At 42.4% G+C, this 253,173-nt stretch overlaps 2 protein-coding genes and 1 long non-coding RNA gene across 5 annotated transcripts; 1 reads left to right on the top strand and 2 right to left on the bottom strand.

Moving 5' to 3' along the window:
• The first annotated feature begins 86,580 nt into the window (after positions 1–86,580).
• Positions 86,581–135,719, top strand: ADTRP (androgen dependent TFPI regulating protein). Its single transcript, XM_030552404.1, has 6 exons — positions 86,581–86,955; positions 96,036–96,170; positions 97,665–97,766; positions 115,599–115,714; positions 122,158–122,309; positions 134,294–135,719. The coding sequence occupies exons 1-6, from the start codon at positions 86,803–86,805 to the stop codon at positions 134,335–134,337; spliced, it is 702 nt and encodes a 233-aa protein (XP_030408264.1). The 5' UTR covers positions 86,581–86,802; the 3' UTR covers positions 134,338–135,719.
• Positions 135,720–169,409: 33,690 nt separating this feature from the next.
• LOC115646510 lies at positions 169,410–188,011 on the bottom strand. Of its 2 annotated transcripts, none has more exons than XR_003999044.1 (3): positions 187,890–188,011; positions 178,080–178,358; positions 169,410–169,469 (listed from the first exon to the last, which is right to left on the bottom strand). It is a non-coding gene; the product is annotated as an uncharacterized LOC115646510 (long non-coding RNA). The 2 variants fall into 2 exon arrangements; XR_003999043.1 differs by having other exon boundaries at positions 169,411–169,469; positions 178,067–178,358.
• A 30,517-nt stretch (positions 188,012–218,528) lies between these two features.
• On the bottom strand, positions 218,529–245,592 carry TMEM170B (transmembrane protein 170B). 2 transcript variants are annotated; one of them, XM_030552403.1, is made up of 3 exons: positions 245,032–245,592; positions 229,659–229,829; positions 218,529–222,824 (listed from the first exon to the last, which is right to left on the bottom strand). In XM_030552403.1, exons 1-3 carry the CDS (start codon positions 245,126–245,128, stop codon positions 222,694–222,696), a joined length of 399 nt encoding a protein of 132 aa, XP_030408263.1. In that variant the 5' UTR covers positions 245,129–245,592; the 3' UTR covers positions 218,529–222,693. The 2 variants fall into 2 exon arrangements, 1 of the variants encoding a protein (XP_030408263.1); XR_003999042.1 differs by lacking the exon at positions 229,659–229,829 and having other exon boundaries at positions 222,741–222,824; positions 245,032–245,114.
• Positions 245,593–253,173: the final 7,581 nt, after the last annotated feature.

Genomic DNA, 253,173 nt, shown 5'->3' with positions numbered 1-253,173 from the left:
GCTAGATTCCTTAAAACTGATCTGGTCTGTTATCCAGCCAAGCACAATATTCTAGGATCTATAATAATTTTAACCTCAGTCATTTTATAGATATATATTAACACAATATTCCCCCAAATATGTGCAGAGCTACATATGACCAAAATGCAAAGATGGGAGTGTGACAGATATGGCAATTTCCTGTAATATCCTTGGATTACAATATCCTTTACTGTATTATGTTTATGTTTTATTGTGGGCCTGGATTGTACGTAACCTCTCTAAGGGGGAGATGTGAGGCCTGGGAGTTCAATAGATTACACTGAAAATGTGGCTGAAAAGTATGGACAATAAGCATTAAGTGGATTTCCTGGGGAATCGTAGGGAGAGGCTAATGCAAATTCTCCAACTCTAGTTATGCAAAAACCCAGCCTTTTGAAGCTACACCCTGAGCAGAGGGTTACTGTTGTCTGCTGATCACCTGTTACAGAAGGCCAAACTCAGAGGCCCAATTTGTATAAAGAAACAGCTGACCTACCCAGCCTTTGTCCTGGTTCTTGATCTAAAATGTGTATGAACTTGTAACCATGGGGAAAATCCAGATGTGGGCTTTGAAAGACTGAAGCCTATCAGAGCTCTAGGTTGGATGAGGAGGCACTTCTTTTAAGCTTTTTAGAATTCATGGAGGCACTTTTATTATTTGAATGTTTTCTCTGTAATGCTTTTACCTTAAGAATAAATGTGTTTGCTTAGAAGAAGCTGTGTGGTAACTTCTAACTGCAGGCAATACACTGGTTATAATCTTTGGAGAGAAAGCAAAGCTCAGACTCTTGTCTGTTTAGGCAGTCTGGGGATATCACAGTGTAAATCAGGGAGATGTGCAGCCTTAAAATCCCCCATCAGGAGAGAGTGAGACATAGATCTCTGCTCAGGAGAGATGATGGCTGGGAGCCAGAAATCTTTAAGTTGGTGCCCTTGAGGGACCACAGAGGGGGGAACACGGGTGCAGATGCCCTAAACTGTGATAAGGAGTATCTAGTTCTCTACATGCTCCCTAGCAAACAAACTCAAGTCCCAAACCTGCAAGCTACTCAATGTGGGCAGATCCCAGCACCTGTGCAGGACCCCGCTGAAGTCAACAGGGCTGTACATGGGAACAGAAATCCACCTGCATGGAGAAAATGGAAGGATTGGGGCCTAAATCCTACCACTTACTGAGGCATAGTTCTTTCTATGGTAAATCATCCCACTGACTTCATTAGAACTGCACATGCTAATACATATTATCACAATCAGACTTTTTGGGATAAAGACCAAAGCTATTGGATAAAAGGAAAAATCATTGTTGTACAAGGTAACCAAGAATTATTTTCCCTTATTAGAAACAGAAATTCAATGTGAATTTGACCATGTGTGATTCAAATCTGTACTTTAAAAAATCTATTTTGCTTCCACATGTTAAACTTCCACTTGTAATTCTGTGGGTATTTTGGGGGAAGAAAAGATGATGGGGACAGTTAATTCTCCTTTATCCTCAATAAATATGTTTCTTAAATCCCTGCATTTGTTACCTGCAGACACTTTCCTCTTACCAGCTACAGTCTGGCAATATCTATATGTTTAATTCTCAGTTATCATCTTTCCACACATAGTTTGTACTCAAAACAAGTAGTCTCTGGAGCAATAGTTAACTTCCTGCAAATTACTTGATCACATTTAGCTCACAGATGCTTTGTAAGCTCTTCAGGAAAAAGTCTCCCTTTTATTTTTGTATTGTACAGTCTGGAGCACATTGCTGAAAACTAGAAGCCCTAGCTGTAGAATTCAACCACTCCTTTGGATTAAAGGCAAGAATATCCATAAAGACAGAAGCAGTAATTAACATACTGAGCTTATTTTAAATTAATTAATATACTGAGCTCAATTTAATTCAATGTAACTTGTTCTTTCATACCAGATACCCTTTTGTTCTTTTCCTCTTTAGCTGACGGGGTAGTTCATGGGAATTTACAAGAGAATAGTAGTTTACCATAGAAGTGGCAAGGTGACATTTCTTTGGGGACTGGTGGGTGGCTGAACACGATGCAATGGCCTGTGATCTATCCAGAGTTGTCTGATGAGCTGCTTCACAGGCTTATTTTAGGAGCTCTGCATGGGAACTGGAAAAGCAGCTCAAATTTTTCAATGAGTGCAAACCAAAGGGCTGGACAGATTTTATAACAGCAACAGCAAACAGGAGGCAGCAAACTGGAAATTCCTGCTGGAATGCAAGAAGGGAGAAAGCATATGAAGTCAAGACCCTGAAAAAATAAAGAGCCAGTTTTTCTCAGCTATTCAAGTCTAGGTCTGGAGTAACCCCAGTGAAGTCAATGGCATTACTCCAGTACTACACTAGTGGAAGTGTGAACAGAATCCGTTCCAACAGGGGGTTTAGAAGGATCAAGGGAGAGAAATGTGTAGGCAGGAGTAAGAAGCATGCTCTACTTATCTCGCTTGCGTGGGAGCACAGGAATAAAAACAAACAAAATCCATTTTAAAACATAATAAAGCTTAGTTACCTTTTTACACATCTGGGGCTGAGGGTCACGCTGGGCTGTTTATAGCTACTGCAGACCTGGAAAATAGGTCATTAGATTACTACTCATAGGCAGAGTTCAGCAATGCCTTAAGGTGTGCGTATGCCTACAAGGTTCAAATATTTTATGTGGGGTTTGGGGGGAATTCTTGGTGCCCCATACATTTAATTTGCCTCAAGCACAGACCAGTAACATGCCTGATGTTCTTAACTCTCCTGGTAATGACTTTTACTTGATTAAATCATATCTACCTTGTGCTGCAGTAGGAGTCCCTGTGGAGATTAACCTTGGCCTTGACTGAGAGGCAGTTGTGAAGAGCAGCAAACTTCTTGCACTTTGAGGAGTAGGCCCTTAATGCTATGGTAATGCAGTAGTGCGTGTGGCTAACAAGATCCTGGAGAAGTTATCTCCTCTGTATTTCAATGGCAATTGCCAAGTGGAGAAGTTATATATGCCAGGGGTCCTCACCTCATCATTACCAGGTGTACTGTAGCAATGCCAAGAGGCCCTAACCAACTGGAGCTCCGTTGTGTACACACACATATCATAAAGAGACTTTCTCTGCCCTGACAAGCTTATAGACAAGACAGAATAAATCATGGAGGGGAGGGGGGGAAGAGGTGAAGTGATTTGCCCATGGTCACAAAGCAAGTCAGGGAAATAAAATCCAGGTCTCTTAAATTCCACTGAAGCCTCTGTGTGTGGGTTACATCAACTGGCATCCTTTTACACCTTCTGTTGGCTTCTTGCCAGGTGAATCACGCCTCCTCCAACTTCCTTCAATAGTAGTAGACTGGATCTAAGGGAGGGCAATGGAGCCTTGAGTGTCCAACTTGCACTGCCTTACATACTGAACCCAAACCTACACAAGCATAAAATTGAAGTCAATAGAGTTGCTTCAGATTTACACCAGTCTAAATGATATCAGAATCTGGTAGTCTAAGGAGGTCTAGAGGGAGTTTACCTTGACAGGACATTGAGGGACTGGAATAAACTACTACTTAACGTAGGGCACCACTCTAGACTCCTCTTAAACTTTCTTCAATTTGCTTAGGGCAGATCTACACTTCAGACTTCTGCCAGGACAGCCACCGGAGTCCGGGGTGTGAAGAGGCTTAGTTCCTGTTTGATGCATTTATTATGATGAGCAACAAAGCACAAATAAAGCAGCTTCTTCTTCTAGTATAGAAGTTTCCTGTGTTGTTTTCCCTCAGCCCTTGTCATGGTGGGTGAGTTTTATCGCTGTTTCATATTGGCAACAGTGAGACGAAAGACACATAAAACATGTCCTGTCATTCAGTGTGTGTGATGCTCTGTCTGGAGGATGGGTTTTATGACTGGTTACATGTTGCTATATAGATTGGGGCCCTTATTAGATTCTGACTGGCTCATACAAAGGGAAAAGCTCCTTGTGTGCCCCCACCCTCTGAGCACTATCATAAAAGCCAGGAAGAACTGCAGTCCCTGTGCTACTCCTTTTCTACACTCCTGGGAGTATACGGCAACCACACAGCGCACTGAGATGTTGGGGACATGTCTCCCCCCCTAACCCACATACATATTCAGCTGGTAGATGAATAAACTGCACCTCATAATTGGGTGTAACCAGTGGGGAGGGAACACCCTTTGAACAACTAGAAGTACTGGGAAGCTGATTGCCTTGCACTGTTCTCTCGGGGCTGTGCTTACGAGGCACATGTGAAGAACACATTATTAATGTAATTGGGTGAGTAAACTTTAAAGAGGATTACAAAAGTAGTAGATCTTCCATTTAAAAGTGTGGATGATGCTTTTGTTTTTGTCTCTTTTCCTTGCCAAACAGGTTCCAGGGGTGTATTTCCTAGTATTTTTATATAAGGTTGCATATTGTGTTAAATAACTGATCAGATTTCTTTAAAGGGGAGCCCTGAAGGGCTTTTGTAATGCTAAGAAAAAAGGAAAAAGGAAAGCAGAACCAATTTTTTTTCCAATTGGAGAAGGCCAATGCAAAACACCTGGGAAATGATATAATTTCAAGCTAGAAGGAGAATATTATAAACATTGGCAAGGGGAAGAGAAATAATTTAAAAAATGCAGCTGACAGTATCATTTTAACCTTCTGAATATTTAATTTTTTTTAATACCCTAGTGGTGTTAAAATTCTCATACTCTACTGGCAGATTTAAAATGATCAGCTTGGTCACATTCATTACTGGACTTCACCGACTTTGTCTGCCCAGAAGAAAGAGGTATGATGAGCTGCTTGTATTTCTGAGAGAGAAAATCTGGCAAGAAGGATCATGATTCACCATTGTCCTGCACCTAGCGACACCATATCAGAATGGTAGGTTTTTATACTCACTTTGCACTGGAGTCAAAGGTGCCAGGCGATGGCAGATTTGGCCCATTATTTAGCCCTTATGTAAAATTGTTGGTTTTTTATCATTGATCATTTTATCTTCCATCTGCTTTAGGACCCAATCCCATAAACAGTACTACATGTAACTATCACAAATAGTCCTATTGACTTCAATAGGAATATTCATAGTAGTCCATGTAGATTCAGGAGGCTCACAAGCATTTCTGGCAAAGCTGGCAGAGTTTATAGGATCCGCCATATTCAGAAGCTCTGGCTGAAGGAGTTTATAATCTGTTCTGATGAAACTCTCCAAGTCAGCTAGCACTCTATTATTTTTCTTTAATTTTCTTTTAACTCTGGGGGAAAGGAGGGAAGCTTTCTAAAAAACAAAACAAAACCCAAAACCCAGGCTTCCTCCCCAACATAAATTAAATAAACTGCACTGTTCCGCTCACAAAAAGTAGGAAATGCAAATATAGTATATAGAAATAGGGTGGTAGCCCTTTAAATAGTTTTTGCAATCTCTATCAGCACTCCCCATGTTCTGTGTTTTTGAAACTGCCAGCACCCATTCAAAAGTTAAGGTTTCATCTTCAGCTGGGCTGCACACATGTCCATTTATATCCCTGGTGTTTCACTGCACAGTATGTTTGATGTATTTTTCATTTAGGGCCAGATTTTCAAAAGATCTTAACATGCAACAGCTCCAATTTAGGACCCCAACTAAGTGGCTGGCCTTTCAAAAGCATTCAGCAGCCAGCAGCTTTGCTCCCTGGTCACTATATTTAAGTGTCCAAAGGAGAGCTGATCACTTTGCTCTCGTGAGGAGCATTTTTGATGATATGCCCTTTTTTCTGCTCTAGTTATCAAATTAGTGGTACACTGAATTAGAATTATAATAAAACTTGGTTTACCCAAATCAGCAAATTTATTTACATCTGAAAGAGCCCCCAAATTTCAGATTAAAACCTAATGGTATGCACAGTACAAGTCATTATAACGAGGCATTTGGATAATCTTGGCACATATAAATCAGATCTTCACTGTATTAAAGAAAGTTAGCGATGTGTAACACAGTTTGTTTACAAATCCAGGGATAATTTCAGATTTTCTTACAATTAGTCAAAACACCAAAAAGTAATATGTATTTACTACCAGATTTTATTTTTTTTTAAGTATGTAATCTACTTAATTTGTGTATCGGACTAGGCATATTCATGTAACTTTCAAACGCTATACAGTGGAGTGTTTGCAGCATAGTAGCTGCAGTTCATCATATTATAGTAAGTAGCAAGAGTGATGCTGTTGCATAAACATTCATTAAATCTAGAAATACACATTGTGGATGTAATGTTGACTAAACTCCCAGGGAAGTATATCATTTATATTCAAAACCTAGCTCCATAATAAATACCCAGCTTCAAATCTTTGGAGACACTAGCTCTCAACAGATATTTAAAAATGTACATTTATGGAGTAAACAGAATAGCTAATGGATTCCAGCAGCATATCAGATGTTACAATTATGGAAGTTTTTGTAATCAGATATTTATGCTTATAGTTATTATGCAATACTGAACATTTTCTAACTTGTGAAAAAAACAAAAGTTCACTCAGAATTTATTTGTTTCATCTGACAAGGGTGACCAAGTTTTCCACGGATTATTTGCTATGATAAGATGAAGAGATGCATTCCCAGACCAAGAGGAAAAATGCAAAGGCACATTCATTTCAGTTTTAAAAAATCAGATACATCTCTTGATCTGGCTGCATATTTTATATTCTTTCACTCTTGTAAATGGCCATAATTATTTCAGTGAGATTGGTTTGCAGGTGCTACGGTTCAGTACTGCAAAATACTGACACACATTTCCACTACAGTAAGAGGGGTTTGAATTACTTGATTACTCCTGGGGATGTTGGTAACACATATGAAGAGCAGTCCTGAACTTAGCATCAGAAGAAACTCCAGTTAAAAGTCAAATAATAGATTTACCTCAGAAAGGAGTGCAGGATCAGATCCCTGGATTGTTTTCTTTGGGCCTTGCTTTTCAATGCTAGAACATTTATAATATTAGTCCAAGATCCTAACACACAATATGAATCTGTACAGAATATTTCAACACAAATGGCTACGGAAAAAAATCAGTGGTGTAACCATGTTAGAATTTCTGTTAGAAAAAGCATCATTTTGAACAAGTTAGGGTTACTGTGATGTGGCTGATGATAAACCTACAAAAGCAGGGAAATGAAAATTTAAGCCACTAACAGCCCATAACCTCTTCTTATCCACTCACAAGCACACACCTGACCATTATTATAGCTGCCATCCACCACAGACCATGCATCACAACCTTATCTCTGTGGGTTTTTTTGGCCCTTTTGCATACACTCCTTTACCAAATTCTTGTTCCTAACAATAGTAGTTGTGGATATTTTGTATAGTAATTGTTTTGGAAAAGTGTATGTTGGGAAAGGGGTATGTGCAGAAGGATGGCTAAAAAGGGTTTGGAAGGCTGGCCTCTTGTGAGAAGATCTTACCAAAGGCCTCTCAGAAGCCTAAATAAAATACATAAGTTGGTTCTTCTTTAGTAATTTTATTGACACATTCAAAGCATTATATATATATAGTTATTCGTGAGTTATGATTTTCCTTTGTAGAAGCCCTGGTGATTAGGCCCTACCATATCATGATCTTCTAGGTTTTATAATTCTATGTCAACTATAATTTCAACCAATTTACCAGGTACACAAGAAAGACTTCCTGGGCTGCAGTTCCCTGGCTCACTCATAGAACCTTTTTATAATATAGATCAGTGATTCCCAACCTTTTTCGTCTGGCAGGTGCCAGACGAGCCACTGAGGACAGTGGCTGGCAGAAAAGCATCCGCCGAAATGCCGCCAAGAAGGAGCATAATCAAGAGGCATCGCCGCTGAAATGCTGCCGAGAAGCAGCAGCATCCAGAGGTGTCGCCGCCAAAAATCAGAGGCATTTCGGCGGCGACACCTCTGGATGACTCTGCTTCTCGGCAGCATTTCGCTGGATGCTCGTCTAGCGGCCAGTACGTGGGTGCATATAGATGCCCCAACGGGCGTCATGGCACTTCCGGGCACCATGTTGGACACCACTGATATAGATACAACATTTTATAACAAGATCTAATACCTAGAAATTGAAGCTAGACAAATTCAGACTGGAAATAAGGTTCAAACATTTAAACAATGAGGTAATTAACCATGGGAAACTCTTACCAAAGGTTGGGATGGATTCTCCATCTGGCAATTTTTAAGTCAAGATTAGATGCTGTTCTAAAAAGTATGCTCTAATTCAAACAGGAATTAATTCAGGGAAGTCCTACAGCTTGTGTTATATAGGAGGTCAGATGAGATGATCAAAGTGGTCCCTTCTGGCCTTGGAATCTATGAATTTATTATCCTCCAGTCCTCTAGTATAATAGGTATTTTAATGTGAGACTCCATATTTTTGCAAGCAGCTCAGCCACTTACTTCATTCTTAAGTTCCTTCAGAACTCTTGGGCCTGGTGACCTGGTGCTTTTTAGTTTATCATCAGTTTGTTCCTCTTTTTTGGCACCATAGACAAGAGTCAAGTCTAGGATAGATATAACAGGAAAGTCCTTATTTTCCTTAATTGCTCCTTTTAACTCCTAGAGATCCAGAAGACTCATCAATTCTTTAGCAGGCTTCTTGCTTCTGATATACTGAAATAATTTGTTTTTTAAATATCTTTACTCATTTTCCCTTCAAATTCCATTTTAGCCCTCCTAATGTCCTTGTTACATATTGCCAGCTATAGTTTATGCTTCCTTTTATAGGCTTTACTAGAGTAGATTTTTGGTTTCTGCAGGATCTTTGGATAGAATAACTTCTTGACCCTTGCCATATAGCCATATTAGTTTATTTCTTGCTTTCCTGCTTCCTTTTGTATTCAGTGGTACACATGACTTTTGAGGCTCTGCATTGTTTCGTTAAGTACCATCCAGGTCACATCTAAGGAATTTATCTTTTCTTTACTTTTGACTTCAGTACCATTTTGATTAACTTCCTCCTTTTTTATATAAATTTTCCTTTCTAAAAAGTAGTATCACTGGGCTAGTATTTGGCAAATTACCTCCTCCAAGGATGTTGAACTTAATTACATTGTGGACAAAGTAGTTTCAAATGCTGCCCTCAGTTATGCTGATGAAACCTAAGTGCATCAGTGTAAGTGGGAACAGAATTCATCCCCAACTCTCCCCGCCTCCTTTTTTTTTAAGATACCTGAGAATTTTAGATCAGATCCTCCTATTTTCCAAAGAGCTGGTTGATGCATCCAACTGAACTGTGGGCCATCAGCTTTTACCTTCTATTGCAAAACCTACGTAGAGAATGTTAAGCAGCTTCCAATCTAGTATTTGCAATGGAAATAAGTGTATGTTGAAAGTAACCCTGCTGTTTGAAACAGTCAGTCCGTCCATAGAGGGTAGTTTCCAACACAGCCACTTTATTTTTTCCAATTAGTTTCTTCTCCTTTTAGTGCCAAGTTAGGTGTTTAAATAATAACTTACACGAGAAAGTACTTGGCCACCCCAGAGCACTGATGAGCCAAAAGGCCAAGTATGGCAATGAAGCTGAATAACCCAACCTCAGAAGCTAGTTTCGCTTTCACAAATGGAAGTTTTTCCAATAAAAGATATTACCTCATCCACCTTATCTCTTTAACAACCTTTTTCTATGTCCTGTAGAAGCTCCATGGTTATCTCTGTGACCAACTTCCTACCAGACGCTCCATTTTCGACTCCTTTCTTTAGCCTACCCAAGAAAAACACATCTTCTGGAAAATGCTTAGTCTCATGCAGATTTTTTCTTTTCCTGGAACGTCTATGCAAATTTGGCAAAGATACAGGGTAGTGAAAATCTATTAGCAACTTTGGCAGTCCTAAGTCTGATTCTTCTTCCACTTGCAACAGTGTAAATCAAGAGTTAGTCAACTGGAGTCAGTGGAATTACACTTCTCTAAAACTAGTGTTAGTGAAAGAAGAAACAGATATAGGCTGTATGTAAGTGAATAAGGGCCTGATTTGCCTGTCACACTAGGATTGCCAATCCCCCAGGATTGTCCTGGAGTCTCCAGCAAATAAAGATTAATCTTTAATTAAAGATTATGCCATGTAATGAAATCTCCAAGAATTCATCCAACCAAAGTTGGCAACCCTATGTCACACTGAGGCACATCAAGAGTAGCTCCATTTAAATCAATAGAATGGCACCAGAGTAAGCAGATGAAGAATTGAGCCCAACATTATAGATAGTCTTTAAAGGACTAGATTTTTAATCAGTAAATGTTGGTAAATTTCAATATCACTGCATATGTAGTCAGATGAGGTCCTGAAACATAAACCCTTGTATCAGAGGCCCGGTATGAGGCCTAGGGCCTGAATTAAAGTAACAGTCAAGACCTTGTTAACATAAAGCAAAGTTAAGCTGTGAGCAAGAGGCAGGCCTTGATCAGAGTGTGGCAAGGAGAGGGCTGATGTTACAAAAACACACATACCTAAATGGTACTGGACACTAGAGATATAAACATATGCCAGGATGGTACCAGAACACTCCGATACTAGCACATTCCAAACAGATAACAAAGAACATGAAGACCCATCCTAAAGACAGGGGCAAAAGGGTAAGATGATGGATTGGGTTGTTTTGATTGAACCAACATGTACAAGGTGATAAGTGGCACCTTACTACGTAGAAGGGTTGTACCTCAATACATCAGGAGTGAGGTGTAACTTGTTTGTACCTGTGTATAAAAATGCACTGCCGAGGGGTTGTCTTTGTCTGGCCTAGTGGCGGGATTTACCACTGCCCCTTAACTGAGCCAGTCCATTGTCAGGAAGCACATATGTAGACATCTGATCCAGGGAGCTAGAGACTGTGTTTCATTTGGCAATAAAGCTGGCCAGGTGCCTTCGTACCTTATTGGAGTCTGTGGCCCTTGGGGTTTCTCTCAGGGTCTGCTGTGCCAGTCATCTGGGCAGAGCCGGAGCAGCACGCAGAGGGAACATACGCACGCAGCCGACTGTTATCAACGTTGGATGGAGCAGAACACCACACTGGTGACACTTGGTGACATTCTGTGACACACAGACACACAGACTGAGGGAACAATATTTCCATTGATAATAATCAGAATTAACAGGGAGGCAAAGTAAGAAAAATGCTGCTTGAGAATGAGTGTTTGATTTATGGATTTTTACTCTGTATATTTTGACGTGATGTTGAGCCCCCTCATAATCTTGTGCAATTGTGAAAATGTAAATCAATAAAAAAATTTTTAAAATGCTTAAAAATGAACTGATATAATCCATCAAAATTATAAAAATATAAAAATCAAATTCTGCCGAGCCTGATCCTTGTGAATTATTTGCATCTGAACAGAGTGAATGCAAGATGTTACAAAACGTGCAAGGCAATGGAGAATTAAGCACAATGAGGGGCTGTGGGTAGCCAAAATAAGGGTAACTGAGGTACATGGAAATACTTGATAAGATTTTTCTGGGAAGTTTTAATGGATAATAAGTTTGTCTTGCTATCTATTTTGATCAAATTTTGTGACTATTAAACTCAGTAGGTAGCCCAAATGCCCCATCTCTTGTAAGCATGTTTTTCAAGCAAGAGTCCTTGTGCATTTTCTAAGTGGCTTTTAATGATTATGCTCCCTACAACTCCAAATTTGCTTCACTTTTAAATGCTATATTCCTATTTGTATATGAGTACTAAAATGTCATCTTTCCAATCACGTAGGCTCTCCTGTCCCCAAAACACTTTTAATACTATTAAATTTATTTTCTAGATACTACTGTAACAATTTTTCTTCCTGTTGGAACAGATTAATGGGGTATTATGGAATTTTTCAGTAGTCTGAAGGGTCTTTTAACATATTAACCTTTATTCTTGCTATTAGCTACTAGTAAATGTGTAGTTTATTGCAAATTCTTAAGACTAAATTACCCTCTACGACGTTCCCCGGTGTTATCTGGACCGGTGATCTGCTAGGTAACTCCAATCCTTGACTCTGGGAGCCAGCCTTTCCCTGCTCCATTGTGAGAAACCCCACTCCAGGGCTGTTCACGCACGGTCTCTGGCATGGTAGCTGCTCCCAGCTACTTACAACCAAATGACACTAGCCAATATCTCCGGTCCCAGACATAACCCTAGGAACCTCCGTCTTGTAGTGTCCAGTTATGCCCATTGGATGCTGCAAGCTTATATGAGTTTGTCAATTTAACAAAGAAATTGATGTGTACCAGGTTTATTATCCCAAGGGGAGTCTCTGACACGCCCCAAAGCAAACTCACTGCTTCAGGTAGAATAAACAAACACATTTATTAACTATGAAAAATAGATTTAAGTGATTATAAGTCAAAGCATAACAAGTCAGATTTGGTCAAATGAAATAAAAGCAAAATGCATTCTAAGCTGATCTTAATACTTTCAATGCTCTTACAAACGTAGATATTTCTCACCACAGGCTGGCTGGTTGCCCTTCAGCCAGGCTCTCCCTTTTGATCAGAGCTTCAGTCCCTTGGCGGTGATGTCTGTAAGTGGAGGTGGAAGAGAGAGGAAGAGCATGGAAAACATCTCTTCCTTTTATCATGTCCTTTCTTCCTTCTTGGCTTTGGCCCCCTTCCTTCAGAGTCAGGTGAGCATTACCTCATTGCAGTGTGATGAGGTGTTAACTGCCCCTCTGCTCTTGGAGCGTTTTTGCCTGGGCTTGCTTTAAGCCATGAGGACACGTTCTCAGCCTCATAACTACATACATGATATTACAACCTATAGCATTAGTATAACAACGATTACTATAACATTACTATAACAACAATGCTCAGTTCATCACGAGCCTTCCAAAGACACCCGACATGACAGACTTTGCATTAGATACCATACAACCATATGATAAAGATGAACATGGGGGTGCTGGGTGTTTCCCCAAGGTACAGAATGCCACACTCTCCTTCCAGGTAGATCCTGCTTAGGGGAAAAGGAGCTCTGCACGTTTGGATTTGTGAACTTTTCAACTGATTATTTCATCAGTGGTGAAGGAACTTGCTGAGATCTATTAGGAGATAGGGCTAATTGTACATGTCCTGTGTCTCTGCACTGACTCCTGGTTCTACCCTTTCACCTGTTTGACAGTATATCACCAACAGGAACTGTGGTTCCATACTGTCCCCAATTGCTGTTTCATCCTAAGCTCCTCATCTCGCTCTGGGAGTTTCAATGGAGTGGTGGGGGAAACCAATGTAAGCTAATTGTAGGAGTGGGAGCATTAACTCATGCCAGGAATTCACTCAATCTTGTCCTGATCTTGGGGCTAGTTCTCACAACTTAGAGCAGCCTCTATCTTGCACCAAACTACTTATGACCTCATGGGACAGTTTTGCCAGACCCTTAATATGGACAGCCTGCAGTATTTGAGATCTGGCTTTATTTTGATGTTGCACATATATAGGAAGCAAGCGCAGCCAAACTAAAATAACAATTACACAATGATATGCTGCAATACTTGCCAATAAACAACCCCAGATGGATTAAAGGAAAATGAATGCAAATAAACCTGTCTAAGCACAATAATATACATACTGATTTTAACACACTGAGGATACACTAAAAATATTTAATTGTAAATAGGGAGAGGCAACAATTTTTAAACCACAGCATGTAAAAGGAGGAATTGTATTGCATGCAGTGGCTTTTCTGCATCCACTCGTAAATTGCATGGACACCATTTCTCGCACCACATCTCCATTTCTAAATGTATTAGAACAACAAGGCTTCAACAAAGAGTGAATAAACCTATAATTAATATCCTATGAAAGAATTAAATTTACCTACAGCATTCTTGCTCTCAACATTATTTCTCAGCATAATTTTTCCTTCTGCTTACTTTTCTGTCTACATTTCTATCTTCAGTATACTTTATTGCTTTTCTGCCTCAACTCATTTTTGAACATGACATGAAATAAATACTCTTTCAATATGTGTGGGTAGTAATTATTCTACTTATCAGATCAAGAATACATAAGCTATTATAGCCAATGAATATCTGTGTGAAACATTACATTTGTATCTCAAAAGTATTGCCTATTTTTTTCTCTTTTCTTTTTCAGAGTTTATTGTGGTACTTTATCTTCTTCACATTGCTTATCTTTTTCTGCTATCATCGCTGGAAAATTTCAGAAGATAATTACAAGAAAACCTATATGGTAGGTACTGGTCTCCATCTCTCTCTCTCTCTCTCTCTCACTCTCTCACACATACTCTCACACCATAGAAAACAAACATCATACCACCTATATAACTATCTATGTTTTAGAATGATATATAGTAATTTAAGAGAATGAAAGATATACTTTTAGGCTTTCACTTTCAAGCATTTCTTTTAGGGGGCATGGATTAGTATATGGAAGATAAATGACTAAAGTACACAAAGATAAAGCAAAATCAGCCACTGAAGTTGGTAATAATAGTTGATTTTTCTGTAGGGCATGAATTTGCATGGTACTGAGCACTAGGGTCCTGATCCAGCAAAGCATTTAAACATGTGCTTAACTTTAAACTTGTGAGTAGTCCCACTGAAGTCACTGGGATTAAGTCGACCTAAATTACGCAACTCCAGCTATGTGAATAATGTAGCTGGAGCAGATGTCGCTTAGGTCCATTTATTGCAGTGTCTACACCACACTGGGTTGATGGGAGAAACTCTCCCATTGACTTACCTTATGCTTCTCATTCTGGTGGAGTACTGGAGTGGATGGGAGAGCAATCTGCAGTCAATTTAGTGGGCCTTCACTAGACCTGCTAAATTGACCCCCCCCCAGTGGATCGATTGCTGCAGCATTGATCCATGGTAAGTGTAGACATACCCATTGACTCTAAGTATTGACACTTGCCTCAGTAAGGAAAACTATAGCTTCATGTGACCTCAGATCTAGTGAGTGACATACTCCATTGTTGTATCAAGCAGGCAAGGTACTAATAAGCTTCAACAGGACTTTATTTACAATGGAAACCCCTTTGCCAAGCTGCTGCAGCACACTCTGTAACTCTCACTCAGGCTCCTCAACTCCTCCCCCCTCCTTCCTGTTTCCTGTCCTTTCAGACTCCCAACATTCAGTGCTCCCAGTTCTAATAATTACAAGCACATCTAAACACCATATCTATATCCTCTATTCTTCCCAGAAGCACAGAGCAAATCTTCTTTCCAATAATGGTATGGAATGTAGAAGCTGCCAAGTTTCTCAAGTACCTAATTTCTATATATGCTCCTCCCTGCTCCCCTGAAAATCAGTGACAACCTGTCATCCCAGCAAATCTATGAATGAGCAATATACCTATAGTAATTCCATTTTGCATTGTGAATTAATTAAATCTCACTAGCTGAGTATAGGCTGAGTAAGGTTTGTGTTCTGGAATGAAAAATTTACCTGAAAGAGTTTAATAATTTAAAAAACGAATAGCTACAATTTGCTGACGAAAATGTGTATGGTTACATTTTTCAGTGTTGGAGTGCCACAGAAATTAAAGTGGATTTTCAATCTGATTAATTATTTCAGAATGACTCCAGTTGACTAATTATCTACAATGAAGTTCTGTCAATACAATTTCTAGCTATTGTCATTTCATATCAACTATAAATTATACAATATAATGGGTTCAGGTGCACACAAACTCAAAGTCATATGAAATACTCATATGATAATTTATATGAAACAATAGCACTGAGATGGTGAAAACAAAAGAACTATGTAAAGATAACAGCGAGGATCTTTTACGTTGCTGCACAGAAATAAAGGATGAATGATTTTGCATATTCATCTGAGAAGTACATCCTAGATAGGCACTATCTGTTTATGTCACGAGCAATGTCAGTGAAGCTATGACAATTTCCATCAGCTAAGAATTTTGTCCAGAAAATCTAAACTAAGCACAAGTTTTCTTAGACTCTGTGTGGCAGGAGATTATCAAATGGGTTGCTGTTAAAAGAGCTCAAGCAAACCCTGCAGACTGAATTCATCAAAACCTTTTCTGAAACCGGGAAAGAATATTTTTTTAAAATTGTTGGATGAGCACCAGACTGGTACATGAAGAAGAGAATTTAAGTTCAACAATGACCGGGTGAAAAGACATAGTATCAGCAATAAACCATGGATAAATAAACCGTGAGTTGGGATTAGTAGAGAGAAAACCAAAGGAATCTTGAACTAGAAAATATGCCACAGTTTACATACATATCATAGGGTCCCCTTCTGGAAAGCAGACAGTTGACCGTAGTTGCATTTTTCAAGGGGATAATGACCTAAAACAGTCTACTAGACTGCTTATAGGAAATGTAAACAAAGAACAACAAAGAAAAGGGAGCTATGACTTTAATCCCATTGAACAACTATCAGATTGATTTAAATTGTGACAGAAAAGAAGCCCATGGGAGCTGCAGACACTCAGCACTTTTGAAAAATAACTACTTATTTAGGTGCCCAATATAAATGCCTAATTTTATGCACCTAGGTTTGAACATTTAGGGTTAAGTGATCTACTCAAATTCTCACAGTGAATGAATTCTGGGAATAAAACAGAGGTCCAATCCATTGCCCTGTCTGCTGGATCACACTGCCTTTCTTATACTTCAGATGAAAAGCAGTTATTGCTGTAAAAACGAGGAAAGAAAATGATGTCATACACTGACTGATAAGGGCCCCAGTTCAGCAAGATATATAAGGATGTGCATAACTTTCAGCTTGTAAATCACACTGATTTCATTGGGATGATGCATCTGCCCAAATTAGGCATGTGTTTAAGTGCACTGGCTGAAGAAGGGCCTATTTTGGGACAATATAAATATATGCCTGCTTATCAGTTGATTTAATTTCTGAGAGTTAAGTCTTTTATAACAATTTAATTTGGTGCTGTATTTAAGGAACTACAAACAAACACTGGAGGAGGGAAAAGAGTCTTGGGCTAATAAATTCACTCATTATTTTATTTCTTCCTATTCTTGCTTCCTCAAACTTCTTTCTTGTAAAGAGATCCAATCATGTTATTGAATATGACTTTGATAAACCATTTCTGTTATACAGTGGTACGGCTTCTAATCCAATACTAGCTGTAGTAAGACAGAACCAAGGATGGGGAGCTCTTAGGGTGCAGTCAGTGATGTTTGTGTCATCCCTTCCGGCATCAATTTTGCATTGGGGGTGTGACATTATTGACATGAACTGGGACCATATAGATCATTGTTGCAACCACTGTACAATATTTGCAGCAAATATAGTACAAAGGTTGTCGTGTGAGGTGTCTATAAAGGAGGTTATTATTTGCTGGTTATAATTATGCTGTCTGTAACCTCTTTATAGATACCTCACATGACAACCTTTGTACAATATTTGCTGCAAATATATTACAGTGATTGCAACAATGATCTATACAGTTCCAGTTCATGTCAATAATGTCACACCACCAATGCAAAATTGATGCCGGAAGGGATGACACAAACATCAATAACGTCACAGCTGTATTTAAGAAACTAAAAACAAACATTAGAGGAGGGGAAAGAGTCTTGGGCTAATAAATTCACTCATCATTATTTTATTTTTTCCTATTCTTGCTTCCTCAACCTTCTCTCTTGTCTAAGGGTATATCTATATTGCATAAAGGTGTGCTTTTAAAATCAGGATAGCTAACTGAGCTTAAAATAGCAGTGATGACATGGTCATTCTTCCTTTAACTCAAGTTGGCGCCTTGAATTCAACCCCAGGCTGTCCCACAAACTTTAACTTGAGCTGCTAATCTGAGTTAAAAGTACAGTTGCTGTTTCTTTACTGTTATTTAAATGCAGGTTAGCTAAGCAGTGAAGACACAACAACTATACTTTTAACTCAAGTTCGCAGCTCAAGCTAAAGCCTATAGGGTAGCCTGGGGTTGAACTCAAGGTGCCAGCCTGAATTTAAAGGCACAGCTACCATGTCATCACTACTATTTTAACCTGGGTTAGCTACCCTGGGTTAAAAAACACACCTTAAACAGAAATTAAAAGGTGCAGTGACTAGAGTGAAATCCCTGCAAGCTGCATGGACACTTTTCAAAGAAACCGTAATAGAGGCCCAATTTAAATGTATACCCCAAATTAAAAAACACAGTAAAAGAACTAAAAAAGAGCCACTGTGGCTTAACAACCATGTAAAAGAAGCAGTGAGAGATAAAAAGGCATATTTTAAAAAGTGGAAGTCAAATCTTAGTGAGGTAAATAGAAAGGAGCATAAATTAAGTGTAAAAATGTAATAAGAAAAGCCAAAAAGGAGTTTTAAGAACAGCTAGCCAAAAACTCAAAAGGTAATAACAAAATGTTTTTTAAGTACATCAGAAGCAGGAAGCCTGCTAAACAATCAGTGGGGCCCCTGGATGATCGAGATACAAAAGGAGCACTTAAAGACAACAAAGTCATTGCAGAGAAACTAAATGAATTCTTTGCTTCAGTCTTCATTGCTGAGGATGTTAGGGAGATTCCCAAACCTGAGCCATCCTTTGTAGGTGACAAATCTGAGGAACTGTCACAGATTGAAGTGACACTAAAGGAGGTTTTGGAATTAATTGATAAACTTAACAGTAACATGTCACCAGGATCAGATGGCATTCACCCAAGAGTTCTGAAAGAACTCACATGTGAAATTGCGGAACTATTAACTATAGTTTGTAACCTGTCCTTTAAATCAGCTTCTTTACCCAATGTCTGGAAGATAGCTAATGTAATGCCAATATTTAAAAAGGGCTATAGAGGTGATCCTGGCAATTATAGACCGGTAAGTCTAACGTCAGTACCAGGCAAATTAGTTGAAACAATAGTAAAGAATAAAATTGTCAGACACATAGAAGAACATCAATTTTTGGGCAAAAGTCAGCATGGTTTCTGTAAGGGGAAATCATGTCTTACTAATCTATTAGAGTTCTTTGAAGGGGTCAACAAACATGTGGATAAGGGGGATCCAGTAGACATACTGTACTTAGATTTCCAGAAAGCCTTTGACAAGTTCCCTCACCAAAGGCTCTTCAATTAAGTTGTCATGGGATAAGAGGGAAGATCCTGTCATGGATTGAGAACTGGTTAAAAGACAGGAACAAAGGGTAGAATAAATGGTAAATTTTCAGAATGGAGAGTGGTAACTAGTGGTGTTCCCCAACGGTCAGTCCTAGGACGAATCCTATTCAACTTATTCATAAATGATCTGGAGAAAGGGGTAAAGAGCGAGGTGGCAAAATTTGCAGATGATACTAAACTGCTCAAAATAGTTAAGACCAAAGCAGACTGTGATGAACTTCAAAAAGATCTCACAAAACAAAGTGATTGGGCAATAAAATGGCAAATGAAATTTAATGTGGATAAATGTAAAGTAATGCACATTGGAAAAAATAACCCCAACTATACATACAATATGATGGGGGCTAATTTAGCTACAACTAATCAGGAAAGAGATATTGGAGTTATCATGGATAGTTCTCTGAAGACATCCACGCAGTGTGCAGCGACAGTCAAAAAAGCAAACAGGATGTTAGGAATCATTGAAAAAGGGAAGAGAATAAGACAGAGAATATCTTATTGCCCTTATATAAATCCCTGGTACACCCACATCTTGAATATTGCATACAGATGTGGTCTCCTCATCTCAAAAATGATATACTGGCATTAGAAACGGTTCAGAGAAGGGCAACTCAAATGATTAGGGGTTTGGAGAGGGTCCCATATGAGGAGAGATTAAAGAGGCTAGGACTCTTCAGCTTGAAAAAGAAGAGACTAAGAGGGGATATGATAGAGGTATATAAAATCATGAGTGGTGTGGAGAAAGTGAATAAGGAAAAGTTATTTACTTGCTCCTATAATATAAGAACTAGGGGCCAACAAATGAAATTAATGGGCAGCAGGTTTAAAACAAATAAAAGAAAGTTCTTCACACAACGCAGTTAACCTGTGGAACGCCTTGCCTGGGAAGGCTGTGAGGGCTAGGACTATAACAGGGTTTAAAAAAGAGAACTAGATAAATTCATGGAGGTTAAGTCCATTAATGGCTATTAGAGATCACAATCTAGTCTGAATTTTTTATAATATACAGTGAAAGTTACAAACCACTCCCCTTTGCTGATGCTAAGCAAAGGGGAGTGGTGGCAATTTAGGCCTGAAACAGAAGTGGACACTCAGCATCAGAGACTCCAGAATTGTTGTTGACCTGGAGAGAGCTGCATAGGTTCCCCTGACTAGCTGTAGCCTGTTACAATTTGCTGACCCAAAAGACACCCCACCCTGCAATTTAGATTGCCAGCAGCAGGCCTAGAACAAAGATTTGTGTATCTCCTTGATCCCTAGCCAATGGGGGAAGTGCTTTGCAAAACATTAAAAACTCTACTGTTGATCTACAATTAAGGCAGAAAAATAAATTTTGTTCACACTGATCCCCACAGCAGTTACTGTAGATAGGCCTTGCCACAACAGACTGCTGCTGGAGATGCGAGTCTCCCAGAGCCACTCTGGCTCACACATTTTGGGACTGTCCTAGGAGGATACAATTCTTTTGGCTAGAAATAGGTTGGAGGATTAATGTGATAATGGATATACCTCCTTAAAAATTACTTTCCAGAACTGTGAGCTTGTCAACCAGAAGTACGTGTACCCCTGGGGGTACTCATCAGTCTTGCAGGGGGTACATCAACTCATCTAGATATTTCCCTAGTTTTACAATAGGCTACATGAAGAGAACTAGCAAAGTCAGTATGAACTAAAATTTCATACAGACAATGACTGGTTTATACTGCTCTATATACTATACACTGAAATGTAAGTACAATTTTATATTCAAATTGATTCATAATTATATGGTAAAAATAATAAATGAAGCAATATTTCAGTAATAGGGTGCTGTGACACTTTTGTATTTTTATGTCTGACTTTGTAAGCAAGTAGTTTTTAAGTGAGGTGAAACTTGGGGGTACGTATAGGGTTGCCAGCTTTCTATTTGCACAAAACTGAACACCCTTGCTCCACCCCTCATCTGAGCCCCCACCCCCTGCTCACTCCATTCCCCCCCCCGTGTGGTGCTCTGCTCCTTTCAATGTTGATACCAGTCAGCTGTGTGCTTGTGTTCCCTCTGTGTACTGTCCCAGCTCTGCAGATCGCTGGCACAGCAGACCCTGAGAGAACCCCCAGTGACCACAGACTCTAATGAAGTACAAAGGCACCCAGCCAGGTTTATTGTCAAATGAAGCACAGTAATAGTTTTCCGCAGACTCTACAGGACATTCTATGAATATGTGCGCCCTGACAATGGATCGGCTCAGTCAGTGGCGGGACTCTCCACTGCCCCCTAGGCCAGACAAAGACGTCCATTCAGGGATGCATTCTTATATACAGGTACAAACAGGTTTCGCATCATTGAATACACTGAGGTACAACCCCTTTATGCATGACGGTGTTGCCTTTCTCATGGTGCAGATTGGTTCGAACAAATAAGTCTATCCATCATACTGTCTATCCATTGTATTGTCCTTTCATATTGTCTATCCATTGCATTGTTCTTTCATATTGTCTTTAGACTGGGTCTGCCTGTTCCTTGTCATCTGTGCATACGTTCTTCTTATTAGTACTTACATGTGTATAGGCTCTTGCCAACTTCTGGGAGCTGGATCTGCCTCTGGCTCAGCCTAACTTTGCTTTATGTTAGCAATGTCTTGACCATTACTTCAGTTCAGGCCTCAGACCGGGCATCTGATACCAAGGGTTTATGTTTCATGGACTCATCTTATTACACCCCCCTCCCTCCATTGCTTGCGATCCCCACCCTCACTCACTCACTTTCATCAGGCTGTCTCAGGGGGTTGGGGTGCAGGAGAGGTGAGGGCTGCGGCTGTGGGGTGGGCGCTGGGGTGGGGCCAGAAATGAGTTCAAGGTGCAACAGGGGGCTGTGGGAGGAGGTGAGGGGACCAGCTGGGGATGCGGGCTCTGTGGTGGGGCTGGGAGTGAGGGGTTTTGGGTTGTAGGAGGGGACTCTGGGTTAGGGGGTGGAGCTGAGGGGTTTGAAGTACGGGAGGGGGCTCCGGGCTGAGGCAGGGGGGTTGGAGTGTGGGAGGGGGTACGGGCTCTGGTCTGGGATGCAGGTTCTGGGGTGGGGCCAGAAATGAGGGGTTCAGGGTCTGGGCTGGGGCTCTGGGCTGGGGCAAGAGGTTGGGGTATGTGGGGAGGTGAGCGCTCTGGCTGGGGGCGCAGGCTCTGGTGTAGGGCTGGGGATGAGGGATCTGGGGTACAGGAGAGGGCTCTGGGCTGAGTCTTAGAGGTTCAGAATGCAGGAGGGGGATCAGGACTCCAGCAGAGGGTTGGTGTGCGACGGGGTGAGGACTCTGGATGGGGGTGCAGGCTCAAGGATGGGGCTGGGGATGAGGGGTTGGAGTGCAAGAATATGCTCTGGGATCAAGGGATTTGGATGGTGGGAGGGGGATCAGGGCTGGGGCCAGGGGCTGGGGCGTGGGAGTGCATCAGGGATGCAGGCTCTGGGTGGCACTTACCTCTCTGAGCTGCCCTGTCTGCAGGTGCTGCCCTTGCCGCTCCAATTGGCCGTGGTTCCCAGCCAATCGGAGCTGGTGCTTGGGGCAGGGGCAGTGTCTGGAGCCCCATGGCTGCCCCTATGCCTAGGAGCCAGAGTGGGGGACATACTGCTGCTTCCAGCAGACGTGTGGAGCCACAGCAGGCAGGGAGCCTGCCTTAGCTTCACTGTGGAGCCACAGCAGGCAGGGAGCCTGCCTTAGTTTCACTGTGCAGCCAACCGGATTTTTAACGACCTGGTAAGTGGTGCTGACTGGAATCACCAGAGCATTCCGGTCAAAAAATGGACACCTGACAACCTTAGGTACACAAGGCAAATTAGACTCCTGAAAGAGGTACAATAATCTGGAAAGGTTAACAACTGCCCTAACTCATGGCAAGCTTGGGTTTCTAGAGCAGTGCTGGTAGCCAAATGGCTCATATTGCTTAGATGGAAGAACAATGTGCCTCAACAACGGTGGCTCAACAACATGGCTGACCTGGCAGCTAAAGAGTTGGTAACATTTTGAAGATGGACCACAGACAAATGTGAAAAGATTTTGGTTAACTTTTTAGATATCTGATTGATTCCTAGTAGACGGAAACCGAGATGACATTCTTCTTTCCCTTCCCTTTGCTGTTCTTTTACTTTTTTGGACACACACACATACACACACACACACACACAGAGTAATGGATGGTCAAACATTCCTGATTTTTTTTTAATGTCTGTTTTAAACTTTACTGAACATAGTTCTCATGAATGGCACTGGAACAGCAGCCCAGAATTTTCTTTATTTCTGCAGAGAATAAATGTAGCATATACAGTAGCACTGTAACTTTTTCACGCTGTCTTGCCCACAGGCAGTTCTCCAGGCACCAGCTTTGTAGGTAAAATGGTAGCTCATTCTCCAGTGTGATCAAGGGCTTGTCTACAAAGGAAAATTTACTGGCAGATCTATACTGGTATAATTATAATGCTATATTTATGGCATGCGGACGCTTTTATTCAGGAATAAGAGTGTTCACACTGAGTTATATCATTATAACTATAGCAGTATAATTGTACCACTATAGTTCTACCAGTACATTTGTCCATGCAGGTAAGACCTAAGACTGATATAGCATCCACCGAAATCAATGGAAAGACTCCCATTGACTTATATAGGCATTGGATCCAGGGTGCCAAATGTGTGGATGGTTTCTGTGACATGGATACACATCCAGTAAGAACTAGACTGAGACCATTATAGTTATTTCATATAGATCATTAATCTGTAGTTAGATGGGAACTATTTAACAATAATGACTTGAGCTAGATTTAAACTGGCAACCAACCATTATTAGGGCTAATATGTTCCATTACATTCATATATATTTATTTTAAAAAATTTTTCCATAGACATGGGCTTGCAACTTAACCCAAGATCAAACCTCCCCTTAACTTTGAAGGGTTCAGAATCTGAATCCAGATCTGAATATTACACCTGATCCCTATTGCTATAATGGGCTGACCCATATATCTCAAACATCCCAAAAATCTTGGGATAGTTAAGATCTGAAATCTGGGTCCCAGATGTATCTCTAAATGTCATAATTGTTCTAGTACTAACCATAATACATTTTAATACAAATTATTATATTACAGTGCACCCAATCCAGATTAGCATCTCATTGTACCTAACACATTAAAAGGCTGTCCCCTGTCCCCACGAAATTTAGTACGACACTTGCAAGGGAATTTATATTGCCAACAAAGAAACCCTAGCTCAGGTGAGAATCTGCCTAAATATTAGTATTAGTATACTGAAGAGAGACAAATAATCAAGCATTTTGGAATGCAATTTGTGTAACTGATTCAGTACAAAAAAAGCATCTGACCCTGCAAGCTGCTGAGAACCCCCAATTCCCATGCTGTCTATAGAGATAGAGGGCACTCAGTACCTTGCAGCATCAGGCCTGAAAGCTGGACTATATTTTGAGATTGTTGGTTTTAATGTCAACCAAACCTGTAAGAAAAATGCATGTGTTTTGTGCAAATAGGCATTGGCACATACAAGTCAGCTCCTAAATATTTTGCACTTGACATTAAGATTTAATTATGCTGCAATTTGCAATTATCTTTCTTTCTGGCTGCTCTAAATCCCTGTTCTGCCTTACAGTTCTCCTTGGCTTCAGTGTTCTATTATTAGGGGTGGACTTACCAGTGCTGTAAATCAGCTCAGACAGGACAGGCTGTGGTATTCTTGTTATGCTTGCCCTTTGCCTGACCAGGGACCAGCAGAAGTTATATACATATAGTACCTAGAAAAGCTGGTTACAAATGGTAGAAGATAAGATATCACCTGTAGAGCACTATTTATGGTGCATGCACCATGATAAAATGGATCCCTGTGGAGACAAAAGCAATCATATTTTGAGCTACTGTATCATTATCCATTGCAACATATTGGAGTAAATACTTGTTAAATTCTATTTGCTTATCTACATTGCTAAATTTATTTGATTTTTACAGCAGGATAGTTATAATTGCTTTCCTTTTTCTCCCTATAACTTTGTACCATATTGAGCATTGCTCATTAATTTTCTTATACAAACAGACAGAGAAATTGTGGAAGCTCCTTTTCCTTGAAAAGGTTATGTGACTGTCCATGTTTATAAATACCTAGATTTATTTATGTGTCTGTAGACTGCAATAGAAAGCAGTGATTTTAGCACCAGGTGGGATGGGGAACAGTGAAATTTCATTAAATTTCTGTTGGAGATAAAGGAAGTTAAATTCCATGATTTATTTAATCAGCTTTTATAGAACAGAAAGCATTCTGCTACATTGGCAGTAAGTCGCATAGTGATTCAGGGGGAAAGCAGCATGACTTTCATTTCCAGTATGTCAGCACTGGGCTGGTCGAACCCTTGAAAAAAATTCGCTGAATAAATTATTCAGCAAAAACAGGAATATTTGCTGAATAATGTATGAACCAGAAAGCACATTTTACCTCCCCTCGACAATATTCATAGATATTTAGCAGACCAGAAACATCCTAGTGAACAGAATGAATTTTCAAAAGAAGAAGACTTAGAGTGGCGACAGCTAAACTGAGCACAAATGTTATCGAGTGGTAACTCTCTTGGGAATTTATTTAGCCATCACTGCTGTAAATTAAGGGGGGAAAGCATGTTTATACAAACACTCATAATATTTGTATATCTACAACTGAAAGATAAAATAGTGGAATTCCAAATATTAGTAAATGGGAGATTTGCTATTGATTTCAATGTGGACTGGCTCAGGCCCGTTCTGCTGCGTAGCTGTTCTAACTATGCACATATTACAGACTGATTTTTTCAGTATACATGCACATACATACATGCACACAGAATGGGTGTACCTAGCATTCTCTGTGACAATATTTATCCCATTATGAACACTGTCCAATGTCCCTTGCTCAATATGTGGTCTAAACAAAAGAAATGGAATAAGCGCCAAGTCATTCCAAATGTGTGCAGCAGGTGGCATTCCTTGAATAGTCTCAGTTGTGCTGTGCATGTGCCTCTAGATGAGCCCATCCCAGGGACTCTCATCTTTTTACTGTGATAACATATTCCTGCAGACGGCGTATGCAAGTTTAGGGACTGTGCTTAGACAAAGTTGGTTACTGTCATTCTTTAAATACATCTCATCCTTTACTGCCTGGTATTCTGGTGCTTTTACAGTTCTGAATAATATTAATAACTTATTATTTATATGTACAGGATAATTTACTGCTGGTAGAAGCCAAATGTGTCTCACGTTTTCCTGGTTCTGCAATTGTGAGTGCACAGGAAAAACCCCAACAGCTACTTCTTCATCTCAAGCCATGTTCAGTTTTCCATCTCCTCTCACCCCTACTGGAGTGGCTGAGCTGTTCTGTACATTTCTTTTGTCTGTCTTTTGAACTGCGCTCAACCTGTGCTCAGCTACTGCTACATCCTCCCCTCCTGAGCTGCAGTCCACCTCCAGCACGTGCTCCTCCATTTCTCCTATCAGGCTGGCTTCTGATTGGGGGAGAAATCAGTCACATGGAGTTTGAGTATTTTCTTGGTGTAACTGTTAGTACACCAGTTCTGCATCAGAGAGGGTCACAAATGACACCCAGTAAATTCCCTCTTGTGGAGATCTCAGCACAAACACTAATGTGTGGTTTCCAAGAAGCAACTCTGCTCCAAGAATTGACTATAATTAGGAAGATAAGGAAGACAGCAAATTCCCTTCCTGGTTGCAACAGCACCCCTCCCCCCCCCCGAAGAAACTGTATTACAAAACTAACAACACAGCATTTCTTCAAAGACTGAGCTGAGCCAGCACACTAAGGAAAAGTGTTTGTAAGACTATGCGTAGCAGCACCATCTGGTGATTCCTTGTTCTGTAGCAGATGATGGGAGGACAGCTAATGTGACACCAATTTTTAAATAAGGTTCCAGAGGCGATCACAGAAATTACAGGCCAATAAGTTTAACTTCAATACCAGGCAAATTGGCTGAAACTATAGTAACAATCAGAATTATCAGACACAGAGACTAACAAAATATGCTGGGGAAGAGTCAACACAACTTTTGTAAAGGAAAACATACATCATCAATCTATTAGAATTCTTTGAGGGATGTCAATAAACATGTGGACAAGGGTGATCCAGTTGAGACAGTGTACTTGGACATTCAGAAAGCTTTTGACAAGGTCCTTCACCAAAGGCTCTTAAGCAAAGTATACAGTCATGGGATCAGAGGGAAGGTTCTCTCATGGAGCAGTAACTGGTTAAAAGACAGGAAACAAAGGGTAGAACTAAAAGGTCAGTTTTCAGAATGGGGAGAGGTAAATAGTGGTGTCCCCAAGGGATCTGTACTGGCTCCAGTACTGTTCAACGTATTAATAAATTATCTGGATAAAGGGGGTAAACAGCGAGGTGGCAAAATTTTCAGATGATACAGAATCACTCAAGATAGATAATTCCAAAGCAGACTGTGATCCAAAGGGATCTCACAAAACTGGATGATGGAGCAACAAAATGGCAGATGAAATTCAACTTTGATAATGCAAAGTAATGCACATTGGAAAACATAATCCCAACTACATATACACAAAATGATGGATTTAAATTAGCTGTTACCACTCAGGAAAGAAATCTTGGAATCATTGTGAATATTTCTCTGAGAACATCTGCTCAATGTGCAGCAGCAGTCAAAAAAGCTAAGAAAGTTAGGAACCATTAAGAAAGGGATAGATAATAAGACAGAAAATATCATAATACCACTATATAAATCAACGGTTTGTCCACACCATTAATACTGGGTACAGTTCTGGTCACTCCATCTCAAAAAGATATATTAGAAATGGAAATGGTACAGAGGAGGGCAACAAAAATTAAGATGGAACAGCAGCAAAGAGTCCTGTGGCACCTTATAGACTAAGATGTATTGGAGCATGGGCTTTCGTGGGTGAATACCTACATCCGATGAAGTGGGTATTCACCCATGAAAGCTCATGCTCCAATATGTCTGTTAGTCTATAAGGTGCCACAGGATTCTTTGCTGCTTTTACAGATCCAGACTAACATGGCTACCCCTCCGATACTTGACACCAGTAAGAGGGAATAGATTCAAAAGACTAGGACTTCTCAGCTTGGAAGAAAGCCAATATGGTAGTGAAAGGATATGATAGAGGTCTATAAAAGCATCATTGGTGTAGAGAGAGTGAATAAGGAAGTGTTATTTACTCCTTCATGTAACAAGAACCAGGGGTCACTCAATGAAATTAATAGGCAGTAGGTTTAAAACAAAGGGAAGTACTTCTTCACATATTGCAGAGTCAACCTGTGGAACTCATTACCAGTGGATGTTATGAAGGCCAAAACTATAATGGGGTTCAAAAAAGAATCAGATAAGTTCATGGAAGACAGGTCCATCAATGGCTATTAGCCAGGATGGGGAGGGATGCAACCCAATGCTCTGGCATCCAGAGCCTCGGACTGTCAGAAACTGGGAATGGGCAATGGGGGGATGGATCACTTGATGATTGTCTCTTCTGTTCATTCCCTTTGAAGCCCCTAGTATTGGCTACTGTCAGAAGATTAGATACTCAGCTAGATAGATCATTGGTCTGACCCAGTATGGCCATTCTTATGTAATAATTATCTCTTGTCTTGCTTCAAGATAGTGGCATCTTTCAGCCTGAGGGCTAAACTGGCTTTTTAAAAATAATATGTCTAAGGGCCACAATCAATACATTGGGGCAGATTCTCTGTCCTGTTCCACTCCCTTTCCACAATGTATATGGCATAAAAGGAATAGAAACCACCCACAACCCTCCCCCACCCTGCTGTGAGTTCCTAGCATGGGGAGAGCCCCTAAAGGGCATAGAGCAGGAATAGTCAGTGCCTATACCTTCTCTTTCCAGCCTCCAAGGAGGGGGAGTGGCTGGAGATCACTGTGCTCTTCTATCCTCAGCTAACAAATGGTTCCTTGGAGGCCACAGCTAACTGTTGCAAGTTAGAGAAGCCTTGAGGCTGCTATAACCTGCATCTAGGCTGGGACAGAAAATTAAGGAGTCATATATGGTGGTTGTTTCTCAACTTCTCTTTTTCACCTCTGCCCCTGGCTACCCTGTGAGTGTGCGTAGGGGTCTCCTTTTCTTTTTTAAATGTATATTTTATTTCCCTCCCTCCTCCAAAAAATAAGAGGAGAACAGAAAAAAAAAGACAACACAAGCACTAGTGAACAAAGGAATGGGAAGGGAGGGAAAGGAAAGGAAGAAGGAGACAGGCAGGGGAAAGGAGAGTGACATATGGGTTTCCATTTGCTAGAATTTCCTCCTGGCTCAGGAAAATCCAGCTAAAATCTTACCCTCCTCCCCTTTGGGCTTCCACTGATTGAGTAGGAAACAGGCAATGTCAGATCAGTAAGCAGGGATGATTTACAAGGGAGGAGTTTTGGGGAACATGTCACATAACACGTTGAGTCTTTACCCATGTTGCTCTTCCTTTGGTGAGTTTCACCTTATTCCCTTGCATCCTCCTCCCACTGTTCATCTGGGAGCTTTCTGTCACCTCTGAAATGAGCTTTCTCCTTTCTGTCTGTGGTTGCCTTTTTTCCCCTTCTTCTTTGTCTGAAATGTGGGCACAGCAACTGACTTTGTCATACTCCTGAGTTCCCTGGAGAAGACAGTAAAATTTCATCATGTATTAGTGATGACATACTACTAGTACTAGTACTTACTGAGAACCAAACTAGGCAAAAAGGCAGCTCACAGACATGTTAACCTGCTAACTTGCTTCAGAACAGATATTGAACAAATGCAACAGGCAGGCCTTTATGCCAGGTTTATGAGATATTTCCAGCACTCTGACCTAATCTCTGTCAGTATCTTCTCTGGGATACTTGTTATCCAGCATGACCTCAGCACCTTTCCTGGCATCTCCCTAGAGTTAGCTCAACATCACAACACCCATCAGAAGACTCCAAACTGGTGCTGTTACCATGTGGTGCTTCCCCACCACTTCCCCAGTGTTTAGCATTCTGCATGGTTGTGTGAGACAATCTAATGTGATTGCATTATATTGTGACAAGGCACCAAGTTAGACTGGAATAGATTTCCCAAAGGCCCTTGTATCATTCATCCGCAGAGCTGTTCTACAGTAATCAGTCACTCTATATCATTATGTGTCACACCACATCACAGAATGTTAAACACTGAGACAGGGATGGGAAAGCATTTCAGTGTGGGTGTTTGTGTTTTGAGGACACTCCCATTGCTGCTTTCTGTTTAGAGAAGTAACCAATACACACATTCCCCTCAATTCACACTGAAGTTAATGGGAGTTGGGAGCACTCAGAACAACTTTTAAAAGCAGGGCCCAAAGATGTAAATCCACGTAGTTAATAGGAGATGATGTGATTCACTCAGGGCCACTTTCCGTGCTGCACCTCATGAGAGACATAGCACAAAAGATACAGCAAGGGCGCAAATGTGGCCGTAAGCTTCCATGGTGCTGCCCAAATGCTGGGCCACTCTGGGAGCCAGTGGAGCCCACAGCATAAATTAGAGCAGCTCTGGACTCTATTCTGAATTTGCTGCAACTTTCTTCCCGCACTGCTGGAATTGCTTAAGTGCAGAATGGTCTGGCCCTTCCTCTGCCATCTCTGACACACACCTGTTCTGGGGTAACTACCCTGAGGCATACTCCATCTTCATGCTGCATGGACCAGCACAAGGGGCTGGAATCCAGCCCTCAATCTCCACAAGCTAGTTATCACAGAAGTTCATTAGCCTATTTGCTGGTTTTTCAGTATGGTTGAGGATATGTCTACACTACGGGATTATTCCAGTTTTACAGAAACCGTTTTTTTAAAACAGATTGTATAAAGTCGAGTGCACGGGGCCACACTAAGCACATTAATTCATCGGTGTGCTTCCATGTACCGAGGCTAGCGTCAATTTCTGGAGTGTTGCACTGTGGGTAGTTATCCTGTAGCTGTCCAATAGTTCCCGCAGTCTCCCCCGCCCATTGGAATTCTGGGTTGAGATCCCAATGCATGATGGTGCAAAAACAGCGTCGCGGGTGATTCTGGGTAAATGTCATCACTCAATCCTTCCTCTGTGAAAGCAATGGCAGACAATCATTTCACGCCCTTTTTCCCTGGATTGCCCTGGCAGATGCCATAGCATGGCAACCATGGAGCCTGTTTTGCCTTTTGTCACTGTCACCATATGTGTACTGGATGCCACTGACAGAGGCGGTACTGCAGTGCTACACAGCAGCATTCATTTGCCTTTGCAAGGTAGCAGAGATTGTTACCATCCCTATTGCACCGTCTGCCATTGTAAACTGGTAATGAGATGATGGTTATCAGTTATTTTGCACCGTTTGCAATTGGAAATTGGCGATGATAGTTATCAATCCTTTTGTACCGTCTGCTGCTGTCATGGGTGCTCCTGGCTGGCCTCGCTGAGGTCGGACAGGGGTGCATGGACAAAAATGGGAATGACTCCCTGGGTCATTCCCTTCTTTATATTTTGTCTAAAAATAGAGTCAGTCCTGCCTAGTATATGGGGCAAGTGTACTAGAGAGCCAGAGAGCACAGCTGCTCTGGGTCAGAACCCCAGAGATTCTGCAGAAATGATGAGCTGCATGCTATTCTAGAGGGTGCCCCTGCAACAACCTCACCTGTTGCTTCCCTCCTCCTCCAACCCTCCTGGGCTACAGTTGCAGTGTCCCCCCATTTGTGTGATGAAGTAATAAAGAATGCAGGAATAAGAAACACTGACTTTTTAGTGAGATAAAATCAGGGAGAGGTAGCCTCCAGCTGCTATGATAGCCCAGGCAGGACATTAAACGGTCAGGGGGAGAGGAGCGCAGCCTCCCGCTGCTATGATAGTCCAGGAAGAACAGAATCTTTTCTTTAGACATGAAAGGGGCGGGGGGGCTGATGGAGCTCAGCCTCCAGCTGCTATGATGAGGATGGTTACCAAGCCTTTTGTACCATCTGCTGGGAATAACCAGGAGTCATTCCCATTTTTACCCAGGTGCCCCCGGCCGACCTCACCAAGGCCAGCCAGGAGCACTCACAGGATGATGAGGACGGTTTTCCACCATTTTGCACCATCTGCCATCAGGAAAGGAAGGGGAGGGGATGCTGCTGTTCAATGCCGCAGCACCGCATCTACCAGCAGCATGCAGTAGACATACGGTGACATTGAAAAAAGGCGAGAAACTATTTTTTTTTCCCTTTCTTTTCATGAGGGGGGAAGAGGGGGTAAATTGACAAGATATACCCTGAACCACCCCGGACAATGTTTTTGACCCTTCAGGCATTGGGAGCTCAGCCAAGAATGCAAATGCTTTTCGGAGACTGTGGGGACTGTGGGATAGCTGGAGTCCTCGGTACCCCCTCCCTCCCTCCATGAGCTTCCATTTGATTCTTTGGCTTTCCGTTACGCTTGTCACACCGCACTGTGCTGAGTCCCTGCTGTGGCCTCTGTCTATCACAGCCTGGAGATTTTTTCAAATGCTTTGGCATTTCGTCTTCTGTAACCGAGCTCTGATAGAACAGATTTGTCTCCCCATACAGTGATCAGATCCAGTATCTCCTGTATGGTCCATGCTGGAGCTCTTTTTGGATTTGGGACTGCATCGCCACCTGTGCTGATCAGAGCTCCATGCTGGGCAAACAAGAAATGAAATTCAAAAATTTGCAGGGCTTTTCCTGTCAACCTGGCCAGTGCATCTGAGTTCAGATTGCTTTCCAGAGCAGTCACAATGGTGCACTGTGGGATACTGCCCGGAGGCCAATATCGTTGAATTGTGGCCACACTAACCCTAATCCGACATGGCAATACTGATTTCAGCGCTACTCCCCTCTTCGGGGAGGAGTACAGAAATCGGTTTAAAGAGCCCTTTATATAAAGGGCTTCGTTGTGTGGACGGGTGCAGGGTTAATTTGGTTTAACGCTGCTAAATTTGGTTTAAACGCGTAGTGTATACCAGGCCTGAGATACTAGGGTTTGTGTTGCGTCAACAGCATTTGTTAGACCTCTAAGGAAATTAAGGCTTTGCAACGATCACGAAATAGAAAGTCTTTTGCCTTTTAATTAGTAATCCTATCAAACTTTGAATTCAAAGCAAACTAATCATAGAGAGGCAAAAGCAAGGTATGTAAAGTGGATTTCTGCATGACTGGACAAGCCTTCTTAGGGTGCAATTGGCAAGGTCTGTATGCATTAATAAAACAGCAAATATTTGAAACATTTGGGAAAAGTTAATCAGGCAAAAATACAGGATTTAAAAAAAATACCCAGCTCTCTAATTTGCTTATAGTTGCTCATTTAAGGCCAACTTTGGTCCCACTGAACTCAGAGAGATTTTGCCACTAACTTTAGGAAGATTAGGATTTGGTCCTATATTCATATTTCTGCTCCCTCCACTGACTACTAAAAGTTTGATTCCTATATTCAATGCCTTGAGGAGCCTTGAGGGGCAGTTAGACTCACTCTCAATGGATATGAGCTGTGATTTTTTTCTGATCTACACACAGGCAAAAAATAATAATAGTTAAAAATGGACATTTCAAGAGATGCATTTCTGCAAAAGTAATTTTGCTATGGATACATCTTCCTGAGTAAATGCATCTCATCTTATTTCAGGTCACAGACTTCCTTATAGCCCTCTCATTTAAAAAATGGTCTCTGCCAAACTCATATGTTATACACATCTGTATGCAGAAACCTGCACTCTTCTTCAATTCAGCACTTTCCTTTTCTTAGCAAGTCAATTCAGGAGTAAGCTCTCAGAGCGCTTTGCCTGATGTTGAAACCTCGTGTGTTTTAATTTGTATGTACTGAAGATTATTTTTATTTGTCTTTTCAGGTCCATTCATTGTTATTATTAAAAGAAAAATCTTAAGCATAAAAAAGTGTTTAGCAGTGGAGAAAGGGGTGGACAGCTATTGTTTTTAGTTCCTAAATGCCAACACTGGACTAGTTTCACTGACTTCAGTGCTCAAGAGTATAAGCCTACTCTCCATGTGCATGGTTAGCTGTCAGTAAGATACGGCATTAATATATATTACATCGTAGGGTGAGTACCCAGTATATTCCCCTTTGAGGCCTAGAGCCTACACTGTGGCTCAGGAGCACACAGCACAGCTCAGAAGGGGGCAGGTAAAGGCGATCTCTGCTTTTCTCCAATTCTGAGGTGGAAGCGTGCCAGAGGAGTCCCTCTGCATAACTTTGAACAGCAAAAAGGTTCTTTTTAAGAAATCTCCTGAAGACTTTGGGAGCATTCACTAAAGAAGACCTGCTGAATGCACAATGGGTACAAGAGAAGGCCTATAACAAGGGGGCCCGGCTGCAAGTATTCAAACCAGATAACCAGTCTCAGAGTCCAAATTATTGGCCTGATGGCAGGGATCCTTTGAGGAAGTCAGGCAGGTGGGCCCCAATCAGCTGCTATGAGATCAGGCATGGGGGGAAGAAAAAAAAAGATCCAGCTCTATCATCTCAATCTATTAAAAGCATGGAAAGACCAGGAGGGGGCTCCTCATCACCCCAAATCCTTTTTTATGCTTAAGATTTTTTCTTTGGACTCAGAATTAGGACCCCAGGTGCCCATAGCACAAATTGCTGGGCCCATGTAGATGGGATAAGGTCTGCAGACTGAACACAAGACCAAGGAACTTTTTGATTAATTTCCTATCATATTCTCACTCATACCAGGGCAGACCTATCTAACATTCCACCATATTGAAACAGTCACAGGACCACATGTCAGGGAAACTCTGCGGCTGCTCCCTTGTAAAATGTGGGATACTGTATGGGATGAACCCTGAGTCCTGTTGGTCCTGGAGTGGTTGAAGAAATCACATAGTCAAGGGAGCCATTGTACTAGTGCCAAAGCAGGACAGCATGACTCACTTCTGCACTGATTTCCAAAAGATCAATGCAACATCAAAATCCAATGCCTACCTGATGCTGAGAGTGAACTATTAAAATGGTCGGGAGCTGCCAGATATATATCCACTTAAGACCTCACAAAAGGTTACTGGCAAATATTGTTGATGCCAGACTCCTAGGAGAGGACAATCTTTTCCATGCCCTTCAGTTGTATCAATTCAGGAGCATGCCTTCTGGTTTCCATGGGACAATGGAGACTTTCCAGAGGCTAATGGACTGGATACATCAACTGCATGGGCAGTATTCAGCCACCTACCTGGATGACATCATTATCTACAGCTCCAGGTCCTCACAGATGCCTGCCTAACACCTAATCTGGAGAAATATAAAATAAGGAACTGCAAAGTCACATATTTGGGCTACATCAGAGGCCACTAGTCAATAAGATACAAGCACTGACAGACTGTCCAGCTCCCATGACGAAGAAACAAGTCTGGCACTTCTTGGGTCTGGCAAGATATTATCAGTGCTTCATGCCAGGATTTGCCACCATAACAGCCCCAGCTCACCTCTCAGCCTCATAAATTGTGGACACCTAAGGAAGTTCCAGTGGTCAGAGGCTTGTGATAAAACCTTCAAGACATTGCAGGCGTGTTTATGTTGTCCTTTTGAATTTGGACTTGGCAAAAAAGATGCCTTAGATGTGGGAGTAGGGATGGTCCTTTCACAGGAGATTGACAGAGAAGAACACCCACTAAACTTTGTATAAGCTGGAAGCCATTTCCTCAAGAAAAAATATACTCCATTATAGAGAAGGATGCACTGGCGGTAAAGTGAGCCATGGACGCACTACACTAGTATTGTTGGAAAAATCCCTTTTTTTTGGTCAGAGACCACAGTCCACTCAAGTGGCTGCATATGCTAAAAGGCACTAACCCATGGAAAATGTACTGGTACCTGTCATTGTAGTCTTATAGTTGCCAGGTGTTTCACTAGGCCTGCAGGGAACACCAGAACACTGGTTTATTTACATCAGAAACTGGCACTCCCAATCCTAATGGATACACCCCTGTGCCAGCCCTGAGGGAGATGGTAGGTGATGGGGTATATAAACTCCACAGTAGCATGGAAGGGGGTAAGAAGCTGCTTTGGGTTGGAGTGATTCCACCCCTCTGCACCTGCAAATCATGCCAGCACTGGAGGAAGAATTCAAAGGAGAGAACTCCACTCAGGTGGGGACAACCCTGGGGAGGAAATAGGCTGTTGAACTCATCATCAGATTCTCTGGCCTCACAGAAGGAGACTGTGGATCCCCTGATCTAAAAAGGGGGAAGAGACACACTTGCATTGGAGACCCAATGAACTCAGAAGTGGACTGTGATACTTCCAGAGCCCTCTGAGGTAAGAGAGGCCCATATCCTGACAGGAGCTGCCTACAGGGTCACCTCACCTTTTCTTTTTCCCTTCATACCTCTATTTCATTTGCTGATTGTGGGCTGTTTTGATATTTTACCTGGGATCCCAAGAGGGCAAGAAACAGCCAAGAGGCCTTGGCTGGATGGATTGAGCGCCAGCCCACGAGAAAGACACCCCTCCTCCCCAGAGTGCCTGCTGGGATGAGGGTAATTGGACTCCCCTTAAAGGGGCACCCTACCATGGATAGATTTGTGATAATAATGAACTCCAGAAGATGTAAGATAATAAATGCTGGACATATTTGAAATAATAAATGTAAATCTGCTGCTGTAAACATGCTTCTCAAATATAGTATTGATCTTAGCTTTACATTATTTAACAGAGCCACCTTCATCTCTATGAATATCTCTGTTAAGTGTTGTTGGTACTACAGAAGGTCCAAATGTTATTGAGATAAGTATTCTCCCATCCTTGACAGCAGAGAACCTATTTGCACGGTGATGACTCAGCCAGCCACTCCAGCTGGCATTTCAGAAGTGCTCACTACTCTTATAATTGCTGAGCACCCTTCTTGATAAATGTAATCTTCAAATGTTAAACCATTAACTCTGCGTTAACTCACGTGTCAGACCTAAAACCTGTTGAATGGTTTTAGGTTAAACACAAGAAAATAATCTAGATTATTTGGGGGCTTTTCAAAAGTGAATGACAGATTCTGGAAGAGTCTGAAAAACCAGAATGTTTCCAGAAAGCCATTTGGATTTGTTTTGCTTTGTTTTATTCCGACTCATGTTTGCTGTAGTTTGGATGGAGTTTTTAGTGCATTGGGTTTCCTGTAAAAGGAATCCTTCTTTCTTCTCACACCTTGTTCATTTATCCCTACATTTTCAAACAAAATACTAACCCTTAGCTTTGGTAAGAGTATTGTTTGGTCTTTTCAAGTGCATAATTTCATCTTCCATAGTCAAAGGGTTTGTAACCAAGATGTTACACAAGTCTTGGCCTTTTAGTTGCAACATTAATGCCCTCATACCTTTGATAGTATTTTATATACAGTAAATTGGTCTTCTGTGGACACAGCAAGGTGCATAGCAGAGCAAGACCTCTAAACCCTTTGAGGGAAGGGCCTTTCAACTTCTTTCCTCTAAAAATATGCAGCAGTAAAGCTATTGCTGTCATACCTCAAAGGTCGCTCTTCTTTTTTTTATGTCAATAGAAGAAATCTAAACCCTGAAAAGTCTTTTCCAAATGGTTTCTTAGCCACCACTTCTTGGGATGCTGCACCATTATTATATTTGATGAAACATACCAAAATATTGCTATAGAAACATGAACATTCAGGTTTTCCCTTACACTACCTAATGTTTAGATTTTGTTTCTAGGTGGCAGTGTGTACCCATCTTGTTAAAAATGGTGATTGCATTAAAAATAGAGCAGAAATATTCTTCATCTCCTGTTGTAACAACTCCTATTTCTAATCCAAGGACAGCACTTTAACTCCCATCAGGGCTCTATAGGGGCCACTAGGAGACTCACTATTATTATATGCATTGCAGTAAAGCCTAGAGGTCCAAACAGAGATTGAGGCCCTGCTATGTTAGGCACTGAGGCAGGGCTGGTGCAAAGATGTTTCGCGTGCTAGGCGAAACTTCCACCTTGCGCTCTCCCCCCACCCCCCACGGCAGCTCCCCCCCTCCACCCTGAGGCCTCTCCTTGCGGCAGCTCCCCACCCCCCACCCTCCGCCCTGAGCCCCCCCGCCCCACCTCACCCCTGCTCCGCGCACAAGCACAAGCACCCCAAGGATGCTGTGGCCGCTTCACTTCTCCTGCCTCCCAGACTTGCGGTGCCAATCAGCTTAGGCGCCGCAAGCCTGGGAGGTGGGAGAAGTGAAGCGGCCACAGCGTGCTCGGGGAGGAGGCGGGGCACGGGTGAGCTGGGGCGGGGAGTTCCCCTGCATGCTGCCCCCCCCTTACTTGCGGCAGGTGGCCGTCCCTGCCCCAGCTCCCTCCACCTTAATGCTGGTGGCAACCGGGGCGGCCAAAGATCCAGCCGCCATGGTTGCTGATGAAGAAAATGGTGCCCCCCAAATGCTAGTGCCCATGGCGACTGCCTAGGTTGCCTAAATGGTTGCACTGGCCCTGCACTGAGGAAATATATAGTATGAGAGTCAGTCCCTGCCCCCGGAAGCTTAGGTCTGGAGTCACAAAAAGGAGTTAGGCACCTAAGTTCCTTTTGTAGGCATCTAAGTCCCATTTTCAGGACCACCACAATGCGCAAAACCACTGCTGAACCCTATAGGCACTTAAACTCACTTGGTGCCTAAGATTTGCAATTGAAGTTCCCTAGGCACCTATGTTTCTGCCTCTGAGCATGCATACTGCTGCCTCCCTCTAGGCACCTAGCTCCCATCTAACGCAACTCCTGAACCAGGGATGATAGACAGGCACTCAGCAGCCTGGGACTATGTCTATACTATAAGCTAGGGCTGAGAGTCCACTGCTTACACACACATTTGCGCTAGCTCAATCAGAGCTAGCTCGAGTAGAAATCCCAGTGTAGCCATGTAGCGGTGAGTAGAAATCCCAGTGTAGCATGGGCAGCAGCAACAGAGGCACAACTGAGCTGAGCTGAGTATGTACTTATCATTTGTAGGATGATTTGTACTGAGCACGGCTCTGCTATTTGTCTGCTGCTGCTACTTGTGCTACCACGGCTGCACTGCTATTCATATTCACACTAGCTCTCACAGGGCTAGTGCAAATATATGGTTGTAAGCAGGGTCTGAATGAATGCTTCCCTGACAGCTAACTGGGAGGGGAAAGACTATGAGTATGTTTATGTAAACACAGTTTGCTTCTGCTCTGTTGACATATTCATCATTTACAGCTGTGTCAAAGGAGCAACTTTGGCTGGTGTTGGATATAAATGACCTTAATACTGAATGCAGAGGTAGTAAAATATGATTACCAATGTTGTAATTGTTGTAGGAATACAGGAAAGCAGGACTGTGCTTAACCTGTCCCAAATGAGGGGGGACACCCTCAGTTGAAAGAATGTCGTTAAGCAGGGGCTTGAATGTCAGAGCCCTGTGAAAGTAAGCTGTGGGGGGAACAGATAGGAGTCAAACTGAGTCCTGTCCTGTCTTGTCGGCTGGGTCAGGTGGCTACATACTGTGCCCTCCCCTATTTTCTGTAGACTGGCTTAACCTGTTCTTCCCCACTATTCAAAGAATAGAGCTAAATAAGCTTCATTAGGAGCCTTTTTTTGTTATTTTAATTGCTCAATCAGAACTGAAACCAGTTGTGGTAGGACTGTGTTTCTGCCCTGCCTGCAGAAGAGCTGAAAATCACAGAGACACTGATGTGCAGAGATCACAGCAGAGAGGCAGAAGGTGACTGACAGCTATCAGGGTGGCAGTGAAGAGGCTTGATGAGTGGCCAGCAGGGTAACGGCAGAGAGGTGTGATGAGCCCAGCAGGGCAGCGGCAGAGAGGCATTATGAGAGACCAGAAGAGCGGTGGCTGTGAAGGGGCGCAGCAAGAGCAGTGAGCAGGTGGCCAGTGAGCGGCCAGTGGAGTGAGTAAGATGCCTCTTTACCCCCCACTCACCTGGGATGTAGGAGATGCAGGGTCCAAGTCACCTTGCTCCAATATCTCTATTTATTCACAGTGGAACAGCTTCAGCAGGAAAGACTGTGGGAGCCCCACATCAGAACAGCCCATGGCCAAATGATTAGAGCATTCACCTGAGAGGTGGCAGAGCCCTGTTCTCCTCCTCAGGAAACTTTAAACCAGGAGTCTCCCCTATTCCAGGTGAATACCCTGATCACTGGGCTAAAGAGTTACGAGGGAGGTCCTTGTCCTTTTCCTCTCCTCAGCTTCTTACTAAAATGGCACAGGTGCCTAACTCCAGAAGAGGGTTCAAAGGTGATAACTGCTAGCAGAAATAGGTGTCTCCTTGCAGCCTGAACCTAGGTGCCTATCTCTGAGTGGGTATGGGGCTTAGTACACACCCCTCTGGTCAGTATCTCCCATTAGCTACTTTAGGTGGCTTCCTGCCCAGCACTCTGGCTTCTGTGAATTGCAGTCTAAGGGTACACCACAATTAGACATCTGCGGCTGGCCCGTGCCAGCTAACTCGGGCTCGTGGGTCTCAGGCTACGGGGCTGTTCAATTGCTGTGTAGGCATTTGGGCTTGGGCTGTAGCTCGAGCTCCGGGACCCTTCCACCTCACAGGGTCCTGCAGCCTGAGCCCAAACATCTACACCACAATTAAATAGCTCCTTAGCCCCATGAGCCTGGGTCAGCTGGCACGGGCCAGCTGTGGGTTTTTAAATCACAGTGTAGACATACCCTCAAGGTGCCTGTCTCTCTCCATTCACAGTATAGGGAGCATAGGACCTAACTCAGGGCTTGTGAATTGCAGTAATTTTATAGGCATCTAACTCTGTTTGTGCAGTCAGGTCTCACAGTCTAAATGGATTCAGGGTGGGAGGGAAGGCAGAAGCTCAGGCTGGCAGAGATACTTGTTCAAGATTACACAGCAGATCTGTGGCAGAACTGGGAAAAGAACCCCGGTTTTATTCCTCTCACATCAGTGCCCGATGTGCTAGACCTCACCCTGATACTAAAATGCTTCAAAGCCCAAGCTCCAGTCAGAGCCTCAACTTCAAGCTCTGTCTGTGCAGCTGTTTGGAGATTGCTAATGTGAGTCCTGCTAGCCAGAGTCCGTGGACCCCCTTGAGGCTCGCTGCTAGAGGCTGTATAGGCATACCCTAAGTGGGAAGCCACTGTGTGACAGGTAGGTTTCACCAACCATGCAGGGATCTTTCAGTGCCACAGCACCAAGTCAGACAAAGGAACAGAATGATATATAGCTGACATCCACGCATGTGACACAGCACAGTGCTAGCTTAGAGGAAGGGCTCCAAGACAGAACCAGGTAAACACTTAAAAAAACAAACAGACAAACAAAACCTGAAAAACTTCATATTTTTAAACAAATTTGCTTTCCATGTTTATTCTAGAAAAGGAATGTACTAGCAGAACTGGTAGGTACCCTGTCCAGACAACCCAGGGAGTGCTCTATTGCCAGTGACCTGGCTCTAGAATGACTTGGCAATAGAGATTCAGGTCTACGGGCCAGATTTATTGTTGCCCGGCATTACAATGCTTGTTGAGAAATGGGTCCAACCTTCTGCAATAGTTTATTCCCTTTTTTGTCTAAATTTTGAAATCTTTTGAACAGTTCCGTAGTGGGTCAAATATGGGATATAATCTTTGTCAAATATTTGGTTCATTCCCTGCCCCTCCCCAGCCTCATCAAAATTTGAAATTTGGACCCAAATAAAATCACTGAATTTTTGAATTTCAAAATATATTGATGAGTTCAACCCTGCACTTATGCAGCCATTTACAGCAGTGCAACATGATTGCAAAGTGGGTGACAAGATGATATGGAGAGCCCTATTCCTCATATATCACATGGTACTCAGAAAGATTGATGGGCTTCATCTGAAAAGCTCAAAGACATCTGAGTTGCAGCAAGGGCTGGGAAGCAAACACAAACTAATTTTGCAACTGATCAGTGGCAAGTAGCTAAACTGCCTACACCATATTCCAGCCCATGAGCTACATGCCAAGCAAGGCCATCTCTCTGAATTAAGTGGCCTGATTGTTTATGTTGACTGGATTTTTCACCCTCAAAGAGTTGTGAGCTGATAGCCTTCCCTGGATACTCGTGGTCCATCAATGTCTAGCATGGTGGTGTTAGTCCAATTCTCAATAATGTAGCCTGGCACCAGTGCACACATAAAAGAGACTGGAAGACTATGATGAGGTATGCAGACCTAAATACTGTTTTGCAAGTCATTTACTGCTAATTCATTTAGGACCAAAGCCTCTGGCCAAATAGGGACAGAGGAAGACCCTGAACATAGTGGATCTGGTATTATTTTGCTGTGCATAATAAGAGAAGATACGGAGACATCTTGAAATTATATTCTACAAATGCTCTAACTATGTGCCAGAGGGAGCATTTGGGAGCAGCCTGGGAGCACCAGAGCATTGCCAGTGGATTCATGGTTACGTAGATCCACCAGTTAATCTCCTCTCCCGTTCATAGCAGACATACAGCTGTGCAGCCATGCTGTGGGCTGGCTTCATTCCTTTTCTGTGTAGTATAGGTTCTCATTCACCTGCCCACCACGGAGCCTCTCTGCAAAAGCTTATTTACTTGGGCTGTGAGTCAAGGAGAAGATTTGGCCCTGATTGCGGGTTTTGAATTCTCCAAACAAGGCAGCTGCCTCCTTCCCCATTCTCTACCAGTTCTGCCCGCTGCACGCCATCAGCGCTCAAAGCAGGGAGGAGGAGTGGAGTAGACATCTGAGAGCAAGGAGAAGGGAGGAATAGGAGGCACTTACATGTGTAGCAGCAACAGTTGAAAAGACTCTGGAGCGGAGATGTTGGATTGCTGCTGACTACTGTGGACTGCTCACACATATTGCAGGGACCCCAAACACCATGTGGATGGGATTTCTGCCCTGGTAGATGCCTTCTTATTTTGCCTAGATGAGGATTAAAACCCCCATTGTTTTAGATAGCACCCAGATATGCACAGTAGACCACCTGGCTCCACCGGCTCTGTAATCATCTACCACATAAATAAGATGTGCAGTGAGAGCCATATTATATTTAACCAAAAGACAATTATGGCTTCTAAAGGTTTATTGCTGTTTACTGTACACACTAACATGTACATTTATAAAAGCTTAAATTCAGTGCATGTTTTCTGAGACCAACTATGTTTTAAACTGATAGACTGCATCTGCTCTAATGTGCTGTTACTGTTTATCTCACAAATGCTAATCTAATATACTGACATGAAAAGTTTTTAAAATCTCTCTCTTTTCCACGACTGTACCATAAAACAAGTTAATGTACTTTAAAAATAAATATAAAAACACTGCTGAAAAGGTAACTTGCCCTGCAAAAAGGAAAGACACTCTCAAGACTACTGCTCAGTGTACAACATGGCCAAGGTTTTCAAAAGGACTAATGATTTTGGGTGTTTCCAGTTTTTGGATGCTTAATTTAAGACACCTTAAAGGGTCCAGCAATTTCTGAAAATCTTTAAGCTTTCCCAAGTTGGACACCTAAAAGCGGAGGTACTCAAAAATCTCTCTTCTTCTTATGAGGCATCTCCACTACTGGAGGCTTGCCACCATGGTAGACCTTTCATTACAGTCTTCTATTAATCCAGGATACCACATTGTCCATCCAAGATCTTTTTCTGTCTCATGTTCTTCTGCTATCAACTTTCCCTTTCAGTGGCTGTAAACATGCATTGCCTGCTGAACCCTTTAAAATGTGCCCTGCAAATTGAATCTCTCTTTTCATTAGATCTCTGACTAGCATTTGCTGAATTCCAGTAATCTCCAAGACTTTTTTGTCGGTTACTCAGTTGAGTCATGAATTTTTCAGAATTCTTCAACATCACCATAATTCAAAGGATTGTAGTTTCTTTTTAGAGATTGTTTGAATGTCCATGTTTCTCACAATGAACTTACATTTGGTCTATGTTAAATTAAGAGTTGGAATTCAGTCTGCAGATTTATGTCCCTTTTCATCAGATGTTTATTCTTTCAGAATGTTTCTTTTGCTCTTGCTATTTTGGTGCTGGAATTCTGTATCCAATCATCATCTTCTGTAATGATACTTCTGAAGTAGCAATAATTGCTCATTTACTGTATTGCTGTATCATTCATTGGAACCTTGCATGTTTTCCCAGGATCCTTGCATACCACCACAGTTTTGATCTGGGCCACATTCAAGTCTAGACCATATCCTCTGGCATATTCATATATAATCTCCATTAACTTCATTAGACCTTCTTCTGAATCAGTTAGCAGTACTGTGACATCTGCATGGTGAATATTGTTCACCCATTTTCCCATTCATCTTAATACTTTCTTCTGTTTCTTCAATTAATTTAATGAAAAACACTTGCTCTAAATGTTGAAAAAAGTCAGTGACATTATACAATTTTGTCTCATTCATCTCTTGATCTCTATTGATTTTCATTTTCATCTGCCATTACAAGAGCCTTCTGATTCCAGTATAATTGTTTTGTTACTTGGTGTTCATATCCATCAATCCCTACAGCTCTTAATATGTTGAGTAATTTGTACCTGCAGATTCCTTTAAATGCTTTTTGGAAATCAATAAAACACAAACACACTGTTTTCCTCAGTTCAACTGATCTTTCTAGTATGAACTTAAAGTTCATAATGGCATTTATCATGACCTTTCCATATTTGAAGCTATATTGTTTGTTTATTTTCTTATCAAACACTTTATTTGTATTCAGTCTTGAACAACTTTCAAAAGTATCATAGAGGCATGCAATATTAGGCTGATTGTTCTGAAGTCTTTATGGATGATAGATTAGTTTGATATTCAGTTTAATCAATACCAAAGAAGTTACAGAAAGTCAAAAGCTATCTACAATGGAAACTTGAAGCTGTGAGGAATCATGAGATGCAAAATCACTATTAAGAAGATGTGTTGTGGATCATTAGTGAAAAGCAACATCTGAAAGCAGCTGTCAAAGAAACTGCAGATAAACATGTAGGGAAGAAGTAAACAGCTTTGAAATCATTGTTCTGATAGATGAAAGGAGAAAAGTTAAAGCCCAAAGATTGACAACAGAAAAAGAGGAATACAGAAGACTAAATACAATTATAAGAATAAATGCAGATTAGTAAAGTCTAAATGACTGAATGAGAAATGCAAAGAAATTGAACAACTGGATACACAGAACAAAGTGAGATATATCAAAAGATAAAACCCTTCAATTAAAAAAGGTGACCAATATGACCCTTATGGACAATATTCCACACACCCTAAAGACAAGAATGAAAGATGGAGAGAATATATCAAGGAACTATATGGTGATGATAGGCCTGAAAAAATTCAACTAGAGATTAATCTAGTAAACCTGCCTGTGATGGGGTGGACTAGACCCACAGGCTACCTTCTGGAAACCTCAGGGTTCTGCCACACCCATCCCAGGAAAAGAGCAGTGGAGAGGCCCTCCAAATGACCTGGAATGGTTGTGAGGAAGCAACCAATCAGAGAGGCTGCTGAAATGGCCAATCAGGGTCATATAAAAGGAGCTGCAGAAAACAGAGCAGCAGTTAGTTGCTGCTTGGCCCTGGAGAAGAAAAGACTGTGTGCCTGGCTGGAAGAGCAGCAGGACCAAAGACAGTCTGCTGGCAATGACTGGCCTTCCAGGCCTCCATTTTTGTTTGTCTCATCTTACAGTTAAGTATCAGAGGGGAAGCCGTGTTAGTCTGGATCTGTAAAAGCAGCAAAGAGTCCTGTGGCACCTTGTAGACTAACAGACGTATTGGAGCATAAGCTTTCATGGGTGAATACTCCCTTTTGCCACCCATGAAAGCTTATGCTCCAATATGTCTATTAGTTTAGAAGGTGCCACAGGACTCTTTGTCACATCTTACAGTTGTATCTTGGCATATTGTAAGTTCTATAACGCAAGGACTAGGGTTTTTGCTTTAAAAGTGTGTTTAGTGCTGTGACCCAGGAACAGCTTGATCGAGCTGGAAGAGAGCACAGGAGGTGCATAGCGTTTCACAGGAATCCCCTGAATCGGATGAATGCCTGTTAAGTTGCCAAAAGGTGGCATGTGAGGTCTCTACCAAAAACCAAGAGCCCACTGGTCATAACCATTCAAAATACATGTAGAGATAATGTTTAAGGAATTATGTGTCTGTACTGAAAATAATGTTCTTAAGGTATGTGAATTAAGACACATCACCAGAAGGTGATAAACATGCTCCTGTCAAATAGGAGGGAAGAGACACTTCTTTCTCTCTCCAGCTGGTTACATGTGTGTTCTGAATTATCTGCTTCACAATGGAGGCCTGAGTTCAATGCTAATCAAAAGATTGTGACGTTGACAGGAAAGAGGCATATAAGGGGAAAAACAACCAATGGGGGGGCATCCTGTTTATAGATAAAGATACTGGATTGGGAGGAGGAACTTGAGGCACAGAGAGAGACTCCCAAGATCTTTTCTATTGAGGAAGCAAGCTGACAGCATGACTCATCTCATGAACAGCAGATCCCAGCCAAGTCTGGCTGTAAAATGCTTGGAGGACTTTAGGGGAACATTGCTCTATAAGATATGAAAGTATTCTGGGGTGGCAGGTTTGTAGAAATTTTGGTGGTGCCCAAACTCCGTCCCCCCCAACTCTGCCCCCCACCTGCCCAAGGCTCTGGGAGGGAGTTTGGGTGAAGGAGGGGTGCAGAGGGATGGGATGCAGGGGTGAGGGCTGTGAGGTGTGGCTGCAGATGAGGGGTTTGGAGTGTGGGAGGGGCTCAGGGCAAAAGTAGGGGTGTAGGGTGTGAGGGCTCTGTTTGGGGCTGGCAATAGGGGGCCTGGGGTGTGGGAGGGGCTCAGGGTGAGAGTAGGAGTGTTGAGGGTGAGGGCTCTGGCTGGGACTGGGGATAAGGTGTTTGGGGTGCTGGAAGGGCTCAGGGTTTGGACAGATAGTTGAGGATGCGGTGAGGGGGTGAAAGCTCTGGCTAGGGTGTGGGCTCTGGGGTGGGGCAGGGCTGGGGATGAGTTTGGGGTGTAGGCAGGCTGCTCCGGGACGGGGGCCAGAGAGGAGGACTCCCCCCAGCTGTTCCCTGCCGGCAGCAGCAAGCTCTGGGGGAGGAGCCCCCTTTCCCCAGCAGCACACTCACCCCCACCACTATTACTGCATGTGCTTCTAGGGCCTCTCTCAGGTCCAGGAATCTCTCCCACCTTCCCCGTGGTGGGTGCTGGGGGGTGCAGCGTGCGCCTCCTCCCTGCTGTTGCCCCTGACTGTAGCCTCACTGGGGATGAGGGAGGCACCTGCCTCCTTGCCCAGCATGGGGCAGGAGCAGTGACTGTGGGCTGGGGGGTGGAGGTGAAGGGGCTGTGCTGCTGGAGGGTCCTGCCGGAAAAGGGAAGGGTCTGAGGGGGAAGGGCCTGCTCAGAATCAGTCTGCCCTGGCAGTGAGATGGGGAGGGGCACTAGGATCTTGCGGGAGCAGTTGCTTCAGGGAGGCAACATGGAGCTGCCTTGAAGAGACAGTGTGTCAGTGCCTCTCTGCTCTGGAGCCCGAGGAAGGAGAGCCGGGGGGTGGGGGCAGGAAGTCGGGGCCTGTGGACACTCGGGGAAGGCATGGGGGGCTGCAGATGGGGCCGGGTCTACCCTCTGGCCCTAAATATTGGTGGAGCTGGGCCCCTAGACTCTGAATATTGCTGGTGTCCGAGCACCACGTGGGTATGGAACTCGCCGCCTATGAAAGTATCTAGTTAAGTAAGTCTGTGTTCCAGAGTGCGAGTTATGATTTTATTTTATATGTCACCACATGTTCCCAATATTTCTATTTGCAATGCGTCCATCTGAAACTCTACTCTTTGCTAAATCAACTTTTGCTTGCTTTTGCTATAAACAGATTTAAGTGCTATGTGTTAAGCAGAGCTGTGACTGGTGTAAGGTGTAACTGGTTTGCTGGGGGGTACCATTCCTTTGGGAGCAGCAAATCTGTCAGTTCTGTGAATGTCCAGTAGATCCGGGGCTGGACACTCAAGGGAGACACTCCTAGGTTGGAGTGTGCCTATCATTAACCTACAGAGGGACAGTGGAGCCTGAGTAGGCTAAGAGAGGAATTCTTGTGGCTGGGGGGTGGGGGAGAGGGGACAAACGGTTTAGGGAGCTGATCCATGGCAGGCGCAGACAAGGCTCCCTCATTCTAAGAGCAGGAGGTAGCGATGTGCCTCAGAACCCAGGATGCCTCTGGGAAGTGTCACAACTACTTCCAACAATGAGGCCTTGATCTCTCCTGCTGTAACTGCTACAGATAAACTAGTGTGCAGATGCTTAGACAGTAAGGGCTTCTCCACACATGAAAATTGTTTTGGACTATTCATATCTGCATTAAGTGATCCAGAACAACTGTTGTGTGAGCAGTAGGTCCATACTACCTTGTTATCCTGGGCTAAGCTACTTCCCTTTGGGACCAATGTGTCTACACAGCACTGCACTGTTTAGAAATAAGCACTCAGCATTACGTGCAGATATCGCCATGGTGCAATGCTCCTCCACTAGGCTCTGCATTCTGGGATCTTTCTTGCTGCATATTGGGGGATAGCTGCCAGAAGGCACTGAAATTCTGAGACTGAGGAGACTCATGGTGGCAGAAATTCAAGGATGTCAAAGGCCATTTTCCTAGAAATCTGTGCAGAGCTGGGCCCAGAGCTGCAACAGCAGCTGGACAACCCACGTGAGGGCTCCCCTCGGCATGGAGAAGTGCATGGTCAATGCCATCTGGAAGCTCGCTACCCCTGAGTGCTGCTGGTCAGTGTCTAACGGGTTTGGTGTTGATAGATCAACCACTGAAGCTGTTGTCATGGAGGTGTGCGCTGCTATCAAGAAGGTTCTCTTCTCTTTCTGTCTGGGTTGTAAGGCATGGCAACGAACAGGAGGTTATTGATGGATTTACATGGTTGGGATTCCTGAATTGCGTTGGGGCCACTGCCTCATGTGCCTTTTTTTGGCCCTCCACACCTGGCATCAAAGTTCATCAATGGAGAGGTATTTCTCTAGGGTTCTTCAGTGACTATTGATCACCCTGGAAGGCTCCCCATTACTAATGTGTATTAGTCTGGAGAGGTCCATCCATTGTTTCCCAACTTTAGACATGCAGTCACTTGTCACTATCGTTTGTGTTGCAAATATTGGGGTAAGTTTAATGTGCACAAAGTTCTCCAAAAATTACACACACAAAATGATTTCACAAACACAAATGGAGGCTACATAAAAGTAACTTTAAAAAAAAATCAGCCATCCAAACTCTTCCAAAATTCACAGGTGTTCTGAGCCTGTGTTTTGGTTCAGACCCATCTGTAGTTTAAATTGATTTTTCATGGTGCAGTTTAAAACTAGAAAAGTGTGGGGAGGGGAACAAGTGCATATGCCAAACTTACTACTGAATTGCTGAACTAAGATACCTGACAATACTGAGACAAAAAAAAGACGTTTTATTTCAAGCAGTAGCAGACATGATTCTCTATGCATCAAATAGGAGATTCAGAATTGCAGCTCTCCCTCTCCATTAGTCATTATACCACATCCCTCCCCATTGTCATGCATCATGCTCCTCTGCTGAGAAAATGAGGATGCCATTGGACTCCTATCTGCTCTTAACTGACAGCTTGGAGACATTTTTGTATGAGGTAATTGACTGTTATACTGAGCTACAGAAGAGTTTGGGGGTTAAAAATATGTGCAGCTTTACATTTATATAACAATACTTTAAAAACCAGTGAGAACAAAGAACACTCTGCATTTAGTAGGGATCCAACTTTCATTCTGGCTTCAAAAGGCTCATTCAACTAGGCCTTGGAATACAGTGCAATTTCTCTCCTAAATAAAGTGCCTGCCCTGTACACTCTCCAGCAGGTCGTCAGTATTATAACATCTCTCAGGTCTCCAGTAGTTCATTTTAGAAGCACAAATACAAAGAACAGCTGATACCAGCAAGTACTTCAACCTCTGCTCATCTCAGACCTACGGGGACTAACATCACATCCTGCTTTTTAACCCAAAGAACAAAATGTGCAATACAAGGGCCAGAAGAACATACTGACGCCCTGGACTGACACCTGTGTTTGAGACTAAGCTGATTCCCTATTCTCCTGGTACTTGTTTGGGAAGAGGGGGCAGGGGAGGAGACAACAGTGTTTGAGGGAACGAGGCTAGTTCTATTTTATTTTTCTTTTGTGCTCCAGCTGGTGCTTCAGAAGGAGATGAAAGAGACTATGCTTCAGAAAACACTGCGTTATTTCTTTCTGGACATTTCAATACAGTTTAGCCATGCTGCTAGATGTATAGTCAACCTTTCCCCGCTAATACTCTGATTATGTGAAATTCCAGCCATAGATAATGCGGCATTTCTGTCAGGGGAAAAAACACTACTGTAATATGGTCCAAAACAGAAAGGTGGATCCACAACCCACCTTTTATTATCCTGGCACATTTAGTCATTAAGGGTCTGCCATCATTTCCTTTATAGATGCCCATTTTTCAGAAGTATCTCTGGCCGCGCTATTAACTTGGTTTCTAGCAGGCATTCAAGACTTCACCATGGGAACAAATATTTTGTTCACAAGTTTTCTGTTAAACCAGTGGGGCTGATGTAAAGGTACTGGTGTAAATAATAAAGATTCCTGGTTAAATAATCTTTTTGTTTGGTCTCTCAAAACTCCAGAATCAACTTTGCTTTTTAAAACTGAATGGTGACCATTGCTCCATAATAAGGATCAGAGATTTTAGGAATGCTGGGGAAAACTTCTATGACCCTCATTATATGACTTATAAACATATATGGCCCTTGTTACCACAGGATCTGATCACCTCCCAGACTTTAATGGATTCATCTTCACAACACCACCCTGCGAGGCTGTAATCAGGATGCTACAGATGGGAAGCTGGGGTACAGAGAGACTGACTTGCTCAAGGTCACAAAGGAAGTCCAGGATGGAGAAACCCAGCTCTCTCAAGTCCCAAGCTGGTGCCCGAACCACTGGACCAGACTTCCTCTCCAGCATAAAGACAACTCCAGAGTTCACTTTAGAAGCATTGTTTTCCTGTGTAAGTGCAAGAAGGAGTTTCATTTACTTTAAGAGTGTGTCTACACTCAAGTCTGGATTAACCTTTTGTGGGCCCCGGTGCCCAGACTGTGACCCCAGCGCCTGGACCACAGCCCCTCTCCCACTCTGCCCACACTCTGTCACAAGGCCGCACCCACTGCTCACACAGGGGGGAGCAGAGAGGAGCAAACAGGGTGAGGGGGTGGAGAGGAGCAAATGGTGGGTGGGGCCTCGAAGGGAGGACCCACCTATTGTTTGGGTGAGGCCTTTTCGAGGGGAGGAGGCCGAGTGGGGACGGTGCCTTGGGCTGGAGAATGGGGCCATGGTCCAGGCGCCAGGGCCCCTTCTGAGTGTGGGCACCATTGTAAACCCAGTACTATCCACACTTATGGTGGCATGTAGAATACCGACACTGCATACCTGGCTAACACAGGTATCAAGAACAGTGTAGATGGGGAGGCATGGGTTAGGCAAATAGAATGGAGTGCTCTGCACAACTGATCCCTAGCATATGCACCCTGCACAGTTCTCTACACGCCTAAGCAGTGTCTCCCATGTCAACATTTCTATTCAGTGATTTCCCTATACCCCCCCTGAATTTCCCCAACATCCCCCAAGTTTTGTGAGCTAATTACATACCAATTTAGTTACTGGAAATCTGAATTTAAACTGAAACATTAATATACACTTTAAAAGCTTATAGAGTGTATGATAAAACATGTGTATATGAAAAAGTATAATAGATTTTAAAAGTATGAACATAGACTAGCTTCCTTGCTTCCTTATACAGCTGTTGTTTTTTATGATGTCAGTGCATTCATTTTGGTGATGTTGGCCAACCTAATAATTTCAAATGATGATTTGTAAGCAAAGTCTAAATGAGCTCTCCCTGACAGCTAGTGATGAGCTGGGGGTGTGGGGAAAGTCTTCAGGGCCAGATTATATTTACATTCAAACCTAATCTACCTAGGTATCCAGCAAACAGAGCTGTGTTGTCCAAGTGATAGATTTTGGCTGGGGTTGGGTTACAAACCACTTGAATGTGGGAGGAATGGGGGATGAAATGTTGTTCTTATTGTATGAGTAAAGGGCAGTAGAACTGTACTTAGCCTGTGATGATTTGAAGGCATCAAGAGAGAGGGTGGGGATCTGTCCCTCTCCACTGTTTAAAGACAGAGCTGATTAGGCTCCATAGAGTATCTTTTGTTCTGTTAAGTGACCACTGCAGCTGAAATCACTGACAATCAGGTCTAAGTGCTTAGTCCTGTTGTGGGGACAGTGTTTTTGTGTAAGAGACAACCCAGACTGCACTAGCAGCGAGCGAGGTTCCCGCACTGAGAGCTCAGCTGAAATTGTTGGGTCTAAACTTTTGGTGAACTTTGGAGCCAAAACACACCCAGACTGGCCGTCTCTGCATAATCCTTTCTGAACCCTTTATCGAACAAAGCACTGACCTGCAAACTACTCATGACACCCCCTTTCTCAAGTAGCCATTAGCCTTTATCTCTATGCATTTACTTGTTAAACTTGCTTTTCCTGTAAAATCTTGATTGATTATGCATGACCATTATCTTTTATTAATCACTTTGTTTACTTCTGTGTATAAATATTGATGCTCACCCCTAATAAAGGGGCCACACTTATTCTAAAAGCTTTTGGGTTAGTGTGAGCCCGTTGATCAACGCATTGGTGTCTGGTCTCTGACAGAATTGTGTGCCCATACCCACTCCGCACGAACTCGGGTGCTGGAGAGGTGAGTAAGGACTTGCTTTATTACCTAACAATTTGGGGGCTCGTCCGGGATACCTTCTGGTGCGGTACCTCTGTCCAGTGGTCAGACCACTCATATATGAATTGGCAAGGCGCCACAGGAGATTTCTCCCAGCCAATTCAATATTGAGGGGTCGTGTATTGGACAGCAGGGTAAACGCCAGTTGGAGGGCTCCTGTCAGACACCATGGGTCAAGGGACTAGCGTGCCTCTTGAGAGTCCGTTGGGGATTGTAAATAAGTTATGGAACGAAGGGAAACTCCCAGTACAGACAGGAATGTCTAGGAAGAAATTGTACACACTATGTGTAAGGAATTGGACTGGGTATACCGCAGTATTGGCCGACCCGGAGATGAGGTGGCCTTCGTATGGCTCTTTCGAACAGGCTGCCTTAAGAGGAGTAAAGAGCCAGATCGAAAAAGACCATCCGGGACAGTTATGTTACTGGTTTTGTTGGGACACAGCAGCAGAGCTGTGGAAATCTTTAAAAATTATGGCAGTCAGGTACTCTCCCGAGAGTGAACCCCCTCCAGGTTATTTCGATGAAGGGTGTAGACCACGGCGTGTTTTGACTCGTCAGCTGGTCCCCTCTGCACCTGCCCCTATTCCTCCGCAGGGGGACTCTCTCCTTGTAGCAGAGGGGAATCTGCAGGATACCAGATTGGAATTTCTGCAGAAGGATGAGGAGGAAATGGAGGGGCAAACCTCGGGAGGAGTAGTTACTAGGCTTATGTCCAAGCAGGTACGGCAGGGTGCATGCCCCCCCCCGAGGAAAGTATAGTTAGAGAGATGCCTTTACAGGTGCACGATCAACCTTATATGGGCAATGATGGACGGTTGCAACATGCTAGTATTGTGGAATATAAAGGATGGCTAGAATGGGACTTGAAAGAGTGGGGACAGTTGTCAGGGTCTTTTGGGGAAAATCCCCGAAAGATCATAGAACTTCTAGAAAGATTGTTTTTAAGTTATAATCCTACTTATACGGATGTGGATCAGTTGTTAAGTAGAGTTTTGACTGGAGAGGAACGTAGTAGATTGTGGATGGCAGAAAGGACATGGGGAGATAGCAATGCAGTTAATCTTACTTGGATGGATAGGCGGGATCTGGCCGCTGGCTGGAATCCCCTAGACTGGACTCAGCCAAGGCTGACTCAGCTGCGAGCAGATAGAGAGTGATTGTTAGAGAGACTCAAGGAAATGGCTCGCCGCTCGCCTAATCAGGCTAAGTTCATGCAGATTCGGCAGGAATCTGATGAGCCGCCCAGAAAGTTCTGGTCGAGGCTATTGGAGGGGGCCCGAATGTTCACTCAGATGGATCCTGAGAGAGAAGCAGACCACCCTACTCTTATTTCATTTTTTGTGAATCAGTCGGTGCCCCCTGTAAGGGATTACTTTTTAAAGTTTCGCCCTGGTTGGGGAGGTGAGTCAGTCACTTCAGTGTTGGACGTAGCTGATTTTGCCTGGGAGAAAGAAAGGGAAAGTAGTAAAAAGAAAGAGAAAAAGGAAGAATATAAGCTGATGGCTTTAGCTTTTCACGGCGGTGTTCGAGGCAAAGGCCGTGGCCGTGGCAGGGGATTCCAGGGTGCTCGGGGAAAAGGGTCCTGGCGACCCCAGCCATCAGGAAATTGTTTTCAGTGCGGACAGCCTGGTCACTTTAAACGTGAATGCCCCTGGGGACGCCCAGAGGGTCTGGTTGCATCCGCAGATGCTTACACAAGTGAGGAATACACCCCTGGACCACCAGCTCAGCCCATTCCCCAGGCCTGGATCAACTACGGGAAACAGCAGCAGCCGCAGCAAATTCAGCCTCCTCAATGACGGTACCCCGGGGGCGAAGGCAAACAATGTGATGGTCTTATTTCCTTAATGTCTTTAGCCGGCTCCTTTCTCACTTTCTCCCCTCCCAGCAAAGAGCCTCGTTTAACCCTTTCAGTCCAGGGACTGCCTGTCTCTTTCCTCATTGATACTGGGGCTACTTTCTCTCTTTTAAATCATGCCCCCTCTCCCTGGCTATCCTCTGAGGTTAAAACTGCGACTGGGGTGGAGGGCAACCCACAGTCTCTGGAACTCACTTTGCCTTTGAATGTTGTTTATGCTGATAAATGTTTTCCTCACCGTTTTCTTTTTTCCCCAGCTTGTCCGATCCCTTTGATGGGCCGGGATTTACTCTGTAAGCTTGAGGCTACTTTAACCTGCACTCCTGAAGGGGTAGGATTATTGATGACAGTGTTAGGAGATTCGGCCCCTACTCAGGGTAATTGGGAAACACCCCCCTCTCTCTCCCCTGACCTCACTGACTTGCCTTCAACCCTCTGGGGAATTTCTGACACTGATGTTGGCCTGCTCCTTTTGGCAGAGCCCGTAAGGATTCAAGTGAAGCCTTCCTTAACCCCCCCGTCAGTCCCTCAATACCCCCTGTCGCTGGAAGCCCGGGAGGGCATCCGCCCCATTATCGAGGGATTCATTGCACAAAAGCTAGTCCGCCCTCAGCGCACTCCCTGTAACACCCCTATACTGCCTGTCAAAAAGCCTCCTAAAAAGAACGGAGACCCTGTTCGTTGGCGCTTTGTACAGGATCTACGAGTTGTTAATCAGTATGTGGTCCCTCTTCATGCAGTAGTTCCTGACCCAGCTACTATCATCAGCCAAATCCCCTGGGATGCTGAGTGGTTCACTGTTATTGACTTAAAATCAGCTTTTTTCAGCATTCCTGTGCACCCAGACTCTCAGTATCTCTTTGGTTTCACCTGGGAGGGACAAAGTTATGTCTGGCAACGACTTCCTCAAGGCTACAGAGACAGCCCCACGATTTTCAGCCAGTGCCTCCGCCACGACTTGGAAGGTTTCACCAGTCCGCAGGGATCCACATTGGTCCTATACGTAGATGACATCCTATTAGGTAATCGCGAAGAAGCTGCCCTCCGCATCGATGGTAAGGCACTTTTATTATACCTACACACCAGAGGCCACAAGGTAGACCCTAAAAAGATTCAGTGGGTCTCACAGAAGGTCCGATATCTGGGCTTCCTGTTAACCCCAGAGGGAAGACAGATGGACCCAGCCCGCATAAAGACTATTCAAAACTGCCCTCTACCGAACACCAAGAAACAACTTCGAGGTTTCTTAGGATTAATTGGCTTCTGTCGCCCCTGGTTGCCATCCTGCGGGGAGTTAAGCAAACCGCTCCACCGACTCACTGCTAACCTTGCTCCTGACCCTTTGCAGTGGTCCCCGGACACTATTAAAGCCTTTCAGTTACTCAAGGACAGTGTGGCCTCCTCCATGTCTCTCCGCCCCCCCAATTACAGCAAACCCTTTCACCTTTTTGTCCACGAGAGGGGCGGAATTGCTAGTGGTGTCCTTACCCAGCTGAGCGGGCCCCACCATTTCCCGCTTGCTTTTTACTCTCAGCAAATCGACCCTGTCGCTCAGGGAACCCCATCCTGCACCCGGACTCTGGCAGCAGCTGCCCTGCTGATCACAAAGGCAAAGAGCCTAACCCTGGGTCATTTTACCACAGTTTGGACCTCTCATGCCTTGTCAGCCCTTCTGCGTAGGGGCACAACCCAAGTCTTTTCGGCCCATCGTCAGCAACAGCTAGAGGCCGAACTCTTAGAAGACACTAACCTAATTTTTGAAAGGTGTGGGCCCCTTAATCCAGCTACCTTGCTTCCTGACCTGCCAGTTCTCCAGGATCAGCACGACTGTGTGGAAGTAGTTTCCAGCATCTTACAGATAAGGGACAACCTGTTTGACGTGCCACTGGACAATCCCGATTGCATCCTCTTCTCGGACGGAAGCTCCTTCTATGTTGATGGCAAGCGTTTCACTGGTTATGCTGTCACCTCTGAATGGGACATTCAAGAGGCCGCCTCACTGCCAGGCAACTGGGGAGCCCAAGCCGCTGAACTCTATGCCCTGGCCCGAGCTTGCCAGTTGGCCGCTGGTAAGACCGTTACCATTTTTACTGATAGCAAATATGCTTTTGGAGTTGTGCATTGTCATATCCACCTCTGGAAGTTTCGAGGTTTCCAGACAGCTGCCAGTAAACCCATTCAGCACCTCCCCCTCATCCACAAGCTTTTGGACGCCCTCCAAAAACCCTCTGTCCTGGCTGTAGTTCACTGCCGGGCCCATACTAAAGATAGTAGCCCCGTTACCCGTGGGAATGCCCTGGCTGACGCCTCCGCCAAGAAGGCTGCCACCTTACCTTTAGCCATGCCCACATTGGCTATTGCAACCTCCTCCTTTACTCCACCGCACCCCGTACCAGTACCCGCTGCTGAACTACAATCGTGGGAGAGCCTCGGGGCCACTCTGGTCAAAGGGACCTGGCTTATGCCAGATGGCCGAGCCTGCCTCCCTCGCTCCACATACCCCGTGGCAGTTCGCTGGCACCATGATAAAGGGGGTCACTACGGCACGCACGCCCTCGTGGACACTATCGCTCGCTTTTGGTATGCTCCAGGCATTCAACCCTATTGCCTATCAATAGTGAAAGCATGCAGCACATGTCAGCGTAATGGACCTGCTCCGCCTCTTAACAAAATTAAGGGTGGAAGACCTCCGCCTGCTGCTCCATTTCAACATCTCCAAATTGACTTTGCAGATATGCCAAAGGCTTTTGGGAAAAAGCACCTCCTTGTTTTGGTTTGCCCTCTGACTTCCTGGGTCGAAGCTTTTCCTACTGCTAATTGTACTGCTGCCACAGTGGCGAAGATTCTCCTTAGAGATATTGTACCCCGTTTTGGCATCCCTCTTGCGCTCGACTCAGATCGCGGACCTCACTTTACTGGTCATGTCCTTGGCCGTTTAGAAAAAGGACTGGGCATTTCACACTCCTTCCATACACCCTACCACCCCCAGTCTAGCGGGAAAGTTGAGCGTATGAATAGGGAACTTAAGTTTACATTGGCTAAATACTGTCAGGAAACAGGATTAAAGTGGCCTCAGGTACTTCCCTTGGTCCTGTTTCACCTTCGTACTCGCCCAACCCGCGCATTGGGATTATCCCCCTTTGAACTGCTCTATGGACACCCCCCTTTCAAAGGCGGGGCGCTACCACGTGCTGATGTTTCACTATTGGGAGGGGATCATATGACCGCGTGTCAGTTTCTCTCCCTACAGGCTCGCCTCCGTACCCTTTGGAAAGCCTCGCAGTTTTCCCAGACCGTGCCGCTGGAGGAACAAATCCACCCGTTCCAACCAGGGGACTTCGTCTGGGCCAAAAAGTTCGTTCGTGACGACACCCTCCAGCCAAGGTTTACTGGACCCCACCAGGTTCTTTTGACAACCCAGACTGCAGTGTTCCTGGAAGGACGCAAATCTTGGATCCACCACTCCCACGTCAAGCCAGCCGTAGTGGACCACAGTGACGGACCAGCAGCTCTTGTCACCACTGAGGACACTGCCTTCGACCAGTGGACCAGCTTACCTCTCTCAGACATTAGACTTAAATTGACTCGAAAAAAATGAGAGGACCCTTTATTCTGACAACTGTATGTTTTTTATGCTTTTTTAGTTTATTTTCTGCTTATGAAGATAATGCTTTTATTAGATATTCCCACGAGGTTAAAACTCGTATTTTAGGAAATAGAAGTGATTGCTGGGTATGTACTCAATTTCCAGTAAATGCAGCACAGGGACTCCCCTTCACACCCATTCCCCTAACCACTGCTAATATGACTTGGATGCCACCGACTAGAATAAAAGATCCAGTCCAACCCAATCTTACATGGGACAAAACAGAAGTGCCAATTAACAAATATCTCAGGGTAACCAATCAAACAGGATCACTGTGTTTTGTTAAAGAAAAAGGGTCAACTTTTGTGGGAACAAGTAAATGCAACATATATTTTAATGGCACCGCCTTTAGTAAAAATCTTGGCTTCAAGCCTTGCGCATCCCACTTATCCCATATGTGGATCCCTCACCCCGATCCAACCTTTTCAACTTTTTCATGGAGGGGCAGGTTTTCAGAGTCAGTTTTTAAAAAGCCCTGCTCAGATCTCGAGGGTGTCCAACTAATTGTTAAAGGATACACAATTGCCTTCTACAACTGCTCAAGCAGTACTACACTGCCCTTTGAAGACAACACTACCAAATTGTGCCTCTGCAGTTCACACAACGACCCCTCTGCGTTACCAGGGGAACAGTGATACAACGGGTGGTGGGTTACCTCCTACTTTGAGAAATGGAATACCCAAAACGCATTATATGGAACATACTGGGTGTGCGGGCCCAAGGCTTATTATTTTCTCTCCCCTGATTGGGCAGGGTCATGTTATTTGGCATGGCTAGCACCGCCTTCTCGCATCTCCCTCACTCCCCCTCATTTTCCCCACGTTCGTAACATCCGTGAAACTGACAGAGATATTAATCTCCATGATGGTTTGTCCTGGCAGCGGTGGGCTGGTCACACTAGCTTGAAGGGTGCTATCATCCGTCTACAGGGACTATTAGAATCTTTGACCAATGAAACTGCAACCCTATTTGAAAATCAGGCCGGGGAAATGTCCCAGCTGCGCCAGTTAGCTTTGCAAAACAGAATGGCTTTAGATATGATGTTAGCAGCCCAGGGAGGAACTTGCGCCCTCATAAATGAAGAATGCTGTGTTTTTGTAAATGACACCTACTCTGACACTTTTCAACGTACCAAACACCTAAGGGAAATGGCTAAAAACTACTCCTCTGGCCAGCCACCTTATGATTGGTGGGGAGCCTTATGGAATTGGCTGCCCGGACTTGGGTAGGTTAAAAACCTCTTGGTGGGTGTTGTTGGGGCCATAGTAGTCCTTATAATACTGTGTTGCTGTATTCAGTGTGTCCCCTCCCTCATAAACTCATGTAAGTCAGTTTATTCTTTTCCCACTTCAGCTAAAAGCCTTACTCTCTTCGAATTGGCCCAGGCTGAAATTGCCAAGCGGCCCTTGAGATCTTGAAATAGGGTGTAGCTTTTTGATTAATAGTTATCTCAAAGCTACAAATGGAGGAATGTTGGGTCTAAACTTTTGGTGAACTTTGGAGCCAAAACACACCCAGACTGGCCGTCTCTGCATAATCCTTTCTGAACCCTTTATCGAACAAAGCACTGACCTGCAAACTACTCATGACACCCCCTTTATCAAGTAGCCATTAGCCTTTATCTCTATGCATTTACTTGTTAAACTTGCTTTTCCTGTAAAATCTTGATTGATTATGCATGACCATTATCTTTTATTAATCACTTTGTTTACTTCTGTGTATAAATATTGATGCTCACCCCTAATAAAGGGGCCATACTTATTCTAAAAGCTTTTGGGTTAGTGTGAGCCCGTTGATCAACGCATTGGTGTCTGGTCTCTGACAGAATTATGTGCCCATACCCACTCCGCACGAACTCGGGTGCTGGAGAGGTGAGTAAGGACTTGCTTTATTACCTAACAAAATCACTGAGAGCTGGTGGAACCTCAAGAGACAAACTCGCAGAGGTCACAGTGGCAGGTGGCAGCCGAAGGTGATTGCGCAGGGCCGTTGGCAACAGAGTGGTGGAGTGAACGGTGGCACAACGAACAGACGTGGCCAGAGCAAACAGTGAGCAGCTGGAGGAACTAGCAAGGTGCCTTCTTGTCCCCCACCTGGCAGGTGTACTCACATGAAAGCACCTCTGAACTCTGAGTCTCCACTGACCAAGGACAACACCGGTGAGTGGAGTGCGGTGGAGGGAAAAGTGAGGGGCTTGTTAAATAAACATTTGTTTGTTGGACTATATTTTAGTCACTTTGCTCCAGAATGCTAGATTTGTGACTGGGAATGGAAACTTAAATAAATGTTTCCTAGTAGGCCAAGATTTTTTTAAATGTATTATTTGCCAAGGTTGTTATCTCACATTGTTGTTATCTTGGGAGGTCATTATGTTGGGGAGTTTCTGTACTAAACATTTTTATTATTATTCATTTTTACATAAGAATGGTCATACTGGGTCAGACCAATGGTCCATATAGCCCAGTATTCCGTCTTACAACAGTTGTCAAGGCGAGGTGCTTCAAAGGGAATGAACAGAACAGGTAATCATCAAGTGACCATCCCCTGTTGCCCATTCCCAGCTTCTGGCAAACAGGCTAGGGACACTCAGAGCATGGTATTGCATCCCTCCCATCCTGGCTAATAGCCACAGATGGACCTGTTTTCCAGGAATTTATCTAGTTCTTTTTATAATCCTGTTATAGTTTTGGTCTTCACAGTATCCCCTGGCAAAGAGTTCCCTGGGTTGACTTTATATTGTGTGAAGAAGTACTTCCTTTTGTTTTTTAAAAACCTCTGCCTATTAATTTCATTGGGTGACTGCTAGTTCTTGTGTTATGTGAAGGATTAAATAAAATTTCCTCATTCACTTTCTTTGCACCAGTCAAGATTTTGTAGACTTCTATCATATCCCCATTAGTCATCTCTTTTTCTAAGCCGAAAATTTCCAGTCATTTTAATCTCTCCTCCTGTTTCATATCCCTGATCATTTTAGTTGCCCATCTCTGTACCTTTTCCAATTCCAATATATATTTTTTAGGATGGGTGACCAGATCTGCACACACTATTCAAGGTGTGCATGTACCATGGATTTATATAGAGGAAATATGATATTTTCTGTCTCATCGATCCCTTTCTTAATGATTCCCAACATTGTTTGCTTTTGTGACTGCTGCTGCACATTGAGCGGATGTTTTCAGAGACTATCCACAATGACTCCAAAATCTTTCATGAGTGTTAATAGCTAATTCAGATGCCATCATTTTGTATGTATAGTTGAGATTGTTTTCAAATGTGCATTAATTTGCATTTATCAACATTAAATTTCATCTGCCATTTTTGTTGCCCAGTCATCCAGTTTTATGAGATCCCTTTGTAATTCTTCGCAGTCTGCCTGGGACTTAACTATTTTGAATAGTTTTGTATCATCTGCAAATTTTGCCACCTCACTCTTTACCCATTTTTCCAGATCATTTATGAATATGTTGAACAGTAATAGTCCCAGTACGATCCCTCAGGGATACCACTATTTCTGTTTCTCCATTCTGACAACTGATAATTTATTCCTACCCTTTGTTTCCCATCTTTTAACCAGTTACTGATCCATGAGAGGACTTTCCTCTTACTCCATGATGGCTTACTTTTCAAAAGTCAATTTAAATTAAATACTTTTTAAAAAATGTATATTTTTTTAGAAATCTAGACCTGTTATGTGTTTGGTGTAACTTGCATTATTCTTATGTTAAATTTGCATAATCCTAACAAAATATTTACTTTATTCATATCTCTTTTATTTATCTCATTGGTCCTGACACCCTCTCCCCCCGTAAATGTGAATACCTCCCCTAATTTCAATTCCTGGGGAAACCACTGTTTCTATTTTTAGCAGTGTAGTGTCCCACTGACTGCCTGCTGCTGGAGCCTTTCCCCACCACAGTGAAAGTCTCCAGCAGCAGGAAAAGGCTCTGGCATGTGCCAGAGTCTTTCACTGCCCCTTGTAGCTACACACTGCAGTGAGTGTGGATGCAGCCTGCCTTTCACTAGTCTGTGGCATGTAGTTACACATACCCTACACATGCTGCCGCAAGTGTAGGCAAGGTTTAAATCAGTCTTCTTCAACTCTCACCTAAGTCACTAGAAAGAATCCCTTTGACTTTTTTGGAGCTGGAGAGGTCCCACGATGTGTAAAGAATGAACAACTCCTGTAATCCTTATCCAGGTAAAACTCATATTGATTTCTGTGGAGTTTTGCCCAAGAAAGGACTGCAAGATCCAAGTAATATGTGAGTGGAATGACATTAATGTTAGCAGGATCACAGAAATTAGAGAGGATAAAGACCTGTTAGACTCCTGGGCCCATCTCATGGTCTTTGTGGGATATAGTAAAGAAGATATCAGATGTTTCACACTCTCAAGACAGCAATACCTCATGGTCAGCTCTATTAAAAAGAGCAGCAAATCCCTCTGTCACTGTCAGTACTGACAGTTATCACTTGGACAGGGTCTTCTTTTGCACATGCACCAGAGGCACTTGCCTGCTTTGTTGGGGCTTGAAATTGGATTGAACATTGTGGGGCAGAGACAATCCCTTTATTCTCAGATATTCCTGAATTGCTCAGCCACCTTCTTGATCACTTATATGAAAAAAGGAGGATTATGAGTCTGAGTAATAGTTGGAGAAGTCATCATGGTCACTTCCAAAGCAGTGGTTAAAACTGCGCATTATTTTAAGCCAGGTTAGGACTCTACTCCATCAAGAGGAGAAATGACAATACATCACAACCAACAGCATAGTGCTTCACCATTCCTCTTCATAAACAATGAGGTAGGGTCCTGCCCGTAGGTCATGGGCCTAAATCTTCACAAAATTCCATGTACATTATGGGGCATTGTGAAACCATTGTAGGCACCCTCTTGTTCTTACCCCGTGGCCTTGCTGCAAGGGTGACTGGCTCTAATTCAACAGAAGAACACAGAAATTGTCAAACTGGATCAGACGCAATGTCCATCTAGTCCAATATCCTGTCTCTGACAGCAGACACAATGCTAGCGGGGGCTTGTGAGGGCTATAGCAATATCCTGAACTGAGGCAGTTAAGTCCTTGATCCAGCACCCATTCACTCACTGAAGAAAATGGAAAGACCCTCATTGACTTCAATGAGCTGGGGAGCAGGACCCTAGTTTGCAGCATCTGTAATGTACATACACGGGCTTTTTTAAAAAGCGTACTGCAATGGGCTTCCTCTCCCTTTAGGCCCAGGTTGCAGGCAGGTATGGTGTAAGAGAGAGGCTGGGGGAATGGGAAATTGAAACCAAATGTTCTTGTTTTGGGTCGGAGCCACCTGTCATCAGCTCTATTGGCACAGCTGTGTCAGGGCTTTGACAGCATTAAAGTGTGTGGAATCTTTAGATAATGTGGTCTTCCCTCATTCCTTGGGATACTCGTGATGTTACACTATGTATTATTTGATTAAAGGGACGATGTATATTTTAAATCATATGCTTTAAACAAGCTCATACTCATGTTAAAGATTGGAGGTTCTGTTAGTGCAAGTGAAAGAATTGTTTAATTCATTTGGCTTGTCCCATTCACGCTCTTTGTTTACTCAGTGCATCTCTTTCAGCTTGACAGTAAAGCCAATTCCACTTTTGTTTATAGTCAGTTTCAATGTAGGGCTCTACTCCCAACACCAGAGGGGAATGTGTTTTGAAGCACTTGTTTACATTTGAATTTAAAACAAGTTGTGGAAACAGTTTGTTTTCAGTATTCATTTCATAATTTGTTACAACAATTCATAACAAAATACAAACTGTTAAGGAAGAAAATTAGAAAAACTGGTATCAGCAATCACAACAGTCTGGCCATGAGGGACACTGCTGGGAGAAGTAGGTCCAAGCTTCCCTTTGTAGAAACATTTCTATGGGGTTTAGATTTTATGAAAGTTTGCTTTTAAACACAAATTTGGGGTCACGGTTAACTTGGTAGAGTCCCCTGAAATGCATGTTTTGGCACAAGTACTGTGTATATTGTTATTGCTACACGATGTATTAGATTGTTGCATAAAGACATAGTATCTGCAAGATATGAATATCAGGCATTTTCACAAATGTTGTGTGCCAAAATATGCATTTCTCACTTACCCATGCAGTTAATACAGCAAGTAATACAAGTCCACAGTAAGTATAATACACTAACATTTGTTTACTTAACCCTCTAATTAAGGTGCTTTTAAAAAGTTTTCAGATTAGTGACACAATCACAGCAATATACGTCTTCAGGATCAAATTCCTCTAAGGTGCCAAGATTCACATGAGGTTCATTTAGGAGCAGCAATTTGTATGAGATCTTCAAAGATGAAGTCATATTTATTAACTAATATTTTCTACAAGGAAGATGACTATACTGAAAAAGTTAGCCTACCAGCCACTGCCTCTGGTGGCAGGATATAAAACCCTCCCTCATCCACCAGACACCCGCCCCCAATCCAGCTCAGCCCTGAATTGCACAGCTGGGCACTGGGGTCAGTAACTTTAGAGCATTCAGCCATATATGGACTTGTCTAAACTCTAGGTTCCTCTGTATGATTCGCCTTGATCATCTAACACATTAAAATACAACTTGTCCTGGCTGTACTAGGGGTTTAACTCACGTTAACTAACACATTTTGGATATGCACTTTTTATCCTTAAGGTTGTCTAAATGAACACTTACTACCTAGCATACCAACTCTTTATATGGACTCTGCAGCTGTGCACTAACCTATTAATTAATTAGAGGCTGAAGACTACATTTCTGACTATCAACACTAGAAGTGGGTGAATAATTAACAATTTATTCAATCATATTTGTCCCTTTCTCTGTTTGCAAAGTGTCCATCCACCGATCACAACCTTCTCAGAAGTGTTGTTTCAAATAATTCATCAAATAATTTCTGTGCATAATTCTTGGTCTTAGATTGAGCGCGAGCAGTTTGCTGCAAATATTTAATAATCAAAATCCAAGATGTGCTGGTTAGTTTTGATTGAACACAAACATCACATGGTATCTTTCTGTTCCCTCATTGGATGAATAACTCAAGTTTCTGGTGAAAATACTTGTTTATTATGAATTCAAGTTTTGTTGTTTGTGATTATTCTCTAACATTTGCTTGATGTTTTCTGATTCCATGACTCATGTGCCGGTAGACTCATTGGCAGAAAGCAAACGCAAGAAGCAGGTGGAACAGTTCAACAAATTAATATCAAAATTGGAATTTACTTTCATCAAATATTATTTTGCATCATTTGCTTAGCTCTGATTTCTCTGCTGGCACAACCAATTAAAGCTGATCTGTAGTGGACAAGCTGCTGCAATTGGTTATGGAAATGTTTTGGAATTATTTTTTGCCTCTGGCTATGTCTTTGTTGGCTGGAATCCTATCACACTGGGCATATGAATCCATAGCTTGTGATTTTATTTTATTTGTATGATGTCTTGGAAACTGCCTTGTTTTTTCTGGCTAATGCAAGTGCCTTTGGGCTGCACTATGACATAAGTGCAGCCAATGTGGTGCACATAGGGGAAGGACTCAAGGAGAAGATTCTTTTGTGCTGGACAGCAAGGATGCTTGGATGACTTTTTGTGTGTTTGTTTGTTTCCTCTTAATTTTATATGGCCTTTTCAGCCTTGGGGCATCATTGTCTTCTAAATCCCCTAACATGTCTAATCTATGTAAAAGAGTACTCTGGAAAAATCAGATACTAGATTGCAAGCAATGCTGTAAATCTTCTATTACAATATGCTTTATGAGCACCTTTTGCCATAATAATATAATAAAGAGTTGATGTATAAGCACTTAGGGGGAAATGTCCCAAAAAGAAGACTAAAGATAACATGCAATAATTAAAGCTGATTAAAAATTAAAATAAAAGAGAACTATATTCTGTCAGAATATACAGTTCTGTCAAAATTGAAACGTTGTGAAATCATGTAGATTTTGCTGAATTTTTGTGTAGGAAAAAACAAAAAAAATTGGAACAAATTTTGACTTCTCATTTTGAAACAACTTTTTCTTTCAAATTCTTTTGATTTTGTATCATAATAAAATATAAAATTGTAAAAGATCAACACTGAAATGTTCAGATTGAGCCAAAAGATTCTCCCCATCCCCTGAGTTTTCTTTTGTGAAGAATTTCTAAATTTGGGGGTTTCATTCCAAATCTGAACAAAAACAATTTTGAAACTCTGAAATCTTTCACAAAACAGAATTTCCAATCTCTGCACAGCTGTTCAGGGTATTGTGGGATCAAAGCTCTCTCCTTTTGCCTGGCAGGTGAAACTCTGAGGCTCCCTTGTGTCACAAAGGGAGGGTGGAAGCCCAGGCTCACCTTTCTAGGCCATGTGGTCTCTCCATGAGCAATCTTAGACTAAAGGTTTTCAAGGTGTAAAACTCAGAGGCCTGGGGTGAGAAGAGGAACACTGAAACCGCGAGAGAGTCAGAGGCAAAAGACAGCTATTTCTGGGGACGGGGCAGAGGTGCCTTACCTGAGGTTTCTGCAAGGAGGGAGTTTCCTATTTGTTGTATGTTTCCGGAAACAGGAGCCATGTACATTTTGTAAATGAACAAATTACACTAAGGAAATATGTGACTCCACATCATCAATTTCTGCTCCACATGGGGAAACTAACCTGGAAGGACCTGGATTGTGCTACTGCGCAGCAAAGGGGCAACAATAGTATATACACATAAATATCCCGCCACACACACAGGTAGTAGAGGCACAGGGCCAGAGGAAGCCTCCTATTACAAAGGGAAAAGAACCATGTTTGTTTCAAGACAACAAGGAGCTAAACTTCAAGCTGGATATAAATTGGCACAGTTGTAGGCTCCTATACCAGAAATGAATTTGGCCAAGGTGTGTAGCTTTGGTGGAATCACAGCTTCAGCGAAAGCCCTCTATTCCAAATGGGAATAAAGTATACAAATGTAAGGAAAACAGTGTAGAAATGCACTCTCAGGAAAAAGGAACAACTGATATAGCTGGTGGGATCAACTCCATGCTCAGGCTTGCCAATGAATTTCTGTACACAATGCTGCTGCAATATGGGTCTGAAAGCATGCACCAAATGAAGTATTGTTTAAATACCACCTTGGGCAGCCCGGAGAGTACCTCGGGTATGGTATGATGACTAAATAAATACTGCATTTTAGCAGAATGAGTCACCAGATCAGTGGATTTTTTTAAAAGACAGGGCTGTGCTGATTGCGCTGGATTCTTCTCCCACGCTGATGTAACTCCATGGCTTCATTGGAGTTACCCATTATTTAGACCAGTGTGGGCAAGGCCAGGATCAAGTCTATATGATCTCCTGCAGTATGTATTTTCTAAATAACTGGGTGCACTCAGAGAAGTCTCTTGCATTTATGTAAAAAGCAGGGTGCTGGGTAAGGTATTAGTCTGTCTGCTTTTTGCATACACCAGAGAGTTGTGTGGCAATCGCCTTTCTGCACAGAAATCCTTTGTCTCTTGATAACGTGTAGAGGTTGCATCCTGTGGGTACCCAGTTAGCAGAGGGGAGTCTCATTTTTTCCCTCCTCCTCCTCTCTCTCTCCTCCCAGGACATCTCCCCTCCTCACATCTGTTTTTTCCCCATTCGGCTGCAGCAAGCCCCCTTCTGAAGCTGCATTCACAGGAACAGAGGAGACGATTGGAATGACAGTTACACATTGTTTGTGTTGGTAAAGAATTCTGTTTAATATCACTTAAGCACAAAGCATAATAGGCTGAATTCTGCTCAGTGATGCCAATGAAAACCTGGAGTATCTCCACCTGTGTAACTGCACAAGTATTATGGAGCAGGCTTTGGACCACCTAGCTGAAATCACTCTTGAAATGTGGGTGCAGTTACTGATCTGATTGTACCAAGTACACTTCTTCAGTGGACAGGCCCAAACATTTACTCTCTGTTTCATACATATTTTCATTCATACTGCCCTCCTCATCCCTGACTAAATCTGCCTGTTCCGGTGTCACAGGGTTCGCGCACCACTCTGGCGCCTCCTGCTGGTTGTCTTGGGAATTATTACTGTTCTCCAGGGTGTCCTCCTCTGGTGGTGCCTCGCCGCCATCAATTTTTGTTCCAGGACCCGTGCCACTGCCCTCCGACAGTGCCACACACTGTGTTTTCCCCCCTTCTGGGGGACTGCAATTACTGTCCAGCCACTTCCCTCAGTGGCAACTGCAGTCCATTGTCCCAGGGTTGCTTCCCATGTGACTCCATCACCTTCTTCTACTCTTACCCCAGGGCCTTAACCTGCAGGCCCTACCAGCCACCCAGAAACGATCTCTAGCTCCCTGGTCCCTGCTTGCAACACAATTGCATCTGGTGTTGGCGCTCCTTCCTCCTGCTAGGAGCCTGGTCTTCTCCCCTCAAGCTCCAGTCAGCTACTGAACTCTGCTTTGCCCTGCACCTCTTCTTATATGAGCCTGCCAGGCCATGACTGGCTGCTCCTCTCAGCCCCTTTCTAATTGGCTGCCTCTGACGCAGCCTCCCTAGGGCTGCTTTTAACTCCTTTTCTACCAATAAGGGGCAGCCACGCCATCACCGCCCCACCCCCAAGGGGAGTTAACACAGAGTCTTCATTGAAATCACCCATCACAGTGACCCAACAACAGTAGGGGCAAACCCAAAGTATGAAGTTTTTACATGGTCCTCCACACCTCAAGGAGGCAGCACAGCCCTATGGACAAGGCACTGGATTGGGACACAGGAGACCTGGATTTCTTTACCAGATCTGCCACCGACTTGCTCAATAGCCCAGGGCAAGTTACGCCCTCCCTCTGTGCCTGTTTCCCCTCCCACCTTTTTGTCTATCTATTTAGACTGTAAGTCCTTTGGGGCAGGGTCCATCTTTGGGCAGTACCTAGTACAATGGGGCCCTGATCATACATGGGGCATCTAGGCACTACTGTAAGGCAAATAATAAATAAAGGTCATGAGTTTGTGAGCATGATGCTCGCTCCCCACTTGGGCTCTGCTCTGTTCTCGAAACCAGGCAGGATATTTAAATACAAGGCTCCTACTCCCATATATTACTTGACAAGGCAGCAGAGTCCTTGAATATTACCATAACCTGACTATTCACAAGGAACAAAGCAGGCAAGAAGAGCCAGAGGGCCCACATCACATGACCGTGCACACCCATTCACCAAAACACAGCTGGTAGGTTTAACTTTAGTCCAGCTTTGACAGGGTCCCTTTAAATTTTACTGGCTTTTGTCAGTTTGTATTACAGAGCTAACATTGTTTAAATGCAGCATATTATTTTTGGCCTGTGAATCACAGAACTCACTCCAAGTTCTCATCATGTAACCCACTGTAAGGGCTACAGCACGTTACTGCATCTATTTTGATGGCAGGGGATTGTTGTTAGAGAACTATTCACCAAGAATGGGGATTTGCTTCACAGATTTGAAAATTAGGAGTACGCTATCAAATAGCCCCTCAGGGCTATAAACCACACAACTTCCATTGACTAATGGAGCTTGTGCTGCTAAATAATATCTTACACGCTTTTCATCTGGAGGATCACAAAGCTCTTTACTGACTTACAACCGTATACAAAATTAACAAACTTCAATTCATCCACTACAATATAATATCATTCAGCAGAGCCAGTGCTGAGGAACATGCAAACAGTGAGGTCACACTTGGGAACTTCCCTTCTCCCCTTTGTTGGGAGCAGCCCTTTGGGAGCCAACGCCCTGGGAGCTGTAGCAATCAAGCATTTATTTATTTTGATAGAAGTTGTTAGGGATGGGAGCAGGGGGAATGTAGTGAGGGAGGAATGAACAGCAAGAGGCTCATAAGTGCGTAGAAGGGACTGAAAACAAACTAGGGCCCCTCTAGGCAATTCCTGCATGTCCTTTGAAAGTATATTAAGACTAGTACTTAAATGCTACCATCTTTGAGGTTGGATGCAACAGCTGTTTTATACCACCCACAATAACACCACTCAACACAGTTTAGGAGAATTAGGGAGGAGGAACACCATATCCAACTGAATTTACTGTAGCTATGCAGAATGTAATAATTACCCAACTTGGAATTTAGCCAGAACATAGGGGTTAACACCCTTACTCTTGCAAAATGTATCATGGATATTTTTAACCACCAGAATTAGTCAGGTCTTGATTTTGCGTGTCAGCCAAAAGACCTCAGACTATGTAATGCTTTGAAAATGTATCTCTTAGTTTTGTTTCTAAGAGAACCACTGTTCAATCACATCATATCCAACAGATTTACAGCATGAGTTGCAGTTGTAATAACAGACTTGTTGTCTTCTGCAGGCATCACCCACTTTAGATAGCTGGGAGGAGAAAAAGAAACTGAGAAGGATACAGCTGGGTGAAACTGAGTTCTAACATTTTAACAGCCACATTATCCCAGTTGTTGTTGGCTTTTTTCAAATTATGCACATTCAAGAATGTCTAGTTTAGAGCCTTAGGAAACTCCAAATAATGACGTGTGTTAAAAATGCAAAGAATGCAAATGTGGTTATTTATTATTTGGTCTGTGGCTTCTCCTCAACTCTAAAGAAAAATAAAATTGTGCGTAGCTTGTATTTCCCAGGTTGAAATAAAATGACACATTTGGTATTTTACACTGGGGGATTCCAATGTGGTTTTCCTCTCAATAAGGAGGACCAATGTTGTGATACGATAGTGTTTTAGGACCCAGCTGGGGCTTTGCATCAAACCCTGAGCAAAGGGCTGTGCATCATTGGGTTGTCCCAGAAGCAGGGAAGAACCAAATGCTGACCTCACCCATGTGGGGTGTGTGACATGCTAAGAAATGGTGGATGCACATATCCCCCACACAGCAGGTGCAGATTTAACATTCACCAATTGCTTTACTTCAGTATTTCTCAATCAAAGTGGGTTGCAATGCTATTTCCATGACAGGGGGACCAGAAAAAGGGGAAAATGAGAATCAAGGTATGTCTGTACGTGGAACTGGTGGTATAATTTTCCACTCAAGGAGACATACCCGTGCTAGCTCTGATCGAGAAAGCATGCTAAAAATAGAATGTAGTTATGGTGGTCCCAGCAGCAGAAGGGGCTAACTGACCCAAGTCCCTGTCAGATGAGATTCTAAGCATGTACTCAGGACAGCTAGCACCTCCCACCACTTGCACAGCCCTGGCTACATTAGTTTTACTAAGCTAGCTCATTAAGACCCTCCTCCAGCTGGAAACCACACCCTCCAGCTCCAAGTGCTGACATAGCCAAAAAAGAATAGGAAACAAGAAGATTGGAGAAACAAGTAGATGCATAAAAGCCACTCAAGGAATGATAGCTTGTTAAAAAAAAATCAATCCCAAGTGAAAGAAAATTGGTTCATTTTTTAGAATCTAAGATTTCTTTTTTTTTCCTAAGAAAAATGAAAAGTTGTTTCTACCCTCTTCTGGTTGCAAAGATCACTTTCCAAATGTAACAGCTACTGTAATTTGGTTTACTGAATATACAACATTGTGGAATGTGCAATTAATGAACTATTGCAACCGAATGTATAAATCATACTTACTTTCAATGTCTTTTTAAATGTAAAATTGTCATTCAGGCCTACTGCATGCAAATGCTATCTTTGGCCATGTACAGCTCAATAATCTTAAAAAAATTAATAAAGTATATATTTGCAGTGCTCCTTTTGGTTTACATGCCACAAAAAAATTCTAGAATTTGAGTGTTACAAGAAAACTAGTGGTTTGGGGGATTAGGAGTGGAAAGTTTAAGCAATTTAACGGAAAGAAGAATGGTAATTGTGGTTAAGGCACTAACCTGATGCTCAAGATTTCTGGGTTCAAATCCCACCACTATCACAAGCTACTTGTGGGACTTCTGGCAAGTTATTTAATTTCTCTTTTGCTGAATTCCCCATATAAAATGAAAATAGTACTGCCTTCTCTATAGTGGTGTTGAGGAGAAATACATTGGAGATGCTCATGTACTACACTAGCAGGATGCCTCCCAAGACAGTTGTATCCTCTTGGTGTACTTGGAACAGATAGCCAGAGTCGCTTTCATTTTATTCAGTTTCTGATGGTACTTTGCCCATTGCACATGTGCCCCTCTGCAACCTTTTGCAAAAATGTCATCAAAACATCCTTGGGGATTTGTGGATAAGTTGCTCCATTTTTTAAACAAAAGAAATGAATACTAAATAAACTGGTCACTCTAGTTTAATGTGAAAGGTGTCTTCCAGAGAAAACATATTGGAATTGTGACCTTTTAACGATATATAAAGAGAGCCTACAAAAAAAATTGAGGGGAGGGGAATATTTTCTGCTTGTTCCCACCCAAGAAATTCAGGTCTTGCATATCCTAGAAGATTCTGTAGAAAGAGGAGAACAGCTAGATTATGGCATCAAGAGCCGCAAGGAAGTGAAACCTGATTTACTGAGAGGGGAAGTGATTTGTATGCAGACCGTTAACAACAAAGTACTTCAAAGGCCTACTTAACTTAAAATAACTGAAAAACAAGTAGAAAATAGACATTTTTGTTAGGATTCACTACCCTCCTACCACTTCAATTAAAGCTCACAATTCACATTTCTGAGGCGCCCAACAAGTCTCCTAGATTAAAGTAAGGAAGAGCACACTTTACATACTTGATTTCAGAGAGCAAGCAGAAACCAACCTTTATTGAGGTAGGGGAAATCACAAATTCTTAGGCCATTACCATACATAATAAAGCAGCAATAAAAGGTACAAAATCCATTTTTCCCCTTTGAAGCTACAACTGAATTACAAATATAACTGCATCGGGCATATTTTTTCCTCCCACAAGCCACTGTCAGCTTCAGAGGCTGACGCTGCTTTTTGATCTTCCACAAAAGTTAGATGAAAACTCTGCATCTGAGATGGTCAGAAGGAAACGACCAGATGCCCCATTACAAAGAATGTACTATGCACTGACGGAAACTGATCTTGTGAAGTTAGTCTAGTTCCTTAGAGCACATAGTTCCTGTGCAAATTACAGAACTACAAAAAGCAAATCTACAAAAGTAGCAATTAAGCTCCAAATAAATGACCGATATCAGGTTCCTGTTGATCAAATGCAAAGTTTAAAAAAACCCAAATGGATGTGTGTTCACTAAGCATATCTTTGAAAAAGATGTTAAAAAAACAGGACGGGGAAATGGAATCTTTTTCTTGAAAGAAAGCAAGGGCTGTGATCTGGGCTCCACTACAGCTGCTTTATGACAGCTTAGCTGCAGTCATGTGGCTGCACAAAGCTGGCTTAACCGGCCCTGTGGAATATCCACAGCATACTGCAATTGCAGGTGTGACATACAGCTGGCTAACTGGCAATACCTCACTCCCATCCAGTCCCTGAAACAAGGGTGTGCGAGGAGAGGGATGAGATATGGCAGGGGGAAGAGTGTGTGGCTAGAACTCTCTGCATTCCAGTTATTCCGGGTCTGTGGCGCAGTCCATAGAGAGTTGTTCTACACTACTGCACATTAGATCAGCCCTTGGGTCTGCTCTAACACATGCCAGAAACAGGGCACCAAATTCCACAGGCGCAACAGAGGCTTAAAGCCACATTTGCTTCCCCAACATTACCCCAAAGCCACCATGATTGCCTCTCCTGAGCGGCATAATTCTGAATTAGAACTGAAGTCTGTACAGAGAAGAACTTCTAACATAAATAATCATTCTGTACCTACTGTGACTGGAGTTGTAGCTCAACAGGGGAATATAAAGGAACAGAGAAACGAACTATAGCTGCTTCGGAGGACCAACTAGCAGAGAGCAATTTACAGGGAGCTCGGTGTTTTCCACCTGGAGAAAGAAGTCTGTATTTTTAATTATCACATTTAATTAATATCAAGATTAATACCTAGATGAGAAGAAACTTTTGGCTCATCAAGGTGATTTTCAGCTGCTTTTGTATGAATCAAACAGAAACCAAAACCAAAACTTCCAATAGCTGATCAGAGTGACTTTTTTGTTTTGTTTTTTTTTGACAGGGCTGGGGCATGGGGAGTGCCTATGGACACTGTAAGTATGTTTATGTGTCTACATAAACAGCTAAATAGTTGACCGTCCTGTGTGCTGGAAATGTACTGTAGCTAATTACGCGGTGTTTCTCCCACACCCGTTCCTACTCCTTCAGATAAATGCCTAGTCACAGAAGAAGCATCCTATGAGCCAGATGTGACCCACACAGTTCTACTGAGTAAAGTGTGACTTCCTTCATTTTCCATACTGAGGCACAGTGCAGGGAGACCATAATTCTCAGCATAAAGTTGATCTGATCAAAATGAAGCATCACATGCCAGCACATTTAGACATATTTTAAAAAATGGAGAAAGGAAATTAAGAGTGATCTGGGTTTCTCAGGTACGGACACAGAGAACCCTTGCAAAGAGTCCCCAGTTTTTGGAAACAACTCTTACCTCAGACCTGACAAACTCACTACACCAAACATGTCTTACAGGTTATTTATCCATAAAGAGTAACATGTAAGATATCTACAGAAAGTTTGTAACTTGTCAAGACTCAATCTTTGTGATTATATATGTACAGGTAATACTTAAGAAATAACGTATTTATATTTTATGTATGCTAAACCCCATCCTATTTAGCCAGTGAAGCAATGAAAAGCTCAATTGTTTAACCTTGCTCAATCCCAAGACTTTCAATGGAAAACCATCAGAGGTAAATGCAAACAATGGGAACCACTTGAAGGTAAAAAGAAAGAAAGAAAAAAAGAACTTTGCAACAAGACAGGGGCTATGAATAGAAACAAAAAGCTATTTCAGTATAACACAGAGGAAGGAGAGACCCTCTGGATCCTTTCACTGAGGAGACATCTGGAGGTTTTCTTGTGAAAAATTGGATCCTGGTTCCTGTGAAGCCAGCCAGCTGTGCAACAGACTGAACTTTTGGGATGGGCTGGACAAACATACCTTATCACATAGGAAAGGTAACCATTAAGAAGTATAGACACAAGTTTGCATTTTATGATTTTGCTTTGTATTGTAACCATTTGTTTCCACCACTCTCTCTTGTTCCTACTTAACTCTCCATTCTTTTGTAATAAAACTTCTCTTTCTTTTTTTAATTTAAAGTGCTGTGTGCTTTAAGGCAAAACTAGTAAACTGGGGCACACTAATCCTTTGGGGGCAGAGGATCTGGCATTTCTGAGTAGCCAGTGTCAAGGGCTGGATATCACAGGGGAACGATTCAAAGGGACTCAGGGACTGGGGTACATCTCTTGTTAACCCATAAGGTAAAGACAGGGCTCGCATAACCCAGGGGAGCACATTTGAGTGGCTGACAGGCTGATGGAGTTAGGAAGCTGATACCCAGCCAGGCACAGGCAAGACACCTCATGCTGGAGGCAAGGGGTAACAAGATGACTAATAGTTCTGGGTGCCCCAAGAACCATCAGCCGCTCATCAGAAGAATGACTTGCCAGTGGTAAGTTGAACTCTATTTTTCAAAAAAGTGGTCTGTAACCCTAAGGCCCCAGACATAGTCATGTATTCCCCCACAGACATGTATGAAGACAGATATATAAAAATAGAAACCACAAATAAAACGATAACCACCAATGAAATCCGTGGTTCCTGTTGAAAGCAAACAAAACACCTTTTTACTCTAAATCAAAACCCCACAGACCCATCTTTAAAGTCATTTCTCTGCATAGCATCGTACCTTCAGAAAATTGTGCAGACTTATTTTTGAACTTCAGTAACTGGGAAACAGCTTTTTAAATAATAATAATGATACAAACTCGGTACGTATGTTGTCTTTGAAGAGGAACGCACATTTGTTAGGTTGGAAAAACAGTGACCAAAAGTAAAGAGATTCTATTTAAAAAGTGATGTTAAAAGATTATACAGTTCCACAGGAGCGATTCCTCATTCACTGTAGACAGTCATTGTGCTGTTAAGTTAGCCACACTTAAATGTACGTGAGCTTCCCTAGATGTGCACTTTACAAGCTGAGCTAAAAACACTCTGTGCAAGGTGTACTGAGTGTGTGCAGAGTCACATTTTCAACAGATCTCAACTTGGCCAAGTCAAAATGAATGTTCATAGTGACACTCAAAAGCACTTGGCATCAGTGAGGACTATTTCCAACCAAAATTTTCTCTTTTTATCCCTATGTGGTTTGGTGTTATAGCTATTCAAATTAAGGCCACAAAATACTGTTATAAGGTGAAAAGTGTATTTTGTCTCCCAGCTTGTATTCATAAACAACAGAACTCTTTTTCCTGAAAGTTTTTTAAAAAGTTACTTTTGGGCAGGGACTGAGCCTGGAAATTTTCAGTCTTACAGGAGAAAATTTGGGGAAATTATAAGTGAGAATGGAAATGTTAATGCAACCTTAACTATAGCATTTGCTGCCACTTTTACTATAATAAGTGGTGCAAATGAAAATAGTATTGTGTACACATTAAATACACAGTTTTCCTTATCCAGGTGCATGTTTGGTGTGGTTACCCCAGTCACTCCAATTAAAATAAATATAGATGGGCCCAACTTTCCACTGTCTTGCACCTGGTGTCATCACAGTTACCTGTTTGAGAAGAGCATAAAATTCTACCCCCTTCTATAATGTTTTACACCCATTTTGCAGAGGTGCTTATGACTCCACAAAGCTTGAGGCAATGAAGGATCAAGCCCATCTCATTTATTTCCAAGATCATACATTTAATGAGATGCAAGTGGGATTTTTAATTATGTTTATTGCCTGAAATTTAGCAGTGCATTACCTACAGTTACAGGGCTAATTCGATGCTTATGTACACCTGTGTAAGTCAAGGATCATTCCACCAAAGTCAATGGAGTTACATTACGGTAAAACTGGTGTAAGTGAGAGGAGTGTTGGGCCAAAGTGTAATTCCAATGTAGGATCATAGGATCAGCTACTTTATCTTCTCTTCTTGCATGTGTGCTAGGTGAACTCACAGGATTAATTTACCACCCAGTGTGCAGCTTTGCAGAGAGAAGGGATCAAAGACTAACTCACCAAAATAAACTTGTCCCTAACTACCCAGAGCCCAACTTCCTTTCTGGAAAGCCCAGGGTGCTGGAACTCTTCCCTTTAAATCAGAACTGTTCTGCCAGAGGTGCTGCCATTACAGAGTCCATGGAACATTTTGTTATAGTGGGAGTGTCGGCACTGGCGTCCTAGCAAAATTTTAGTTTGGGTTATTAATTTCTCTTCACTCTACCAGCTTGGGAGCACTGTACCATTTCTGCTGACCAGGCCTATTTGCCAATGTATTTCTCTGACTGATTGCCAGTGCCAAAAGGAGTTACATGAGTGGTCAACTACTCCCTTGCAGCAGGATGTCATTTGCTATGGGTAAGAGGGTAGTTGCTGCCCCCCTCAACCCACCCTCCCCACACACCTAGGTTTGCCCTGACACCGAGACTTTTCATAGGTCTATATGCTCTATTTTGCCTTCCACTTTTTGCCCCTCTACTTCATACCAGACTTTGCAGGATATAATACAATCACATATAATGCTCTATACGCTAGTACAACTTTGCCCCCCATCCCTCACATTTTCTGAAATGATGCCCTGCTTTGCAGTCTGTCATAGCAAAGGGACCAATACCCAACGTATAGGTCAGCAATGAGTATGCTAAAGCCACTACCATGAACCACAAATAGAAACCTAAAGGATTTTGGCTTATTCACAAACCTGGTGGAGGCTGTTCCCTTCCAAAGCTCACCAAAGTCAATGGAAGTCTTTTGACTGACTTCAGAGGAATGGATCAGACCCTAGGCCTCCCATAACAACCTGTCTGAATCTTGGTTTCTCCACCGCAAAAACAGAGATAACAATACTCTCCTTTGTAAAGCATTTTGAGATCTTTGATGAAAAATCTTACTGTATAAGTGCTAAGTATTACTGTTAAATAAAAGAAATAAGATCTATGAAAACAAATAAGCAATGCCATCCCCGAAGTTTGTGGTAATTTCAAGCTTGCTGCCAAGTACAGGCAGTAAACAGTGGGATAAGCTGATAGCAAGGAGCTTAAGCGGAAGATTTGCTATGGCTGTTTTCATCAGAAATCAGGCACGCAGGAGAGAGTTCAACATGTTTGAAATAGCAGAATATTGACTGGATTGCAATGAACCTGCTTCCTCCTTTGATGATTAATTCAGGGAATAAAAATCTATATGAACAGTACATTTTCTCCTAAGAAGCTAAAGCATGTGACCAAAAAAGCTCAGAATCCTTGAATGCTGAACAGTATTTAGAGTGTGTGAAACATCACGTTTGTTAGAAAAGGAACAGAAACTCTTTGTGGTTATAGCCTAATTCCAACATTAAATATTTCACAAATATAGCTGATTATATGGCCAGCAATTATACAAAGTGTTGCAGATGCCTGAATGTGTTTTTTCTTAGACACTGAAATGGATTATAAAGAAGCAATCGCTTCTTGAATGGAATCGTGCAGAGCATTTTTCATATAGTAACACTAATTAAATTAACCCTCATGCCAGTTTTGTTAATAAATGGATGTAAAAATAATTATCTCTGTGTTTTTCCTCCCCAAACTTGTGGCATATTAGGATGACTTTACCTGTTAGCAATAAGTTTCATTTCATAGTGACAGAATAACAAAAGCTAAAAGAATAAAATATGGGAATCTGAATTGAAGTGTGACTCATACCTGTTTAATGAGAAGAATTCAGAATTGGAAAGAGAAGTGTATGGACAGGGAAAGTCACATGAAGGGTATGTGTGGTGGGTTATCTTAAATTCTTGCATTTAAAATGTCTTTTCATGTTATGTCAAACATATGGGTAGGTGCCCTTCTTATATGTTTACCAAATAAAAATTGGGAGGAAAACACAAAGAGGTAATTTACTTTTCATTACTTCTTTTCTCCTGTTGTTTAAAGCCCACTGTTATACCAACACAGGTCTGGACCTCATCAGCTTTGTAAACGAAGGAAGTCGAGAATGGTCAGTATTTAAAGGGTAATCCTATGGTGCTGCAGAAAGTGGCAGTGATAATTCAATAGATGGGCCTCTTCATTCTGAGTAAGCACTGAACCAGTACCTCAAACAAGGAGGAAGGATGGTGCAGTGGCTAGGGTGCTAGCCTAGGCATCAGGAGACTGAAGATAAGTTTCCTGTTCCATTGCAGATTTTCAGTGTGACCCTGGGCAAGTTGTTTAGTCTCTCCGGGCCTTCGTTTCCTATCTGTAAAATGGGGATAATAGCACTTCTCTACTTCACAGGGGTGATGTGAGGATAAATCCATTAAAATTGCGAGATGCTCAGAATCTGTGGTAATGGAGGCCATATAAGATACATAGAACATGGGGCTTTGCTTCCGATCTCACTCACCCACTTGTAACTCCATCAACCTCTGAGGAGTCAATCCTGGTCTACATCAGTACAAGTGAAAGGAGAATCAGGCATTGTGCTGTTAGAGATACCAGGCCTGATTCTCTAATGCTTTGTACCCTGTGCAGTCATTTATATGCGCACAAAGTGGGTGAAAAATGCCACCAAATCAGAACTCACCACTCCCGTATATTGGCAGTAGCATATTACATTCACTTTGAACAGGTGTAAACGGCTACACAAGCTGAAAGGCAGTGGAGAATTAGGCCCAGGGTCTTTCTGAATAAGATGAAAAAACCTGAGGTCTTGTCTTTTTGTACTCATTAAGCGATGACCTAGCTGGATTCCAGTTTGGGTGATCCAATTTTGTTACTTAAAATTCTCTCTGAGAGCAGAGGTTCTCAACCAGAGGTATATGTACTCCTGGGGGCACGCAGAGGACTTCCAGGAGGTACCTTGACTCATCTAGAGATTTGCCTAATTCTACAACAGGCTATATAAAAAGCACTAGCAAAGTCAGTACAAACTAAAATTGCATACATCTTGTTTATACTGCTCTATATACTATGCACTGAAATGTAAGTACAATATTTATATTCCAATTGATTTATTTTATAATTATATGGTAAAGATGAGAAAGTCAGCAATTTTTCAGTCATACGTGACCCTTTTGTATTTTTATGTCTGATTTTGTAAGCAAGTAGTTTTTAAGGGAGGTGTAACTTGGGGTAGATAAGACAAATCCAACTCCTGAAAAGGGTACAGTGGTCTGGAAAGTTTGAGAGCAACTGCACTAGTTTAGTGGTTCTCAAACTTTTGTACTGGTGACGTCTTTCACACAGAAAGCCTCTGAGTGTGATCTCCCTAACAAATTAAAAACACTTTTTAAATATATTTAACATCATTATAAATGCTGGAGGCAAAGTGGGGTTTGGGGTGGAGGCTGACAGCTCATGACCCCCCATGTAATAACCTCACAGCCCCCTGAGAAGTCCTGACCCCCAGTTTGAGAACCCCTGGTTTAGTTGGATAGAGTGGCATTCTTCATTCCTGTCATAAACTTTTGTATAGTGTGGCTGTGAACCATTAAACAGTTGCTGTACTCCATCCTAGAGATGGCCGCATTTCCAACAGCAGTGTTGTAACTCTTGTATAGTTTGTAAAGCACTTTGAGATGAAAGGTGCTATCTAAATGCAAGATATTTATAGTATTTACTTTTTTAGTCTGTTTTTTATTTTAATGAACACCTGAACTGCAGTCACATATCATACAACAGTCTCCTCTCCTCCTGAAGGAGAGATAGAGGCAGGGTCCTATAACACAGCTTTTAGTTCACCTAACAGGATCAGTGAGCAGAAACCAACCTAAAAGTGGCACCTTCTTGACTTGAGATATTTAGCATACCTTGGGGCTGTATTTCCTTAGATTCCACTTGCTTAGACTGTAAGCTCTCTAGGGAAGGGGCTGTCTTTTTGTTCTCTGTTTGTACAGCGCCTAACATAATGGAGTCCTAGTCCATGACTAGGGTTACTAGACACTATGGTAATGCAAATAATAAATAATAAGCAAATAATAATAATGCCCAGTGGTCCATGGAATGCTTCACACTGAACACTGGATCTCACTTTCACTCTCTTCATAGAGTTCTGCAGAACCCACCAAATGGTCACATGTTGATTTTTCATCTCAGGTAGAAAGAAAGATAAAACAAATTGACAGCAATAGACCATTTGGGCCTGACCCTGTAAGATGCCCAAGAACTACTTGGGAGGTGCTGAGCACCTTCAGTTTCCATAAACTTCAACTGGATTTAAGGGCATTCAGCAATATATAGAAATACACCTTCTGTTTATAAGTATCACTGAGTTCTCTTTCCCCCATGAAGATTTCTGATGCCCTGGACCTGTACAAAGTGAATGGGAAATGCCACTATTCTCATTTATTAGTAGCCTTTTGCACCTACTTTGCACTCATGAAAATGACCCCACACAGTGTAGGGCACTGAATATGACAGCCTATACTCTCTCTCCCCCCCAGCTCCCATCTGAACTAAAAGCCAACTAGACTGAAAGATACGTATTTTGCTCTTTGTATGTGGGAAAACAAAACAGATGGTCTATGGGACAGGGGTCCACACTACAAAACTGTCACAACTTACAACATCCTCTCTGGAAGTCTCAGCCATACTAGCCAAAAATCTTCTGAGAGGGAAAAATAAAAATAAAAGTACCTTGTATAGTTGCATAGATTTACATTCATTTGCATAAATCCAGGTGCAAATAATTACAAGCACATGCCATCCTACTTTAAAGTTATGCTGTAAGGAACCCCTACTTGGAAAGATGCATTTTACAGAACCTGGAGTGTCTGACAGATGTTATACGTTGTAGCCATCCAATGTATAAATAAAAAAGAAAAGACCTATCATGCCATATTTCCATTCTTGTTCCTACTTTCATTTGTCGTGACAAGTTCTAGGAAGACAGAGGAGGAGGAGATGTTCCTGCAAGCTTCATTACCAATGAGCCTCCACAATGTCAAACGCAAATGCAAAAAGCCAGGCCATTTAAAACAATTTTCCATTGGGGTTCTTCGAAGAACATATAATGATGTCTTTAGGAGCCAAAGCAATGGATTATCTTTTTTTTCCTCCAACAAAAGATTTTTTATCTCTGACCTCAGGCAATCCCAAGGAGGTCTCCTAATACATTCCAAACTGAAATAAGAGGCAATGAGAAATCTGAGATGTGTGACCGCTACAGGTTGGGGAATGACTGGTAAGCAGCAGTTCTGCAGAAAAGGACCTGGGGATTACAGTGGACGAGAAGCTGGATATGAATCAGCAGTGTGCCCTTGTTGCCAAGAAGGCCAAAGGCATATTGGGCTGTATTAGTAGGATCACTGCCAGCAGACCAAGGGAAGTGATTAATCCCCTCTATTTGGCACTGGTGAGGCCACACCTGGAGTATTGTGTCCAGTTTTGGTCCCCTCACTACAGAAGAGATGTGGACAAATTGAAGATAGTCCAGCAGAGAGCAACAAAAATTATTAGGAGGCTGGGGCATGTGACTTATGAAGAGAAGCTGAGGGAACTGGGGTTTTTTGGTCTGCAGAAGAGAGGAGTCAGGGGGGATTTGATAGCAGACTTCAACTACCTGAAGGGGGGTTCCAAAGAGGATAGAGCTCGGCTGTTCTCAGTGGTGGCAGATGACAGAACAAGAATCAATGGTCTCAAGTTGCAGTGGGGGAGGTCTAGGTTGGATATTAGGAAACACTATTTCATTAGGAGGATGGTGAAGCACTGGAATGGGTTGCCTAGGGAGGTGGTGGCATCTCCATCTTTAGAGGTTTTTAAGGCCCAGCTTGACAAAGTGCTGACTGGGATGATTTAGTTGTTGGTGGTCTTGCTTTGAGCAAGGGGTTGGACTAGATGACCTCCTAAGGTCTCTTCCAACCCTAATATTCTATGATTTAAAAGAGAGAGAAATTCACTTTGAATTATGTCTGTGGAACTTGGATGTGGATAATCTAAATTAGGAGAGAAGTCAAGGAAACAGAAAATGACTTTCAAGCGCTTCAGTGTTAGGGCTATTTCCTGACATGCATGTGAATTGCTTTCTGATTTTATATGAAATCATTCCACCCTGAGTCTTGAGCCCTGCATCAGACAGAAGAGCAGATTGCTCAAGTATCCATGTAGACCACTACAAATACCAAAAAAGAAGAGTAGCCTTAACATAGTCTGCTAAGCAGAGAGTCAACCATGTCCTGGAGGGACTGTCTCTACAGGACAGACGGTAGTTCAGGCTTCTCTGTTATGACTGCCAGTTGTGATGGCGGTGGTGTAGATTAACGCAGATCACCAACTCAATACCTAGATTATCGTAAAGCATTCGTATGGTCATTACTGCAGACTTGGAGCATCAGTGGTGCTGCCGCACCCCTGGGCTTGAAGTAGTAATAACAAACACCAAATACATGGTTTATATTGCCAGCACCCCCACTATAAAAATTGTTCCAGCACCCCTGTGGAGCATGATCCAAAGCTTGTGTATATAGGTGTTACATTGGACTGTACCTTGATTTTCAAGGAACCTCACTGCAAATAAAGATCAGAAACAACCTGATCAGCAAATTAACTGTGTCTATCTGTGAAGCCAATGAACAGACATTAAGAAACTCTGGGCTTGGTCTGTGTTAATCTGTAGCAGATTATTACTTACTGGCATGGCTCAGCTCTACAGCAGCAGACAGCTGTATGAAACTATGCATTTAATAATAGGAATCATGGCACCAACCTGCGTGGCCTGGCTGCTGATCCTATCCAACATTGTCTCTCCTGACGTCAGGTGACAAGTCATCTTGCAGAATCTGCTCCTTAAAGGTGCAAGGCATGCCACATCTATTCTAGTTTAAAGATGTGTTTAATCCACCAAGCCAGCACAAGGTGCCCTGTTTGGACAATTCCCCTAAGGAACCTCAATATCACCCCCAGGTGGAATATTAGATGGCAAGAACAAGCTTCAAACACAGCCAGTGCCTATCTCATGGTGACAGATCCACCAGTCCAGCCCCTTAGTTTTGACCTTCCATGCCATCTCTGAGTAAAGCTCTCATGGAGTCCCAGGCGATGCTCTGGAACTGCTCCCCACAAAGCCAGTCAGGACTTTGGGGAGCCTTCTCTCCCTCGGAGCAGACTTGTTCATGGCAAGAAGCTCACATGTCTTCACCTCCTGGGTTTCTCCTTGGAGCATTCAGCATCCTCTGCCCCTCCGTGTGCTTCCCACAGCGAGCCCGCCCCAGCTCAGACGTGACTCTCAGCCAGCCAGTAAAACAGAGGTTTATTCCATGACAGGAACAGGGTCTAAAACAGAGCTTGTAGGTACAGCAAACGGGACCCCTTGGCCGGGTCCATTCTGGGGGGCAGTGAGCCAGACCCCCACTTCTGCACTTCACTCCTCGTCCCCAGCCAGCTCCAGACTCACAACCCCCTCCAGCCCCTCCTCCTCTGGTCAGCTCCTTTCCCAGGCCAGGAGGTCACCCGATCCCTTTGTCTCCAACATCTTCAGTTGACACCTTTGCAGAGGAGGGGCCCAGGCCATCAGTTGCTAGGAGACAGAGTGTCAGGCATTGAGGTGCACTGGCCCTTTGCTCTGCAGGAATCACACACCCTTATTCCACCACCTAGATACTTAAGAACTACAGAGGGGACACTGAGGCACCAACAAAGTATTCAGAGAAAACATTAAGAACATTCCCAGTTTGTCACAAAAGCTCAATTGCTTCAAACATGGAGTGATAAGAGATGCTGCTAATGACTATAAGTGGGGTCTCTGTGACTCCTCTTTGCCGCTGTGGCCAGTTAGAAGATTCAGGCCACATACTTGCAGGCTGCACTTATCGGCAAGGGCTGCCTGGTTCCCTCATGGACTTGCATAACCTTCCCTAGGCTATTGAATGGTTAAGACACTTAGGCTGTCATGCTTGACTTGATTGGCTGTGTAGCTGCAGTCGCTATAAAATATTCTCTCTCGCTATATATATAATACTGCAGTGTCATATCGGGGAAGAACCACTATCTGGAGGTTAATGTGATTAAGCAAACAAGCAGGTAAGTAGCAGCTCAATAAAGAAACTACGTAGCTTAAGAACATAAGAACATAAGAACGGCCGTACCGTGTCAGACCAAAGGTCCATATAGCCCAGTATCTGTCTACTGACAGTGGCCAATACCAGGTGCCCTAGAGGGAGTGAACCTAACAGGTAATAATCAAGTGATCTCTCTCCTGCCATCTATCTCCACCCTCTGACGAACAGAGGCTAGGGACACCATTCTTTACCCATCCTGGCTAATAGCCATTTATGGACTTAGCCACCATGAATTTATCCAGTTCCCTTTTAAACATTGTTATAGTCCTAGCCTTCACAACCTCCCCAGGTAAGGAGTTCCACAAGTTGACTGTGCGCTGTGTGAAGAAGAACTCCCTTTTATTTGTTTTAAACCTGCTGCCTATTAATTTAATTTGGTGACCCCTAGTTCTTGTATTATGGGAATAAGTAAATAACTTTTCCTTATCCACTTTCTCCACATCATTCATGATTTTATATACCTCTATCATATCCCCCCTTAGTCTCCTCTTTTCCAAGCTGAAGAGTCCTAGACTCTTTAATCTTTCCTCGTATGGGACCCTCTCCAAACCCCTAATCATTTTAGTTGCCCTTTTCTGAACCTTTTCTAGTGCTAGATATCTTCTTTGAGGTGAGGAGACCACATCTGTACACAGTATTCAAGATGTGGGAGTACCATGGATTTATATAAGGGCAATAATATATTCTCAGTCTTATTCTCTATCCCCTTTTTAATGATTCCTAACATCCTGTTTGCATTTTTGACCCCAGGCTGTTGCCCCTTCTCTCTATCCCCTCCCAGACATTTAAAGTGACTTGAATTTTGTCAGACCAGCTGTGCACATTTGTAAATACTTAAGTAACATGGATTGACAGAATAACCTACTTCAGGCAGACTTTCTACAAAGAATGTCAAAGATGATTTTCAAAACTTACAAAACTAAAGAACCCTAACATTAGTGTATTAACCCCTTAGATACGCCCTCTTTTACAACACTAACAAATGTATTCAGTTCCCCTTGGAAAGCCCTCTATTCTTTCCATCTTTTTTCTTTGTTGAAACAAAAGTGACAAAAGTCTCCCCAGATTGATCCAGGCTCATGGCAACACCAATATCTCACCAGAAGGAAAAATAGGGTTTTTTCCTACTTATCCAAAAAGAATGTGAAACTCAGTTATGTAAAACCAGCGACAACCACCTCCCCTGGTGCAAAAACACCAAAACTTATGTAACTCTGCAACTAATCTTCAGTAATCTTGAGTGAGGCATTTAAATCCAGGGAATAAGCCTATTTTTTTCCCAAGCTTATCAACAGAACAAAAAAGAGAAGAAAAAAGAAGCAAAGTCCAGCCAGTGTTGTAATATTTGTTTTATGTGAGCAGTGTCCTTTCTTCGGACAGCAAACTCTCCTGGGCTACTGAACATTAAAAGAAAAGCTGCTTTAGGGCTTGAATAGCACTCACAGCAGAACCATGGCAATTGCTACACTGGCTCTGTACCATTCCCTTGTTTTTGTCTGGTATATTTTTGTAACCTATTCAATCTCACTTGTAAGAGCAGAAGACCGGCCGTCTGAAGTGTTCCTTTATGGTAGGCAGTGGAAATATTTGACAGTTCTCAATCTGGTAAGCATGTAGTATACAGTGGTACCAATCTGTCTATTTGTCTGTCTACCATCTGTGCCTTAAAACATATACAGCTGGTGTATTTGCTGCTGGTATACTGCTTTCTTTTATGGTTTATATCCCAAAGCAAACTAAATAGGTATCCACATTTGTGTTGTTTATGTATAAAGAATATTTGGCAGCAAATTGCAATACTTTCAAATTCTATATATACTGTAGCTAGTTGCCTCATTGTTAAGAGATGAGTTAATCTTGAGAAGGAAAGAAATGTGGAATGTGTACAGGAAGGATGTACAGCTTTAAAGCATGTTATCTAATCCTAGGAATAGAATAGTTACCAATTAGTATTAGTATATGTATATTCAGCACTGAGTAGCATGCATGCAGTGAGAATTATAGTTCTTTGAATATGATTTTAGCTATTACAAAATAGACAAGCAGTAAAACAAAATATGGTGAGGTAATAGCCAATCATTGCATGTACTTAATTAAAAAAAATTGTTGGGGGGGAGGACATTGTAAGTCACAATGGGCAAAAAGAAATGTAGAAATATGTGCAATATTATCTCATGCATTTCAAAAAGTGTGATCAGTGACTTGCTGTGTTTCTTAGAATTACACTGTGATATACTGACAATAATATATTTCTGCATCACATACACATTAGTACTAATATCACACCATTACTAACCAAATGAAAACATGTAACACATGCTGTCCATGGGACAAAACTTGGTGTGAGTAACTAGCCCAAGTAGCTGGGCTGTGCAAAGGGGATTTCTATGGGTAGAGGTAGGGGCTTGTGGACAGAATTCCTACTGAGCTGTTGTTCTGGCAATGGAGCCCTTCAGAGACACTGGTTAGCCTTGAGGCTCCCTAGCCCTTGCATTCCCCTTGTGACCCAGTCAGCAGTGTATGGATTTATATAGCAGTGGAACCTCCAGCCCTGCCCGTGCCCATCCTTATCCCTAGCGGGCCACTGGATGATGCCACACTGGGAGTTACCACACAATAGAGGGCACAGTGGCACTCATTACAGCACTTTGTGAGTCTAAGCCTTACAGGGTAGGGATTGGCTCTTCCGTGTCTGTGTAGCATATACAGTAGTAGTCAATATAAATATTTCCTGCTGTGGCTACTAACAATCAGCAATGCGAGCCACCCCATGGGCCCCCGATGTCCTGTCTGAGCTTCCTCAAATCACAATTGTCCTGTCTTAGGCTGGGCCCTCTACACCCACAGAGTGAGGGGCAGGATTTGGGACTATACCTTTGGGCATTCTTATGCTGTATTTTTAAAAACTGTTAATGAAAACCAGTGACAAAATGGGAAACACTGGGGAGTAATCTAAGTAGTATATAAATTCCTCTCCTTGGGAGATACCTGTCAACATCCTAACCACTGAGGGCCAAAACATGAGCCTGCTGTTGTGCTGCTGCAGAGCCTGCCAACATCGCTGGCCCTTGGAATGGATTTGTGCCACCCAAACAGTAAAGAAAACCTGAGGCAAAATGGTCCCCCTCAGGCAGATCCACAATCAGCCCTCCCCATGGCCCTGCTGCAGGGCTGCCCAGGAGTGGGCAAGTCGGGCAATTTGCCCCAGGCCCTGGGCCCTGCAGGGGCCCCCACAAGAACATAATATTCTATAGTTTTGCAACTTTTTTTTTATGGAAGGGGCCTCTGAAATTGCTTTGCCCCGGGCCCCCTGAATCCTCTGGGTGGCCCTGCCCTGCTGCTCTGCTGTCCACAATTCTGGGTCACCAGGGGAGTGACGTTGGGTGAAGCTACTCTTTTCCCAGTGTCTCGCTATGAGCATGGGGTGACAGAACATAACTGTGCTGCTTTTCCTCCCCATCCTTTCAGAAGCAGAGTTGACTATTCCAAAATGGAGCAGTCAGCAACAGGGGTGCCCACTGGGCTGAAGACACCACCCTCCAGTCACAGAGGAAAGGTGGTGAGATTCAGATAGGGACAGGAAGTGGTGGAGGAAGCAGAAGTTCCTCTATGGTACAAAATCCCTCTTTCTCCAGAGACTTTTTCTGAAAAAGTAGGGAGGGTGTTACAGCAAGTACCTGATCCCCCATTCCTTCCCTCACCTGCACAGGCTGCTCTGTGGAGTCTGCTAATATGTCTGGGTAGTGGTAACTTCCAGGCTGCCTATGTGTGGCAGAAAAAGAGAGGGGAGAGGAAGGGGTTAGGATACCAGAGGCCTAGTGGAGGGGGTGAGGAGCTAATGCTTGAGCTCACTACCCCTTTTGAAGCAGAGCAGTTGCTTCATGACTCAGTTGCTTCATGTCCCATACTGAAGTGGCCTAACCTTACAATCAGAAAGACCACAACAGAGTTCCCCTTTAGGGAACAAAGGGCCTCCCTGTGTCCCTTAGGATGTAGCTCCAAATGTGTCGTGGAGATTTTTCCAAAATACACCACAAAGAGTCAACGTGCATAGCCATGTATACATTACAATTGTGTGGTTGAGCCCCTGAAAATGATGCACACATTGCAATTTCCTTTTGGCAGTTGAACCTGCCACTTGGTCTTTCTCTAATTCTGTTTGTTTGTTTTCATGTCAATACATAGATCACTCCTTGTTTTCACATCATTGTCAATTAGATCAAAGATAAGATCCCAGCTTCCTCTACTTGGCTACTTCCCCTAGTCTCTCCCTTGCGTTTATCTTTCTCACTACCAAGTGATCCTGTGCCTGCAGAGGAGAAGCCCACATATGCAACCACTTCACTGGGTGGAAACAGGCTGCAGCCAACACCGTGGGGCTGACTGGGCAGTGGTCAAAGGGCAGGAGAACATGGGGAGCAGAAAAACAGCACTTTAAAATTTCCTGCTCAGATGAGGCCTGCTTTGAGTATGTGCACCGCTGGATGTTTAGACTGAACCCAGGCAGACAGGCCAGTGGGCCAACCTGGTTTCCTGCCTGTGTCCTACCTCCTCTTCCCACAGTCAACCTGCCAGCAGGTGAGTTCACCAGGCTGCCTGGGATCACTAGTAGTCCATCTGGTGGGGTTTTGGGGCTCCAGGTTGCCCAAGTTCCTAGTTGCCAGCTTGGATATCACCTTTCCTTTCAGTCCTTCCAAAGTGGATTTTTTTTTGAAAATTTCCATTCCAATCTCTGACTTTTTGTTCTGATTTAGAATGAAAAAAATTTTAGAAATGCAAAGTTGCCCATGCCACAGAAATTCCAGGCCCTGCACAGCTCTGCTTGGAAGCACACACTTGCTTTCATGTATACTCCTCTTTTAGCAATTTCTCCACATTCGCACCTGCTGTGTGAGCCTCCCAAGAGCCAGACTCCAGCTCTCATATGCCACTTCAACTCCACCTACCCCACTTTCATTATTTGTTGCAGTCAGAGCCTCCAAAAGGAGATAATGTAGGGTGGTGTTGCACAAGAGAAAAATAAAAGTGCTAGGAGTGTTAAGTATCAAAGGTTTTCATTGGTCAGTTCCTGAAAAGACAGAAGGGACTATCGGACAGATAAGAACAGTTTTACATCTATTTTGCATAACATGAAACATGCTTATATTGTAAGATCTCTGGGGCAGAGATTGTTTTTTTCTTCTGTGTTTGTACAGTGCCTAGCTAGCACAATGGATCCTGGTCCATGACTAGGGTTCTTTTGTTGCTACATCAATACAACTAATAATGCATCATCCAGAATAAGTTATTACCCCAAATCTTTCCATCTATCACATAAAATGGTTTATTGCATATACACAAGTAGAATAGTGTATAAAGAACATCCTCAGACATCTGAAAACAGACATTTGCATCCACACTCCCTCTCCAAATTTTGTTCATTACACTTGAATCTCTCGTTATTAAAATGGTTTTGATTGTACTAAAGGTACTGTTTCCTATTTGTTTTCAAATAGAGCCAATATTTATTGCACATAATTTTCTATAATTTTATTGTGTGAATATATATGAATGTAGTAAAATTTGATTTCCACATCTAGGAGCCCACATGGAATATCAGATTTATACCCCATTAAACAAAATGCTGTGGGCTGTGTTTATGACTATCAATTTGGGAATTAGATACATTCACGTAACCAGATGCTGTCTTTGAAAATGAATCACGGGAATAAATAAATGGAAATACTTGCTTTGATCAAATTAGATGAGATTTGAGTTTTGCCACTGATGCCTCTTAGTTCAACTGATCTGTCTGGCCAAATTAAATAGGCACAGTTAACAAAACATGTCGTGTCTATCTGTAAGCATTTCTAAAGGCCTTATCACTGTGGCACTAAAAATGGTTTATAGGAAACAGAGAGGTTTGTCCTGAAGGGCCAGTCAATTCCCCATCCTTTTCTGCGGGTTAATCATTGGCTTCTCCCTTTCAGAATGTTTCTGTTCTTATTCCTCTTCCTATTCTGGGGGGAAAACTTTGGGGAATCCTTTTGAACTACATCTGGCAGATTTATATACTGAGAGCAGCTGCAGTTGCAAGTGCCAACATTGCTGCTTGGAAAGTCATAGGGACACCTGAAATAATTTCATCCTTTTGTATATTTTCTATTATACTTACATAATTGCAAAATGTGGATTCATGTCCAAGTATGAATTTTCCTGAGTTTGTGAGAGTTCAGATCTGGTGTTCAAGTCCCTCTGTGTTCGATTATACTGTGATATATTATGGGAGCATTTGTCTTGACTCCATAATTACGGCTGTGTTCAGTTTTCCATTTTTAAAGTGGGGTTTAAATTCTCTTGTTACACCTGAAAACATAGGCTGAGTATAAGCCAAATGAAACCAATTAACAGCAGGAACCTATGGAGGCACACAGCAGCAGAGCGCCTTTCAGTGTTTATAGCAGGAGTAGGCAACCTATGGCACGTGTGCCGAAGGTGGCACGCAAGCTCATTTTCAGTGGCACTCACTGCCAAGGTCCTGGCCACCGGTCCGGGGGCTCTGCATTTTAATTTAATTTTAAATGAAGCTTCTTAAACATTTTTAAAACCTTGTTTACTTTACATACAACAATAGTTAAGTTATATATTATGGATTTATAGAAAGAGACCTTCTACAAATGTTAAAATGTATTACTGGCATGCAAAACCTTAAATTGGAGTGAATAAATGAAGACTCAGCACACTACTTCTGAAAGGTTGCCGACCCTTGGTTTACAGGATATCTGGGGATATGTCTACACTGCAACTAAAAACCCATGGCTTGCCCAGGCCAGCTGATGGGGGCTTACAGGGCTTGGGCTAAGGGGCTGTTTAACTGCAATGTAAACATTTGGGCTCAGGCTGAAGTTTGGGCTTTAGGATCCTGTGAGGTGGTAGGCTCCCAGAGTTCAGGTTGCAGCCTGAGCCCAAATGTCTACATTGCAGTTAAACAGCCCCTTAGCCCAAGCCCTATGAGCCCCCGTCAGCTGGCACAGGCCAGCCACCAGTGTTTAGTTGCAGTGTAGACATACCCTGTGGTACCAGGGCTTCACTCTTGCATTCTTCTAAAAGTATGTCTATGTTTCCAGCTGGAGACATAATTTCCAGCTTGAGATATACCTGTGCTATCTATGATCAATCTAGAGCACTAAAAATAGAAGTGTAGCCACAGCAGCGTGAGTGGCGGCATAGGCTAGCCGTCCCAAGTACATACCTAGTCTCTTGGCCTGGATCATAGACAGAGTGGCTAGCCCCTCCACTGCTCATTTCATTGAGGCTACATTTCTATTTTTAGTGTACTCGTTTGATCAGAGCTAGCACAGGTATGTCTCCTCGAGCCAGAAATTTTGCCCCCGGTTCAAAATGTAGATGTACCCTTAAGGGGTGAAATTCACCCTGTGCATTAATTAGTCCCACTTACACTCTCCAAGTAAGGCTTAAGAGGACTGAAATGTTCATAAGCCTCAGGCAGGCCTTTTGCACAGAAGTGAGTTTCACCTAAAGTGAGTCGTAGTACCACAATTCCTTTCCTGACACAATAGTTAACTTTCCAAAGTCTATAGTCGCTCTTGCAACTTGTAATTTGAGTGTGCACACTAATTGTTAGCACTTCTCTATTTCTGTTAAACCATGTCTGATATGGAATGTTATTTCAGTTAGGTGGTTAATTTACTTAAACTGTTAATTTCCTAATTTTTTACCCTTTTTTTTTCAAGTATAGTTATAGCAACGTTGGGCTAAGATGTCCTTTCAGTTATACCAATGGCAATCCACTGAATTCAGTGCAGTTACTTTGGATTTCTATTACTGTAGATGAGGGTAGAATATTGGGTTTCTTAAAGGTATGCTCCTGAGATTAAATTCCAGGATTTTTTTTTTTTTTAAATAGGGGCCTATGGATACAGGTGTGTGAGCGTGCAAGTGCTCACACACAGCTACCTAAGTAAAGAAAAATGAATGGAAAGTTTTCAGTCTGGAAGATACTATTGACCTATTCTGTAAGCTACAGAAAGAATGCTAGACTGAGAACTTGGATGCTTTGGGACCATCTGTTTCTTTTCCATCCAAATGTTTGTTTTAATTGATTTTAAGGGGGGAAATGAAGTTTATTTCTGGCTCATGATTAATGTAGGGCTCACCATAAAAGCAATAATCAGACCCTTGTACTCTGGGAACTATGCCTCTCTCAAATAGGGAAAGCCTATGAGATGCTTTATTAACGATTAGTTACCATGCATCACCAGACTTTCACTGTTATCATGTCACACAGGTCATTCCATTGCCATTTGTCATGCTGTTTAAACCATAGGGAGAAAGTATTGAACTGAACATTGTAGCTTGCTCTACAGCCTGCAGTAGTTATAGCCAATGGCATACAAGAAAAACAGCAATTCTTAAGCACCCATCTCCCATGTGTTTGCCTCAAGGAATGGGGCCCCAGGGACTGATCCGGCAAAGCACTTAAACATGTGCTTAACTTTAAGTATACGAGGAGTTCCGTTGAAGTTGAGCATGTGCTTAAGCGCTTTGCTGCTTAGGGTCCAGCACCTTGCAAGATCGAGCCCTTAGAGTCCAAAACTCTACCCACAGTTAGAGAGGCCAGTCTTGGTAACGAAGATCTCAAAGTCAATGGTGAAAGACACACATATATATTTAAAGGGCTGTTTTTGTGTCACAAACAGGAATGAGCTTGAACTGTAAGTATTTGTGGTTCTGGCAGGGTTATTTTTAATGACAGTTGCATTATTCAGTCCATTAGCCTCCTGTCCAATTTGGGAGGAAGAATGGTGTTGGGGGTGAGCCACAGCACTATTTTTCAAGTGACCTGCATTCAACTCCCACCTCTGCCTCATATTTCCTGTGAAACCCTGGGAAAGTCACTTAGCCTTTCTGGGCTTCAGTTTCCCTATCTTTTGTTTAAAGCTAATTACCTACCTCCTAGAGGTGTTGTGAGCCTTAAGTCATTAATATTTAAATATACCTTGTCGCCCTAAGGGGAACTACACTATGACAGCACAAAGTATTGTGTTTTGAATTTTTTTTTTTTTTTGGTGGGCAAAGGGAGGCCATCCTGCTTCCCATCCTCTATTCTGCATCTAAAACTTTCTGATCAAGTGCTGTGCCAGTGCTGTCCCCTCCCAAGCCCAATCTCTCCAGGATCCTGAAGAAGTAATCAGTCCAGCCTTAGATATCACACAAACTCAAAATAAAAATCTGAATCAGGGTGAGTTCATGGCAAAAGAGACGTCATTCAGAATGCTTAACAGTATCTTTCCATCTCAACAGTGCCAGCATTTGCAATAGACTGAGTTTCCCAGCACAAGAATGAGAGAATCTAGCTTTAAAAATGCCACCAGTAATCAAGAAAATTGAGCTCAGGTTCAAAGTTGAGCATAGATTAGCAGTCAAAGAGCAGCAAGTTCTTAATAGGCTTTAACTTTACTTCTTCCCACGTTTAGTGCATTACAGTCCATTGTGTAGCACTAGCAGAGGTGGTTGAAGAATGAGAAACATCGTTTTCAAATACAATTATTTGATGATCAGTGGAAGAGAATACAGATAATACATTATTTGCATAATATCATCAGACCATCTATGAAGTTAGCTAACTAAAAAAGAGCCAGAATTAATTGGTTACATTATTTCCAAAAAACATAATTAAACCAGTGCTCTCAATTCTAATGCAATTACGTCTTATTTCCAGTTACCAAGGCCCAGCTCCTCAAAGGTATTGAGGTGGCTAACTCCTGCCTAAAGTATTTTTGAGGATCTGAATGTGAAGTCCTGCTCTTGCATCAGGACCTAGTACAGGACAAATCTTTTTCTAGTGGCTTCTCTGTCTAACACAGCCCTTTTAGGGTGTTTTGTATTGGGTAATTGGTACAGTATGGGCATGAGCTCTAACGCATCACCACCAGCCAGAAGGCACCATCTTGGCAGGGCCAGCTCCAGGTTTTCTGCCGCCCCAACCAGTGGGGAAAAAAAAAAAGCCAATCGGCGGCACTTGGGCGGCAGCTCAATCGCACCACTCCATTCTTCTGCGGTGGGTCCTTCACTCCCTCTCTTCCTCTTTGGCGGCAGTTTGGCAGCAGCTCAAAGAGAAAGAGAGGGACCGGGGGACCCGCCCCCAAGTTCCTGCCAAAGACCTGGATGTGCTGCCCCAGTAGGGGACGGAGTGCCACCCCTTTGTATTCACTGCCCCAAGCACCTGCTTCCTTAGCTGGTGCCTGGAGCTAGCCCTGCATCTTGGCTAACCTCTGAGAACACTTATAGCATTTGCTTTGTTGGAAACATTAAAATTCTGAATAGCCACAGATTTGTCCCCTCCCGTTACTATTTTGTTGCCTTGAGGTTAACAATTAACATATTAATTACAAAAAGACCTATCTTACAACACATCCTGCCACTTCCAGTCTGAATAAAGCTCACTCTTCACACCACACTGTTCTGCTAGCTCCATTAAGAGAGGCACTGTTAAAGTAATCTCCTGAACTACTTTATTTAATCACTTTCAGTTAATAAGGAAAACTGAGCCAAAAGCTATTTCCCTGGTGCTGACTTGTAGTTCACCAACAAAACAGCTCCCTAAAGAGCAAGTATTGAGTTCATGCAGGAACATGCTAATCAAAGGTGGATGAAGATTCCCTCATTATCTGTAATTAATTTAGGTTTTGCAGGCTGTTTTCTATGGGATCTCCTTCCTGGCTGATGTGTTGAGACTAATTAAGAAACTACCAAGTGTTAAGTACATAATTTCCTGCAGAGACCTTCTCTTCAGTGTCCTGGCTTTCCCTGTGTCCACGGTAAGTAACCAATGTCCATAATAATAATAATCATATATACACATGTACCAAATAGATACAGCTATTACTAGGGAGCTTCATTTTGTCTTTTGAAAACAGAACAAATCCATTTAAATGAGAAAACAGTGCTTAAATCTAGCCCCAGATAAGAGGCTAGCTAGTGGTTTAATGTTGAACATGTTGCTCTGACATGGTGGTCTACAAGCCCCCCTCCCCCTGCCCCCTACAACCCAGCCATAGGCAGAGAGACATCCACCAAAATCAAAGGGCAGAAAGAAGACATTCTGCTACCCTTATACATACAGAGACACTGGAATTATCTACTGAAGTAGTTTCACCGGAAGGGCAACATGTGCCGTAAGAGTCTAGTAGGGTCCTTAAAAGGCAATAAATCCTCGTATTGTCTTCCCTGACTGCAAAATGAGTTTAAACAAACACAGAAGAGAAACAGACTTAAATGATATTACTTAGAATAATCTGCAACAGATTCATTTTGGACTGTCTGCTCACATGTAGACAATTATGTTCGCCATATGTTTCTGCATATAATGGGCCAGAGACTGAAATAACTTTGTCAGTACAACTCAGTATGAAAGGGGCTTGCAGAAGCTGGCCTCAGGAGAGCTGAAACTCATCTTTAACTGTGTCCACAAGCATTTCAGCCAGGTGAAACAAGAGAGGCAATTCTTGCAACTGAGACTAAGCCATCTCAGCTACTAGTGATTCTTTGCAAACCAGTTTCTTGTAACACTGCTGTCACATCTCCCATGCATGCTTCTGGGTATGTAACAGAAAAGGGTTGAACACCAGGATGTATTCGTCTGTAACCTGCATGAGCTATATTTAGTATTGACAATCCTCCCCACCTCTCATGCCCTCAGTTTCCATAATACGGACAACTTGTGCTCAAACGTAAAACCAGGCCAAGAAAGTACAAATGAGCTTTCGGATATCAGTAGCTGATACTGGGATTCATTTCTTACACTTAAATCCTCCCACTGTAAATCCTCCCTTATTCGATCAGACGGACCCAAGATACAGCCTACTCCTGTACCTACAGCTTAGGAATGAAGCTTACAGACCTTATCGGCATGCCAAGATTTAGACTATCAGTCTTGCCACTATCTGCTTTTACTTTGTTATTGAGCAGAACAAATCCTTTGGCATGACAGCCAAGGCCTTGGAACCTTGGACCATCCAAGATCCCACTGGAAAAATAAGAAAGGTTCAAGGATAGTCATGTGTTCCCTGGAAATGTCAGTGTCAGCAGTTTATGCAGTAGAGGAGGGGGTTTCTCATAGATATATGCCCCAGAATACTGAGAAGGCAAGGTGAGACTGACATGGCTTTAACAACAGCAGAGCACTGCATCTTGCACTAACTTCCCTTCTTTACTTTGTCATTTGTGTGATACATCGGTTGTTTTTATTTCGCAAGCTCACATTTTTCCTACAGACTGCTTTGCCTTTTACAACAAAAATTCTTTTGTTGCAGTTTGTGTTTATGTCCTTTTGGGTATTGTATACGTACAACCGAGAACTGGTTTACCCCAAGAGCCTGGATGGGATCATTCCAATGTGGTTAAATCATGCTATGGTGAGTAAAAAGCCGGACTAGTGCCTAGAACACACAAACTTTTGCAATGAATGTTCCACTGTTGCATTATTTATCTTTCCAAAAGGGTTTCACAACTCCCCCCCACCCTACTGTCTATTTAAAGCACACATTGAGCTGTATGTAATGAACGGATGTACGCACTATAATTGCCCAAAGAAGCCTTTTAGCATACAGGGAATGTTAGTGAATCATGGCACGTCAAGCCTCTTAAAATCGATGAAAAGATGTGTAATCATAAAAAGAAAACCTTCTATGTTACTGCAGTTCAAAAAAGAAATTGTCTCCGTAAACAGAATGTTATGAAATACAAAATGGTCAGGAATACAGCTGAGCACTGGGTAATTTTTAAAAGAGGTGAAAGAATCAAAGAAAATCTGACAGCTCAACAGCTCATAAACTAATGTGTGCACAGCACTGAATAGCTGAATTGAAATGATTGTTTACAGATTTCTATAAATATCTTCCAGATCTCTCCTTCAATTGCCATAGCTGTTTTTATGATGTGTTGAATAATCACATACTTCTCATCAGTCAAGTGTAAGGATGCTGACAGTAACATGGAAACTGTGGGTGGTTATAAGGTCATGGCAGCCTCCTGGGGCTAAGGGAGGCAGGAAGGGGAGAGGTTCAGTGCTAAACTGAATCAGAGAAGCCAAAAAGTATGAAATAATCATGCATACGTCCCAGCTTTGTTTCTCTCAAGATTCCAGTTTTTTAAGATTTTTCCAACTCAATAACTTTGCAACACAGTGCAATTCCTGATGCCTTTCAAGCTAAATGGAACTTCCCAGATATTTCTGACTGAGAACGTTTGTTAGATTTTTTATAAACACCCACTTTATAAATGTATATTTACAAATACTTATGCTTGTGCAGCATGAACATATATATATGTATACATACACACAGACACACACCACTTTCCCATTAGTGATATCCATGTGATAAACTGACTGATAAATGGCAGCCATGATGCACTTTTGACCCTATCACCTGCTCTTTGCCTACTAATCCAGCTTCACTGGGACTACTTCTACATTCCAAACCTCTGAACAGATGCAAACAACCACTATTTTTTAAAAACTGTTAGTCACAGAAAATTATTCCTTTTCTTCTCAAAACTACTTTGGTCTCAGGTTCAGGATTCTGGACCAGCAATAGGGCTAGCTTAGTATCTAGTTCAGTGCCAGATTTTAGATCTTTTTTTTTTTTTTTATCTCAGTGCATCACTGGGAATTTGCCCTTCCCAATACGGCAACTTTTTGTAATGGCCTAGGCAGATTGAGAGAGGCTGGAGCTTCCAAGTGTGACATTATTACAGATGGAAAAACTGTTTGCAGAAGTCTCTAAAATGTATTTGTTATAATTTCTCTCTCCTTCCCAGGCCTGTATAGATGGACAAACAGTACTAAGGGATCCTAACTTTACAATTGGAGGGGTACAAAAAATAGTGAGTGAAATGTTTTCAAGCTCTCTGAGAAATCTATATTCCCCCCCTTTTGTAAATGTTCAGCATATACAGAATACTTGACAATTTGATGTGGTATCAATTTTTTATTGATATGATGTGGGGATGATCTTCATAACTCAGATCTGCATAACCAAATGAGATGACTTGCATCACCCTCTGCAAATAGCATGCTGGGAAACCTGTTTACAGCATCCCAGACTCAGTTTAAAAATGATCACATCCTGTAAGTGTAGATGGAATGGAACTGCAATTTAACTTGCATTCCCAAATCATGCCACATTCAGGGGCGTGTTTAGATTCCACCTACATTACAAGATAGAACCATGTTTTCACTTTGTCAAGGCAGAACTGCACTGACTCTGGTTGCTGAGTCTGCAATAAATGTCATCTTCTAATTCATCTATGACAAGCTTCCTCCTGCTCCTCATTTAAGGAGTTCCTGAAAACACATGTATTTTGGGAAGCATTCCAGCTACTGCACAATGATCAACCAATCTCTAGGTGACTGACTGCAAACCAGCTGCCTGTAATGAAATGTAATAAGCCATGTTCACCTTACAGCACTATATAAATGACTAATACTACCAGCAGTTCTGCCAGCTTGTGGGAGGGGTACGAGAGAAGTTTCCTTCCAGTAATTGTAGAATCCAAGATGTCTGCCAGAAGTGAATTCAGAACTCTGAAAAGATCATTGGGACTGATGGGGCAGGGGGAGAGCCCATGTGAGCATTCTAAAAGCTACCATCATGTAAATAAGGCTTTTAATGCTTCAGAAATAGCCAAATGCATTTCTTGCTTTTGATTCAAGATGTCCACTGTAAATACCATGGGGATTTGAGGAGCTGCCAGATATTTAGAGGGACAGCATATTAAATATCAATTGTCAGGGAAAAGATTTGCTGAGGGGTTCCCACCCCATGAACTCTGCTATATTTCACTGCTCTGAGGTTAGCAAAAGTTCATATTGTGGCTATGGTGTGGGGGGGAAGCTGTTAGTTTTGTTAGGTGTCTGTGTGTTTTGAATATATCAGTTATATATAAGGGATATATCATTTACAGCCTGAGTGTTTTTAAATCAGTAGAAGAGTCTCAGAGGCCCAGATCCACAAAGGAATAGGGAAGAGATAGGTGTCTAGGCATGAGATCCACAAAAGACAGAACTCTAGGCAGGGAGCTGCTTAAACAAGGCAATCAATATTTCCTCTAATTTTTTCCATCCTTGTGCAGAATAAATTGTGAGGTGTACCAAGGTATACATGGATGTGCGCCATCAGTAAAAGCAAAATCTCTCTCTCTCTCTCTCTCTCTCTCTCTCTCTCTCTAGAGAGAGAGAGAGAGATTTTAAAGTCCAGATAGAAAACCAGTCAGGACAGGTGAGGCATTTTAGAACTCACTATTCGAGGAATTAAATTTAAGTGTAAGAGAAATAAAAATTATAAAATGCATATGAAATGACCAGTCAATAACACACTTTGAAAGAATTAAATTACAGAGAATATGTGTGCCTTGCAGGAAGTACCAAGAAGAAGAAGAACAACAACAACAACACAAGTATGTGCTGGGAGGTGAGTGTGACACTGTGTGTGTGATACAATGTATGTGCGTGCATGACACAGTGTGACAGAGACAGTGTGTGTGTGACAGTGTGACATAGAGACAATGTGTGTGACAGATTCTGTGTGTGTGTGTGTGTGTGTGTCACAGAGACTGTGTGTGTGTGTGAGACACACACACACACACGCACACAGCGTGTGTGCTAGCTGCTGAGAAAGTTTCTGAGAGACACCCTGCACCAGGGGCGGCTCCAGGCCCCAACACGCAAAGCGCGTGCTTGGGGCGGCAAGCCGCAGTGGGCACTCTGCCAGTCGCCGCTAGGGCAGCAGGCAGGGTGCCTTCGGCGGCTTGCCTGCGGGAGGTCAGCTGGTCCCACAGCTTCTGGACCTCCCGCAGGCACAGCTGCGGGAGATCCGCCGAAGCTGCGGGACCAGTGGACCTCCTGCAAGCAAGCCGCCGAATACAGCCTGCCTGCCGTGCTTGGGGCGGTGAAATGCCTAGAGCCGCCCTTGCCCTGCGCTGTCTCTTTAAGACACTCACTGGAAGCTCTCCTGCTCTGTCCTGAGCCCTGTTGTCTCCCCTCCCCTGCTCTGTGGAGATGGGGTATATGGGCAGGTGGAGAGAGGAGAGAGAGAGAGAGAGAGAGAGATACTGACTGAGTGAGCTGGCTGCTCAGGAAATCTCAGGGTATGTCTACATCTACAATTTTGCAGCGCTGGTTGTTACAGCTGTATTAGTACAGCTGTATAGGGCCAGCGCTGCAGAGTGGCCACACTTACAGCAACCAGCGCTGCAAGTGGTGTTAGATGTGGCCACACTGCAGCGCTGTTGGGCGGCTTCAAGGGGGGTTTGGGGAACGCGAGAGCAAACCGGGGAAGGAGACCAGCTTCCCCGCGGTTTGCTCTCGCGTTCCCCGAACCCCCCCTGCAAACTGCAGGGAAGGAGACCTGCTTGCACGGGGGTTCGGGGAACGCAAGAGCAAACCGGGGAAGGAGACCAGCTTCCCCGCGGTTTGCTCTCGCGTTCCCCGAACCCCCCTGCAAACTGCAGGGAAGGAGACCTGCTTGCACGGGGGTTCGGGGAACGCAAGAGCAAACCGGGGAAGGAGACCAGCTTCGCCGCGGTTTGCTCTCGCGTTCCCCGAACCCCCCTGCAAACCGCAGGGAAGGAGACCTGCTTGCACGGGGGTTTGGGGAACGCGAGAGCAAACCGGGGAAGGAGACCAGCTTCACCGCGGTTTGCTCTCGCGTTCCCCGAACCCCCCTGCAAACCGCAGGGAAGGAGACCTGCTTGCTCGGGGGTTCGGGGAACGTGAGAGCAAACCGGAGAAGGAGACCTGCTTAATTACCAGAGGCTTCCTCAGGTATGCTGGGATACCTGCTTATTCCACAGAGGTCAAGAAAAGCGCTGGTAAGTGTCTACACTTGATTACCAGCGCTGCATCACCAGCGCTGGATCCTCTACACCCGAGACAAAACGGGAGTACGGCCAGCGCTGCAAACAGGGAGTTGCAGCGCTGGTGATGCCCTGCAGATGTGTACACCTCCTAAGTTGCAGCGCTGTAACCCCCTCACCAGCGCTGCAACTTTGTGATGTAGACAAGCCCTCAGAAACAGTGCACTGTCTGGTTAAGAAAGGCACTCAGCCACCCACCCTACCCCTCAGCAGCTCCAAATCCTGAGCCAGGCTGTGTCCTCTCTGCCCTGTGGAAATCGGGTATAGGGCTGCAGGGGGAAGGGGATGCCCTGAAATCAGCACCCTCTTCACTCCCCACCCCTCACTGCACAGCCAGCAGGATGGTCCCGAGAGCAGCTGCAGGATGGAGCAACGTCATGGGAGGGGTACCTGAATACATGCTGCCGGCTATGCATGCTCTCCTAATCAGCTGGGTAGTGCTTGAATCTCCTGCGCAGCTGCTCAAGCGTGCAGCTTACAGGGACACAGATTAGGCAATGGAAGCTGACAACAAGAGAAATGTAAAGTAAGCCGTGCCCCTCTCTCCGAGTTAGACGCCTAAATCCAGGCTGCAGAGAGGCACTTAGTTCTGCTTGTGATCCACAACCAGGAACCTCTTTACTGGAGTCAGGTGGCCTAGGTGCCCAAGTTATTTCTTGTGAAAAATGCATTTGGCGCTTGCCTTACTCCAGCCAATATGGTTGGAGAAGAAGGAGGTGGTGCTCATCTTATAATGTTTAGCCCAGTTATTACAGCTGGGCTGTGGAAAATGCAGGTTCAATTCCCCCTCTGGCAGAGAGGGAGACAGGATTTGAAGAGGGAATCTCTCACCTCTCAGGACAGGGTTGTAATCACTGAGCTGTGGGATATTCTGATGTGGGGCTCCCTCAGACTCTCCTGCTGAAGCTGTTCCATTGTGGATTACGACTTACAGAGTCATTGGAGCACAGAGAATTGCCTGGTATTTCAGGCACCCAACCTGGGAGATGGGAGACTGAGAGTCCATTCCTCTCTGCTCTAACAGCTCTTTTAGGTATTTATAGCAGGGGACTAGACTCTCAGAATTTAGTCACGTAAAACCGGGACTTAGGGATCTAACTTACAGTGTGGATCTGGGCCAGAGATCTCCCTAACTATGTGAAGCATTATGTTATGTAACTAAACAGTTTGTCAAGGTCATACAAGAAACAGGCACAAATGCTCTGGGAACACAAAACTTCTTGAGCTGGCAACCAAGCTTTCTCTCTTCCTTGTGACAATCAACCAACCAACCCTGTATCTTTTTCCTGATGCTGGTACACCAAGGGGTTTTCTCTTTGCATAACTAGTATAAGTGGGGGCTTTTGCTGCTTGTCACATGAATTTAGTCTCTGGGTGGAACAAGCTCATGCTGAATAGTTACTAAATGAGAAAAGGAGCCTGTGGGAAGATGTCTCTCTCTCCTGTTTGTAGCAATATGAGCAATGCATACTGGGAATGTTGAGACTTTGCTCTGACATTCAAATGGCTGGTTACAACTAGCAATGTATCAAGAGTATTATGTTTTAGTCATGGTTTTGCAATGGCCCAAGTGGAAAATTTTCATTCTGAAAAAGGAAGAATGGTTGGAAATCAAATTCTGTTATGAGGATTTAGGGAGGCAGTGAGGTCCAGTGGAGAAGGTGCTACATTACAAGCCAGGAGATCAGGGTTCTAGTCTTGACTCATGTTGAGTCTTATACAATTCATTTAACCTCTCCGCTTCCTCAGTTTTCCCATCTGTAAAATGGGGGTAATTATGCTTGCCCATCTTTATAAAGAGCTTTGAGATCTATGGATGAAAAACCACTAAATACATCCTAAGTACTATTATTTTATCTGAACCAAAGATTTTAGGTGGAGGGTGACTCAGATAAAAGCCATTTTGGCCCATTCTCTCATTGAAATTGTTCATTTCGTTCCCGATGTTCTGTTTTTAAGCTATATCTGGCTGCTCCCCAAAAAGCCACTACCTGACATGTACAGTTTGAATTGAATCACGTGAAAATATTATTCATTTTAATGGCAGTTGAGAAGAACACTGGATTTTTAATAGGTTGACAGGATTGACAGTAAAACAAAAAGGAGAATTGTGGGTCATTAGTTTGTAGCAGAAGAAAGAAAACATGCAACTATTCATTCAGTTGCATTCTCAACAACCATAAGCATATGTTTTTCTTCATTTTAAAATAGTTTTTTTTTTCTTTTGGTCTGCAAAACATTATCCTTTTCCATTTGATTGCGTGTGTTACTTTCTTAGACTATAGGGTTAATATTATACTTGCCTAAATTGTTAGTATTTATTTGTATTATGGTAACTCTTACAAGCCTCGACAAAGATCAAGACCCCATTGTGCTAGGCATTTTACAGACACACAATAAGAGACAGTCCATGCCCTGAAGGGCTTACAATCAGTTAAGACAAAGCAGTGGTGGGAGAGAGTAGAGGGCACAGTGGAGAAGTGACCTGCCCATGGTCACACAGCACATTAATGGTAGAACTAGCAATCGAACCATGTCTCTAAGGCCATGGCTACACTTACAGTTTTGCAGCGCTGGTAGTTACAGCTGTGTTCGTACAGCTGTGTAGGGCCAGCGCTGCAGTGTGGCCACACTGACAGCTACCAGCGCTGCAGTGTGGCCACATTTGCAGCACTTGCAGCGCTGTTGGGAGTGGTGCATTGTGGGCAGCTATCCCAGCATTCAAGTGGCTGCAACGTGCTTTTCAAAAAAGGGAGGTGGGGTGGAATGTGACAGGGAGCGTGGGGGAGACAGAGAGAGTGGATTTTTGGAGTTGACACTGTTCTCAGCTCCCTGCCTTGCAAGTTCTAAGGACTGTGCCTACCTTCAATCATTTTAAAAGTTCTAACTCTCTTCCCCCACTCCTCTCTCATTCACTAAATGCAAATTATGTACTGCTAAATACCCGTCAGACCAGATCAGCAACTGCTCAACACGGACTTCCCCCTCCCCCTCTGCCGTGTGAGCGTGCTGTTTCTCTCTTCAAGCAAACAGCTGCGAACATTCCAAAGTAATTCCCCTGCCTGCCTCCGCTCGCTCAGCAAACAGGAGCTGTGTTTGTTTTTTAAATAAGCAGTTTGGCTGAACTCCGAGCTCTCCCTTTCTTCCGGTTTGTTGTGGACAGGAATTCTGGGATACCTCCTTATACCCCGGAGGTCAATAAAAGCGCTGGTGGGCGTCCACACTTGCTGACCAGCACTGGATCACCAGCGCTGGAATCCCTACACCCGAAGATCGACCGGGTGTACAGCCAGCGCTGCAACCAGGGAGTTGCAGCGCTGGCCGTGCTTTGCAAGTGTGGCCACATCCTAAGTTGCAGCACTGTAACCCCCTCACCAGCGCTGCAACTCTCTAGTGTAGCCATGGCCTGAGCGTCCTGTCTATCAGATCAAATTGCCTCAATGCCTGACGGCTGAGGAGTATTTGGGCATACTGAGAGTAATGCAGAAAGCAAGGGGGAAGAACACGGGAGCACAAGAGGCCTCACTTAAGTGAGCCATTATTGCTTTGCCAGCATTACGAACATAGATAGCAAGAAGGATTCATAATGCCCGGGAGGCTTCCCATGTTTCTTCTCATCTAAGGGCTTGTTTTCAAACAAATGTTATACCTCTTGCTTTAACTATATGGGTATAGTGAAAGCAGTACCACCCCATCCTAGTGTGGGTGCAGTTATTCTAGCATAAGGGTGATTTATACTGGTATAGATTATGCCTATGTGGGAAGAAGAACTCTGCAATTCTGGTATAAGGCACCTTTACACAGATGGTATCTGGGTGTTGTACTGGATGTTGTACTGGTATAACTTTAAAAGTAAAATATCACATCCCTACCCAACAGTTACAAAACTGGTGCAAAGTCTGTGTGTAGTCAGGATCTTAGTTCAGTGCACTCCATCCAGGACTGCTATTTTTCAAAAGAATATATTTACTCATAGGATATGCACCTTGGCATTTTCAGCCACATCTCTGACCATCTCATCTGATTTCTCCTGCACTTGTATTAAACATTTAATAGCTCTTTTAAATAGGCAAAGAGATAAACATTTTGATTTGCTTGAATTTCCAGCTATCCTGGTTTTAAACCCTCCGGCAGCTATGGACGTTTATAGGCTCCCCCTTATATTCATTTGTTAGCAGAAAAGAAGAATGTCAGTGTGAGGGTTATGGTGCATTAAACTAACTGCCACACACCCTTGGATGCTAAGATGCTTGTTTTTCTCCAGTGCTGTATGTAGTTTTCAGATGTTTCCGTTTTTGTTGACATAACCCCATTTACTCAGAGATAAAGTGTTTATTTCATTGATGAATGTTAAGGCATTGAATCCTCCTTGACTTCTGTTATTCGAGAATGCACAAGTGTTAGCTTCCTAACCCATCTCCCTAGCTGGACAGCTGGAGACAAAATTCCACGTTGGAAGATTGTATCATTTCAGTCTCGTGTCAGCTTCAAACTGCAATATGAACTTTACCCACTTACTTGTGTATTTAGTTTCAGAGCAAAATATTATTACAATTTTGGCACCAGAACTCCCTCACACTGTATCATAATAAGCATTCAAATACTCAATAAGGTCCACATTTTCAAAGAAAGGCACATGTGTGCACTATTGCTATAAATTCACTCAAACATCTAACCTGAAATTTGCATGCACAACTGCGAAGATGCATGCATTCATGTGCAAGTAAATTACACGCATGCGTTTCTGACAATGTGGGACTCACATAGCCCCCTCCACTTTTGTACCTTGAGTACCATTCGACCCGGAAAGAGAAGAAATAAGTTTGTTTTCTGACAGATTAAAGGTTTGATTAAATTTGACAACTGATAAGAGTAAACTTGAGCAATAGCTCCCCAATTGTATTCATCCCTGGCTAAGATAGCAGAACTTTTTGTATCTCACAGAGTACAATATATATGAAAATGTAGAAAAACATCCAAAATATTTAATATATTTCAATTGGTATTCTATTGTTTAACAGTGCGATTAAAACTGTGATTAATCACAATTCTTTTTTTTGAGTTAATCGCATGAGTTAACTGCGATTAATCGACAGCACTAATATTAATATTAATAATTCTGAGAGAAAATCTGTTTAACAAAACCTTTTAACCAAGGCATTTTACTATTTAAAAAATATAAAACAATAAAATGAATTATGCAGTTTCATACTAATAAAAGAAGATAATGGAAAGTAAGGACAGATTACAGAGCAGAACAGCAACAGTGAAATTTGAGGGAAGACAAAACCATAGCAGAGTGAATCAAATGAGGAATCTTGTGCCACCAAGGGGCCAAGAAGAGAGAAAGAGAGCAGTGATGGGCAAAAGCACTAGGAATAGTAAAACTACACAACAATGGTGGTGGTTAGGGGACTGTTTGGTGCCATCACACAAGGATATTAAGAGGTAAACCTCTTTCTGAAAGCCACACATACATTGGTAAAATCCTTCAGACCTTGGCACTTTGCCTGAGTATGGATTGAGTAAAAACTAGGTAAGTACCTCAGAATTTGGCCTATGAATATTAGCCTTTGGGCAGCTATCTTGTGTCCCCTAATCCATCATTGAAATTGAGGTTCACCCTTTGTTTTCAGTAACATTACTGATGAAGAAGACACAAATGTAAGTATCTACAAGTGATACAGAGCTGTTAAGCAGACAATCTGTTCTTAGGATTTGATTGGAAAGAAGAGAAATCAGGGAAGGATTTTCAAAACACACTTACCATTGGCCTAATTCTACTCCCATTGAAGTCAAGTTAGGCCAATGCTAAGTGCTTATGAAAATCCCACCATAAGGCTTGGTCTACACTTCAAAGTTAGGTTTCCGTAGATACACTGGTCAGGTGTATGCAAAATCACACCCCTAATTGATGTAGCTATGCTGACATAACCATCAGTGTAGACACAGCTATGCGAATGGAAGAATGCTTTTGTCAACATTTCTACTGTTCCTAGGAGAGGTGGTGTTTCTACCACAGTTGTCAACTTTCACGTGGTAAATAAGCACCTTGACTTTCACAATAAGCCAAAAATCAAACTAATCCTATTTCAAAACAAGGCCAAAACAAGCCCATCCCTAAGAACCCCAACACACCATGTGACTAGATCCCCCCAGCATGCAGTCTGGGACTGTGGTGGGCCCCCTGTGCACCCCTGACTCTCTCCCCCCATTACCCCTGGTTGCCTCCCACTCCTGCTTGCTGGGAGCCAATAAAAAAAAACAACAGAGGCAACAAGCTACAACAAGCAATAAGCCAAACAAGCAACAAGCTACAAGACAAAAACTAGCCAACAAGCAACTCACAAGCCAATTAAGTCAAAAACTAGCTGAATTTCTGTGATTTTTTTGTGCGTTTGGCATGTCTGGTTCCTACACTGATGGAAAAACTATCTGCAGAAACTATCTCCCCACTTTGAGGGGTAAGCTGGCATAGCTATAGCAACCTAGCTATGCTGATATAGTCTCCATAGTGCAGCCACACTCAGTTCTCCTATATTCATGGAAAGCAAACATACAGGATGAGTAAATATGATTAAATGGAAATTCACTTTGGAAAACAAATATCCATAGACAGCTATTCCACTCTTTGCTCTAATCTGGGGCACTGATCAAGCAGGATAACAAAACACATGCTTAACGCTGAACGTATGTGAAATCCCAGTGATTTCAATTGGGCTGCTCATGTGCTTGAGCACATGCTTAAGTAGTTTGTTGGACTGAGGCCTGAGTTCCCATCCACTAGTATTCAGTTTGCTCTATAAACCTGTATTTTCAAAAACAAAAAACTAATTAACTAATAATAATAATAAAAGAAGAAGGAAATATCAGATAAAAATATTTGAAATTACATAATATATTTAGAAAGTAGACTCACTGCAAGTTCTTAATTCTTTGTGCAAAATAGATGATTTGCCCTTGTTCAGTTCATGCATAATAAATACATCCCATGGAGTGACAAAGAATACAGAGGGGAAAAGACAAAATCATCATTTCTTGTTTTAACAGAATGTGAAAATGTCACATTATGTTCTGGAGAACAGTCAATATGTCAATATTTCAGATGACGTTTGAGTCATACACAAGAGAAAATTTCCTGGCATTATTAATTGAATAAATAATAAATAATAAATAATAATAAATAATAATAATAATTAATAACTGATAAAAGATTTTGGAGAACATAATATTTTATCATCTTTATAACCTGAGCTGTATTTCCAAACACTTGACCATCTGATAAAACAGCTGCGAGAGCTTCATGAATGCTAGAGCTTTCATTTTTCCATTTGCCATGGAAATGCAAAATGCAAAAGCGTTAGTTTTCCCACTTAAAATTTTGCCATCCTAGCTGAAGAGGTAAACAAGCTTTTCTCAACACACAGAGGTATTAATTAAAATATACATTAAATTAAATTAAAACAAAACAAAACAAAAAAAGTTTCCTGGAAAGGGATGAATAAGCTCATTCATTCATTCAGTTCATTGACAGAGAGATTAGAACACATCACTATTGTTTTAGACTGTGATTTTGGCTTTTTAACCCAGAATGAAATTTTCTCTCCCTCTGTGGTGATTATTTTTGTCAGTTTTCCTGTTTGCAAGTAAAACTGAGAAACTGTTAACTGAAACACAGAATGAGTCATTGCTTCAACCCATTTTTGCCAACATCCTGATTTGTGCCAATCCAAGCCTAATTATTACATCTCCTTTTAAATCAAGAAGCATAACAGTATATATTTTTAAGTTTGCTTCCAAACAAAGATTGCACTGATTTAGATAAATGTCAGATTAACAACACAGTTTGGTTAAAATTTGGTTTATAATTGTCTTTAATGAATCATGGTGTTTGGTGACTAAAGACTAATATTAAAAATAGCTAGAATGAAAGCATACTTTTTCCCCATGAAAATGAAAAGCCTTTAAAGACCTTACAAGTAGTATTAGCAACCATGGTATATGGGCCATCACTAATGTTCATCACTAAAGTCAGCTTTTTATCAACCATCCAAGGGAATTCATTTGGAAAGCTAATTGAATGTCATTGGCAAGGGCACACTTTGCAATAGGTGGCCAATCATGCATTCCTTTGGTATTTGCTGTATAAACATGAATCACAGTGAACCCATTTACTCTTGTGAATGTTCTCCATTATTCCATATGAATTCCATTGTAAATTACTACTAAAGGAGAAAACAAACTGTAGATAGGGTTCATAAAATGTGTGAAAACACCAGCATGCTTTATGATACCAGGATGGTGATGAAAGGCACTGTTTCCTTCTCTCTGTTTTTTTTTCATTTAGAATTAATTTGTTGCATTTCATGTGTATCATAGGGATGTGCACATGTGTTCACTATGGCAAGGACATGTGCAGTGTGCATTCAAGCTCTGGAATGAGAAAGACTAGAAAATGAAAATGTACACACACCCATCCACTCACTCAGAGTGAGAAGCCAATATAAAAGAAGCCATTTGTACACTAATAAGTTTCACCAGAGAACATTCCCATAACAAACACAAGGATCTCTCTTTATCTGCCTATGATTAAGGTGATCCTGTTTTCAATATTAAAAAACTGGAAGTCTTTTGTGGCAAAGTGTTTTTAGGGTCATGAATTATTCACACAGAACACAGAGTATGCTTTTTAATAAAACATGTTGGTGTCACTGCTGCCAGCTTCTGACTCAACATGTTTTTCAGAGTGAAGGATTATTTTCCCCTCCGTAACTTGGGGCTCTGCATGAGTTTATCATGAGCCGTTCAACAACTGTTAACTTTCATTCTGAGCAAAATAACACCAAACAAACAAAATCAGCTTTGATAAGTATCTGCTGTAAATTCCTTTGATTTTCTCTTGACTTCAAACACTGCTCTTCCCATAGAATGGCTAGGCCTAATAAATACGGAATACATTTTCCTCAGTGCAGCAATATGGCTTGAACAAATAATTTGTTGTTATTGAAAAAAATAAATGTTTCCACTGATGAAATGGAAAGCTAGGACATTGTGTGGCCCCAAAGGAATTTCCTGGGACGCTGGGTGTTATGTGAAAAATTGGGACATATGGCCATTTTGCCTGCAAAGGGCAAGCATGAAGTGAAGACCTGAAACAAAGTAATAAGGAATAAATAATAGTTTACCATCATTGCCTTACTCTTTGGGCAATATTTTGTTTTGAGACAAACTATTGACCTGGTACCTACCCATTGGTTAACACAGGGTTACATGACAGTGACAAATTCAAATAGGAGTTGTAACTCTAATTCTGTAACACAGCTAAGAGTCTCTGTACCAGGTAACTGAGACATGTGAACTTATTCCACACTTAATGCAGCATTTGGGTGACAGTCCGCTGCTTTCTAGGCTAATTAGCCACATCAGGGAATACAAAAGTGGGGAAATAAAGTAGACAATGATATCAAAATCAAATATGTAATAAACACGTAGGAGCACCCTAACATTCCTAGCACATTTCTGAGTAAAAGACATAATTGTAGGGACTGTGAGGAAATAAATTTGTACAAACTGAAGACCTTTTTCTACTTAAATGTATCCAAAAATCTCTTGAACTTATACAGCTGGACCTCTGCTATTGACTGAGGGGGACTGTAGGACTCTAGAGTGTGAAACAAAACAGAGAAGTCTCAGCAGCACTGTCAGGGAGATGAACTAGAACAATCAAATAAACCTTTGTTATCTCTAGCTTGTACAATACAATAACTGAAACTGAATGATATTTGGCAACAAGACACACGGGGCTGAATAATGGTTTCTGAGACCTCGTGTGACAGGGGTATGTGAAAGGGATGCCAAGAACCACTTTTCTACTAAGTGCTCTCTTGCAGCATGCAGCCATAATGTGTCACACTCTTTTAGATGTAGAATGTATATCTCTCTCCAAAACATCTGCGAATAAAACTTACATATCATACCACGCCATCATGTCCTCTGTATGGGCCTGATCCAAAATCCACTGATGTGAATGTAAAGATTCCCCATGACTTCAATTGACTTTGGTCAGACCTTAAATGCAACATACTATATGACAGAAAAATTCATGTATTGTGTTTGCTGCTGCAGTTTTTCACACAGTCTATCCATAAATCCTTAATTACTAGGAGCCCAATTGAGCAAGTCTTGCTGTGGTTGCCTGCTGTTGTGCATTGAACAACTGTTTTCACTGAGCTGTTGACAGTAACACTCAGGGCTTTTTCCTGAGCAGTTACAGTTAATTTAGAGCCGGAGCATCTCCTTTCATGTTGAAAACCAGAGAAGCAGGCTTTCTATGCGGAAATCCCCACAAGAAATTCCTCCCTGAGACTGACCCAAGTTGACCCTGAATGAGGGAAGGGGAAAAAAATGACTCAAAACTTGGAGGACCTCAAGACCCTTTGTGAGAGGCCAGTGACATTCAAGTGGAGACCCTGTACCCCAGCAGCAATTCTAGCCCACTGCACTCCCCAACTCCCTCGAGCATGCTCTGAAGAATTTGCAGTCTGCTTCCAGCAGCTCCCCATGGTAACTCACAAAACAGTTAATACAGTCTGGGGTTGTATCAGCTTCTCTGGTTAATTTCTGAGGGACAGGATGGACTAAGATATGTCTCTTCCAAAACTCTGCCCTCAGCCCTACCACTCCTTCCCCAGTCTGCCCCAACTCCATCCTATACACAGGGCCTGGTTGTGGAGACAGTGCCACTCAGGTGCACAAACTCCCTTTCTGTACAGACAAATGGAGATCCACAGGTAGATCCGAAGGGGTATTTATGATCTGAAAGGGCCTTAGAACAAACACAGCAAGGTGAACAAGTAGTTCAAAGATCCCTTCCAATTTTCATGAATCTGCATTTGTCAATGCTGAATTTCACCTGCTCTCATGCTGCCCATTCACTGAGCTTTGTTAGGTCTCTTTGAAAATCCTCAGTCTTTTCTAATAATTATTAACCTAACTACACCTTGTGTACTCTGCAAATGTTGTCACCTCAACATCCATACCACTTTCCAGATCATTGATAAATATATTTAATCACCAGTCTGGGAATGCAACTTTGGGACACTGTTTGCAGTACTGGAAATTGATTCTTTACGTCTGTTCTTAACATTTTTTTCTCTTTGTAGCTTTCTAATCATAACAATACTTCACCTTTCATCCCATAACATTTTCCCCAAATTGGTTTTTATTTAAAGGTGAGTTTAAGGTATTTGTTCCCACTCTCCAATGACTCAGAAATGACTAGAGAGATTTTCACCATATTTACATAAAGGAAAAAAATCACCTCTGGGATTAAATTAAGCACGGAAAGTCTTTCAGAAAATGCCAAGGGGTTTTTCCTTTCCATCTCTAGGGGTATGGCTACACTTGCAACTGTACAGCGCTGGGAGTTACAGCTGTCTTCGTACAGCTATGTAGGGAAAGCGCTACAGTGTGGCCACACTGACAGCTACCAGCGCACTGTCGTGGCCACATTTGCAGCGGTGTTGGGAGTGGTGCATTGTGGGCAGCTATCCCAGGGTCAAGTGGCTGCAATGTGCTTTTCAAAAGAGGGGGATGGGGTGGAGTGTGACAGAGAGCATGGGGGAGACTGTGTCAGCTCTCTGTCTTGCTAGTTCCGACCCCTTCCCCCACCCCTCTCTCATTCACTAAATGCAAATAGCCACCTTTGTTTTTTTCCTCACAGACTAGATAAGCAGCTGCTCCGAAATGGACCCCCGGCACACCGCGCTGCTTCTCTCCGCAAGCAAACACAAGCTGTGGACATTCCAAAGGGATCCCCCTGCCTGCTTCATTCACAGCAAACAGGAGCTGTGTTTGTTTTTTAGATAAGCAGCTCCGGGAGCCTCGAGTTCACAACAAAACAAAGAGTGTTATCTTTACTTAAAAGCATTATGGGAAGGTTCTGGAGGTCAGTTACAGCGTAGTAAGATTAATCTCTATTTACACTGGCACCCCAGCGCTGCAGCACCAGCGCTGTTCTCTTTATTCCTCTCATCAAAGTGGAGTACAACCAGCGTTGTAGCCAGGGAGATACAGCGCTGCATGTGCCTTGCCAGTGTGGACGAGAAGTAAGTTACAGCGCTGTAAAGCCACCAGCAGCACTGTAACTCTCAAGTGTAGCCAAGGCCAAAGTAAACAATGATAGATTTCAAAATCTTTGTAATACTGTTTACATGGGGTTCACTCCAACTGTCCTTGCACATCTGATAATGCAGTAAATCCCTGCACTATCCGTTAGAGATTACAATGAACAGCGGTACAGCATTCTATAGTAGCACCTAATTTTCTTGTTACATAGGGTATGTCTACATCTAAAATTTTGCAGCGCTGGTTGTTACAGCTGTATTAGTACAGCTGTATAGGGCCAGCGCTGCAGAGTGGCCACACTTACAGCAACCAGCGCTGCAAGTGGTGTTAGATGTGGCCATACTGCAGCGCTGTTGGGCGGCTTCAAGGGGGGTTCGGGGAACGCGAGAGCAAACCGGGGAAGGAGACCAGCTTCGCCGCGGTTTGCTCTCGCGTTCCCCGAACCCCCCTGCAAACCGCAGGGAAGGAGACCTGCTTGCACAGGGGTTCGGGGAACGCGAGAGCAAACCGGGGAAGGAGACCAGCTTTGCCGCGGTTTGCTCTCGCGTTCCCCGAACCCCCCTGCAAACCGCAGGGAAGGAGACCTGCTTGCACGGAGGTTCGGGGAACGCGAGAGCAAACCGGGGAAGGAGACCAGCTTCGCCGCGGTTTGCTCTCGCGTTCCCCGAACCACCCTGCAAACCGCAGGGAAGGAGACCTGCTTGCTCGGGGTTCGGGGAACGCGAGAGCAAACCAGGGAAGGAGACCTGCTTGATTACCAGACGCTTCCTCAGGTATGCTGGGATACCTGCTTATTCCACGGAGGTCAAGAAAAGCGCTGGTAAGTGTCTACATTTGATTACCAGCGCTGGATCACCAGCGCTGGATCCTCTACACCCGAGACAAAACGGGAGTACGGCCAGTGCTGCAAACAGGGAGTTGCAGCGCTGGTGATGCCCTGCAGATGTGTACACCTCCTAAGTTGCAGCGCTGTAACCCCCTCACCAGCGCTGCAACTTTGTGATGTAGACAAGCCCTAAGTAAAAAGTATGATACTTTCCATGCTTGCTGTATCATGGGAATTTACTCACTGGTAAAGTGGCATGCTTTTCTGTGGCATTCTATACTGTTAACTAACAATTGGTTTACACATATGTACACATTGCCACAAGCATTTTGGTTAACACACTATTGCCACTCTCTGACATATCCCCTTTTCTTCCCAGCACACTATTGTATTGCCACTTGCTCTGCTGGAGATCTTTGCTACCCCTCACCGTTATCCACCAAAGAAGAAAGGACTGATCTTATTAGGATTTGTTTCTGTTGCCTATCTCAGCTGGTAAGAATTATGTATTATAACCCCCCTGGATTTGCTCAAATTGGCCTACTCTGGAAAAAGAGGCAAAACTCTGTATTTAGAGGATTCTTTTCCCCCATGAAGAAAATGTTTAAATGGGAATAATCACATTATGGTTGTTCTTATGGAAAAGCCATTGGGGGGACCTATTTTTTTGTTTTAAGAATCACATGATATTCCCTGAAAATAAGAGGCCAAGAGGACTGTTTCCAGCCACATGTTCAGCATGCCTCTTCAAAAACAACAATGCACCGGAAGCCATCCAGAACATGACCTGCTACTCCAGAGCCTCTCTTGAAAGAAAAGTTATGTTGAATTGTAACAAACCATGGGGTGGCTTGGGATGTCTCCACTACAGCAGTCTTCTCAGTTTGTTTCCACCCACGCTTCCCTGCTGCAACCCACTAAATCCCAAAGGAGTGTGGTATGTGTGGTTGTGGGGGAGGGGGGTGTTTGGTGCCAAGTTGGGAAACCTCTGGTGAGTTAGAGCCAGCATTATACCACCCTCTCCTTGGCTCCCTCACCTCCCCCCAGCATAGGGGTATGCCCAGGGAAAAGGGGGCATGGCCAGAGAGAACCGTGGCTGCTGAAACAGCTCCTTGGGACTATGGGCAGCTGCCAAAATTTAGAACAGCTTTGAAGCTGCTCTAACTTGAGCCTCAGTCTCGGACTGGCATGTGGTGACTTAAGGATTTACTGCTGGTGGGTGATAAAAATAACTTCTTGAGATATGCTGGATGCAGAAGGGCCGGACCCAAGCATCTGGCCTCTGGAGTGAACAATTCAGAAGAGGGTAGGGTGACCAGACAGCAAGTGTAAAAAATCAGGACAGGGAATGGGGGGCAATAGGAGTCTATATAAGAAAAAGGCCCAAAAATCAGGACTGTCCCTATGAAATTGGGACATCTGGTCACCCTAGAAGAGGTTGATGCGGAAAAAAGGGGAGAATAAGCTTGTTTCTCGTGCAGGTGAGGCATCCTTTGGTAAAGCAGGAAGCACTGGGGGAATTTTTTGTTTCTACTAGTTCTTACCTATGGCAGTGAACACATTCGTTTGAATGAACTTGCTTTTATCATTAAATTATTTGCCTCAATCCCACTAAAAGAAAACCCAGAATATAACGTAAATTGTACAGACAAAATGCACTTATGATTTGAGATCCCTCTATAGTGCTTGGAAATATTGGACTTTGCTACTACATTATATGACCATGTGTTAGGAATGGTTTATCCTAATTTAATCTTAACCTTAATGGGATTAAGATAATTGCATCCCAAATTCCTTTCCTATGTACCATTTTGCTGCATTACTTAGTGCTGAGCCACATTTTGTTCTCTTCTGAGGCACTGTGACTTTTATTGTCTTTATGATCAAACTGTGCTTCTGTGAACTTGTCCCACCTCCCTGGGACAGGAATAATGCCATGAGATGCATGCTTTTTGCATTTTCATTTCCTGCAGAGCCCTCTAGTCCATACAACTTCACCTCAACAGCAGCCACCCTTACTACAATGACCTGAATAAACCAGAGAATAAATTACTTTTTTGTTTTGTAACAACACAAGAATCTGACATGGAGCCTTCAGGCAAGGCCGGCTCCAGGCATCAGCTCAGCAAGCAGGTGCTTGGGACGGCCAAGGGAAAGGGATGGCACATCGGGCTCTTTGGCAGCAATTCGGCGGTGGGTCCTTCGGTCCCTCTCAGAGGGAAGGACTTGCCGCTGAAGAAGAAAGCGGCGCGGTGGAGCTGCCTCTGAAGTACCGCCAATCACGACTTTTTTTTTCTTCCTCTGCCGCTTGGGGTGGCAAAAAACCTGGAGCCGGCCCTGCCTCCAGGTTTCAGCTAGAGGCAGGACAGAGATTTATAATCCCGTCCCAAACCTAATTGTTTTAAGCCAACACTATCCAGACTTCTTGGTGGGGGTATGCGTTGATCACAACAACTTCAACTTGCCAAACCCCACAGCAAGTATTGTCTGATGTGAGAACGTGGCCCTAAACCCATGTATGCCCCAGTGAGTGGAGGTCACAGTCTCAGATGTTGCACACTGAAAAGAAGGAGAGTGTTTTTCCATTTAGGGAGTGCCCACTGGAGGAAGACTCAGTATCCTAGATCATCAGCAATCACAACCAGGCCAAGCCGAGTTCTAGTCACATCCTGCACTAGCAGTTTCTCCCAAAGTCTCCTTTGAGCTGATGTTGTCTTCAGCTTATAGTACATCATAGTCAGTGCTTCATTTGTAATGAAAGAGGTGCCAGGGCTCAAGCAGTTTTTTTTTTCTACTTTCATAACTGATGCAACAAGCCCAGAGGTGCTGGGGCTATGAATTGCCAAGCCTAGAGGTGCCAGGGTTCAGCCCTGGCAAGCCCTAGCACAAATTAAGCACAGATCACAGTACTTGGTATCCTGGCTATTGGGCTCCCAAGCAGATGGCTATCTGTTACTTGTCCCTTGCGACATCTTCTGTGGGGTCCTGCCCATTGTATTCCAGTTTCCTGCTGTTGCATGCGCATTCATGCTAATCTCCATACTGGTGTTTTCTGTCTCTTGGAGATAGCACAGACCTTTTCATTTTACTCTCTTCACCTTGGTTCCTAGAAACAAAATGAGCTGAATGATCAACTGGAGTTAGGTTCCTAATTTCCATTGATTTCAATGGAAATTAGGGGTCTAAACAGAAGTTAGGAGCCTAATTGCTTTTGAGCATTCAGCCCCAAAGTCTTTATACTAAAACATCGCTTTACATTTTAAATCTCTGCATACAGCCTATAGGTGCCAACACTTCGCTGTTGCTGCCTTCACTGATGTGGCAGAACCATCAATAGTCCAGTCATGTGGCCTTATGCTCCATAAGCAGCATCTTTACTACTCCCCTTTCCTCCATATCTATGGATCCAGGTGGTCCATTTGCCATATGAGGTGCCAGATTAGCCAGGAAATCAAGGGAAGAGTCAAGCAGGGCAGCCAGAATGGCTTCCCACTGCGTGTGCCATTCTTCAAGGTCCTGCTTCCACATGGGGTTTTATTACAGAAATTTATTTTTGCTGTACTCAGAAGTGGAGGGTGGTTTCCAACCATGGGAAGCTGCCAGGTCTGGTGAGAAACCTGGCAGACATGTTAGTGAATTCCTTTAGTGACAGATTTTGATACTCCTCCTCATGCTAAGTAAGATTTTACTCTACAAGTAGTCCTCCTGAAATCAATTAAAAGTCTCAAAAACCTGGCCTGTAATCTTCTTCCCTGTCTTGGAATGCCAAAGCTTGTATCTCTGAACTCTTTTGTTATCCAATTTTAGATCTTAAAAACAGCCTGCCCTTTTCCATTTCAATTGTAAAATCAATGTAACAGCAAAGAGGACAGTAATATAGGCACCAATCATCAGAAATGTACCTTGGGCCATAAAGCGGAGGAGATCATACCACCTTTCTAAGCTCAGGAAATATAAATAAATTATATAGTGCACACTGCATCTTAAGCCATAACTAAATAAAATAAGTAAATAAATGGAGGGGCTCTACTCCATCACTTTCCAGTAATGTGTCCACTCCATCTTGATGATGAATTAAAACATTTCAATTATATTATGTGCTAGATACCTGTGCTCAGCTTCAGTTCATGACCTTCTCATTTTGAGATAACACTATCTCAAATACCTAATTTGCACCAATACATTATTTGCCTTTCCTGATCTTACATATCTCTTTGAATACCACCTCAGGGATTAGTTTTCTTCCTTCAATGAGAGTATAGGTCCCGTTAAGATTAGTGGAAATGAGGCACATGTAATGAAAGGACAGGAGAAACCCTAGATCTTCTTCCTTCTAGGTTATTATGGTACATCAAGTCTTACTGATTTATACATGCTGCCCCCAAACCCTATAGTGTTTTGGTACACTTGCTACCCCTGTGCCATCATCTAAGTTGTACCCTTTCTATAATTCCTCAGAAATGCAAACATTACTTCAAGATTATCCTGAACTCTTTGTTGTCACTTGCTACTCTATTCTATTTCTTATCACAAAACTTTTTATTTCATTTCTAAATTGATATGTAAATTTTCAAAAACATAGGCATCTGACTGTTGTATGGCAGTTGAACCGATAATCACACATGCAAAATGTGCAATTGTACAATGGGTGCAAAGTTTGATAGTGCATTTTTAGATATCTGCTAAAAATTTGGTTCTCTCTGTCCATTGTTTCTGCTCACTGCAGCCCAAATTTTCAAACTTAAGTACCTAAAGACAGGCAACCAAATACGTATTTATGCACCAGAACAGCCTGCTAGAATACTCACAACTTCCATCAACTCAAGTGAGAGATGACGGTGCTTGGTGTCTCTGAAAATCAGGCTACTTATTTAAGTTCATTAAAAAATTGATTTAGGTGCCTGTCCTAAGGCATCCAAGTTTGAAAAATTTGATCCGAATAATCTAATCTCCTACTACCTAAGACTAGGATCGCTTCCTTTGTAATTGGCTGAGACATGTATCATATTGAAAAAAAAAAACATATAGGCTCCACATAATAATAAAAAAGTCAACTCTATCATTTTCCCCACTGAGACTCCAATTAGTGTCTTGTAGCTAATATTTCCTGTTATCATTATTGAGGCCTTTTTATAGGCTTTTTTATTTCCTCAGTCATTTCACACCACAGTTGTTTCTTCTGATCAGAGGACCTATGATGGATCTATAAAACTAGTTTCTACTCTTAATGTTTCCAAGCTCAGCCCAATAAAACTCTATTACCAGCAACACCAGTTTCTCCCACCAACTTTCTTACTGAGGGCTAACAAATCTTTCTTCACACATCTCTTCTTTTATGTCCTACCAGTGCCTTCTCTAATTATGGTTGATCTGTTTTCCTGCTTTAAGGACAATTTTGCTGTTTTCTCTAGCATTTACCTGTTTCTCAGATTTGTGACATATCTTAATTCTGGTGGGGTGTCTATGTGACACACAAAGCCTGAGACCTGACTCACACAGCCAAGTGGCAGGCTAGTGTTTTCTCACAGAGTGACACTCTCTCCTATGAAAACACTGGTAGTGGGGAGTAGGGGCGGAATCACCAAAATATCTCCGTACTGGCAGTGCTGGGAAAAGTCTAAGGGGCAGTTTTACGGAGACAACAGAGATGACTCAGCTTCCCAACAGAATTATAACAAATCCATGGCCACAAAAATGAATACCATGATTGCCAGTTAAATCCTACTGGACCTGGGGCTCGTTCAACTGTTTGAAACAGCACTAAATTAGGTGCACTAGAAAACCTTTTGTGCACACCAGCAGGGTTTAAATGGACCAATTCACATGCTACACAGTAATCTGCTTTAGAAACCACATCCCCATGGGGCATGTTACCCTATCACATAGACAAGCCCTTGGGGACAGAAGTCAGGACTTTATGATCCAAATGCATGGGTTTCTTCCACTGTCAGAATATATTACAAGGGTAAGTGCCCTCACTACCGCAAAGGAGCTAAATGTAGCCTCAGCCCATCCTTCTGGCCTTATATAATGCAAATCTCCTAATTTTATGTTATCTGTCTTTTCAGTGAACTACCTTTGAGATTGTAATCCAATTCGGATGAGTGAGGTGCCATTTGAATTACACTTATCCACAGATGTGTCGTATTAAAAAAAAAGTTCAAAAGTTTATCAATCAAGAAATTAACTTTTAAGGCTCTTTTGACCAATAAGAGTCACAGTATGCAAATAACTCAAGTTAACTGGTAGCCACAGCAATCTGTAGATTGGATTTGAGGGGAGAGGAAGCATGACAGAATGAAGGGAATGAAGCCCTACAAACAGCCCAGGAAGGGGAAGGGGTGGACAATGCCACCACATTCTCTGCTACCTACCTACAATTGCTCTTCCTTCCCCTTCTCTGTGGGACAAAGGGAAACTTTACCTCCTCCAGCCGCTCCCTGATGAACTGGTCACTGCTGAAGGGACAGAAAGATGAGCGATAGCATTTTCCTCTCCCCAGGTGTCTCTGATCTAGCGGGTGCTGAAAATCCAGGGCAACCAGTTGGAAAAAGATGTGTCTAAAAGTTAATTTGCTGTTATACAATATAGTTAAATACATTATAGTTAAATAGCCATATTTCTCGACTGAGAAGACTTACTTCAGTTACTTAAACACCATTATACTCACTGAAGTTGGGTCACGATAGAACCAAGCTAGTCATGGTAGAACACTGCATGTGTTCTAATCCGTGATGAATGACGTGTGCTTCACAGAAAATAGTCCAGCTTTCTAACTGCCCAGTGGAGACGTTGCATATCAGTAGTTTAATGTAAGTTGATCTATTTATTCTTTACCATGATAGTTGTGATAACATATTTCTTCTTGGATGGGAAATCTTTAAATTCTTCTTCTAACTGAATGGTCCTAACCAAAAATCATTTCTCTCCTTGCCTAGGGTCCTGTGGATTTATTCTGTAACCGGAGAGTGGGTATATCCTCTCTTCACCTTTTTCAGCCCAGTGGGTCTAGCAGCCTTTTTCTGCAGTAGCATTGTCCTCATTGTCTGGATCTACAACACCGGAGAGTTTCTCAACCGTATGATTTGGGGTCAGTTCACTTTTTGTTTTTCACCTGTAGTCAAATAAAAAATTGAAATGTGCTTTGAGAGTGGCAACTGAGCAAATAATGGAGCTGTGCTTTGTGTGCCTGTCTAAAGGGGAGTGAGGCACAAGGCAAGTTCTGGGTCTCTAAAGCTTCCCAGTTTTTTAAGTAATAACTCACCCCCTCCCAATGGGTGATACATCAATTTTCCCTAATGTAACTGGAGAAGGGCCTTTTGCCAGCACAATAATTGGAATCTGATTCCTTCTCACACCATGATGCACAGAATCAAAATTCCCCTGGCCTAAACTTTTTGCACCCACATGTGGAATTTATTGAACTATGGACTGCTGCTCTTTAAGAAGGATTTACAGATGAAAGAAAACTGACATTGATGGACCTGAGTGCAGGTATCAGAGCTTCTGTCAAGGGAACATGATAAATGGCATGTTTGTGGTCTTTCACCAACCATTCAATGTCTCCTTTCTTCTTCTGCAGCCACGAGTTGGTGGCACGAACCAAGATATTTATTTTAAAAAATAATACCCCATTTAGAAACCCACCTAATAAAAAAAATATTATTTTAGATAGTTATGTTATGCAGTGAGGAAAAAAAAAAGTTGGGTTATTTTTCCCTCTGGTTTTGCATCTCCTTCTCCCACTCCCCCAAAATAGTTTCTGAGGTGAAAAGGTTTCTGTTTGGGGGAAAATGTATATATTTTACTCAGGACAAATGTGTGAAAACTTGTCATTTCTTCCAGGGTGGAATTTTGCAAGCTTTGAGAGGGAGGGGGGATCTTTTCATTGGAAATATTTTATCCTTGACCAAATTTGTGAAGACTCATGAAAATCTCAGGCCAAAAGTTTTAAATCAGAATGCCTAAAATTAGACTCTCAACATCCACCTAAATAGAAATGGACCGAATTTGACAGGTGATGAGTAACTCTGGATCCCACTGAGGAGCTGCAGGTGCTCCAAACCTTTGCAAATAGGATGACTGCTATAGGCACCCAGGTTTGAAAACTTTGGCCATAGCCTTTTCCTGCTTAAAGTCTCCCCAGGTGAGGACTGCTGCAGGTAGCCATAGAGAGGCCTAGAGACAAAAAAGATGAAGGGCCAGATCCTGCATTCAAACACAACTGTGGATTTCCATTGATTTAAGATGGACTGCAGAGCTGTAACTGAGCAAAGAATTTGGACCCAAATCTGTGATCAAAGGCCAGAGTATCTCTGCTACAAGGAATAAAAATTGTGCTGAACGGCATGGCAAACACTGCAAGGTACAGTAGCTAGAGATCTGTTTGTAAACAAGCATGCCTCTGTTCCTCGGAAAGACATACAAACAGTGAACTGTGCCACCCTGTTCTACAGATTACCAGGTCTCCCCAGGGATTCTCTTCTGGAGTAGCATGCAGAATGGTTGCTCCTGCTCTCGCACTCTCTCAAAGACAGCCCTTTGCTTCATTTATCTATTGTCATTGTTTGCTGTTCAGGTAAACAAGTGCAAGACAGGTTTATTTTTCATGTCATATGAATAAGTTTCACTACTTCATGGATGTTTCTCCATTATTTCCTAACCCAAACAGTCAGTTACAACAACTGCAGATTATCAATATAAGCAGCACAAGTGGAATACAAAAGATTTGATGCCCAAGATAACTGACTGAAGAAAAAGGAACATACCAGTCATCAAATTGAATTCAGATAAGTGTATTTGGAACTGATGACTAAATATAATCAGCCAAAAAGGAGAAATTAATTTCACTAAGATCTGTTGGTCAGAGATAAACCCAGTCCAGAACACCAGGTCCAACCCCTCACTATACCCTGAACTTTGGACAAGTTCAGTATATGCATATTTTGAAGGTGCTGGTGGGTGTTTCAGAGAGCATATATAAATGTACATTACACACACAGCATGATCCTCAGCTGATGTAAACTAATGAAGAACTATTAAAGTGACCAGAACTCCACTGAATTACACCAGCTGAGGATCTAACCCATACTGTATAGTTTATGTTACTCAAAGCAGACATAAAACCATGGCCTCTTGTGATAATTAATGAGCCTATGGCATTTTTCACACAACTTCAGGGCGTTAGTCCTGGGTTAATATTCCTACTGTTTGTTAAATTACATTCTTCCCAGCTCTTGTAATTTTAAATGAATGTTCAGTTCTTCACATCCAAAGCCTACAATATTGTCTAGCCTTGCGATGCACTGTTAAAAGATTGTTGGTTCCACCCTATAGGTGGCTACATGATAGTGGCTGAGGGAAGCTATTCCTGTAGTAGAATAGAATATGCAAGAGCGAAATCTTCCTCCATCCTTGCTCATTTTGTTCTGGGACAAAAATCCCACTAAAGTCTGAGGGAATTTTTCCCATGTGAAAAGACTGCTGGATTTGGCCCCAGATTAGTTTACTGAGCTTTCACAGTGTTTTAGGATCCTCCTAGAAAAAAGGTGCTGTATAAATGCCCAACTCATTCTCATTGCCAAGCACACCTAATGGTTTTAAATGAAGTTCTCAATGTCTGTGGACTAACGTTGTGGTGATTGCATACTTCTAGAGCAGGGGTGGCCAACCTGTGGCTCCAGAGCCACATGCGGCTCTTCAGAAGTTAATATGCAGCTTTTTGCATAGGCACCAACCCTGGGGCTGGAGTTACCAGGCACCAACTTTCCAATGTGCTGGAGGGTGGAGGGGGAGTGGTGTGTTCACTGCTCAACCCCAGACTTTGCCACAGGCCCTGCCCCTACTTCACCCCTTCTTCCAAGGCCCCTGCTTCTTCCTGCCCCCTTCCCTGAGCCTTCCATGCCCTTGCTCCTCCCCCTCTCCCCAGAGCCTCCTGCATTCCACAGGAGGCATGGGGAAGGAGGGGGAGGCACTGATCAGTAGGGCTGCTGGCAGGTGGCGGGGAGATAAAGAGAGGGGCTGCTGAGTTATTACTGTGTTGGCAATATATATAGGTAAATTCTGGCTCCTTCTCAGGCGCAAGTTACCCCTCCAACCCCGTTCTGGAGACTAGGGTCAGACTGGGGAAGGGTGGAGAGAATGCAAAGCCATGGCGCCACCCTTCTCTGGGCTGGCCAACAGAAAGAGTGGCTGTGCCACAAAGAAGAGTGAATGCTGCACAGAACTTAAGGGTGAAGTGGTAGGTCAGTCTGAGGTGCCATGCCTCTCTGAACTCCCATCAGGGTGTTATTTTGTTCTGCTCCCTCGGCAGGACAGTGACTTTATGCCACTATTTAACCTTTACTGTTATGGAAAAATATAATGGCATGCCTAGAATCCTACTGGCAAATATAGAAATAGCTTTTCATTATAATTCTTGTGCCCTTCAGTCACTTATGCCTGTCACTACTGAAATTCACTACGCTTCTCCCAAGCTCCTTACTGACTGTAGTTAGCATCTGCAGGGCACTCTGTAGGACTGGGCAGTCTTTTGCCCAATGCCTTGGACTGAGGGCTCTGGGGCAGGTACTTTTTCCTCCCTCTTGCTTCTCGACAGCAATTAGACATTTGTTTCCTTGGCATCATGGTAAATGAAATAAGGCAAAGCTGATTAGAAGGTCAAGAAAACCAAAGTAATTCAAAGATAAGCAGAATAAAATACATTAGGTCAAAGATTATACCCACCCTTTAAGCCTTGTAGGTACTACTGAGTGAAAAGAGAATACTATATATGCTTATGCCCTTAGAGATTTGTGTCTGTACTGCAGACTGCCAGGGTCTCTCAGTTAGCATGTCAATTCTTCAGAGTCTAGTTTCTCTTTCCCTCTCCTTCTTTAACAACCATATCCAGCCTTGGTGCCAATGACAACGGGTTTCTGTCCCTTCCCAATCAGGTTACCCTTCTCCCCCTTGGTTTGCTTTCTCCTTACTATCCCCCTCCATCACTGGCCATTAAACCTCATCTCTTTGTTTATCTCTCTTCTTTGAAACAGACTTTCTCAGCCATTATCTTAACAACTACTGGTTACACTGGGCTCATCTTTGGTTCCTGTCAGTAGCTCAGGGCTTGTCTACATCACAAAGTTGCAGCGCTGGTGAGGGAGTTACAGCGCTGCAACTTAGGAGGTGTACACATCTGCAGGGCATCACCAGCGCTGCAACTCCCTGTTTGCAGCGCTGGCTGTACTCCCGTTTTGTCTCGGGTGTAGAGGATCCAGCGCTGGTGATCCAGCGCTGGTAATCAAGTGTAGACACTTACCAGCGCTTTTCTTGACCTCCGTGGAATAAGCAGGTATCCCAGCATACCTGAGGAAGCCTCTCTGGTAATCAAGCAGGTCTCCTTCCTTGGTTTGCTCTCGCGTTCCCCGAACCTCCGTGCAAGCAGGTCTCCTTCCCTGCGGTTTGCAGGGGGGTTCGGGGAACGCGAGAGCAAACCGCGGCAAAGCTGGTCTCCTTCCCCGGTTTGCTCTCGCGTTCCCCGAACCCCAGTGCAAGCAGGTCTCCTTCCCTGCGGTTTGCAGGGGGGTTCGGGGAACACGAGAGCAAACCGCGGCGAAGCTGGTCTCCTTCCCCGGTTTGCTCTCGCGTTCCCCGAACCCCCGTGCAAGCAGGTCTCCTTCCCTGCGGTTTGCAGGGGGGTTCGGGGAACGCGAGAGCAAACCGCGGGGAAGCTGGTCTCCTTCCCCGGTTTGCTCTCGCATTCCCCGAACCCCCCCTTGAAGCCGCCCAACAGCGCTGCAGTGTGGCCACATCTAACACCACTTGCAGCGCTGGTTGCTGTAAGTGTGGCCACTCTGCAGCGCTGGCCCTATACAGCTGTACTAATACAGCTGTAACAACCAGCGCTGCAAAATTGTAGATGTAGACATACCCTCAGTATGTCAGTAATAACTCATCTGTGCAGAGACTGAGTTCAGCTGTTCACCTAGACAACATAAATATAAAATGTTACTTATAAGACTACTTAAAATTGCTTATAATATATATAATTTATCTTGGATAAATATCTAATCCACTGAAATTATGTACACATATATACCACATATGTGGGCATGATTACACCTGGTTAGGAAATGACATTTTCTTTGTGGACATTTTTTATTTTTTGTTGATTAACCAAAAACATTTCACTCTATGATGGATTCAGTTTAAAAAAAAACAGAACACCACCACCTTCCATGAGAATTTTCGTGTTGTGAAAAACCTAGTTTGTATCCAAAAACATTGCAATGTAAAATTTTGATGATTCCTAGTCCCGATGCCCACTGCATGTGATGAACTGCATCTCTTACAGACCTTTAATAGTCTCACCTGTACTCTGTCCACTTATCCATCTATCCCAGAACTACCTATAGTTCTAACTGGTTAGCAGCTTTAAGCAAACACAACTTTTCTTAAAATTAAAAGCATTGGCCACAAAAATATTTCCTCTTTCCTCACACAACATGCATGTTTGCCCCAGAATTATTCCAAAGTCCAGGACTGACAATGTTCAGCCCTGAACATATGTTTTTAAGGTTCAATATTTTGTGCACCACAGCAGAGAAATAGGCACTGTACCTTTTTGAGCCTGCATTCTGAGCTCTTTCTGATAATATAATATGCTTTTCTACATCTGGACAGCCAAGAGTTAGCAGACCTTAAATTTGTTTTATTTCTTCCAGACAAACTCTTCTATGTAGCATTTGAGGTCTTAAAAATATGCTATTTTCTGTTTTGCTTTGGCTTGAACTCAAGGTAGCTACTGCAATCCAAATGTACAGGCAGAGAGATACAAAAAACAGTACTAATAATTTTTTTTAAATGCTAAAAGTTTCTAATATCGTTGGGCAATGTGGACATCCCAAACTGGGTAACCATTCACACCACCCGAGAACTTGACCCATTTGTGCCTCCAAAAGTGAAGCACGAGCCATTTCTGATAGGTAGAAAATATCAAAAGAACAACTGGTTTTACAATATTTCCACCATCAAACTGAAAGAGGAACCCCAAAATAGGACAAAATGCTCCTCTCCAGGCTTTTTCTCAACAGAACACAAAACCACCCGGAGCGGTTCAGATCAAAGTCCTTGAATCCAAACCTCCCCAAAAAATAGTGAGGAGGGGGTTATGATTTGAGATTCTGGTGTAGGCCCTGCTTTAGTGTCAATCTGAACATTTGGAGAAACAGTTGATTCTTTTCTTTTTCCTTCAACAGACCTGCAAACTTTTTTCTAACTTCTTTACTTCTCTGCTTTGAGCTGAATGTGAGTAGGATCTATCTGGGATGCCTGTTGCCTTACTGGCTATCACCAGATAGCTACTTTGCAAGAGATTTAAATGCATGTATTAGGGAGAAGCCATGCAAGACAGTTGGGGGCTTTAAATCTGCAAAGTGTCTGGTATGTTCATACAAGACAGACAAGTGGCTTATATCTATCCTGAAAGAAATGAGCAAAACTTAACCTAGAAAACACACACTAAGGAAAAAAGATCAAACACTCACTGGTTGCAGGAGAAGAAGCTGCAGCCTCTGGTAGTCAGCAGTAGTTGCTTGTAAAATGGCCTCCATAGGCCTGCAGCTAACTGCGTCTCTAAAATTTAAAGGCCCAGATACTAGATGGGGAACTTGCTCGGAAAGGAGGCAAACAACCAAAGGTGTGACGTTAGAACTAAAGTTGCTTCCTAAATGGTTTAATTATCCTGGCTTAGGGCATGAGACTAAATGATATAAAATAATTTGTATGTGAACACAGGGTAATTTCTGATAGAAAAAGGAACATTTGTCAACTCCTTATGTTTAACAATCTGTTCCACCTTTGTAATTTGCTGTGACACTCTGAGTAGCTTTCCAGACCTGGAAGAAGAGCTCTGCATAGCTTGAGAGCTTGTCTCTCTCACCACCAGAAGTGGGTCCCGTAAAAGATATTCCCTCACCCACCTTGTCTCTAGAAAAAGGAAAGTTATACTGGTTCAACCTCCCCATGTAGACAAGGACTAAGAGAGTTAGCTGTGATTAGCTAGCCTGCAAGCACACAGGTGTGGTTTATTCTGGGGCAAGGGACTAAACAGCTAACTACATGAGGGTTGAAGACCTGGAATAAAGTACCTTGGGCATGGATTGGGCACAACAACTGTCTTTCTAACATACATAGGATATATATTTGCTTGTTAGTTGTCAACGTATGTTTATTTAGAGGGTGTGTTCAGTGCTATGTGAGTTCCTGCTACCCGCTAGTCTCTTCAGACTCCTCCTGTAGTGGGAATTAAGTTGTCTTCACAGATTTTGGTACCCATTTGATTCTCACCTACACCATGGCTTGCACCTCTGGAGCAAGGTGCACAGGCAGCTGACATACCAGCTCGTACTCTGAGATGGTCCTAGAGTTGGCAGACAGGTCTTTTTGGTGGCACTGCTGTCCCATTCTTCCTTCTCCTCCTGACCCACTGCACTCCTCTCCTTGGTTTAAGTGCACCTTCTGCCCCTCAGCCTTCTGTTTCCCTTCTCTGCCACCTCCATCACTTCTAAACTAGAGCAGTGGCTCTCAACCTTTCCAGATTACTGTACCCCTTTCAGGAGACTAGTTTGTCTTGCATACCCCCAAGTTTCACCTCACTTAAATAACTACTTGCTTACAAAATCAGACATAAAAATACAAAAGGGTCACAGCACACTATTACTGAAAAATTGCTTCATCATTTTTACCATATAATTATAAAATAAATCAATTGGAATATATGCATTGTACTTACCTTTTAGTGTATAGTAGATAGAGCAGTATAAACAAGTCATGGGCTGTATGAAATTTGAGTTTGTACTGACTTGGCTATTGCTTTTTATGTAGTTTGTTGTAAAACTAGCTAAATATCTAGATGAGTTAATGTCCCCCCTTGAAGACCTCTGCATACCCCCAGAGGTATGCATACCCTTGGTTGAGAACTACTGCACTATAGTATAGCACAGCAATACCGTAGTAAAACATACAGGTGATCCACCCTATAAGTAATTATACTGCACAAAGCTACTCAAAGGATCACCTCCTCACAATAAAGTGTGTCACAGTATAAATGTATTGTTTTATTTCAAACTCCAGCCTGTGTACCCTAACAACTTGGCTGCTCCCCTCACAAGATTTCACCATGGGTAAGAACTGATGTAAAGAGCTGCACAAAGAAAGACATTTTCTGGCCTTTGTATGGATGTGTGGATTCAGATTCCACTCTCACACCATGTTAAGAACTTGTGAAGCACCTTGCATCAGGGAAGCCATTTGCAAAGCAGACCAACAAGTAATTTTATTGGTCCATCAAATCCCAAGAAGTAGGCCACATAAACTTGCATGTCATCTACTGGCATCTTATGTATTAACTGACTATTGACAGATGTACCGACAAAGAACACTCCTGTAACACCTACTTATGGTTTGAGCAAGTTCTCACACAGTCACAGGAAATGCCCTGTCCAGTTCACAATGAAACACAAACAACGTGTGGCCTGTGATTGTGAAAGCTCTGGAACTCCTAAGGAAGTCCATCAAGCCTTGATCATTGTGAATCAGATTCAGGAGTTTTTGCACGTCTCCAGTAGTCAGATGTCAAACTTTGAGATGTAGGCCAGTCACCAAATCTCAAGAAGGATATCCCTTCCCCACAATGTACAACAGAATAATTGGCTCAGGTACATAAAGCAATTTTTTAAATTTTCTTCTGCAGTAGCTGGTATTATTCAGTGCCAAAGGCAGAATATTGACTTAAAGGACCAACAGTCCAGTCTGACAGAGAAAATACTGCTCCAAGTCCTACAAGCTATAGGATGTGGGAGGGCCTCTGGGCTGTACAGAGCCCCACTGATGGGGGCTCTGCACAGGGGCAGGCATCTACCTACACAGAACAATTTGCAGGATCAGGACTACTATGTACAGATTATTTGTGTGACCCCACTTGAGTTCCTGTAAACTAGTTATACTATACCAAACCTTCATGTAGTCTTTATTACAGGCAGAACATACAGTAATACCTATAGTTAAGCATGCTAATGAATTGTTGTTCTAAACCATCACTTTCAGATACCTATAATTTTGTCAAATATCATTTTGGCTGATCTGTGGCAGAGTTATTGTCAGCTGGGCAGAAAAAGAGAGGTTTGTTTGTTTGTTTGTTTTGGGAAATACTTGTGGGAGATAAAAATGCCCTCATGTTGCTAGAAAAAGATTTTTGCAACTTTTGTTTGTTTGTTTTAAAGAGCTCTGAAGCATCAGTAACTAGTGTTTGAAACTTAAAATTTAGCAGAGTCATAGTCCCTTGCTTGCAGCTGTGCCTTCCATTGGTCAAGTGAAAATCAGATTTGAGTTGGAGAAAATTATAAGTGCTTAAAAATCCCTTCGTTCTGCATATGCAGGAGTTTCTGTGAAGCTACAGAATCAAATGCCTTCCAGCATGTCATTGGTAGTGCACATTTATGCCTGTAGAAACTGAGTGGAATTTTTAACTGAAATATGATATGTGCAAGAAAAAAGAAAGAAAGTTCAATAAATTTTAAGATGCCGGAGCTTATGGAACATGATCGTAATCTTAACTGTCTTTTGGTATAGTAGTGTTTGTATGGTATGCATGCTATTTCATAGACAGGTATAAAAAGTTTAGGGACTGCACATTTTATGGGCGCTATGTTTGCATTCTTCAGCTTGTAAAGCCAGACTTCCTTAGTACAATGTGGTGAACTATTAGGAAGCACAGCCACTGTGGCAAGGCATACCTCGGTGCAGTTAAAAAGTGGTATTTTAACCTAGGGGTGCAAGCTTGAAGCTTTCCAGTGGCTGCATTTTCTCTTGAACTGCTGCTGAATTGAGAATGCAGTACCTACAATGATAAGCTGTAAGGATGTGAACCTCCCTGGAGGGAGGGAAGTGGAAAATTTTAGCATTATACAGGGGTGGGCCTCACCAGAAAGTAACATTTTACATAAACTATAAAATGGCTGTGTTCTCTGAGAAACTAACATGCTAGATCCAAGTTCCACTTCTCTTTATTACAGTTGAGATTTTCTACATAAGTCCGCTTTTAGTTTTCCGACAAAAAAAAAAAGACCCTTCTTTCTAGAAAATACCTTCATTTCTGCTCCCTGTACATTTGAAGAGTAAATGAGCAAGGTATCCTCATTACATTAGTAAAATAATTATTTATTTCCACAAGCTCTATACATCTGCAGTAGAGGAAAGGACTCAAGTTTCAGGAATTAAAAGGGTGTTATTAATGTCTCAGCACTCATGAGCCAAAAGCCTAGTCTGTCTTTGTCTCCTCTGTCAGCCATAGTTGTGTAACTAGTCTGTGGCTCTCTCTCTATAGATGCTTCAGATTTGTCATTCAAACCACAAATGACCACTGGGGTTCAAGAGTCTGGATCTTCTATTCTTGAAAGACAGACCTGTATCTCTAGAGGATTTTCATCACCTGTCAGTGTTAAGAAGGCTTATCACGTCTTTATTTGCCATCCACTAGAGGGTGATATAATCACGAACACTTGAGTGAGCAAGCAAGCATGATTCCATCAGGAGAGGCCAACCATATAAATACAAACACCAGCCAGCATGTAGAATCATAGAAACACAGAGGTGGAACATACCTCAAGAAGTCATCAACTCCAGCACCTTGCGCTGAGGTGGGGCCAAGTAAACCCATACCATCCCTGATAGGTGACTACTCATGAGAAGAGTACATGACCACTGTAGTAAAAGTACCTCCTGTTTTTCCTGTGCATGAGATACCTGTTCGCACTGGCCAGTCTAACATGGTTCTTCTGCTAGGATATTGTGCAAGGAATGTTGCTGTATGTCAGGATGCTTCCTGCATGCTCTGCAATCTGGCATCATTCTACCAGGGAAGCTGAAAAGGGGCAGCAGTGGAACCCAATTTTGTTGCTGGAGGAAGAGCTTCAGAGCCTCCCTGCAAAGGATGCTCTTGGAGGTTAGGGCAGTGGGCCACTAAGCGTCCTCTAAAATGTTCTTGGTAAGCAGGAGGACGATTGTTAACAGTAAAGGATAAGGGGCAGGAAGAATGGGAAGATGAGTGGAGAGGCTTCTAACGGTTTGGCCAGTTCAGACCACCATCTTAAGTGTCAAATGCCTTTGTGGTTCACCAATCATTCCAATGTCTCTCGTTTCACTAAAGGGAAAAAAAAAAACCTGTTGCCACATTCATAGTGTTCCCAGGAGAGTTATATTTTATTGGTCTTTGTTTCTGTCCATTTTGCAATACATGTTTAGTGGAACACAATTAATTATTTCAGGGGCAATAAGTATAAATCTGTCATTAATCTTCCACATGGCATCAGATAGTTTGATTTAGTGACATGCCAGGTGAAATAGCCCTGGGAAGGTGTATAGATTTTCTCCTCTTTTCTCACTATAATGTGACCCATTCACTTCATCTCCATCTGTAAAGGTGGAGAGCCTTTTGCCATACTGTAAGTAGGCTGCAAAAGCTTGCCAAGACCTATGTTAATCATTGCCAGGTACTGGACATCCAGTGCAACTAGAAGGCCAACAGAGTGATTTGCCAACTGGCTAACAGCAAGTGTCAGGCTGGGATATAGAAAATGGAGGGGAGAGAAGATAATGTCTGGTCTCCAAAGTCCTTGTAGGAACTTTATTTTAAAATATTATTTTATCCAGTTAATACAGGGACAGATCCTTTCCCCACTGAAGTCCATAGTAGAACACCCATTATTTTCCTGTTTTTAAACTTTTTTTTTTTATAACACTCATTATTTTCAGTGGCACCAGGACTTGGCCCATGGTGCATTTCAAATTCCTCTTCAGTGGCTAATAATCTAACTTGTGCCAGGCAGTTTGTCTTCCCTCCTACCTTGAAAATAAAGATCGATCCAAACTACACAATTCAACTCTCACCCTTGTGCCAACCCCACTCAACTTCAGGAGTGCTGAGACTCCAGGGGCTGATTCTGGTCTATCACTATGTTAACATGCTTCACATATACATTAACTTTTCTATTTGTGCCTCTGATTAGCAATTTGTTCCCCTCTGCCTCTGAACAGGAGATACAGTAGTAATACTGGAATACAAGAAGAAGGGCAAATGAAGCTTTCTTTTCAAAGGAGTGCTCCCTCCATGAATTCTGAAGCCATGAAGTAGAGGGAAAGAAATGCCACTGTGCTACACTCCTTCTCCAACGTACTGTGTCTTCTGATGAATCCATTTTATCATCATAATCATGGAAACTGGTGGAAAATATTAAATGATAGCATTTTACAGGATGGTTATGAAACAAAGCAACTGCTACGAATAAGGAAATGCATATATCTGTGTACAAGATTTCTTATCCCTTACACAATATACATTAGGATATGTCTGTGGTAAACTTGTAACTGGCAAATAAATTACCTCATGATCTTGCAGTGGGACTGGCACCACATCTTTAAATGCCCCGTGAAAGCAAGCATTTGTTACTCAGTACTTGTTTGGCTCACCCAATGTTTTTCTAGAAGTCCAGATGGAAAAATAAAAAAAGAGTAATAATTTTAACACTGCCATGACTTCCAAAACTAGAAAGATAATAAAAGATAATAAAACCCACCATTTTTGCAACAGGCAACATTCTGGAATATTAATATATATTACTTTTTCTTCTTAATTTCTAACAAGAACTCAACACTTTTTCTTTTTTGGTTTCAGGTAATCTTGAAGCAAAAGTAAGCTAAGTAATTTTACTGACTGCAGGATTGTTTTGACAGAAAGTATGTTAATTGAAAGTATTGTTTAACATAAAGCTGTCTGCCATAAAATTATATTACATTCACATGTTTACTAACCTTGCTTGATACACTTGATTTCTATTATTAGCCTCAACATTTTGTTAATACCAAGAGCACTGGAAAGATGCTTTGCAAATCCAAATAAACAAACAAAAACAGTCCTGGAGTGAAAGTGTAGTGGAATAGTCAGTGTAAAAGAATATCTCTGTATTGTTAGTGATGCATTTAGATGACAATTTAAAATTAGTTGGCAGTACTTCTGTGGATAACTATTACTTCATTGCAATGCCGATGGCTCAGCACTATAACACAGTCAATGCACGAGAGTATTGTTTGCATCATTGAGTGCTGCTACTGCTTACCAAAACATAAAAGAGAAACATGTATGGATTAGCTGTCTGGGAATAATACACAAAAGCAAAGTGGACATACAAACTTTGTTCTTCTCACATGTTGTGCACTTGCTAACACTCTGGATTGGGAATTTAACATACCAGTACTAAATTGCATACCATGGAGATCCATGCATCCATAGCTATTTTAGGTTACTGCACAATTCACTTCAAAGTTTAGTGAGGGAACTATAGCACCTCCTTCTCTGGTTGAATTAGAGGGAGAGAGTGGAGGAGCACAACAGGGAGATTTAGCTAGAAGGGGAAAAGATGATCAGTGGAAAAAGCGAAGGGAGAAGCAGGCAGAAGAAGAAAGGGCAGTGAATTAAGGGAGAAAGAAAAGGAGAAAATTGAGACTTACTGTAGAAAGTAACAAAATAATATATTGAAAGTTCAGTATCAAAATATTAAAATGAAATAGATACTAATGTGCAATAGAAATATCAGGGGGTCGGCTCAACAAAACACAGGATCCCAGTGTTCCTAAAGAGAAGATAATTTGATCTGGTTTCATATGGTGGGGCCCACTGGTTTTGGTGCACACTTATTGATGTTTAATAGATTCCAGTACAGTTAATACTAAATCAGTTTACTTTCTCAAACTTTCTCTTCCTAAAGTGAAGTTCTCCCTGAAAAGAGACTCTGTAAAAAAGGCATCAGGAGGCTGTATATTCATTGTGTCCCAATGATTTCCATGTCATATGGGCTCTGTATTCAAGGAGATGTATTTTCTTAACTGCCAGTCCCTCAAATTCCCTCTGTGCCCTGAGAGCCCAGACTGGTTCTTTCACTCTCATGCATCACCACTAGTCAGAGCTTCTTCATGGCAAATCATACCCTTAACTACACCTGTGGAGTCAGACTGTCTTCAGAGTATTACTTCCATAACTTCGGTGCAAAGCTACAGAAGGTGGAGGAGAATTCTATAGGTTGCTTTAAAAATCCTACAGAAAGGATAGCACTACTCAGTTCTCTAAGAGGGAAATATGGGACCTGCACTGTGAGATTAAATTCAGGATGAAAAATAGTTTGTCCCCATAGTTCTGAGCGATCAGCCCCTGGGCTTGAGTTTGGGTCTCTCTCTGATGCAAACACAGCCAAAGAGGAGAAAAATTACATGATGCATCAGAGTCAATGAGTATAAACTGACATTGCTCCCTTGATTGCAATAGAGCTATGCTGATTTACACCAAAAGAGGAGCTGGCCTTACATTTCTTTTGCACAACATTTTAAAACAGCAAAGCCAAGATGATGTTTCTCTCTCTACTTTGAGTAGGCTTGCAAAGCCAGTCAGAACTGTTTATTTATAGCTGTAGATATTCATGGCTGTATAAATTAGAAGTTATTACTGAATGAGATGCCCGCCCACTCACACAGCACAGCTGTACATGAATTCTTTCACACTGCTTGGCTGAATACAGTATAGAATGGGAGGGAAAATGGCATCCTCCCAGTCAAAGGCTGGGATCGCTGCTTAACCTGCAGGCAAGAAGCCCAGCAATTAATTGTCTCCCCCAGTGCACAATGTGCAGTGTATGACAGGTACAATTATCTAATATTGTTTAGCCCTGCCCATTTGTGTGGTCCCGAGACAAAATACAGGTGTAAATGCATTAGAGGAAAAAAAAACTATCATTCCACTTCTTTTTCCAAAGATTAAGCTGTGTTTTGTAAAGTAGAACTGGTGCTCATTAAAGGAAGGGAAGAAGACCCACTCCACAAAAACCTGAGCACCCTGCCCACACGCACCCACTCACACCAGAATAAACAGCTAAAACCAAGTATTAGAAATTGGTAGGTCTGCAAATTGTTGGTCTTATCTCACAACTTGACAATAGTTTAGCCAGGAAAATCTCAGGACTTGTAAGCAAGTGCTTTTTCCATGTGAACCTCTTCATTTAGCTGCATCATCAGTTAGCTCCTCTACAAAGTTACAGGACCTGATTCTGACCTGAGTTACACCAGTGTAAATCCAAGGTAACTCCACTGCCTTTGGTGAAGTTATTCCAGATTTACATGGGTGTACAAGAGACCAGAATTTGGTCCCCAGAGAAGATGTACGGTATAAGTAAGAATTCCACCAACCAAAGCCTCGACAAAAATAGTCTGGGGAGGCTGAGGTTCAATTTGAGGCTATAAGCTTGTGTGCAATGCTTCCTCCTTTGGGTTTCCTTATCACTCAACGCGTTTTTTCCATAGACTGGCATGTCACGGTGCTGACCTAAAACTGAATTAGAATACAAGGATGACTCTTATTCTCTGTGCAGGACTAAATTTGTTGGAACGTTGAGGGTTGCACTGATAATACGAAGCCTTAATATGTAGGTGCTGAGCCTGTAAATTGTTCCATGTGGGTTGACACTGCACTTGTACAGTATTTGTCAAAGAAAAACATAATTCTTACTCTCTGGTTGGGTGCAGCAAAGTCAGATACTTTATTCTCAAGCAATTGCATAGAGGGAGAGAGTGCACTAGGACACAGGGTTTCCCTCTCCTAGGCAGGTCTCTCTACAGATAAACAATTACAGCAAGCATTTATACCTTTTCTTACATACAATAATAAGCAACAGCTGCATTTTGTTTATACATAGGTCATCTTGATATCTTATTTTCCTCACTTATTTAGACTCTAGTCTACATTCCATATTTATCTACACAAGGTAGCAACAACCTCTCACACAATTCTTTCCCACTCGCCTCACACACTCCTCGCTTCTACAAATCTCGCATTATTAGGGTTACAGTTAGCTGGACTCTTGCTCACAGAGGAGACTGTTTGCATTAAAATCCCTTTCAACTCCCTGTCAGTTCTTGCTCTACTTCCACATACCTGACTGAAGTCAATAGGTTTCCATGTTGGCGCTGGTGTCCAATCATGTGGAATAACTTGCGGAACAAGGCCTTAATTGCTATGGGATCAGTTATTCAAAACCTTGATTTGTATTATGCATGGGAAGTTCTTCATTCATAACAATGTACACTTACAAATGATCATATCTGTACAAATTTGCATGCCCAGGTAAATCCAATGTCATGAGTGCTTATTCTATCATCTGCGTTCCCAGAAGTACTGTGCACACATAACAGCTGGTGCGAATGACTGGATACACAGAACTGCATGCAAAAAGTGGAAACTGAACAGAGGTGGCTTTGAAAGTTTGGTGCATTATTTCTTTTTGCACAGATCAAATCATTGTAACATTAAGAATAAAATAATTTTCATGAGGTACCATCATGGACTGGCATTAGAAAAAGAAAGTTAAAAATAAAAAAAATTCTTTAGGGGACCCGGCAGCCTCTAAGCTGTCCTATTGCTCCCTGTACCTCTCTGGATTGCAACCAGTCCCACTGAATCATGCTGTCTTGGTGCCTGCCCAGGAATGACTTGACAAGTGTGACTACAACATCCATCATTCACAAGGGCAGGTGTCTCTCTAGCGATTTTTATTTGCACCAAGCCTTTTCTGACCACTGTTTCATAAAGTTTGAGATGGAATAAGTACAGAAAAACTAGGAGAGAGAATAACAACAAATCAACAAAGATCAATAAGAACAGAAACATTTTAAAAAGAGCATTTCTTAACAACAGGCTTTGAAGGATTGGATTTTTATTGGTAAATCTTGGTAAACATTCATTTCACTGTACTCACAAACCAATGAAAATATTTCCAGCAATAATAACTGAAATGTACATAGAGGGAAAGTAGAAAAAATGCAACTTGAGAACTTATTAGTGTTTGATTTAGGAATATTTATTTTGTATATTTTGACGTGATGTTGATTATTTGAGTTTTAACAGATGTAAAGCTTTAACTTTTTGAATCTCAATATCTAGTCATTAAATAATTATTGTCTGACCCCACAAATAATTTCCAGCCACTGTGAAAATTTAAATAAAGAAAAATTTTAAAAATCAATGTTGAAATTATAAAAAAAAAAAAAAACCAAACTCTGCCAAGCCTACTAATTACCATGCTGTCAGTTCCGAGTGGCCAGGCACCCAGGAAGTGAAATGTGATGTCACATGTTCCAAATGAGCAGCAGCAAGTAGTGAAGTATGTACTTTAAAACACTCCGTATCACGAAGAAGCCAGATAGATATTCTCAGGAGCATGCCTAGAATTAACCATGAGAGCTGAGCAAATACAATTTGTCAGATGAATTATTCAATGAGTAATGGTAAAATTCATTGAATAATTTATTCATATACTTTTTTTATTAGTATTCATCCAGATCTACTACTCACAGTTGCTTCACAGAAAGACATTACTGTCCATGTATATGGGCATTCATATCAATAATCTCCCTCCATAATAAGTTCAATTCTTGAACTGAAGCCACGGCTTTATGTTAGGAATCATTCTTCTGCTGCTCTTTGTTTCTTGCAGTCAAGCAGTTGATTAAAATAATAATAAGCCAAATCCAGTAGTGTGTATTCAATTATTCGTCAAAACTCCCAGAGTGAAATCCTGTCCACATTGACTTCATTGGAACCAGGATATTGCCATCCAGGGAAATGAACAATTCTAAAATCTTGTCACATATGTAGATGCCTTAGTATGGATTGTCTGTACGTTCCTCAGTCCTACGCACTCAGTTTTGACAATATTGGTGTGAGTAAAAACAACTTCAGGATGTGGCCCAATAACAATCAATAACAACAATAATAAATAATACTGGGTGTTTCTGCAGCAGCTTTTGTCCAAGGATTTCAGTGCATTTTACAAACACTGCACCTTACTTTCTTTTGGAGTGACACTTTACTACACTACCCTGACATCATTTAAAGGGCAAAGCAATCTCTCATGGTGAGAAAAATAATGTACCATTATGTAAGTGGGGGAATGGTCCCGCTATTGTGGGGAACTTTCCTGGCTTCTGCCCTACCCCGGTGAAGTGGACTGGCGAAAGGATCTGAGTCCTCGCTCCCACTTCCTTTACCCAGAGGCCTCCCTGCCCTTGAGGACTCCCCTTCAACTCTCCTGTCTGGCAGAGTCCTCGTAACCCCAACAAGGCTGGGCCCAGGATTCCTGGGGGGCTCAACCCCCAACCCTGCTGTGGTCACCTAGGACAGGGGCTAGGGTGTCCCCACTCCGGGTACTCTCTTTGCACTGCGCACCTCCCTGACTCACTGATCACATCATACAATTTAAAGCAAATACAAGTTATTTAATTAACAATTAATTTAAAAAAAGAAAAGGAAAAATGGAAAAGGTTAAAGGAAAACATCACCCTGCTCTGTGGCAGAGAACATTACAAACAGTCTCTCTGGAATGTCAGGGCAGTTCAGTCTGTTCCTTGTAGGTCCCAGGCCTCCTTCTCAGGCCCTGGCTGTGCTGCAGGGATGCTGCGGGTTGGACACTTGCTCTGGCGGTGGCCACATGCTCTCTCAGGCTCTGGGTGGCAGGACCCTTCTCCCCAGTGTTACCCCCGCTCTGTCAGGGTTATGATCCCCCTCCAAGTCTGGCCTTCAGGGCCTCTTGGCTGAGGCATCTCCCTGTGCTGGGCCCACTGCCCAGGGTTCCCCTCACTCTCCCCAGCTGCTCACTGCACCCAGCTCTGGACTAGCAGCCCCAGCTCCACAGTGCCTCAGCACGGCTGCTGCTGCTGCTGCTGCTCTGCTTTCAGCTCCCTGGGCTGCTTCTCTGGCCTCTCTGGCTCCAGTTGCTACAGCTCTGCTCCCAGGGCAGGTCTGCTCTGCAGGCTGCTTCTGTGACTCTCTCTCAGCTCTCACCTGCTTCCTGGGCTGCTTGTCTGGCCCCTCTGGCTCTGGTGGCTGCAGCTCCCCTCCCAGGGCAGGTCTCTCTCTCTGGGCTGTGCTCTGGCTTTTTGGGTTGCAGCTCTGCTCCTAGCAGTTCAGCTTGGGCCCCTGCTCTCTCCTTAGCTCGGCCCCACTCTGTCTGACCCAGGCAAATCCAGCTCACACACAGAGGATGGGACCCACCCTGGCCTTCTGTCTCTCTGATTAGCCTGGCCATCCTGTCAATCAGGCTGACCTGGAGCACTGGCCTCTCGCCATTGTTCCTGGGGACTGTCAGTCTCAGGGTCCTGATTTGCCATTGATCCCTCCGCTTTTAGCGCTAGGAGCTAGCAATTAAACACCTCCACTGAATGTTAGTAAGGGGATAACAGTCCCCTTACATTTATGCACCCAAACAGAATTAGCTATTCTGAACAAATCTGTTTTTACTGTCAACTAAAGACTAGGTTCCAAAAGGAAAAAAGGTTGCAGCATTTGAGGGCATTTTGTTTGCACATTAGTGAAGTAAACCACCTGCTTTTCGCTGCTAATTCAGTTAAGCAGTGTTGGATGACAGTTTGTGGTCTGGCATCACCCAGTGAATATGCAATAGCCAAAAAGCAGGTGTGTGACATGCCTGTCACTTCATTAATTTTGCAGTTCACATGCCACAAAATGCCACAGCCCCCTCCTCTCACATTCTGAACCAACAATTTATGCTCTGCAGTCATCAAAAACTACTACCAGAAGCCCACCTCCCACCCCACTCTGCCTCCAAAGGGGCATTGTGAGGATCAATTTGTTATGTCTATGAGTTGCCCAGACACTACAGTTATGAGGGCTAACCACCACTGAGTGTGTTTCTACATGTTTCTCAACATGTCCTCAGCCCATGAGTTGAGCCAATCAAAGATCAAGGGGGTGCCCCCCTACCTCTTCAAACTTTTAGGAAGACAATTTTTAGGGTGGCAAAATATTCTAACAAAAGACAAAAATACATTTTTAAAAAAAATATGCTGGTGTCACTTCTGCCTCAACAGCACTATAACCATATTTTGCAGAGTGGAAGAGATTTTCTAGTAACTTAGACCTGTATTCAGCAAAGCATTTAAGTGAAAGAGAACTCTTGTCCTCTTACTAAAACTCAGTGGGGGTGTTTTGGTTGCCTAGCTCCCAGTACCAGGGAAAGGGGAAGGGTCGATGGAAAATCAGGACCCTGAGACTGACAGTAGCCAGAGGCAATGGGGAGAGGCCAATGCTCCAGGTGAGCCTGATTGACAGGATGGCCAGGCTACTCAAGGAGTCAGGAGATCAACAGCCTCCGCTCTTTAGCCACCCAGCTCTGAAGGCAGCAGTGCAGAAGTAAAGGGTGGCATAGTATGGTTTTGCCACCTTTACTTCCACTCTGCTGACTGCAGAGCTGAGTGCCTGGCCAACAGCCTCCGCTCTTTAGCCACCCAGCTCTGAAGGCAACACAGAAGTAAGGATGGCAATACCACAACCCCTAAAATAACCTTGTGAGCCCTCTGCAACTCCCTTTTGGGTTAGGTACCCCAATTTGAGAAACACTGGTCTCCCCCATGAAATCTGTATAGTATAGGCAGGGTAAAAGCACACAAAAGACCAAATTTCATGGGGGAGACGAGATTTCACGGTCCGTGACGCGTTTTTCAAGGCTGTGAATTTGATACGGCTCTATTCATTGATGTCTATGGAACTTAAGCATGTGCTTAAGTGTTTTGCTGAATCAGGGACTTATAAATTCTTGCAGAGCAGCAATATTAACAATATGATATTAACACTCCCTTTGAACAAAAGAACAGCTGTGATAGCATCCACACTCATTTGAGTTTCCACTGTGTGTGGTGTTTGTCACACTCAACAATTGTTCCCACGGGATTGTTTATTCTTAGTGAACACACAATAAATCCTACTCAGGACAGCAATGCATTTTGAACAATCATCTTATAATTCTTTAAAAAAATCCGAATGTTTTGGTTAATGACATGAAAAAATGGGACTAATCAAAATCAGGAAATGCAGAGCAGCACCAAAAGCTAACCAAACCTCTTCAACCTTCCAAAAAGGCTCACTCTGAAAATTTAGGAATTAATATTCCCAAAAGGATCAAAACTAACTGCTGCCAGCTACATACATTTAAATGGGTAAAAGAATCTTTATAATATTTAGGAATAAATATTGTGGAGAAATTTTTTTAAGGCAAATGTGAAATTATATAAACAAAGACTTGGAGGAATGGAAGAAACATGAAATTTCCTGGCTAGGTAGCAAAGCCTCAGTAAAGATTAATGTCCTCCCAAAGTTATTATTTTTGTTTCACTTCACTTCTCTTGATATCCTTGACATTCCATTAAAAACATGCCAGGATATGCTAGTAAAATTCATATGGAAACCTAAAATACAAAGGGTGAGATCTAAAGTTCTGTATAAACCTGCAAAGTGGTGTGGACTATCTTTCCATAATTCGGCTTACTATTAACTATGCATCACAATTAAAATATGTGATCACCTGAATTAACATTAGACCATCTAGACTGGGTAAAACTCAAAACAGACTGGCTATCTATAGTAACTGTTGCATTAAGAAGAACTTTGGGTCATCAGAAATAATAAAAAAAAATCACATATTTATCCATCTTAGCAGCTTTAAACAAACTTTTTAGAAGTCCTGTTGCTAAGATCCTTTCCCTTAGCTACTTTCATTAATAAGCAGGAATTTATCCCTAGGCGATATCAACATGACAATTCATTATGGTTAAGAGCGGCGCTTACTCAATTCAGACAGCTGTCCCCAGGTCCTGATCTGAAATCAAACCTAGAAATGTGTAATAATGTAAATAATACAAAGAGCTGATGTTTCCAATATTTACAAATCAAACATTTTATTGTGAAATCTTGATAAAAGGTGGCTCTCTATCTAGATCTTTAATCACATTCGAGGAGCTCATTCAGAAGGAGGCTGGAACAAAAGGTTTAATTGCTAAAATATATCCAATTTTGACTGAAACAGATGTTGATAAGTATGGCTCTGAGGCTTCTTGGCCAATGGTCCCCATTCTTTGCAAACAACTCTCACCTCAGACCGAACTTGCCTTAGACGACATCTATCCATAGAGAGTAATATGTAAAGTGTTTATGGGAAGACTCATAATTTTTCAAGATTCATAATGAAGGTGAGATATATGTATGGGTAATATTTCAGGAACAATGCATTTATATTGAAAGTATGTTTTATGAACTTGGAGTAGAAATTAGTCACCAGGAGATGTGTCTCCCGGATGGCCATTCAAGCAAGAGGGAGTTGTCACTCCTCCCTCGTCAGCTGACAAGGTAATGCAAGGTTCTATTGTCTACCCTTGCCACATCCCAGAACGGTCAATGGACAATGACTGAAACCACTTGGAGGTGGAAGGGAACATTTTCGCAGGCAGGAGATTGCTCTGGCTATGAATAAAGACAAAGGACTGTTTCAGTATAACAGAGTGTAGGGAAAGGCGCTTTGGACCCATTCACTGAGAAAACCCCTTAAGGAACGGGGGGCTTTCATGAATATTTGGATCCTGGTTCTTGTGAGACCAGCTCTGCAAGAAGCTGAACTTTGTGGGGAAGCCTACTTTATTGAATAGGAAAGATAACTACTGGTAAGCATAGATCCAGGTTTGTGTTTTACAGTTCTTTTGTGTTTGTAACCAGTTGTTTTCATCCCTTTCTCTCACTTTTAGTTAAATTTTTATTCTTTCTCAAATAAACCTACTTTTGTTTTATTCTAAATGTTCACAAGTGCTGTGTGGTTTACAGGAGCGGTGGTTTAAAGTAAAACTGGTAAACTAGAGTCACTATACCTCTGGATGCCAAGAATTTTGAATTTCTGTGAGTAGCCAGTATCAGGGGCTGGATGTCACAAGGGAAGGATTCAAAGGGATTCGGGGATTGAGGTGCACCTATTATTAATCTGCAAGACAAAGACAGGGCTGGCATAGCCCAGAAGAGAGTGCTTGAGTGGCTGAACTGCTGGGAACTGACACCCAGCTACCATAAGAAAGACTTCCTCTGGCTGGGGAGAAGAGAAACAAGATGATTCACAGCTCTAGGTACTCCAAGAACTATCACAACAAGAAAATGACTCAGAGAGGCAGAGGGATTTGGACAAACATTTATCTGGATGAGCAGGTCTTTATATGGGAAGGAGGACAGACATCTTCAATTTGTATAGCTCATAAAGCAAATTTCTATAAATTACTGTACAGATGGCATTTCACTTTCTCAAGGTCCATCATATTTTTGCTATTAGGAAGGTGCTCTGTTAGAGGAGCGGCAGGGAAAGGGGAACATACTTGCACATGTAACCAGGAATTAGACAGTTTTGGGAAGAAATTACTGGAGATGAAATGCCGGCATCCTAGAGATTCCCTGACCTGCTTCTTAATGCTCCAGTAAAGGATCTACATTTTAAACAGAATGACAAACTAATTAATTTTTTTATTGTAAGCAGCCAGACTTTGCATTGTCCATTACTGGAAAATCTAACTCCTCTGGAATTGTGGTATAGTAAAATATGGACTGTCCTTCTAATGGAAATGCTTTCACACAAAGTACGTACACAAGAGAAGCACCATAAAAGGATAAGCATTTAGAAATTTGGTCACTCTTTTCAGCCTACTCAGAGGAGGAGGGCTCCCCAGATAGCAAGCAAGAATTTTTAGGCAGGTTCTTCGAATATTAACCTGATCCTGAATAAGTAATAAGTAACGTACATGTAATGTGGTAGCATTTTATGGTAACTTTGCTTTAATAAAAATGTTTTTTTGTTTGTTTGTTTGTTTGTTTGTTTGTTTGTTTGTTTGTTTGTTTGTTTGTTTGTTTGTTTTAAGGCTCAATCTCAGTTTGATTCAAGCCAGTTTTTATGCAAACAACATTCTGTTTTTTACTTTTCACCAGCAGACAGCAGTAGTGCTTACATGGACTACACAGAATCCTAGAGACTAAATTCTAATCTTATTGATGCTGGTGTAACTGACGGCAGAATTCAATTCTGAGTAAGAACATGATTAAATACTTCTACTTGCATCCTTTACCATACCTGTTACAGACCAAACTATTCTATAGAAACATTTCAGGGCAAACCATCTTCCAACAACTTCAAGCAGACCTTTGTCTCTTCCCATTTGGAATCTAGATTTTTATCTCCCAAATTATTTGCTCTCATATGCAAAATCGACTGTGTGGGGCTCTTAGGGGGTTAACTACATTGAGATATCTGCCTTAAAAATGATCTATAAACTGAAATAAATATAGAAGATAAAGAAAGATGCCTGTGCTTAAGAGAAGAAAATGCCCTACAGCAAATTAACCACTTAGTCAGTAACGTTATTAGTCACCTATCATTTGGTTTCAGTAGCTTTGTCATTTTGAGACCCACACTTCTCTGCAAATGGTGACGGCAGCAGCAGTTGAGAAGCCACCTACCCAGACCTCAGGCTTTCATTTAGTTGGTTCACCCCGAGCTATCCCCACACACTTTTTCTTCTTGACAGCACAGAGAGACTTAGGCCATGTCTACATCTAAAATTTTGCAGCGCTGGTAGTTACAGCTGTATTAGTACAGCTGTATAGGGCCAGCGCTGCAGAGTGGCCACACTTACAGCAACCAGCGCTGCAAGTGGTGTTAGATGTGGCCACACTGCAGCGCTGTTGGGCGGCTTCAAGGGGGGGTTCGGGGAACGGGAGAGCAAACCGGGAAAGGAGACCCGCTTCGCCGCGGTTTGCTCTCTCGTTCCCGGAACCCCGAGCAAGCAGGTCTCCTTCCCTGCGGTTTGCAGGGTGGCTCCGGGAACGCGAGAGCAAACCGCGGCAAAGCTGGTCTCCTTTCCCGGTTTGCTCTCTCGTTCCCCGAACCGCCGAGCAAGCGGTTCTCCTTACCTCCTTACCAGAGGCTTCCTCCTTCCACGGAGGTCAAGAAAAGCGCTGGTAAGTGTTTACATTGGATTACCAGCGCTGGATCACCAGCGCTGGATCCTCTACACCCGAGACAAAACGGGAGTACGGCCAGCGCTGCAAACAGGGAGTTGCAGCGCTGGTGATGCCCTGCAGATGTGTACACCTTCAAAGTTGCAGCGCTGTAACTCCCTCACCAGCGCTGCAACTTTCTGATGTAGACAAGCCCTCACTCCTGCTCACCCACAGCGCCTGCAAAAAGGAGACTCACTAAAATAGCTGTTGGAATGTGACCAAGACATAGCAAAAGTCTGTTGGAAACAAAACAACAAAAACTTTACATGGGCTTAAAAATAAGTGATGCCCTTCACAACGCCTCTTCCCCATGTCACACATTGCACAGCTGCCGTCAGCAGGGGCACTTAAGCTGCATCCTCCCTCCTTACAAGAGATGCAGAGTGTGCCTTGGAAGAGCTCCAGAATTTGCTCCTCTCCCTGGTCTGAAATAGCCCAGATTTGATGACCTTACAGACTGGCTGCAAAAGACACCTGTGTGACAGGTTTTTGGAGAAGGCTGAGGTTGCGTCTCCCATAATGATGAAGGGGAGGTGGGGGACACAGAAGTACCTGTAGGTGCCTGTCTGACTGAGTTCCTGTTGAAATGATTTCTTTAATACTTCTGGGATTTCACTGTATTTTTGTATTGTTAATGATTGGTTAGGGTGCCTAGAGCCTTCAGTAAGTCTCTTTTGTCTTATTTTTATAGCTATATAAACAAATAATACACAAGTGAACAAACCTGTTTGGGGCCATCAGGGATTGCTTTCAGGCTAGATTCTGCTTCGCTTTAGTATCTTACTCCCTAGGCCTGGCTCAGGCCTTCCCTACAGATATTTGCACACAACCATGCTTTCCATACGCATACTCTTGGAAGGGAGGGACCATCTCATTTTCCCTCTCCTCACTGCCCAGGAGACCAGAACCCATGATTTCCAATTCCCAAGGCAAAGTTGTTTTAATTCTCTTCCAATCTCCTCCGTTTTCCTTCCCATGGGAGGGTGGCAGGCGCTCAGGGGGGCTGATATAGGTAGAGATTACTTCCAAGAGGTGGAGTGGGGAAAAGTCGAATTTTAGTCTTTCCTGAGAGGAAGGTGTTGAATTTTGTCCCCAGACATTGTGGGGAGGGGTGGGGAAGAAGGCTGAATTTTGCCCCTGGTGTATGCATATGATTTTGTCTTGTCACCCTGGGAGAAGGAGGATGGGGCTAGCTGGCCAGGTGCAGATGCAGAGTACATAAGCCAGCTAGCAGGGAGGATGGGGCAGTAGCTAGTCTTGCAGGCAGGAAGGAAGGGAAGAAGAGAGCCAGCCCAGTGCAGCCAAAGAGGATCTCAGCTGACCAGGGAGCCAGGCCTTGACCAAGGGGCACAGCAGTCCCTGAGTGCTACAGCCATTTGTTACATTAGCTGGTTTACCAACTTACAATTTTGTGGCAAGTCTCGCAACATATGGTGATGTTCTTACAGCCCAGTGACTGCAGTCATTTGGCTCCATGAGAATCTCAGCTTCATTTAGCCCTCATAGCTGTGGAGAGAGGCTGGAAAGCATAACCCCTTAAAGGCTCAAAACCAAGAAGGCAAATAAAGAGAACCCAACACTTATTTAAAATCTCATGATTGTTAAGCCAAATCTCATGATTTTGGAGTATTTGGGGTTGGCTGTACTGCATTAGGTGGGGAATGGTGCCAAATCTGATGATACAAAAGCCAGTTCAACCCACCCTTGGAATGAAGTGTAACAGAATCAAGCCTAGAGTTAACTAATAATTACAGATCAATTGGTTAATGTTTGCACACCACTTTGAACATGTAAAAAGGTACATAAGTATTATTATTACTACCCTCACTTGGATAATAAGCTGCTAAGAGAGAAAATTTCTTTCCAGTATCTAGTGATTTACACAGAGAATATATTCTGAACCTGAAAGCAGGATTCATAGCTTCCAAGGCCAGGGGGGACCACTGTGATCATCTAGTCTCACCACCTGTGTAAAATAGACCAAAGAACTTCCCCAAAATAATTCCTAGAGCAGATCTTTTAGAAAAACATCTAGTCTTGATTTTTAAAATGCCAGTGATGTGGAATCCACTGTGACCCTTGGTAAATTGTTTCACTGTTAATTAGGCTCACTGTTAAAAATGTACATCTTATTTCCAGTCTGAATTTGTCTAGCCTTAATCTCCAGCCATTGGATTGTGTTACCCTTTCTCTGCTAGTTCAAAAGAACCCATTATTAAATATTTGTTCCCTATGTAGGCACTTATAGACTAATCAAGTCAATCCTTAGCCTTCTCTTTGTCAAGCTAAGTAGATTGAGTTCTTTGAGTCTGTCACTATAAAGCATGTTTTCTAATCCTTTAGATTATAAAAGATTCTTCTCCTGGTTCTTCTTTGTACCCTCTCCAATTATTAATGTCCTTCTTGAACTGTGGACAACAGAACTGGACAGAGTACTCTAGCAGCAGTCCCACCAGTACCAAATGCAGCGGGTAAAATGCTCTATCTGTTCCCTGTTCATTACCCTTTTGTCCACAGAATCACGGTGGGTGCTCATGTTCAGCTGATTATCCACCACAACATACAAATCTTTTTCAGAGTCACTGAATCCCCCATCCTGTAAGTTGGCCTACATTCTTTGCCCCTAGAAATACATTTAACCATATTAAAAATCACATTTGCTTACACCTAGCTTACCAAATCATCTAGTTCACTCTATATTAGTGACCTGTTCTTTTCATTATTTACCAATCTCCCAATTTGTATGTCATCTATTAAAAAAAAAATCACCGATAAAGTTATTTTCTTTCAGGTAATTAATAAAAATGTTTAATAGTGTAGGGCCAAGAACCAGTCGTGCAGGACCCCACTAGAAACACAGCCATTCCCAGTTTACACTTACATTGAGACCTCAGTTAGCCAGTTTTTAATCCATTTAATGTATGCTGTGTTACTTTTATATTGTTGTAGGTTTTTTTTTTAATGAAAAAGTCAAATGCCTTACAGAAGTCTAAGTACATTATGTCAACACTGTTACCTTTATCAACCAAATTGTATCGTCAATAAAAGACATCAAGTTAGTTTGACAGGGTCTATTTCCCATAAACCCATGTTGATTGGCATTAATTATAGTACCCTGCTTTAGGTCTTGATTAATCAAATCCCATATCAGGCACTCTATTATCTTGCCCAGGATCAATGTCAGACTGACAGGCCTATACTTAACCTAGATTATCCCCTTTATCCTTTTTAAATATTGGCACATTAGCATTCTTCCACTCTTGTGGAACATTACTGGTGTTCCAAGACTGATGGAAAATCAGCATTAACAGACCAGGTTGCTCCTCGGCCAACTCTTGTGAAACTCTTGGATGTAAGTTATCTGGACCTGCTGATTTTAAAATGTCCAACTCTCCTTGCTGCTGTTTAACAGCCTCCTGAGAAACTAGTGAAATGGAAACAATTTTATCATATAATATGACTGCATGATTTTTTTCTCCAAATATAGATCAGAAATATTTATTGAACACTTCTGCCTTTTCTGCATTATGATGATAATTCTACCATTTCCATCTAGTACTGGACCAATATCATTGTCAAGATTCTATTTATTCCTAATATACTTTCAAAAAAATCCTCCCTCTTGTTCTTAACTCTGCTAAGCATAGATTTCTCACTGTGTGCCTTTGTTTTCCTTATCAATTTTTACAATCCCTAGCTTCTGATTTATATTCATTACTCTCAACTACCCCTTTCTTTCTCTTGTAAACAGGAACTAAGGCCATGTCTACATTATGGGGACTATACTATCTTAGCTACCTCACCACAGGTAAATTGGCATAATCCCATAATATAGATACAGTCTATACCAGATTGAAGGGCTTTTTTCCCTTTGTTGATGTAGGAGCACCACCTCTCCTAGTGATGGTACATAGGTCAATGGAAGCATTGACTTAGCTGTATCTACACTGATAGGTTGGCATAACTATGTTGGTTAGGGATATGAAGCAATGTAGTTTTGTAGACTTAAAATTTAAGTGTAAACCAGGCCTAGCAGACTCTTCTAAGACAGCAATCACAACATCATGATCATGAGTTAAGGACGTGGGTGAATGGCTTGCTCATTACAAGACAAGAAGTATTTTACCCTTAGCTGTAAATTTCCACCTTGATATCTTTTGATCATTTATATCATACTGCTCATTTTTGGTCTCTTTCCCGTCGTTATTATTATCAGTAAACCTTGGCATCAGGGCCACTGTTCATCATGAACATCCTTTTACACCATGAAATCTGGATACAGAAACAGGTGAATTTTTTTTGGGGGGGGGGGGGGGGGCGTTGCCCTAACCAAGTAGCTTTGCTGTAATACAACCTGTTACCATGCAGGAGATCCCATTTCAAATCTTGTGAGGAAGGGGCAGAAAGGACATATCTAGTGTTACTTTGCAGTAACCCCTTCTTACTTTCTCTTCTTCAGAAAGAACAGCATTTGTGTCTGGGCCTCCTTTTAGCTGCAGGGACAGACACTGGAGGTGCTGTGAGAGGGAAATAAAGAGCAAAACTAGGAAACTACCTGGTGCTGGGGAGGATTCTATGAACACCTTCCCTACTGAGGACAGTTTTAATCCAAGGTTATGATCAGGTCTCACATGGTGTCTAGAGGATCAAGATTAACTTTGATGAGCACAATTGCTTATACGTAATTGTTTTCCACTTGGGGGATTCCTAGAGCTGAGTGAAAAATGCAGGGGTTGAACAAAAACAACATTGTTTCTATTCAAAATGAAACCAGTTATTTTCAAACACTTGTGTTAAATTGAAAAACTAGAAAAAAATATTATTTTGAATTAACCAAAATGTTTTGGGCAGAGTCAAAATTAAATGTTTTACTTTTCTGATTCATTTCACATGGACCAAAATGCTTTGCAATGCTGAGCAGTGCAACACCTAGTACAGTGGTTCTCAAACTTTTGTACTGGTGACCCCTTCACACAGCAAGCCTCTGAGTGCGACCTCTCTTATAAATTAAAAACACTTTTAAATATATTTAACGCCATTATAAATGCTGGAGGCAAAGCAGGGCTTGGGGTGCAGGCTGACAGCTTGTGATCCCCCATATAATAACCTCACTACCCCCTGAGGGGCCCTGACCCCTGGCTTGAGAACCCCTGACCTTTTAGAACCTGGACCCTATTGTTATTGTTATATGAAATGCAATTTGAAGGGAATCATTTGCTACCTCAGTTCTACTGTTTGAAAGAAGAATGTTCACTCTAAGGGTTAAATAAACGTAAGAGACATCTTAAGCATATTCAGTTGTATAGCAACATGGGTAATATAAAACATACTTAAATGAAATGGCCCAAGAGAAACCTTTTAGTGCCATCTGCTGGTGACATTCGCACATTGCCTCTCCACAGATGGTCTGTCTCCACAGCTTTATGAAGCAGCCACAGGAATCGTGACGTATACACGATGGTACAATCACACCAGCTAACATAAATATGGAGTTGTGTCGTGGTTTGACTGGTGAAGATTTTTTTTTGATATACACCTTTAAGTTAAAAAAGAATAGTTTAGAAATCACAGAAGCTTTAATTTTTGGTGTGGGTAGTTTGAGAATTAACACACTCTATTAAATACAGCATTAGGAGCCAATTATGCAAAGTGCTAAATGCTGTGTGTGAGGTTCTGAGTGTCTTCAATCCCCATTCAAGTGACTTTGGGTGGAGGCTGCAGAGAAGCTCACCACAGACACCTATCACCTCCCAGGATAGGGCACTCAGCAATTTGTATTTAATTCTCTTGACTGCAGTTCCAACAAAAGCACAGCCCAAAGGGGAACAAAATCAGTCCCATTGTGCCAGCTTGGAGTTCAGTGATGTTGCACTATTATATCCAAGTAATATAAAGACTAGATAAAAAGTTTGTCACATTTGTTGTTTTATTAGTACATGTAACAAAATAAATGTGCAGGGCAAAAGACACAAAGTTAACAGCACGGTATTTTTATCCCTGTTCTGAGACTTTTTAAAGAGATGCTGTCAATTAGATTAGGCTCCAAATCAGATTTACCTTAAGCCTCGTAGCCTTTTGAAGAACATCCTCCAGATCTGAGGCAGCTACATATCTAAAACAAATGTCTTTGTGCCAAAAAGCAAACAATAGCCATTGTTCATGCGATATCTAGCCAACAACAGTATTTTGTGTTACTGAGCTCCCACTAATGGGTCTGCAACAGTTTCTAGAGCTCTGTGCTCTTTCTTGATGTTGCTAATATGCAAGGTGTGTAAGTAAACCCAAAAAGAGACAAGGGCAATTTTAAACTGGAGTTAGAAACATTGAGGGTGGTTGGGGGATGATTGAGATGGAATGGGGGAAGGGAGGTTAAAGGAAGAAAGATGATAGGGATAAAATCCCTAGTAAAGGAATAAAATCTGTAGGAAATGAAAAATTTATATTGAAAAAAGCAAAACAAACAAATCATATGATGAGTTCTGTTTTGTTTAAAGACGACAATGGAATCCATTCCCCAATGTTCGAGGCCACCCCCTCAGCAATGCATTCACAGCTCTAGTATATACATATTATTATTAAATATACCTGTTGCCATTTTAAAATTAAAACAATTGCATGTCTGCTTTAAAATTTTTTTAACATTTTATGGGGAAAAAAGAGCAGCAAAGGGAAACACACGGAGAGACAAGTTTGTTTGTATTTTTAGTTGTGCATTTAATTTCCTTTTCACCTTAATTATGATTTTAATGTGTTCATATTTGAGACGTAAAATGCAGTTTGAATGACTTCTGAGAGATTTACAGAACAAAATTAGTTTTCGCTGTGGGGGAAAAAGTGTAGTCTTAACTCAAAGTAGCTAACTTGAGTTGACAAATTCAAGGTAAAACCCTAGAGAAGGCAAGGCAATCTGTAGCTTTTGCATGTTAGCAGGTCCCTTTTTTCCAAGCGAAGACGACAACCCAAGAGAGAGCACATTGTGTTTCCTCTGATCATGAGCACAGAACTGAATATAAAATGGCTGCCTTAATCTCTAGACAGTTCTTAACTGTTTAAAGGTGCACTGTATAAAAAACAGAGGCAACACAGTTAATTGGGACATCACAAAGTACACTTTGAGAAATCCCCACTGCCATGGCCTGTGGCTCACCAGAGAACGAAGCTCCAGTTAAAACTTCACAGTGCTACATCATGAAGCCTGAGAGCACAAGAGCAAAAGGGATGCTTTAGATGCTTAATCAGTAACAGAACTTGTTGCACATCTATTTCTCAATCATTTCCATTGACTAAAGAGTGCAGACTTGCTGCTGTTGGTGGTCCCTCCAGATCAGGATTGAAGCACACTGGAAGAGTGAAGGAAACTTGTACTGTTGTTGTCTGTACTATACCTGTTTTCTTATTAAACAGAGAGCTCAATTTTCAGGTCTCTCAATTCAGCATCTGCCAGCAGAAATAAAATTATGCCCACAGAATGAAGTCACTGAAAATGGTGACACAAGACACATAGGCTGTAAGGGGTTTAAACTCTGAGTTCTAAACTCTCCTCTTCCCATCATTTCTACTTGCCATCAATCTGCCTATTCATCTCTTTCAGAGATGAGCCCAAATTCAGAGCTAGCTTTAATCTGACTTGTCCTCCAGCACCGGAGGGTTCATATTTGGGGTTTTAGTTCGAACTAATGTAGAGATAAGCCAGAGCTAGGAAATTTGCTCAGGGGGTAATTTTTTTTCAAAAACATCAGAGCCTGAAACCCTTTTTCAAAAGCAATTCAGGCACTTTGCCAATGTTGTAAAGATTTCCCATCTCATTGGTGGAAGTTGGGCATCTAACCTGCTTAGCTTCATTTAAACATCCCACCAGGCACCTATCTGCATTTTTAGGCACCCAAATAGCTTTGTAAATCTGGCCCTTAGGAGCCTAAATCCCATTGACTTTCCTAAATTACATAAGTGCTCTTGAAAATTTTACCCCAGGGATCTTGATCTGAACTTTACTAAAATTCAGGAGTGAGAGGAGATTGGATGCAGGAATCTGGTTCACAGCCATTTTTTCCCCATCCACTTAGTTATGTAGGGACCTATAAGGAAGCAGATGTACATACAGTACTTTCACAGGTTGTTCACACCTAGACTCATGTATACTGCTCACAATTCATAATTCCCCATTTCACCACAACGTTATTCTCCCACAAAGATGTATACATTCAGAATTTTACTGGCAACTTTGAAATAGGAGAATACTGTATACTTAAAATGACAAAAACTAGGCAAACCTCCAATGTTCATGAGTCTGATTTGCTCCCAATCGTATCTGGATTTTTGGACTGCAAACCTTGCAATGCAACAGACTTTTTTATAGCATTTTGGTACTTCCAGTGCTGGCCACAGAAGTACATGAAAATGAAAAACAACAGGGCAGGGGGAAGAGATGTAACCCAAGCTATTTTAGGTTGGGGTGGGGGGAAGTTAGTTAGATTCAATGTGAGTTCTTGGCAAAGGCTCAAGTTGGTTCTCTTTTAATGAAAATTAGTTTATTTCTCCCTAATAACAAAAGCACCAGGAATGTCCAACAGAAGTACTGTTGGCTAAACAATATCAAGTACCTTATAAATGTCTTACTGATTTTGACAGTACGTAACAATACAAGTGGGAGATCAGCAACATAGTGACGAATAGTTGGAGAATGAGAAACACAGGGGACAAGCAAACCCTTACAGTAAGACTGGGTCATGTTTTCTCTTTAAATGGGATCATACCTTACAAGGAAGGCAATATTGTAACATTTAAAGGGAAGCAAAAGCCCTGAGTCATTCAAATATAACTCCAAAGCTCTGTTTCCACTGGAATGTGTCTGTTCATCACAAAAATATGTCACACACAATATGCAAATACAACTGCTTCCTGTTTGGAGCAGTCAGTCTGAAGAAACACACATTCAGATTCAGTTCCAAACCACCTGAATTCACACAGGACAAGCTCCTTCCAGACCTAAAGGAAAGGAAGTGACCTTGAGGAAATGTACTGTACGTCATTCCTCGAATGCACAACCATCAGCTGTGAAAACTGACTGGAATGAGGCTGCCGCAGGGTTATGTCCAAGAGCAGGGAAGTGGAGCATTTCCCTGAAGCCTTTTTTGGTGATGGTGTCTGTATTTTTGTTTTGTTTGGAGTTTTTTATTTATTGTCAGAGTATTTACAGAATACTGCCATATTCATTGATTTGTCTGCACAGGTGGATTCTGCCAATTATTTACATTTCAGAAAGGGTTGATAACCTGATAGCAACTGTATGGGGGAAATTCCATGTTATCATGGAGCACAAGAGAGCACATATGCTAGTGTTGCATTACTTGTTCACAAAGAAATGTGTTTATACTGTTTTTTATTTGTCTAAGTCTTTGAAATCCTCCTCCTCCTCATCTCAGGGTCAGGAGGAGACAGGGAAACCTCAGCCAAACTGCAGTGTGTTCACAGCTGCATTCATTACAGTAGATGTTACTGGTACTTCTTGAGTGAAGTATGATCCTTTTCTACACCTGTCTTAACTGATGACAGATTTCAACGGAGCATACAATACTGAAGTCCAAAAAGTGAAAGCAAACTCTCAGATCGAATTATAGTAACAAGGCCACCAATGCTGTGTAGTGTGTTTTTCTTGTGTCTCCTCTATATGTCAGTCAAAGGGCAAATCACTGCAGGATAGGTAGCACAAACAGGGGGCTGGAGTATGAGAAGACCACGGTGATTTAAAACATTTCAGACCCAGCAGTGTGATACCTCTATTTACCAGGACACTTATTTCATTCCTGGGAGTTTGTTTCAAGTAAGTGAGGGGATTTTACCAAATGCCCACTCACATTCCATGAAGTGAGGAAATCTACCTGATCCCTTAGGTCTAACGAAAAAATTAGTGGCCTGAACAAATAGTACACAGGGATATAATAATTTCATAATAAACGGAGGGGTTCCAGTAATTTTGCTCTGTTTGTCTTGAGCTGCAGATCCTCCATTGTGTTTGGAACAATCACAGCATTCCAAACAGAAAGAAATAGAAAGCAGCAGACGGCAGGCCAGATCTTTCAACAATCTATTACTAAAGACTTGCAGGCAACAGCCAACACACGGACCCCAGTTTCCTGCCATTGTTATCACAGCAAGGCTGGAATTCCATCCAAATGGATTTGACCCCTTTACTAAGCAGCTAGTGCATATTTCCCTGATTAGTATATTCCTGTGTGTGGAGAGGACAAGGTCGAGGGGAGGAGGGAGGAAAGCGACCTCACTGCATTCCAGCCAAAGTGATAATAGTATGCAAGACTCTGTGTCCAGGCAATTATGGGTTCTCTCTTTCTCAGAAGAACAACAGCTCAGCCATCTGGTCTAGAAGTGAGCTGTCTGCCAGTGTATTTCATCGACACTTAGTGCAGAAGACCACTGCTACATTTTGTGATGCAAAGGAAATAATAGGCCTGATTCTGAGCTATTGCTGCCAATGGAGCTGCAATGATTTATAATACCCGAGGATCTGGCCCAATATGTGTCTCTGTCTTTGACAATCCCTTCCCCTGGAATTCAGGTAGACCTTTTGCAGGAGATCATCTTTCCAGGTATTTTTCTGACCCTGGATGTCTTTGAAGGTATGTCTACATGGCAACATAAGCCCATGCCTGAGCCTGGGATTAAGTCTAACTCCCTTTGCATCTACATTGCAATTACGCTGACCCAGGGTTTGGACCCAGGTCCCAGGAACCTGCAGGGTTGGAGGGCCTGAGCTCAAGTTAAGTCAGGACCCAGTGTCTGAGCCGTATTGCTTTGCAGCGTAAATGCAGCCCCACCTGACTTGGATCCTGGGAGTCAGTCAGGAAGTATCCCACAATTATGTGGGACAACTTCCTTAGTCCTCTGTATCTCAACAATCTGCAATCCACTGTATTGAAAATGGAAGCCACTCCCCCTTTGCAAATGGCAGCAGTTCAGATCTGCATTCACTCATTCTCTTCTGATTGCCAATCTTCAAGCATACTGTAAGAGAGCCTCCTGGGTTTGCAATGGATAGCAAACTGATCAAGCCTTTTGCAAGGTGAGCTGCTTCCTGGTAATGTGCAGGGTGGGCAGTAAATGTTTCCCACAATGCACCACAGTCCTAGGACTCAAGCAGCTGTGTTTGGCGCTAGGGACTCGGATATGGTTACTTTGAGTCAGGCCTGTGCACTGATGTGTGGAAGCCTGAGCCCTAGGCTTGACCATGGGTTAGAAAAGTCTTAACACAGGGTTAAAATACAATGTAGACACTCAAGCCCAGGGTTCCCTAACACGGGTCAACTGACTCAAGTCTCACTAATCCTGGTCTTACATTGCCATGTAGACATGTCCTTGGATTAGTTACCTTTTCACTGCTGCTAGGCCTCTGAGCAGCTAAGGCTGCCAGAAGTTGTTCCAGTATGGGAAACAGTCCGTTTCTCCTCCACCTGAGTTTATTAATCCATGTATTCTGCTTTGTCTTGGCAGCCATCCTTCTCTGGCTGCACTTACTGCTGCTTTGCCTCTTCCTTCCATACTATCCTTCTGCTGCTCATGCTCTCAAAAATCTTGATCCTGTCCAAATATCTGCTCTCTCAATCATCTCCCTTCTCTTTTCCCTCACCCTTGTCCCAGATTATGTTCCCCTACAATTCTCTCTTCCCTTCGGCTCTGAATTAGGCCTCAGTATTGACCATCACTTCCTGTGACACTGAATGGCTACCCTTAATGTTGCAACAAGCTCCTTGATGCATCTCTTTTTTCCACTTGCTCTCTCTCCCCCACCATTTCCGCTTGGGAGAAATGGCATAATTCCTTCCATGAAAAGATGGCTTAAATCTAAAGAAATGTCACCTGGGCCAACTCCACTTCTGTCGGTCTCGTCATCTGCCCCTTCAAGTACCTCCCTCCTCTTTATTTGAAACTAGAGATTGTCCCAAACTGAAAGCACACACACAAATTGGATCCAAAGTCTGACTTGGTGGTTGACCTCAGTCTCTGTGGTTGCCAAACCAAAACCTGAGGGAAGCTAGAAAGCTTAGGACTGCCTCTATTCCTCTCCCATCCATGTCCCTCTTCTACTTCTTCCTTTCCACCAATAAAAAGGCCTCATTCCTCCTACCTGTTTCTGTTCACTTTCTCTCCCTCTGCATCCTGATCATTGCTCCCTATATCAAAGCAGTTATCAGCCACTTGCTGTCCAATGTTCTCATGCTCTCTTCTCAACATCCCCAATCAAGAGTCTGACTAGTCCGCAGTTCTATCCCATTCCTACCCTGCTGATTTGAGTTAACTACTTTACTTTATAAAAAGCTATGTATAAAAGTAGCTTGCAAGCTGGCTGGGGTAAGGACTGTGGATTATTACATGTTTGTTGAATTCCTAGCGCAAAGGTGCCCTGCCCTGCTTATGGCCTTAGGTGCTTCAGTAATATAAATATTGAATAATAACATTAACAAACTGTGCAAAAAAAATGTGTATTAAACAATACTATGAGTGAGAAGATCTCCCAGTACTGTGGGCCAGAGTTTCAGCTCATGTAAATCATTATAGAGTCATGCCATCTTATACCCTTGGAAATCTGACCTGGAGCATACCATGCTTTATAATGCAGCTCCTTCATCCAGACCTCAAAGTGGTTTACAAGTGTAAATTAAGTGTGTAATGTGAAAAAGGATCATGATACCAATTTTGTAGGTAGCTAAACTGAGTTACAGAGAGACCCAAACGTTTAGAAGTATCCCTTAATTGTGGATGCCCATCTTGAGATGACTACGGCCTGATTTTCACTGGGGCCAAGCACGACAGAGCTGCAGGTGTGCCAAAGCTCTGATAATCAGGCTCTAGACATCTCAGATTGAGTACATCCAAAATCAGCATCCACTTCTGAAAACAGCTAACCTAAATGACTGGCCCAGAATCACACTGGAAGTTCGTGGCAGAGCCAGGCCTGGATTCCAGATCTCCTGGCTCCCAACACTGTATCTTAAGCACAAACACACCATTTGAATCCCATTGTCTTCATCAGGTTTTGGATCAGGCCCAAAGTGCACAGAATGCTTCCTCTGCACTGTGCTTTAACTTTGGCCATAGACTCAACTGTGCATACCCATAGAGTCACGTGCTGTTATTTTTTTTTGCAATTAGCAAAGCTTGTACAACTAAATCTATTGTTTTATTAAAGTTTTGACCACAAGGTTCATCAGATCAAGCTAAACACCCTGGTAGCTATTAAGTCTCTGTTTTTATTTTAGTCACATACACACGCTGCCAGCCTGTCAGCCTGGTCCATTTATTGTTACTTTTCTTGGAACAGTAAGTCTGTGCTATATGGACAGCTGAATAAAGTCCTATTTCTGTAACAATCTAATCTGACATTTTGACAAGGGGTTTATGGGTGTGCCTTGGCAGAAATAAGGCGGTAAATGATGTTACAGAACAGACAACACATACACTGACAAAGTATATTGTTTGTGGCTGCACTGCATTGTGTTCAGCTTCAATCCAAAAACTGCTCTTTGGCCAGAGAACTCAAATACCGTAGCTGATTGAGAATTCATGCTGTGCCAGAATAATAATCAGAGATTAAGAAAAAGAACTAGGACCTCTTCCCCTTTCACCCTGGTCAAGGTTCCAAACATTATGCAATCAGAAGGGTTTTTTATATAGATACAGATACAAAAAATTTGATATTTGAAACAAAGGGACATAGGGTTAAAATTGTGGGGCAAATTTCTGCTCTTAGTTATGGCATTGGCCTCAGCAACATGTGCATACAACTTAAAGCAGACTTTGGAACCATACAATTTTTAAAAATTGTTATCTCTGTTACTACTAACCTGTATGTTTATTAAACAAGAGAAAGTGCTTATAGCTTAGGTTACTCTTCACTCCATGTGACCATTTGTTTACACTTAGCATTTCAAAGAATTTGGGCACAAACTAATTTAGTCAGTTTTACTTTTGTTTCTAGTCAGTATCATTTTCCAGCTCTCATGGACTAGAATGCGGCTGTTGTGTTTGGGTTTAGGGGGAGTGTTTCATTAAATAAGCCTGTCCACTTCTTTTTAAACTTTGGCCTTGTCTACTGAAATTGCAATGGTTTAACTAAAATGTTTTTTAAATTGATTTAGTTAAACTTATGCAAACTCTCACATGGATTCTCTTATGTCAGGTTAAGTGACTTTATTTCACTTTATCTTATATCAATTCCTAACCAATTTAAGCTAATCCGAAAAAAGCCTGGTTCAAACTGAAATAAAAGTGTTCACACAGGAGTTTGCACCACTTTAAAATCACACTTTAAACTGGCACAATTTCTCATGTAGACAAGCCGTTTTGTTTAACTAAGGATATTATTAATTAAGATGTGGGAATAAACTTACAATTCCAAAAAATTGAAAACAAAATTTTTAGCAAACTGGAAAGTTAAAAAAATTAATTTCCAGTCAAACTAAATGTTTTGACAAAATAGAAATATTTCATTTACATTTTGACTATTTTTAAACTTATTTTAAAAAAATTAAAGGAAATTTTGAAATACAAAGTTGTTTCAAACTGAAACATTGAAATATTTCATTCTGAAAACGTCAAAATGCCATGTTTGCAGTGTTGTAGCCATGATGGACCCAGGATATGAAAGGGGCAAGATAGATGAGGTAACATCTTTTGTTGGACTAACTTCTGTTGGTGGAAAGTATAAACTTTCAAGCTATAAAACTCTTACTCAGGTGTAGCTCAAAAGCTTGTAGTACCTTCCACCACTAGAAGTTGACCCCCCCAAAAAAAAGTTCTCTCACCCACCTTGTCTCGCTCAAAATGAAATATTTCATGTTTTTCAAAATTTCTTTATTTTTAAAGCTTTTTTTTTTAAATCAAGACAATTTGGCATAACTGACATGAATTTGAAAAACATTTTGGTGCTGCTGAATGTACATTTTCCACCAAAAATTATTTTTCTGGTTCTAATGACTCTGCTTTTGTTGCTGAAACAAATGTTAGAAAATAATTGAAAGGGGGCAAATCATGCAGAAGGGATTCTATGCAGATTCACTGGTTAACATCCCTGTGGAGGAAGAACACCACAGGGGCTGACAATTCTCCTGCAGTATCATCAAACCCAAGCACTAATAATTCATGAATCAATTTCCCCCAGGCACCCTTGCCAAAAATTCATAAATAAAATAATCATGAAATTGGCTTAAAATCATGAGATTTTAAATATATAAAACATTGGGTTCTTTTTATTTGTTTTCTTGGTTTGAGCCCTTATGACTTTTCTCTGCAACCATGAATGACAGAATCTTTCATTTATTTATTTTTTAAATGAAAGCTGAGATTCTCATGTAATCAATTGACCCTAGAAGCTGGAGCTTTGAGAAAAAACTCCAAGTATCATGAGATTCACAATATAAGAGTGAGTTAGCAACACTGCTATTGTAACCCTGAGGCTGCAGCAGTGGCTACTAAATAGCTTATTTTGTGCTTCCTAACTGAGGGAAGAGGATTACATCCCTCTAGAGTCCATGCAGAGATCCCTTGTGCGAAGCCTGTTTACTCAAGCTTTTTTAAGGGGCCACACTTTGGCCCGTTGTTAGCAGTATTATCATGACTGTAACAGAATGTCCAACCTCTTTCTTTGTTGAGCCTGGTATGATGTACCTTCCCAGTAGAAAAGCTCACTGAAATCTGCAGGGACAGCCTTTAACTAAAGTTTCAGATCTATCCTTTTCTCAGAATTTCAGGGGATGCAGAATATGATTCCAGGCCCAGATGTTGTACATGGATCCTTTTCTTGTAACAGATCAAAGCAAAACTCTAGAGACAACTATTTTGGCTTCATAATATACCACTTAGGAAGTGAATTAAGATAAACTGAATTAAGGCCACTTTAATTCTGAATGAGGGTATTCACATAGGAGTTTAACTAACCCACTTCAAATACATGCAGTTAGTTAATTCAAATTAGATTAATTTTCCTGGATGTCCCCATGCTGAATAAACCCTAATACAATGCTATTGTTGCTTCGAGTTTATATTGAAATGACAAATGAATGACAGGAATCAGAGTTTGGGCTAGAGACCTGTCACCTGGTATTTCATTGCTGCATTCTAAGAATTCTTGTGGTTAATGCTGACTGGCATATCCCTCAACTGGTCAGTTTGACAGAGAGCTCTAGATCGCAGGAAGGTCAGAATACTTTATTTAACATGGGGCACTTCTGTTTCAACCTTCTTTTGTCCCCAGTAAATAGTGGTTGAAGTACATTACTATATGAGTTTATTTACCAGCAAACAATCTAGATGATAATTCATCATGTTCTTAAAATGATACCTTTGATTATAACAAGGCTCTGCAATCTGGCTATACCATTTCCTAAGAAGGCAGCTGGGTAAAAGATAGAGGAGAATACTCTAGCTTGAACCAAGTATTACCCTGGACCAAGGGGCAGGGTAGCACTTAGGGGGCCAAAGACCACTTTTGTCTCCTATCCTTTCCAGGTTTTATGCTGAGGACAGCTGGGCTGGAAGACAAAACTTGGAATCATATTGAGACTGTTTTTCTCCCACTGGTTTCATTGGGAGCCAGATCAGGCACTTTATAGGTGATTCAAAAGAGGGTAAGGAAAGCCAGTTCTACCTCCTTAAATAGCTTCCATTACTGATCTTTGAGGATTTTAAGATGGGTCACAAAGCAATGTACTTTATCTCTACAATCCACCATTTTGTCAGTTCCTTTACATTTTTGGAGGCACTGGGAAGTGAGTGAGTAAGACATAGAAGAAACAACATTTGAGAGACTTTAAGGACTGAACTGTAGAATTTGAGGTTGGGTTGATAAAGTGTAGGACTGATGGAGTTTCAGTAACTATCTAGTCAGCCATGCACATGGCTTTTGGGTTATATAGCTCTTGAGTGACTTAGGAACCTAAGTCCCATTTACAAAGTGACTCAGGACTGTATTTTCGAAAGTATTTAGGTACCTAAAGATGCAGATAGGTATTTAGTGGGATTTTCAAAAGTTCCTAACTAGGTTAGATGCCAAGCTCCCATTGAAATCAGTGGGGTCAGAATTTCACACAACAGAATGATGTAGAACCAGAATGAGTGAGTACAGAATCAGACCCTTGCATTTTAAGCCCAACCAGTAAAAAGTCAGAGAGCTAGGTGTGTGCCCAAATATGTGATTTCAAGTGTGTTATGAGCAAAAACCAGAGAAGAACTACAACAGTGAGGAAAGGACATGCTATTTCCATCCAACACATCTGACTTTAAACACAGATAACCTCAGGGGAGAAGATTTGCACAATAGGATACAAAACCTGAAGTGGCAACATAACATTCTGAATTCTGAAATGAGTTAAGAGAGCTATGCCTTGCTTGACATTTGCCCAGGGAGTGAGCTAATTCACAAACAGGAAGTTGCTGATGAGACACAACCTCAAGATTGGCTTATTCGTGGGATGTATCCTAAAGTAAAAATTAAATTGAGCAAAGGAAAATGTAGGTAGACTATCTATCTGGAAACATTTCCTAACAGTGAAGTCTGTTAGACTGAGGAATGATTTCTCCAGGGAGGAAGAGGTCACTTCATCTCACTTGAGACACTTCAAAATGGACTGATGAAAACTCTGGAAAATACCCATCCCACCTCCCACCCCGAAAAACAAACAAACCTGCACTGGCAGGGGAATAGTCAAAATGATCTAAAAGATCTTTTTTATCTCCAATTACTATGACCTCAGCTAGGCTTGCCCGAAACATTTTAGAGAGAGTGAGTGTTAACACTTGCATGAGGACATGGGTAATGGAGAACTGAATGAGCAATTGTTCAAGCAAGAGACCATTGTAACTGGCCAGGAATGAATATTGTACACTAAGCCAGAACTAGCTAGGTTAGACAATTTCCTCGCACCCCCAACTTTTCAAAGGCCAGCTTCTTCAACCTCAGAGTTTTATCCAGGCAACTGAATTCAGCCAGAGTTTCAGTAATATTTAACCAAGAATCTCACAAAAGTCACAAACTTCAAATTTCTTTAAACTCAGATAGTTTAGTTTAACAATATTTAAAAGTAAAGTGCAGGAATACTGCTAACTAAAAGCAGCTGAGTCTGAAAGTTAATTTGTTAAAGCAATCACTGTGTGTTTCAAATAATATTCTTCTTTTCCTGAATATATGAGTCATTAATAACAGTGATTATACAAAGAACTAGAGGTGGCTGAAATTTTCTTATCAATATGTTTTTCAGTAAAAAGTGGTTTTTCATACTAAATTAAAATTTTTACATAAAATATTCAGTTTCATCAGCATTTTCCAGTTTCTTCATTTAAAAACAGAAACCAACAATTTTTCAGAAACAAATAGTTCAGTTTTTGGTTGTTTTTTTCTTTAAAACATTTCAGCTTTTGGTTTTAAAAAAATGGAAAACTTTTATTAAACACCACAGATGTACACTAAAACTAATTTTCACTAAACATCCCAGTTTTTAGTTCTCAGTTTTTCTTACAAAAAATGAAAAAAATTACAGGAAATTTTAAGAAAAGCAAATAAACATTTCCTGTGAAAAGTGAGTGACATTTTTGACCAGTTCTACTAAGAACCTACTTTTAAGTAACAAGCACTTTGCTTAAAAGATAAAACTGTATATAACATATCAGGGCAAACATTATTTGTTAGTAAAATGATGATGTGCTCAAGCACTGTAGTGGATGGTCATGCCTCTGAAGAACTCACTATCTGAGCAACAAAAAGCAACAACCCATATTGTTAAATCAAATGCTAAACAAAAGCCAGTACATAAACACATAGCAGCATTGGTCTTCAGGCACAATGGTCATTGGCCGTCACTCCCCAAAGGTGTCCCAGGAATAAAATGACTGTGATGTTGGAAATTAAGACTGAGGTGCACTGACAAAAATGTGGTTGGCAATCTCAGACTGTGGCCACTGGCATCAGTTTCTCTGTTTCATTAACACTGGCAAAACCTCAAATATCTAAAGAAATATAAGTTCAGTTTCATTGAAATGATAAAGCTAGAAAACTTCCTACTGATAACAACTGTGACATGGGCAGTTTTTTAGTCACTTGTAATGTTTCATGTTGCATTAAAAACTCTGGTGGGGAAAGTCTGACATTTCGAAAGAATCAGGATGTGAACTTCTACACACTTCTGGAGTTTATATTTTTTCATTTTGTTTTTGTCTTTAGATTAGCCTTAACAACCAGAGCTATTTTTGAAACTGAAATATGCATGAAAAAACACTTGGGTATTAAGCCAGAATTTCCTATGGAACTTTTCCCTAGCTGACTCCTTGAATTCTAGAAAACACAGTGGAATTTTGTATTACACAAAGTCCAACATTAATAGTACCATCCTTATGACCGTTGATTTTAAACACTAAATATTACCTCGGATAAGGGGACAAAATACAAAAGTGTTCCGATTGTCTCAGCTTTTCAAAGCTACACTCAAATATGATGTGTTTACATGTTAATATAGATATTGATAATTGTACATAGAAGTATAACGTGTTAACAGATATATCATACTGAAAGTGCAACCTTACATATACAAATATTGCAGGTATGAATGAAATACACTATGAGCTACAAACAAAGATACAGCTGCACATGTAGGTTAATCTTAAACATATTGGGTCAAATCTTTGTCACCCATCTCATGCCAAGTCTGACTAAGGGTGCATGTACACTGCACACTCCTTTCAGCAGCATGTAGAGCTTATACATTGCATGTCCCCGCAGAACAGGTATATTATATAGCAGTATAGATGGTGAAGCACTGCTTAGGCAAATAAAGACACTCTTGAACCCTGAGGGTATGTACCCTGCCTAGCTCTCTACATGCCCAAATAGTGTCTCCCTCATCTACACTATTATTTTTAGCAGTGTGGTGTCCTGCTACCTCCCTCTGCCAGAACTTTTCACTGACGTGTGTACCCTATACGCCACTGCCAGTGGCGTGTAATGTAGACATACCTTAAATGAACTTTGTATAGGTGACCTATATGGTGGGGTGGAATCCTCTCACAAGCCACAGGGCACCTCAGCAGCTACTCCAGTCCTTTTCTGGGCGGTGGTTATATGTACTATGTTCTTCCGACACTGGGCCGGCATATATGGCAGACTCCACTGCCTTTCATCCTCACAAATTGCCATGGAAAAGACAACAGACCACTCATAGCCCCTCTCCAAACCCCACTAGAATCAAGATAAATCTGACAAGTTTCAGGCCTTGCAGTCACAATTTATGTCTCTTTGGGAGCTGAGCCGTGACAAGGAGGGGAAGTGGTGTACTGCATTTTGCCTTGGGAAGCACCAGCTGGAGAGCACAGTGACAGCCTCCCCTAGAAAAGATGTGGCCATCCTTAAATGCAAAGGGGTAAGAATACAATACGCTATCACCCCATCTTGATATGCTATTTGGCTAGGATCACTAGCATACTTGGCAGTGTTAGCCAGCCTGTCTTCATCCATTCATCCAGATCTGCAGCCAAATGATGGGTGTTCCCTGTGTGGGTACAGCAGAGGAAGGAAAAACCTCCTGAGCCCCTTCTCCCCACAAAGAGCACTCTGTTAGCTACATGGCTATACTTTGGTCTGCAGTATATGTTAACTTTCTTCTGAAAGAATAATTTAAAGAAAGCCACTATAGACTATTTGTACCTGCTTCCCAGAGACCTCTATCTTTCACACATATTGAATGTGTATTTCATACATGATGCATCATATACCTAGAATACAATTTTGACAAAAATCACACAGAAAGCAATATTTGCACAATATGATCCCAGTTCAGTGAGATATTTAAGCATTCACCTAACTTTAACTTTCACCCACTGAAGTCAAGTTTAAGTATCTTGCTGAATCAGGGACGATAAGATTTGCAAGTCCCAGGTACACAAGCTAGCAGGAAGTACTGTATTAATTCAGTTCCCTTCCCTCTAAATGTGTCTGAGTGGGACGGGAAAGGTTGGAGGGACAATCAGAAAGAAATGTAGTTTTATTCACATTATTAAGAATTAGGACAAGGGACAAAACGTTTGATTTATATTGTGTGAAATTACTAAGAAATCAAGAACCCTCCACAAGCATGGACTGCAATGTATGACTTTTGAGGGTCAATTCTGCCACATACATTCTTGATAACTCATGCATGACTCCATAATGTAGCAGACAACTTTATGTTCTCCAATGAAGATTTTAAATGCACGCTAGAATAAAAATATTTATATATAGGAACCCTGCCAATTTTACAAATGTCAAGTCAATTTCTACTGTTCAGGAATGCTAAGGGAATCTAATAGCTTTGGACCATATTCCCAATAAGAAAACTTATAGGGTTTTTATTTTTCCTCTCAAAACTGGAGTTTGTTTTGGATTTTTTTCCCCTTCCCCCAATACACAAGCTTGGCTTCTGCCCAAAATTCTGGGGAAACAAAGCCCAAAGTTTACATTTGGCAATAACTGCAGCTGGTGTTTTGAAAGCTGGGTTTGTGTGTTGCCTATTATGTACAGCTGTGCTCTTTTACACCTGTTTCATATTGTACATATCTGGAATTTTTCTGTATTCTTAATTATTTCAAAGACAGGAACACAAACGTCTCCGCTTTTCCTTAGATGGTTTGGAGGTCTGTGTGTGTATATATATATATATATATATATATATACACATATATATATATACACACACACATTACTGAAACTTCCTAGAAACCAGTGCTGTTTTCTCTTGCCAGGCGCCAAAGAGAGCCTTCCTGAGCAGCAGGCATTTTTCAATAGAGACTTGGAATTAATAAGGAAGAACAGAAGGCCATTCTCTAAGACAGGATGCCAAGAGGACAAGAACTGAATTGGCTGGCCAGCACCAGAGACGCCATGCAAATCAAGAATGAGGCATAGTCTCTGGGGAAATTATTGCTGAGCCTGGAGCATATGATAAACCTGCAACCAAAGCCTTCCTTAAGCAACTGCAAAAACAATGTGTCACATCCCAATACAGCCCGAAACAAAGACAGCAAAAGCACTTGCAACTTAGTGCTTCTTTAGACATCTGTGCTTTCAAGAAAAAGAAAAGCTTTCACAAGGTTCATCATTTCTGAACGTTTGCTGAAAACAAACCAAAAAGGGTTCAAAGGCAGCCAAAGTTAATTCATGTAAAAATTTAAGCTAATAATGGCAGAAAATATTTGCAGTACTCACTCAGCTTTGATTTCTAGCAGGCAAATGGCAGCACTTCCCAGAACAGGTAACTCAGCAGTCTGAAAACAATGCAATGTAAACATGAAAATAACATAATGTAAGTATTAGGGAGACAAGATGGGTGAGATATCATCTTTTATTAGACCAGTGAAAACTTAAAAGATAACACTTCACTCACCTTGTCTCACTAATAGCCTGGGACCAACATGTCTACAACAATACTGCAAACAATAATATAATTATGTACTCTAATGGAAATAACTATGTAAATATGCTAAAATAAACAGATGTTAAATGAATACAAGACATTACAAATAACTACATTTCTTAATGCAACAATTTCCATCTTCTAGGACTAGAAGGGACATAATGAATGCATCAAGATTCATTGCGTGCTCTCTTTGGTCACCAACTACAATGTGTTTCACAAATATAGAGCTCTTTCTTTTTTATTTGTGAACTAACCGTGAACAGGCTGTGGCGGATTCAGAGATTATAAAGCCAGAAGGGATCACTGTGATCGTATTTCTAGTCTAACCTCCAGTATAAAATAGGCCACAGAACTTCCCTGAGTTAATTCCTATTTAAACTAGAGCAAATCTTTTAGAAAAAATCCAATCTTGATTTTAAAATTTGTCAGTGATGAAGCATCAATTAACTAATTTCTTCATTATGGGTAATTGTTCACTGAATAGTTTGTAAGCAAATGTTAATCTCAGAATTTGTCATGGAATGGTTGGAATGAGTATTTGCTATTCAGTGTTTGCTGTTTGTGCCATGTGATTGGTCAGTCACCGTCAAGCATAAAAACTCACTAGGATCACTACAGAAATGAAATTGCTGCTAGCTGTGGGATCCTGTACAAAGGACATTGTCTAATGATGTCACACAGCATAAGGTGTGAAATGCTAAGCAAAACCCACTGAGCCCACCTGAGGAGGGAGAAAAGTAAAATTAAAGATAGTAGCCTTAAAGTCACAAGCGACTCATTTTAGCCCTTCTGTTCAATACATCAGTTCAAGCACACCATGTCAACCCTTATCGTGCATTGACAAAGAGATTAGTGGAAATGTCAGTACAAACAGCAAAGATCTTGATTTTTAAAAAGGCTCTGGCATATTTAAAGGTCTCCACTTCACTTGACTAGAATATCTCAGTGCACCTTACTAGGCTTTATTAGCATCACCAGTTCAGAAACCGATGGGCAGAAGATTTAAAACTTTAATGCCAAGATCTAAAGTCAAAGACAATTAGCTCTTAAATTGTTATAAAATAATTATCTATCAGGAAACTAGAACAGAAGAAATACTACCAAAAGAATGCTGAACCGTTACCCCTATTCCAGAAAGTGGCTGGCAAACTGTACCATGTGCGTCAAAATTGTACGTTATAGCCATTCTGGGAGTTAGTTCCACAAGACAACCAGATGACATGTAAACAAAGCCAAAGATGACACTGTCTCTCTGTTTCTTGAGGGTATCCAGAAATGCCACCAACAGTATTCCTGTGTTGACACAAGACATGCACACACTCTTGCTCACAAATAAAATCAAATATAGACTCCAGTTGGTGGATCCACTCAGCAGGCAAACAGGCCACCAGAGAAGGAACAGTTGTGAGCAGGTTAAGAATAAAGCTGTGAGATCAATAATTCCTTGAGGTTCAGCAGCTCTCGATACTAACAAATGTCCAATATACTGACATCCCTCTTTGACCTCTCTTCATGTGACTTTTATTATTTGGCTGTAATGTTTGTGGGTATTGTTTTTCCATTTGTATGTTTTATTTTGTTCTATTTTCTTATCAAAACAAGTTAGATGTAACAGTAGCCATTGGAGTCCATGTGAGAGGGTATCACGCTTTCTAACCCAGAACAGTCTCATGTGATTGGGGCAGAAAATAGAATGAAGATCAGTGTTCCTGTGTTTTCCTGATCCTTATGGCAGCTGGAACTGAAAGTTTTCAGCTGACTGCTTTGCTCAGTTGCAGACACTAAATGACTTGGTGGTCTTGCTCTTAATGGACAAGTGGTTGTATCACAAAAATGACCATGATTGGTTCTCTGTAAGGGCCTTAGTTTTTAATTTTTTACAAAATTCCCCTTCCCCCCAAAAAAAATTGGGTTTGGAAAAGCCACTATTCAGTTTTTACTGATTTTCACCTGAGTTTTGGAAGTGCTGGAGCTCCCTAGACCTGGCCATTTGCTTCGTAAAGAGAGATAGCTATTACTTGGACTCTGAGGAGGTCCCACCTTGCAGAGTCCTCATTGACTGGCACAGCACACCTAAACAGAGGAAGGGTCACTGCCAGTTGGTAGCTGCTACTCCACAGTAGGGAAGTGGGATAAGCAGGGATCCAGGGCCAGGCAGCCGAGACCCCCCAGCTGCTGCATGACAGGTCTGCAGGGAGCAGCAGGTACCAGGCATGGCCATGTCTGCATTTAGCATCAGCCTGGGCTTCCACAGCTGATACATTGTGGTGATGCAGAGCAGTGGCATTGAGACCATCACTAATGAATACAGCAACCACTGCCCCCATGAGTACCAGGCACCCCTCAGCCCTACTCCCACTGCCTACCCATGAGTAGCAGGTACCCCTCTCCCCATCCCCTGTGAGTACCGGGCTCCTAGCAGGAACTGCCTACTCTACCCCATGAGTATCATGTACCCCCCACACTCAACAGCTCCCACACCACATGGTCTGCTGCACCCTGTGAGTACTGAGCCCTGTAATAGCCTCAGTGAGTAGCTGGGCCCTTCAGCCTGGCTTTGGGGAAGGACATGACATCTATCCAAAGAGGAACTCTAGGGAACAGAGCCGAATCCACTTCCTCTGATGGACAGAACCCCCACCTGATCTTGGCTCTTCTGCCTTCGGGCCAGGAAGAGGTTGCTCTAATTCCCCCTGCAGCCCTGGGGAGAGGAGCTGAGGAACACACTGCATGGGGAAGGCAGCAGTTGTGTCCCAGTGGGATCTGCAGGGATGGCAGGATGATTTCCTGTTCATTCATCCTCCTGCTCTCCATAGCTCCCACCCTTCTGCTCTTCCTCTGCCCTACTGCTAGGAAGGACTGCTAGGAACAGATGGCGTTCACCTTTCGAAGCGGGGAAAGGCCTTATTTGCGCACAGACTGGCTAACCTAGTAAGGAGGGCTTTAAACTAGGTTCGACGGGGACAGGTGAGCAAAGCCCACAGGTAAGTGGGGAACAAGACCTGGGAGATGGGTTGGAAACAGGAGGGAGCACGGGCTATAATGGCAGAGAGGAAGGAGGGTCAGGGCGAAGCTGGGAGGCAAGATCAAACCAGTATCTTAGATGCCTTTATACAAATGCAAGAAGTATGGGTAATAAGCAGGAAGAACTGGAAGTGCTAATAAATAAATACAACTATGACATTATTGGCATTACTGAAACTTGGTGGGATAATACGCACGACTGGAATGTTGGTGTGGATGGGTATAGTTTGCTCAGGAAGGATAGACGGGAAAAAGGGAGGAGGTGTTGCCTTATATATTAAAAATGTACACACTTGGACTGAGGTGGAGATGGACATAGGAGACGGAAGGGTGGAGAGTCTCTGGGTTAGGCTAAAAGGGGTAAAAACACAGGTGATGTCGTGCTGGGAGTCTGCTACAGGCCACCTAATCAGGCGGAAGAGGTGGATGAGGCTTTTTTCAAACAACTAACAAAATCATCCAAAGCCCAAGATTTGGTGGTGATGGGGGACTTCAACTATCCAGATATATGTTGGGAAAATAACACCGCGGGGCACAGACTATCCAATAAGTTCCTGGACTGTATTGCAGACAACTTTTTATTTCAGAAAATTGAAAAAGCTACTAGGGGGGAAGCTGTTCTAGACTTGATTTTAACCAACAGGGAGGAACTTGTTGAGAATTTAAAAGTAGAAGGAAGCTTGGGTGAAAGTGATCATGAAATCATAGAATTTGCGATTCTAAGGAAGGGTAGAAAGGAGTACAGCAGAATAGAGACAATGGATTTCAGGAAGGCGGATTTTGGTAAGCTCAGAGAGCTGATAGGCAAGGTCCCATGGGAATTAAGACTGAGGGGAAAAACAACTGAGGAAAGTTGGCAGTTTTTCAAAGGGACGCTATTAAGGGCCCAGAAGCAAGTTATTCCGATGGTTAGGAAAGATAGAAAATGTGGCAAAAGACCACCTTGGCTTACCCTTGAGATCTTGCGTGACCTACAAAATAAAAAGGCGGCATATAAAAAATGGAAACTAGGTCAGATCACGAAGGATGAATATAGGCAAATAACACAGGAATGCAGAGGCAAGATTAGAAAAGCAAAGGCACAAAATGAACTCAAACTAGCTATGGGAATAAAGGGAAACAAGAAGACTTTTTATCAATACATTAGAAGCAAGAGGAAGACTAAGGACAGGGTAGGCCCACTGCTCAATGAGGAGGGGGTAACAGTAACGGGAGACTTGGAAATGGCAGAGATGCTTAATGACTTCTTTGTTTCGGTCTTCACTGAGAAGTCTGAAGGAGTGTCTAGTATAGTGAATGCTTACGGGAAGAGGGTAGGTTTAGAAGAGAAAATAAGGAAAGAGCAAGTAAAAAAGCACTTAGAAAAGTTAGATGCCTGCAAGTCACCAGGGCCTGATGAAATGCATCCTAGAATACTCAAGGAGTTAATAGAGGAGGTATCTGAGCCTCTAGCTATTATCTTTGGGAAATCATGGGAGACGGGGGAGATTCCAGAAGACTGGAAGGGGGCAAATATAGTGCCCATCTATAAAAAGGGAAATAAAAACAACCCAGGAAACTACAGACCAGTTAGTTTAACTTCTGTGCCAGGGAAGATAATGGAGCAGGTAATCAAAGAAATCATCTGCAAACACTTGGAAGGTGGTAAGGTGATAGGGAATAGCCAGCATGGATTTGTAAAGAACAAATCGTGTCAAACTAATCTGATAGCGTTCTTTGATAGGATAACGAGCCTTGTGGATAAGGGAGAAGCGGTGGATGTGATATACCTAGACTTTAGTAAGGCATTTGATACAGTTTCGCATGATATTCTTATAGATAAGCTAGGAAAGTACAATTTAGATGGGGCTACTATAAGGTGGGTGCATAACTGGCTGGATAACCGTACTCAGAGAGTAGTTGTTAATGGCTCCCAATCCTGCTGGAAAGGTATAACAAGTGGGGTTCCGCAGGGGTCTGTTTTGGGACCGGTTCTGTTCAATATCTTCATCAACGATTTAGATGTTGGCATAGAAAGTACGCTTATTAAGTTTGCGGACGATACCAAACTGGGAGGGATTGCAACTGCTCTGGAGGACAGGGTCAAAATTCAAAATGATCTGGACAAATTGGAGAAATGGTCTGAGGTAAACAGGATGAAGTTCAATAAAGATAAATGCAAAGTGCTCCTCCTAGGAAGGAACAATCAGTTTCACACATACAGAATGGGAAGAGACTGTCTAGGAAGGAGTATGGCAGAAAGAGATCTAGGGGTCATAGTGGACCACAAGCTTAATATGAGTGAACAGTGTGATACTGTTGCAAAAAAAGCAAACGTGATTCTGGGATGCATTAACAGGTGTGTTGTAAACAAGACACGAGAAGTCATTCTTCCGCTTTACTCTGCGCTGGTTAGGCCTCAACTGGAGTATTGTGTCCAGTTCTGGGCACCGCATTTCAAGAAAGATGTGGAGAAATTGGAGAAGGTCCAGAGAAGAGCAACAAGAATGATTAAAGGTCTTGAGAACATGACCTATGAAGGAAGGCTGAAGGAATTGGGTTTGTTTAGTTTGGAAAAGAGAAGACTGAGAGGGGACATGATAGCAGTTTTCAGGTATCTAAAGGGTGTCATCAGGAGGAGGGAGAAAACTTGTTCACCTTAGCCTCCAATGATAGAACAAGAAGCAATGGGCTTAAACTGCAGCAAGGGAGATTTAGGTTGGACATTAGGAAAAAGTTCCTAACTGTCAGGGTAGTTAAACACTGGAATAGATTGCCTAGGGAAGTTGTGGAATCTCCATCTCTGGAGATATTTAAGAGTAGGTTAGATAAATGTCTATTAGGGATGGTCTAGACAGTATTTGGTCCTGCCATGAGGGCAGGGGACTGGACTCGATGACCTCTCGAGGTCCCTTCCAGTCCTAGAATCTATGAATCTATGAATCTATACTTTCCCCAGTCTCTCCTGACTCCTAGCCCATGAGTCCCACTTCTGTGACAGGGCAGATGTTGCTTTTTTCCTGTCCTCCCATCCTCCAATATTAATGCGATATTTACCCAGAAAACTGTTATGTTCATTTTTGCATCAAATTTTTTTTCCCAAAAAGCACTGATGGATTCCTGGGAAATTATAAACAAAATAAAATGAAGGGCCTCAGTTCTCTGTCAGAAGTGTCAGCAGACACACCAAGGACCGAATGGGTTGTGAGACTGCACAGGGATGACCCCTTTCTGGAGCTAGACTGAGGTAGCAAGGAGAAATTTGCTCTGTCACTGCCCATGATGTTCCACCTCCTCTGGATAAAGAATGAGCTCCACTCTGGAGGACTGTCAGTTCATCTGGTGGTTTTTGAGTCCTAAATTTCCATTAAAAATAATTGTACTGAGAAAGTGTTTCCTCTGCAAACGGAGCAGTAATGCAGAGCTTCCTGTCAGTACCTATAGCTACTGAAGCTAATACCATACATAGGACTGTGTCTTTTAAAGGAGAGGTAAACACACACTGAAAATCAAGAATAATGCAAGCAATGGCCTTCTGGGGATGAAACTTTCTCTAGAAATGATCTGAAGCAATAGTCAGAAAACACTGTATTCCTGCACCAGTGTCTCGTGAAGAAAGGCAAAATGTTGCCATTAACTTTGTTTTTGTTCCCTATTTTAAGCACATACTTATGATTTGTTCCACTTATAGGCCACCTGCTGACAAAGCATCCTTCCTCTGTTTAAACTGCCTGTCTATTTATCTCTGCAGGAATGCAGATCCACAGAAGTAAAAGAAAATTATAACATTTGTGTTGTTTACATCTGTAGAAAATGTTCCCTTCCCTCCCTCCTGAAACAAAACAAAACAAATTTGTTCTTTCTAACATGCTTCCTAAGAAAAATATCTATCCAATTATTAGCTAATAACACTGGGACAAGCCGGGAACTTAGGACATTTTATTTTTTCCATTGTTCAAGAACAAATGGTCCTTACAAATGCCTGAACTGTACTGAAACAACAAAGCAAGCCTGCTAGCAGTACATCTCCCTGTTCTTTACAATACTGAAACAGTCAGAAGAGATTAGAGATTTGATTTTTATTTCCTACAGATATTCAAAGCTCCAAATGACCCTCTCTCCCTCAGTTTCACATATGTTGGAGAAGAGCTTGCGCCCAAATTGAGGCTTGGATCTGAACTCAATTTCTCCAATGCTCGGAATGGTCCAGATCTGATGTTCCAGGTCAGACCCATCTCTGATTCTTAACATAGGAGTGAAAAACAAGAATTTACAATAAAAGGAGTGATAAAAGCCATGCAAACAAGAATTAACCTGCTATATCAGATATAGTTTGCTGCGCAGCATATATGTTCATCTCCAGCCCTGACTCTCAGTTACCGCTCCGCCACTACATTAAGAAACCTCCCACACAACTAGTTCTTATAGAACTCTTCTCCCCACACCCTCTACTGGACATGTGCAAATTGTTTCTAAAACCCCAGGGAAAAACTAGCTAACCCAAAAACTTAAATTACCACATGACAACTGACACTTGACAATGTTCAGTATAAAATGCTTCATTAAAAAGACAGAGAGAGAGACACACACACACTGGTGCAGCGGTTCTCAAACTGTGGCCTGTGGACCACTGGGGCTATACAGAGAGCTGGCTGGCTCATCCTGGTTCCAGCTGCTTCACTGTAAAAACTTGGAAGGCATGTAAATACTGCACACTTGTCACATTAAAAACAGCTATAGATACACACTTTCCTATTATTGCTTTTCCATGGAAGTAATTGCAGTAGTTGCTAGGGGAGATATGTGATGGTGAACAAAAAGAGAGATGGTCCAGTCCACTATGAATGAGAATGAAGGTGACCCGAGTAATCTCTCTATTAAGACATTTTTGGAGAAATTTAAGGTTTAGTGGTTTGACCACGTTGCTAGATCCACGGGGCAGATTATCAGCTTGTGTAAATTGTCACAGCGCCCTTGATTGAAGATAATGGAGCTACAACAATTTATACCAGCTGAGGATCAGCCCTCAAGGGTGTATAACTAATACTGCAAATTGTCAACATTTCACACTCCCCTCTCCAGCGCGCAAAATCAATAGCCATGAAACAAACAGCTGGCATGTAGAACTGAAAGTGCTTTAGTCCAAATTTTTTTTCCCCAACTTGTTTGATTTTTATGCAGTGATATCAGTGTCTGTAATCAGAAGATGACAGACAGTGATTGTATCTATGAGGTCTGGTTCTGCTGCTCAGATTTAATTAACTGATTATTAAACTTCCCATTTCTTTAGTGCGGATACTTAATTCTGTTACTAAAGTGATGTGCATTCAAACATGTTTTCCAAGGAAAGCAGAAAACATTTGTATTCATTCTGATTTTCCAGGAAGTAAACATAGACCCAGTGGTTTACAGTTAATTAGTTTGAAATAGCTAATTGCTCACCACCAGAGCTGACCTGTAACATCTCTGTTTAAACTACCAGCCTTGTCTTCTCTTCCTTTCACAGTCATACATCACCGGGCTGCCTTATCCAAAGGACATTTCCTGTTACCCATTGTTTATTTGCCTGTAACAACAAATATCCTGGTGGACACCTTGCAGGAGTGCATTCTGCAAACATCTGAGCCCCATGCCATTGCTGACTGCCGGTCACTGCTGCAGGATACAAGGGTTTTGTTCTGTGTGGCTGGAGGCACTGAAATCTCTTGTGCTACAGACCCTCATGATGAAAAACCTGCAGCAAAAAGTAAATAAATAGAAAATTAAATGGACAATAATTCTGTATAAGGGATTTAGTTTTAAGGGGAAGGATTAGCCTGCAGGAATGCATACCAACGGTGAATTTTAGGGCTTTTTGTTTAAGTTTCTCATCAATAGCCTGGTCAGCAATGCATGTAGTTATACATTTCTTTGTATGCTTTGTAGGCCTGTAGATCATATCAGTCATCACCATATTAGCCCCATCAATGAATTCTGACATGTATTTATCTATCTTACTTATTTCTAAGATACCAATCACCTAAGGACTTGTCTACATGAGTTATTCTATGTATAGACACTTTTATTCCAGAATAAGACTGCCTGTTTCTGAACTAGCTTAATCGACTTGGGAAATGGAATAAACTAAAGGCACTCATTCTGGAATAAGACTGTTCACACGTGGAGTTAGTTGGGAATAGCTATTGTGCTTTAAATGGCACCAGAGGAGGAAGGAGAACAGGCTGCTCTATGGGGTGGAGATTGGCTCCTTGCCACCTTGGGCAGTAAGTGCTACAGTCCCCGCCCCCCCCCCCTCAGGTCCCCTGTTTATCGAAGTGAAGACCCAGTATGCTGTACAGGCAACAGGAGGTGAGGCACTGACCCCAGTGGCCGAGAAAGAAACGGAGCCTACAGCAGCTGCCAAGGCTGGGATGCTGTGACACAGAGGCCTTTTGTGGTTCACTACTCTGTGTCAGCAACTCTTCTCAGGCCTGACATATTCACTACACCCAATACATTGTTTCCATGATATATACCCCAAAGGCAGCGTGTAATATATCTCTGGAAAACTAATAACCCACTGATCATTAATATTCTTGCACACACAAAGAGCTATGGTATGTGCTAGAATTATGTTCTTAAAATGTGTTTACAAGCAATGTATAAGCCCAGTCTCTCCTAAACAAAGGAATATGTATTTGCTTGTCATCAGGCGGAGACAATGAATAGAACATTTACATAAAAGGTACACAAAGTCATCAACCTAGTGCCTGGGGGAAATAGCCTCTTGCAGGGATCTGAACCTCAAATGATAATTAACTGAATCAACCAATTGTATTATGTATTATGAACATGTACAAATAAAAGTAAGGGTTTTAGGAATGCTAATCATGCACTGGTGATGAATATCATTGTAAAATGGATGTATTAACACTGTATGAGAAATTACGAATACCCACTGATATTATGCTTTAAAATATGTGACCTGACAAAGGGGGGAACAGGTTCTCTCCCAGATAGGAGGGAAAGGCAGGTATGTCACCAGTGAAATTAAGCAAGGTGTGACCATAAACAATGGAAGCCCTATTTACATCTGAATCAGCAGGGGGGTGGGACATCAACAATGAGGGAAGAACAGCACCATGTCATCCTGAGTCTTGGGACAAAACAGTGAGTTTGGGAAGATGGAAGGAGAGGAAGAAGCCATCTTGGCATCCATCACTGGGCAGACACAAGGGACAAAAAGTTGGGTCCTTCAACCAAGGGGATACAACTCTCTGAACTGAATATAAGTGAAAAACCTGTTTAGGAAAAGATCTTTCTCCTAGGAAGACCAGGGAAACCAGCACCTTGTACTTCTGCATAAGGTTCTGACTGAGAGAAAGTCAGCCATGCCTGGAAAGACAAGGATTGGTAAGAAATCCACCTGGAGCCAAGGCTGTAGCTTCTTGAGTTGAGTCTTACCCATTTTAAAGCATATTTTACTTTTTTTGCTTGTAACCATTTGATCTTTTCCCTTGTACCTGAACTCACTTAAAACCTGTCTTATTCCTTAAATAAACTTGTTTTACATTTAATCTAAACTAACCCAATGCTCTGTTTGACTTGAAGTGATTATTACTCCAGTTAATGCAACAAGCTGCTATGCTTTTGTCTCTCTACAGGAGCAATGGACTTTATTATTCCTCTGAACGTTCCCGGAGAGGACTGGACATTTCAGGGCAGCACTGAGGACTGGGGGCTTGCATGGGATCACTTGGCTAGTAGTAACCAAGTCTGGTAGAGCCCAACTTGTGGCTGTAACAAGCAGGCTGTAGGAGTCAGGGCTGCTCAATAGACACACATTCAGGGCATACTGGTATGTTGGCTGGGACTGTCCAAACAGGGAGCTACAGCATTTTAAGGCCTCAGGTCAGGGTCACAGAAAAAGAAATGACACAAGCTTTCACTGGTCTGGATTGAACTCCAATGTGTGGGAAAGGCTCATGGCCAACATCACACTCAAGAGAAGGAGACATGAGGTGCTCTGGTCGAGGACTCCCTTCTGAGGGGGACAGAGACATCCTTCTGCCAGCCTAACCTGATGTCCTGGATGGTGTGCTGCCTGCCTGGACCCCACATTCAGGATGTTACAGAAAGATGGCCAAGGCTCATCCATCCTTCTGACCACTATCCCATGCTGCCCATCCATGTGGGCACTAATGATACATCCAGGTATGACCCTGAGTAGATTAGCAGTGACTACAGGGCTCTCAGAGTTGAAAATGAAGGGCTTGAGGTTGTGTTCTTGGCCATCCTCCCAGTTGAGAGCAAGGGCCTAGGCAGGGAGACATACATTCTGGAGATGAAGACATGGCTGTACAAATAAGGCCAATAGGAGGGCTTCAGTTTCCTTGTCCATGGGATGCTGTTTTGGGAAGGAGGACTGCTGGGAAGAGATTGGATTCACTTCACCAAGAAGAGGAAGAGCATTTTGGCACACTGACTTGTCAACCTACCGAGGAGGGCTATAAACTAGATTCAAAATGGGCAGGCAACAAAAGCTAACAGATAAGCATAAAAAGGTGACCTTAACTGCAGGCTAGATGTTGGGGGGGGGCATGGAAAATTACACCAGGGTCATAGGAGCAACAAGAGGGAAATCAGTGGGTGAATCTGCTCAATATCTTAGATGTCTATACCCAAAAGCAAGAGTATGGAGAATAAACAGGAAGAACTGGAAGATTAGTCTATAAACTAAATTATTACTTAATTGGCATCACAGAGGTTGGACAAAGTTCATGACTGGAATATTCATATAGAGGGGTATAGCTTGTTTAAAAAAATGAGGAAGGGAAAAAGGAAGGTGGTACAGCATTATACATCAAGACTATATACACTTGTTTTGAACTCTAGAAGGAGGTGAAAGGCAGACCAGTTGAAAAATCTCTGGGTAAACATAAAAATGGAAAAAATCTGGGTGATGTCATGGTATGATAAATGACCAAATCAGGAAGAGAAAGTGGATGAAGAATTTTTAGAACACAACAGAAATATCCAAAACACAAGATCTGGATGTAACTACTGAGACATCTGTTGGAAAAGTAGTAAGGCAAAACACAAAAATTCCAATAAGTTCTTGGATTGTAATGGGGACAACTTTTTGTTTCAGAAGACAGAGGAAGGAACCGGGGTACAGCCATTTTAGAGAGCCGGTTTTTTTTCTGATCAAGAGGGAGGAATTGGCAGAGAATCTAAAGCAGGAGTTGGCAAACTCTGGCACGAGGCTCGCCAGGGTAAGGATGCTGGAGGGCTGGGACAGTTTGTTTACCTGCCGTGTCCACAGGTTCAGCTGATCGTGGCTCCCATTGGCCGCAGATCGCCGCTCCAGGCCAATGAGGGCTGCGGAAAGGGCAGCCAGCACATTCCTCGGCCCACACCACTTCCTGCAGCCCCCATAGGCCTGGAGCGGCGAACTGTGGCCAGTGGGAGCCGCAGTTGGCCAAACCTGTGGATATGGCAGGTAAACAAACTGGCCTAGCCCGCCAGGATGTTTACCCTGGTGAGTCGCATGCTAGAGGTTGCTGACTCCTGATCTAAAGATAGAAAGCAATTTAGATAAAAGTGATCATCAAATGATAGATATCATGATTCTAAGGAAAGAAAGGAGTGAGGATAACACTCTAGACGTCAAAAAAACAGATTTTAACAGACTCAGAGAACTTGTTGATAAGGTCCTCCCTAGGAACAAAATAAATATAAAGGGATAAAAGAGTTTGGGAGAGCTGGCAGTTTCTTAAGGAAACAATATTGAAAGCATGACTGCAAACTATCTTGATGCAAAGGAAAGATAGGAAGAATAATAAGGGGCCAGTATGGATCTATCAGGAATTCTTTAATGCCCTGAAAATCCCAATGGAATCCTACAAGAAATAGAAACATGAATGAACTGCTAATAAGAAATGCAAAAGAATAGCACAAGCATGTAGGGACAAAATTAGAAAGGCTAAGGCACAAAATGATTTACACCTAGCAAGGGATATAAAAGGAAGTAACAGGAAGATCTTAATACACTTTAGGGGCAAGAGAAAGACAAAGGAAATTGTAGGTCCTGTACTTAGCAGCAGAGGAACGCTAATAACCAATTACATTAACCAGACTGAGGTGTTTAATGCCTATTTTGCTTCAGTCTTCACTGAAAAGGTTAATGGTGACCAGGTATACAACAGAATTAATATTAAGAGGTAAGTTAGATTTATTCAAATCATCAGAGCCTGATGAAATTCATCCTAGGGTACTTAAGGAACTATCTGAAGCAGTGTCCAAACTGTAGGCAATTGTCTTCAAGAACTCATGAAGGATTGCAGTCAGGAAAGATTTCAGGTCAAAGTTGCATTGAATAACAAAGCAGCAACTTGTGCATGTTCAGAATAACAGAGCTCCTCCTGAGATTAAAAATATGATTTAGAATTCTAAATCTACTGGCAAACTGAGAATGCAACCCTGGTTTCCTGCTCATTACTATAAAAGTAATCAAACCCTGAGAAAAAGCAATAGTCTAAATAGAACTGAAAAGCAGACTGCTAAAGGCAAGATGCAGTTCAGGAATTAAATTTTACAATATACGTTACTTTCATTTGCTACATATTAATATTTTGAAGAATTGGAATATCAATGATGGCTTCAAATACAAGCTCTACAATTATTTGTACTGTTTAATTTGTTTTCCACATAATAGACAAAACTTTCTCAGAGCATGCAACATTTTCAGTAAAATCAGGTATTGAATTTACATTCTTGGAGAAAGAAGCTCTCTGTTTGCCCATAGAACAAGTATGGACCCAACTTCCTCACACTCCCTCTCAAATGTGTCACCAGCCTGACTATGGAGTGGCCATCTCTAGAGGGAGAGGAAAATTCAATCTCTATGCCCATTTAATTCTGGGCTCCTCTCCAGAAAATGCTGGTTGTAGTGGTGAATATGATATGGAAAAAATCACCTGCAAGGAACAGAATCATCAATTTATTTCAGACATAGGCCATTGATAAGCCTTCAAATGGCATAAATGACAGTTTCCATTGACCTGGGCGGGGTTAGAAAAAGGGATCTAGAGACTGCAGGCTCTATAGCTCATCGCCAATGCAGTGAACCAGAGAAGAAAACTTTAAACGTCCCTTACCTGAAACTATTCTCATCTGGTTCCATATTATTGGCAGTTAATGATACTCTGAAGTGGTGCTGCTGTCTAAACCTGCACTAAATCTCAGAATAAGAGATCAGACTAAATCAAGATACATCTTTCGCCCTGTCTCCACACTAGTTCCAACAAAGATTTCTTTCTGCAGGAAACCATATAAATATATTGTAATGTAGATATCCTGGGCAAAATCTCACCAGCCTTCCCCGCTCAAGTATTTCATTTTTGCTTCCCAAAATATTTAAATATTCTATATTTAAAGGAAAACATAGATGGGAGGGGAGCTTTTATCATTTTATCCTTTCAATAATTTATGTTTTTCCCCACAAGTACAAGATCCGCATTCTATGTACTGATGGTACATGCTTGGCATAAGAAAGTCAATCCACTGCCTATCCCTAGAGAGAGTCAAAGAGCCTTTCCCACAAATGAGCAATCCTTCCCTTCCTTCCACCCACTGGATTCTTTCCCAGCTGCTCTTTCTACCAGCATCCAAAGGTTAATTTTCTTACCCAGAACATGCAAACCCATAATAAAAGGCCAATTTTACTTTTCATTTTTCTTGTTTATACTTTTTACAACATTTCTAAAAAGCACTACTTTGGGTATTGTAAATGACTGTCTAATAGAAGACATAAGGGAAGAATACCTATGCACAGCCAGCATAAAGAACCCAGTCAACAACAAAATGCACAGAAGGCAAGAACATTTGCTTCACTTCATGTGTTCGAGATGTATTTGCAATGCAAATTTGCAACCGGCTTAAAGAGCAAAAGTTTTAGATATCTTGGGGTATGGGGAGGGAGGTAAAGCAATAGCTGCAATGTGATGTCAGTCGGACTATAAATCAAACAAATATTATTTTAAAATGATGTATCTCACAGATACTAAACTATAGCTCAGCAGATTGGAAGCTTCAGCAGGAAGTAGCAGCAATACAAGAGAAAAGTATCATCACCGAAAGTAGAGGCATGTTTCCATATAAATGGCAAGTGTGCTGGATATAGGTACTTTTCAAAAAAAGAGCATAAATAAATGCAGCCTAAGAGCTTATTTTAACATCTTTTAAAAATTATTAAGAAAAAGAACTTGCATTTTATTTGTTGCAGATGATCTATGATTTCACATCCATTTCACCCTGGTAATAATATCCTTTTTGGGCATTAATATGAGGCTATGAAAACCTAGGGCTAAACTGATAAAATAGATCAAACTTATTTATGATCTAGTTATTTTGAAACTGTGTAAATCTTATTTTCAATTTTTTTTAATTTTCATATTCACTGTGAACAAGAATCGAAAAGAATATTTATCATTAGATTTAGGGCTCATTACTGAATTGCAGCTACTGTACAGTAAGTTGTTGTTAGAGATGGGCTCAAACCTAATACCTGGATTAGAACAATGGTATGATTTGGGCCCACATGTCCAGTGATTGTGATTTTTGTACAACCATGAACACGCATGATAGGAAATTTCACAAAATACTCAGTGCAATGTGAAGGAACATGTGAGATTAGAACCAAGTCTTTCAAGCCCATTCTATGCAAGGATATTTTCAAAGCTGTCTGGTAGTCAACTTTAAGACTGTCCTAAACTGTGTGCACTGTAACATTTTTGGGAGAAGGTGGGTCTAGTAACATCTTTTATTAGATCAACTTCTGTTGGTGAGAGAGACAAGCTTTTGAATTTATACAGAACTCTTCTGCAGATCTGGGAAAACATACTCATCTCAAATGGTCCCTTGAAATATGTGTTAATTACTTATGCTAACAGTCTGTTCTACCCTGTATTTAGCTGTGACACTATGGATACTTTTCCCAGACATGAAGAAAAGCTTTGCGCGAGCTCAAAAGCTTGTTTCTCACCAATGGAAGTTGGTCCAAAAAAAGATATGACATCACTCACATTCTCTCTCTAATATCCTGGGACCAACATGGTTACAACACTGCCTACAACATTCTTGAGACATGAGAGTTTCTAGGCCATTATTTGCATGTGACAGTACAAACTGAGAAATCCAACTGTGTCCCAATTAAATGACATGTATGCAAGATTCAGGCTGGAAAGGAAATTTTCAGCTCTTATTCTATAATTGTCAGGAAAAGATCAATTGATTTAACCTGGTCATGACCCAGCTATTATTTAAAGGAAGTAATTGGTCAGATAGTGTTACAACCACAAATACTTTCACACAGGTGCAGTGCCATCTGCTTCTGCTCACCCTCTCTGGTATGCGGCTATTAGATGAACAATTTAAATCCTTAGTTCCCGAGTTTAGGATTTTTTTTGTAATAAGTAAAAATAGCTGGTTGAGATTTTATAATCCACAAAGGATAGCATCAAAAGCCTTGGATAAAATAGTAGTGAAAAAGAAGGGTAAAAAGGCTTGCAGGGGATTGTACTTTCATGATGAATAATTAGATTCAGGATTTTTTTTTAAATAATCGATTAATCAATCCATGGTGGTGGTTGCATTTTTAATATTCCAAATATTCATTTTTCAGAGACAACAAGATATGATTAATGTCTTAATAAGTTTTAGCTAACTCAGTGGACTTCCCAGCTTGAAATTACCAACTAGATAAGCCCACCCAATCTTGGGGCCAAAACTGCATATTTGTTGCAGAGCTGTTGGGGGCTGGGTTCATGAATGTAGAGGCTGCTTTTGAATATTTGGCCCTGTAATGGTCCCTCGCTCTCCTGCTTGGAGAGAGGACGCTCCGGCTGGTCATCTCTGGCAAGGACTAGAGTCCGCAGAACAGCCAAGAGCCCACAATAGGGCTGGGCGATCAATAGTCGCTGTCAGGCTTTAGCCTGGGTTTGGGTAGCTCAAGATGTCAGCCCTTAAACACAGTCTATCAGAGCAGGCTGTAGCTTGGGAGGGGCTCAGGTGGCCCGCAAACAACACAGTTTATCCAAGCTGGCTTTGGTCTGGGCAGAGCTCAGATGGTCAGTGAGCAGAACAGTCTTTCAGGGCTGGCTTTGGCCTGGGCGGAGCCCAGGCAGCCAGCAAACAAACAGTATCTCATGGCTACTGGTAAGAGAAGCGCCTCTTCAGAGCTAAAGCCTCCTTGCACAGTGTAGGGGGATCAGCCACCCCAGAGTGGGTTGGCAGAGGGATGCGGACCCACCCTACTCTACCGCATCCCAGCCCAGGGCCCTGGCAGGGGCAGGATTGGCTGCGTTCGCATTGGCAGGGATTTGGCCACAACATGCCGACTGAGCTACTCCTGGTTCTGCAGCTGGCTGCTCCAGGGCTGACCCTGGGCCACTTCCTGCCTCCCCGGGGTTTGGTACCTGTGGCCTATTCTGGCTCCTCGGGATATACAGCAGCAGGTACTCTGGGCCAGCCCTTGTCAGCATCTGGGAATTGGGAACAGCCAGGCACAGTTTCCTCTCAGGGACGCGGGAGAACAGGTAGATTGTCCTTCTCCTTCGCAGGCTCTCCCCCAACTGTGCTGCAGGGCCGGCCTCTTATACTTCTGACCACACCCCGGGACTTCCGGCAAGGGGGGAAGGGCGATTTAGGCTCCGCCCTTCAAAGGGCTTCTAATGGTCCCTCGCTCTTCTGCTTGGAGGGAGGCCACTCAGGCTCACTACAGGTCCATAAAACAAGATGGTTATTAACTATCTTTTCTTCAGCACTTCCAAGGTACAGCATGACTGTTGGGCAAGGAGGAACTTGAGTTAAATGCGATGCAGTTGGTCAGAATTTTTTATGAAGGCAATTTTGCTCTGAAATCCACAGTATTACAATAAGCTCCAGATTCAAAACTGAGTGCATGTGAGCCTGCACATTAAATTCACACACTCCTAAGTTAATATTTTACAACAGGAACAACTACTCATCCAAACTACATATACTTTGTCACTTAATAAATGTCTACTTTATTCTTGCCTTGTTTAATCACTGTGGTAATATATCTTTCACTCTCAATTGATCTGAAGTACCTTTAAGATGTCCAATGCACTTATTGAGGCCTCACGCAACAAAAACTAGTACATCCAGCTCCTACATTACTGAATTACTAGAACATTTGCTTCAAGTTCCATGCCAAAGGCCAGACTTTTCTGTTTTTTGCTCAAAATTTACAACAGGGACTCACCATAGCCATTTGTTTCCGCAGAAAATCTTAACAATGTTTCCAGCTTGGATGCAACAGCTTTTCCTGTTCAAATAATATAGTCAGGTGACTTTGGCTAGCAGACGTGCTCACAAGTCAGAGAAGTTCAGTGTTGGGCCTGGCAAAAAAAAATTTTTCTTATAACCATCCAAATCCTGAAAAATACGGATTCATACACATAAAGCTATTGTAAAGCTGAATTTGAATTATTTGCTTACCAGGCCAAATCAAGAAGAAGAGAAAGAGACTATTTTACTGATCCAAAAAAACAAGTGAAATTAAATTGGAAAGGGACTAATTCTGATCTTTTGTCATGTACATTTTTATCCTGCTCCTTCTTCCCTCATCTCTCAGTGGGATGTCAGGTTCACCTTTCCCCTACTAATCTGCTGCTATACCAGTGAGTAAAATGTCTGTCTTAAGATCTCCATAAGAAGAAAGTAATGTATATGTGGTTAATAAACAAACAAGTTAACAACTATTGACAGCCATTTTCCCCATGATGAATAGCAGCTGTCACACCGCATATTTAGCATCCATGCAAAAGAGACTAAGGATATAAACTTGTTTTACAAAATGAAGGCATTTTGAATAAAGGCTGATTCGATTTGAATATCTGTCTGTTGTAGTCCTGTTGCAGAATGATGCATGATTACTAGTATAAAGGATGAAGATCCTGAATAAATCAGAGACAAGAGGGACCTAAATTCTCCTTTTATCACAACAGTGCCTGAAGGTCCCAACCAAGTCAAGGACCCTATAGCAGCAGTTTTCAAACTACAGCAACCCGAGGACCCCCATTTTGATTTAAAATTTTCCCTGGATCTGCTCAGCCCAAGGCCTCACCCCCCTCCCACCCCTTCTCCCAAGGCCCCATCCCACCCCTTCTCTTCTCCATCTTTTTCCACCCCCTCCCCCTGAGCATGCCCCAGCCCCTGCTCCCCCCCATGCCTGCTGCATACTGGGGAACCGAGGGTGCTCCAGGGGGTCTTCCGGTCTCACTGATCAACTCCTCCTCCTCTCTCCCTCCACCCCTCCCTCCCAGTGTCTCCTGCACACTGGGAAAAAACTGTTCTGCACCATGCAGGAGGCACTGGAAGGGAGGGCAGGAGTTGATCAGCAGGGCTGGCGGACCCCCTGGAGTACGTCCGCAGACCTTAATTTGAGAAACACTGCCCTATAATGCAAGGTAGCACACAGACACATTATGAGAAACAGTCCCTTCCTGAAAGAAATTACAATCTACCTAGAAAAGAACAAAAAAAGCACAGAGAGAAACTGCCTTGCCAAAGCCCACACAACAGGGTCAGTGGCAAAGCCAGGAATAACATTCAGATCTTCAGACTCTCCGTCTAGGGCCAAATCTGCTAGACCACTTCACCTTTCTCACTGGAGCAGCTCCTTGGGTTCCAGGTGAGTCTGATACAGAAAATAGAAATTGTTGAACACCTTACATTAAAAAGAAAGTTTGTAATAATGAATGATACAATCAGCACAGCAGCCCTTTTCTTATTATGTCCAGACCTAACACTCATCCACAACGATGGACTGAAAGTCCCCCATCAGCACTATTAATACATACTATGTTGGAGTCCCAGGAGAGAGGGGGCACTCAAATGAGGGGAAAACTTGGAGACAGGCCCTTAGGGAATCTTGTCTGCTGAAGAGTGTGTGTGTGAGGAATTCACGGCCATAGATAGGAGAGTGATGCGCAGATATTGTTGCTAGATGGACCCTTATTGGAACTAATAAAGCCCAAATTGTTTCAGGCTATGAAATAGTCCAATATTGTTGAAATGGGTATGGTCAAGGGAGACAGCAAGTGTTGCAAGGCCCAAATAGAAAACTTTTTCCATCTAGCTTTATAAGTCAGTCTAGCTGAGACTCTCCTCATTTGGAGAAGAACATTCTGAACCTCAGCTGAACAGTTTCTTTCAGTGAATGTCCTCCAGCCAGCATTCAGGCTGTCTGATGAAACAATGGTGGGTCCAGGTATAGGATCTGACTGTTATTCTGTGACACAACGTTGGGCAGAGCAGGTAAGGGGATCTTGGGCTGCATAAAGCCATTCACCAGATCTGAACACCACAACTGCCTGGCTCATGCTGGGGCTACCATAGTCGATGATACTACATCTTGCTTCCACAACCTCAGGATACTTAGAATCAGTGGAAAGGCATACATCAGTTCAAGCACCATTGGGATGAGAAAGGCATATGACAGAGAGCCTGAAGTGGAGCTCCCTCAAGAGCAGAACACTTGGCATTTCTTGTTCTGGCCTGTGGCAAATAGGTCTATTTTGGAACCCCACTTACAAAAGATGTTCTGCAACACTAGCTCTTTGATCATCCATTCATGGTTGTCTGAGAACAATCTGCAGAGGCGATCTGCTAGCAAGTTCTAAATGCCTGAGAGAAGGAACTATGTTGATTTGAAAATGGTCTGATATGAGCTACTGTCGTAGAATAAATTTTATGTTATGGGACAAAGACCAAAAAGAACACACACCAACAGGTGCACGGAGACACAGAGGCTTGAACTCCTGGATGGAAACTCCATCCAGACTACTCACTGAGAACTTTGGGGGGTTGAATTTCAAATACTGACAGTTGACTCCTGGAGAGAAGGTTCATCAGTTGGAAAGGAAGCACTGCTGGGCTCTTATAAGCTTAGGATATCTCTGTTAGAGAAAGAAGTTGGAAAGTTACTAAACACTATTATATGTACTTGTGTTAAGTAAAAGTTTTTTGTTATGTCAAACTGAGGATTTGGAGAGGTTTTTGAAGACATCTGCAGTCCTTTGAAATAGAGTTAAGAAAAGCAGCCAAAATCACCCAATATTTACAGGTCCTGTGAAGAAGATTAGAGGGGTAAAAAAGCTATACTGATGACCCAGAGACACTGATGTTGAATAAGATGTGCGCCCAGGAAGGAGTAGGTTATAACAGCATGGAAGATGTAGGGTCATTGGTGTGATCTACTAACAAATACATCAACTGCTGAGCTGAATGGCCTCCTGACAGAGCAGAGAGACAACCTGGTTTTCATAAAGCATAGCTGGTGTGTGTTCTGTCAGCACCTGGACTGTGGATCCCTGGAGTAGGAACACTTTGTGTACCAGGCAGATGGCTTTGAGTTCCAAAACATTTATATGCAGCTGAGTTTCTTGAGGGAACCATAGGTCTTGTGTTTTAAAGTGATCTAGGTTATCCGCCATCTCTCATCCTTGAGTGAAAACATCTTTCACAGAAGTCTTGGCTGGTAGAGCTCCAGAGAAGGGTGCTCGATTACACACCTGAAAAACTTTTCACCAGTTTAACAAGGGAAGAACTTCTTGTGGGACAGTAACCATGATGTCCATTTGAAGTCTATTGGGTAGGTATGTTGATTTCATCCACCCTTGTATGAAGCAGAGAAGTCTGGAAAACTGCATCACATAGTGGCATGAGATTATATGTCCCAGGTGCCTGGAGCATGCTCTTACTGATGTCTTTGGGTGAGCTTCAAGTGGATTGTTGAGGTCTATTATAGTTTGGAATTGTTCTTAAAGAAGGTAAGCTCCCACTGTTTTGACATCTAACGAGGCTCCTACAAATTCTGTACTTAGACAAAAATGCACACTTAGTCTGACTGAGTTGACTTTAAGGCCCAATTTGGCAAAGAGCGTTAAGGTTACTTGAATTGAGTTGGTTGCCTACTGGGGTGACCCTTCCCTCATTGAGATACAGGTAGATCTGGATCCCCGTCTCCTCAACGGAAAAACTATGACTGCCGTGCACTTGGTAAACACTGTTGGTGTTGTGGAAAGGTCAAAAGGCAGGACCCTGAACTGGTCAAAATAATCTGATCTCATGTGCATGGGGTGCATGAGCCAAGATTGTTTGACCCACATGAACAAATACTTGAAAAAGACTCTCTGCATTTGGAGAAAAGAATAATTAGTTTGGCCAAGTGTAGCCGTTCTATTTTCTTCCCATTTTCTATTTACACTGTCCCCTTGTTTTAGTCCCAAAGAAACACCTAAAAGATACATGTACACAAATGAAGAACCAGACTTACAGTGAGATGACATGCTTTGCTCTCCTTTAAATGCCTCAAATCTCTATAGGGAATTACATGCCAGAAATCTGTCTCTGAATTTAAATGTGGTGGATTCTGAACAACTAACTAATGTGCCAGGCAATAGCACCATTTAACACACACATAAAAAACCTTTGTTAAAATGGAGTTCAGTTTCATAGGCTCAGCAGCTCCTTCTACTCCTTGCACTCTAAGAGTTTGAATTCCCAAAACAAAAGTATTGAAAAACCAGAGAATGCAGAGTTAAGGTGCCCTTACATCCATCATATAAAAACAACAAAAAAAAATCTAAACACAAATGTTAGAAAAACCAGAAACTGAGGAGTTAAGATGGTACTTCACAGATATCCTCCTCCCTTAATCTTGACTCTGCCCATTCCAGGCCCTGTCCTGGATGAATGGTGCTTTACAGTGAGATGCCTGCAAGGCTGTATAAGTCCAAGTCCTTATTTGCAGTTACGGAGGGCATAGAGAAAACAGATTTTTTTTTTTATTACATACAGGTAAGGGACTAGAAAGTTCCCAGTTCTTCTGGGCATCCCTGCAAGGGAAGAGTTAAGGTTATGCTGTGCAGGAAGTAAGGTGGTGGGGAGGGAGACTACGAAGTATGGCAGAAAGAGCAGAATAAAGGAGAAACCAGTGGTGAAAGGCTACGCAAAAGTCTCTACTTTTGCGTAGAGATCTACTCTTCATGTGCCAAATTTTTTCTCTTACTCTCAAATCCATGACTTCCCCTCTACTGCCCTTTGCGAGTGAAACGCCCTTGCCTGTTCTAGTTTCCAAAGCCACCATACTTATGTCAAAACAGTCTCCTGGTAAAAACCCATTTCTGCTGCAACACTCCGAATGAGTTTTTAATTTAATATTTAAACAAAAAATAAGCACTTCTGTTGCCCTGTGTTGTGTCTTTTTGTTTATACAGGCATTCACAGTGTACTGCCAAGCACATTATTGGCACTAAACCAGTAATAAATAATTCCTAGGATACTGGAGAGTGTAAACAAAGGCACAAAATTGACTGGGAGAATGACAAAGGACACTAGGGAGATGAGATATCTCAATGCTAATACTGTTTATCTCTGTTTAAATGAGCAGTGCTAAAATAGTGTCATTAAAACAAAGCTGAAGGCTGGGATTGCATTTAGCAGCTGTTCTGTCTGGCAGAAAAAAAGGACTGTATAGACTAAGAGCACCATCTAGTGACAGAACTCCTGCTTTGCATAAGAACCATTTGAATCATTTGACAGGTTTCAGAGTAGCAGCCATGTTAGTCTGTATCCGCAAAAAGAACAGGAGTGCTTGTCGCACCTTAGAGACTAACACATTTATTTGAGCATATGCTTTCGTGGGCTACAGGCCACTTCATCAGATGCATGCAGTGGAAAATACAGTAGGAAGATACACACACACATAGAACATGAAACAATGAGTGTTACCAAACACACTCTAACGAGAGTGATCAGTTAAGGTGAGCTATTACCAGCAGGAGAGAAAAAAAAACTTTTTGTAGTGGTAATCAAAATGGTCCATTTGCAGCAGTTGACAAGAAGATGTGAGGAACAGTAGGGGAGAAATAAATATGGGGAAATAGTTTTACTTTATTCAAGCCTAATTTAATGGTGTCCATTTTGCAAATTAATTCCAATTCAGTGGTCTCTTGGAGTCTCTTTCTGAAATTTTTTTGTTGTAATACTGCGACTTTTAGCTCTGTAATCGAATGACCAGGGCCAATTTGGCCAATCATCATACTAGAGCAACAAATCATTCAGGCATTTTATTCCATAAATTGTTAATTACATGATGTTTGTGCTTTCCTCTGAATTTCATAAAGGGTAATTCCTATTTTTTTGTGGTTTTTAATGTTATTTGCTTGATTATACAATTGATGAAGGATTTCTCCTTTGTAGATGGTAGATTGATTTCATAACTATTGGGCGAGTGGAAATCTGGAGGAATGAGGGCCAACTTCTTCAGAATCTGAGAAATATAAGCACATTTTATTGAGGTGCTATGTGAATCTTCACAGTTAAGGTTGAGTTTTGCATATAGATATTTAGAAAGATCCATAGTATACTTAAATTCTTTGAACAAATTAGTAAGACAGGAAGTTGCACATGATTTTATATGAACGGTTTAAAACTGAATTAGCTTTAACCTATCACAATGGGACAGAACAACATTCTCCAGTGAAGTGAAGGCTGAAGTTGTGGAACACTAGAAAAACACGGTAGGAGCCCTATTGCATGGGACCCATCCCTCATTCTAAAATAGAACGTGCATGTGGACCCTGCTACAATGACTTTATATTGCTTTTGAGATGCTTCTCTCTTAGCACTGAACTTTTAATGAAGTCATCATACATTTTCCATGGACTTTGGCAGAATGGTGGCAGGAGCTACTGGATCACACTGCAGCATCGTTCTGTGAAGTGCCAGTAGGCACAATAAAGTGGTTCATCTACATGTCCCCAGCAGCTGGCTCTCAAGGTTAAGAGGGTGTGAAAGACCTCTAACCCTAGACATCCTGCCAGTTAGGGTGACCAGATGTCCCGATTTTATAGGGACAGTCCCGATATTTGGGGATCTCTCTTATATAGGCTTCTATTACCCTCCACCCCCTGTCCCAATTTTTCACGCTTGCTGACTGGTCACCCTACTGCCAGTCCTCTTTCTACCAGCAGAGCCAATAACTCTTCCCTGAATGTGATTTGTTTTACTCATTAAAATGGTTTCCTAATGTGATAAATTTGAGCAAAAAAGTGTTGTCAAGCTTAAAATAAACAACAAAATTGCCAATGTTAGGCCTAAAACTTCCGGAAGCTTTATAAAACAAGCTTTGCAAATTTAAGCTGCAACTTGTGGTCAAAAGACACCTACAACCAGACAACATTTTATGTTAACTCTTATATGGTATATAGGTCATGCCTCTGGGTATGGCTTATTGAAACCACCTTTGGAACTTGTGGTTAAGAAACACTGCAACCAAAAAACTAATTCCTATGTGGGTTTAATGGACTAGGCCTTTAGGCATAGATCATCAAGATAACCTTATCCACAATCAAGCCAATAGGCCATTTAAAGGTAAGTTACATAGAAAACTAAAAAAAAACCACAGTCAAAACAGTGGGCTATATAAAAATAAGCTATCTCCTTAAGCATAACTTATAAAACTAAAACAATAATTGGCTACAAAAAAAAAGCAAGCATAAATTATATAGCCAAAGCGACAACACCAAATTTTGCCTAACCTAATTGGTTGACCTGCTTCAAAACATGGCGGACAAATAAGATTAAATGTGTAAAACCTCAGGTGTGTGTGCGCGTCTCGGTCTAAGAAGTTATTCTCTTTGATCGGCCTGACCCACACTCCCTAAACCAAGGAAACCTAAACTGCACTGACTATCTGCATCTGGCCAATGCAAAAAGCAGTCAACTAAAGGGTAATGTATTCTTGGCAGGGTAAGGTTTTAAAGTAAAATAGTCTGGTTGCATGCAAAATAAGGTAAAGTAAAAAAGTCTGGGTTGCTCAAACTGTTTTAATCTCAAATTGTACTAACACTATAGTATTAAAAATGGTAGTGTTGGAATAATTTAATCTCAAATTATATTAATGCTGTAGTATTAAAAATAGTAGTAAAAGTTTACTTGTACTTGTGCTTGTCTTGTGTTGCATTTATAGCCGTAAGTCATTAAAAGTGTTTCTTAAGAAATAATCAGTAGTTTTCATTTCTTTATACAGACACCACTTAACCTCATTACATCTGTTTTGGGTGGTGATAAGTAGTGATCACCCAGAGCCCCATTTGGGCCCTGATGTGTGTCCCCTTCTTCCTATATCTCCACACCTAGTTAGTGTTAAAAATTAGTTTACCTAGGAAATTTGAGTTAATGATACAATTTTGTCCATCTAGGGTCTCAGAAAACATGACTTACAGATCTACCTTTCTACTTCAAACCTGTCTCTTATCCAAACTGAAGTCTCAGCCTGTCTCCCTGGCATCTCCCTGTGCATATCTAGCTATCAGCTCATGCTCAACATGGCTAAAACAGAAATCTTAATTTTTCAACAGTCCTCCCCTCTTGCTCCTCTCTCAATTGCTGTAGACACCACCTCATTCTGCCTGTCACTCAGACCCATAACTGGCACATTTTCAACTCAGACCTCTTCCTTGGACCTCACCTCCAGGTGATGCACTCTCTATGTGTTGCCAATTCTTTTTGCATAACATCTCTCCAGTATGGCCTTTCCTATCCATCCAAACAGCTAATGCTCTCATCCAGCCTCTTAGCTCACATCTCAGTTACTACATTTTCTCTCTAGTGTTCAAAAATGCAGTCTTACTTTTCTAATATCCATTCAGAATGCTTCTGCAAAGATCATTTCCCTAGCCAATTGCTTTGATCCCATTGCCCTCCTCTGCATCCCTCCACAGGCTCTCCCTTCTCTATTACATCAAAAAACTTCAAGACAACTGCATATGCTAATCCAACTCTACCTATCACTGAGATGCCAACTTGCATCTCTGAGCAGCCCATGATGCCAGCCTTTATCATCCTCATGGTAAATTTTCAAACAAGTAGTTTCAGGCTCTCTCCCGTGTTGTCTGTCACACTTGAGAGTCACTGCCTGTATGCCCATTGTCCTCCATCAAAACCCTCCTTAAAAAGCTGTGCCATGATACCTGCAAAAAAACTTGACAACAGTTAGGTTGCTAGTGTGCAGGCACCACTGCTGCTCATACTGACCAGAATGATCTCATGTTTTCCATGTGCTCTCCCAGCTCTCTTTATCCAGCTGTAATTTCTTGTTTTGTACTTCAGTCGTAAGCTCTCTGAGGCAGGGATTGTCTTTTGGTTCTGAGTTTGTACAGCACCTGCCACAATGGGGTCCTGGTCCCCAGGGCTGTTAGGTGCTTTGGTAATACTCATAATGTCCGTGTGAAATATACGTCTATGAAGCTTACATCCTACTGTTGCTGGACTGCACATGTAATTCCTACAATGAGGGGTGGGGTGGGGTGGCAGTAGGAATAATTTTATGGAGAACAAAAGCTAAGCTGGTTTGAATATTTTAAAGCAGAAGGCATGTATTGTTACAGCAACTGAGAAATAATTGAAGACAGATAATTCATACATTTGAAACAAGGATCACTTGTAAGACTACCAGCTTTTCAGACGACTATGTCACTGGCACTGGTTGAGGCAGAAGTACTCAACAGCGAAATGTAATCACCACCCAAGCAGGTACAGCTCAGATAAAATATTTGCTGTTATGACAAATAGTCTTAAATGCCCATTTGCACAACAATTTCCAAGATAAATTGGAGTATACTCATCTTAATATGCAGAGTTACAGACATCCGAATAATGCACAACACTATCACTCCTGTTCTTCAGCAACAAAATTCTTTCAGAGGATTTGTCCTACAGTAGCATTTAATTTAGTTCACCTGATCTGCCAAAACCATTGCCACTGTCCCCCAGCACGCTTCCCTTGTCCCGTTAAATGAGCAGCAGCAGCAGTATGGCCATTTAAGAAAGAAAATGAACTGGGTATTTATGATTCCTGAACAATCTGAATCAGTTTCATATATTTTATAGGTGCTGAAATAGGCTTCATCTGTCAATGCACTTTTAGTGTGAGGAATCTTATGAGAGAAGCATTTAAAACTAAAGATTACTAGAAAGCAATTTATAGAGATTGTGTCAATAGTCCAAAACAATAACTTTAGAGGTAAAGCTTTTTACATGAATCAATCTTTAGCCAAGTATGAAAAATTACACGAGACTCAAAATAATGGTATGAAGTTTAGATGTTTGTTTATATAGTGAAGTTTTACTGTGCTTGCTGATTTACATTTCAGCATGCTCAGCTCAATCATCAGATACTATGGCAAAAAAAAAAATCCACTATTTGATCAAGGAGAACCAGTGATAATTTGAAAATCTGCGATCTGAGTAACACTGGATGTTTGACATTAATGCTTCATACCACTAAAAAAACAAACATGGATTTCCAGATGGAAAGAGACAGTCTTTTCTTAACTTTGGGAAGTAACAAAGTCACTTTTTAAAATGGGGTTTAGGCAAACATGCCAAACCAATGGAAAAGAAAAATGCAAAAATTGGGCTTGTTTTTAGTTTAGTTGGCTTCTGAGTTGCTTGTTGGCTAGTTTTTGGCTTGTCGCTTATTTGGCTTGTAGCTTCTTGCTTTTTTTTGGATCTGCTTCCGGCAAGCAGAGGCAATGGAGGGTAGAGGGCAGAGAGTCAGGGGTGTACAGCAGGCCCACCACAGCCCCAGACTGCACCCTGGGGGAATCTAGTCACAGAGTGTTGTGGTTCTTAGGGATTGGCTTGTTTTGGCCTTGTTTTGAAATGAGATTTGCTTGATTTTTGGCTTATTGTGAAAGTCAGGGTGCTTATTTACCATGTGAAAGTTGGCAACTGTGGATTTAGGGCTTGTCTGCATGGTCAATTAGCATGCTGAAAGCCAGGGTGTCACTCTACAGAGCACTAGCACTAACTGACCATGTGGACCCTGCTACAGCACACTATTGTACGCTTTGATGCTTCAAACATGAGTATGTCAATGTGTGCTGTGTACACATGGCCAGTTAGTGTTCAGCAAGCTTGTGTGCTATAAATTCACATTGTGGCCATAGGTGGTGAGTTATATTCCCACGTGGTGCCCGGGCACCAGCAATATTCAGAGCCCAGGAGTTGAGCTTGCGCCCTAGTTGAGTGCGCCCTCACAATTGACAGCAGAGGGATTCCTGGCAGGTGATCCAGTTGGAGAGCTGCTGAGTGGAGATCGGCCGACCCCTCATGCGTTCGGCTGAGGCGATGAACAGCTGCAAGGACTTCCTGGATGGCTTAGTCCACTCTAGGTAAAAGGCCAGAGCCCATCTCACATCCAGCGTGTGGAGGCGGCGCTCCTCACTGGACACATGGGGCTTGGGGCAGAGGACAGGCAGGAAAATGTCCTGACCCATGCGGTAGGCAGAGACTACCTTTGGGAGGAATGATGTGGGCCGAGTTGGACCTTATCCTTATGTAACACCGTAAATGGGGGCTTGGAGGTCAGGGCCCTGAGTTTCAAGACCCACCTAGCTGATGTGATCGCTACCAGGAAGGTCACCTTCCACAAGAGGTGCGACCAGGAGCACGTAGCTAGAGGCTCAAACAGGGGGGAGGGAAGGGAGACTGTCAGCTGGGCCAGCACCAATTTCTGGGGCACAGTGGGCCTAATGTATGGGAAGAGATGATTCAGTCCCTTAAGGCATCGGCCAGTCATGGTATGGGAGAATACCATGTGCCCCTGCACTGGCGGATGGAAAGTAGATGAAGCTGCCAAGTGCCACTTGATGGACGAGGGCACCAGGCCTTGGGCTCTAAAGTGAAGGAGGTAGTCCAAAATGAGCTGGATAGGGGCAGTTACAGGGGAAACGCCCCGCTCAGCTGCCCATCAGAAAAAACAAGACCACTTTGCCAAGTAGGCTTGGTGTGTGGAGGCTTGCTTTCCAAGAGGACACGCTGAACCCCTTCTGAGCACATCCCTTCCTCCCAGCCTAACCATTGATCAGCCACGCCTTGAGGTGGAGTGCCACTAGGCTGGGGTGGAGAAGGTTCTGGTCCTGGGAGAGCAGATCCAGGTGGGACAGCAAGGGCCATGGCGGGTTGACTGCCAAGCTCGTGAGGGTCTTGTACCAATGCTGTCTGCACCATGCCAGGGCAATCAGGAGGACCTGGGCTCCATCCGTCTTTATCTTTTCCAGGACCTTGCCAATCAGTGGGAACGGGGGGAAGGCATAGAGAAACTGGCCTGACCAGAACAGGAGAAAGGCATCGGAGATAGCACCCTGTCCCATCCCCCCCACCATGGAGCAGAACTGGGGACAGCAATAGTTCTGCTGAGTCGCGAACAGGTCCACCTAGGGAGTTCCCCACGCTTGGAAGTCTGTGTACCACTTCTGGGTGAAGAGACCACTCGTGCTGAGATGAAAAGTCTCTGCTCAAGTGATCTGCCCGCGAGTTCCGGGCGCCCAGTAGGTGGTGGGCCTGTAGGCAAATGTCATGGGCTATACAGAAGTCCCACAGGTTGAGGGCTTTCAGGCAGAGGACAGAGGATTGGGCCCAACCTTGCCTGTTGATGTAGAACATCGAGGCCATGTTGTCTGTGAGAACCCTGACGATTCTGCCCTCCAGGTGCAAGTGGAAGTCCATGCATGCCAGCTGGACCGCCCTGAGCTCTTTGAAGTTTATGTGGAGGGCCAGGTCCTGTGCAGATCACAGACCTTGGGTCTGAACAACTCCCACATGGGCTCCCCACCCCAGGTCCAATGCATCAGACACCAGTTCCAGTGACTGGGACCTGCCTCTGAACGGGACTCTGCGGAGTATATTCACGGGGAAGACCACCGTCGAATGGAGACCATTACCGGTTCGGGCACAGTGAGGACCTTGTGCATCCTGTCTCTGGCCTGGGAGAACACCAAGGCTAACCAGAGCTGGAAGGGCCTCATCCTGAGTCTGGTGTGACGAACCACATATGTGCCCGCCGACATGTCACCCAAGAGCTGGAGACACACACTGGCTGTTTTCACTGGAAACCTTGTGACTGTGTCTGTGAGCCCTTTCAGGGTCTCGAACCTGTCCGGTGGAAGGGAGGCTCTGGCTGATGTGGTGTCCAGGACTGCCTCGATAAATTCTATGCATTGTACCAGGACTAATGTGGACTTGGTGTTGTTTACCAACAGGCCCAGAGTGGCACATGTGGACAGAAGGAGTGCCACGTGGTCCTGCACTTGCAACCAGGAGCTACCCTTGACTAGCCAGTCATCTAGATATGGGAAGATCTGGATCCCACAGGGCCTAGGGTAGCCCGCCACCACAGATATACACTTTGTAAATACCCTGGGGGCAGTGGACAGGCCAAACGGGAGGACCATAAACTGGTAGTGTTCCTGTTCAACCGTGAAACAGAGGAATCATCTGTGCCCCTTGAATATATGGATGTGGAAGTATGTGTCCTGCAGATCGAGGGTGGTGAACCAATCCCCAGGATCCAGGGAGGGAATGATGGAGGCCAGGGAAACCACATGGAACTTGAGCTTCACCATTTACTGGTTCAGGCCTCGCAGGTCCAGGATAGACCTGAGCCCCGCTCTGGCCTTCGGGATAAGTACCCTTTGTGTTTGAACTCAGCTGGCACCACTTCCACTGCTCCTAAGCCAAGGAGCTGCCTCACCTTCTGCTCGAACAGAGCCTCATGAGAGGGGTCCCGCAGGAGGGGCAGGGGTGAAGGGTGGTTGGGTGGAGTCGAGGTAAACTGGAGGGTGTAGCTCTGGGAGATGGTGCTTAGGACCCATCTGTCCGAGGTCAGCCGCAACCACTCAGCTGGTTGGAGAAGGGAAGCTTTATTGAGGGTGGATCCCTGATGAGGACTGGTAGGTCGCCCCCAGGCGTCCTGTCAAAATTGCCGTTTCCCTGCCTGTTCGCCCTTGGAGGACCCAGGCTGGGGGAGCAGGCCAAGACTGTCTTTGCAGGCGTTTCTTATAGTCCTGTGACTTTTTATAAGGGGGCTCCTATTTAGAGTGGGCGGCCTGGGTGGGAGCCTGCTGCGGCTTAAACTTAGGTCTAGCCAGAGCCGGAACATAGAGGCCAAGAGTCTTAAGCATAGTGCAGGAGTCTTTCAGGACATGCAGTTTTATGTCCATCTGTTCCGCAAACAAAGCCTTACCATCAAACGGGAGGTCCCTCAAGGAGTTCTGCGCCTCACTGGACTGCCCAGACAGCAGAAGCCATGATGCCCTTCTCATGGACACTGCAGGGGCCATGGACAGCACGGCCATGTCCGCCACATCTGATGCTGCCTGCAGGGTTGCCCTGGCAGCCGCTATACCCTCCTCCACCAGAGATTGGAACTCCTTCCTGTCACACTCCTGGAGAGAGTCCTCGAACTTGGGCAGAGAGCCCCAATTATTGAACTGAGAGCCTGATGGTTTGCCACCTGTAACTGGAAGCTCAAGGATGAATAAATTTTTCTCCCAAATGAATCCAGCCTCTTTGAATTTTTATTTTTCAGAGAAGGGGCTGGTTGTCCCTGCCATTCCCTGTGGTTGACCGACTTAACCACCAGGGAGTTAGGAGCAGGGTGGATGTATAGGTATTCAGGTACTTTGGCGGGCACAAAATACTTGAGTACCACTCTCTTAGAGAAGGGGGCCAATGAGGCCGGGGTTTGCCACAAGGCATTTGAAATTTTCGCCACCTCTTTGTGGAGTGGCAAGGCCACCTTGCCCAGTACCGAGATGGACAGGACGTTAAAAAGGGAGTCGGAGGGCTCCTCCACATCCTCTGTCTGAATGTTGAGGTTTGATGCCATCCTTTTCAGTAGTTCCTGGTGGGCTTTAGAGTCCTACTGTGGAACAGAGGGAGGAGGGGCCTTAATCGCCTCATCAGATGAGGGTGAGGAGGCAGACGCAGTACTTTGCGTGTCCACTGGCAGCAGAGGATCCACCATCTGGTTTTGTTTGATTTTGCTGGGTCCACATAGAGAAACATTTCCATTTGGCTAGATAACATTTTCTGATGGAATCCTTTCTGTTATTATTAAGAATGACTTGCACAGTTTCAGAGCAGAAGTGTTCCAAGCTTGACACCCATCCAAATACCAACCCATGAAATAAACAGCCTTTGGGGTTGGGATGCCTGAATCTGCCGTCAAGAGATCTAGAAAGGTCCGAATGCTGATAGGTAGATGGGATGACATTTGAAGGAAGTTTGGAAACCAGAATTGTCTGAGCCATGTGACTTGGCCAATCAAATTGTCTGTATAACCCAAAGTAATAGCGGGATGGGAAGCAAGGCATAGCTGAAGTGATCTGTCCAATGACTCTTTTGTCTTCTAATTGAAAAGATTTAACAAGAAAGGTAAATCCTCATCAGTGTTCCTCCCACGGAAACTATGAAGTGTAGCCTGATTTTTGTCACCTCTTGATGATCTTGATGTTATAACAGCTGCATTGATGGAGCTTGCAAAGAGGTTCTAGTTTGCCCTCGTCCATAAGGTCCTGAAATTGAGCCCTGTCTTCCTGAAACAACTTGTTCCTAAAGTCCAGGAACTCAAGAGTAATTCAGGAAACCTTACTGGGCTTGAAAGGCTTGATAGTTTAAGACTCAAAACTAGGCTGGTAAATGTAAATACACTTTTTTCTCCATAAGATTGAGATGTTTGACCTCCTTATCTGCAAGAGTGGCCTTCTGGTGTTGTCTGGATCTTTCCATGGCTGCCTGGAACACCAAGGAGTTTGGGTGGTTGAACAAGAACTCAGCTCCTTCAGCCAGGACACAGTACTGCTCCTCTGCCTGCTTTCCAATCAAGGTCCACAGGATTCACAGGAGCAGCCATGATTCAACCCTCCACTTGCCACCTGCTGACCCAAGATGTATGAAGCCCAGCACCTGTTTGATGCTGAGTCCCAGAGCAGTTGATTTGCTGGCTTAAGTAGCGCCAGCAAACCACAGAAACAGGAAGCTGTCCTAACAACTGGGATCCACTCTGCTCTGGACTGTGTGCCTCCTGCTCCCCTGACGTGAGTTCCTGACATCCTGACCTGGCTTGGCTCCTGACCTCTGATATATGGTTGATCTCCAGTTGTCTCCTGCCTCTGTCCCCTTGGTATCCTGACCCAGCTTGATACTCAGCTCCTGATTGTGGATGCTGGCTCTGACCACTACGTCTGGATGCCCACAACCAGGCCTTGATACCAGTTCTAGTATGGCTTCATTTACCAGTATAACTGTATTGGAACCAGAAGGCTACAGGATATCTAGGAGCTTATGCTAAGAATCCTGGACCTCCTCTAAGGAGACTAAGAGCTCTCTTGCCACTTTCTGTAGCAGCTCTTGAAACTGTCTATGATCATTAGGGGGATGCCGAAGCGACTACATAATTGGGTGATGTCATAAACAGATAGTTAAGGGTTAATAGAATAGGAGTACTTCATGTCTCTTTTGACTGTAAAGGGTTAACAAGTTCAGTGAGCCTGGCTGTCACCTGACCAGAGGACCAATCAGGGGACAGGACACTTTCAAATCTTCAGGGAGGGAAGTTTTTGTGTGTGCTGTTAGTGTTTGGTTGTTGTTCACTCTGGGGGCTCAGAGGGACCAGACGTGCAACCAGGTTTCTCTCTAATCTCTCTGATACAGTCTCTTATATGTCCAGAATAGTGAGTACTAGGTAGATAAGGCGAGTTAGGCTTATGTTTGTTTTCTTTATTTGCAAATGTGTATTTGGCTGGAAGGAGTACAAATTTGTATTTTGCTGAAACAATTTTATTTTGTACTTGTATACTTAGGCTGGGAGGGCATTCTCAGTGTCTATAGCTGAAAGACCCTGTATCATATTCCATCTTAAATTTAGAAAGATAATTTTTACTGTTTTTTCGTTCTTTAATTAAAAGCTTTTCTTGTTTAAGAACCTGATTGTTTTTTTATTCTGGTGAGACCCCGGGGACTGGGTCTGGATCCACCAGGGAATTGGTGGGGAGAAAGGAGGGAAAGGGGAGAGAAAGGTTAATTTTATCTCTCTGTTAGGATTACTCTCTCTCTCAGGGAGAGTCTGGGAGGGGGAGAGAGAGAAGGAAGGGGGAAGGTGGATTTTCCTCTCTGTTTTAAGATTCAAGGAGTTTGAATCACAGTGATCTTCCAGGGTAACCCTGGGAGGGGAAGCCTGGGAGATGCAACGGTGAGGGAAAGGGTTTACTTTCCTTGTGTTAAGATCCAGAGGGACTGGGTCTTGGGGGTCCCCGAGCAAGGTTTTGCGGTGGACCGGAGTGTACCAGGCACTGGAATTCCTGGTTGGTGGCAGCGCTACAAGTACTAAGCTGGTAATTGAGCTTAGAGAAATTCATGCTGGTACCCCACCTTTTGGACAATAAGGTTCAGAGTGGGGAATTATACCATGACAGGTGACAAGGACAAAACCTGTTGGAACCAGTAGCACCAGAGGATCTGGCTTGTCTTCCCCCTCTTGCATTGTGTCAGGGTGTTTAGACTGCAGAGAGGGGAGGTAAGACTCCCTGCTGGAATGGATGGACTTTGGGTAATGTGCATAAGGGTCCTCATGCCAGTATATAAGTAAATAAGGCCAGTATGAGGGGTCAAGGCAAGGTGTAGTGGTCCCGAAGACACTGCGTACCACTGGTTCCCAAGGTGAAAGCTCCTGTCTGTGTAGCTGAGACTAGTTCCTGGAGATTCTATCTGGGCTGAATTCCCTGGATGGAGAAGCTGGTTCCACTGGTACATCTGACTCTCCCAAAGACGAAAAGAGGTCAGATATAGCTCCAGCAGTAGTGCCATTGGTTCCATTAAGAGGAAATTGTGGCTAATGGGTGGGACAGGGGATATACTTCTTCCAGAGTCCTGGATTCCTGCAACCATTTGTTATCTCTCTGGTAAGGATCAGTCTCCCATAAACAAGGGAGTGTGTAGGTTCAGGAGGACAACAATATTCTCCAGAATGGTATAGGTCACTGGCACCTTCAAAGATTGCATCATCACAATGTTCCACCGGAGAAGGCTCTGATCCAGAAAAAAGGTGTAGACAGTGGTTCCTTATGGGGCCATGATGGTACTGCCAGTGAATGAATGTGTTTCTGACCTCATGATTTTCAACGGTACTTGTAGTGCCTGACACTTCATGTCCTGGTGTTCTAGATGACACCACAGTAGATGCTGAAGTTGATGTGGAGGCTGGTACCAAAGAAGCCTTGCTCCTATGATTCTTTTGAATGTGCCTATGCGGCTTAGGAGAGACTAAGTCCTTATGGCTTGGGCGTGAAGGCTCACCTAACTTGGAAGTGGGTCAGGACAGGATCTCTCCTTTTAACTGGTCTAGGAGGGATCTGCTTTTATGTTTGAGAGTGTGTCCCTTATTCTCAAGAGGGGGGCCAGCCATAGGGTCCTTTCCTCTATCCTGGAGTTGGACATAGTAGTAGGGGGCATGCTCCTTGCAAACTCTGGCCAATGTGCAACAGGAGTCTCCCTGGCCTGGATCTGACTGGGACCTCATTGCACACTCCAAAAAGTGCTTCTGAAGTTGAAGTTCTTGCACCTGTCACATTCCACTGGGAAAAGAGCAACAGATACTTTACTTAGCAGAGATCTGAGCTTCAAGGAGGCAGGAAGAGGCAGTGCTGATGGCTTTTGCTGACTGAAAACAAGTGGGGGCAGGAGCTGCAGTTTTTGAAGACCAGTGTCCTGGGCATAATCTAAGTCCTGAACTGGGAGACAGGGTAGGTTCCCTGGCGAGGGGATTCCAACACTTACTAAGAAATTAAACACACACTGACATATAATCTAATATTTACAGAAGAGAAGGATCCGCTCTGGAAAACACTGGAGAATTCTACAGCCATGCAATGGGTAAGGAGGGCCTGGAGAGGTGGGTGATCCACCCCACCCTTATACTCTGTGTGGCATGAAGAGAGTGGGCATGCAGGTGTGGACCAATGGACACTACTTGCAAGAATTTGCTGGTCACCCGATAAGGCCTGTGTACCCACAGTGGATTTCAAATAGGGACCAGCACTTAAAGAATAACCCAGTTTTCATATTGTGCAGTGATACTCAGAATGCGGCTCATGAGCCACAAGTGGCTTTTTAATACATTTCCTTCAGCTCTTTGCAGCACATGATATTTAAAAACTATGAGATTTAATTATTAACCAAAGTTATTAATCAGTCAGGATGCTTTTACTATGTTATTAACCAAATTAAGTGATCAACTTGCACTATTATTATTTGCTGTGAGAATAGTAATGTGTGGGTGGGTGTGTGGGTGTGCGTGCACACAAAATATTTCCCTTGTCATACTGTTTATGTGCATGCAACCATCTATGGGTCCAGCTAGTCATTGGCATACAATACCCAATTACTTGTATTTGGATATGAAAAGCTGATCAGTAATTTTAGAGTTTAGAAACTGACAATTCCATGAGAATTCCATGTACAGAAAGCATGGATTCGGGAACATTTGATTAGAGAAGTTGAATCAGAACGTAACTTGCACTCAGTCACTATAACATTTAAATTTTGTAATGATATAATTCATGTGGAGATTACTCCGCAGCTACAGAGCAGAAATCAGATACATGAAGTAGCAGAACATCAAGTGTCTGGAAGAATATGCACCACAGATTGATATGAAATTTAAGTGATTATTTTGGCTTTGATCTTTATATTGTTGATTATTGTCAAACGTACAGGCATGTTATTACACAAAGAAAATGGCAATACATACAGTTTTATGTTCAATTTATTTTTAAGTGCATGAAACAGGTTACAGAACATTATTAAAATACTGATTTGGGGGGTTGTATTTTTTACCAACTTTTCATCAAATACAATGAGTATTATCTACATATTGGGTTCATTTGTAAGTTACTGTATATAGGTTATTACCAAAGATTTCCTCCAGTATGTTACAAAAATGAAAACTGCATAAAGACCCCTGATATCTTATGACTAGACAGAGCAATGTTAATTCTGCATCACTGCTTTATAGCTGAAGCAATGGAGTGGAAATATGTGCAGAAAATTTTGCTTTGATCTAAGGTAATATGCCAACTTTTATTGCTACCCTTTGAAGAAAATGAGAGGTGAGTGTGCTGTGAGAAACAGAGAAAAAACATTTGTATGGCTATACTAAGATCACTACTGCAATTAAAATACAGAAGGTTAACTGCAAAACTTTTATTGTCCAAGAAATTATTGTAGGTACATAGTAAGGTTTATACACAAATAGGGAAATAAAAAAGTTGCTTTTATAAAAATTTTAAAAGTATACAATATTTACAGCTTATTAGGTATCATCTATGAAAGTATTTTAATCTTAAATTAGAGCTAAACTATTATATAACATGCAGTTCATACAGATATAACTATAACTTTAAAAATACTGTTTTCACACAATGTAATATGAATAATTTCTAAATTAAATTATCTCTCAACTCTCACTATTCTTGCTGCCTTTAAGCTTTACAATAAATCTCAGGCCAAATTTTCAGTTAGTGTAAGTCTGTGTCAGTTGAGAATCTGGCCCTTATTTCTAAAAGAGGAACATACTACACGCTAGGAATCACATGATAACACTTTCTCCACCTCCATTTTTCTAAATGTCAGGAGAAGCTGCATCTGCAAGGCTTCCTATAACTGAACAGTATTATTTCAATCATGTTTGACCAAAAACCAAAATAAATTCAGTCCAATCAATCTTTATCAGCTTGCTATTGCAATGCCTATTAAGACTAGATTTTTAATGTTATTAATCTTCTCGGAAAATGTATTCTCCCTTTTATCTGATTACATAAGGGCCAAGTGGTAAATGTGGTTTTTTTCAGCTGATTCAAGATGTTCACATATGGTAGGGACTGCTTAGTCCTAATGGTTATTTTGAAGAGTCTCTAGTGGATTCTGAAGATTTTTTTAAAAAATATTTAGAAGTTCCAGCCTTCATAGACTGTCTGTATTGTTGCAACTAAAACTCTAAGGCAAGGTAGTCAATTATTTTTTGTTAAAAGTTCATATTTCTTAGTCAAGGTTCACACTCCAGAGAAAATAATAAAAACAACAATCATAATAAGTAAATAAAAATATTTTGTGGTCCATTCAAAAGCACCTGGCAGACTGGATTTGGCCCACAGTCCACCTATTGACTGCTCTAAGGATTACCAGAAATGTACAGAATCAATGTACTTTCATATGTTAAGAGAAGTGTTAAGCATTTTTTAACTTGTAGTTCGATTTTTACTATATCAGTATATACAACTTATACAGTTTGTACCATTTTTAAATGAGAATAAACACTTATCAACCCAACCATTCTAACCAAAGAATTTAACAAGTTTCTTTTAGATACCAGCTCTGAAGTTTTTACCAACATTCCTCTGAAAAGGGACAACACATTATTTGAGACGATAACTAATTACCAGTATCAAGCCAAGGGGCTAGCTTTAAGACGAAATGACTTTATTTAGATCAGTCAATAATTATTCAGTTAATCTTCAACGTTTATTGAAAAAACTGTTAATTATTTAGTTTGGCTTATAGATTAGTTTCCCAAACTCATAATAGAAGTTGGAAGAACAAATGCTAAGGATTCATTTTGATTACTTATAAAGAGAATAGTTAACATTCATGCAGTTTTAGTGATTTAATCTCAAATATAAACAAATTTTCCTACTTCTGATAATAGATTTTTCCCCATGGAATAGATCAAGGAATTGAAAGATGAACATTTGAGGTGAAAAACTTCTTGTAAGAGGAATATTTCTGTAGATATCCTCACATAGTTCTACTCTAAAATCAATTACTTTTAGATCTGCTGTAGTTGGAGATTACTCTGAAGTAAAATGGCACTGTGGGGTCTGATGTTACAACTCTGTAATTACACTACATATTAAACTTTCATGTAAACTAAGCATAAGGATGGCTTTAACTGCTTCAACTTTCATAAAATCTGGACTCAAGCCATGGACTTTCTGGCTCATGAACCACCATAAGTAGATAATAAGGATTCTGCAGGCCAAGGTCTGCAGTTACAATGCACAGAACCAAGTGGAATTTAGCTTAAAAAATTTGTTGACAGGCAAGACTGAATAGACACTAGCTTGTTTTCACACAGCTGTATGGGGTCTCTACCTCTACCAAGAGTGAAAAGGTAACAAGAGCTTTGTCACTCAAGTAAACGAAACAATTTTAAATACATGGGGTAAATGTCACACGTCAACAGAGGCCAGCAGAAGGCCTATGTATCACGGAAGGCCCACTTAAGCTGTACTTTGAGGGCATAAAGGGGGATTTCAGCAGTGCATTGACCTTGTGCTGGCCACTATATTAGAATGAATTTTAGTCAGCAGATCGGCTCATTGTAGATGATGAGTTGATGCATTTTTTAAAATGATCACTTTTGGGATTTAAATTCACAATTCCCATCCACAATATTATTTATTTTTGGAATGTCAGTGAAATATGTACAGCTCCATTTAACAGAATACTCAAGCAGCTCATGGACACTTGTCTTACCTTCTGTATTTATTTTAAACTAGAACCTACAAGTTCAAAGTCAGATGACTGATCAAAGCTCAAACATATGATGGATCAGATGATTTAGCTACAGATATTATAGTAGGTGTAATTACAACTATAGGTTCAAGTTTCAAGTATATGTACAACAAAACTAACTCCTACAGTAGAAAGAAAAGGTTGTCATATGTGAAGAGGGGATTATAAAACTGATTCCTTTCGATTGCAACACAGAATATTTCCTTGGCAAGTCAGTATTTCAAATGTCCCTGCTAAACTAATGAAAAAATGTGTTAAATAAGGCTATGTGAGGAAATCCAAAAAGTTAATTTTTGGTGGTGAATTTGAAAGCTAGAAATAGACCTACTGTCCAAGTGCGTCAACAACTAATTTTTAGTTCCTTCAGTGTAGTCCATACAAAGAGAAGAGACTACACAAAAAATGGTCCAGAGGCAAGGGGGTGCCCAGGAGAAACACTACCAATGTATCAGCGACAAGGAAGAACTGAGAGCAAGTCTTAATCTTCCTTCCAAATGTATGTGGAAGGGAATAGGATTTGTGTCAGGTTTTTCAACTGTTGATATAACGGAGATTGTTAAGTATATCAGTAGCAGAAAGAAACAAATGATCCCAGTTTTAAAGTAAGGTAACTTGAAAACAAAGTTAGCCTGAAAATTTGGTGCCTGTTACAGTTACATATAAGATTACTGTAACTTAAAGTTTGTGAAAAATATTTATTTTACTCACTTTGTTTATTTGACAGCACTGCGTATAATCAGTTTCACCTTTAACAGACCTTTATAAACAGCGGAGAAGAAAAGCTCTTACATAAAAGAAATTTTAAATATTCAGGACATGTTAAGTTGTTCTACAGAAACTAGAATTAAAAAAAAGAATCAATTTTTGAAACGATTCAAGTTAAGAGTCCCTTTAAATAGTTCCAAGTTATTCCTCTTCCCTCCAATTTGGAATTTTCTGAGGGGGCTCTCTCCTTCCCCCTCTATTTTCCATCTGACAAGTTACTGAGGACTTGAGTAGGGTGAAATGAGGTTCCTGCTCATCAGGCATCTCCTCCCCAATACTCTGCAGTCAAAGATTGAGAAAGAAGATAGGTCTGAAACCTGTCCCAGAATTACAGGCTGAGCAGCTGCAGAACTGAAGCTTCTGTTCTGCATGTTGAGCACTAGGGTTATGTCTACACAGCAATGTAAGCCCTCTTGCATCCACACCCCAAACACATAGGGCTCGAACCTAGGGCCCCAGCACCCTGCAGGGTTGGAGGGTCTGAGCCCGAATTAAGCTGGGACTGTGTCCATTGCTTTCCCGTATGCATGCAGCCCGTCTTGACTCAGGTTCCGTAAGTCCTCCAGATGTATTCCAGAGTTCCTTGAAGCAACATCCTTAGCCCTCTTAATATCTGCTCCACTCTTTGGCCCCTTCTGGGACTGCATGTGCAAGGGCACCTGGGCAGCAAGCACTGTCAGGGTGACAAATGGGAGCCAGCCCCAAAAATTTCCCTGCAGTGGTGGCTTGAGCTTCAGCTCCTCCTCCCTGCTGTGCAGAGCTTGCCTGGAGCAGGGAGCAAAGCTGACAGGGAGCTCCTGGCTGCCAGGATGAGAAAGTTACTCACCTTGTGCAGTAATGTAGGTTCTTTGAGATGTGGGTGCTCCACTTTAGATGTTCATGCACCCCTGCACTCGTAATTAGAGATTTGTGGTAGCAGTGGCTGGTCGGGTTGCACATGTGCAGTCCCTGTGTTGCACCACCTCAGGCAGTTAACTGGCACTGTGTGACCAACACCCCCTCTGTTCCTTCTCTACTGCAGAGATTAAGTGATAAACTCCTAAATAGAGGGGAGGAGAAGGGTAGTGGAGCACCCACAGGGACACACATCTCGAAGAATCTATGTTACTGCACAAGGTAAGTAACTTTCTCTTCTTCTTTGAGTGCTGTCTCTATGGGTGCACCACTTTAGATGGCTTCAGAGCAGTACCCTATGGTGGAAGGTGGCGGCTTTGGAGTTAAAGTCAAGACAGAAGACAATACAGCAAGTCTGAAAGAGGAATCGAATGTTGCCTGTTGCTCTAATGCATAATGCTGTGTAAACATATGGGCTGAGGCCCAGGTTGCAGCTCTACAGTTGTCCGTGATGAGTATGTTGTTAAGGAAAGCAACGGAGGTCAATATGGCTCTGGTGGAACATGTGCAAATCCCTGTAGGAAGTTGTTGGTCACACTGATGGTAGCATAGTTTTATGCAATTGGAGATCCACTTGGAGAGCCTCTATTTGGATATGGCAATCCCTTTGGATTGTTCAATCATGGAGACAGTTCAGATGATTTATGAAATGGCCTTGTTCTGTCAATGTAAAAGGCAATTGCCCTCCATACGTCAAGAGTATGAAGTATAGACTGCCTTCTATCCTCATAAGGCTTGGGATAGAATATCGGTAGGTGAATGGGTTGGAAGGCTGAGATGACCCTAGGTGAAAACTTAGGGTGCAGTCTCAGGGATACACTATGTTTTTTAAAGATAAAGTGGGGGAGGGGTCTGCCATAAGAGCACCCAACTCTCCTACATGTCTGGCAGATGTAATGGCCACTAGAAACACCACCTTCATGGAAAGGAAATAGTGAGCATGTAGCCATGGTTCAAATGGGTAACTGGTGAGGGCCCAAAGGACTAGGCTGAGATCCCATGGTATAGTAGGATCATGTAGTTCTGGGTAGATGCTAATGAGGCTTCTGAGTAAACATTTGTGAGCAGGTGAGAGGCTTGACGTTTTAACTTCTAAGAGTAAGAAGGCTAAAATGGATGCCATCTGTTTTTGTTGGCCCCAGGCATCGAATTGCCACCACCTGTGTAGGTATATGCAGCAGGTAGTTGCTCTACGACTATTTAATAATATGTTTTGTACATCTTCCAAGCAGGGCATCTCAGGATCCCTTGGACCATGGAGGAGCCACACTCTGATATGGAGTCTTTGCAGATTTGGATGGAGGATGTGACCTGCATCCTGGGACAGCAGACAAGGCAGAAGCTTGAGTGTGTGTGGTGGACACACCGCCATCTTGAAAAGGTAAGGATACCAGATTTGTCGGGACCATGCAGGGGCTATTAGGATTACGATGGCTCTGTCCTGTGTGATCTTGTGGATCACTCAAGCCAGAGCAGGGGTGGGAGGGAAGGCATATAGGAGAGGAGCATTTCACTCAATGAGAAAGGCATTGCCTAGAGAATGTGTGCCAAGACCTGCCCTGGAGCAAAACCAGGGGCATTTGGTATTTCATGCGGTTGCAAAGAGGTCAATTGTTGGGAACCCCCACCGTTGACAACTGCATGCTCCTACACATATGCCAAGTTCCCACTTGTGGTTCTGAGAAAAGTGCCTGCTTAGAATATCTGCCATGGTGTTCTGGCATCCAAATAGGTATGATGCTGTGATGTAAATATTGTGCCTGATGCACCATTGCCAGAGTCTCATGGTTTCCACGCATAGGGAGTGTGATCGTGCTCCCCCTTGTCTGCTTATGTAAAACATACAAGCTATGTTTTCCGTAAGGATCAAATGGCTGTGTCTTTGATGATCGACAAGAAGTGGGAACAGGCATTGCGAACAGCTTGCAGTTCCAAACAGATTTATGTGGAGAAGGAATTCTGCAGGGGATCAGTGGTCCTAGATGGAATGCAGGTGTGCCCCCCAGCTCAAGAGTGAAGCATGTGTTGTGATGATCAGTGTTGGTGTCTTCTGAACCAGACATTGTCTGGTTTTGTCCACCAGAGTAAGGAGTCTTATTTTGTCTGGCATCGTGAGACGTTTGTTTTATGCTGTGTCTGTGTGGGAGAGTTTATACAGAGTCATGATTGCAGGCAACACGAGTAATCTTGCACATCTGACGACGAAGGTCATGGCAGCCATGTGGCCAAGAAGTTGCAGGCAAGTCCTGGCAGATATCTGTGGACTGTTTTGTGTCGTGGATATGAGGTTGATTAGAGTGAGAAAGCATTGCCTTGACAGAGAGGCTATGGCCTTGGGAGAATTGAGATGGGCCTCAATGAACTCCAACTCTTGTACTGGTGTTAGAGTGGACTTTTGTGCATTTATTTGGAGACCTAATCTCGTGAAGAGGGTCACTGTCTATTTGGTGGCTCGTAATGCTGCTTGCCATGTTGGTGTTTTCAGTACAAAGTTGTCCGAGAATATCATGATTCCGTTTCTGCGGAAGTGTTAAAACATTCAAAAAAACTCGAGGGGCAGGGGATAGGCCAAAAGGAAGAACCTTGTATTGGAAATGTTCCTGTCCAATATTAAATCGTAGAAACCTCCAATGTGAGGGATAGATTGTTATATGAAAATACCCATCCTGGAGGTCGAGGGCCAAGAGCCAATCCTCACTTTCTAGTGCTGGAATTATGGTGCCTAGGGTGACCATTTTGAAGCACTGTCTCTTCACGAACTTGTTGAGTTACCGTAGATTGAATATGGGTCTCCACTTGCCCAACTTTTTCTTTGTGAGAAAATAGTGGGAATAAAAATCCCCTCCCTCCATCTCTTGCTGGAACGGGTTCTACTACTCCTAGATGTATGAGATGGATTACCTCCTGACACAGTAGATACTCATGAGAGGGGTCCCTGAAGAAGGATGGGAGGAAGGATGGGTAGGAGGTTTGAAAAAAAAGGGGATGAAGTAAGCAGTTCGTATGATTTCTAGCACCCATCTGTCAGATGTGATGGTTTTCCAGATTGGATAAAAGGGAACTAGGCAATCTCTGAAAAGTCAGGAGAGAGTAGACATCTTCAGCACATAAAAACGTGGAATTCTCGGGCCCTCAACCAAAGCTTCAAATTTGTTGCCTGGATGTCGATGGCTGCAACACGGCTGCTGGAAGAATAGGCTGTCATCTCCTCAATGGCCTCTGTGACTCGTACTGCCAATATTGTTGTGAATATGGAGTGTGGCTGTATTGCTGAGAGGCATGGTAACTCCTCTGTCTTTTCGTGGGTCTAGATGTATAAATCCCCAGAGATTGGAGTGTTGCCTGTGAATCTTTGAGCATATGGAGAGTCATTGGTCTTTGCGGTAAAGACTTTGGACACCTTGAATGGCAAGTCTTCAACTGTGGATGGCACTCCCTAGGGAAGCGAAGAGATGGAGTCATGAGGCTCTTCTCATTGCCATTGTGGTCGCCAACCACTGATCTTGCAGCTGTGTCTGCAGAGTCCCATGCAGCTTGGAGGGCTGTTCTAGAGATGAGTTGTCCCTCTGATACAACTGCTGTAAACTGTTCTTTTTTTCTTCAGAAATAAAGTCAATACATTCAGAAAACTTTGTGTAGTAGCTGTAATCATACTTTGCCAGCAAGGCCTCATAATTGGCTATCTGGAGATGTAGTGTAGCCGAAGAGTAAGCCTTGCAGCTGAAAAGATCAAGCCTTTTCCAGTCCTTATCATAAAGCGTGCTCGTCAGCTGCTGTTGTCTGTCATGTTCACGAAACGCACCAACAACCAGTGAATTGAGTTCTGGATGGGAGAAGAGCAAGTCTGTGCCCTTCATTGGCACATAATATTTTTTGTCAGACTTCTTGCAGGTTGGAGGAGCAGTTACAGGGGTCTGATAAATGGTCTTAGACAGGTTGCATTATCGCATCGTTCATAGGTAAAGCAATTTTCGAAGAAGAGGATGTATTCAAGATGTCCACTAGTTTCTGCTGTGTCACCTGGACCTCTTCCAGAGAGATGTCCAGTGAACTCACTACCCTTTTAAATAGGTCCTGGGATTGTTTGAAATCATCCCCCATATTACGGGGAAGAGGCATGACGGTGGAGGCACAACTCTTTCTGGTGGCCACTCTCATTTTTTCCTAAAATATTTAATTAACTTTAGGAAAACCAAATAAATACACACATATACAAGTCCAAATCATTGTAATTTATTTATTGCTAGCTAGTAAGTCTGTTGTGAAAAGTGATCATTAATGATCTGGAGGATGGCGTGGACTGCATCCTCAGCAAGTTTGCAGATGACACTAAACTGGGAGGAATGGTAGATATGCTGGAGGGTAGGGATAGCATACAGAGGGACCTAGACAAATTAAGAGGATTGGGCCAAAAGAAATCTGATGAGGTTTAACAAGGACAAGTGCAGACTCCTGCACTTAGGACAGAAGAATCCCATGCACTGCTGCAGACTAGGAACCGAATGGCTAGGCAGCAGTTCTGCGGAAAATGACCTAGGGGTTACAGTGGATGAGAAGCTGGATATGAGTCAGCAGTATGCCCTTATTACCAAGAAGGCTAGCGGCATTTTGGGCTGTATAAGTAGGGGCATTGCCAGCAAATCGAGGGATGTGATCATTCCCTTCTATTCAACATTGGTGAGGCCTCATTTGGAGTACTGTGTCCAGTTTTGGGCCCCACGCTACAGGAAGGATATGGAAAAACTGGAAAGAGTTCAACAGAGGGCAACAAAAATGATTAGGGGGTTGGAGGCCATGACTTATGAGGAGAGGCTGAGGGAACTGGAATTGTTTAGTCTGCAGAAGAATGCGGGGAGGGGGAAAGAGGATTTGATAGCTGCTTTCAACTACCTGAAAGGGGGTTCCAAAGAGGATGGATCAGACTGTTTTCAGTGGTACCAGATGACAGAACAAGGAGTAATGGTCTCAAGTTGCAGTGGGGGAGGTTTAGGTTGGATATTAGGAAAAACGTTTTCACTAGGAGGGTGGTGAAGCACTGGAATGAGTTACCTAGGGAGGTGGTGGAATCTCCTTTCTTAGAGGTTTTTACGGTCAGGCTTGACAGCCTTGGCTGGGATGATTTAGTTGGGGATTGGTCCTGCTTTGAGCAGGGGGTTGGACTAGATGACCTCCTGAGGTCCCTTCCAACCCTGATATTCTATGATTCTATGATATTAACAAACATACAAGTATCATTTTTCAAAGCAGACTTACTCAGCCCTGGGGACGAAATTAAGCCCTGGAGGAAGGTCGGGGGGGACCAAGTGGGGGCCAGGTGAGATGGGGGATGGATGGCTTAGGGAGGCAGTGTGGGGCTGGAGCCAGAAGTCCTGCAACCAGAGCTGAATGTCTTGGGGCCTGAGGACAGGGTCCAGGGAAAGAGCCTGAAACCATGTGGCTGGAGCAGGCCTGTCGCCACGCAACCAGAGCCCAGAACTGAATTCCAAAATCCTGTGGACAGAGCCTCCTGCCCCACCACTGAAGCTCAAAGCCTGAGCCCTACCGCTCCTGGGAAGGTGGGGACCTCACCAGCTGCCTTCTCTTACAGCATTGTGTCTCAGCTGACTCCAGATGGTGGCCCCAGCAACTAAACACCAAGGTAGTGAATCTAAGAGAAGCTGGGAAGGGAAGGTGGAGGGCATGCTACTATGCACCCCCCGCAATCACAGCCCAGGAGGCTGTAGCCACAAGAAAAGCCCCTAGCGGTTGCATGCAGCCACGGTGGCTGCATTTGAGAAACACTGCCATAGGAGGCCAGGGGAAGACGATATGAAAGTGGTCCCCTGCCTAATCTGCCATTGACCATCAAATAGCTAAAAAAAAAAATTAACTAAACATTGTCCTCTCAGAGAGAGAAAAAAAAAATCAGAGAAGGGAGAATTGCAGAAGCCTTTTAAATGTTCCAAAAATCACTGCAACTCAGCAAATGAATTTAAGGCTCTTAAAATACAGGTCACATATTCACTAAAAAAGAACTGATTGCCAAACACAGTAATGTGTTTCATGGATAAGAGATATTATATACAGAAGGGGGGGGGGGCGCGCAATGGACACAAAAGCAACTACTCTAAAGATGCAGCAGTTTAAAAACATATTTAAGTGTATTTAACAGCTACAATAAAGGCCGAAGAGATTAGCTGGGGCTTAATGGCTGGTTAGATATTAATCCCTAGAAACCACCCAGTGCCTCACAATCCTTACTAGTTATCACGCGCACACACCACCATTGTAGTCTGGATAAGCATACTGAGATTTCTGCTTATCTCAAGTACTTTGGTCTGAAAAATTAGGGTTGCAAGCCTCATTTTAACAAGTGACTTCCTAATTTTGGCCATGACAAAAATACCATATCAGGTTCTTTTTATTTCCACTTCCAAAGTGAGCGCAGCAATTGAACAAAACCAGAAAGAGAGAGAGAGAGAGAGAGTATATTATATATATTTTTCTGAGTTTTGGTATAATTTGGTCAATTTGTTTTACCTAAGGTGAGATTCACCCATCCTTAATTACAACCCAGAATGCTACCACATCTCAAGAGCAATACTTCAAGTCTTTTTCCTGGTCATAGATTCATAGACTTTAAGGTCAGAAGGGACCATTATAATCATCTAGTCTGGCCTCCTCCACAATGCAGGCCACAGAATCAGCGGCCATGTTCATGTCCCATGAAGATTCCAGCGGGTGGGATTATACATGAACTACTTCGGATGACCATGTATAAACCTATAAAGCTAATATATTAATGATGCAATAGTAAGTTTTAATGTATTAAAAGTATATTAAAATATGCTTAGTGAATGAAATGTCAAAATACACATGCAAGTGAAAAAGAACAGTTTACAAACAAGGACAGATTTTCTAAACAGGTATGATAACAGAAAAAGCTATTTACTAGATGGTACTATATATAACAAAAAATACACAAATGTAATTCAAACAAAAATCAACTGATCATACTAAAACAAAAAAAAATAGCAACGTGCAAAACTAACAAAGAATCACTATTTCCCTTAGATTAAAACAATCACAATTCAATGAACATTAGAAATATATTTATACTGCTATGTAACATTACAGATAAAGACATGAGTATAAATCACTCTTTGGTCCCTGTGTTTGTACATTAAAACTGGTTTAACTACTGTCATCTGTTGCTGTAAACAACTGAGTATGCCCAAAATTACATTGCTAACTATGGTACATAGAGATCAGTTCAACAAACATAAGAAGATCATCACCAAAAATTTAAAAGATTTCAAATATTTTCTTCATATAATACATCTGTTCTAGCTATCCGAAAACAGAATAATTCTTCCTTTTTTTTTAAAATAGTGATGCATAGCTAATAATCAAATATAGCTGGTATTTAAATCTTGAAAAACCAACAGAGCTTCTATCTTAAAGTTACAAAAAAGTGGTTGAAGTTTCTTCAGATTAATCATCATATTCAGTCATTTTTTTCCAAAGACCAGAATTGTGTAGATATGTTGCACTTCTACACTACAGTGAAAATAGTGAACAACATCATCAAGGGTATTCATTTAGTGTCATTCATATAAAAGATGCCTTTGTCTTGAAATACTGCACAGTACTATACAATAAAATAACACTGTCCCAAGAAATTTACTCAGAGGTTGGGTGAATTACTAGCGTGCGTAAATTCTAGAATACATTTTTCACAAGATGGATTATAAAAAGACAATTACCAATTATACATGTATACGTTTCATTTTGACTACAGCCATTTTTGATAATAAGGGCCAAAGAGTGCAACAGCCATCCAACTCCCAAAAGCAGTCATTGGAATAAAACTTCAGAGCTGAAACCGATCTATTTCTTTCAAGTAGCCTTATGCCTTTAAGACATTTTCCCCGCTGGTAACTGCTTGTTCATTCAAATATTGTATTTTAATATGGAAAGGTAGTAAGTTAATACTGTACTTTGTGACAAGCTATTCATCCTCATGTCCCCCCTACACAGGAAAGCAGTTAACAAGAATTCTCTCTCAGAGCAGATAGTTTTGTCCTGTTGACGTCTGGTGAGCCACTTCAACATTATATTGAATGGTCTGACTGCCTACTGTTGCTAAGCATTAATACCATATAGACATATAGTACATATAGACAACTGAGCAACTCAGACCATATTTTAGAGAGTGACAATTCTGTATGCAACGTATTTATTTTTTAAACTTAATACATGCTTGAGCTAAAGATCATTCAACAGCTGGTCCTAATATTGCAGAGGTTTCCTTCATATGAAAAATACTGACCTATATCATAAGGAGTCACACATTATCAAACACTTCACTAGCATCTCAATTGAGGTGAGAAGCACAGTTCACCACCAGTGAAATCTGAATTTTCATTCAAACTTCTGAGCTTAGTAATGGCTTCTTTTGTAGTCACTAGCTTAATACAGTGAGACTGAAGATGTTAAATTGTCATCAGACGACAATGTTATGAATAGAACAGCAAGTTAGTTAGATGTGCAAAAAAAATCTGAAGTCTAAGATGCAGCTTTCTAGTGAAAGCTAAAAAGTTTTGAAATTATTCAAGTTACTGAAGTCTATGCTTTAAGAAAGGAATTTTTAGATCCAGATAAAATTTGGTTCCAGATTTTGTCATGTAATAAGAATTCATTACTCCTCCCAATACTTCTGTTGATTAAACCACTGCATCAGATAACCAAATCTGTTAGTAAAAAAACCCATGAGAACAAGCAGTAAGAGGACAGTAACATTATTTAAATTCCTTCTTCCAAAATCTCTCTCTTCAAGGCACATTAAATTAAAAGGAATATAACTTATTTTATTAATACTAAGGGTTTTTTTAAGTCAGTGACTTGACTACCTGCAATCAAGAATTTTTTCATACATTAAGTTAATGAGAAAAATGTAAATCATTATCTACAGATATGGAGAAGTAATTTAATGTTGTCCTGGAAAATAATCTCTATCTACTAAACTGCATCATCTTTTTATGACAAAGTATCAGGTGGGAAGAAAAAAATTAACTGAAAAATAAATTAGTATTTGACATGTGTGTTTGTTAAAAAAGCAGATTCAAAGCCAAATTACTTAAACCTATATTTTGACTTGTATTCTCTCCTATGTTTGGAAAGTCCATGTAGCTCTGCATATTTTCCACAAACAAAAATAAGTGTTTTTAAAGAACAAAGTTATTAATATCAGCAGCCTACCAATTATGAATAATAATTGATAAACCAATGTATATGGATGAAATAATGGTAAAATCAGATTTTAATTTACTGTATTTTGAAATAGTGAGCAACGTAATTTTTAAGTAACCATTGTGACAGTGTCCTTTTGATAGTGGTGCAAGTACTATTGTTTCAGCAGGCCTGGAATAATCTTGGACATCATGACAGCAACACCTTTGGTGCATAAGCTGTCCCTCTCTATGCACACATTTATTCAACTGTTGTAAAGTACTCCATTGAAGCAGGACATGAATGATTCCCTCTTTCCTCACACAGACCTTCTTGGCTCTTCTGAATTCTGCACTCCTATAATATTTTAAAATTTCTATTCACTTTGAAACATTTTGTATGTGCCTTTTACATGCACTTCACCATTTTTCCTTTTGAAGTAGAAAGAACATAAGTGTACTGAAAGCTAAAATATCTGAAAACTCCACATATCTAATTATCCCAAGGATACAACGTGTTCAGAAATGAGGAAGTACATGCATTACACTATTGTTCGAGTTTTGATACTGATGGACTGGATCTTAACTTTAAACTTACCATTTTTGTTCAGCAGAATACCAGCACAATCATGTACCACACACAAAAATATTTCTCAAAATCCTTTTCAATTTTCTTTGCTGTTTCTTTACTTTTTTTTTTTATTCTCTTTCAGAGCCTAGATCAGGCCATGTTTTAAACATTAGATGTTTCAGAATTAAAGACTGGTTCTGGTTTTTAAATATCATTAGAAAGAAGATTTAATTGCAACAAGTAACTTCTCTGACATCACACTGGAAAACTTTTTTCCTTGAAGATAAACAGCAAGCACTTTTTTCAGAAGGGTTAATGAATACCTACATTTCAAACAAAATAATTTATGAATAACTGAATAATTTAAATGTCATTTCTCAATACACATAATAGATCGTACCTAGTTTGCCTTACTCTCAGTCTGCTTGATGATTTTGGGACTGATAAAATACCAAGTATGTAGAAATAAAATCATCAAATCTCTTTTCTATAGGTGGTGAACCTCACAGAATTTCTTCACTTAAGATCTCCTACATATAGTGCTAACCATATTAATTTTATGAAGAGAGCTGCTGCAGTCCTATATCCCAGTAATACTCATGTACAGTTCAAAAACCAAGTAGTTACTTCATATGCTGAATGGGGTAACACTCAGCACCGAGTAGGATTCAGTTAAACAAATGCAAGTACCTTACTAGTTCACCCGAATTAATGTGGAATATATTCACAGCACTTATCTTCAAATGTTCACACTATCAAAAGTTAAAAAATTAAACTTCAATTTTGGCACATGTACCGATTCTTCAGAAATGTCCCTGTATTTCAACGTTGTTAAGAACAATGATCTCATCATCAAGCGTTAACCTGATTGGCAGCTCTTCAAGGTGCTCTATCTCACAGTTTCACATACATTAATTGCACCGTCCCTGTGACTGAGGCACATAAGGTGCAGAGCAGTAGTACAACAGTATGGACACTAGAGGGCAGTCCTTTCCCTTTTGACTGAACTAGATTTGAAGTAAAGGTTCCATTTGCTTCCTGTTGCACTAATCCATGTCCTCCAGCCATTGAAGCCACTTTCAGGGAGCTTCTCTGCAGACAAAAGGGTTTCCTTATATCAACTGACTTTTTTCATAGAAGTCTCAAAGTGTAGCAAGAATCCTTGAAAATGAGATAATCAATGTCAGTACTGTCTGTCCAACTCCAAATACCAGTGCTTCCAAAGGAGCCATATTCTTCCCTGCTACTCTGTAAATTCCAGCTACTGCTGCACCTAGAATCACAAGAAAAAACATGTGAAACTGTATTACACGAAGAAAAGGTCAAAGTGGAGGTTTAAGATGATTAATATCAGGTCTCAAAGTATTCTATTACCAAACCTGTTATCAAACTATTACTACAGAATTATTAACACCAATTTGCTTTAATTCTCTCACTGTTATGATCGGCATTAAGTATAGTTTCCCAGCTGAACTGCATTTTTTAAAAACCTAGGAAATTACATATACACAAATGTTCCTAACTTTCAAACAAATATACTTATACATTTTATGTATTTATTTTTGTAATGTTATGTTTTGCAGTTTCCACAGACATTTTCACAGTATTTATCTCTGTTTCTCTGTTCTTTACTAATGTAAAGAAACCTTGCAAAATTGCCAAGAAAATTTAGCAGCTGATACATTCTACTTGCATCCCCTTACAACAAAGCTTATAATGAACAAAATAATAATATTCACTCCATCAAAAACATTTGAATTCTGCAAAGCAAATGTACAGTAAAATATTTATATCACCCAACAATGTTCTACATTTCAACTGGGCTCCCCATAAACTATTTTCTAGTAAGACTAAACTCAGTTTCATTACAGCAAGTTAGTATCATTCTGACTTACCAGTGTTAAAATCTTTAAGAGTTGTATTAGAGGTATATAAAAAAGCATACTAGTAAACATTGCAATATCACCCTGCAGAATATATGAAAAAAATGTAAATTTAATGTTCCATGCAGTGAGGAAAGAGAGTTTCTCTTGCACTGCTGTGTGTGGGCTTTCATCAAAAGTCTGTTTAGTGCCAAGAGGCCAGGATGGGTTCTGGGTAAACTAAAAAATAGAATACTGTACTGGAAATTAAGAAAACTTCTGATAGTAACTCCTTCCCAACAGCTTCCTCATGCTAAATATCATATTACACACACAGTATGTGATGTTTCACAAATCAAGATCAAAGAATAAAATCATGCTGTCTTATTCACAAGTGATGTAATGTGAGTAAAAGTGACATTATTAGCAGTGAACAATGGTTGGGAATAACATCCACTGCTATACCAGTGATGAAGCTATCATGTCCTGCTTACCGTACCTTTGCAGTCTATCAGCAGAAGAATATAAGAGCCTACAATAGTTTTGTTAAGAGCAAATAATTTTTTTTTATCTGATATCCCAAGTGCTAGTGTGATTTGGATCACAGTAATCCATTTTCATTGCACTTTATTTTCCATGCCTATAGAAAACATATGGAGGGCATCACATATTTCAGCATGAGAAGAAGTTTCTTAGAGGAATAAAAGGTTGCTGGAATGGTACACATTTAGTATGGAAAATTTACATGCACTTTATTACAGTTAAGTACTTAAAGATCACAAAGAAAAGATAAACAACCTATTCAGGCTCCAGAATGTAGGGAGAGCACATGGACACTATTTGACGTTAATGAAGATAGGTTTAGTTTAAACATGAAAAGAGCACTTTGTAGTCTCAATGTATGATGGGATGGTCTGCCAAAGTAAACAGAAGCAAGGAATATTAACTTTAAGGAAAAACATTACTTTGAACTAATTCTCAGCAAGCTCATCAGGCTCAACGGATCTAATTATGTATCTAATTTGGTGCCTTCCAAAACCAGAAAATCTTGTTTTCATACCAACCATAATTCATGCCGTTATTCCAGATGACAAAGTGCTATGGCCAAAACAATACACTCCATAGGTATTGCTGGAGTTGGTTAAGTAAAAAGGGACTTTTTTAATTCTCAGAAAAACTATTCTGTGCTGCCATCTACAGTTTCTCACCAGAAATACCACGCTAATATTATTTCAACCACCTGGCACAAACTCTTTCCTAAATATTTCTTGCCTATTCACTGTCAAAATCAAACAGATTCTTTAGACAGAGCCCTTTTTCCTGCATTGGAGAAAATTTATTTTGGTGAATGCAGCCCAAACTGAAATCCAGCTGCTTGGTTTTAACAAACAGCATTCCTAAAAAATGGACTCAAATTCTAGTCTCTTAATAGTTGCAACAGAGATTGAAGAGCTCTGGAAAGGCTTGCAATATTTAGGTGAAAAAAGGTCATTGCTGTAAAGCTCTCAAACTTTAGTAGTTTGAGAGACTTTTAATCTATTCTTGTCACATTGCAAATTAGGGTGTGTCAAGCAATTTGCATTTTATAAACATAGCACAATTGGAATGGAGCCAAAAAACACACTGGTTGAAGTTTGCCAACCTAATAAATAGAAAAGTGGCAGCAAATAAGTAGGGGAGAAAAGAGAAAACAACATCTGAGGAAAATATGTATCCAAAATTCCTGCATCTAGAACACTGTGGCAAGAAGAAAACAGATATGTATAACATTGTCCAATGCTGTTTAATCAATATTTTAAAGCTTCCATTAGACAACTTGCAAGCTTTGTCAACATTTAAGTGTAGTGCATTTAACAAAATGTTCCTTCTCCTGGCACAGAGATTCCGGACTTCCAGCCAAATAGTGGGACAGAATTTCCCATTTGTCAAATTACAATTTCTTTATTTAAATAAGCTACTCTGCATTTCCCAAAAACAAACAGATGCAGGAGATGTGAAATGTAAAATGGAGACTCAGGTTGGTCTTGTCACCTGGAAATACTGACTTTTAAATTTAACCTACCTGAAATACAATACTAAACAGGAAAAGGATGGAATACCTCAATTCACATCACAATTTGAAATGCAGTAAACTATTAAGAAGGAAAAAAAAATCATTTCATGGCCATAGCTGATCTTAACAAGTTTACTACAGCCTGCTGTGCTGGTTAAGCAGTGTTCTCTGCCACTTGCCAAAACATACAATACCTGCTAATAAAATTATTTTGCTCCTCTCGTACCTTGATTAGCAGCTAGTGATGCAGAATTCTAAGCCACCCCTTGGAAATGAAGCACTGAAAGATTGAGGAGTCCAGCACGTTCAGAAAATAGGGATTATGCATTTTTACACAAAACCAAATTTTGCCTACTTGTTACAATTTTTTTCCACAAGACAGAGCTGCCAGACAATCAACTGAGTTGCTCCTCCTTTTATACATAAAGGAAGTGAATCAGTTCCAATAATAAAACAGAATGTCTAAGTTCCAACCCCAGTACCACATCTCTCCAGCTTCAACTATTGCAGTATGTTAAAAAAACACCTTAGGTAAGTATGAAGCACAGTAAGGGCTAGCTAGAACATTCTTTTTTTTTAAAAAAAGGCAATTCTGGATTGCGATGTAAACTGCAATGAAAATACCCTTTAAGGCATGGGAATCTAAAGGCTTGCAATAATTATGGTAACTAGTAACTTCCTGAATGGGGTGGCAGACCTCTATCAGGAATCACTGCCAGTGTATGGACAGAGCGTGTACAGTTTGTGAGACTTTATTCTTTTGCTTTTACTGGACAGCAAAGTTAGACAGAGGGTCATTCTGAAACATCCCATTCTTGCCTGGGACAGGGAGTATGTTGAAGAAAGAGAATGTTTTAAAAGTAGGGCTGACAAACGATTAAAAAATTAATTGCTATTAATCCCAAATTTAATTGCACTGTTAAACGGTAATAGAATACCAATTTAAATTTCTTATAAATATTTAGGATGTTTTTCTACATTTTAAAATACATTGATTTCAATTACAATGCAGAATACTAAGTGTAGACTGCTCACTTTAATATTATTTGTATTACAGCTATCTGCACTGTAAAAAAGATAAACAACAGATAATGCCACATAAAAGTCGAAGCATGATGGAGCAAATATTTCGCATATCTGGCACATAAATTCCTTGCAATGCCAGCTGCAAAAGTGCCATGTGAATGCCTTTTATCACTTTCAGGTGACATTGTAAATAAGAAGTGGGCAGCATTATCTGCTGTAAATGTAAACAGATTTTAGCAATTGGCTAAACAAGTAGGACTTGGTAGACTTGTTTTACACTGTTTTGTTTTTGAGTGCAGTTCTGTAAAAACAATAATTCTACATTCGTAAATTGCACTTTCACAATAAAGAGTTTGCACTACAGTACTTGAATGAGGTAAACTGAAAAATACAGTTTCTTTTATCTTTTTTACAGTGCAAATATTTGTAGTTAAAAATATGAAGTGAGCATTGTACACTTTGTATTCTGTTGTAATTTAAATCAATATTTGAACATGTAGAAAAACATCCTAAATATTTATAAGCAATTTACAGTGCTATTATTAACAGTGCAATTAAAACGGGATTGTGATAAAAATGCTGAGTTAATTTGTTTTGAGTTAATCGCCTGAGTTAACTGCGATTAATTGACTGTCCTATTTAAAAGGCTTGTACTTTTACAGTTGTTTGAATATTAACTGTCAAGAACAAAATAGTGTTCCTGATGCTGTAACAGAGCACCAGGGAATGTGATAAAGCCAGAAACATCACTCATGTTCTCTTGTTACCTGATTTCCTGACCAATCCTTGGAGGGAGTGAAATGGGAAAAAAGGAATAGAGATGACATTTTGCCTATAGCTGAGGTAGGGAGTCAATGGCCTTGGTTTTGTGGTCCCTACACCTTAACAAGAGCCCTGATTTCAGTTTATCCAGTTTGCAAAGAGATCTAGATCCTAGCTCATCCCACTGAGATTACTACTGCAGTCTATCATGGTTCTGTTCAACCAATTCACTTTCAGGGTATGGCTACACTTGAAATTTCAAAGCGCTGCCGTGGCAGCGCTTTGAAGTTTGAGTGTGGTCGGAGCGCCAGCGCTGGGAGAGAGCTCTCCCAGCGCTGCAGGTAAACCACATCCCTTATGGGTATAGCTTGCAGGGCTGGGAGTCGCGCTCCCAGCGCTGCAGCACTGATTACACTGAGGCTTTACAGCGCTGTATCTTGCAGAGCTCAGGGGGGTGTTTTTTCACACCCCTGAGCGCGAAAGTTGCAGTGCTGTAAAGTGCCAGTGTAGCCAAGCCCTCAGTGTTAGAAAATTCCTTATATGGGCATTGTTTTAAGGAATGAAACAAGTTTCTGCCCCTTTGTTTTTCTGGGCTTTACTCCAATTCTTAGGCCTTGGCTACACTGGCACTTTACAGCGCTGCAACTTTCGCGCTCAGGGGTGTGAAAAAACACCCCCCTGAGCGCTGCAAGATACAACGCTGTAAAGCCTTAGTGTAATCAGTGCCGCAGCGCTGCAAGTTACACCCGTAGAGGATGTGGTTTACGTGCAGCGCTGGGAGAGCTCTCTCCCAGCGCTGGCGCTCCGACCACACTCACATTTCAAAGTGCTGCCGTGGCAGCGCTCCTGCAGCACTGCCACAGCAGCGCTTTGAAATTTCAAGTGTAGCCATACCCTTAGGTTTTGTCTGCATGGTAAGTCATACCAGTATAACTAAATCAGTTTAGAAACAGATTTAGTCAATTTGGTGCAACCTCCTTGTTTAGACTCTTATTTTGCTTAAAGAGTAGCTTTTTGTTTTAGCTTAAGTTGGTAAGTAATTGACTTATGCTAAATGAATAATGCAGTCAAACCAAAATAGGAGGTTCACATAAAGGGGTTGCACCAATTTAACTAAATCATTTCTGAACTGCTTTAGTTATAGCCATCCAATTCTCACATAGACAAGGCCTTAGTTCCTCATTTGGGTCCAATGATTGAGTGATGAGTGAGTGGAGAGGTTTTTTCTTTAGAAGAGAGGATTTCCCACGTTGTCAGAAAAATGCTTGTCTGTTTAGTCTGCTTCTGATTGCTCAGAGGTCTAACTCCTTCAGGGCAATTACTTCCTGTCAGAGCATAAATTGGTTCAAAGCAGGCATCCAAGACATTGAGGTTACTGATGGCCCAACAACCAGGGGAGTAGAAAGTAGGACAAGACCAGCAGAACCACTGTGGAAAGCCAAATGCAGAGCAAACCATTGTGAGACTAAGGGCTGGTCTACACTATAGGGGGAAATCGATCTTAGATACGCAACTTCAGCTATGTGAATAATGTAGCTAAAGTCAAATATCTAAGATCGGATTACTCACCCGTCCTCACCGCAGGGGATCGATGTCCGCAGCTCCCCCTGTCGATTCCGCAACTCCGCTGGGGTTGGTGGAGTTCCGGAATCGATGTAAGCGTGCTCGGGGATCGATATATCGCATCTAGATGAGACGCGATATATCGATCCCCGAGCAATCGATTTTAACCCGCCGATACGGCGGGTAGTCTAGACATAGCCTGAGGCTTTGTCTACACTACACAGCTTTTAGTGACACGGCCCTGAGCCTAAAAGTCTGGCAGTGTAAATGCTGTTTGTCAGCACTTTTGCTGACAAAATACTTCCACTCCCTATGAGTGGAGTTCGCGTTGTCGACAGGAGAGCACTCCTGCCAATGAGCTGTTTACACTGCTACTTGCTGGGACAAAACTTTTATCTTTCGGAGGGAAAGGGGGGCTTTTTTAAGCACCTGTGAATGACAAAAGTTCTGTCGTTCAATTGGCAGTGTAGACAAAGCCTAAGAATACATGATTTCCTCACAATAACTAGAAATACTCACCACAGAACCCCAGGAGACTGGAGAGCTGTCACTTCCAGCCTCAGTAAAGAAGACTGGAATGACACCCTTCCCAGAAAAGAGGTCTCCCCATGGTTTCCAAATATGAGGACACAGAGATTTGAGGAATCTTCTGCTCCTCTGACAGTTCTGTACTGCCTTTATCTTCGCACAGTAGAAGGAGCAACCAAGTTGACTTTCTCATAGGAAAAACTACAAGATTACGGTAACAAATTTGTATGAACAGTTACCAGAATAGCTAACAAATAATGCTCTTTTGAAAATAAGATATAAAACTATATGTAAAAAACAAAAATAGACTTACTGGTTATCATTGCTCCAGATACAGAACCCAGAAATCCAATGCTGACCACAATGACAGAGATTAGTCTCCCCTGCCTATGCCTCTGCAGCATCACAAACATTAACACTCCCACAGCACCATGGACAAAGAGAGAGGAGAAGAGAGCCCATAGGAAAACCCAGTACCACATCTCTGAAAAGAAAGCAGTCAAATAAAAGTTAATATTCTGATGTGTTAATTATAAAGCAAGATGCTTAGAAATACTGTATTTTTTAAGAAAAACACTGATATCTTCTGAAGACAGAAATCAATCTGAAGATAGTAGTATGTGCTCAAGACACTATACCTATTTGGCCAACCATCTTAAAGAAACAACCCCAAGTATATCCAAAAATTGCAAATAAAATTTGGGTCCACCTTCATCAAGAATGTATCTCTGAAGCAACCTGTTTCTTTTGAGCTGTTTTTAAAATCAAATTTCATTGTACTTTCACACTAATATACAGTGTCTACTGTAGAACTATTCAACTGTCACATGCAAACAAGCTTATTAAAAATATTTAACAAGGAAGCTTAAAAAGGTTCAAAGTGATTTAAAGGGAGAAAATAAGATGAAGGCTAGCACTCTAGCTACCCATAAACTTAAATGGAGAGTTCTGACGAACAAATTAATCCCAAAGGAGCTGAATTTTAACTACAGTAGAACCTTGGAACCCCGGGAATGGAGGTTGGCTGGTACTCTGAAATGTTCCGTAGCTCTGAAGAAAAGATTATTGACTTCAGCCAGGGCGAGGAGGGAAGTTGGGTCTGCAACCACAAAGGGGCGGGGGGTGGTGTCAGGGCTCTGGACGGGCAGGGCAGGTTCTGTTCTGGGGGAGAAGCAGGGCTCAGCCTTTTAGACCTGTGGGGGAGCGGGTGCTGGGGCTCAGGGCTCCCTACAGTTCTGCTCTCGGCTTCAGCGGGAGCTGGGGGTGCCAGGGCTCGGGACTTTAGTTACAGGGGTAGCACTGGGGCTGAAACTGGCGCCCCCTCATAGCTAAAGCCCTGAGCCATGGTGCCCCCTATGGCGCTGAAGCCCCAAGCCCCAACACCCTCCGTGAGGCTGAACTGGGATCGGAGCCATGGAGCTAAGCCCTGAGCCCCGGTGCTCCCAAGAGTCAGAAGCCCCTCCCACCCGGACTCCTCACACATACACCCCACCCACGGCTGAAGCCCTGAGGCAGTACAGTATTTGCTTTTTTGTTTTGGTCTGCGCTACTGCCCGATTGAGAACTTCTAGTTCTACAGGGTGTCCGGTTGACCGGTAAGTCCATAACTCTGGTGTTCATATCTCTGAGGTTCTATTGTACCTAAGTAGAAAAACCTAATGTTTACAAAGGGCCAAGTTAAAACGATTTTTATATTTCTAGTTGCTTATTTACAATTAGTCAACAATGTCAGTCTAGTAATTCTACCACTTCTTCAAAATATGCCTGCATTATGTTGTCACAGCTAGGCAACCAATAAAACTGAAGTTCTTAATGATGTAATATGTGTGCTTGAATACAAACAGGTCTCCCTCTTAAATGTCAGATAAATGTTATTACTACTTTGAAAATAAAAGAGCAGTAAGGATCATTGAAAGTACATGGGAATGAAAGAACTACTAACAAATCAGAAAGACTACTTAAGAATGCTCGCGTTCACTCCAGTGCTACATGCCTCAAACCCACAACTCTCCTCCTAACTCTTTATGGGTGCTTATCCATCCCTTATTTGCATGCCAAAATCTCTAGCTTTCCCCTCAACTTCTAAAATGTAGTTATGCATTAAAAACAAAGAGTGAAAAGTTAGGGGTAGCATAAAGTATTTTTTAAAAGACTGTCAAAAGATTGCCAAAGAACTAGATAACACTTATTGTAGTTGTGAAAAAAAAATTAAAATTGAATTGATTGTTTTAATCATGAAAATGAATTTTATATTAATTAATTTCAATAAAAGTCTGAAGTGAATGTTTAAAGTATAAGACAGAACAGTACATATGGCAAGAATCAGAAAACCTTCCAAAGTATGGATCCAGTGTCCCATGAAATACACAGGCCTTGCTTATGACCCGCTGTAAAACGTGCTGTGTCTTTAACTGAATCCATTCAAGGTTGCCTTTTTAAAGCCTTCTTTACATTATAAAATCTACCCATTGCTGATGGTGTGTCCAGCTGAATCAGTGCTGAACACAGTTTAACTGCAAGCATAGCCAAAAACGTTAAGTCTACAGCTCTGTTTCAGAAAATGATTAAATCAATCCCCATTTCTATGACACGTTAAAAGTGCTGATGCAGTCTTGGCTTGATACTACTACATTAGTTTACATTCAAAAAGTTATTGTCATAGTCATAAGGGCTGCCAACTTTTCTTTATTCCAATTCCATAGTCAAAGAACTACAAAAGAAACAGGATTGGACAGTGAGAAGATTTATAATTAAGAGCCTAAGCACTAGATAATCAAGAAACATTCCCAGGTTTTTCCCTTGAGTTTTCAGTGTGAAGAGACAAGCTATTTGAATGGTATCCGCACTGCAATCTCAGCCAGGATTGTGTACCATCATGATAGTGTATTAATATAATACTGATATCAATGACACCACAGAATAAGGTGTAAGAGTCGATAGCATCACTGTTTTGGAAGAAGAAACTGCTCTGCTCTAGGTATGCATGCACCCCACGTGCTCAGGTTTGGATTCTTTTGGCCAACAGTGTCTGCTGAGTATGGACATGCACTCCATGTGTCCTCATACCTCCCATCCAAGAGCATACAGATCCAGGCAATCCCAACCACCTCTCAGTTCCTTTTCCAATACAGGCTCCATGGGTTAAAGGACTCTGTAGTAGCAGGGAAGAAGAGCTGGTCATAAAATATATACGGACAACATCTTGAAGAACCACAGTTACCATAAGGTCTGAGTGTGGAGATGGTCAAGGTGAATTCCCTCATACTAGACTGGAAATGTCTGTCAACTGTGCATTGGATGGCAATAGTGGAAATAAGGGTAAACTCTACATACTTCTGGAAGATCTGTCCACCAATTTAATCCAATTTAAACATGATGGGACTTGGGGATTAGTGGGATCTGCACTCTCATGTCTAGATGTTTGTTGGGTGGATATATAGACATCAGCCACTCTTGCAAGCATTGAAGGTTAAGTTTGGCACACACAGTTATGAAACTGTGAGAGGCCACGTGCCTTAGGTCTAGGAGACTGAGGCAAACTACTGATGTCCAAGGTTGGGCTTGTAACTGATTGACCAGACTTACTATGCAGTTGAATCTCAGCTGAGGCAGATAAGTCATTGCTGTGGTGTAGTCCAGTAATGCTTCTATAAACTCTATTGTTTGGGTAGGAATTAAAACCAATTTCTCCTTCTTGACTGACTCAGAGGGAAGCAAAACGTTGGAGTATCCGATAATGGACAAAGTCACATGCTAAGGAGATCTCTCCCAAAAGAACCAGGCTGTCTAGGTAATGAAAACCTTGGTTAGCTTTTCTTCTCAGATATGCTGCCACTACCACCAGGCACTTGATAAATGACCTTAGGGCAAGACCTGAATACCAGTTCTGTGAATCCACAGAGGGAATTACAGAGAACACTGTGATCATTCTTAAGATGAACATGTGGATGAAGATGTTCAGCTGTTGCAATTGAGTGTCAAACCCCTTTCTTCTTAGGTATTCAAAAGTAATGTTAATAAAACCTGTTTCCCCTGTAGTCTTGAGGTACTTCAACTGCTCCAAGACTTAGGGCAAGTCTACACTACAAAATGAAGTTGACTTAAGTTATGTGGCTGTACAGCCACCACAGTAATTAAATTGATTTGTCATGTCCACACTAGCTCATTCTGTCAGTGGTACGCGTCCTCACCAGGAGTGTACGTTTGCACCGATTTAACTCAAAGTGCGGGGCACTGTGGGGTACTGACAGCCGGAACAGTCAACAAAGTCTACACTAACATGATGTAGTTAGGTCAACGCAGACCTAAGTGCTATGTTGCTTGTGGAGACAGAGTTATTAAGTTGGTGTAGTGGGTGATTTACAGCAGTGGGAGCAATATTGTAGTATAGACACTTACGTTGACCTAACCATAGTGTAGATCAGCTTTAGAAATTATTCCACTTCTTGATGTAGCGTGCTCTAGTGAGAAAGGTCCCTGAATATGGATGGGGAAGGGATATGTGGGGTGAGAGAGTCTGGAATTGAATGGAGTACCCCACCTCTGCAATCTCCTGTACCCATCAGTCCATAGTCATGAGATGAAAAACTGTTCTCAAATTGAAGGGGTGGAGGAAGGGAAGAGAGAGAATTCCTTAGGGAGTTACGTGGCTCCTAACAGAGGTGTCAAATCTGCTGTTTTGAAAATGATGCTGCATAAGCAGCTGAAGAAGAGGAGGCCGATGGTCTTCTCTTCTGCAATCTGTCTCTTTTCAGATGCTTCAGACAGTCTCTGATGCAAGACGCCTGGCTGTTTGATAGACAGATTAGGCCTCTACACTTCACCCGAGTGCTGATATATACACATTTACAAAGACCTCAATTTTGTCCTAAAATGTTTCAAGGAGCATATGGCCTTGCCAGTCTTGGGACTAAACAATACAACATCACTCAAAGGGTAGGTCCTCAATTGCCTCCTGGACTTCTTTAGATATTCCAGAAGATTATAACAAAGATCTCGCTGTGGCTATCAAGGCAGCTATGTACTTTGCTGCTATGTCTTATCCAGTGCAGCTTGAAAAAATGTGTGTATCACCAGCAAACCTTCAGACACAGGAGATTAGAATTCTCCTTAACTCGCATGGGGAAGTTTATGTAAAAATGTATCAGCGCTATCCCAATGTAAGTAATAGTATTTCACTAATAAAACATGGTAATTAGCAATCCTCATTTGGAAACTGGCAGAGTAGTTTTTTAGTCCCAACAAGTCCAGCTGTTTTGGTTCCTTGACATAGGGCATGGTCTTAGGTGGTCACTGTTGTTTTGCCCGTTCATGTGCCATTATCACTACACAGTGAATCTGGCACAGGTTGAGTGTAAAATTGTTCAGACCCTCCCGACAGGAACAGATCTTTCTTCTATGGGCACTCAGGTGCAGGTGCCAGAGATGCGGTTGTCTGACATATTAAGTTGGCTATTGTGATGCTGCCAGGTCTAGTGCCAACTCCTGCCAACGTTGCAGGCATTAACTAAGAACCGACAAACTGATAGCTGGAGACCAGACCAGTTCACTTATGTGTTAGTATTGCTCAAAATAGATATTGGTCTTATAACAAAATATACTCTATCGAATGTTTGTAGGTTGCTGCATGTGTTAATCTTATTTATAATGTCTGTATTACATGCTATGAGAAAATATGAATGTTTTGCTTTGTAACTTTGCAAATGTTCACTCTAAACTTGTGAACACAGATGGGAAGAGTGTTCCCTCACCCATCCACAAGGGCAATCAAAATCAGATAGGCCATCAAGAACATCGCAATATAAAGGATTGGTGAATGGCCATATCACACCTTGGAAATGCTACATGTAAGGAAGCTCATCTTATGGACTTGGAGGCTGAATGAAACAAATAAAACAGACACAGGAAAATTTTCCATGTCTTTGCTGTTTGAACTATCCCAGGGCCAAGACTAACGGAAGCTGGAGACACCAAGGGTTACTCCCGGGTCTGCCCTGAAAGACATTTTGAATTGATAGATCACTACAACTCTGTCACTCTTAGGACTTGGATTGAAACTTATTTGTTTCAATCTAAAAGTTTGCTTGCTTTAAGCCGTAAACAACGTTTCTTTTTCTTAGGCTACATCTACACTGCATCTGAGATTGATCCACTGGCAGCTGATTTAGCAGGTCTAGTGAAGACCCACCAAATCGACAGCAGATCGCTTTCCAGTCGACCCCTGTACTCCCCTGACAAGAAGAGTAAGTTAAGTCGACAGGAGAGTTTTTCCCGTCGATTCCCTGCGGTAACTCGACCTAAGGTATATCGACTCCAGCTACATTATTCACGTAGTTGGAGTTGTGTGGCATATGTCAACTTAGACATAGCCCTAATTAATACATCTTTGAAGTCACTTTATTAGAGGATTCGCTATAGGCAGTCTCTAAAAGTGCCAAGTTTCAAAAAGTTTAATGAATAGAAGATTGTTGGGGGCAGAATGGATTTGGACAAGGAGAAGAAGTCTGGAGATAAATGTGAGAAGGGAGGGACAGGCAGTAGAAACAAAAGTGAAACTGTTTAAGCAACATATCCCAGAAGTCTTGAGGTCTTTCTGAGTGTAGTCTTCATTGATTTGAGATCTACCATATTATTCTCTTACTAGAAGGGAAAACCTATAATGGCAGCAGGCCATAAAAGAGACCCAGTTTGGGAATATTTTAATGAAGTTCCTCTACCTGTGAGTAAGTGAGGAATGTGTGCAAAATGCAAACAGTGCAACAAAGAAATGCCGGGCCTGGTTGCCCAAATGAAACAACATCATAAGAGCGTTCCTTCTCAGGAGGAATCTGCACTGAAGATGATGAAAGGAACATGTCGAGACATGCAGGATCTTCAGGTTGGTAAACTTTTTTTATTTCATAATTCTTTCTTAAGGACTGCCTGTTTTCCTTCTGGACTATTCTTGAATTCTCATGTCTGAGCAAAAAAAATATAGTTGTTACTCTATGGTACTATCATTTTAGATGCAGTTGTGATAAAAAATAAATAGCTGAAATAGGCAGATCTTGCTTCTACAATTTCACCTTTAAAGTAGTACTGAGTGTCAGTGAATGCAATGAGTAATACTAAATGAGTAGTATGGTAATAATAAATAACTGCATTGACTTATTTTGTTTAGGAGAATCCATCCTCAACATATAAGATTCTGAAGACTATCCACCTTCAAGATCAATCATTTTCTATAGTTTCAGTTTTCTCCCAATGATAGTGTTTCAGTCACATCATGTATGTCACATAGCAAAAAAAACTAATCTAAAGTTTTCAAAATAAATCACTTTAAAAATGTAGTGTCTACGTTCTAACAATGAAATCTACATCTCTCTCTGAGTTGTGAAGAATATATAAAGGTTATAACAACTAACAAGAACACCCTTGTATATAGAAAACCGCAATTAAATCAAGTCTTCCTGACTAGTGATTAAAATGAAATCCACCCTGCCCAGGGAACTGTCGGTGACTCATTGGCAGGAGTGTTACAGGATCCAGGAGTTCACATTTGTCATTGGCTTGGTGAACTCTAATGATAGAACATACCACCAGTTTGGGGTGACTGCCTTCTTTTTGACTGCCTGAGGTAGGCACTTATGGCCACGAGTCACTCCAGACAGTGTGACAGCTGGTTCAAGCATGTTCTCATTTATTGGCATCACAAGATGTCCTAGAGGAGTAATTTGCAACATGTCAAGGAATTTATGATATTTCCCCTGGAAAGCTTCCACTGGGCTCTTGTGTCTGCCATGCAACAGATCAGCTCTTGAAAAGTCTGCATCAAGTTGCAAGTTAGTGAACTCATCACATGACAAGGAAGAGATGGGAACAAAAATGTTGTGCTCCTCAGTCTATGGATCCTCTTCTTCAGAGTCTTGCTTCTGTGACCATTTAGTTGGAAAGACTACTAGTTGGGCCACCAGCAATGTTCCCCATGCTTTGATGGACAGACACACCTAATTCTTGCTGAAACTGTAGATGCTGACTTCCTGGCTGGCTGCATGACCCATGGCACCCAGTAGGGCCAATGGTACTGATATAGGTATGCCCTAGGACAGGGGTTCTCAAACTGGGGGCTGGGACCCCTCAGGGGGTTGCAAGGTTATTACATGGGGGGGGGTCGCAAGCTGTCAACCTCCATCCCAAATCCTGCTTTGCCTCCAGCATTTATAGTGCTGTTAAATATATATAAAAGTGTTTTTAATTGATAAGGGGGGGGTCACACTCAGAGGCTTGCTATGCGAAAGGAGTCATCAGTAGAAAAGTTTGATAGCCACTGCCTTAGGAAGCTAAGTGATGGGTACCGTGGGGTCATGTCCCTTTTAAGCTTCGAGGCCTAAGGTATGTGCTCTAGTCTCCCTTCTCCAAAAAACGGGGATTAAATGGCCTAGGACTTTGGCGAGTATGTTGATGACATCTCCCTGCTGCTGTCTGAGCCAGAGGAAGAGAAAGAATACATTCTTCTCCCTCTAAAGGTGAAGCTGTGTTAGCTGGAGTGCCAGGTAAGAGCTTATTCTGAACCCTAAACAGTAGCACTGATGGGCTGAGCACTGATCTGGGGCAGTGTTCAGTATTACAAGTGGAATTTTTACCATGACCTATGAGTCCAAGACTCATTTGAAATGTCACCATAGGTTTTTATCTTGGGTCACTTCTCAACCAGAGAGACAGGAACCTGTCTGCTGGGAGGTAGGCTCTTGATGATCAGGAATCAATCAGCTCCAATGAACCCTATCATCTTTTGTAGTTCACCAGGAGACCTAGTTCAGAGAACAGAGAAAAGACATATACTAACACTGTTCACGCCTCCTTTTGGGATCTGCCTCAGATCAGCCAATCATCCAAGTATGGGTAGCCTTGGATGCCGTGCCTCCTTAGATGTGCTGCCACCATAGATAGCCATTTAGTAAATACTCTGTGTTGTGAAAAATCCAAAGGGCAGCTCTTTATATTAGTAATGGTAAGGCCCCACTGTGAATCTTAGATATTTTCTGTGGACTAGATAGATAGCTATATGGAAATATACATCCTGCAAGTCAAGAGCCACAAACTAGTCTTGAGGTTGAAAAGACAGAAAGATGGGTACAAGTGCTACCATCCTGACATGGCATATGCATTTGCTGAGTCTCCTCAGATCTAGGATAGGACAAAAAACTTCTCTTCTTGAGAATGATGAAACACCTTGAGTAGATGACTTTTCCCTTCAATTCCGGTGGAACCTCTGTTATGGCTTCTAGATGAAGTAACAAGGCTACTTCTCTATGCAACAAGCTCTCATGGGAAGGGTTCTTGAAAACGGTTGGAAAAAGAGGGTGGGTAGTAGGTAAAAAATGGGCAGTGATCTCCAGTCCATACGTGAAATGTCATGGTAGATGACATGCAGAGGAATAAGGTGAGGAAACTTCCAAAGGCAGTGCTCTCTAGACTGCTTCCAAAGTGGCTGCCAATGGTACCATCAAATTGCTGACATCTTGTGGGAGGGGTGCATTGCTGAAGAAGGCTGGCATCCTCTGCTGTATCTTCCTGGCATGTTCACTTCTTGGTATGATATTCAGGATGCCTAGGAAGGTAAGATAGTGTCTACTGTCTTGAACAGGGCAGAGGGCAATATGACTTGCAGTATGATGGTGGGGTGTAAATCCACAAAGAGTAGAGGTTGAACTGAGTCCTTGAATGAGCGGACAGACAGTGCTCTGCACTCATTGAACAGTCCTAAGCCCTCAAAGGGCAAATCCTCAGTCGTGGCCTGGGCTTCTCTAAAGATGCCTGAAGCCAAGAGACTCGGTACATTGTAACCATAGTGGCCATAGACCTGGCCACAGTGTCTGAGGCATCCATTGCTGCCTGTAGGGTTGTCTTGGCCAGTAATTTGACTACCTTAACTATGTCTTTAAAGTTTCCTCTCTGCTGTCATGCTGGAGCTCTGTGACAAAGGAAGTCACCCTGTCCCGTGTTAGAAAGTCATAACTGAACAATAAGGCCTTAACAGTTAGCCACACACAACTATAAGAAAGCAGACTGTATGACTTTTTATCCCCAGAAGGTCAAAGCCTTCTGCGGTTCTTGGCCCCTGGGGACACTCTTACTCAATTCTGACTTTTCTTGTACTGCAGACAATTAAGGAGCATAGATTGGGGTGACCAAAGAAGTACTCAAATCCCATGAGAAGTACCTGTTACTTCACCTCAGTCTGTTTTGCAGTGGGCATTCTGGGCAGTTGATATCTGTCATAGGGCCTTGGCCAGGCCAAGCAGTCCCTCACTAACATGGAAGGCATCCTGCTTGGACTCAAAATTAACAAGATTTAAAACAGCTTGAAGAATATGCTGTTTTGAAAGGCTTTGAAAACAGACTCCGGGCAAAACTTTGAGCATCTAAAGTTATACATCTAAGTAACTGGTCTGATTTTCCACAGATGCCGAGTGCTCACAGCAAGTTCAGTACACAGGGAGGGATGTGAGGGAGTGGAAAACTTATTTAGCTGCCTATGGGTTAGGTATCTAAGTTCAGAAATTTTGATTTGGCTGGTTTGCCTGTAGTTGATTGGTTGGTCATATTCGTTCAAGATCAAGTATAGTAATGGAATATTAAGAAGAAACAAAGATGGTGCCAAGTGAAATCCAGTCAAGTTTTTTTTGTTTTTTGTTTAAGTAGACAGGCTGCGGGGTGGAGGTGGGAGAAAAAACAGGGAAAGGTCTATAATCACTAGAAAGAACACTTCTCTCCGAGACGTAGAATTGAAACCAGGAATCCCAAAACTCAATATTCTTCCGTTGTCAGCAAATATTTGTGAAACCCACTGGCAAAATGAATCTCATCCCTCTCTAGTGCCTGATCCACCTATTCAGCCTACTACTGCTACCCGTTTGTTAGCTCAAGTGGTCTGTGCTGGGGATGAAAAGGTCCAAAAGATCCTACTGATGACTTAAGTTGGGTTCAATACAGCTCCATGTGATTAAAAAAAAAACTCTTTAAAATTAAAACGTTACATAAAAAAAGAACTACATTGAAAAAATGCAAAGATTACAAGTTCAACACCCAAAAGTTAGGAAATACCAGGAGGTTGCTAATGAATTCCCCTTGTTCTTATGAATTGTGACAGTCTTTTATTATACAATCACATACAATTTTTTCCACAAGACCACTATCTCATTCAGTGCACAGCATAGATGGGGCTCCGGAAATAGCTTAGGGTTGGGTAATGAATGAGGCTGTCATGTGTAGAATCCCCACCTCATTTGTTGCAGAAGTCAGATGGTGTGTAATGAATAAAGCAGGGGGTTGCAGGAAGAGGAAAGCAAACTCTCATGCTTAAGGAAGCTGAAAGCCACCCTAGAGAATTAGATTCTCTCTTTGCCACTGCCACAGAGACTCCATGCAATATTAGTGAAGTCACTTAAACCAAATGTCCTCAGTTGGCCTCTAGCTGTGTTTCTTTTTCTGAGTGCCCATGAGACACCTGGGACCAGATTTGCAGAAGTGTGAGCACTCACAACTTTAACTGAAGTCAACTTGAACGGGGCTTTGAACAAATAATATGCCGTAAAAATGGCTATAACATGCTAAGTTTTCTGGAAAAAAAACCCCATGTTCTAGGTGTCTCAAACTGGGCATCCAAAATTTGTGGAGACTTGACAATTTTGGCTTTCATCTTTCTAGGCCCTCAGTAAAATTGATTTTAACACCAACTAGTCTCACAGGTGTCTTGTGTAGAGAAATTCATTAATGTTTGTGAAGCACTCAGATACTACAGCAGCTAATTAGAAAATACCCAGGATAAAATTCATAATTTTGTATTCAGTCCAGGGTTTGAATACGGTGCGGTAAATAAACCTGAGGCCATACATTAGATGAGTATAGAAGAAATATAAAAGACTACTCACTCATTGAATGAGGCAAGGCTTCTGCAGAAAAACTAGTATTTAATCATGTAATTACAGACTATCATAATACATATGCTCATGAGGGCCAAATACTGGTTGTACAGGCAAACTGAATCCTGGCATTTCGTAGAAGTGCTTCACTTTGCAATTTTAATGTAGTGGCTTTTTCTTTTTTATGTAATTGTATGATAGGTTATTGCCAGAAGAATAACGCTGTTACTCCACAATGTTGTACTAAGGCAGATAAAAATTCCTCACAAGACGACAATATAATGTCTGCAAAAGAGGAGTCTGGAACATAAACCATATTAGATTAAAAAAAAACAAAACACAAAAACAAAGAACCCACACACATTGACGGATACTAGCAAACAGGAGTCTGTTAGGCAGAAAGAGATGTGGTCATGACATGTAGCAATAAATATATCCATGCTCTGCAAGACAACATTTTTGCTCACTTAGCAGGGCTCTTCAAAGTGCCCAACTGGTTTTGAAGTGAAGGTGGTTTTCTATTTTCTGCACAATGCTAATAAACTTTAGGCCTGATTTTCAGCGATAACAAGTAACAGAGATGGGAAAAACAAAACTAACTCAGGTGCATGAAGCTTAAATCCTTGGAATATGCAACAACAGGAAAACATGCAGAAAAGGTACAGAACGGTTACATGCGGGGGTAGTGGAAACAAATGCTGCAGAGTTTCCTTGAGTAAAGAAGTAATCTTTAAACATAATACATTTTAATATAGCCTAAAAATTCAATCTAACTGTTCAGCAAACCTTCACTTTGCTATATAAACTTTACAGTTTTATACATTAGAAGGTCAATTTGTTCATCTAACTATGATAGGCCTCTTGATGACGAAAAACAGTTTGATTCCTGAAGTCAACACGTAAGGATCTTCTTGAATGCATTCCTGGGGCTACATTTCTTTGTAGATATCTTTAAAAATTTCTTCCCTACTCCAGCCAAGAAATCTCTTCTTACACATGTACATGTCAAAGGTAGAATGAAATGCTTTACACTCAGTTGAGTTAAAAAATTCTCATAAATGTAGCAGGAGAACAAATGAAGTAATAGTCAGTAAGACGACCACTCATTTGTTCATCCATCTTTCTCTCTGTATGGAGTGTCACTGTACCCAGCTCTCTGTAAAGAAATTTATTCTACTTCTGTCAAATATTTTGAGGGAAGGTTTGTTTTTTTATATATGAAGTTTATTTCTTTTATTTTACAAAAAAATCAGTTATAAGTCTCACTAACATTAGCTGTTGAGTACTATTTAAAATAAAATGAAAATATTGTTTAAGCTTATAAACACATATTCACGTAAGTCACGGTTTTTATAAAGAGCGAACACACAACTCCTCAAAACTATGCAATATTATGCTATGAACATCACTCACTGTCAGCAATAGGTGTCGGCAACAGATAAAGCAGAACGTGTTTTAATTGCAATTGTAATTAAGGATAAAGTATATTCCACACACCTTTAGACACTATCAGACTCATTACTGACACCAATTTTTAGAATATACAAGTTTTAAATTTTTACTATTCATTAAAGTGAAGAGAGCTCTAGTTCTAAAAATAAATTACACAGCCCTTCACTAAATTCCATACAAGCATAAATGATCACCCTCATTACTCACTACTCAGAAATTAGCTCAGATTCACGGAGACTAAGCGAATGGAGTGGATACAGTAAAACAGAACACAAACTTCTGGAAGACTATCAACTTTTTCCTGCATCACTTACATTTGATAATACACTCCGAGGTTTTCAGCATCCAGACTTCAAAGGTTAGAAACTACATGCTGTGATCGTGCCGTATACCTATTTAGCTTTCTTCCAAATCTCCTCCAGACTTGATGCACTTGGGGCATCAAGTGGACACTGGGCCCCACAGCAACAAACTGAGGGAAAGCACAGTTTCAAGGAGGATTGGAGGGAAAAAACACCACGATAAACAGCAACCCCTCTACAACCTTTGTACGCTGAATGATTAATACACGAATCTACTTTGTTGTATGATGCTCACGTAAGAAAAACTCCTTAGCACTAATGATGAAACTTTAAGAGGAAATCTGCCACAGAAGTTTCTATCACACTCTGGCATCCTTTTCCCTTAAAGGCAGCTAGGAATCTAGGATTTAAATGTTAATAAAATATAGTTAACTTTCCAATAGTTATGTTTGCATATATTCAGTGTATTTTTATTACTATTACCATAACATGTATTCAGGCTTCCCAGGTTTGAAAAATTTACTTTATGCCCAGTACTCCAAGTAAAAAAAACCTACTAGTCAAGTTGAAAGTCCTGTTACCCTTTCCTTCAAAGTCATGCCCCCTATGATTTAGAGAGATAAGAGAAATATATTTATTATATACTGTGTTTTATTGTCAACTTCTCAATTTGCTGCATTTAGAAATGTTAAATGTATCTTCCTTCTATTATGACTTATTTCTACTTCCTCGCTTTATTCAACTTTCTTATTTTCCTATGATAGATTATGGTGTATTGCCAAAAACAAAAAGATTTTTCAAGACTTGAATGCTTATTGTGATGATAAAACCTTAACATTTAAAAGAAAAGCACATATCTAGCAACTCAAGGAACAACTACATCAACGGATAATACAGGGTGACAGGGGAGAGGAGCAGACAATTTATTTCAAAACCAGATTACTAATACACCTCTACCCCGATATAATGCTGTCCTCAGGAGCCAAAATATCTTACCGCGTTATATTGAACTTGCTTTGATCAGCCGGAGCGCAGCCCTGCCCAGCCTACTTTACCACATTATATCCAAAATCATGTTATATCAGGTAGCGTTATATTGGAGTAGAGGTGTATTAATCTCTCAATGCCAGATAATACGTTGTACAGCAGAAATCCGGACCTCTTTTAGTTCAGCACCCCCAATCATACCTGATAGGAAGTACTTGCCCAATAAGAGCTCCACTACTACAAAACTTCTGCCTATCAACACAACCAACAATCAATTGACATGCCCTACATCCCATGCAATCCATATGACAATGTGCTCTTCAGTGTCAAAGAAAAACTAGCGGGCAGAGTCTAGTAGGATGCAGAAGTCCAGACTTTATTGAGGGAGCTCCCTCCCCACCCCACACACATGAATTCCTTGCAACAGTTTTATTAGCATAGACAGCCCAGTAGTCTTCCTGGTAGTAAAGCAAAGAAAGAGTCCCCGCAAAAAACTACATAGTACTGGGCCAGGCTCACTTTCCTCCAGATGACTCTGGCAGTCAGCAGTCTCTGCACAGGCCCTTTTCTTGAGGAGCAGAGATAAGAGGTATCTTCTCCCTAGTCTGCCAGCTATTAAGTTGTTCTCTTCCCTTTCTAACTGCCCCTTTTTCCCTGGCATCAAGCCCAGGTGCAGCGTGGAGAGGCTTAATGGGCCCACCACAACTCATCAACCTTTTCTGGCTCAGTGTGGGGTTGCCAACCTCCATCATCATGTCACCAGCCCCCCAAAGAGGAAAGAAACAAGTCACTGTCAGCCCTCACTTACCACAAGTGGAGGCAAAGATGGGAGCCCCCTGCCTTGCTCAGCTAGTGATGTGGGACCCCACCGACACTTATGGGGGCTCCGCCTTGAACAGAACCCCCGTTCTTATCCCATTTCGGAGTCACGCCCTTTGCCCTGAACCCCCCCCCCGCCCCACGGGTCTGGTTCAGGGCAAAGCAATGTGCACAGGCACCCGGCATCCCCCCGCCCCCAGGCCGGGTATGGGGGGCTCGTTACCGGTGAGGCTCCGCAGCACGGTGCCGTGCGCCCACAGACTCAGCACTTGCTGCACCGACAGGTTGATCATGGAGTTGTCTCCCGCTTCCCCCTTCATCTTCCCCGGGGGTCTCTCCGCTGCTCCTCGGCCGCCGGGGGCTGGCGGCGGCCGGGTGGCGGTGACAGGCGGGAGGCCGGGCTCCTTCCGCGCCCAGGCGGCTGCTGCTGCGGGCCGAAGGGGACGGCGGCGAGGGGGCGGCTACAGAGAGGGGGCCGGGGCGGCTGGACTCCAAGGCGGCGGCAGCCCCCCCGCGGCGGGGGAGACATCGAGCACGGAGAAGGGGCGCGGAGGGGGCCGCTGGCTCGCTGCCTCCGGCTCGACCCGGGGCCTCCTCAGGGGCAGGGGACGAGCCGGCGGGGCTCCGAACCGGAGCCGGTGGGCGAGAGGCGGGGGGGCCCCGCCTCCCTTCTCAGCCGCTTCCTCAGCATCGCCCCAGCCGCCAGCATCGCCTGAGACAGGGGCGGGGCAGGGGCCCGCGAGGCACAGCGGAGCAACCGCCTCCCCGGCTGCGAACCTCTCTGTGCGCGCCTGCGCCGGCCGCTCTCGTGCCACCCACCCCCTGCAGTGCACGAGCCGGCGGCAGTGAGGGACGCGGCAGTGAGCGCGCGTGCTCCCCAGGCAAGGGGGTGGAGAGGGGGCGTCTGACTGCGCAGCCTCGACTCTCTCGGTCCTGGGAGAGGGGAGATGCGCTCTGCCCAGTACATACTTGGCTGCACGCTGCGTGTTTATAGCGCAATTGGGTTTCATTGCAGTGGGGGGTGTGGCCTCTGCATTTGCCCATCCCTAGAGGCGTCGCACCCCCGTACCCGTCCTGTGCCTACCCCCCTCCATTTATCCAGCAAGCAGGTCTTTCGCCTTTGCTGCCATCATACACTGCTGCACCCCCTGTACTGAAGTGGTTTCTGTCATAAACAGGATTTACAGTTTGGTTCAAAGGCTCTCAGCACCCCCTGCTACCACTCTTATACCTGGGGAGCTGGCCTCAATGCTGCCCCAGGTGACAGTGCCTGCACTTTTAGCGGCCACTGTGGTGCCCATGCACCTGTCCCCTCACTGGGGTTATGGCATGGTAGTACAAGCACCCTGCTGCCCCCAGTGAACAGTGCCCACGTTATGGCACCCACAACCACCTTCACATTGAAGGCAGTAGCACGCTCCTATTGACTTAAGTAAGATCAAGTCCCTCAGCTCCAGAGCTCAGATTTGCACAACACTAAGCATTCCAGTAGGATACATAAATTTTTATTTTAAAATGAATTAAATGCAATCTAATGCCGGTACAAGGGCAGCAAATTGGTTAGCAACAGAAGAGTCAAGGTGTACACCCCCTCCTTTGTATAAAGCATGACTATTAATGTAGCACAAGTTTTTGCTATTATTTCATTTGATAGCTTTGAGTCTATCTTTATCCTATAGAGCATTTACCATCATTAAACTATGCAATACATGAATACACTTCACAAAAGAATGAGAACCAGACTACTAGGAAAAGTATTCTGCACTTGTCTGCAGTAGTAACAATTAGTGCTCAAAATAACACCATCTATGATGTCTCTGGGGCACTAACACTACCCACATTTAGTCTCAAACTCACCCACTCACTCTTGTAATAGACCCCTAACTTCTGGCTGAGCTACTGAAGTCTTCAAATCACAATTTAGAGTCTCCAAGTTACAGAGAATCCACCATTTACAGTAGTTTAAACCTACAAGTGACCCATGCCCCATGCTGCAGAGGAAGGCAAAACCAAAAAAAAAACAAAAAACACCAGGGTTTTTGCTGATCTGATTTACCAATATGACCCCAAATATGGCAAACAAGTCCCAGCAACCAGATTACTAGGAAAAGTATTCTTTGTAGTAACTCAGAGTCCTTCCCTTCTAGTGTCCCATCAGCAGCTGTTGGAGATATTTGCTACTTGCAGTTGCAGATTGATTACATGCCACTGTAAGCAGTCCCATAACACTATTCCCTCCATAACCTATTAACCTCAGTCTTGAAGCCAGTTAGATTTTTTGTCCCTAGTATGCCCCTTGAAAGGCTGTTCCCAGGGCTAGTGCAACCATTTAGGTGACCTAGGCGGTTGCCTAGGTGCTAGGATTTGGGGGGTGGCATTTTCTTTCGCAGAGACCGCAGCAGCCGGATCTTCGGCTGCCCCTGTCGCCGCCAGCATTTAGGCAGAGGGAGCTGGGCAGGGGAGCACAGGGAGGGCCGTCTGCAACAAGTAAGGGCGGGGGGGGGACGGCATGCAGGGGAATTCCCCGCCCCAGCTCACCCCTGCCCCACCTCCTCCCCAAGCACACCGTGGCTGCTTCACGCCTCCCAGGCTTGCGGTGCCTAAGCTGATTGGCGCCGCAAGCCTGGGATACGGGAGAAGTGAAGCAGCGATGGTGTGCTCGGGGAGGAGGTGGAGCAGGCTTGAGTTGCTTCACTTCTCCCGCCTCCCAGGCTTGTGGCGCCAATCAGCTTAGGTTTCGCAAGCCTGGGAGGCAGGAGAAGTGAAACAGCGACGGCGTGCTCAGGGTGGAGGCGGAGCAGGAGTGAGCTGGGGCGGGGGGGGGCTGCCTCAGGGCGGAGGGTGGGGAGCTGCCATGGGGCGGGGGCTCAGAGCAGGGGCTTGGGGATGGGGGAGGGCGCAAGGTGGAAGTTTCACCTAGGGCGCGAAACATCCTTGCATCGGCCCTGGCTGTTCCACTCCTCTGATGGCTTGAAACCTTTGTTTAATTTCAAGCCTAAACTTGTTGATGGCCAGTTTATATCCCTTTGTTCTTGTATCAACATTGGCATTTACCAGGGAGGGGGAAGAGTTATTTAATTATTTCTCTCTCCGATATATGTATAGAAAGCAATCATATCTTCCCTCAGACTTCTTTTAGTTAGGCTAAACAAGCCAAGCTCTTGGAGTCTTCTCTCATAAGGTAGGTTTTCCATTCCTCTGATCATCCTAGCAATCCTTCTCTGCACCTGTTCCAGTTTGAATTAAACAAGGGAGCATGGGCAGCCGGTGACCTGACCACCCAGGGAGGCTAACCCCCGGCCCCTCCCCTTGTGCCCAAGGCCCCACCCTTTCCACCTCTCATTCCCCTGCAGAAGCCCAAAGCACCCCCACTGTGGCCCCGGAGTGGCACAGTTGCCACGACCCCAGCTCCAAGGTGGTGCCCAGTCCTGGTGCTTGGGTGGCCAGCACTGGGCAGGTAGCATGGCCCAGAACCAGCTGCCCCGGCGGCCCCCAGTCGCTGCAGGAGGCAACAGGCATGCTGGCCTGGGCACAGGGCCATGGTGGGCTGTTTGGGGAGGCAAAGCCTCCCCTTGCCTACAATACCCCCTGCCCATGCATGGGAGACCAGGACTTCACACCGTATTCCACAAGAGGTTTCACAAGTGCATTGTATAATGGTACTAATACTTTCCTGTCTCTACTGGAGATACCTCACCTGATACATCCTAGGACTGCATTAGCCTTTTTCACATTTGCATCACATTAGCGGCTCATAGTTATCTTGTGACCAACCAATACATCCAAATCTTTTGCCTCTTATGTCACTTCCAACTGCTATGTCCCCAGCTTATAGCAAAAATTCTTGTGGTTAGTCCCTAAATGCATGCCCTTGCATTTTGTACTATTAAGTTTCATCTCATTTCTATTACTCCAGTTTTCAAAGTCCTCCAGATCTTCTTGTATGATATTCCAGTCCTCCGCCCTATTGGTAATACCTCCCAACTTTTGTCATCTGAAAAATTTTTGTGCCAAGGTCATTAATAAAAATGTTAAATACAAAGGTTCCAAGACCGATCCCTGAGGAACTCCAATAGTAACCTCCCTCCAGCCTGACAGATCACCTTTCACTAGGAAAGGTTATAACACTCACACAAGATGTGGGAGACCCAGGTTTAAATCCTCCCACTGCCTGAGCTGGAGCAGGGATTTGAATCCACACTTCCTGAGAATGCTCTAACCATTGGACTATGAAATATTCTGGGACATCTCTCTCAATCTTTCCTGTTGAAGCTGTTCTACTTTTTATAGGGCAAGAAAGCATATTAGAATGACTATATCCCAGTGGTTAGTGTACTTACCTGTGATGAAGGAAACCCGAATTCACATCCCTGATCCAATGACTATAAACCTTTTTTTTTTCTTTCTCCTTTTTTTGAGAAAAGGATTAGGTGTTTAGCTCCATGAGAGGGCTCATGACTGTGGATCCCAAGCAGAGATAGGTACCTCCTTCTGGCCCAGACTTAGGCCACACCTCTTTCCTTAGCATTTCCTTTTGGCTAGTTTAGGTAATTCCATGTTCAGTTTGCTGGCTTCTGGGTTCCCATTCTCAGGCATCTGATTCTCTCCATGCATTCCACAGGCAGCCGGCATGCCTAACTTGGGGCTGTGGATTCCATTAGGCAGCAGCATGTCTAAAGCTAGGTATTGCAACACTGAGCCTCAGTCCCTTTTGTGGACCTATCACCTTGTGTCCAGGACTTGTGTAAAGACCTTCATACCACTTATGTTCCACAGGCCACGTCCAGACTACCCGCCGTATCGGCAGGTTAAAATCGATTGCTCGGGGATCGATATTTCGTGTCTAATCTAGATGCGATATATCGATCCCCGAGCGCGCTTATATCAATTCCGGAACTCCATCAACCCCAACGGAGTTCCGGAATCGACACTTAGAGCCGCGAACATCGATCCCGCGCGGTGTGGACGGGTGAGTAATCCGATCTTAGATATTCGACTTCAGTTACGTTATTCACGTAGCTGAAGTTGCGTATCTAAGATCGATTCCCCTCCCAGTGTGGACCAGCCCACAGTGGGGTTGTGGAGCAAGGGCAGCATTGAGACAAATCTGCACTCCTGTGTGCTATAGAAGGTAGCAGAGGACTTAGGCTCATTAACTAGGGAATCTATAATTAGGTGGCTCCAGTGGTCCTACACCTCCTGCAAGCCATGGGAACACTATTCTAGCCCACAGGCTGCAGTAGCAGCTGCTCAATGCTGTGCTTCAGTTCCATAGCCTGCCTCTGGACTTGAGGGTGGATTTTGCTCTCGAGGCCCCATGCTTATCACCTGCATAGAAGCCTCTGGCTTTGTGGGTGTGAAATAGAGCTGTGCAGGAACTGAAATTTCCATCCTGAAGAAAAATTTGCATTTAAAAAATTCCGAATCAGAACAAAAGAGAGTCAGAAATGTGAAGCTTTCTGTGGAATAGACATCTTCAAAAATTCCATTTTAGACAAATCAAAAGAATTTTTCAAAAATTTCTGGGCCAACAAGCTGGTTCCCTCGCCACCTTGCTTGCTTGGGAGCGGGAAGCTTGGCAGCTGAGGAGCCCAAGAGACTGCCAGGTGGGCACCCCAGGGAGCTGGCCACCCAGGAAGCTGGGGAGCCCACCAGGCAACCAGCCTGTCTGATTTCCATCTGAAGTTTAGGCAGAATAGATATGTTCCTGCAAAATACTTTAATTATGTTGAATTGGAATTTTTGCCATGGGAAAATTGTTCTTTCAGAAAAATTTCAACTAGCTTTAGTGTGAAATGAATGTCAGCTACTGAGAGCCAAACACGTCAATGAGGCTGTCCAGGTCTTCAAGCTGTGATCCAGGGGAGAGTCTTCTGTGCTGTCTATTTCAGAAGTGAAACAGCAGAGATGCCCAGTCACTGTGCCAAAGTAGCTCCCAAGGTTGAGCAACAACCCACAAGAGAAGGCCTTGAACACACACAAGGGAGTTATATTAACTTCCCTCCTCCTCCTCCTCCCTGTGATGGCCATGTCAGGGAATTATCACAAGGCTCCACTCTGTTCCACTACCTGGCACTGGAGAGATCAGGTTGCATTAGACATAAAAGGATGGATAGTCATATGCCACCCGGGAGGGCTCATCTGTGCAGCCTTGCTTGTCAACACTGCTCTTTCCTCCACCTCATTGTTCCCCCCTCATCACTTGACTATTATGGCATCTACCATGGTTTTCACCCTTCCTCCCATGAATGCCCATCTTGCTTTTCTGCACTGGGATCAAGCAGCTGAAGAAGAGCTCTGTGTAGCTCAAAAGCTTGTCTAATTCACCAGCAGCATTTTGTTCAGTAAAAGGTATTCCCTCCCACCCCAGCTTTGTTGTGGTGGTCATTAATTACAGCTGTTGAGAAAGTTTCAAGCTTCTTGGGTTGTGGTTTGAACAAGCAGAAAGTGTCAAAATTTAGCTTCAAAAATCCGTATAGAAAATAAACTCTCAGGTGAAGGAATACAGAAAAGAAAACACTTAAATCATCATGTATTTCAAGGATCGGCAACCTTTGACACGCGGCCCGCTAGGGTAAGCCCCCTGGCAGGCCGGGCTGATATGTTTACCTGCCGTGTCCACAGGTTCAGGTGATCGTGGCTCCCACTGGCCGCGGTTCGCCGCTCCAGACCAATGGGGGCTGTGAGAAGCAGTGGCCAGCACATCCTTTGGCCCTGTGCTGCTTCTTGTAGACCCGGCCCGGAGCGGTGAACCGCGGCCAGTGGGAGCTATGATTGGCCGAACCTGAGAACGTGGCAGGTAAACAAACTGGCCCGGCCCACCAGTGGCTTTCCCTGGCGAGCCACGTGCCAAAGGTTTGACGTGTTCCCTGATCCCTGATGTATTTTGTAATTTAACAGACAGGGGACTTGCTTACTGTTTGAGTTTACAGCACCAGTAACAAGCTTTTTCCAAGGAAGCGATACTAAAAATAACTGTACAGTTAAGTCCATCTCTTACACATTGTCACTTAAACCAACAGTACAAACCCAAGGTAACATCTTCAGCTCTATCGGAGATGAGCAGAAGAATGTTTGTATAGTGCCCTCTGGTGGCTGATGCCAGGAATTGTCCAGGGAACTTATTCTAGCAAAGCAAGGTTTCATTTGAGACTATGTGAAAAAGAAAAACAGGACCCTAAGCAAAGACAGACACTTTGATCAGCTAATTGAGGCACATTAACAAACAAAGAACTACCAAACCAGAGTATTAAGATGAATTGTGCTCATTATTAGGATTGCAAAAATACTGCAAAACATTATTTACATTTTTAAAACAAATTCACTTTTACTGTGTTTGCCTCGCATTTATGTTCACGTTCCACAAATATTCTAGAAAATAACTTTACTGGAAAGAATATTTGCCCAACAAGCAAATGTTGCAGAATATTCACTGAAAGCAATCTTTAGATTGGTAATTGCAAGTATTTGCACTGCATTCTAAGAGTTACGCTCATCAAGCCAGGGAGCAGAAAAAGAAAATCGCGACCTTTGTGTCATCAGATTAACTCAGGGGTGGCCAACTTGTGGCTCCGGAGCTGCATGCGTCTCTTTAGAAGTTAATACGAGGCTCCTTGTATTAGCACCGACTCTGGGGCTAGAGCTACAGGTGCTAACTTTCCAATGTGCTGGGGGGTGCTCACTGCTCAACCCCTTGCTCTGCCACAGGCCACCCCCACTGAACCCCTTCTCGCCCCCTCCCCTCAGCCTACAGTGCCCTTGCTCCTCCCCTGAGCCTCCTGCATGCCATGAAACAGCTGATCAGGAGGTGCAGGGATGGGGAGGTGCTGATCGGCGGAGCTGCCAGTGGGAGGGAGGCGCTGGGAGCAGTGTAGGAGAGCTGAGGAGAGGCTACTGTCATATTACTGTGGCTCTTCAGCAATGTACATTGGTACATTCTGGCTCCTTCTCAGGCTGGCCACCCCTGGATTAACTCATACTTCAAATGCTCACTACCTGAAGGGTTATTCTGGCAGACTGGATCATGAGCAATCCATAGTGTAGCGAGGTGCCCTGGCTTCCCACCGCACCTGAAATGGACGAGCCAGAACAGACGCCGCGGTGGGCGGAGCCACCGCTGCCAGTCCCCGCCCCCCAGAAGTTAAGGGGCGGGACAGGAAGTATAAAGGCCCAGCTCCAGTGCTCAGTTAGGCGCAGGCTGCTGGAGGGGACAGATGCTGGTGCTTGAGCTCCCGCCGGGCCCAGCCTGCGTCGTGCTTGGTATCCAGAAGAGTGCTGGCCTGAGCTTTCCCGTACTCGGTATCCAGAGGAGCTACCTGAGCTTTCCCGTACTTGGTATCCAGAGGAGCTACCTGAGCTTCCCCAC

The sequence above is a fragment of the Gopherus evgoodei genome, chromosome 2 (genome assembly GCF_007399415.2).
Source record: "Gopherus evgoodei ecotype Sinaloan lineage chromosome 2, rGopEvg1_v1.p, whole genome shotgun sequence".
In the NCBI taxonomy this organism is placed as follows: Eukaryota; Metazoa; Chordata; order Testudines; family Testudinidae; genus Gopherus; species Gopherus evgoodei.
This window is presented reverse-complemented; position numbering and strand designations above follow the sequence as displayed.

Bases quoted from the DNA above. Each gene is read 5' to 3' on its own strand.
- TMEM170B (XM_030552403.1), bottom strand. From the start codon at position 245,128: ATGAAGGGGGAAGCGGGAGACAACTCCATGATCAACCTGTCGGTGCAG. The intron at 229,830-245,031 runs GTAACGAGCCCC...CTTTCTTTTCAG, and splicing joins CGTGCTGCGGAGCCTCACCG to AGATGTGGTACTGGGTTTTC. The intron at 222,825-229,658 runs GTAAGTCTATTT...TTGTGATTCTAG, and splicing joins ATCTGGAGCAATGATAACCA to GTGCAGCAGTAGCTGGAATT.
- ADTRP (XM_030552404.1), top strand. From the start codon at position 86,803: ATGGCAATTGCTACACTGGCTCTGTACCATTCCCTTGTTTTTGTCTGG. The intron at 96,171-97,664 runs GTAAGTAACCAA...CTTTTGTTGCAG, and splicing joins TGGCTTTCCCTGTGTCCACG to TTTGTGTTTATGTCCTTTTG. The intron at 122,310-134,293 runs GTCAGTTCACTT...GCCTCTGAACAG, and splicing joins TCTCAACCGTATGATTTGGG to GAGATACAGTAGTAATACTG.